The sequence below is a fragment of the Urocitellus parryii genome, chromosome 2, assembly GCF_045843805.1.
Source record: "Urocitellus parryii isolate mUroPar1 chromosome 2, mUroPar1.hap1, whole genome shotgun sequence".
Taxonomy (NCBI): domain Eukaryota; kingdom Metazoa; phylum Chordata; class Mammalia; order Rodentia; family Sciuridae; genus Urocitellus; species Urocitellus parryii.
This window is the reverse complement of record NC_135532.1, coordinates 61,779,642-62,067,999: the sequence shown is the minus strand read 5'-3', so window position 1 is coordinate 62,067,999 and position 288,358 is coordinate 61,779,642. Positions and strand designations below refer to the sequence as shown.

Sequence of the window (288,358 nt, the reverse complement as noted above, 5' to 3'; positions counted from 1 at the left end):
CCCCCAAAATATCTAAATTCTATTCCCTGTAATAATGTACCTTGCCTGGTATACACAAGAGTAGCTGAACATAGCTATAGCCAATCTCTTTCATTATTCTAATAGGTGTGAGGTGATATCTCATTATGGTTTTAATTTGTATTTCCCTGATGATTAATAATGTTAAGTAGATTTCATAAGTATATTATTCATTAGAATACATTTCTTTATTAAATATCTTTCAGTTATTTTGTTCTCTTTTTTTGATGGTTTGTTTCTTTTAATTAGATTTTAAAAGTTCTTTGTGCATTTTAGACGTATTCCTTTGGCAGTTATATGGACAACCATCTGAACACAAATGTGCCTGAGCCCAGCCCAAATCAGAACTACCCAGAAAAACAAGCTTCAATCACCAACCCACCGTTCTATGAGCCAAATCAATGCTGACTTTAGTCTTTAATGTCATGTTTGTGATTGGCAATAAAGATGATAAATATTCAATAAACTAAGTTGTCTTCTTAACTACTATTTAATATTTTATATTTTTGTTTTAAAGTTCTACAATACTTTACAGATGTTAAGGCATTTTTAGTTAAACAGTGAAGTATTATATTCCATTTTGTTCATTTATAGCATTAAGAAAATATGTGCACTTGTGAACATAAACTAATTACTTACTATCAGCAAAATAACATGATTAACTAAAAACTTCAGTGACTGCTTGTAAAAATTAATACATTGTTACTTTTATATGAACAGAATCATGTAAACATAATTGTGATATTACTAAATTGTATTTCAAAATAATGTATAAATTACTTCAGACTAAGAACAAGATGACATGTATAACCAATTACTTGCATATGAAAAGAAGCACAAGTACTTTAAATTATATCAATGTAAAAATACATTTAAATTATATTTCTCATTTGTAGTCAACTGAGGAAAATTTCTGACAAATAAAATCTGAAAGGTGATCATTAAGTTAATTTAATATAAATAAGAAAATCAAAAGGACTAAATATAATTTTAGGAAATTGGGTTATTTTAGGATAGCTTTGTTTCTTTCTCTAGTAGAGACAATCAAGTATTACTAGTCAGTAACAATCAAGTATTACTTTGAGTGGCTTTACATACTACTAACTTGTGATAAACATTTAGCACACTTGGAAAAAGAAGGGAACATGCTTAACTTGATATGAAAAATCTACAAGTAATGTGCTTAATAAAGAGAAATTAGATGTTGTCCTGCTAAGACCAGGAACAAGGATATCTTCCCTTACCACCACTTTTCAATATTATACTTAGTCCTAGATAATGCAGTGATACAACAAAAGGAAATAAAAACTATGTGGGTAGGGTAGGAAAAATTAACTGTTTTGTATTCAGATAATATGATCTCTACACAAAGTCCAAAAAATTTTTAAAACTCCTGAAACTAATAAAAGCTACAGAATGTAAGATTAAAATACAAAAGTCAATCACTTTCCTATAAACCAGTAGTGTAAAGTGAAATTTGAAATTAAAAGCACAATATCATTTATATCTTCAGTGTCCTACAAAATGAAGACATTTAGGTATAAGCATAACAAAACTTACATAATAAGATATTTAGATTCAAAGATGTTAGTTTATTTCAACTTGATTTATAGATTCAATGAAATCAAAATCAGAATCTCAGTAAGTTATTATATTAATATTGACAAACTTATTCTAAAGTTTCTATTGAGAGGCAAAAATAAAGAATAGCTATCATAATATTGACAGACTAGAATGCTGTAGGAGGATTGACACTACCTAACTTCAAGTTATTAATTTATTTATTTTGTAAGATTTATTATATTGCTTCAGTAAGTAACAAGGAACAGTATTGGTCAAAGAAGATAAGACAGATCAATTGAGTAGAAATTGCCAAACCCTGAAATAGATTCACATAAATCTAGTTAATTGATCTCTGACAAAGGAGCAAAAGCAATACAATGAAGAAAGGAGAACCTCATCCACAAGTAGGTCAGGGACAACTGGACATCCCATTGAGTAAATTTACACACAGACCTCCCATCCTTCATCAAAATTAACTCAAAATGGATTATAAACCTAAATGTAAAATGCAAAACTATTGAACTCTTATAATATAGGAGAACATATAGAAAAATTTGAGTACAGCTATTACTTTTTAGACATAATACCAAAGAAGGAAATCAACCTCAGGAGGAACAGAAGACAGTAGGGAAGATAAATATAGGCTAACATGAGTTCCACTGTGCTCTTGGATCCGGCATCCTTGTCAAACACATTTATCTTCGGTGTCCTTAAGTTTTAGCAGCCTGAGGCTTGGAAGTCACTTGTCTAAAGTTTTGTAGCCCCCATTCCAGCAGGAAAAAGTAAAATCATACTCTTCCTGTCATTGTTGCCAAACCACTTTTTTTGTGTACAATGCTATATAACTCAACAAAAATAATCATTCATTTTCTACCCTTTGGCATGTTTTTGGAATTTATACTCATCAGATTAATTTAGAGTTATGTGAATCACCTTAAAATTCTTTACTTTCAGAGCTATTCATTAAAAATATGGGATACAGAAGGTGAAGATTATTAAAGAATACACTAGATTATTGGCATTCTTTGGACAGTAAATATCAATGACAAGATTGGCCCAAAGAAGACACAGAGGCCCTGATGAAGAACTCCAATCAATTATACTGGATTCTTAGTTGAAATGATTATAGCTCTTTACATAAAGTTATATTCTTTATCATCTAGCAAATATTAATTTGAAATTGTGTTTGTATGTTGAACTTTTCCTGCTTCTCTATGACTGGTTTGTATATTGTATTCCACAAGTTATATAATCAGTTTAAATAAATTTTCTTTTATATTGATTATTGGTACCATAAGTTATTCATTAAGGAATTAAGGTGACTAAATATAATGATAATTATATATCTTGCTTTTACTCAAAAATATGATGGCTCCATAACTGCATAGAATTGTTTAAAAAAATCTAGTACACTCTTACCAACTTTATGTGGAGGGATACAGTTTTATCATATATGACAAGTGAAATATGATTTGTAGGGTTATAAATAAAATCATTATATTTAATTTCTAATTTTTGTGTATTAAAATGGAAATTTTCTGTAGGGGTTCATATGTTTGAGATTGGGGTCCCTGATGATTTTATGGCTATGGCATGCTTGGTGTCTGGGAAAGTTTTTATGCAAAGGCATAGGATGCCCAGTTGCTACGGTAATGCCCTCCATGCTAGAGTCTTATGGACCTTAATCTTAGGCAAATAACTCCTGGGAATAAAGGAACTTGCTTTCTAGATAACTACAGTGTTTCACCAAGCTCCAGTACTCCTGGAGCTGTCTGCCTAACAGTAACTTCAGACAATGAAAAACCTTCTTGAGAACTGCACAAAGCTCCTAACACTACATATTGTAACTATGAAATGTAACTGCAAAATAAGTAACCTCACTGATACTCTAAACAAGAATGTAGTTATGGTACTTATGACCTAATGTAACCTACTGATATAAATAAATGTGGCCGCTTGGACAAAGAGCCACTCTGCCACCTTGCCTACCTCTGCATCTTGTCTGTCTCCTCTTTATTGTTATTCTTTACAATTTTCTACTTCAAAGTTTATGATTTCACATCTAGCTATTGGTGACCATGAGTAAATGAATTTTAACTATGAAATTCCCAAAAGAATTCAATTTGAGTTGTAGTATAATCATAGCCTTTTAAATTTACCTTTAAAATAAGGCATCTAGCAAAATAATGAAAACATTTAAATGCAGTGGTGTAGAAAAATGCCTTAATTTGCTTTAAAACTTTTTACTTTGGATTATTTGAAGATAGAAGGAAAAATTTAGTTAATGTTGTGTGAACATTTACCTTTAATGATATATTTATGAATTGTCAAAATTATATTATTATGATATTTTCTGTCTTAGTGAGTCTGTCATGAATAATATTTTTACTCTAAAGAAAATAGATAGAATATAATCATCTCTTAAAATGCAAGAGTAGTCCCATGTATAATGAATTTCTTCAGGTTGTTCTGGTTTAGATAATGTCTGCCTACCTCTGTACAGTGTGATTATTCTCACGTTATCTTTTTTTAATATTTATTTTTTAGCAGTGGATGAGGGTCCCAGTGTATAATCAGACAAAATACCTTTATTTTATTTTACTTACTTTTATGTGGTGCTGATCAAACCCAGGGCCTTGCACATGCTAGGTGAGTGCTCTACTGCTGAGCCACTAACCCCAGCTCCTCACATGTTATCTTTATGTTGCTGGAGAAAAAGAAGTATCATCTAGAGTGATAGAAGAATATTCTGTATGAATATCTGACCAAACTATTTCTCTTTCTTATGTTTGCTTTTTCCCAGTACTGGAGGTGAGTAGTAAAAGAAAAGGAGATAGAAGTTCATTGTTTACCTTTAAATATCTACATGTCAGTCATGTCCATAAGAGTTAAAATTATGGGCATAAAATTAGATTTTATTACTCTTTTAGCTATATTTAAATCAAGAATTACATATTCCAATGCTTGAAAAAGATTGTAGGGATTTTTAATGCCATTCATTTCTTTATCAGAGTGTGACAATGGCCTTTACCATCTTCAGTATATTTTCTAGTGCATAAAGAACAAAAATGAGTTCCTACTTCCTGTGTCTATTTGAACCAATACATAAGCCATCCCATTTTCTTTTGCTCATTCCCCAAATGCAGCATAAATATACATATGTACACCCACTTTAAGCAAAGCAGCCAAATGAACCAGGCAACAGATGGGAAACTCAGAGCCCACGTGTTCACATTCGTCCTATGCCATTAACTTGCTGGGGAACTTGGGCAAGCTATGTATCTTCAGCTAATACCTTTTCTCTAAAAGAACAGAGCCATAGGGCCAATATTAGCTCACTTAAGCCAAGTAATAAATTTGTCCCACCATACTTCTTAATATGAAAAATATATTCAAATAATAAAGAGCTGAAATTGATCTTATGATTATTGTGTATTCCCATTAGGTCTTCCCTGCTGTTTTGAAGACTGTATCCAAATGCTTTGTAATATCCATTTAAAAAAAAAAAAACTCTAAGAAAAATCTCTAAGACTGAGACAAGCAACAAAAGTAAAACAGATAAATCTAACTTCTCCAAAAGTACACAACAGATGATAAATGCATGAAATAATTTTTAACATCACTAGACATTATGGAAGTGGAAATCAAAACCACATCAAGATTCCTTCATATCCACTAACATAGCTATGATGAAAAGAGCAGAAAATAACAAGAATTAGAAAGAATGTGGGAAAACTGGGAAGCTCATCCACTGCTAATAGGCTGGTAAAATGGTACAGCCACTCTGGAAAATAGTTTAGATGTTCTTCATAAGATTAAACATAGAGTTAGCAGGAATTTAACTACTAGTTACGTATCCAAGATCATTGAAAACATATGTCCGTAAAAATCACATGTACAAATATTCATAACAATGTTATTCAGAATAATCATGAAATGGAAATAATCCAAATGTCAAACAACCAATAAATGGATAAATAAAATATGATATATTTATGCAATGGGATATTACTTAGCCACAGAAAGTAATGAAGTAATGGAAAATGCTACAATATAGATTGTTATGGTTTGAATTTTGAATGTTCTCCAAAGACCTATGTAGAAAAACTTGCTATTAGAAAATTGAAGGAGGTTGCTATTGGGATGGCACTGTTAGGAGGTTTGGAAACTTTAAGAGATGGAACCTACTGAGAGGGCATGCCCATTAAAGGAGATTATGAGACACCAGTTACTTCCTTATTTTCTTTCTTTCTCTCTCTCTCTTTCTTTCTTTCTTTCTTTTTTATTTCTGGTCTGAGAGCAGTAGTTTTGCTCCACCACACATTTACACTATGATGTGCAGTCTCACCTGAAGCTCAGAGCAGTGGAGCTAAATGAGAATAGATTAAAACCTCCAAAACTGGGAGTCAAAATAAACCTTTCCTCTTTACAAATTAATTGTCTCAAGGATTTGTTAGGATGATGAAAAGCTAACTAATGCATAGATGAAATCTGAAAATATTATGCTAATTGAAAGAAACCAGTCACCAAATGCCATATATTATCTAATTTATACAAAATACTTAGAATAGGTAAATCCACAAATAGTTGTTAGCAGGACCTGCTCAGGGTTGCTCAATGTTACCCCAGTTTAGCTTTGTGAACTTCAACAATCAAATTTCAGGATGATATTAGAGTTTCTTAGAGTTTTGTTTGTTTCCAGAACACAGAGCCTGAGAGAAAGTTTTTGTTCAGTTTGTAATAAGACAAAAATAAAGAATATAGTGACAACAAATCCCCAATTGCATTATGAATTGGATAATACTATAGGCAACTACACCCAAACATGGTGAGAACACAAACCCTGCCATTCCACATAAAGTTTTAGATATAAAAATAACTCAAAATTATCTACTGTCAGTAACCACTACTCATTGAATGAAAGATAATCCACTGGAGCAAATTTTTACCCCTCACACATCAGATAGAGCACTAATCTCTAGGATATATAAAAAAACTCAAAAAGCTAATCACAAAAAAAAAAAAAAAAACAGAAAGAAAAGAAAAAAAATAACCCAATCAACAAATGGGCCAAGAACCTACACAGACACTGAACAGAGAATACACGATCAATCAACAAATATATATATAAAAAAATGCTCATCATCTCTAGCAATCAGAGAAATGCAAATCAAAACTATTCCAAGATATCATCTCACTGCAGTCAGAATGGCAGCTATTATGAAGACAAACAACACTAATTGTTGGCGAGGATTTAGGGAAAAAGGTACACTCATACATTGCTGGTGGGACTGCTAACTGGTGCAGCCAATATGGAAAGCAGTATAGAGATTTCTTGGAATATTGGGAATTAAACCATGATTTAACCCAGCTATCCCTCTCCTTGGTCTATACCCAAAGGACTTAAAATCAGCATACTACAGGGACACAGCCACATCAATGTTTATAGCAGCACAATTCACAATAGCTAAACTGTGGAGCCAACCTTGATACCCTTCAGTAGGTGAATGGATAAAGAAAATGTGGCATATATACACAATGGAATTTTACTCAACAATAAAAGAGAATAAAATCATGGCATTTGCAGGTAAATGGATGGGGTTGGAGAAGATAATGCTAAGTGAAGTTAGCCAATCCCCCAAAATCCAATGCTGAATGTTTCCTCTGATACAAGGAGGTTGACTCATAGTGGAGTAGGGAGGGGGAGCATGGGAGGAATAGACAAACTCTAGATAGGGCAGACAGGTGGGAGGGAAAGGGAGGGGGCAGGGGGTTAGCAAGGATGGTGGAATGTGATAGACAGCATTATCCAAAGTACATGTGTGAAGACACGAATTGGTGTCCACATACTTTATATACAACCAGAGATATGAAAAATGTGCTGTGTATGTGTAATAAGAATTTAATGCATTCCGCTGTCATTTATTTTTTAAAAAATCAATTAAAAATGAATAAATAAAAGACATAGACTGACAGATTGGATTTAAAAAACAAAAACAAAATTCAGGATGGATCTCGACCTTAGGGGTCCATTGGAAAGAGAGAGCTTGCACCTGATTCTTTATTTTTATAAGGGATGCACACAAAGGGAGGTTTGATGGGATGTTATTTCCAGATAAGGCAAGGCGTCAGGTTTCAGGGGATTGAGTCTAGCTTCCTGATGTCTTGTGGTCTGTAGATTAACTGACATCTTGGAAGGCCACATCCATCTCAGGTTCTGTGTAGGATCAAAGGCAAAGCAAGCAAAAGGGACTCATATGTTCCACAGTTCAGTCAGAGCAGCAACATCAGTCCAGGCCCCTCATGGGCTCAAATGCTCATATCTCAGACCCAGTCCATGGCTGGCTTGTGACAATATGGTACCTCTGTGTCAATGGCATTCTACTATGTGTCCCTCCCCACCCACTAATCTCTCTGCATGACAGAAAAATCAATTGTAGGCAAGTAACCCAAATTTGATACCCAAGATATCCATTTTTATATTTTATTCTCTCTTCTGTATTCTGGTGAATTTTTCCACATAAACAATTGCTTACTGTTTTACCATGAAAAGTAAACAAATTCAAGAACATTTAACATTAGAAAAATATGCAAATCATTTTTAGAAGTTTGAGAAATGTCTTAATAATGTAAAGTTGTGCATTTTTAGATGATTCTGTGAAGACTAAATTAAACTATATGAAAGGAAATCTATTGTCAGCTCCAAGAAATTTTGCAAATAAGATTCCAACACATAATTGCTTCCACAGTAGAGAAGGCTGAGATTTATTACATAGATAGGGGAAAGGTCACAGCAATTCCAGAACTATATGGATTTTAATCAGTGTTTAATTTACAAGTTTTAAAAACAGGTTCCTGCACCAAATACTCAAAAGAGCTCCAAATCATAAACAAATTAAAGTATGTAGCTTTCTCTAGTTTGCATGACTACAAAGAAGTTTGCTTATGAACACAGACACACACACATATAGAAAGAGAGAGAGAGAATCACATATATGGTATTAATTGTTCATTTTGTAATTTTCATTAAAAAGAGGAACATGAATTTTAGAAGTACCTATGGAGATATGCAAGTGTTATTGGTGGAACTCAAAATAAATGCCAATTGGCAGGTTTCATGACTAAGAGAAAATTAATAATAATTACTTCTCATATCAGGTCACAAATTCACCAAGTGAAACCCTCCAGGTGGTACAATTAGTGCCCATCTATGGTTGTTTTCATATATTTTATAAATAGGACAGGGATAAAGCTAAATGATTACATATCAAATACAAATACATATGCATACATATGAAAAGAGAGGGAGTGGTAGGAGAAAGAGAGAAATAAATAGATAGTACACAGTAGTCCAAAGTTATATGTATGTATATATTTGGACTACCACACATTTGTTAATACTTACTGATATATAGTCAATCTTAAATTGATTCTTACCAATGTACAATCAATGTTAAAGTTATTCTTCTGTCTCATTCTATCACATTTAGATTTGTTTTTTGTATATACATGATGTAAAGGACTTAATTTAAAGGAATGAAGAGCAGTCTTAAAAATAAAACTAATTGAATTTACTGATAATATTCTATGTCTTATCTTATTATTTCAGGTTTGTATCATTCATAAAAAATTTAGTATTATAATTCATTCTTAATAATTATATACTTTAATATTACATATATATTATATATATATTATATATTAATATATATATTAATATTATATTATATATATTACATTGCTCATCCTATTTTTTCCAGAAATATTTTACAAACTATACTCATCTAATTATAGAAAATATTGACTTTTAAAACTTTAATCATTTCTTTATTTTTATTTATTTATTTATTATTTATTGCTTATTAATTATTATAACTGAACTAAGGGCAAATCAACAACTATGTTAAACTTGTTCTTTAAATATTTTTACAAGATTGCCCTCTTCTGGTCACAACAGTTATTTCATTTCTTTTTGCCTACAGTAGTCTTCAATCTATTGCAAATTTAGCATAAAGTGATTTAATACTAATCTAGAATCAAAGAGATAGTCACTCCTAAAAACTAAAAAATGGGAAGCACTATTCAATATCTCTAATACATAGACTGTTCTATTACTGTCTGTTTATCTAATGTCATTTAAATTCTGGCCTCACTGGTAGTCAGAGAATTAATATGCCAAGCTTGATAATAAGTTAATAAATGAATTGAATGCTTGAGGTGTTCCAGATGGATTTAAATTGCCAATGCTGTCATTCACAAAAGAGACTTCACTCCTACAGCTGGAATGCAAGCTTTCAAGTGCAGACTTATCTCTGCACCTTAAAATGGACTGAGAAGCAAGCTCTACTAAATGTTTTTTTTTTTTTTTCAGAACTTAATGTTGTCTATTGCGTTTTCAAACCTGGTTGAAAGCAATGAAACACATCTGAGAAATATTCAAAACCAAAGAATAACAAATGCTCACATGAAAAATTGGTACAGCCATAACCTACTAAAAACAAGTCTAAACTGTTGCTAAGGGTGAGCTACCAAGTTACTAAATTCTAAGTTGCTACCTTCTGAGCTACTAAGTTACTAAATTCTAAGTTACTAAATTCTGAGCACAGCAGAACTGCATTAATCCAAATAATATCTATGTAGAATTCCTGAGGAGGGCTTAAATTGAGGAGAAGACAAAAAGCATTTTTCTAAGAGATGCATACTTTCAGTCTACTTCTAAATGCAGACATACACAGAATAGGATTAAGTAAAACATGCTGAACTGCTATTCCCCAGTGACTCACTGAGCCAGTTGGTTGTAGACACCAAATACAGCACAATTCTCCAGCCCCATTTCTAAGTATCAACATTTTACATTTTACATTTTACATTTTCCCTTGTAATTACATCCCTATTCCATAGCAAGGAAACTCAACTTGTTGAAAATAATTTCTCTCCCTGGAAGAGCAAGGAAGTGTATGGCATTCACCTTAGTGTCTCTGTTGCATTCGTCCTCCATAGCAACTATTATGTCACCCATGTCTTTGCACTTCTACATCACTGCACTTAGCAGTAACAGCAGCTATGGGTTCATTTTTAATCCTAACTATAAGGGAGTGAGAAAATTCAAATAGTCCTACTTCCATGAGGCATTATCAATATCTAAGCAGTCCTTGACTCTTGACTTCAATTCATGTAGTGAGACTGTCAACAAAGAAGATTCCAAAAATTCACACTTGCAGGGTAATGAAAATGTTTCGTTTTCAGTGTGAGTCATAATTCTGGAAAGGAATCACTCCTAAAGATTTAAAATAAATTGTCTTCATGTGATCACTTTAAAGTAACCTATCCATTAACAGACAACTTAACTGGAACAATGCCAGGTACCATGGTAAAGAAAGAGATCACTTACAGGGAGAATACTGACTTTGTAATAGATCTGGGAATCTTTCATTGGTACTGATATTAATCTCTAAACAACAGTCAGATAGCTACTAAATGCATAGTTCATTAATACATCAGCTAAACCTGAAAGTTCCAACTATGCAGATTATTTCACAGTATCCTCCCTTTGAATAAGAAAGCAATATTATATCTTTCTTAAAATTGCATTATAACTATGATTCCCTCTGATAAGTGACATATTTAAGGATCAAAGAGGATTTATATATAATTTTATTTAATTTCTTCAAATACATACTATTATTAAAATTTTTAAATTGAGATTATTTCCATATCACTTTGGACATAATGTCAATATCCCCAAGATTAAAAAGCATCAACAGAAAAGAAGTGGTGTATATGTTGACCTGATTTTTTTAAATTAGTTAAGAGTGCAGATCTTAATATTTGCCTAGAATCACCTTATAATTATCCACACATAATTAAAAGCAAATAGATGAATACTATAACAGGTTAATTTTCATATATTAGTTTGTAATTATTATTTTCCTTTTAAACTCATTGACTTAGGGATACAGACTTCCCTTAAATCTCTGTTATTATTCGTTTTTCTTTAATTATTTTATACAATCTAAGAAGACATGAGAAAAATTCTCAGCAAGATTTGTATGTAATCAATGGGTGGTGGTGATATATAATTAATAAAAATAGTTATAATAGAGTGTGATAATACTTTAAGCTAATATTTTCAACCACAACATCCCTAAAGATAAATATATATCACAAAAGTACTATAAGCCAAGCAATGTGTTCAGCATATATGTGTATGTACACAGGTGTGTATTTATGTGTTGCATTTTTAAATCTAGGTTTCCTATTTGTGAGAACAGAATCTTGAGATTTCAAACTTCTTTGAATTTTTATTTTCTACTCATATTTAGAAGGAACATCAGAATACCTAATACAGTAGACCATGGCAAAACTTAAGGGAATTTGTTAGAGTCTGTAAACAAGTCAGGATGGAGTCTGGCATTTTGCCAGGGGAATGTTAGAGTTTGTAAACAAGTCTGGATGGCGCCTGGCAAAATGCCAGAGGGAGTGGTTTGTGAAGTAAGGCCAGCGAACCATTAAGTGTGGAGATTTCTTATTGGTTGACTGATGTATCTAGTTTATGCTAATTAAGATAAGCTGTATGAAATGTATAAATACCGATCCTATCCTACAATAAACGGCTTCTACTCCTGCTGTATCAATCTACACAAGTTGCTCATCACCCCCCCCCCCCCCCCCCCCGGTTATTTTGCTGCAGCCGGACTGTGGCACGAATTCTAATAAGGTATATGAATCTCAGAGCATTTCCTTTATCATGTCTGAGTTCTCGGTAAGAGGGTAAGAGTTAATTTTGATAGACCCAACCTGATCTTTTCTAAATTTGGGCATCTCCCCACAAAACCATGAAAAAATAATTTTGGCTTTACTATAAATTACTGAAAATTCTGAACCTGCTTGGAATGCCTGCCCGTGCCTTGAACTCACCCATGCCTGGCTCTCTGACCAAATAACAGCCCTCTCTGAAACTTAGTGACACCTCATAAATATTGGCCTCCCCTTGACAATGACCCTCTCTGAGGCTCTAATGGTCCTCATAAATTCTGATGTTGGGGCCAGCAAAAAAAATGTAAACTACCATTAGTGTGATGCTTGTAAGAGTTCTGTTATCTATAACCCCTCTTTTTGTGTAACTTTCTGGGCTATAAAGCTGGGCTGTAGGAAAGGTGGGGTGCTGTCTTGTTCCCGCCGTTTTGGGAGGGAGAGGCAGCCCGGCCGGTTGAAATAATAAGGATGTGATGGACATCATTATCCAAAGTACATTTATGAAGACACGAATTAGTGTGAACATACTTTATATACAACCAGAGATATGAAAAATTGTGTTGTATATGTGTAACAAGAATTGTAATGCATTCCACTGTCATTTACAGAGATACTACTACAGTTATAATGCCCCAAATAAAAAAAAAAAAAAAAAAACATGGACAGTATAACAAGCGGGCAAGAATGTGAAGAAACAGGAGCTCTCCTTCATTGATTGCAGGAATGTAAAATGGAAGACAGGCTGGTAAATAATTATAAATAATTGCCAAAGTATCTGAGTGTAAAGATCAGAAAGGCCTAAAGTTAGAAGTAGTGGCATAAATTATTAACTGTAGCAAGATACTTTTTTTTTTCAACTTGAGTGAAAAAAATCTCATTATCAGTTTTTGGTTGGGGAAATGGAGGGAAAGCATGTTAGTTTATATATTGACAAATATATTTTGTGCCTAGTACTGAATAGAAAGACCCTACTCTGTTGACTTAAGGAATGATTGCTCATCTTCAAGATAGAAAAGATTTAAAAAAAAAGAAAGAAAGAAAGCTTTTGGTTAGCAAAATAAAGATGCTTTGGATTTTTACCTCCAAAAAAATGTATTTGATTTCTTTCTTTCCTCCCTTCATTTTCCCTCGAATAAATTCTGAAAATCACAATAGATAGAGCCCTAACAGTCTAGCAGTATACTCTGGCCAACAGTAGTATGGAAAGGTGATAGAATAGGTAAAGAGAGAGAGAAAGACCTAAGAAGAGCAAAAGAAAAAAATATTAAAACAGATCATAACATTAACTTTTTGTTTAAAAGGGAAAAAATAATACTAATGGTAATTAAGCAATTAATCCTTTTAAAGAAATCTCTAGTAAAATCCTTTCAGGGTGATTATTTACAATAAATATTAAATGAGAAAAAAATAATGATACTAAAATATAGTTGCAATGGACAACTTGTTTTGACATTCAATTCAGCTTGTTTTGTTTTGGTAAGAGTTTCCTTGGGCTGGGGATGTGGCTCAAGCAGTAATGTGCTCGACTAGCATGCGTGGGGCACTGGGTTCGATCCTCAGCACTACATTAAAAAAAAAAGAAGAAGATGTTGTGTCCACCAAAAACTAAAATATATATATATATTTAAAAATTCTCTCTCTCTCTCTCTCTCTCTCTCTCTCAAAAAATAAACTAAGCAAATCCAAAATGGATTTGGTAAAATAACCCATCTCTAGATCAGTGTGTAGATATACAACCTAAACTTAAAAACAAAAAAAAATATATACCATTTCAATACCTTGAAAATAATAATCTCTTAGGTACGATCACAGGACACAGTTTGAACATGTGAGTCAAGATTCATAGATTTTTGCTCTTGTTACTGAGGAAAAGAAGTAATTTAAAATGAAGCAATGTAAATGACTCAATAAAACAACAGAAATAGTGTCTAATCTCTTTAGTGATCATAGGAATAAATTTTAAAAATTAACAAACATAAAGCTACCTAGGTTTTCTTTTATTTTATTTTAATACCAAACTTTAAATGGTAGACTGGAGGGGCCAATCGTATGTTAGCCACAGAAGCATCTCTTGCTCTCACCAAGGTATAAGGCACACCAGAATGGTAAATGGCTCCTAGTCCCTGAGCTCTACTAAGAAGCTAAACCTGTCTTAGGGCCATTCTGTTCATAATTCATCTGATGATCTTCAAGGTTGACTGTAGTTTTAACATGTGTTAGTTCTTGTTATCTTTGTAATCTCTAGTTAAATAAACTACCCATGTAAAACAGAGATTTTCTTTGCAAATCTCATAGTTTTGACTGGTGTTTAAGTTCTCTTTAAAACTTACCCATAGCTCAAAATTATACCTCAGTGACTCACAATACTGTGATAGAAGTATGTTATAAGAATAATTATTCAACTGAATCATTAGTCACAGCACTTTAAAATATTTATTCTTTACCAAATTGTCAGTACTTTTCTTTCAGAAGCAAATCTTCTCAGTAGGGAAAATTGGGCTACCTTAAGATATATATTTTCTAAGTCATTCTTGAGATGGATTCTACTTGAGCAAACAAAGTTAGCAGATATTAGAGTCTATGTTTTTTCTGTTTTGCTTTGTTTTTAATGAATAAAGACAGAGTTTGAAGGATGGTGGGGTAGATAGAACCTGCATGGGCATGGATAGAGGCCAATAGTCTCTGAGCCCCTTTGACCTTCAAGACAGAGAGGCTCTGAGCCCACAGGGTGATAGAAAGGCTGGAGCAAGCAAGCAACTGAGTAGGAAAATAACAAAAGGAAAACACAAAATTCAAGGAACTTTGAAAATAGTATGGCACAATGAAAGACCTGAAAAAGTATGATATGATACAAGGTTTATTATTTAGTATATGGAAGTTACTAAGTATTATTCTAGAGTAATATTCAGTTGTTCTGTACCCTAAATAGTATATTCATTCATCCAGTAATGAATGTTTGGGTTGTTTTCACCTTTTGGCTACTGTGATTAGTGGTGTTATAAAAGGTGTGTGTAAATTTAAAAAAAAAAAAAGAAGTGACTAAGTAACTTGTTGCATCGAAATACTATTAGTTGCCTCCAAATGTTGAGGGGTTTTGTTGTTGTTGTTGCTGTTGTTGTTTCTTTCAGAGTAATAGACTCTTAGGTTTTTCTGGTCAGAATTAAGGTTACATCTGTCCTTGACCTACAAGCAAGTTTCTGGGCAGTTTCTAGTAACCTCCCTGTCAAAAACAAATTATAATGAACAAAGTTAAATAGGAAAAAGACTTTTTTCAGAACTACTGCAACAGAGAAGAGAAATTGAATTTAGATAAAACAAAAGGTAGGTAATGGGGTAGTTAAATACTGATGTGAATGGTGGAAAAGTGCTGGAGGAAAGGATACTATTAGCAGGGGGAGCTCAATTATTGAACGCCTTCAGTGTAATGAATTATTCTTGAGTGTTTCTCTGATGAAACTGCCCTTGTTTCCTAATTGCTACCCATCAAAGTTAAACATCTGTCCTTCCAAAGAAACTGGAAGATATGGGAACTATCTCTCTTGGTGGATTAATTTCCAAAGCATTAATGCCAGTCCTTGAGGAAGATATTTTTTGGACTGCCAGAATCTCAGTCTCTTGCCAGTTTTATAACAGAGGGGTAGGGAAAGTATTTATAATGACAAGTTTCTAAAGTACATGCTGTCATAGAGGAGGCCTGAAGTCTGCACTCAGGAATAAATCTGTCTAAATTTTAGTCAAGTTCAGAGGAACATAAAAGTCATCCTGGTCAGCTGTTAACAACAAAAACAGTATGTGTGCCTTTGGGTCTTTATTCATTCCTTGCTCATTCCTAGTATACTATTTTTGGACAATGAGGATAAAGACTATACTCTGGGTTTGTCAGAGCAGTGAACTAAGCAAATTCTAAGTCTGTGAAGACTTTGAAGAGAAGAGTGTGCCACATGAGCCTGAACCCCCACACCTCAATACTTTCTGAGTGTTTCAACCACTGGGCTATTTAATCTCTGTTACTTTGAGTGAACATAAGCCTAATTGGTAGTATTTTTTGTGGAATTGAAATGAATCAAAAGGATTTCAAAATAGCTCCTGAAACTTTATTAATATATGAGTCCCCTTGACTTTGAAATCCCTACATTTATTAATTCACATTTATTGTGCTTTATCTGTAAATATATTACTTTCCCAAATTAATTCAAAGTTGGTATCATAGTTTATATACCTCTTAAATGACAACATGATAACTATTACAAAATTTATTAATATTTGATTAATTATTCTTTTTAAATAGCATCTCTATTGAATCGTGCAGAATTTCTAATATGTTTTATACATGTGTGACTATATCACAGAATGTAGAGGCTCTGAATATGTTAATATTCTAAACAGTGAAACCAAAATGTAGGATCTAGCATGGGAGAATGAAGGACAATATCTATTGATATTGGGTTTGATTATTGATTGATTTGGGTAATACTAAAATTAAAGTAAAACCAGATACAGGGGATTTTTTTATACTTCAGAAGAATCTAAAATTACTTAACTTTTCTAGCCCCCTTTGTACAAATAAAATTTCAGGTATTTCAGAATATAGAGAAGTTCAGGTTTAAAATTAATGGCCATTCAAGCTTGTGCAAATAGGACATTTTCTCATTTTTATAAAGATATTTTGAGACTTATATAACCAACATAAATAATATCACAGCTTAGTGAAGAAATGGGTTCCACAATAAATATTAAACAACCCCATGATACTGGTAGTGATTTTTTTCATTCAGGACAGCTTTTGAAACTTTGATTCATACAAACTGTTAGGTCCAGGCCTTAATAGAGTATTGATTGCATACTGCAGTTCTAAATAACAATAAAGTGTTCCTCATAAAGGAAAATATCACATGAGAGTTTCTAATTAAAGTTGTAATTTATTATCCTAAAACAAATGTTACTGCTATTACTTATTACCACTATACCTGAATGACTAACTCTGATAATGATCAATACCTACTGACTAATAGAACTGAGTTGGCTGCATTTTATTCTAAGTGCATTTTATTCTTTAAGGAACACATTATGTTAACAAAAACAGAATAAATTTGGAATAAAAAAGCTGATTTTATTATATTTTCCCCTAGAAGGTTAAATTATTTAAGCTTTAAATTATATTTGCTTGATAGTCAATTTATATATTCAAATAAGCTTAAAGGAAAGGAGAAGGAAAAATTGTCTTAGAAAGATATGTCTCAAGAGAAAAAGTATATTTTTAAATGTTCTAAGTATATTCAGTAAAGGGGAAAAATTCAGCCTCTGCTTATTGCTAGGTAATCATCAGGGTTAAAACAATCACCTTTTTGTTCAATATAACTTTAGAATTTTGCATCAATAAATGAAAGTAAAGACTATTCAAGTTATATTCACATTGTTAAAAATTTATCCACATATTTATTGGGTACTTCCCATGTGGTGGCATTGTTCTGTGTTTAGGACTTTATGTGTATCACTGTCTTAAACATGACCAGGTGCTAAGGAAAAAGTGGAGAACAGTGGAGATAATACTACCTTTGGCCTCTGATAGACTAGGTTTCAAATATCCGGGCTAAGATGAAGTTCATCTGCTATTTAAATTTGAGGTGTCTGTTTCAAATTTAAGAACAACAATAACTAATATGCTAGATTGTTCTAGGGATAAATGAGACGATTTGAAAAGTGTTGGTACATTATAGACCTCAACAGATGGCAGCTTACTAAATTTAAATGGTTTAGCTTACTAAAATAATTGTTTAAGTAATTTAACTTAAACTGCTGCAAACATTTGTAAGCATTATTTGTGGATGAGATTGCAAGTAATGGAAATATGCAAAGACCCACCTTAATGATATTCATTTTAATATAAAAGTTGAGGCAAATTTGACATTTCTTGTAAAAATGCATATGTTACATGTCATGAGGTCAGCACTATTTCCTCATTAGATTTCTCATGATAACTTCAAGATGCTGCCACTTGGTAAGCCATTATACACAACCTCATTCCTAGGACTGGTCAATTTTGGGGAACAACAGAGTGCCCTCTGTGAGTATCACTGCATTTATGAGGCTTTGTCGCTTCTCTAAGTACCACATAGAAGAAACGCTTTCTTCTTTAAAGAAATAGTTTATGTCTGATGTTCAAACTTGTTATTAATGAACATCACAATATTATAGATTTTTTTTGGATTAAAAAGAATATCCTGTTCTTTTTAGTGATTGTGTCTATAATGTATACATATATATAATTTAATTGAGCATTCCTCTTTTAAGGAATTATTTCTTATTTTCAATATTAATAATGGTGCTGCCTTAACATCTTTGTATGTACAGTAATATATTGTTATTTTAAGAATAATTATTGAATCGGTGATATGTGAATTATACCTTTAGTTTGTACTAATAAATCAAACTCCCAAATATTTGTACAGTAGTTTCTAGTATTTTTAGTATTAAATTATATATAAATGTATATAAATATATAGAGATAGATGATAGAACCAGGTAGGTATTTTTCCATGCATAATTTGTGATGCACTAATTATTTATATAACTCAAATTATGTAAGATCTTCACATTTAGTAAAATATCTTAAAGTATTAGTTTTGTATATGGTGTTCAGAGTGTCAAATCTGTTTTGATGAATATATGTTTAATCACATACTTTTCTTACTCTGAAAGTTTAGTATTTTATATGGATGATATAAGTTGTTTTTCTTTTCTTTTCTTTTCTTTCTTTTTTTGACTACTTTCCTATCATCCATTCTTTAAACTAACAAGCTAATTAGAATTTCATACTTCTGAGTCTAAGTCATTTATTCAGAATTGATTGCCTAATTTTTTTTCTTCACCTTTTTCTTTTCCCACCAAAGAGGTCCATTAATGTTCATTTAATACTGAGTATTAAATCTTACATAATTTGAGTTATGTAAATAATTAGTGCATCACAAATTATGCATGGAAAAATACCTATCTGGTTCTATCATCTATCTCTATATATTTATATACATGTATATAAAGAAGCAAAAAGGCTTCTCCTCTGCGTATTGCCCTTAGAATAGGCACATATGCTTTTCTTCTGAAACATTATTTGAAGAGCAGTTTTGCCTTTATGAAAAGTGGGAGAGTGGGTTAAGAAATTGTGGTATATAAACATAATGGAGTTCTATTCAGCCATAAAGAAGAATAAAATTATGGAGTAATTTCATAATAAATAATAAATAAATGGAAATAGGGAACATCATACTAAATGAAATAAGATAGACTCAAACTCAAAGGTTGAATGTTTTCTCTTATATGTGGAAGCTAGAGTAAAATAAAGGAAAGAAGGAAGGAAGGATAGAATAGGATAAAGAATTAGAGAAGATTAGTATTATAGAATAAGGACATCAAGAAGCACCGTGGAGGTGTCAGGGAACAGAAAGATATGAATGGTGGAAACAAAAGGTTAAAAGAACAATTCTATAAAATACACTCATTTTATAGAATGAGTCCCATGTGTTTTGTTTTGTTTTGTTTTGTTTTTTTCTGAGAAGCAATTTTCCTGTAGCCCTGCTTGGCCTAAATGTTCCATTCCTAAGCTATTTTACATTCCTCAGCTAACTAACTGGACTGCACGAGAAATGCAGGCCCAAAATAACGTTCCTAAGAGGAGCCCAAGTTACCCTGAAGGGGGAGACATTTGTGACCAGATCTTGAAATTCAAGGAGATAAGGATAATTCCTCATAACCACTCATCAGCATGGGCCAAGGTAACCCAGAGCTGTCATGGCAGTGGGAACTTGAAAGTCTGATGTCATCTTGCTGTCAGTCAAAAGTCAAGAGGTGGACCTGCTCAGGAATCTCTGGAAACTTCTCTGGAATCCTCAATAAAATGCGTGCTGTCCCTCTCCTCTCTGAGAGACCTACTCTCTCCATTTAGAGTGTCCCCTTTCCCTTCTCCTGTCTTTTCAATAAGACCATGCCTGTTACTCTCAGAGACATGTTGAAATATTTCTGATATGATTGCAAGAATCAGGGTTTGAAGGGGGTTGTCTCCCTGTTGCCTTAGTTTCTTGGAAGGTCACGGCTCTGTAACAGAGGGATAGGAAAGGGGAGGCAATGCAAAATGAATTTTTAAAAAATCATGTATGTGCATGTATAAATATACCAAAGGGAATTTTACCTTTGTGTATAAGTAGAAAGAACTTAACAAATATAAATAAATAGATGAGGAAAAGGAAATCTAGCAGAAAAGAGGAAGGGGAATGGGAGAAGGGAGGGAGGATAGTGGCCAAAGCGGTAGGGGAAATAGGGGTATTGTGAACTGACATCTAATTCCATTTCGTTTGGATGAACCCAACTGCTATGTATAACTATAAAATTCTTTTTTTTTAAAAAAAATGGAAGTTTTGGCCCTAATTCCCCTGCCTTTCCTCCATTTTCTTATTCCTAGGGAATAAGAAAACTACAAGCACAACACACAAATTGACATTGACTGACTACTTCATTAGACTTTATAATGGACTATGAAAGACAGGCAGCATCTCTAATTCAACTGTTTTCACCTATTTAAAAAAAGAGAGAGAGATTGGATGATTCTACAAAGATAAAACATCAAAAACTCGGAAAACCCAATCCACTTTAAAAATTATGATAGGATTGTTTTTCATTGAAATCTTTTCATTGTGCGTGAAGACTTAACATTTTACAACTACTCTGCCAGTACTTTACTATAGGGAAAAGATTTGACATTGACAAATTAAGTAATACTTCCTTTTCCTATTTTCTTAGCTTTCCTTTCATTTAATGTCTTAATAAAAGTTGTAATGAAACAATAAACACAGCTGGAGGCTAGTGTTTTACTTCAACAATTCATACCAAATTTCAAAAGTCAACAAAACTTATTTTTTAAATAAAAATTATTTTCCTCAATAATATATCCAATATTTTTCTCATAGGTCAACAGTTTAAGTGCATTGATCATGTAGGGCTACTGTCTGTCTATTTCAACTTCTGTAATGCAAATTTCATTGAGTTTGTGGTTCCAACAAACACATATTATTTCTAACAGTTATGAAGGACAAGTCCAAGACCAAGATTACAACACGTTTGGTTTCTGAGAGCCTACTTCTTAGATGAAGGTCTTTTCACTGTGTCATCACATGGCAGAAATTGTGAGGAAGCTCTCTAGTGTCTCTACAAAGTTTCACCAAGCTCCAGGTGCTCCTGGCTCTGCCAGCTTACCAGTAACTTTAGACAATGGATTTTCTTAAGAGCTACACAAAACCCTAACACTGCATATTGTAACTGGGAAATGTAACTGCAGAATAAACAACCTTAATGATGCTCTAAACAATAATGTAGTTATGGTACGAATGACCTAATGTAACCTATTTGTAGAAATAAATGTGACCACTTGGATAAGCAGCCACTTCTTTTCCTGCCTCTGCATCATGTCTCTGTGTCTCCTTTTATTTTTCTTACATATCCTTTAACTTATTATAATGGAACCACAACATTGAGAGACAAGTCTTTTGAATTTCTGTTTTTCTAGGCCTAATTTGGAAAAGATTAGAAGTTGCAATATGGAGAAGATACCATTCCCTGGACACATTCCAGGATGGTAGAAATTCCCCTACTCTTCCTAAAGATTGGCTTAAGTTCTAGAATAATAAAACTTGATACATATTCCCCTTTGTCTGACATATAACACATAGCCTGAGTGTACGGAAGGATATAGCATCTAGGTGTGTGTGTCATCACTCTCTGATGTTCGCACAATGACAAAATCACATAATGACAAATATCTCAGAACAAATTTGCAGTTAAGCAATGCCTGACTGTACTTTGCTAAGTGACTCCCAAGACTCAGGAAAGGCCCTTATTTAAGATGTCATTCTGTTATACCAACATGATACAAACCAGAGCCAAACAATGCTGAGACCACCAGGAGAGGTCTAGGAGGGAGCCAAACACAAGTCTTCCATTATTCACAAGCACATTACCATCTTGACATACCAGTAAGTGAAAGCATGTGAAGTATTGCCAACCAGGGAAGTTCCTCCAAGCATCAATAGCCAATGTTTTATTGGGGTTTCATTATGTGGGCATGTTTGATTGAACCATTGGCCAAATAATGATCAAAGTCAATCTCTAACTCTCTCCTAGCCAAGAGATAAGACTGATCCTTCAATTTCATAGTTGGTCTTTCTGGCATGGTCAGAACGCCCATTTTGTTGGCCTAAATGATATAGGGCCCACCATGAGTCATTCCATTAGCAGAATGGACTGAGGGGCTTTACTGTGAACAATAAAGACATTGCCGTCACTTAAGAAATACCAAAGTTTTAGAGGCTAACTTTTAGGAACTGGGTGAAAAGGCCAACCAAATTTTTTGTACGTAGTATATCTCTATATAAATTTCTAATAAGAAATGAACATATAGAATAAATAGCTGCTTTTTATTTTTATTTATTTATTTTTTGTAGTTATAGATGGACAGCATGCCTTTATTTTATTTGTTTATTTTTATGTGGTTCTAAGGATCGAACCCAGTGCCTCACAAGTATGAAGCAAGTGCTCTGTCACTGAGCTACAGACCCAGCCTTAAATACCTGCTTTCATAGTTTATATTTAAAAAATATTTTATTAAGAAATGTCATGATCTTCTTGAACAGGTAATGTGACTATTATAGAATTCTCATTCCAAAATTGAGAGAGATGTTGTCCTAATTACAAGCAGAATATCAATAGCTACATCTATTTTCAAAAGCATTGTTCTGTGTTTGTAAGGCTAAGAGAATATTATAATTTCAACTACTCAAGCAGAAAGAGCACAGCTATCATTAGTTGAGATCATGGGTTAGACAACTTCTGTTACTAATTCTAAGAATGTATTATTTTGAAATTTTGTGCTATAATATTGCTGGGTGTTACATCTACTCTGAAAATGTGTACAACATTCATTTCAAAATGTGATTCTGTTTAGTTCACCCTGTCTCAATGGATAACAAAAATGTGCATTTCATTTCAGAAACATAGAAACCCAAAAACCTTTTCAACTCCTCCTCCAGATCCAATCTATCACCAAAGCTCTTTGATGCATACTCAAAGAACTAATACCAGTTTGTTTACATTTGTTCAATATTACTTTCATAAACCTTATCCAAGATGTAAACATCACCTGCCTGGAATACTGTTTGACATAATTTTGAACCCCAAATGGAACTCAGCTCTTAAGACCACAATATGGGAAAATGCATATTTAAAGCATTAATACCAGTCTTAAAGTGTAATAGTGATTCATTTCTTCTAGCACATGAGTATTTATGCCATAACATGACCAACCCTAATATATTTAATCAAAATAGTGCCCTTAAATGTATCCTAAGGAAGACCATCATTTTTTTTTCTTTTTCTTCTCCTTTTTCTCTTTCTTCTTTCTCCTGCCTGTTACCCTGGACACTGAAAAAGAGTAGTATTGGGAAGGAAACCGAAATAATTGAGTGACCTTAACAAAAACCCAAAAGGATAAAATTTTTTTAAATAATTATAATATGCATATATTTCAAAATAAATATGAGTTTTCTGTTCTTGTCAGTATCACATTTGGATTAATAAAGTCCACTGATGATGACCCTATGAAATGCAACTTCATAAATTTTATTAGGAGAAAAATCCTCTGGGTATGTTTAAGTACTATAATTTTGAATTAGTTCATCATAAGGAAAATGTTATAAACACTCAACTTGAAATATCAAAAGTGACCATGAAATTTGTCATGACAGTATTTAATATATCCCAGAAGTCATGCTTTTTTCAGTGTTAAAACAATGCTATAATATTCTCTTTTTTTTCTCTTTAGTAAATGACTCTGTTGGGAAAATGATTGCCCAGTGCTATCAAAGTCATTGAGGCAAAGAAATAAATTTTGTCACTCATATCTAACAGAGGCACTGAACTGCACCAAAATTAAATCTGCAATTTATTTCTTAGAATGGACAGAATATGAGAAGAAACTGAGTTCAGTGATTCCAATTTGGGGCAAAAATTCATTTCTCTATTGTTCCAAAATTTTAAGGGACAAACTCCAGATAGATTTTGAAAATAATCACTCAAATATATGCTAGGAACCACTGTGGATACTAAATTTTACCTATTTAATGATGTATTGAGTATGGTTGGCAGTTTCTATTTCTCTTCTTTTGAAGTGATCTCCCAAAGATAAAAATCTCAACACAAACTTAAGTGAGGTGTGGCCAATTTAGTAACTTTTTGGTTTGTGGGATAAAAATTAGTATCATGTATCAGCTGCTTCAAATTTCTTCAAAAGAGAGCTGGCATAGGTAGATTCCTCTTTTAAACTTGTCCTTCCCTTACTTTTGCTGCCTTGATGCAGATGTGATGACAAGTACTGAAGTCCCCATTGGCCCCGTAGAAAGAACTGGTGAAGTCTTAGTGTATCCGCAGCAGAATGAAAAGGGCCTGGATGTCTGTGAGCTCCTGGAAGCAGAGTTGCCTTGCAGCCTGGTAAGCATAGCTCAGACCTTTGTGAGACAGAAATGTACATTCATCATTTCTTTTTTCACATTTTCACTTTTATTTTGGTCCTTCCACCAAAACTAATCCCAGTAGAAATGGTGACATTTCCATGGGAATAAAGACATTCTGGACAGTGCTACTCATAGTGTAGTCAGCTGTGAATTGTTACTGGTCTTTGACAAACTAAGTAGAAAAGTAGGTGATTTTTTTAAAAAATTAATTAATTGATCAATTTTTTTGCTACTAAAGACTAATCCTGGGACTCTTCACCACTGAGCTAAATCCCCAGCCATTTATTTGTTTATTTGTTTGTTTGTTTGTTTTGAAACAGGGTCTCAATAAATAGCTGAGGCTAGCCCCAAAATTGTAATTCTCTTTCCTCTGCCTCCCAAGTCTCTAGGAATGCACCACAAAGTCTAGCTTAGAAATAAGAAATTTCCTTTTTTTTTGAGTAATTGTTTCTGACATGATGAATTTATTATATTTTTCAAAAATACTAATTGGCAATAATTTGACATTTTTTAAGGGACCATTATTACAGGTAATCTGAATCTGTTTCAGTGACTGTTTTCACTGTGTGTGATTTTGTTGATGTTGTTATTATTATTACTTTGATTTATAAGTAAATGCCTAATGAAGTACAAGCTTTAATCTGGAGAACCTAAAATTCTTAAACAGATGAAACACCATTCTGTGCCTGCCCTCATTTCCTACGGAGAACCCACTTTAGCTACTTTAATTACATTCCTTGCAACAAGTATATTTCAAAACTGAGATATGAGAAGACTCCCTAGAATTTATGTGAATCTTAAGACTCTAATACTGAAGGTGGCAGATTCTGTTTGCTGAAATCTTGGTCTTGGGATTATCTAGGTTGATTATATTTGTATAACTATGGACAAATATCTACCACAGAACAGGTTGATATTAATGACTATTATTGCCTAACCCAGGAGTAAGAGAGAGAGACAGAAGAGGGATTCAAAATTGTTATATTTCTTATAACTTCTGTACATGTGTGGTAGTATTGGGATGTCAGATAGGAAAAACTGTAAGATAGTCTAGTATTCAAATTGATAAAATATTACATCACAACTTAACAAAGGTAAAAATAAAACTTAGAGACAATAATCATTATTTTTGTACAAAAAAAATTTTTACTTCTTCTAAAATAAACTTGACAAAACCAAAAAAGGGATGTAAACAATGCCAGCTTTACAAACAACAGAATTTCCTTACTCCCTGTATTCATGATTTTTCAGGCACTGCACAATTCATTTCAATTTGATGACCTTATTTATGGCCCACTTTTCTTTTTTCTTATGTGCTGTTGAAGATTATTTTACAAAGTCTATCAGATACACAAGTTAATGAGTACTTCAGCTTCTCCTTCTCCTATTGCTGATCATGAATGATGCAGAAAATTTTTTTAAATTTAAAAATACCTGAAATACAGCTGTTATTAGAATTGGATGTTTTTCTTGAGGGTAAATAACATTTAGATAAGAAAGAAGTATAGATCTAATTAAATTACAATACTCAAAACAAATAAGAGTGTGCTCCCTATTTCTAAAAAAGACATTGAAACTAGTGAAATAATGAAACTAGAAAAATAAACAACACTTAATTTAAATTAGTAAGTTTTAAATGATTCAACATGTCTCATTCATCAAAGACTATTATTTATTATGCATTTACTTGTTCCAGGTACTGTATGAAGTTACCCATTTTTGCTGTATTAAGTTAATGATGTATTAAAGTTCTCATTTTATTAGGTTTTTGGAACAAAAAATAGGTTTATGTTGGAATGTGTGGGGGGCAAACAAATTAAATAAATTTAAAAACAAAAAATAATTTTGGTGGAAACTACATTTTTTATATTAGGTAGATATTGAATATTAGGAGGGGTAACATTACTTTTTTTAACTGAAATACAACTATAATGTTGGCAGACATTAAAGCATCAATAACTTTCTCAGGCAATTACTATACTTTTCTTAAAGAAAGAACTTAAGGATTCTGAAAGGAATTGTGTGAGTTTCCTTCTAAGAAACATCATGCTACTGAATTATATTTTTAAAATTAATAAATATATATTAATGCATTTATTTATTTTAATTAAGTACATATGACAGCAGAATGCATTTTGATTCGATGTACACAATTGCGGCACCACTTTTCATTTCTCTGGTTGTACATGATGTAGTATCGCATCATATGTGCAGTCATACATGTACCTAGGGTAATGATGTCCATCTCATTCCACCACCTTTTCTGCTCCTGCATTTCTTCTTAATACCAGCATCACAATTTAAAAAGGAATACCCATTTGTTACCCATTTGAAAACTACCCTTAAGAAATATTAGTGTGAAAAATTGAAAATAAAATAATTTTTAAAATCACTATTATTTGAAAGAGAAAATGTGGAAAATTCTACTGTATCTAACATATGAATATTATGATAATTTCTTTATAGACTCTTGTTAAAATTAAAATATAAGATCATGCTTAATGGCTTAATACTTAGGATAATCATCTTAACTATTTCTCCCCTCTCCCCTTTTTTCGGTGTTGTAATAAAAATTGATTTGGATAAAGAAAGAAATACTACAAAGGAATAAGTTTAATGTGCATGGTAATTAGCAGCAGTTATCAGGAAATATTCAAAATAAGCTTTCATCAGAGAAATTCGATGTGTTTATATCTTATGGGTTGGCTAAAATATTGTAGAGATAATGCTCACCTGTACAAAAAGACTAAAGAGTATATATACCACACCAGTAAACTGCACCTTAAAGATAGTGTCTCAGATATGATCCTCTATCCATCCATTGGTATGGAAATAGTTCTGGTTTTCTGACACTGACAGTGAATGGCTGCTTTCCTGCCTCTGATGGCATGTTTTATCTGTTCTAGTTAACCTTTCATTCATGAGCATTTTCAAAACCCATTTAAAAGACAAATAGCTGGACTTAAGTGAGCCTACATCAATTTTGGAAGGTATTATATTGGGTCTGCATGTATAAATGTCTACTTGTGAAATTTTCAGTGTAAATGTTTGCCTTAAAAAGTTTTCAAAGCTCTTTTATTGCTGAGTAATATTCCATTGTGTATATATGCCACTTTTTTTTATTCGTTCATCTACTGAAGGGCATCTAGGTTGGTTCCAATTTAGCTATTGTGAATTGTGCTGCTATAAACATTGCTGTGGCTGTGTCCCTTAATATGCTGTTTTTAAGTCCTTTGATATAGATGGAGGAGAGGGATTACTGGGGCAAATAGTGTTCCAGTCCCAGTCTTCCAAGGAATCTCCATACTGCTTTCCAAATTGATTGCACCTATTTGCAGTCCCACCAGCAATGTATGATTGTACCTTTTTCCCCACATTCTTGCCAACACTTATTGTTGTTTGTCTTCCTAATAGCTGCCATTCTGACTGGAGTGATATCTTAGAGTAGTTTTGATTTGCATTTCTTAAATGGATGGCATTGGAGAAGATAATGCTAAGTGAAGTTAACCAATCCCCCCCAAAAAAATGCTGAATGTATTCTCTGATATAAGGAGGCTGATTCATAATGGGGTTGGGAGGGGGAGCATAGGAGAATTAGATGAACTCTAGACAGGGAAAAGGGGTGGGAATGGAAGGGAGGGGCAGGGGATTAGCAAGGATTGTGGAATGTGATTTTTGGGAGTCAACTCGGTTCCAAAGACTAACTTCCCCATCCCCCAAGAAGAGCCATCCAATGGTGAGCCCTGCTGGCTCACATGATCCTTACCCACCAATCAGAAAGCACCCCAGCCAACTGTCAAACTGTTCAACCATTAAACTGTAATAACTGTCAAACTACCCCCAGCTCTATAAATATTCAGAACTCTTCCTCAATAAAGGAGCATTTTCTCCTACGGCAAGCCTTGATCGTTCTTTCATTGGTGCCAAAACCCGGGATGGAACATCTTTATCCAAAGTACATGCATGAAGACACGAATTGGTGTGCACATACTTTATATACAACCAGAGATATAAAAAATTGTGCTGTATATGTGTAGTAAGAATTGTAATGCATTCCACTCTCATTTATTTTTTAAAAAAATCAATTAAAAATTTTTTTAAAAAAATTTCAATGTATGCCAAAATTTCATTTGAGACTGACTAGCTTTTATAATGATATCATAGCAAAATATTGGCAGATTAGTTAACACCTAACTCAAATTTCTTTCTTTCTTTCTTTCTTTTTAGTTTTAGGTAGACACAATACCTTTATTTTATTTTTATGTGGTGCTGAGAATCGAACCCAGTGCCACGCATGCTAGGCAAGTGCATTACCACTTGAGCCACATCCCCAGTCCCCTAACTCAAATTTCTATTGGCTATCATTATTACTAAAACACCTGAACCAAACCAAACACTTGCACACACCAAAATTCAAGTCAATAACTGAATAAAACAATCAGAAAGAGAAAGAGAGAGATTCCCCAAAGAATAATGCTATTTATTTAGGAATTGCAGAGCATAGCAAAGGGAATACATGTTCCAGAGTAATCTATGAGCCTATTAGGGTTAAGGCAAGGGAAAGCTTTTAAAGCCCAACATGAGAAGGATTTCATCAGATACATTGAAATAATATTCCCCAGCCACAATGATTGAAAACAAGAGTGGCATCAGTCCAAAGTTGAACAGAGTTGCTGGCACATGTCCTTGCAGGAGTACTTTGTATTTGAGGTTGTAGTGGCCTCCCTGCGAGCTTGCGGTTCTGTAAGAGTCATTTGATCCAGTTGATATCTGGCAACCATGCATTAATAATGAATGCTCCCTTCTGGAAGCAAAAAAAAAAATGCTTTCTTCATAATCTTCTGACTTCACTAAATTTTTGTTAAGGTGGAAATGAGTAACTCCATTTTGAATGTGACAACTTTCTCATTTCATTCACATTTTCAGAATTCCAATTTAAAATGTTCACTTGTTTTTTCATCTATGAGTTTAACTAGAAAATTATCTGAGAAATAGGTTAAACATTTAAAGAATATTGAAAGTATTAAGATATAAAATATAAGTGGCTTTACCATATAATACAATTTTTTATCCCATTTAATCTTAGTACCAATCAGAGAAAGCAAACTATGCTCCCTGAACTAATTACATTTGTTACTTCACTTCATGTTAGCTTGTTTCTAGCTTCCCAAACAAATAAACTCATCAGGGGATACCTGAAACTCTTTTCCTTTTCTTTTCTTTGTCTTTTTTTCTTTTCTTTTACTAAAAGGATTTTTCAATCTCCTGTCAACTTTATGACTCTGACAAACTCAAATGTTGATGGTTTGTTTGCTTGTTTGTTTATTTTATAAAGATCTGAATAAATAGTTTTTGCTCATTCTTATATGGGGTGATCTTTATTTCCAAAATACAATGAGAATCTCACCTCTTATGAGGACATGATTAGAAACACTGGTTATGTAGCCAAAATCTTGTTTGAAAGATCATGTTTGAAAATAATGCTCATTTAAGTAGATATTACACATATACTTTTAAATAACTAAAAGAGATTTACGAAGACAATGCTCAAAATACTTGCTTGGGAAAACTAAGCCAACTCATGTGAATTCTCACTTTGGAGGCTGAGTAAGGAACATTATTTTCCAGTAAGTCTAGGAATATAAGGTTTTGGAGACCTGGAGAAGAAAGGTATTCACCCAAATTGGTAGTTATTACATAGTAAATTTGATGCTAAGTCCTTAGTTTGGATTACTAGATCACAGAGCATTTTAAATTTCTGTTCTGAGATTTCTATGAATACTTTCAGTAAATTATAATAATTGCCATATCCATGAAAATAATTCACCTAAATCTAATTAAAGTCTAGCTTTATTTTATAAAGAAGAATAATCTTTTATATGATTACTTTTATCAGAAGAGGGAAGACAATTTTATTTCAGTAGAAAAGTACACATTCTTTTGGGGGATATGGAGATTACCAGGGATTGAACTCAGGGACACTTGACCACTAAGCCACATCCCCAGCCCTATTTTGTATTTTATTTAAATACAGAATCTCACTGTGTTGCTTAGTTCCTCACTTTTGTTGAGGCTGGTTTTGAACTCACAATCCTCCTGCCTCAAATCCGGCTGGAATTACAGGCATGTACCACAAGTCCAGGCTGGAAAGTACACATTCTCTATTAAACTTCCTTCAAGGTTGTTAGATTCTGATTCTGTCTCCTGTCTTTAAATTTGCTGGCACTGCTTTGGAAATTTCAGACACCTGATGGATATACAAAGAAAATTTAATTTCTCTTCCGTAAGAATATTCCTTTGGGTACCTACCTGAAAATTTGGATCTTGTTGTCTCACTCCAAATTTCAATTCCTATGGTTTCCTTTGATATCTGTGTGATACCTGCCAAATTTAGTTTCCAGTTTTTCTCCCTCCAACTAAATTTAGGAACACCAAGCATTTAAACCTCCTTCCTTAGTTCCATTTCAGGACCCTAGATTGTCTTACAACTTGCCCTTTCCCCAAGGATAAGAAACCCTGTGAGGTAGGTCAAGACAACTTGTCAGAAATTCAAAAGGTTGCCATGCAATAGATTTTGCCCAAACCAGATTTATAGCGTGGCAAGCCTCTGTGTGGGCCATTAAGGAGATCTGGCAAAATATTTGGGGCACAATATGGTCTTACTCAAGTGGTAACAAATGTTATGCACAAAATCACTATGAACAACAACATTGTAGCTCTAGAGCATGAAGAAACTCAGAGAGCTACTCTGTATAACCATCTGATTGTGGCCTTCAGAGGAATCCATGTGCAGTGGTCAGAAACAACTGACTGCTGTTCATTCATCCCCTGAAACTTCTCTGACATTTTTGTGGGAAATAATCATATCAAAATGCTGCAGTGGCCCACCCTGTAATCTCAATGGCTTCACAGGCTGAAGAGGAGGATCTCAAATTCAAAGCCAGCTTCAGCAAAATCGAGGTGCTATGCAACTCAGTGAGACCCTATCTCAAAATAAAATACAAAATAAGACTGGGGATGTGGCTCACTGGTCAAGTGCCCCTGAGTTCAATCCCCAGTATCCGCACAATAAAAGATCTTAAGGGGAAGAAATTCACAGAATTTTAAAATAATTCTCATACTTTCAGTGTAATCTTTTTTTACACTGACTTCATAGAATCCAATGGGTTTGTGACCCTTAGGACTCAATCACTGTCTTTTAAGTATCATTTTGCCATGCTCTGATTTTTTAAGTTATACATGCACATAGTATTAGCGTTCCTTTTGACAAAATCGTACATACAAGGAATTTGATTTCAATCCCCATTCCCACCCCCATCACTTTTCCTCTCCTCCTCCAGATCCTTTTTCTCCCTTATCTACAGATCTTCCTTTCACTCCTTTATCTTTATATTTATTTTTAGTTGGTATTTTCTAAATATACATAAAGGTGAAATTCCCTTTAGTATATTTATATATGTATATAGCATAATTTTGCTTTATTCATTCTATATTTCTTTCCCTCTGTCTTCCTTTCCCCCTCTTCTCTCTCATTCTCCTACCTTTCCTCCACTGATCTTTCCTGTATCTTTGTAATATCTCATCTCTTCCCCCTCCATTTTCTTTCCCTTAATTTCACCCTAGCCTTCACACATAAAAGAAAATATCTGATCCTTGATATTCTCTGGCTGGCTGATTTCACTTAGCATGAGGTTCTTCATTTCCATGCATTTACTGGCAAATGTCATGATTATATTTTTTATGGCTAAGTAAAAGTCCATTGTGTATGTGTGTGTGTGTGTGTGTGTGTATATCTCACTTTTTCTTGAACCTTTTATTACATACATACACACACACACACACACACACACACACACACATTCATTTCAGCCATCGCTCTTTTAAAAGAAATGGGCTGCTAGGTTTAGCTTTTCTAATAAGTTCCCAGGTAATAGTAAAGTTGCTTATTCATAGACTGATTAGTAAAGAGCTGAACAAGACATTAACAAACATTTTCTATAAACCATCAGTTAAGTAAATATTTTAGGCTGTGGACCATAGTGATCTCTGTTGTAAGCTCATGTCTGTTAGCTACTTGGGGGGGGGGGGGGATAAAGCAGAGTATAGCAGCTGGTATATATAGGGCTTGATATGGTTTGGGTATGAGATGTCTCTCAAAATGTCCTGTTAATGCAGGAATAATCAGAAGTTAAATGATTAGATTATGGAAGCTATAATCTAGTCAGTCTATCCTAATTTGAATAGACTGACTGGGTGGTAACTCTAGGCAGATGGGCCACGGCTAGAGGAGGTGAAGCACTGAGATGTGCCCTGGAAGGACTGTTCTTCCCTGGGGCTCCATCTCTCCTCTCTCACTCTCTATTTCCTGACTGCATCACTAACTGAGCACTTTCCTCCTCTTGACCTTGCCACCATGTTGTGCTGCCTCACCTTGAGCCCAGAGTTATAAAATCAACCATCTGTGGATTGAGATCTCTGAAACTGTGAGTCCCAAATAAACTTTCTTGCTCCAAATTGTTCCTCTCAGGTATTTTGGTTATAGTAATCCAAAAGCTAACTAAAAAGGGGGTCAATACCTACTTCAAGTAAATTTTAGAAATTATATTTTTCACAATGTTGGTCATGTATTATAAACATATTAAGATTCTTATGTGCTAAAAATAGGAAAAGAAGAACTTAAATTATCACTATTTGCAGATGACATGATAATATATCTAACAGACCCAAAAGGGTATACAAAGAAACTGCTAGAGTTAATAAATAAATTCAGCAAAGTGGCAAGATATAAAATCAACATGCATAAATCAAAGGCATTCCTGTATATCAGCGACAAAACTTCTGAAACGGAAATGAGGAAAACCACTCCATTCACAATATCGTCAAAAAATAAAATAAAATACTTGGGAATCAACCTAACAAAAGAGGTGAAAGATTTATACAATGAAAACTACAGAACCCTAAAGAGAGAGATAGAAGAAGATCTTAGAAGATGGAAAAAATGTATCCTGTTCATGGATAGGCAGAACTAACATCATCAAAATGGCGATATTACCCAAAGTTCTCTATAGGTTAAATGCAATGCCAATCAAAATCCCAATGGCATTTCTTGTAGAAATAGAGAAAGCAATCATGAAATTCATATGGAAAAATAAAAGACCCAGCAAAAGCAACTCCAAGCAGGAAGTGTGAATCAGGTGGTATAGCGATACCAGACTTCAAACTATACTACAGAGCAATAGTAACAAAAACAGCATGGTACTGGTACCAAAACAGGCAGGTGGACCAATGGTACAGAATAGAGGACACAGAGACCAATCCACAAAATTACAACTTTCTTATATTTGATAACGGGGCTAAAAGCATGCAATGGAGGAAGGATAGCATCTTCAACAAATGGTGCTGGGAAAACTGGAAATCCATATGCAACAAAATGAAACTGAATCCCCTTCTCTCGCCATGCACAAAAGTTAACTCAAAATGGATCAAGGAGCTTGATATCAAATCAGAGACTCTGCGTCTGATAGAAGAAATAGTTGGCTCTGATCTACATATTGTAGGGTCAGACTCCAAATTCCTTAATAGGACACCCATTGCCCAAGAGTTAATAACAAGAATAAACAAATGGGACTTACTTAAACTACAAAGTTTTGTCTCAGCAAGAGAAACAATAAGAGAAGTAAATAGGAAGCCAACATCCTGGGAACAAATCTTTACTCCTCACACTTCAGATAGAGCCCTAATTTCCAGAATATACAAAGAACTCAAAAAATTAAACAATAAGATAACAAATAACCCAATCAACAAATGGGCCAAGGACCTGAGCAGACACTTCTCAGAGGAGGACATACAATCAATCAACAAGTACATGAAAAAATGCTCACCATCTCTAGCAGTCAGAGAAATGCAAATCAAAACCACCCTAAGATACCATCTCACTCCAATAAGATTGGCAGCCATTCTGAAGTCAAACAACAATAAGTGCTGGCAAGGATGTGGGGAAAAGGGTACACTTGTACATTGCTGGTGGGACTGCAAATTGGTGCGGCCAATTTGGAAAGCAGTATGGAGATTCCTGGGAAAGCTGGGAATGGAACCACCATTTGACCCTGCTATTGCCCTTCTTGAACTATTCCCTGAAGACCTTAAAAGAGCATGCTACAGGGATACTGCCACATCAATGTTCATAGCAGCACAATTCACAATAGCTAGACTGTGGAACCAACCCAGATGCTCTTCAATAGATGAATGGATAAAAAAAAATGTGGCATTTATACACCATGGAATATTACCCAGCACTAAAAAATGACAAAATCATGGAATTTGCAGGGAAATGGATGGCACTAGAGCAGATTATGCTTAGTGAAGCTAGCCAATCCCTAAAAAATAAATACCAAATGTCTTCTTTGATATAATGAGAGCAACTATGAACAGAGCATGGAGGAAGAGCAGGAAGAAAAGATTAACATTAAACAGAGACATGAGATGGGAGGGAAAGGGAGAGAAAAGGGAAATTGCATGGAAATGAAGGGAGACCCTCATTGTTATACAAAATTACATATAAGAGGTTGTGAGGGGAACAGGAAAATAAACAAGGAGAGAAATGAATTACAGTAGATGGGGTAGAGAGAGAAGATGTGAGGGAAGGGGAGGGGGGATAGTAGAGGATAGGAAAGGTAGCAGAATACAACAGTTACTAATAGGGCATTATGTGAAAATGTAAATGTGTAACCGACGTGATTCTGCAATCTGCATTTGGGGTATAATTGGGAGTTCATAACCCACTTCAATCTAATGTATGAAATATGATATGTCAAGAGCTTTGTAACATTGTGAACAACCAATAAAAAAAAAAGAATCTCCTGGGCTCAGTGACGTGAACTCATAAACAACAAAACAAATTGTGATACTAATCATATGGTAATTGATTTTCTTTTTTCTGTCTGTCATGCTTTATGTGTTCTGATATTAATATCATGATCACCTTTCTTTATGGTGTAATTTTTGCTTCATAGCTCAGTCTTTGTTTTACTTTCAGGGTTCTTGTTGGGAACTGTCCCTGTGCCCAAATGGCTTTCTGATATAATTTAAGAGTACTTTTCATTAGAAATGTATTCACTTGACTTTACAATACAATTATGCTTTATTCTCTTCAGACTTCAAAAAATAAGTACAGATGAAATATTAGGGTGTGAGACAAATGAAGTTTTAATTAAATGTAAAATAAATATTATGAGTTTCTAAGCCTTTAGTGATTATATCAATCTGTTAGGCTGCAATAGCAAAATACTGTAGGTTAGGTGGCTCACAGTCTGGAGGCTGAAGTCTGGGGTCAACATCCTCCAGGGTTGAGTTTCTGGTAAAGGCTCTCTTCCTGATGTGTAAATGGCCACATTTTCTTCACAGGGCATTTCCTCTAAGAATACGTACAGGGAGAGAGAAAAAGGGGGAAAGTTCCTTAGTGTCTCTTGCAAAAACACCAACCCATCATTTCAGGGCGCCTCCTTTATGACATTTTTTAGTAGCTAGGTTTTTCCTTAGAAGCTTTATTTTTATATACAACCACACTGATAATTAGGGCTTCAACATGTCAATTTGGAAGAATATAGATATTCAGTCTCTAACAATGGTACAGTACCTAACTTGGAGAGAAATTTTGTAATGACTAAGGCACAAATAAAATACGATTTTTGCATAATTCACATTGACTCTAAAACTACAGCAGTGACTCAGGAAATTGAGTTATTCCATATACTCTGCCCAATGAATTGTCTTTTAAGACTGCAGCATTTCATAGGATGTGTCAATGCTGAAATCATGGTTAGCCTTCATGGCTCAAATGCCAAATGTTCAAGTTGGTTTCCAGGGAAACAAATACCATTAAAAGTATTTGTTTAGTGAGTAAATGAAGTAAATGTTTATGTAGAAATAACACTTAGCTTATGTAAATGATAAAAAAAATCTACATGAATTGATATTTAAAATAATCAATTGTTCTTGTAGATAGTAGGACTTTTAATCCATTAATAACCACTTCATGATAATAAAACTGTGTATCCTCTGCATAAAGCTCAATATTTAATTTTTTGAACTCTATAAGTGGAAGGAAGATGTATGAGTACTTCTAAGTAGTTAAATATTCAGGGTTCACTTGGGAATGTGTTTCATATATTTATATGTAAAATAAATACCTTTTTACTTAGAATACAATCATCAGAATAGTTATGACACTATATATTTTTTATGCATCTGCCCTTATGAAAAAGATCCTACACATACCAGATAAGAGATTTACTAAAGGAGAAACTCACAGTCACACATGTAACTATTATTCTGTATTTTGGGGTTAACAGAAAATATCTTTTATTTCCTATAATTATAGTGCTATGTAATAGAAAATTGATGTTCCCAGTTTTCATGCATCATGGAAAAAATATCTGAACTCTGTACAAGGTATTGTCAGTGATAGCATTTTGAGTAACAAAAAGAAGAAAGTTTTCTCAATATGAGACTTTCAATAGTAATACATTTTGTTTTTTAAAAAAATTTAGTTTATTTCCTTTAAAATACTGATTTTTATTTTTCACATGAAGTAGCTTTCAGTTAACTAGGTATTCAATTGTGGAAAATAGACATTTCTCAATTTGAAAAACAATGGGATTAATAATACATGAGAGACAAAGGTGTGAGAAAAATGCTGTTGTTAATTTTATCAGTTTTATCAATTATTTCAATTTTGTTGAAAGTCCTTTACATTTTCTATGGGAAAGAATGAAAGAAAATTCACTGAAATATCACATTAGTTATAAAAAATAATAATTAATTTATTAAAAATATTGATAGTTCAAGTTGGACATGGTGGCCCATGCCTGTAATACCAGAAGCTTAGGAGGCTGAGGCAGGAAGATAAAACCAGCCTCAGGAAAAGGAGGCATTAAGCAACTCAGTGAGACCCTATCTCTAAATAAAATACAAAACAGGGCTGGGGATGTGGCCAGTGGTTGAGTGCCCCTGAGTTCAATCCCTGGTACCCCCCACACCAAAAAAAGAATATTAATAATTCAAAATTAAATTTAAATTTGTTTTGTCCTAGAAAAACACTTCATATTAGCTCTGAGCTCATTATCCAAACTGCTCTTCTTTTTCCCCATATGGTAACTTAGGTACACATACCTGTTGAATACATTATAAGCAGTACTAACCTAATATGGTCTATATAGATTAATGATTGAATTCCACAAATTTGAAGAAAATTTTCTCCCAAGATGAAAATACTTACTTGTAAAAACGTTGATAAATTTGTTAACCAGATTTTGAATGATGATTACTATAAATAATACAGGTCAAAGCATATGATACAGACCTACTTGTATTCTCCTCTATTCTTTTCATTGGTTCACTCCAGCTTGCTAGTATTATCGACATATTCTATGTGTTGGTGAAAATAGTGTGTGGAAAAATAGTGCACCCTGGAAGAGAGTACACAAGCATGCAAGCAAGGGTTGTCAGAAGTACCTGGAAGAAACAAAGGCTCTAAAATTTAAAGAAAGACTACAAATAAAGATGTAGCACTCAAAGGTGCAGCTCATCATAGTTGGTGTATTGAATACCTGTAATCATAAATATAATAAAAATATTTTTATTTGCAATTATTTTAATTTTTACTATTTGTAATTGTGAATTAAATGTTTTAATTATAAATTACATAGATGAGAAAAATAGACTCAGTAAAAAATAAATGACAAAGGAAACCTCAGCAGGAATTTTTTAAATTTTATTTTTATTGTCTATAAAAGTTAAATGATACCAGTAAAATTTTAAAACCCATGATATATTATTTGAGTATGAATGAAATAAATTTATTCAGTTGTTTTATAAAGTATTATAATTTTATTTTTCTTATTTAAATATTTTAAGCTATAAAACTAAGTCACCACTATTTTATTTGAATTTCAAATCAGAATGCTTTAATTTAATTTAGGGAGATTGTTTCTGGTTTGATTTGGTTCCTAATGAGTAGTTTACACTTTTCCATTTATTTTTACCACATATTTATATTAGCTATCTCTTAAATTGTACCTGAGTATAAGGGGAAAAATTTTTGCAAAGTTAAAAGTTGTAAAAATACAGTTAAATGTAGTTTTTCACAGTAGAAAAACTACATTTTTCTGGCATTGAGCTTAGGGAAAACTGTCTCTCATAAATAAGGGTCTGAAAATATGCAAATCCTGAACTATAATAAGATACGAAGATGCTCTTTTACTATTATCCTCATTTGGCACACCCCCAAGTAAGTTCCCAAGGAAGAAAATCTTTCAACACTTCTATAAACAATACATTAAATTATAGAATAGAAAACTGTATGTTTTGCTTTGAAATGTATTCAACATTGATTTAATAGTTCAACACATCTTAATAAATCAGTTCTGATGATCTGTTTCTATCTTCAGAATGTACAATAGAAATGATAAGCCTGTTTTTCTTTGCCGTCATTTTATTTGCCAATATCTAGTTTAAAAAGCAAAAGTGTTTCCACTAGTTATAGTAAAATGTCGTCCCTACTTGATAATTGTACATTAATTGTTTTCTTTTTTCAAACTGTGAAATATTACCCACAATTTCAGTGACAGGTTCATGAGATTAAGAAACAGAAAATGCATTAGAGATGTCAAATCTCTTCATCAGTGATTCTCGCACCAGAGGACTCAGTCGATAGAGTGAAAAAGTAATGTTTGTAATGGGAGAAAATATTTGAAAATTGTATAAATAACAAACTATAATCCAACAATATCATAACCAAATAACAATTTAAAATGGGTAAAGTGGGCAGGTTTCTCGGCTACCTTCAGCGCTTCCTTCTGCTGATCCACCGCCCTGCGCCCTTGGGAGCTCTGAGGCATGCCTTGTCACCTTCCTACTGGGCGCCTTGGAGCTCCCACTGCCCCTGCTCGCTTGCGCTGGCCGGCTGGGCAGCACCAGACTGGCGCTCTACCTGGCCTGGCTAGATATTCTGCTGCCATGCTGCTCTACAGGACCACAAGCTAACAGGTGAGACCCAGGAGGAGGCGGGAGGCGGGGGGCGGGGGCCTCAGGTACCCACTATTCTGAATACTTCATGGCAGCTGCCAATAATCCCAAAAGTCTGTTGTTGGATTCCACATCCTTCCCTTGTTGCCTGGCTAGAGTTGGCTAGCTCCACTTTGAGCTCCTGCAGGACCCGCTCCTTTTCACGTGGTCCAGTTAAGTCCATGACTGGCACCACCTTCTCCTCTAGCGGCTCCACACCAAGAGACGCTGGACTGCTGGGTGCCTTGTCCGCAAGCCCCTTGTTGCAACCTCATGGCAACTGGCAGCCGGGTGCCATTCAGCGGATTGAAGGAAGAGGAAGAAGAGGATTCGAGGACGACAAAGAAGAGGAAAAGGAGAGAAGGGCAGTGTGAGCACTTTCTGGAAGAAGTGTCCCTAATGCTTGAAGCTGTCACCGCTGTCACATTTCAGGCAGCCCTGTCCACCAGGCTGCCTGGGACTGTGAGGATGGCTAAAGATTTTCCAGTCCAGTTGCAGGAAGTCTTTTCTCCCAGAGCCTGGACATGCTTTATGCAAGAAGGGCAAAAGGACTGAAGCTGGCGCAGAAGTAGGCTGACCAGCTGCAAGGAGAGGCCAGAAGAACCTGGGAGCGGAGGAGGAGGCGGCGGGAGGCACTCTGTGCACCTCCGGAGCCAAACCAGGCAAGGCGGGCTGCGTGCCCTGCCAGGAGAAAACGGGAAAGCAGCGCAGCTCAGACACATCCGGTGTGGGAGGACCACTACTCCGATGCAAAGGCAGGCGTAGGACCGCAAAGGCTGAGAATCCTGGATATCCCCGCGGGGGAACCCGTGGCTATTGCCAGGAGGAAAGTCCCTGAAACTGGAGATAGGCGAGAGAGGGAGGTCTGCGCGCTCCGAAGCCCGGGTGGTGGCTTCAGCTGGATACAGCTCATTGGGGTCCACTCCCGGCAGAGACTTAGTCGAAAAGGTGCAGTGCTCCTGTCCTTGCAGCTCAGAGTTCAGTAACTGGAAAGCGCAAAAATAGTGAAAGAGCCCCAAGTCACCAAGCCTTCTCGGTGCAATTGCGCCCCTGCCCCTTGTCTTTCTTGGAGAATGCTCTGATAGCTTGCTGGTATCTATGAGAAAGTCGAATGCTTTCTGCTGTGTGAGAGGAGTGGTTTTATATAGTCAGTTTGTAAATGAGAAAGTAAGCCAGAAAACTAGTAAATGGGAAAGCTGTCAAGGTCCTCACAATACAATTTTCTCTGCCTCAGCGCCTCCTCCTCCTCCCCTTAAGTGACTCTGCGGGGGGCCTATACCCAGAGATGAAGGGAGGGACAGTATTCTCTATGCAAGTGAGTCTGCTGTTCTTATTGTCCCCTTGTGTAGGCCCTGTCACCTTTTTTCACCCTTTTCCTCAATAGCAATAAAAGTAAACAGGTATTATGCTTTAACATCACTAAACACCAAACAGGAATCACCTCAGTGTGAACTTAATAGGCTGCCGTCAGTTTACTGAATTAATACCTTGAATTAGTTAATAAACTGAATCCTTTAACCTTTAGTCTTTTTCTGTAGTGAGACACAGACGAAACAGCAATGCTGGTGTGATGAGTCAACATTCTGACAATAACGTTGTTTCTGCTATTTATGCACCTTGACAGTGCTACACCCAGGGGACCAGAGGAGCACGGCAGATATTTGAAGATGGACTGAACAGTTTGGCAAAATCAACACATTTGGTGGGTATCTTCAGAATGAGTCATTCTCAGTTTTAAACCAAGAATAGAAGCATGGATTAAAATCATATGCATCCTGTTAGAAAAAGGTGAAAATGTCAGAAAATCCCATGGTACTGGGAAGGAATTTAAAAGCATCAATAGTAAAACCAATACAATTCCTTTTATTTTCATATTGGACCTTATATTACATATTGATCATCTTTACCACTAGAATAAAATGAGCATAAGGGCAGGGTCATAATCAGATTTATTTATCATAATCTCCCTAGAGATTCTGTCTAGAATAGTACCTGGCACACAGAAATATTTGTTGAAAGAAAAACCTATAAATGAACAGGTGAATGTGAGAAGAAAAGTTCCTATGAATCTAAGAAATATACTGCTGAGATGACTCAAACTAAAGACCAACTTGGAAACTTCCCCCTTATCTGTCAATCTATAAACACTGTCATCTTCCCTAAAATAGAGAATTACATAATACTAAAAAACTTCAGGTGACAAATATGTATTATAGAACTTTATGCTACTTACTGTGAGTTACTAAAGGTCTGTAACAAACCTCAGAATAAAAGAAGTTGAAACATAATTAGGACACCATTGAAACAAAACAAAAATAGAAGTAAGAAAAACAAATAATTAAAGAACAAATGTATCATGTGCTACCAGATATTTTACCCAACATAGCACACACCATACATATAATAGTATTTCATTTTATTTACTCTCCACAACTATCCTTTGGGTTGCATATTCTCACACTTAATTTATTATGACTGAATTAAAGTAACCAAGAATGTTAACTACATTACTTCCAGTAGAGGAATAATGGATGACTTACATTTACTTACTTATATTTTCTACCATATTTATATATCACTGTTGAAAGTTGTCTTAAGAAAATTACATCAAATTTTCAACTAAATGGCTTTAAAGCACAAAATATCATTGATTAGCAATTTCTGATAAAGAAAGGAATCAAAGAAATTTTAGAAATAAAAAGTAAATTAGATGTTATCTTAGATGGTTTTAAATTTTCAGTAAAAAACAAATTTATATACTACTAGATTCTTTAAGACAGAAAATTCTAATATAAAATTATATTTTTCACATGCAGTTAATGTATCAATAAGCCTCCTTCCTAAGTCTCCAAGTTACCTCTGTTTTTCATTTATGGTAAAATTTATGGCATCAAACATTGTCATAAGTGCTTAATACACACTGATTGGCAATGATCATGAACTAAACATTTAGCATATTTCTAGATTTATCTAGATATTTCCAAAGGTTTTAAGTTCTGTAAATAAATGATTATTTAATGAGTACCACTTTACTACAAGAATATAAAATGAATCTGTGTGCTATGACAAAGCACACTTAAAAGCTTCATGAGCAGCATATTGTTAGACTTGCTGATTTGTTTTAATTTTTTCTACTTGAAATGTCCATGTTATTAGGCAATCTGAACCCTAATAACATAACTTGGTAAACAAGACAATAATGATGTTCTCTGATAAGAACACCAGATTTTGTTTCTGCTAAGAAAGCATTATTTGAAAAGGATATATTTGGTACCAATATCAAAAACTTAAAAACAAACCTTAAAAAGAAAATACCCCCTCATTCATAAACAGATGTATAGACTCACACCAAATACTTTTAGATAAAAATTAGTTCATACAATACATATGCTTCTTAGCATTGTTTTTTTTTTAAAAAAAAAAAAACATTCATTGGGTAGCTTTCCAAACCATATCTAATTCACTCTTATTAGTCATATTATCCACTAATTATATCAATGAAGAATGAATTATTGAGTCATTTTTCTAATGAGGGATATTTTAAAATAGCTTTAAGTATATTTTAAAGAGATTGAAATTTTGCACAGTGCCATAGAAATATTCTCATATGTAGATCTCTATACTTATAAGCTATTGTTATAAAATAAATGCAAAGTATACAAAATACTTGTAAACAGGGTTCTGATAGATACTTCCAAGTTTTACTCAAAAAAGGCAATATTAATATACATTTCTATATCCTTACCAAATATATCTGCTGTCAGCAATCTTTTTTTTTAGTTTATCTATTTTGATAGCTGAAAGATGAACTGTATACCTATTCTAATTTACATATTGAGATCGACCATCTTTTCAAAAGGCAGCTTGCCATTTGTAGTTCTTCTGGGTGAATTGCCTATTCACTTTAGGTAAAGTCTTTCCTATTGAGTTGTTCATCTTTTTCTTAATGATTTCTAGGTGTTCTTTATACATTAATATGTAGCACATACTTTTCTTCCATTTTTAAAAATTCCTTCTAACTTGTTTACTCTCTTTTCTCTTCACTACACATGAAAATATTTTTAATTGTTTTAATTAATTAATTTATTTATTTTATTTGATATATGATAGTAAAATACATTACAATTCATATTACACATATACAGCAAAATTTTTCATACCTCTGCTTGTATAGAAAGTAGAGTCACATTATTTGTGTCTTCATACATGTACTTAGGGTAATGATGTCCATCTCATTCCACCATCTTCTCTACAACCATCCCCCTCCCTTCTATTCCCACCCCTCTGCCCTATCTAGAGTTCATCTAATTTTCCCATGGTCCCCCTCCTAACCCTACTATGAATCAGCCTCCTTACATCAGAGAAAACATCCAGCATTAGTTTTTTTGGGATTGGCTAATTTCACTTAGCATTATGTTCTCCGACTCCATCAATTTATGTGCAAATGCCATGATTTTATTCTCATTTATTGCTGAGTAATATTCCATTGTGTATATGTACTACAGTTTATTTTTTAATTGCTTTTATTTTTAAGATACATGATATCAGAATGCATCACAATTCTTATTACACATATAGAACACAATTTTTCATATCTCTGTTTGTATATAAAGTATGTTGACACCAATTCATGTCTTCATACATGTATTTTGGATAATGATGTCCATCACATTCCACCCCCCATTGCTAACCATCTGCCCCCTCCCTTTCCCTCCCACCCCTCTGCCCTATCTAGAGTTCATCTATTCCTCCCATGCTCCCTCTCCCTATTCCACTATGAGTCAGTCACCTTGTTTCAGAGAAAACATTCGCCATTTGTTTTTTGGGGTATTGGCTACCTTCACTGAGCATTATCTTCTCTAACTCCTTCCATTTACCTGCAAATGCCATGATTTTATTCTCTTTTACTGCTGAGTAATATTCCATTGTGTATATAAGCCACATTTTTAATCCATTCATTTACTTAGGGGCTTCTAAGTTGGTTCCACAGTTTAGCTATTGGTACCACAGTTTCTTTATCCGTTCATCTATTGAAGGGCATCTAGGTTGGTTCTACAGTTTAGCTATTGTGAATTGTGCTGCTGTAAACATTAATATGGCTGTGTCCCTGTAGTATGCTGTTTTTAAGTCTTTGGGGTATAGACCGAGGAATGGGATAACTGGGTCAAATTGTGGTTCCATTCCTAGTTTTCCAAGGAATCTCCATACTGCTTTACAGATTGGCTGCACCAATTTGCAGTCCCACCAGCAGTATATGAGTGTGCCTTTTTCCCCACATCCTCGCCAACACTTATTGTTGATTGTATTCTTAATAGTTGCCATTCTGACTGGAGTGAGATGAAATCTTAGAGTAGTTTTGATTTTCATTTCTCTAATTGCTAGAGATATTGAACATTTTTTCATGTATTTGTTGATTGATTGTGTATCCTTTCCTAAGAAGTGTCTGTTCAGTTCCTTGGCTGATTTATTCATTAGATTATTTGTTTTGGTTTTGGTTTTTTGGGGTTTTGGTGTTAAGGTTTTTGGGGTGCTTTATGAGATTAATCTATCTAATGTGCTTGTGGTAAAGATTTGCTCCCATGCTGCAGGCTCTCTGTTCACCTCACTGATTGTTTCTTTTGCTGAGAAGAAGCTTTTTAGTTTGAATCCATCCCCTTTATTGATTCTTGGTTTTAATTCTTATGCTATAGGAGTCTTTAAGGAAGTTGGGACCTAATCTGACACAATGGATGTTTGGGCCTACTTTTTCTTCCATTAGGCACAAGGTCTCTGGTTTAATTCCTAGGTCCTTGATCCACTTGGAGTTGAGTTTTCTGCATGGTGAGAGATAGAGGTTTAATTTCATTGTTACCTGGGAATTTCCAGTTTTCCCAGCAACATTTGTTGAAAAGGATATCTTTTCTCCAATATATGTTTTTGGCTCGTTTGTCTAATATGATATCACTATAATTATGTGGGTTTATCTCTGTGTCCTCTATTCTTAACCAAGGGTATACAGGTCTGTTTTGGTGCCAATACCATGATGTTTTTGTTACTATTACTCTGTAGTATAGTTTGAGTTCTGGTAAGGATTGGTTTCTATTCTGGATCTCTTATTTTACAGATGAATTTCACAACTGCTTTTTCTATTTCTATGAAGAATGTCATTGGGATTTTGATGGGGATTGCATTGAATCTGTATAGTGCTTCTGGTAGTATAGTCATTTTGATAATATTAATTCTGCCTATCCAAGAACAAGGTAGATCTTTCTATCTTCTAAGGTCTATTTTAATTTCTTTCTTTAGTATTCTGTAGTTTTCATTGTAGAGGTCTTTCACCTCTTTCATTAAGTTGATTCCTAAGTATTTTATTTTATTTTATTTGCTATTGTAAATGGGATGGTTTTCCTAGTTTCTCTTTTTGAGGATTTGTCACTGATGTATAGAAATGCCTTTGATTTATTGTTAGGGTCTGTAAACAAGTCAAGATGGCACCTGGCATTTTGCCAGAGGGAGTGGTTTGTGAAGTAACACCAGCAAGCCATTAAGTGTGGAGATTCCTTATTGGTTGACTGCTGTATCTAGTTTATGTTAATTAAGATAAGCTATATGTAATGTATATATACCCCTCCTGTCCTACAATAAACGGCTCCCACTCCTGCTGTATCAATGTACACAAGTTGCTCGTCACCCCCCGGTTATTTTGCTGCAGCTGGACTGCGGCAATTTGTGGGTGTTTATTTTATATTCTGCTGCTTTTCTGAATTAATTTATTAGTTCTAGAAGATTTCTGGTGGAATTTTGGGGTCTTATAGGTATGGAATCATATCACCAACAAACAGTGATAATTTGAGTTCTTCTTTTCCTATTTGTATTCCTTTAATTTCTTTCATCTGTCTAATTGCTCTGGCTAGAATTTCAAGAACTATGTTAAATAGAAATGATGAAAGGATGCATCCATGTATTGTTCCAGTTTTTAGAGGGAATGATTTCAATTTTTCTTCATTTAGAATGATGTTGGCCTGGGGCTTAGCATAGATAGCTTTTACAGTGTTAAGATATGTTTTTGATATCCCCAGTTTTTATAGTGTTTTGAATATGAAGGGGTGTTGTATTTTGTCAAATGTTTTCTCTGCATCTATTGAGATGATTATATGACTTTATATGACTTTTATCCTTGAGTCTATTGATATTATGAATTACATTTATTGATTTCTATATGTTGAACCAACCTTGCAAACCTGGGAAGAACCCCACTTGATAATGATGCACTATCTTTTTGATATCTTTTTGTATTTGATTTGCTAGAATTTTATTGAGAATTTCTGCATCTATATTCATTAGAGATATTGGTCTGAAATTTTCTTTGATTTTTTTTTGTCTGATTTTGGAATCGAGGTGATATTGGCTTCATAGAATGTGTTTGTAAGTGTTCCTTTTTTTCTATTTCATGAAATAGTTTGAGGAGTATTGGTATTAGTTCTTCTTTAAAGGTCTTGTAGAACTCGGCTGTGTATTCATATAGTCCTGGGCTTTTCTTGGTTGGTAGGCTTCTGGTGGCATCCTGTATTTCCTTGCTCGAAACTGATCTGTTTAAATTGCGTGTTATAATCCTGATTTAGTTTGGGCCTATCATATGCCTCTAGAAATTTGTCAATGCCTTCAATGTTTTCTGTTTTATTGGAGTACAAATTTTCAAAATAATTTCTAATTATCTTCTGTATTTCTGTAGCGTCCATCATGATATTTCCTTTTTCATCACAGATGTTAGTAATTTGAATTTTCTCTCTCCTCTTCATTAGCTGGCTAATGGTTTGTCAGTTTTATTTATTTTTTCAAAGAACCAACTTTTTGTTTTGTCAATTTTTCAATTGTTTCTTTTGTTTCGATTTCATTGATTTCAGTTCTGATTTTACTTATTTCCTGTCTCCTACTTCTTTGGGGGTTGATTTGTTCTTTTTCTAGGGATTTGAGATGTAATGTTAGGTAATTTATTTGTTCACTTTTTCTTCTTTGAAGGAATGAACTCCAAGCAATGAACTTTCCTCTTAGAACTGCCTTCATAGTATCCCAGAGATTTCGATATGTTGTATCTGTGTTCTCATTTACCTTTAAGAATTTTTTAGTCTCCTCCTTGATACATTTTGCAGCCCATTGTTCATTCAATAGCATATTATTTAGTCTCCAGGTGTTGAAATGGCTTCTATTTTTTATTTTATCTTTGATTTATAATTTCATTCCATTGTGGTCTGATAGAATACAGGGTAGTATCTCTACTATTTTATATTTACTAAGAATTGCTTTGTTGCATAATATGTGGTCTATTTTAGAGAACTATCCATGTGCTGCTGAGAAGAGAGTGTATTCACTTGTTGATGGATAATATACTCTATATATGTCAGTTAAGTCTAAGTTATTGATTGTATTATTGAGTTCTATAGTTTCTTTGTTTAGCTTTTTTTTGGGGGGGATCTATCCAGTGGTGAAAGAGGGGTGTTAAAGTCACCCATAATTTTTGTATTATGATCTATTTGACTCTTGAACTTGAGAAGAGCTTGATTAGTGAACGTAGATGCTCCATTGTTTGGGGCATATATATTTATAATTGTTATGTCTTGTTTATGTATGTTTGCCTTAAGCAGTATTAAATCTTTATCCCTTTTGATTAACTTTACCTTGAAGTCTATTTTATTTGATATGAGGATGGAAACCCTTGTTTGTTTAAACCAACCATGTGAATGGTATATTTTATCCCAACCTTTCACCTTCAGTGTGTGTATGTCTTTTCCTATGAGTCTCTTGAAGGCAGAATATTGTTGGGTCTTTTGTTTTTGTTTTGTTTTGTTTTGTTTTCAATCTAATCTATCAGCCTATATCTTTTGATTGGTGAGTTTAGGCCATTTTCAGGGTTATTATTGAGACATGATTTGTATTTCCAGTAATTTTTGTTTATGTTTGATATTTAACTTGATTTGGTTTCTCCTTTGGTTAGCTTTTCCTTTATTGTAGTACTTCCCTTAGCAGATTTTCATTGTTGTTTTTCATTTCCTCCTTGTGAAATATTGTGCCAAGAATGTTCTGTAGTGCAGGCTTTCTTGCTGCAAATTGTTTTAGTTTTTGTTTATCTTGGAAGGTTTTTATTTCATCATCAAATCTGAAGCTTTATTTTGCTGAATATAATATTCTTAATTGGCATCCATTATCTTTTAGAGCTTGGTATATGTTGTTCCTGATCTCCTGGTTTTGAGGGCCTGGGATGAAAAATCTTCTGAAATCTGCATTGATCTTTCTTTATATGTAATCTGATTTTTCCTCTTAAAGCCTTTAAAATTCTATTCTTATTCTGTATGCTAGGCATTTTTATTATAATGTATCTTGTGTAGATCTGTTGTAATTTTGTACATTTGGTGTCCTATGGGCCTCTTAAGTATTTGATTTGCCAATTCATTCTTCCTGCTTGGGGAATTTTCTGATATTACTTCGTTGAAGAGATTGTGCATTCCTTTGGTTTGAATCTCTGAACCTTCCTCTATCCCAATAAATCTTAAATTTGGTATTTTGACGGTATCCCATAATGCTTGGATATTCTGTTTATGGTTCTTACCATCTTTATTGTGAGGTCAACTTTATTTTCAAGATTGTATATTTTGTCTTTATTGTCTGACGTCCTGTCTTCCAAGTGATCTAGTCTGTTGGTGATGCTTTCTATTGAATTTTTTATTTGGTGTATTGTTTCTTTCATTTCAAGAATTTCTGTTTGGTTTTTCTTCAGAATGTCTCTTTCTTGAAGTAATCTCTTGCAACCTGTATTTGCTCCCTTATCTCTCTATTGGGGTGATCAATTTTTGCTTGTATCTGCCCACTTAAGTTGTTCTTTAACTCCAAGATCATTTTAGTTACATATATTATGAACTCCTTCTCTGACATTTATCTACTGCACTATATGGATTGTATTGTGGTAGTATCTTGATTTGTTTGGGGAAATTTCCACGCTTGTTTTCTCATGATGTCTATGTGTCTTCCTCTCTCGCAAAGTAGATTCAAGGTATTACAGCTTCTGTCCTATTGTCTTAAAGTGTCCCTGCAGGTTACCAATACCTCACCTTTAAGGGGTAGATAATATTACAGTACTCAATGTACCCAATGTGCAGCCATAGATCAGTTACCTTTTATTTTTACATTTACAGTTTTGTCGCTATAATCAAAAATGATGAGTTTGGTTTTCTTCTACCATATATAGGTTTGTGTAATGGTTTACAGTTTCTAATGGCTGGGGAGTTGGCTGAGATGTTTATGAGGTAGAATGTGAGAACATAGAGGTATTAGATTATATGACTAGTGAAAGGGTAATCATAAGAAGTTGGCTGTGAGTAGGAGAAACAAGAGACAGGCCACCTCATGCAAGACTCCCTGTTACCTCAGCAACAGGATAACTGTTAGCACCCCTAGTAGAGATATTTCTGGTATAGCCAGGCCCACTGGGACCTTAGTGATGTCTTACTAGGTCCTTATTTTCCCTTGGTAGAAGCTGCGTTATCTCAGTTTTGTGGCAGCGGCAGACTCAAGCCTATATGTACCCTGATGTTGGGCTGTGGAGGCACACTTTGGTGCATAAGAAACCCCAGCAATGGTGCCGGCACAGGTGCTGGTGCAGGGCGGGCCTCTCTCTGGATTGCCGGCACGCAGAGTATTTTTTGTTTATTAGCAAACATACTCATGTTTTCCTTTATCATCTATGGATATAAACTTAAGAACACTGTCAACCCAATGTTATTTTTAGTATTATCATCTAAGAATGATATTCTAACTTTCATATTATCTACATTAGTAGGGAAAAATGATTTCTTTCTGAAGGGAGAGTTCTAATATTTATCAAAACTTATTAATTTAAATTTTAAAATTTATTAAATTTATTATATCTTATCTAACATAAAGCTTGTCTCCTGCCTCAGTGGAGACCTCACTTAGACTAAGAAATCTACAGTAATGAACAGGACTGTGGACCTTCACTACTTTTCCACCTTGTTCTCCAATTCCACCATCCTGACTCATCAAGATTTCTCTTTTATAGCCTACCATCTGCAAATAGAGTTAAATTCAATTTTCTATGTCCTCAAATTGGAAGAAATACATATCCACCTCTGAGCATCTTCAGGGCTGAAGGAAATGAGGAACAGAGAGAGGTAAGATGCAGAAAACTGCTATAATCATGTGCCACTCTTTTTTTAATTTAAATTAGATTATTTTTTATTTGTTCTAATCAGTTACATATGACAGTAGAATACACTTCAATACATCATATATAGATGAAGTATAATTCCTCATTCTTCTGGTTTTACATAATGTAGAATCCCAATGGTTGCATAGTTATATATATACATAGGGTAATAATGTCTGATCATTTTATTATCCTTCTTATCCCCTTACCTGTCCCCTCTCTTCACTCCCCTCTACCTAATCTAAAGTAAATCTATTAATCTCTTGTGCCACTATCCTCTGGATGTGGATGATATTCAAGTGTTGACTACTACTACTATGGGATGCTTATGTGGGTACTCAGTGTTCCCTGATGAAGATTTAGTAGTCAATCATATAAAGACTATCCATATTGGAGTCACTGAACATACAGTTGGTCTCCTTGAACAAAACTTCCTCCACAACAAGTCAAAAGTCCTGAAATGTCTAGCCATTGTTTTGGTTGAAATCCAGCCTATTCCAATAACGGATCTAATCTTTTTCACTTGCAGTGCCAAAAAATCAGTTTATATTGCCGCTTGCTTTTATAGCCTACCATCTGCAAATAAAATTCAATTCAATTTTCTCTGTCTCCAAATTAGAAGAAATACATATCCACTTCTGAGCAGTTCTCTCAAATGCCTCATTCACTTGGCTCCAAGCCTTCACAAGAGTTCAGACACTAATGCCATGACACTATGGCACCTCTCTCCAGGAAAAAAAAGAAAAAGAAAAAAAAAACTTTGTATCAACCTTCTTTTTTTAAAAAAATTTGTAAATGTGTTCATATTCAGTCTCAATGCAGTGGATAAGCTAGCAGTATTACAATCAGTTTCACAGACTTCACATACCTACATTGTTCTGATACCTACTAGCCTCAGGCTCTGGACTTCTGCCAAAACTGTAACATAAGAGGAAAACTCACATTTAATTTTTTGTTACTTTTTACTGTTATAATATTCTTATTTAGGCCTTTTCAAAATCACAACAACTTTAGTATTTTAATCAAGTGACTCATCTGTGATTAATATGATTTATTTCCTTCATCATGATGTTTTTTCTAGATTTTCTGCAATAATAAAACACTTTGGGAAAAAATTCATTAAAACAACTATATATTAAATACTCTTAACCACATTCTCCTTAAATTCTTATGTTGTATTGTATTATTAATCATAAAAAAGCATTATACAAAATTATTGAAAGCCATTCTATTCATTTGTTTTATACTTCTTTATTGTGCATTGATATTTTCATACTTTTCTGATTATATGTCACAAGAAAAGCATTCTTTCCACAGCACCACTAATATGTAAATTATTGAAAAGTCATAGACTTTTTTTGTAAGTGGACCAGAAAATGCAATAAGATAGTAAAAAATTATACCACATTGAGGACCGCTTTATTAAGTGAACTTTATGGGTTTTTTTTTAAATGCATCTTTTATTTGAGCATCTGAACAAATGAATGATACTTAGGATGTCACTTGATTACAAAATAAGTTGATCTTAAATTTCTAATCATTTTATTTTGACTGTTTAAAACAACCTTTGTGTCCTAATGAAATTATCAAAATATGCCAGAAAGAAATACATAAAGATCATCAGTTACAAAATCTAAATAGGGAGAAATTGAGACACCAGCTTTTGTCTGATTGTCCTTGAAAAGAAAAGCAGCTAAGAAGTATGGTTTAGGGTAGATGAATATGCTAACTAAAAGATACCCCCAAATATAAAGCTAAAAGTAACATCAGATAACTAGGGGAAAACATGACAATATGAGAGACAATATAAGCCTCCTATTAAAATCGCCCAAGAGATTACACATATGTATAAGGATGAAGTATAACCTCAAAAGAAAGTGAACTTATTTTAATTATCATTAAAAAGTATGACCTCACCAATTTCAAGGTACTCTAAGAGTAGGGAGCCTGTGTCATTAGGAGGAGGTAGTCTGCATCATAACTGCAAATATGTCAAGAGACACAGAGTTCCACAGAGCCTTACTGAGACTCCCCAGAAAAGGGGATGCCCCAATTGTTAATACACATATCTAGTGCTACATGAAACAACTCATAATCCTGCCCCCCAGAGCTAAAGTCTATCCAATTAATTAAATGGATGACTATATGAAGTAGTAGGTAAGATTAAGATAGGTAAAGCAGGGATGGGAATATAGCTTACTAGAAGTGTTCCTAGCAAGTATGAGCCCCTCATTAGATTCTCAGCTTAAAAAGCGGGGGGGGGGGGGGGGGGAGGGGGACACTAAGATAAACAAAGCATACGATTCTATGCTATGGGTACCCACTGGAGTGAGATTGATTTTAGTCTAAAAATATGGTTCATTATCCCCATAAATGATTCAATAAGCCAAGTAAGGAATTCTTATCAGTTCACTTTCAATATAATCTTACAGATAAGGTAAGAAGAGACTCTGAGAATCTTATAAATAGTTCTGATTGTAAATTGCAAATGTGGCATTTGAATTTTTCAGGATCAGTGTGTAACAGCATAGACTGCATGGCTGCTCATGAAACACGAACTTGACTCTCAGCATGTTGATCAACCAAGTTTGTGAGCCTCCAAGATCTTTCTCCATCACATTGTGGAGAATAATGAATTCACAAAGATAGTATTCTTAAAATAATCTATATAACCTGAATGACTCATAACCTAATTCATGGGTTTATATCTTTTATCTTCAAGTGCAACACATAAAGGTAAAGCCAGGGCATGATATTTTATTCAGCATCCTCTATTGCTAACCCTATAGGAAAAGAAAGTAACACTGCTAACAAATTCAAAATGTCAGGAAATTTTAATGGAGGACAGGAGCAGGGAGGTCAGCAGCACAAGAGTAGAGGAAATAGTACAGGCAAGAATAAGAAAAGGGCTGGGATTGAGGATAGAGCTCATGTAACACATAACATAGATTAGTATATTATTATTTAAAGTGTCGAGTACATACTTAGTGTGTGTATAGCTCTGAGTTCTATCCCCAGCACTTTCGTACCACCACCAGTGGGGATGGCCAGTCTAGAAAACACAAAGGATAGCATGAACTTAGGAGAAGTGCAATGATTACTGCTTGCTTGTGCATGCACCCAAAGCATTCCTGAATGAGTATGGTAGGTTCAGTTAGAATGGATAATTTAAATTTCTAATTGGGAAGAGTAAAGGCAATAAGGAAATAAAAAGTTAAAGGTAAAAAAGGCACCAATTCCAGAAAGTTTTATAGATTTTGAAAATAAATCATGAAGTAATTTGTAGAATATGCATTATTTTATATTTATATATATTTTAGAGCAGAAAAAAACATGTTTAGATTGTCATGCACATAGCATAGCTAAAATGTAATAAAAACAAAATAATAAAAGAGAAAAAGAAATTATCTCATTTGTGAAGTTGGAGGAAATTTTTCATCTGAAATATTAACATTACCATATTCTCAATTAATATACTTTAAATAATGATATCTTAATCTATGTTATATGTAAAATGAATATAATGAGGTAATAGTACAATGAACATGTTTCTTGAATACAAACATATTGGCTTAGTAAATATATTATTATATTTTTTTATCTTAAGATCTAAACTTTTGAGGACTGTTGACCTAAAATGTAGGAGTTAAGTTGGAAACTTTTGCTAATCATCTGGATATACCATTAAAGAACATGCATGAATGAAGCCCAACACATAGTTAAGGCAGGGCTCAGAGACAGAAGGAATGGATCCGTAGGTCAATAGAGAACCTGGATGGAGGCCTGTCTAAAACCAACAAATCTGTAGGTTTTTCAGATACATAAGCCAATATGTTCTGTTTGATTTGAGTCCATTTCAACTAAATCAATCATTTGCAGAAATAGGATAGAACAATTTAAGAGAGAGGGAAAAATTACATATTTGTTCATATGAAACACAAATATGTATTCAGAAAATGTATTTTTCAGAAAGTATTCTTTTTCTGGAGTTACAGAAAAATGTATTTTTATGACTGTACTTGGGAGAGAAAGGAAAGAAATGAAAGTGACTTAATTAAGACTCTGGAGACAGACATCCAGCACCAGGCAATCCATTATTTTATAACACAGAGGTAGATGCCCAAAGCATAAGACTACACATTAGTGTTCCTATGAATTGAAGTCTGTGACACAAACAGTTGACTTTTGATAGCCCCAAACTATTAATCAGGTGATACAGTATCTGAATTTATTTATGCAATCATACGTGAGAATTAAAAGAAAGGTTTTTTTGTGAAATATTATGTTCAGAATTATGAAAGATGAGTTACAATCATTTACTTTAAAAATTACTTTTAAAGGGGGGAAGGGAAGGACAGCAAAATAAAATAGACATTATTATTGCTGTGAGTATATACATAAATGCATGACCAATGTAATTCTACAATTATACACTCAGAAAAATGAGAAATTATATCCCATCTGATTCAAATGTATGATATGTCAAGATTACTATACTGTCATGTGTATAGTAAATTAATTAAAACACATAGTAAATTATAGTATAGTAAATTAATTAAAACAAATAAAAAATTACTTTTAAATTTTAATATGGGCAAGATAACTGAAAAGATAATACTGTAAAAAGAAACACACACACACAGACACACATATAAATCTCTTACAAAGCCTAAACTTGCCTTGCTTTACAACTATAAATTCTTGGCTTACTTAAAACATATAAACAAATGGTAATCACAGATGATATTTCATAAGCATGCCTTGTACTGGAAAAACCAAAGTACCAGCCACTCCTGCTCAAAGGGTTGGCTCTATATCCAAAGACTGGCATGTGAATATGTATTTGTATGGCTCAAGTGAAAACATTGAATTTTACAGCGCTCAGGGTAATTAACATTTTTTCAAATTTTTATTCCAAGTATGAATCAGACTTAAGAAGCTTTCAACTGTAACATATATTAAGACACTTAAGTACTGCTTCTATCCAAATTTTCCCACACTAAAAAAGTCTTCTAATTTAGTAAATGAAGTCCTAGAGAGGAATGAATTTTCCTAAATCACAAATTTAGAAGCAAAAGAACTTCAGTCTTACTCCTAAGAACAAAGTATAGCCTGCCAGGTAATGATAATATAGTGGAATAAACTTTTATAAAATATAGTAGAACACAGACTTAATTTTAAACATGTAGGAAAAACACAGAATGTGTTTTTTCTTCCGATTTAAAATTATTAATGTTCTTTGGAGCTGGGGTTTGTGGCTCAGTGGTACAGCACTCACCTAGCATGTACAAGGCTCTGGGTTCTATCCTCAGCGCCACTTTAAAAAAATAAATAAATAAAATAAAAATATTGTGTCCAACTACAACTAAAAAATAAATATTTAAACTAGCAGACCAACTGATTCGCGCGGCCTGCCCTGCGGCTACAGAAGGCGTGGCGCCTCAGTGAAGCCATTAATTAGCAAGCAGGGAGGTTAGGGAAGGCCATTAGGTGGAATCCCACCAGCCAAGCCCACACGGACCCTTGGGCCTAGCACGGGTTCTCAGAAGGGGAAGGAAGCGGTACAGTCCCATCCCCCACAGCGGACACTCCACCGAGGCAGTCAGCGGCCACCATCCGGGAAAGCTGAAGGATACACCGCCACTCTCCTTCAGAGTGCAACATCAAAACAGGTCGGTGTCATTCAGCTCACCCCCCAGACAGCGGGAATTCGCATAAAATCTCTCCTAGGCTTGCCTGGAGAGGGAGTATCAAGCTGAGCCTCCATAAAGACTAGGGGGAAACCAGAGACACCTGACCTCCAACCCCTCCTCCCAGTAGCAGCCCAAACGAAACCTGGCTAGCCAGCGCTGGGGGAGGGGCAAGCAGAAAAAATCAAAGTGATAGAGTGCCAGGGATCCCAGCAGCCTGCAGCAGGGCCCCGGAGATCCAGGCCAACTGATTCGCGTGGCCTGCCCTGCGGCTACAGAAGGCGTGGCGCCTCAGTGAAGCCATTAATTAGCAAGCAGGGAGGTTAGGGAAGGCCATTAGGTGGAATCCCACCAGCCAAGCCCACACGGACCCTTGGGCCGAGCACGGGATCTCAGAAGGGGAAGGAAGCGGTACAGTCCCATCCCCCACAGCGGACACTCCACCGAGGCAGTCAGCGGCCACCATCCGGGAAAGCTGAAGGATACACCGCCACTCTCCTTCAGAGTGCAACATCAAAACAGCGGACACTCCATCCAGGCAGTCAGCGGCCACCATCCGGGAAAGCTGAAGAATACACCACCACTCTCCAACAGCTTGCAACATCAAAACAGCCAGCAGCAGGACCCCGGAGATCCAGGCCAACTGATTCGCTCGGCCTGCCCCACAGCTACAAAAGGCGTGGCGCCTCAGAGAAGCCATTAATTATCAAGCAGGGAGGTTAGGGACTGCCATTAGGTGGAATCCCGCCAGCCAAGCCCACCGCCCAAGCCCGGAACAGGCCCAGCGACCTGCCAGCATGGTAGTCACGACACCCCAATTGGAATAGGGACAGAGCAGAGCCGCCTTCCACTCCCGGAACAGGCCCAGAGAGCCGCCAGCGTGGTAGAGACGTCACCCCAATTGGAGTAGGGGCACAGCCGCCGCCCGCACCTGCAAGGGAGACTTTTCAAGTATACAAGAGCAACATAAATAAATAGGGGGTAAATTTCAAAACACAACAGTTGCACCAAGCAGAAAGAAAAGCAAGCAGTATGAAAAGACAAGGAAAGAAAGGACCACAAGCAATGCAGGTCAACTCAACTTTAGAAGAGGTAATAGCTGCAACAGATGGAATATCAGATAAAGAGTTCAGGATATATATGCTTCAGATGATCTGGAGTCTCAAGGAAGACATGAGACAGCAAAATCAGACAATGAAAGATCACATTGACAAACAAATCCAGGAAGTAAAAGATCAATTTCACAGGGAGATAGAGGTAATAAAGAACAAACAAATAGAAATTCTAGAAATGCAGGAAACAATAAACCAACTTAAAAACTCAATTGAGAATACTACCAGCAGAGTAGATCACCTAGAAGAGAGAACATCAGACAATGAAGACAAAGTATTTCAACTGGAAAAGAACATAGACAGCTCAGCAAGTCTGCTAAGAAACCATGAGCAGAACATCCAAGAATTATGGGACAATATCAAAAGACCAAATTTAAGAGTCATTGGGATACAGGAAGGCACAGAGCTCCATTCCGAAGGAATAAACAGTCTATTCAGTGAAATAATACGAGAAAACTTCCCAGACTTGAGGAATGAGACAGAATCCCAAATCCTAGAAGCCTACAGGACGCCGAACGTGCAAAATCATAAGAGATCCACACCTAGACACATTATAATGAAGATGTCCAACATACAGAATAAGGAGAGAATTTTAAAAGCTGCAAGAGAAAGAAAGCAGATTACATTTAGGGGTAAACCAATCAGGATAACAGCTGATCTCTCAACACAGACTCTGAAAGCTAGAAGATCCTGGAATAACATATTTCAAACACTGAAAGACAATGGGCTCCAACCAAGAATCTTGTATCCGGCGAAATTAAGCTTCAGGTTAGAAGATGAAATTAAAACCTTCCACGATAAACAAAAGTTAAAAGAATTCGCAGCTAGAAAACCATCTCTTCAAAAAATCCTTGGCAAAATATTACAGGAAGAGGAAATGGAAAATAACATTGAAAACCAACAATGAGAGGTAGGACAGTAAAGGGGGGAAAGTAGTCAAAGAGGATAACAAATCAGGTTTAGTAACATCAATAAACAAATATGGATAGAAGAACAAACCATATCTCAATAATAACCCTAAATGTTAATGGCTTAAACTCACCAATTAAGAGACACAGGCTAGTAGAATGGATCAAAAAACAAGACCCAACAATATGCTGTCTACAGGAGATGCATTTGATAGGAAAAGATATACATAGACTGAAGGTGAAAGGTTGGGAAAAATCATATCACTCATATGGACCACGGAAACAAGCAGGAGTGTCCATACTCATATCTAATAAAATAGATTTCAAGCCAAAGCTAATCAAAAGGGATATAGAAGGACACTTCATACTGCTCAAGGGAACCATATACCAACAAGACATAACAATCATAAATATATATGCCCCAAATAATGGTGCAGCTGTGTTCATCAAGCAAACTCTTCTCAAGTTCAAGAGTCTAATAGACCACCATACAATAATCATGGGAGACTTCAACACACCTCTCTCACCACTGGACAGATCTTCCAAACAAAAGTTAAATAAGGAAACTATAGAACTCAATAACACAATTAACAACCTAGACTTAATTGACATATATAGACTATACCACCCAACATCAAGTAGCTACACTTTTTTCTCAGCAGCACATGGAACCTTCTCAAAAATAGACCATATACTATGTCACAGGGCAACTCTTAGACAATACAAAGGGGTAGAGATAATACCATGCATCTTATCTGATCATAATGGAATGAAACTGAAAATCAATGATAAAAGAAGAAAGGAAAAATCAAGCATCACCTGGAGAATGAACAATAGGTTGCTGAGTGATCAATGGGTTTTAGAAGACATCAAGGAGGAAATTTAAAAATTCCTAGAGTTAAATGAAAACACAGACACAACATATCGGAATCTATGGGACACATTGAAAGCAGTTCTAAGAGGAAAATTCATTGCTTGGAGTTCATTCCTCAAAAAAAGAAAAAACCAACAAATAAATGATCTCATACTTCATCTCAAAATCCTAGAAAAAGAAGAGCAAAACAACAGCAAAAGAAGTAGAAGGCAAGAAATAATTAAAATCAGAGCTGAAATTAATGAAATTGAAACAAAAGAAACAATTGAAAAAATTGACAAAACTAAAAGCTGGTTCTTTGAAAAAATAAATAAAATTGACAGACCCTTTGCCATGCTAACGAAGAGAAGAAGAGAGAGAACCCAAATTACTAGCATACGGGATGAAAAAGGCAATATCACAACAGACACTTCAGAAATACAGAAGATAATCAGAAATTACTTTGAATCCTTATACTCCAATAAAATAGAAGATAGTGAAGGCATAGATAAATTCCTTGAGTCCTATGATCTGCCCAGATTGAGCCAGGAGGATATAGACAACCTAAACAGACCAATAACAATAGAGGAAATAGAAGAAACCATCAAAAGACTACCAACTAAGAAAAGCCCAGGACCGGATGGGTATACAGCAGAGTTTTACAAAACCTTTAAAGAGGAACTAACACCAATACTTTTCAAGCTATTTCAGGAAATAGAAAAAGAGGGAGAACTTCCAAATTCATTCTACGAGGCCAACATCACCCTGATTCCGAAACCAGACAAAGACACTTCAAAGAAGGAAAACTACAGACCAATATCTCTAATGAACCTTGACGCAAAAATCCTCAATAAAATTCTGGCGAATCGGATTCAAATACATATCAAAAAAATTATACATCATGATCAAGTAGGATTCATCCCTGGGATGCAAGGCTGGTTTAATATACAGAAATCAATAAATGTTATTCACCACATCAATAGACTTAAAAATAAGAACCATATGATCATCTCAATAGATGCAGAAAAAGCATTCGACAAAGTACAGCATCCCTTTATGTTCAAAACGCTAGAAAAATTAGGGATAACAGGATCATACCTCAACATTGTAAAAGCAATCTATGATAAGCCACAGGCCAGCATCATTCTGAATGGAGAAAAATTGAAGGCATTCCCTCTAAGATCTGGTACAAGACAGGGATGCCCTCTCTCACCACTTCTGTTCAACATAGTCCTCGAAACACTGGCCAGAGCAATTAGACAGACAAAAGAAATTAAAGGCATAAAAATAGGAAAAGAAGAACTTAAATTATCACTATTTGCAGATGATATGATTCTAGCAGACCCAAAAGGGTCTACAAGGAAGCTATTAGAACTAATAAATGAATTCAGCAAAGTGGCAGGATATAAGATCAACACGCATAAATCAAAGGCATTCCTGTATATCAGCGACAAATCCTCTGAAACGGAAATGAGGACAACTACTCCATTCACAATATCCCCCAAAAAAATAAAATACTTGGGAATCAACCTAACAAAAGAGGTGAAAGATTTATACAATGAAAATTACAGAACCCTAAAGAAAGACATAGAAGAAGACCTTAGAAGATGGAAAAACATACCCTGCTCATGGATAGGCAGAACTAACATCATCAAAATGGCGATATTACCAAAAGTTCTCTATAAGTTCAATGCAATGCCGATCAAAATCCCAACAGCATATCTTGTAGAAATAGATAAAAGAATCATGAAATTCATATGGAATAATAAAAGACCCAGAATAGCAAAAACAATACTAAGCAGGAAGTGTGAATCAGGCGGTATAGCGATACCAGACTTCAAACTATACTACAGAGCAATAGTAACAAAAACAGCATGGTACTGGTACCAAAACAGGCAGGTGGACCAGTGGTACAGAATAGAGGACACAGTAACCAATCCACAAAACTACAACTATCTTATATTTGATAAAGGGGCTAAAAGCATGCAATGGAGGAAGGATAGCATCTTCAACAAATGGTGCTGGGAAAACTGGAAATCCATTTGCACCAAAATGAATCTGAATCCCTATCTCTCACCGTGCACAAAAGTTAACTCAAAATGGATCAAGGAGCTTGATATTAAATCAGAGACACGGCATCTGATAGAAGAAAAAGTTGGTTATGATCTACACACTGTGGGATCGGGCTCCAAATTCCTCAATAGGACACCCATAGCGCTAGAGTTAACAAATAGAATCAACAAATGGGACTTACTCAAACTAAAAAGTTTTTTCTCAGCAAAAGAAACAATAAGAGAGATAAACAGGGAGCCTACATCCTGGGAACAAATCTTTACTCCACACACTTCAGATAGAGCCCTAATAACCAGAATATACAAAGAACTCAAAAAATTAGACAATAAGATAACAAATAACCCAATCAATAAATGGGCCAAGGACCTGAACAGACACTTCTCAGAGGAGGACATACAATCAATCAACAAGTACATGAAACAATGCTCACCATCGCTAGCAGTCAGAGAAATGCAAATCAAAACTACCCTAAGATACCATCTCACTCCAGTAAGACTGGCAGCCATTAGGAAGTCAAACAACAATAAGTGCTGGAGAGGATGCGGGGAAAAGGGCACTCTTGTTCATTGCTGGTGGGACTGCAAATTGGTGCAGCCAATTTGGAAAGCAGTATGGAGATTTCTTGGAAAGCTGGGAATGGAACCACCATTTGACCCAGCTATTCCCCTTCTCGGTCTATTCCCTAAAGCCCTAACAAGAGCATGCTACAGGGACACTGCTACATCGATGTTCATAGCAGCTCAATTCACGATAGCAAGACTGTGGAACCAGCCTAGATGCCCTTCAATAGATGAATGGATAAAAAAAATGTGGCATTCATACACTATGGAGTATTACTCTGCATTAAAAAATGACAAAATCATAGAATTTGGAGGGAAATGGATGGCATTAGAGCAGATTATGCTAAGTGAAGTTAGTCAATCTTTAAAAAACAAATACCAAATGACTCCTTTGATATAAGGGGTGTAAACAAGGACAGGGTAGGGACGAAGAGCTTGAGAAGAATATTTACAGTAAACAGGGATGAGAGGTGGGAGGGAAAGGGAGTGAGAAGGGAAATTGCATGGAAATGGAAGGCGATCCTCAGGGTTATACAAAATGTCATATAAGAGGAAAGGAGGGGTAAGACAAGAGAATACAAATGGAAGAAATGATTTACAGTAGAAGGGGTAGAGAGAGAAAAGGGGAGGGGAGGGGAGGGGAGGGGAGGGGGGATAGTAGACAATAGGACAGACAGCAGAATACATCAGACACTAGAAAGGCAATATGTCAATCAATGGAAGGGTAACTGATGTGATACAGCAATTTGTATACGTGGTAAATGCGGGAGTTCATAATCCACTTGAATCAAACCGTGTAATATGATGTATTAAGAACTATGTAATGTTATGAACGACCAATAAAAAATAAATAAATAAATAAAGCCTAATATAACATGTAAAAAAAATATTTAAACTATTTTAAATATATTATATTTTAAAAGTTATTAATGTTATTATACTTCAAATATTTCATAAATTTTCTTAGTATTTCAAGAGTACCTAATTAAAATTGCTCACCATTTTTTTACTTTATTTTACCACTGTCTATATAATAAAGTCCTAATGTCCATAACATTTTACAATGGGTTACAGCAATGATGAGTTTAATAACAATGTACAGGTCAATTTGAAATAAATTGAAAATAAATATACCATACATTCCACTTAATATTATTAGTCTTGCTTCCTAACTTGCAACCCAGTATGCTATTTTTAAAAATAGAAAACTTTCTCTTACATTTCAGCAATTAAAACAAAAGCAATTTAAAAGTAAGCAGAGTTATACCAGTCAGTGTTCTGATCAAGAGAGAAAAGGTCCTGGATTCAATAATCTAAATGCTTTCACTTGGCGTTTTGTCAGACTCATTTTTTCTTATTAAAAATGGGGATGAAATAACATTACATCTTCTCTCTACATATAGAATAACTTTTAAATGAATTACAGGCACAAAAGTTAGATAAGCTAACTGGAAAATATACAAAATGACAAAAGAAATCATTCTGAGTCCATTCCCATCAAATTCTACTATGTCAAGGAGGGCATAGAACTAAAGTCTTAAGACTAACACATATCTTTATTCTAAGTCCTGCAAGTATCTGCTTAAGGGTCACACATCATTTTTTTATGATCCTAAACCATTTAAAACTGAAGGTTATAAAAACTCTCAGATGCCTACAAACTTCATTTGCATATAGTACAATGCTATCATTTTTTTTAAGATTTTTTAGATGTTGATGGACCTTTATTTTATTCATTTATTTATATGCAGTGCTGAGAATAGAACCCAGTACCTCACACATGCTAGGCAAGTACTCTACCACTGAGCCACAACCCCACCACTATAATTTTTAAAATGCTTTCATATTCAAATCTGAGAAACATAATTCTTATCTCATCAGGATGCTTAATTGCACTAATATCTGCAATCAATTTAAATTCTTCAAAATAGTTCTTCACAGTGCTTGAAGTGAGTTCATGCTGGGAGAGATTTAACCCACTAATTTGTAGATACACACAGGCAGATGAGACCTATTTTTCCAAGGTGGAAACAGTGAAGGGCACTCTGAGTATTTCAATGCAAAGGATGCATCCTGCATAACTTCTTAAGGCAACATGAGGAGATGACAGCGCTGTACAAACATAGCATAGACATTAAGGCTAAAACAAGCATTTTTTGCATCTATTTATAGGTCATGAACCATTAAGAGGTTTGATGAAAGTTTACAGATGAAATAAACAGCAAAACGTACAGCTGTCAGTTAAGTTATATAGAAAAATGTCATTCCTTAAAATCGCATCATCTTTGCCCCTGAAAAAGGGATGGCGGATGCTAATAACTCTGAATTATTTTTATAACCAAAGATATAAACTGGCATAAAATAAGAGAATACTAGACTTAAAATCAGAATACTGGAGGACCTGCGTAAGTGTCATAACAGTAGAGTTTTGGAAACTCTCTGGATCCTCACAAAAAGAGACAAAAATTACTAAATAACAAAAATCAAAAAGCCAGCAATATTGAATGGCAAAAGTATCCTCTCCACAATCCTCAAAAGACAAGCAGTGAAACACAAAACCATGAGCAGACAAAAGACATGCACAATTTAAACATCTATGTGGGGAAAAACAGGGAAACCAACAAGGCATCTGACAAACAGGAAAAGACAATTCCAATTTCACTGGAAATCATGGAGGGCCAATCTGCAACCAAAAGGTGTGTGGCCAAAACAAAGGCATGTGACCTACTGAAACTACAGATGAGGGGAGGAGGCCAGGGAAGTCTCCGTCTGATGAAACCCCAGCATTGTAGAACAGTGAGGAAAAATTGCTGAGAATGTAATCAAAACTGAGAACATGCCTATAGAAAATAAAAGACATCTCAAAGATAAATCCATAAACCAAACTGTAGTTTACAAAAGAAAGTGAGGAATTGACTACTTAATACCACAAATGGTCATGGAGCACCCACTTGCATGGAACTGCATCTAATAGATCTGCATGTCCTTAAGGAAATGGCATTGCAAAGAGTGAACTTCACCTTTTACCTAAGGAACAAGGGAGCAACAGAGAGAAAAAAAAAACATTTATCAAAGTATAAAGGTACAAGAGTTTTAGAATAGAGTTTTATTTTCAGTCTATGGAGAAGAGGGCCAAAAGAAGAAAACTTCATAAGGCAATGGGACTTAACTTCTGGGAGTCATAAAGACCTTGGGAAATGTAATAGGAGCTTTTCCCTAGAAACTGTGTCCATATGATGTTACAAGTTTAGAGGAATTAAGTAGCTCCTGAGTAAATGAAAAACTGAGCTGCAGAAGTTCAGTAAAGAGACACAGTGAGAAAGTCAACAATTTTCCCATTTATTAGGGTTTTTTTTTGCTCAAAATTATCATGTTGTGTCTCCATTGTCTTTGGTCAGGTTCTCTAGAGGCAGAAGCTGAGACAAGGACAGGCTAAGGTGATTCGTGGAAGGGATGGTCTCAAGAAATAAGGGCCACGTCCCAATTAACTTCTTTTGCAATCCACATATTTTCCCTCCCTGATATGCATTGGGAAACCTGAGATTGACATATTTCTGGTTAACCTAGCTAAATATGTACCTGGATATTTCCTGCCTTTTGTTTCACACTACCTTCTCCTCTAAAAGCTTTTCTTGCCTCTGACCCCCTTTCGGAAATTGATGACAGAAAGTTCTCCACTTCTTCCTCAAAACTAGCTTTGAATGAACCTACTTTCCTGCCAACCTGCCTCCAGAGTGTTAGTGCAGGGATGAGTAGGAAAGACCTCCCTCTGGAAACAGTAACACATTACCTACTCCTGATCATGATACACTGAGAAGGGTCTCTACAGTATTCTTCCAAAAAATATATCTCAATTTAATCATGAGGGAAGAAGGAATAATAATAATAATAAAAGTAAAAACCCAAATTGAGGGCTCTTTGCAAAATAACCAGGAGTCTCAAGGTCATAAAAGAGAAATTGTCCTTAACTGAAGGTGACAAAGGAGACATGATGACTAAATGCAAAGTGTGGTCTGGACTGGAACCTGGAATATCTAATGATGTGACTGGAAATAAAGTCTATGGTTTAGCGTAGTATTGTATCTATTTTCCTTTCTTAGTTTTAATCATTGCCATAATGTTATATAAATTGTTGACCTTAGGAAAAGTCAAATGATGGGTACAGAAGAACTCTCTATTTTTATAACTTTTGTAAGTCTAAAATGCTTGTGGAGTAAGCATTGTTTTAAAAGATGAAATTAAAATATTTTGAACAATTTTATGAATAATTTGAGAAATAATAAAAATGGAACACACCTCTCATTAAAAAAAATATTTTTCAAGTCTTCAAAATTCACAAAACATGTTTTTAAAGTTAATGCTACAGTATACCACAGTGAATGATTGGATTAAGAGGAGTGAAAGGGAAAAAATGCTCTGAAGACAAACCCAAGGCTACTGAGACCAAGAATGCAAACATGGGCAACAGAATTCTATTTCAAACTTATAGGCCAGGCATCTTGAGAATTTCCCAAACATAAGGTCCTTGATTGCTTCCATTTCATCCCATCCTCATCCAACCTTACCTTGTGAACTGTCCTCACCTATTCTGCCAGTGACTTTTCCAAGACTACTAGTATTTTATGACCTTAAATAATGGTTAAATGGTTGAACCCACCAATGTGCTAAATTTATAGGTATTATTTATAGGTATAATCCTCACCAATAAATAATTGAGATATCCCCTTATCTATTAATGAGAGAAACTTCAAGGGAAATCTTTAAGTTAACCATGGTCCTATAGCTTAGATTTCAACTCTGATCAATCGACTCTCCCCATTATTCCATATTTTCTATCTCCATTATCATTGAATCCCATTTTTCTGGAGAGCTAATGTAATGGGACTGAACACAGGCTGCCAAAACCTGTGCTAATTCTTGATGCCAGGTGCTTTGGTACCACCACAAAGACTCTTCAGACAGTGTCATTGACACAAGTCAAGCCAAGCTAAAAACCAATCAGTTTTACAGGGTGCTCGGGCTGAACTGTTTTTGAACTTCTAGAACATCTACAGAACAGAATGTGTTAAACTTTAGGAAGTAAACCTAATTTTTGTTCTAATGAGGTTTTTCCAACAACTACATCAAATAGTTTACTGATGTTTGAAGATGCATAGATATCAGTCTACAAAGCTAACTGCTCATTCAAAATTGTTTGAATTTCACAAGTTCTACTTCCTTCAAAGAACCCAACAATCAAAAGGGTAAAACTATCAAAAGTAGAAATATATTTAAAAAGCATGATCAATGAGTCTTTGAAATGTTTATCATGGCTACCTTAAGCTATTTTCACTATATATATATATATATATATATATATATATATATATATATATACACACACACACATACATACAGGATATAGATCTGTGCCACTCATTATTATGGCCTTCAGTTCCTTATTTGCATATGTATGTAGTGGCTATCACATTGGTCAAAGCATACTTTCTTTATCACAGAAGTTCCATTGGACACTTAGTATAACCAGTAAAGAAAGCTGACACCTAAAAGTCTCAATTTAAAAGGACAGTAAGTCACATTGGTGATTAATCATTCAAGTAGTGGAACTGAAACCTAAAAGAGAACTCTACATTAACCCTAAAAATGCACATCATAACTTTAAACCACAGTTATCCCACAGTAGAATAGTTGTAAAGTCAAAGAAGAGATCACCAGATTCTCAATAATATTCAAATTCTGAGACTTCAAAACACAAAGCCTGGGGCTAGCTGAATGAAAACTACAGAAGCAACAAAGCCCAGCCCTAGCTCAACTAGATAAATACTCAATTGATTCTATCTTCCTCCCCAGCCCCAGCTGCCCTGCTCTAACAGCCTAAAAAAAAAGAAGGGCATGACTTTTAGAGGGCCAGGAAGGGAGAATAAGTACTTACTTAAGTTATGCTGGTACTTAAATAAAATATCTACTGTAGAAATATTGCTAGACACACAATAGAGTTTGAGAGTGTGACCCATTGTCAAAAAAGGTAGACCTAGAGAGGGCCTAGATATTGGAATTGCCAGACATTTAGTTTAAAATAAGATAATAAAGGGCTAGATACATAAATTAAGAAATGGATTGGACAGAACATGAGAGATGAGGAATTCAGTTCAGCAGTAAATTCACAAACACTGTTTTGTAAAAATCCATTACAAATAAGCAATATATCAGGAGTGAAGATTTCATTGAACAGATCTTAACAGCAATCTGGACATAGCTAAGGAAAGAATCTGTGAACCTAAACACGCATAAATAGAAAGTACTCAAACTAAAACCAAAGATGAAAAGCATAGGGAAGCAGGAAAAAAAAAAAAAAAAAGAACAACCAAGATCTAAAAGACAATATAGAATGTCATAATGCAAGTGTAATTGGGGTCCATGGGCAAAAAAGAGTGAGACTGCTGTGTAAAAATGTGTATATCTCAATTCAAGCAGCTCAGGAAAATGCAAAAAGGACACAAAAGATAAATCTAATCACTTAAGCATTCCAAACTGCTAAAAATTAAAAATAAAGAACCATCCATAGCAGTGCAGCCAGAGAAATAGATTATATAGGAGAAAAGTGATACAATATGACAACTAATTTCTCAGCAGAAACAATGACAACAGTGCTAAAAGAAAAGGAATGGCATCTTTAAATCTGAAGGAAAAATACTTTTATTGTTGGATTCTGGATCAAGTGAAGATATCTTTCATAATTAAAAGCAAAGTAATGACATTTTCAGAGAGATCAAAGCACAGCAAATCTATCTTCAGCATACCTGTACTATAAAAAGTGTTAAAGTGGTTTTTTAGGCTAAAGAGAAATCATACTACATGGTATACCACACCTATGAAAAGAAATGAAGATAAATGGAGAATGAACTAGATGTTGGTGATATTAGGATAAATAAGCTGCATAGGACTTAACCTGTGTAACAATCAAGTAGACCAGCACATAGGCAGTAATTATATGGCTATATGAAAATGTAGCAAGGGTATGCAGAATGTATTAAAATAGAAAAAAAAAGTGGTATATGACTCAAATGACATAAACATCTTCACTTTGAAATAACCCAGACTGCTGAGAGCCATGGCCGAGTCTGTATGGCCCCTGGCATTTTGCCAACAGTATTGATTGACAGGCGAGGCATTACTATCCGCCTCAGTCGCTACTTTTGAGTTCTCCCGATACTTTGGAGTTCGGATACCCGGGGGTTCCCTGAGAGTTCCCATTGGTTGGGGAAGTGCAGGAGGAGGGATTTCCGGGAGAGATATTTCTGGCTCCGGGTTCCTGGACCAGCTGCGTGGTGTTTGGGAGACTTCCCAGGGAGCGTGTGTGAAGTGTTTTCTTGCAGTTCAAAAATAAAGTTTGTTCCTGCTTCAGTGGCTCGTGATTTGTGCTCAGCCAGACTGCGGCACCAGACACAAAACTGTCTTCACATGAATGTATGTCCAAAAGGTACTGTCCCTATGTACATCTGTAAACTCACTTTTGATTTCTGCCTTTAAAAAAAAAAAAAAAAAAAAAAACTGGGAGACAAGAATGGGACCTGTTCCTTGACCTATCTTTGAGTCAATACTCTAGTGCCATCACCTCTGTACAGCTAACAACAATTCCTGAGCATAGAAACTACCCTGACTCCTTTTCACACACACACAAAGTGAAACTTGACTAATATACCAAACTTATATTGAAGTGAAATTAAGCAAATAATCATTAATACAACATAAATATCAAAAATGAAAATATGTCAATAAAATAGGCTGAAGCACTTAAGCTACTGTCTAAATGCTTAACATAATGGTTACATCAGAGATAGATTTATAAAATTTTAAGTTTTCAACAATAGCAAAAAAACCAATTTTTTAAACAAAAATTTCTAAAAGTTAAGTAACTTTTAGAAAATAAAAATGGCTAACATGTACTGAACCCTTTCTATATGTCAAGTGCCAGCTAAAAGGTTGAAATGCAGCATTAGGGTGAATAGATTTGTTGAACCCTTAGAAAGAAGTAACTGCATTTCTAAATAAAGGACAAGCTCAAAACCATATTCCTACATGAAAATTCCATAGTAGTTGCCAGACTAGCACAAAGGTAAAGAATCAATCCATCATGTTTTTAGCAGTAAAACCACATCTCTGTCTTCATTTTGTATCTGCCTTCTTTATTAAACTTTAGACAAGCTCAGCTCTGCCTGTAGGCTTGTTAACCCATTTTGACCTATCATTACAGATGTAAAATATCCCAGAAAAACTTATGGTATATAATATATAATTATATAGTTGTATTATAATACCAAAAATATAGTAATTTCATAATATAACAATTGCAATATAATATTAATCTATAACATATATACATTCCAGATTATGATTTCTAACCTATTTGAATACACCTGTGTCAATTTTGTTGCAATATTTCCAGACCTGAAAACTTGGGTCTTACCAGGTTAATTATTTAAGAAATGTTCATCTAAAAGTAAGCAATACAAGGCTTATTAGACCTAAATTTACCTAACCTATCTTGTCCACTTGAAAACTGAGGCAGCACTTACAGCATTCTGTTTCAGACCCCTGGAGTGGGGCCTAGTATTCTTCAGTCAGTGCTCTGTATCTTTCAGGAATAGTGGGAGGCTGAAACATCACCCCATGATGAGACTGCCCGTAGCAGGAGCAATCATCTCATGGGGAGTGAACTGCCCTCTTCAGGGACCATGGGTGACACATAAATATTCTGAGCAACAAGTAAAAATTGCCCCTTTTATCCAGTGATAAAAGACTTCTCCGGAGCTACCTGGAAAAAACAGAACTGAATGACCACCAGAGCAAGGTTTGACTGCTTAATCATGCAATGCAAATCACTTTCCTGTCCCACAACTGACCCCAATCATGTCAGCAACCAAAAGATTCTGGGTCTCTTTTTGACTTCTCAGTGTGGCCATATGAAATACAGTTTCCTTTCCTGTTTTTCACCATCACCTTTTCTGTTTGGGTTTTGGGGCAAGTGGCCAAATCTGCATCTTTTGGAACCCGAGAATCAGTCCTCTGGCATACAATTCCAGTACACTTAAAGTCCCAGTCAAGGCTTTCGTTGACTATAACTACATATTTATTGCAACCTCATGAAAAACCTGAAGCCAGAACCATTCAGCTAAGCAACGACCAAATTCCTGACACACAAAGGTTATATGAGAAAGTAAATGTTGTTTTAAGTCATTAAGTTTTAGGGTAATTTGCTTCAAACCAATAGATATTATATAGTCACAGTTCTATATTCAGCCCACCTAGCTACCTAGCAGAAACCTAGCAGTCAGCCAATTGATAAATTAAGGTAGAAATGAATAATTACTAAATAATAAAAATACATGAAATCGGGCTGGGGTTGTGGCTCAGTGGTACAGCACTTGCCTCACATGTGTGAGGCACTGGGTTTGATCTTCAGCACCACATAAAAATAAATACATAAAATAAAGATATTTTTAAAATAAATAAATAAAAATTTTAAAAATACATGAAATATAGTGCCTTATCTGCAGATGGGGCACCATTTGAGAGGAAAATACATGATAATGAATTATAATGAAGATAAAACATTTTCAATGGCCCCAAGAAAATCATAAGCCAAGTAAATCAGCAACAGATAGGAATGAATGATTAATTCTTTAACGGAGAAAGTACCTCAAGAGAGGCTTAGAGATGAGGCATGTCAGAGGAGCCTCAGTGTAAATTTCTGACCATGGAAATAGACAGGGAAGTGTTCCCCCAGTGAGCAAACTCCTGGAGGGTAACTGGTGCCCTGATTCCCACAATTGGAATGCCCAGCAGTTTCCCCCTGAGGCTATTAAGATAACTATTCGGGGTCACACTACCTGGTTTACACAGTAACATCCTTGGGTGTGAGGGGCTTCATGTTTGTATTAACCTGGACCTTATCTCAGCTAACACTCAGGGTTAAAGAAATATTAATTAGAATATAGTCACGGTAACAGGAGGTATGTGTTCTTTGAGTTCATGAACTCCCAGGCAGGGAGGAGCGGACACTTCACTTCTGCACTCCTTCTTCCCTTCTTCACTTCACTCTTCTCCGCTCCACCTGTCTGCCCACTTGTATCCTGTGTCTGTGTCTATTTTTGTGCACCTCCTCACAGGTATTCCTCCACAGGTGCTCCTTTACACCTCAATGTAAGGGTGATACAAAATTATAAGAAATGGTGTGTGTTAACAGCCAAGCACTATGCCTGCCTGTTCCATGGTCTTTACTAAATGCTAGTGGCATCATTGTTACAGAGACAGACCATAGTAGAAAGAAAAATTGGCCACTGTTTCAGGGTGATAAGCTACCTATCCCCAGTCTTATCACACAATAACAATCAATTCCTACCCCACCAACTACTGCACACTCCAATATTCTTCAACTTTACAAAAGGGTTTCTTCACATCTTATTTTGTATTTCAGTGAAATTAATTAAGAGTTTCTCAGTCAGAAGCTTCTTTTAAAAAGAAAACTGACTGCCTCCTCCAAAAAAATACTTAATTTACTTACAACATTTTGTTCACATCAAGCTTTACATGGTATTCTAATATTACTAAAAGAAAACATTCTTAATTTTGCTTTTAAAAATGTTCTGTAATATCTTGAAAATAAAATGTGCAACAGGTATTCTACAGACAGCTGCCACATGGTACAGCTGCCTGTGGGGGGTTCCTACAGAGGGAAGAACTGGGGGCTCTTTCCAACAATCAGCACCACCTTGCCAGCCATGAGTGAGCCACCGTGGAAATGGATCCTCCACCTCCATCAGGGTTTCAGAGGGTTGCAGCCTGAGCCACATCTTGATCATTATCTTATTTTAAAAAACTCAAGAATGTCACCATCTTGTTATTTTTATGTATCTGATTCAAGGAACTGTGAGTCATCATTTGAAACCATTAAGTTTCAAGAAAATCTGTCATATAGCAATATAATTAATATGTACCTCCTCACAGAGTAAGACTTTTGATTGCCCAAAATAAAAATATAATTACAAAAAAATCCAAAGTAAAATGAAGTTATCAAATTAATAAAGTTTAATATACTCATAGATGTTCTTCACTGCTCCACTAAAACAAAGGGTAAATGAAAGTCTAACATGTTGAATATAAACCATATTTTGAAATATCTTTGATTACTAATGTGCTTTGAAAACATTTGATTTCTGCTGGCGGTAAAGTTGCAGGTCAAATACTATTATGGCTTGTTCTTTTGTTTTGATACACTGATGGAAAGTATAAACTGAAAGAATTTATGACCACCAGTCAAGGACTACAATGAATACTAAAAGATAAACTTCCCACAGAGGAAACCAAAATTAAACTGCAAATCTCCCAAATAGATGAAGATCACTAGAAGACCAATCATCTAAATAAAAATCAAGATACAATTAAATATACAATATAAGTCAAAACGGCAGGAAACTAAAAATACATGTTCACAATAACACTGAATATAAATGGCATCAGCTCCCCAATTAAAACACATGAGGGGTCTGAAGTTGTGTCTCAGTGGTAGATCACTTGCCTAGCATATGCGAAGCTCTGGGTTCAAATTCTTGGCACCACATAAATAAATAAATAAAGCTATTTTAAAGAAACACAGCTGTGGCTGTGGCTCAGAGGTAGAGTGTTTGCCTAGCACATGTGAGGCACTGGGTTCAATCCTTAGCATCACACACAGAAATAAGTAGAATAAAATTATTGTGTCCATCTACAAATAGAAATATTTTCTAAAAATACATAGGACCAAAAAACAATGAAACTGTATGCTCTTTGCATGTGAAGCATCTCATAGGTAACAATACCCACAGAATGAAAGCAAAAGAATGGAGGGAAAATCCACTCAAAAGAGAGCCCCAAAATAAGCAGGAGTAGTTATTATCATTGTTGCTGAAACAGCTTTCAAGCAATAAATAATAGAGAAAAAGAAGGCCACTACATATGATTTAAAAAATTACACATAATAAATATACATGCCCTAAGTATCAGTGCACCTTATTACATTTAAAAAAAAAAAGACTTCATAATAACTCCCAGAGACACTGCCATACAATAACACTAGGAGATTTTAAAATAAAATGGATAAAATCCAATGCATCCTATCAGATAATAGTTAAATAAAACTATAAGTAAACAAAAAAAAGAAACCACATAAAACATGGAGATTGAAAATACTTTTTTTTAAAAAAATGGATCAAAAAAGCAATAAGAAATAAAGAAATCCTTTAAAACAAATGATAAAAAAAATATAAAAAATCAAAAATTGCTGGGAGTATATAAAAATAGTCCTAAAAGGAAAATTTATAGCAATCTGCTGAAAAGGAAATTAGGAACACTCTCCCATTCACAACAATCTCAAAAAAAAAATTGAAATATCTCTAACAAAGCTACCCCCCTTTGACTAAGCTGACCATTTCTTACTTTTCATTTGAGTGCACTTTGCCTCACACAACTGTGTTAACAGAATCCAAAGATAAGAGCAAATCCACCTATTGGTGGACTTTGCTTTTATGTAAATGGCATCCATAAAATAGACTGACATCTTCACACCTGATGGATTTTGGGTGGGTAGGCTGCATGGTAGATAGGAGGCACCCAGCCACTACTGCCGGCAGGCCCACACCTGCTCACTGGCCCACCTCTTCCTTCCCTGCATATACTACCATGAAAAGAATTACAGAACATGATGATCTCCCATGCCTCCTCAGATATCATTTCTGCAACCGTTGCTACTCCTGTGTCCACAAACCAAAGGGATTCCTTCTGGTCAAGGTCACCAACTAAAAGTAAGTCATGTCTACACTGGCTCAGGTGGAGAATCTCCATCCACATTGGTCAAGGGGAGCAAATTGTCAGCACTGAGCCAAAAAAAAAATGAATGCTCTACACTGGCTCAAGGCAAGTGACCATCTTCAGTAGCTCAAGGCTAGTGAGTCCCCGTATATTCTGGCTAAAGGCCAGTGAGTCTCCATCTGCAATGGAGAATGAGGAATAGTGGTCCAGGCCTTAGAAAAGATAGCAGGAGGGCTCCTGCCTTCACTATGAGGCCCCTCCTTTTTTTATCAGCCTATTTTTAATCTTTTTAACAATAACTTATTATATAATTTGTTTAAAACAAATTTATTAAGAAACATCTCAGAAGAATGGGAGAAAGGACAAAGGAGCAGGGCAGGGGGGAGTGTCCCAGAGAGAACAGTCTCTGATATCTTTCACAGGTGAGGGCAGAGTAGACTCCTGATGTCCTAGTGGATCCAGAAGTGCTCTTGGCTGGAACCCTTGCAGAGAAACCTGAGGTAGTTTGCAAATCTTGCCCCTGGAACTATTCAGAGACTACATGGCCCATGCCCATACCAGATGTCAGGCTCCACAGAGCACAAGGTCTGTCCACTGGTTTGTCTGGTTCAGCTCTCCCCTTCATTAGAACCACACTATTTATGAATCTGTCACATTTCTTCCCTCTTTCCTGGGAATCACCTTACTGCTGACAAGTGGCATACAACAGCTCAGTTGTTGAACACAGGTAGCAATCCTCCTTGTCAACCCTTTCCAATGCTTTCTGTTGGTATAAGGTTGCCCACAATCAGGCTGGGAGGCTGAATCAAGTGTGGGGTTCTTAAGGGCTGGAACCAGAAATGAATGGCAGGCAGGCTAGCCCTTCTGATGGTCTTCTGCCCTGAGTGGCCTCCTGATGTTCACAGAACAAGAGGAAGGTATGAAGGGAAGGCTCACTGGGACTCCTCTTTGGAAGGACAGAGAAACTGGAAAGATCCACAGGACATGGAGGAGGTTGAACCCTTAGAGGCACAGGCTTCCTCTAGAATATACAGCCTGCCCCCGGCTTTTCTGGTGCCAATCAGGTACATAGTCATGGCCATATTGAACTTTCTCTTAGCCAGAGACACCCAGGTCTTATATGGATCATAACCCATATCAAACAGGATTGTCATTATTTTCAGGTCTGGTTGTTTGGGGAGCACCTCAGTACAACAATGTGGTAAATACTGCTCACCCTGCATCAGCCATGGGTGCTGAAGGATTTGTTTGGCTGTGGGTCACTTCCTGGGGTCCAGGTCAGTATTTGGTGAATGAACCTTCATGCTTCTACAAGAACATGGTGAAGGACACTGTATATTGCAAGCACAATCTATTTCATCAATTCCTGAATGGTGGATCCCATAAATGGGCGCCTTCCTGTCAACATAAAATACAGAATGACGCCCGTGCTCCAGATGTCCACTAGGGGGCGCTCATGTATTGCCTCAGGACTAATTCAGAGACAAGGTGTGAGAGTGCCCCAGAAGTCTTTGTGATTGTGCCCAATGTAAACCCAATACTTCTGCCCTAGACTCCTTTCCCCTTCCTCTACTCTCTGAACTTCCTTAAGCTTGTACTCTCACTTATCCACTATAGGAGAGAGAACCCAGTGTTACTGAGCATTTCCTATGTGACAGGTGCTTGCATACATTCTTGCAGTTCTCACAGAAAACCTTAAAGAAGAAAGTCTGAGCATCATCACTTTTTTTTTTTTAACAGGCCATGAAATGCCCTAGGTCACATTACAGGGGACAAAAGTCGCTGAGTTTGATGTTGCCTTTGATATCCACCATTAAGTTCTCAGGCTTCAGGTCCCAGTGCATGATGCCTTTGTCATGGCAGTATCCCATGGATTTTTGTCCACAAGTACAAAAAAAATCTGCTGGAAACATCTCCAGACCTTTTTCTTCTGCATGACAACCAGAAAAAAAAAAAAAAGAAAAAAGAAACCATCAAGCAGCTGTCCCCCACCTGCATGCTCCATCATTTTGTGAATATTTTTAGTTGTAGATGGACACATATCTTTTTTATTTATTTCTATATGGTACTGAGGATCAAATCCAGTGCCTCAGGCAAGCACTTTCTTGGCAAGCACACTACCACTAAGCCACAACCCAAGCCCCCTGTTTATAGCTTTTATAGTGGATTTTTTTTCCCTTTTTCATTATGTAGTTGCCTGATAGGGTTATATAAGACTTTGATTACGTATATTGTTGAAGCATGATGCAAAGAAAAGACAGCTGACTCCAATTTTAAATCAAATTAAAGCAAGCTTGAACTGTGCTCACAAGAGTTGGCCAGAACTGTCTCTCCCAAACCCAGGGTAGAGATCAGCACCCCAGCTCTCCAGGAAAAAGGTTTTATAGCACAAAAAGTTGCAAAGGGGGTTGTCTTGAGAACTTACAACTAGCAGGGTTCTGGCAAACATGATATAAGGCCAGATAGCAGATTAATGATCTACATGGCATGCTAGTTCAAGGTAGGGAGTAAATTCAGATCCCAACATCAGAATTTATGAGACACAACTGAGGTTCCAGAGAGTGTCATTATCTGGTCAGGGGGAGCCAGGATTTATGAGGCGCCACTAAGGTTTTAGAGAGGGTTGTTATCTGGTCAAGGAGAGCCAAGCATGGGTGAGTTCAGAACACCGGCAGGAATTCCAAATAAGTTTAGAAATCTCAGTAATTTATAGTAAAATAGAAATTAACTTTTCATGACTTTGTGACAAGAGGGCTCCCATTCTTAAGATGTAATTAGTCTGGGTTCATCATATATCTCTGTAATTAAGTAAAGGGGTCTTGGACTTCGATCTCAGCAGATTCTGGGTCTAAATTCCAACTCAGACACATTCAAATGTTCAAGTCACATAGTGGCCACTTGGTAATGTTGAATGAGCAAATGACCTTTCCAAATAATAGTTCCTCCCATGTAAAATGTGCATAATCACAGCCACCATCTCACAGGTCTTTGAGAATTAAATGAACTCATCCCCGTTTTTTTTAAAGAGAGAGAGAGAGAGAATTGTTTTAATATTTATTTTTTAGTTTTAGGTGGACATAACATCTTTATTTATTTTTATTTTTTTTTTAAAGAGAGAGTGAGAGAGGAGAGAGAGAGAGAGAGAGAGAGAGAGAGAGAGAGAGAGAGAGAGAGAATTTTTTTTTTTTTAATATTTATTTTTTAGTTCTCGGCGGACACAACATCTTTGTTGGTATGTGGTGCTGAGGATCGAACCCGGGCCGCACGCACGCCAGGCGAGCGCGCTACCGCTTGAGCCACATCCCCAGCCCTATTTTTTTTATTTTTATGTGGTGCTGAGGATCGAACCCAGTGCCCCATGCATGCCAGGAGAGCGCGCTACCGCTTGAGCCACATCCCCAGCCCAAACTCATCCCTATTAAAAGAAAAAAAATCCATCATCATGTCTAGCATGGAGTAAAAGCTCAATAAATATTTACCGTTATTACTATTGTTACATAGAGTAACTTGAAATGCATATCTAATAGTCTTCAAATAATTATACATCCCTTAACTTTTTCTTTTATTTCCTCCATCAATTCCATTATTTTGATCTTCTTTTGAAATGTGTCTGCTCTTCATATAGTCTTGCTCATAGCTGGTACTAAGAACTCAATTTGAATTCATTACTGTGACTTACCTCCATAGTAAATTTCTGAGGGGGGAAAAAAAACGTTCTGATACTTTGTATTTATTAGTAACAATGAAATGGTTTTTCTCCATGTAAGTCTGACATCTCTGAAACAGTGGAAATATCAAGTCATATTATTCTAAAGAAGAGAAGGTTTCCCTGATTTGGTACACATTAAAAACAAGGAAAACGTGAAAATGTAATTTTCCTGAGCTCATTCTGAATTTTCACTTATTCCTTTGTTAAAGGAAGTTAAAAATTCTTTTAAAAATGAGATCATCATATAGTTTTGTGCTAATATAATCCATTTAATATTCAACTACAATTTACATGACAACTATAAATTTTAGAATTCTACTAAATGTCCCTGCTTCATAATAAATACAGAAACTTATAGTGCCATCTTGTGAACATACTGTCAAACTGCATGACATGTTGAATAAGCTGAAATATAGTGTAGAAAGGAATACAGAACTAAAAATTGTGTATAATGAAGATTAATCAGCATACTTCTGTTAACTTAGCTAGACTTAAAAGACAGATTCCAGATGTGTTTCTCACCCTCCCAGATACTTCTGTAGCATGGATGTGTAAGAATAGAAAGTCTGGTGGTTCATTTTCAGAATACAGTCTTCAGCCTTAATTGGACACAATTGTAGCCACTTTAATCCTGTCCCTTCCCTTTTGCCTGCCCTAATTTTAGAATTAGTCAATTGCTACATTGTACCCCTAAGTCCTCCCATCAGGACAAAAGGCAGCACAGTGCTAGCTATTTAAGTAGTGGGTAGACTGCCCACCCAGGTGAGCCTGCTAAGCAGGTTCTGTAGCTTGCCCTTGTCTGAAGTAAATGCCTTGCCCATCTACTTTAGAGCATGCGTTTGATTTCTCGTGGCACCTCCTATTTCTAACAGCCAGAAAGAAAAGATTAATATATTTTGTTGAAACTGCAAGGGAAATTATCAAATTTCAGGACATTCTGATTCCAAAGACAAGAAGGAAAGGAGGAAAAAATTAGCCCTGATGTTCTGAATTGTATGGCTGTGTACTTCATTGAAACAGATGTTGCTAAAATAATTAAGAGTGAACTTTTCCCAACACTGGGTAAACACCTGTACCATAAACTCATCAGAGCCACAGGAGGCAGGGATACTCTCTAGTTGCCAAAGAAAGAGAATCTGGAGAGCTGGCTAATGTTATTGTGACTTACAGAAAAGAGCTGTGCCTTATTAATAAAAGTAATTCCTATAGATATAGGAATTTGCTATAACAAGATGCAAGAAACTTTTTTTAGGCTCAATGCAAAGCACATTATAGGTAAATTCAAGACCCTTTGAATGATCTAATGAAAGAGAAAAAAGAAAAAAGAAACTTCTACTTACCAACTGATCCAGAGGCCGTGTGCCTTGACTGCTTATCCTATTAGAATACCCCATACACATGTTAGTTGAAAACAGCTGTACATCTCCATCAGAATAGTAAGAGATCTAGCAAGACACTAATGTAAGAAATGAATTTGTATTTAAGGTTTTATGGGGAGGGGAGGCAAACAGAAAACAAAGAAAGATTGTTTTGATATATATATATATATATATATATATATATATATATATATATATATATATACACACACACACACATACATACATACACACGCACACACACACCAGGTCTCAATGGTCTATTTCTTCCTTCCCAGGATTATTTCACTCCAATTCTTAATCACTGTTCTTTCCTCTTTCAGTGACATACTTCTACCTGCAGGCCAAAGCAGATGATTTTTCTTAGTTATTGTAATCATTGGAAAAGTTTAACTGTACATGGAGGCCTTGGTTTTGGATTGATTTTTTTTTCCATCTCCACTGGAGCTCCATTGGTGGCCTTCAGGAGCTCAACTTAATTCATTCAATAAACTTTTATTGAGCATTGACTAAGCGCCAGGCACCATGCTAAAAGCTTAAGCCCTATGAAAGTTCTTCCAGTGCTGCGTAATACTCCATGGTGTATAAATGCCACATTTTTTTTATCCATTTATCTATTGAAGGGCATCTGGGTTGGTTCCACAGTCTAGCAATTGTGAATTGTGCTGCTATGAACATCAATGTGGCAGTATCCCTGTAGTACGCTCTTTTAAGGTCTTCAGGGAATAGTCCAAGAAGGGCAATAGTTGGGTCGAATGGTGGTTCCATTCCCAGCTTTCCCAAGAATCTCCATACTGCTTTCCAAATTGGCCGCACCAGTTTGCAGTCCCACCAGCAATGTACAAGAGTACCCTTTTCCCCACATCTCACCAGCACTTCTTGTGGTTTGACTTCATAATGGCTGCCAATCTTACTGGAGTGAGATGGTATCAATCACTGGAGTGAGGGTGGTTTTGATATGCATTTCTCTGACTGCTAGAGATGGTGAGCATTTTTTCATGTACTTGTTGATTGATTGTATGTCCTCCTCTGAGAAGTGTCTGTTCAGGTCCTTGGCCCATTTGTTGATTGGGTTATTTGTTATCTTATTGTCTATTTTTTTTTTTGAGTTCTTTATATACTCTGGATATTAGGGCTCTATCTGAAGTGTGAGGAGTAAAAATTTGTTCCCATGATGTAGGCTCCCTATTTACCTCTCTTATTGTTTCTCTTGCTGAGAACAAACTTTTCAGTTTAAGTAAGTCCCATTTGTTGATTCTTGTTATTAACTCTTGTGCTATGGGTGTCCTATTAAGGAATTTGGAGCCCGACCCCACAATATATAAATCGTAGCCAACTTTTTCTTCTATCAGACGCAGAGTCTCTGATTTGATATCTAGCTCCTTGATCCATTTTGAGTTAACTTTTGTGCATGGCGAGAGGAGGGGATTCAGTTTCATTTTGTTGCATATGGATTTCCAGTTTTCCCAACACCATTTGTTGAAGATGCTGTCCTTCCTCCATTGATTGCTTTTAGCTCCTTTATCAAATATAAAAATGACAAAATCATGGAATTTGCAGGGAAATGGATGGCACTAGAGCAGATTATGCTTAGTGAAGCTAGCCAATCCCTAAAAAACAAATACCAAATGTCTTCTTTGATATAATGAGAGCAACTAAGAACAGAGCAGGGAGGAAGAGCAGGAAGAAAAGATTAACATTAAACAGATACATGAGGTGGGAGGGAAAGGGAGAGAAAAGGGAAATTGCATGGTAATGGAGGGAGACCCTCATTGTTATACAAAATCACATATAAGAGGTTGTGAGGGTATGTGAAAATAAACAAGGAGAGAAATGAATTACAGTAAGTGGGGTAGAGAGAGAAGATGGGAGGGGAGGGGAGGGGGGATAGTAGAGGATAGGAAAGGTAGCAGAATACAACAGTTACTAATAGGGCATTATGTAAAAATGTGGATGTGTAAGTGATGTGATTCTGCAATCTGTATTTGGGGTAAAATTGGGAGTTCATAACCAACTTGATTCTAATGTATGAAATATGATATGTCAAGAGCTTTGTAATGTTTTGAACAACCAATAAAAAAAAAATTTTAAAAATTAAGAAAAAGAAAGTTCTTCCAGATTATTCCTCCATTCAACACTGAGGAAAACAGTGTGACAAGGGGAAAGGTGGTGAGGACAATCAATCTCACCAGTTTCTGGGGGAGGTGGGTTAGTTATCAGGAAGGTATGTTTAGAGAATTGCCTTAAGGAAGTGAAATAGAAAAGGCCTCTATCCATTCCTCCTGGACCATATTTTTAGAAAAACATAAAAATTATCACTTAAAAAAGTAATAATCTTTATACCTGCCTTTGGAGTTTACCCTAACTCACTGGATATGCTGACAATGACTTTGAAGTACCCATTAAAATATAAATTCAAAATATTCATTTTCTAGGCTTCTTTTTTAAATAAATATATATATATATAATATTATATAGTTTTTAAATGTATATATACCTGTGTTTTAATATAGCTTTGAAAAGATAAAATCACCTTTCATTTTTTCTTATTACATATAATGAGAAAAATTTCAGTATCTCCAGCCCTATTCTAAACCTCATGGCAGTACAATATACCAAGTTCTTCCAGATTATTCCTCCATTCGACACTGAGGAAAACTGAGTGTGACAAAGGGAAAGGGTGGTGAGGTTATATATAATTCTTATATACCTGTTGTGGTTTAAATGTGAGGTAGTTCCCCAAAGTTCATGTGTGAGACAATACAAGAAAATTTAGAGATGAAATGATTGGGTTATGAGAGTTTAACCAGTTCATTAATCTTCTGATAGGGATTAACTGGGTGGTAATTGTATACAGGTGGGATGGGGCTGGAGGTGGTGGGTCCCTGGGGCCTGTATATATTTGTCCCTGTTGAACAGAGAGCTTGGCTCTCTCCCTCTCCCACCCCTTCTCTGGTTCTTGTGACCCTGTCTTGACCTGCTTTCCTCTGCCATGTTATTCTGCAATGATGTTCTGCCTCCTCTTGAGCCCTGAACAATGAAGCCATCTCTCTATGAACTGAGACCTCTTAAACCATGAATTTGAGCCCCCAAATAAACTTTTCCTTTTCAAGTGTTCTTCTCAGGTCTTTGGTCATAGCAAAAGAAAAAACTAACTAAAACAATAACCTTTCTTCGAAATCTAATCTTACCATTACAATTCTGAAGTGGCCACCTAATTCAGGGACTCATTACCTGGTGCCTGATACAGTCTTCTAACTAGGAATGCAGTATCATGATTGGAAAGTGGAGGCAGGTGGAACTGGTCTTGACTTTCTGTTCCATCCCTGTAACCTAAGTTTTTCTGTTTCAGCTTCTTTTTTTTTTTTTTAATTTTAAGAGAGAGAATTTTTTGAATGTTTATTTTTTAGTTTTCGGCAGACACAACATCTTTGTTTGTATGTGGTGCTGAGGATCGAACCCAGGCCGCACGCATGCCAGGCGAGCGCGCTACCACTTGAGCCACATCCCCAGCCCAGATTTCTTTTTTTAGTGTTGTGATATTCTACCTTAAAATGATGGAAATCTCAACAGTGTGAGCATGGTTTGGTTAAGGAGCAGTATATTCACAGCAGTGTTTGCCTATCTACTTGATCTCTGCCTGTTTTTCCGCACCTCACTCTTACCTGCATTCCTTATTTCCCTCCCACAAAACAAACAAGAGATGGCAAAACAGCCAAACCCATTGGAATGTCCTTTAGTTTTGCAGATAGTCACTTGCTCTAGATCGTGGACCAATGTGTCCAAAATTATTCTTGAGCATTGATATAAATTACTCATACCTTTGAGATCTGAATTCAACTTATCATGGTGGCTGTGCTTGAATGAGGAAAGTGCTCTGCTGTATCATCAAAAGGAGTCCTAGTGAACATACTGAGTACTTCAATTAAAGGAACATAAATTTATTTCTGACCAAAACAAAATGATGCTTTCACATGTGCTTTATTAGACTCCAGGAGAAAAAAGTAACCAAGTGCTGCAGAATAGTTTTTTTTTTTTAATTTTCATCTGTTCTTTTTAGTTATACATGACAATGTAATGTATTTTGACATATCATACACATTTGGAGTATAACTTCCCATTTTTGTGGTTGTACATGATATGGAGTTTCATAAATGAACACAGGAAAGTTATATCTGATTCATTCTACTGTTTTTTTGTCAGGTTGATAAAGGTAGCTGAGGAACAAAGCTCCAAGAGCCCGAGAGAGAGAGAGAGAGAGAGAGAGAGAGAGAGAGAGAGAGAGAGAGAGAGAGAGAGAGAAGCACCAATCAACTGCCTTTCAATCTGGTGTCCTGGACAATCCTGGATCTTAGCTCCCACCAACAACAACTCCAGTAGGACAAGGAACTCTAAAACCCCCTTTTCTGGTCTCAAGTCCTTGCTTCCCACCCTAAGCCCAATAAAAATTCCCCTCTGGTCCAGCCCCTGCAGGCTTTTCCTCAGACCCACCCTGTTGGTCTGAGGGTCTCCCCGAGAGTGAAATCTCAATAAAGCCTTGTTCAGCAGCCTTTTTAAATCTTCCTCCTTTTGGTCCCCATTGCCTACCATACGTTTTTCCCATTCCCATCCCACTCCTTTCCCTTTATTCCCCTTTAGAATAGATTTTTTAATATTAAGTTACTCATGGTAAAATTATACAGTACCAATTTACTCTTTCTACCAAGGTTTTTAAAGTTGTTTAAAAAGTTATTGTTTAAAAAACAACAACACATCCTTTTAAGCAATAAATTTTGCTTGGGTTTTCTTTATTAAAATGCTATGCAAGCAAGGCATTGTAAAAGTTGGATTCCTTTAAGAAGAAACAGTGGAAGAATTTAAATTTGATGACATGGTAAAAACTATAATAGAAATAATGATACCTAAAGCTTACTTGTCAGGAGCTGCCATGGAAGCAGATGCTTTTAAGTCCTGATGCCCGGACACTGACCAATTATTTCCTTCAGTCTGGATAGTGCCATGGAACCTCCCTATATAAGAATAAAGAATTCTGGTGGCTCTCTCTCTTTCCACAGACACTTAAGGTCACAAAACCTTCTCCAGAATATTGAAAAGTTATTTCTGTGTGTTTGCATGTTTCTTTGTTGTTTTCTTAAGTCATTCGAATAATCAGATTTTATGAACCCAGCATTAGGTCACCAGCTAGGATAGGTGACCATACTTACCAACAAAAGAACCCTCTCAGAATAGCAAATACTTGACTCTGGACACTTGAGGTCACATTTATAATGGGAGTACTTTTCTTATAAACTTATAGAGGCAGACAAGAATATTGAAAATGGAAAGGATAGAATGGAAATAAAAGTCAATATTATATGGGCTGGGGATGTGGCTAAAGGTAGCGTGCTCGCTTGGCATGCGCAGGGCACTGGGTTCGATCCTCAATGCCACATAAAAATAAAATAAAGATATTTTTTAAAAAGTCAATATTATGCAGACATATGCCTTATTTGTTAGCATTTTTTAAGTCTTGGGTCTTTCAAGCAGGTCTTGCTTTTTATTAAATCTATATTGTTTGGGTAATGAACTAGTGATTTGAGATACAGTTAATCTCTTTTTTGGTTATAATTATTTCTTTGCCTCCTTAAGGTTTTTTAATTTTTAGATGTTTTGGTGACTCTTTTTAGAGGTTCATCACAATGGCAATATATATTTTCCTTAAAATACTGAAAGCAAATATACTGGAAGTGCCCCCTTTTAATCTTTACTAGTTATTGTGAGATTGCTGTGTAAGTTAATAAATACATTTGTAAATATATTATTCACAGGGAGAAAATATTTCTGAGTCACAGCTCAGGAATAGCTTGTTGAATTTGTGTTGTAAGTAAGCATTACTTATGATACAGAATAAAAATGAAAAGACAGCAAAAATAACTTTATATTTCCTCATCTTCTTATTGCTACAAAATCCTTAACTGGAAAAACCTTTTTCCCCTCTAGTCCTCTTCCTCCTTCAGTTCTCACTTGTCACCTTTTAATATTCATAGAGCAGATGGATTATGGAACTGAATGGAGAAATACTTTCAGATGATCATTAGTTGACTTACCTGTAACTTATACTCAAGGATGGGATGAAGTTATAAAATACTTTTGTAATACAATATTATTGTTAAAAGTAAGAATTGACTCTTGTTTTATTTTGACATGGCATGTGCTGAAATAAATATCAATTCAATATGAATAGGGAAAAAAAAGAATCCCAATAGAAGTGCCATTCTCTCCCCTACTAGATGACAAATCAGCCATCAGTTAAAACATGCAAACTTAAGTGAACTCTCATGTGGGTACAGCCAACTAGATCCCCACCAACACATAGTAAAGTGCAACTTTCTGCTTCTGATCAATGCATCAATACTACTTCACCAGGAAACAAGGTGTAGCAGGAAGGTGCAAGGAGGTGTCCATTCCTGGGTGACCTTGTAGTTCAACTCCTTGTTGGGCACAAATTTGTGCAGCTCACTTTTTGCATCAGGGGTCATAATGGTAGGCACTGACACAGGCATCACAGGAAACTTTTGAACTCTGGGTGAAAATGTTCATAGCACGTGGACAATTGCAGAAGCCACTGTGGGAGGTGGCCATAGGTAGAGGGGTTGGGCTTCAAGGTGGGCATCATTTCAATGTGGCATACATCCAGCTGCAGAGCATCCTGCCTGTAGGACTGGCCCTGGGTTCTGAATCATCTACAGATCCATGTCTTCCTGAGTGGAAAGCATGTGCTGGGCAGCAGGGGTGGAGCCATTGTTGGAGGAAGTTACTGCAAGGTCATCTGGGGAAGTGGACAAGGTAAGGAGTGAAGAGAAAGAGTGGATGATCTCATCCTTCAGGTCATTCCAACAAGTATGTGGCCACTGCCTCCTTTCGTAAGCTCAATGAGGCCTTTTAGGGTAGCTTCCTATTCTCTTAGTAGTCTTACAGCCATCCACTGACCTAGAGAGCTTGGCAACATGAGGCTAGTAGTAGTCCTTAGCTACCCACTCACTGGTGGACTTCTGGAGTACAGCACAGGTCATTGACATGATCAGGAGCTTCCTGCCCTCGGCCACCACAGCCATCTGAACAGTCCTGCATGTCCTCTGTGCTGCTCAAGTATACAGCTCAACTTCCAGCTCCGAGCAGCCTTTGCTCTTGATTTGAGAGTGGATTTGCAACTGCTGACACTCAACCTTGACCAGAAAGAGCTCAAAGGAGACCACCTTCTCCTAGTGGGTCTCCACCAGTTCCTTGAGTTTATGCATAGCCCCCAACTCAGGTACTTAGCCCGGGTAATTCAGGATGGCTCCAATGTCTTCTTGCAGTAATCAACTTGATGTGGTAAACAAAAGGGGCTGTGTAGGTTTAGATGCTTCAGAACTCCTTCTTGTGAAGGTAGAGGAAGAGGTTGATGGCCACCCTCTCCAGCATGCTGTATATGCAGTACAGAGCCTGCAGGATGGAGGAACTGGATGATCTGGATCAGCTGTAATCAATAAAAAGGATCATTCTGTACTGGCCTATCACTGCCAGGCTTCTTCTTATGTAGGGTGGCGTCTGCTTTGCTCACATGCAAATAAGTTATCTTTGTATTTTGTATCCATTGAACTGTGCTTCCCCATCTGATGGAGGAGCTAACTTATCTCTTCCCTGTCTTCTGGGATGGAGGTAAGGACATCCCTGAAAACACTGGCATGTTGCCCACTTGGACCAGGGAGTGCTCCTTGAGTGCAGCTGAAGGATGCTGCGAAGGCTGCAGGGAACCCAATAATATTTTTAATTTCTTTAATCCATTGCTATTGATGCCTTACAAACCTTCTTGAAACATCTTTCTCAGCATTAGTTAGAAGGTAGTATCCACAAGTAACAGAAAACATGACCAATTGAGACTTTGATTATAAAGTATCTGCCTTTTATTTAGCCATCCAGAGGCGGTGGACCCAGAATTGATTGAACAGTTCAATTACCAAAAATCCAGTCTTCCTGGGTTTTTGATGATTGAACAGTTCAATTAAAAAAAATCCAGTCTTCCTGGGTTTTTGATAATTGAACTGGTTTTTTAGCATAATGTTTGAAAACATGGGATTTGAATTTTAATTCAAAGGAAGTCACTAATCTACCCTTCCTGAATCTTCCTAGTTAGTCATTCTCTGTGCATGAATGAGATGTGTCCTTGTGGAGCCAAGATTTCTGGCAAAGCTCTCATGTATCCCCATCTGTATACAATAGAATCCACAGATGAGTTCAGCAAGGCAAAACAGATGGAGAAGGAAGTAGCAAGATGATTCTCAACTTGTATCTTTCTCTTTTAAACACCCCCACCCAAGCACACAGTAGACTTCTCTCATGGCTCATTGCTAAGACTTGTGCTATATTGTCAGAATTGATGGTCATCATCTATTAAAGTTATGAAATCAGAGAAGGAATGACTGCCGGGGAGATAGTTAATAGTGCCTGCTCTACTTTCGTCATCTCACTATCTTACTCTGCTTCAAAACCCTTTCACTGCACCTCATTGCCTGTCCCAAAGGCTATATGGCCTTCCTTATTGAGACCTTTCTTCATGGGTTAGTCTTCCACTTTCACTGTCTCATCTCCCTGGGCTTCCTCAGTAAATCTATAGTGGTGCCAAACCATGCTATTAGTCATAATCCAAACATGACTGGTACTCTCCTGTTGCTATGGTTTGAATGTGTCACCCCAAATTCATAGACTGAAACTTAATTGCCAGTGGGATATTAAGAGGTGAGGCCTTTGGAAAGTTATTAAATCATGAAGGCACAGTTCTCATAATTGGAATTTTAAAAAGAGATTGAAAGATTCACCCAATGCCCTTTTCAGCTTTCTGTTCTTTCTGACACATAAGGAAACAGTGTTCCTCCCCTCTGTGGGAGGCAGCATTCAGAGCCATCTTGGAAGACAGACTGAATGCTCAGCAGATCCTGAAATTGCCAGTACCTAGATCTTGGACTTCCAAGCCTTAAGAATGATGAGAAATAAATTTCTACTATTTGCAAATTACCCTGTGTTTGTTATTTTGTTATAGCAGCAGAAATGGACTAAGACACATGCCCTCCTTTTCCCTATGTATTGAAGCTTATGATCCAATTCTCTTCTCTCCCACTTGTAGCCACTATAGCACCAATGCTTCCTGTTCATCTCTACATTTAGAGTTCAACCTTTCTCAAGGATCTACAGAAAATGTCTTTTCTCCTGAAACACTGTCTGATCCTCTAAATCAGAAAGTCTTTCATTCCTTCATATTCCTAAGGTATTTTGTATTACTTAAATGTCCTTTAGTTACAGGAAAAGGCTATATATGTTAACCTTTATGTTCCATTTCTTTCAACTATGCTTAATAATAATAGCAATAATAATAATCCTAAGACTATTGTTTACCATTGCTAGGCATAAATACGTTGAACATTTTATATGCATTACCTCATTTTTGTATCACACTAACCAATAAAGTTGAAAATATTTGCACTTTTACAAATAACTTAGTCAAGGGTAGATTAGTGACTTCCTTTGAATTAAAATTCAAATCCCATGTTTTCAAACATTATGCTATGTTTCTTTTTTTTCAATATTATAGCACTCAATGTACTCAACATGTAGCCATATATCAGTTAGCTTCCATTTTTACATTTACAGTTTTGTCACTATAAACAGAAATGACAAGTTCAATTATCTTCAACCATATAATCAATTTGTTTGCATAATGGTTTACAATTTCTTTTTTTTTTAGAACTCTTTTTTTATTTTTATTTATTTTTATTTTTTTATTATTAGTTGTTCAAAACATTACAAAGCTCTTGACATATCATATTTCATACATTTGATTCAAGCAGATTATGAACTCCCATTTTTACCCCGTATACATATTGCAGATTCACATCGGTTCCACACCCACGTTTTTACATATTGTCATACTAGTGTCTGTTGTATTCTGCTGCCCTTCCTATCCTCTACTATCCCTCCTCCCCTCCCCTCCCCTCTCCTCCCATCTAATCTCTCTACCCCATCTACTGTAACTCATTTCTCTCCTCGTTTTTTCCCCCTTTCCCCTCACTTCCTCTTGTATATAATTTTGTATAACAATGAAGGCCTCCTTCTTTTACCATGCAATTTCCCTTCTCTCTCTCTTTCCCTTCCCCCTCTCTACCCTGTTTAATGGTGATCTTCTTCTCATGCTCTTCCTCCCTATTCTGTTCTTAATTGCTCTCCTTATATCAAAGATGACATTTGGCATTTGTTTTTTAGGGATTGGCTAGCTTCACTTAGCATAATCTGCTCTAATGCCATCCATTTCCCTGAAAATTCCATGATTTTGTCATTTTTTAGTGCAGAGTAATACTCCATTGTGTATAAATGCCACATTTTTTTTCCATTCATCTGTTGAAGGGCATCTAGGTTGGTTCCACAGTCCAGCTATTGTGAATTGTGCTGCTATGAACATTGATGTAGCAGTATCCCTATAGTATGCTCTTTTAAGGTCTTCAGGGAATAGTCCGAGAAGGGCAATAGCAGGGTCAAATGGTGGTTCCATTCCCAGCTTTCCCAGGAATCTCCATACTGCTTTCCAAACTGGCCGCATCAATTTGCAGTCCCACCAGCAATGTACAAGTGTACCCTTTTCCCCACATCCTCTCCAGCACTTATTGTTGTTTGACTTCATAATGGCTGCCAATCTTACTGGAGTGAGATGGTATCTTAGGGTGGTTTTGATTTGCATTTCTCTGACTGCTAGAGATGGTGAGCATTTTTTCATGTACTTGTTGATTGATTGTATGTCCTCCACTGAGAAGTGTCTGTTCAGGTCCTTGGCCCATTTGTTAATTGGGTTATTTGTTAAATTATTGTGTAATTTTTTGAGTTCTTTGTATACTCTGGATATTAGGGCTCTATCTGAAGTGTGAGGAGTAAAAATTTGTTCCCATGATGTAGGGTCCCTATTTACCTCTCTTATTGATTCTCTTGCTGAGAAAAAACTTTTCAGTTTAAGTAAGTCCCATTTGTTGATTCTTGTTATTAACTCTTGTGCTATGGGTGTCCTATTAAGGAATTTGGAGCCCGACCCCACAATATATAAATCGTAGCCAACTTTTTCTTCTATCAGACGCAGAGTCTCTGATTTGATATCTAGCTCCTTGATCCATTTTGAGTTAACTTTTGTGCATGGCGAGAGAAGGGGATTCAGTTTCATTTTGTTGCATATGGATTTCCAGTTTTCCCAACACCATTTGTTGAAGATGCTATCCTTCCTCCATTGCATGCTTTTAGCCCATTTATTAAATATAAGATAGTTGTAACTTTGTGGATTAGTCTCTGTGTCCTCTATTCTGTACCATTGGTCCACCCGCCTGTATTGGTACCAGTACCATGCTGTTTTTATTACCATTGCTCTGTAATATAGTTTGAAATCTGGTAACGCTATACCGCCTGATTCACACTTCCTGCTTAGAATTGCTTTTGCTATTCTGGGTCTTTTATTTTTCCATATGAATTTCATGATTGCTTTCTCTATTTCTACAAGAATAGCCATTGGGATTTTGATTGGCATTGCATTAAACCTATAGAGATCTTTTGGTAATATCGCCATTTTGATGATGTTAGTTCTGCCTATCCATGAACAGGGTATATTTTTCCATCTTCTAGGATCTTCTTCTATTTCTCTCTTTAGGGTTCTATAGTTTTCATTGTATAAATATTTCATCTCTTTTGTTAGGTTGATTCCCAAGTATTTTATTTTTTTTTTTTTTGAGGATATTGTGAATGGGGTGTTTTTCGTAATTTTCACTTCAGAAGTTTTGTCGCTGATATAAAGAAATGCCTTTGATTTATGCATGTTGATTTTATATCCTGCCACTTTGCTGAATTCATTTATTAGTTCTAGTCATTTCTTTGTAAACCCTTTTGGGTCTTCTAGGTATAGAATCATGTCTTCCACAAATAGTGATAATTTAAGTTTTTCTTTTCCTATTTTTATGCCTATAATTTCATTTGTGTAATTGCTCTGGCCAGTGTTTCAAGAACTATATTGAATAGAAGTGGTGATAGAGGGCATCCCTTTCGTGATTCAGATTTTAGAGGGAATGCCTTCAATTTTTCTCCATTCAGAATGATGCTAGCCTGAGGCTTAGCATAGATAGCTTTTACAATGTCAAGGTAAGTTCCTGTTATCCGTAGTTTTTCTAGTGTTTTGAACATAAAGGGATGCTGTACTTTGTCGAATGCTTTTTCTGCGTCTAACGAGATGATCATATGGTTCTTATCTTTAAGTCTATTGATGTGGTGAATAACATTTATTGATTTCCGTATATTGAACCAGCCTTGCATCCCAGGGATGAATCCTACTTGATCATGGTGCACAATTTCTTTGATGTGCCTTTGTATCCGATTCGCCAGAATTTTATTGAGGATTTTTGCGTCAAGGTTCATTAGAGATATTGGTCTGTAGTTTTCTTTCTTTGAGGTGTCTTTGTCTGGTTTCGGAATCAGGGTGATGTTGGCCTTATAGAATGAATTTGGCAGAGCTCCCTCTTTTTCTATTTCCTGAAATAACTTGAAAAGTATTGGTATTAATTCTTCTTTAAAGGTTTTGTAAAACTCCGCTGTATACCCATCCGGTCCTGGGCTTTTCTTGGTTGGTAGTCTTTTGATTGCTTCTTCTGTTTCACCCATTGATATTGGTCTGTTTAAATTGTGTGTATCCTCCTGACTCAGTCTGGGCAAATCATATGACCTAAGAAATTTATCGATGTCTTCACTATCTTCTATTTTATTGGAATATAGGTTTTCAAAATAATTTCTAATTGTCTTCTGTATTTCTGTAGCATCTGTTGTGATATTGCCTTTTTCATCCTGTATGTTAGTAATTTGAGTTCTCTCTCTTCTTCTCTTTGTTAGTATGGCTAAGGGTCTGTCGATCTTATTTATTTTTTTGAAGAACCAACTTTTAGTTTTGTCAATTTTTTCAATAGTTTCTTTTGTTTCAATTTCATTGATCTCCTCTCTGATTTTAATTATTTCTTGCCTTCTGCTACATTTGCTGTTGTTTTGCTCTTCCTTTTCTAGGGCTTTGAGATGAAGTGTGAGCTCATTTATTTGTTGTTGTTGCTGTTTTTTTTTTTTTTTTTTTTTTTTTTTTTGAGGAATGACCTCCAGGCGAGATGAATTTCCCTCTTAAAACTGCTTTCATTGTGTCTCATAGATTTCGATATGTTGTGCCTGTATTTTCATTTATCTGTAAGAATTTTTTTATTTCCTCCTTTATGTCTTCTGTAACCCATTGATCATTCAGTAACATATTGTTCATTTTCCATGAGATGTATGATTTTTCGTTCCTTCTTTTATCGTTGATTTCCAGTTTCATTTCATTATGATCAGATAGAATGCATGGTATTATCTCCATCCCTTTATATTTACTGAGGGTTGCCCTATGGCACAATATATGGTCTATTTTTGAGAAGGATCCATGTGCTACTGAGAAAAAAGTATATCCACTTGATGATGATTGATATATTCTAAATATGTCAGTTAAGTCTAGGTTATTGATTGTGATATAGAGTTCTATAGTTTCCTTATTCAACTTTTGTTTGGAGGATCTGTCCAATGGTGAGAGAGGTGTGTTGAAGTCACCCATAATTATTGTGTTGTGGTCTATTTGATTCTTGAACTTGAGGAGAGTTTGTTTTATGAACGTCACAGCACCCTTATTTGGTGCATAAATATTGATAATTGTTATGTCTTATTGGTGAATGGTTCCGTTTAACAGTATATAATGTCCTTCCTTATCCCTTTTGATTAACTTAGTCTTGAAGTCGATTTTATTCGATATGAGGATGGCCACCCCTGCTTGCTTACGAGGACCGTGTGCATGGTATACTTTTTCCCAACCTTTCACCTTCAGCCTGTGTATGTCTTTTCCAATCAGATGTGTCTCCTGGAGGCAGCATATTGTTGGATTTGTTTTTTTAATCCATGTTACCAGCCCATGTTGCTTTATTAGAGAGTTTAAGCCATTAACGTTTAGGGTTACTATTGATATATGGTTTGTACTTCCAGCCATGTTTGATTATTTATCTTTTTTTAAAAAATTTAGTTTGTTCCTCCCTGATTAGCTTTCCCCCGCCCTGTGTATTTACTGAGGTACTTCCCACTGTTGGTTTTGGTTATTGTTTTTCATTTCTTCCTCGTGTAGTGTTTTGCTCAAGATGCTTTGCAATGCTGGTTTTCTGGCTGCAAATTCTTTTAACTTTTGTTTATCATGAAAGATTTTTATTTCGTTGTCATACCTGAAGCTTAATTTTGCTGGATACAGAATTCTTGGTTGGCATCCATTGTCGTTCAGTGTTTGAAATACGTTGTTCCAGAATCTTCTCGCTTTCAGCGTCTATGATGAAAAATCCATTGTTAACCTTATTGGTTTACACCTAAATGTAATCTGCCTCCTTTCTCTTGTAGCTTTTAATATTTTCTCTTTGTTCTGAATATTGGATATCTTCATAACAATGTATTTTGTCTTTGGTCTACTGTGATTTTGTATGCTCGGTGTCCTGCATGCATCTACAATTTGTACATCCATTTCCTTTTTTATTTCTGGAAAGTGTTCTGTAATTATTTCATTCAGCAGTTTACTCATTCCCTTGGTTTGGACCTCTATATCTTCCTCTATCCCGATGACTCTCTAGTTTGTTTTTTCTATGTCATCCCATATCTCTTGGATGTTTTTCTCGTGATTTTTTACCAGCCTTTCTGAGTTGGCTAGACTCTTTTCAAGATGATATATTTCGTCTTCATTATCTGACGTTCTGGCTTCTACTTGCTCCACTCTGTTAGTGATACTCTCATTTGAGTTTTTAATTTGGTTTATCGTTTCCTTCATTTCTAGAATTATTGTTTGATTTTTTTTGTAATCTCTATCTCCTGATAAAGATGCTTATTTGCTTCTTTTATCTGTTTATGTAATTCATTTTCAATGTGTTCTTTCATTGCTTGAATTTGTTGTCTCATATCCTCTTTAAGTTTCCATTCCATCTGTCTAAGGTATTCCTTGAGTTCTTTATTTGACCTTTTTTCTGATGCCTCTAGGTCCTCCTGAGTATTTAGGCTGTCCTGCATTGTTTGTACTCCTTTTCTTCCTTGCTTTTTTATGCTGCTCATGTTACTTCTTATTCTGTTTGACTGCTGAGTTACTGTTTACTCCTATAAATTTATTTGATGCTTGGGAGGAAAGGTATTAGACGGGAAGGGAAGAAGTCACTAAAGAGAATGAGAGTAAATGGGTAGAATTCAAGGAAGCGGGAATAAGGAAATTGAAAAGAAATTAAAAGACAAAAGAAAAATATAGAAAATAAAAAAGCAAAAAAATTTTAAAAAATAATCAAAAAATAAAAACTAAAAAAAATAATTTAAAAAATTTAAAAATATTTTAAAAATAAAAAAATTTAAAAAAAAAAACCCAAATAAAAAAAATATTTAATAAATGTAGTCTTAGAGTTCGATTAACTTCTCTTCCAGCAGGTGGAGCTGTGCCCACTGGGCCAAGCTTCTCCTCTATATATGCAGGAACCAATCACTGTGCAACAGCTCCTCCTCCCCAACAGGTCTCCAATCCTGAGTGCCTAGTCACTTCCCCACTTTTCCTCCAACCAGGCCCCGCTCACCGGTGACGCTCACCACAATACTGGCTACACGCCAGGTCTGTTGCTCACGGGAGCCCTATTTTCTTAAACAACTGGACACAGTCTCCCTGTTTGCCAGTCCCTCAGACCCTAAGTTTGTGGAGCTTGAGGCTGAGAACCCTCAGCGTATTTTGCTTGCCCTCCGGTAGCCACGCCCCCAGTAGCTGGTGCAAGAGACCTCAGTTGTCAGCACTGGTGAGAGTGGTAGCTGGGGGTCCCAGCCCGTGGGTCCCATGCCACTCCTGATTCTCTTGGTCTGCCTATCATGCTCACGGGAGAGCTGGGAGGGGCCCTTGAGGTTTCCCCGATGTGTGGAGAGGGAAGGCTAGGGGGTTACACACCTGCCGCCGCCGGTTTCAATGAAGTTATCTCCTCCGCCGCATTCTGGTGACGTCAGTTCTCTGTCATGGTGGTATTCCATGCAAATGGCGACAGTTCGTTCCCTTTGCCGGGTGACCAATGCAACAGGTGGGTCCTGACTGGCTCTCCCAAGCCCCGTCTCAATCCTGTGGCCACTGCCTATGAAGGCTCAGTTGGTATTACCTCTGCAGGTTCAGAAGGGCCGACCAGTTGTTTCAGCAGGATCGTTTAGTGCTGAGTCACAGAGGTTTGTTTTCGAGAGGCAGGCGAACAGGAGCTTGAATTCAGCCAATCTGGGCTCGGTGTGTGTTCTGAGAGGCACAGAATGTTTGCCCCAGATCCACATCAGCTCAGCATTGCCTAGTGATACTGAGCAAACAGCACTTCGACGGTTTAAGACTCTCTATGCCCATGCCCGCGCAGCTGAAGAGGTCAGAGACTTGATCTCTCTGTGCCCGCCGCCATGTTCGGTTTTTATGCTATGTTTCTTTAATGAAACACTTTGTAAAGTAGTAAGTCTTCGTGTGTGTGTGTATGTGTGTGTGTGTGTGTGTTACTGGATTTAAACCCAGGCCTAGAAAGAACACATGGTAGGGTAATTGTTCTGCACCTGGGCTATATTTCTATCCCTTTTTATTTTATTTTAAGACAAGTTCTTACTAAGTTGCCAAGGTTGGCCTCGAACTTGTGATCCTCCTGCCTTAAGTAGCTTGAGAATTCAGGTATGTGCCACCACAACCAGTTCATTATCTTTTTGTGTAAAAGAATGAAAGAGTATTTGTATAATTTGGCTAATAAAGATGGCCAGTCTGTATACTTTATGCCCTGCACCCACTTCTTTTCTCCTTTTTTTTTCCCCATCCCTTTGTAAATTTAACAAAAACAAAATTGTGTTTTTATGTTGGTTAAAGTATCTGAATAGCTAACTCGACCTTTCCCATTTTATCTTAGCTATGCATTATTCTGTCATTAAAAAATGACAAATACCAGAATTAATTGAATATGTACTGCCAGTATGTGTCAAGCTGTATGCTAAGTCACACGCTGGGCTGCATCCAACCAAGTCCACCGAAAGTTGTTTAATATATTTTTTAATATTTTTTTTAGAAGTTGATGAGCCTTTATTTTATTCATTTATTTATATGCAGTGCTGAGAATCAAACCTAGTGCCTCACACATGCTAGGCAAGTACTCTACCACTGAGCCACCACCCAGCCCCAAGAAAGTGGTTTATATATATAGTGTTTTTTTATTATTCCCTTGGCAATTTGTAGGTCATCAATAAATGGGTGTAGTGGCTTAGTGAGATCAGTTCTCATTATTGAATTCTCTGCAATTCTCTGATCTTTCCCTCATGGCTACAATGTGGCTGTTGCAACTCCACACAACTAAAGTGGGAAGCAGGGAAATGCAGGGCAGATTTTCTTCTCACCATGTCTTTATCACAGGGAATAAAAACTCTCCCAGAAGATTTTCCAGATTTTTGGATGTATCTCAATGGCCAGAATTGTATCACACGCCTGTCCCTGGTTCACTAGCCCCATCTTCCTTCAGATTAATAATCCTCTGATATTGCAACTAAATTGGGATTCTGCTAGTAAGGAAAAAGGCAAGGGAAATGGGTTCAAGTCAACTACCAAAAGGTCTCCCACATGGTTTTATACATACTTGGGAAAAACAGGATGTGGTTCCTTCCCAGATGAAGTTCCCTCCTAGCAAAGGAAACAGCTATTAAATTTTTTAAAGTTTATACATTGTGATGAGCAATAAAACAAGAAGCAAACAAGGATCTGTGAAGTAGACTGATGTCTGCTCAAGGCAGGGCACTTCTGGAGTGGTTTCTCTGTGAAGTTGACATTTTTAACTGATACCAAAGAACGAGAATGAATTGGCCATCAGCAGGGGGAAAAAAAGTGCACAGAACCAAGTGAGAGACCCTTGGTGAATGTTGGAGAAGATAAGAGAAAGCAAGTGTGACTACTTAGTTGTTAGAACAGGAATTGGAGAGGGGTCAAGACTTCTTGCTGGCCACAAAATTCTATTCTCTTCTTTTATACCTCCAGAATGTGGCCAGGTCAAAGGAGGCCCAACTATGTTATGTTTTCTGAGGTCTCTTCCTGTCAGAGGAGCAAACAGAATGTTAGTGGCAGTGATGATTATATTTGGGGGATTGGTGTCTCAGACAGTGGATGTAGCTTCCTTATGCTCTCTTGCCCTCCCTTTCTACTGGCTGCTCTCCCTTTGTGGCTAAGACACAGCTTTGGCCATTCATTTGAGAACAGTACTCTCAGATACTTGTTCAGTGTTGCCACAGCACCAGTGAGCATCACCCAGAAAGAACCATGTTAGAAATATAGACTCTGGATCCCCTACCCAGACCTACTGAATCAGAAACTCTGAGGATGGGGTCTAGCACAAGCAACATGTGTTTTTACAAGCCCTTCAAGTGATTTTGATGCACGCTGAAGTTTGAGAACCACTGTAACACCAGTGCATTTTTGGAGAACTGACCCTGACTCAAGAGTGGGTCTCATGGACTAAAATATAGTCCTTTCCTTGCCAATATTTGTTTCCAAAATGAACATGGGCCCAATTTCAGCCAATTAGATGTAAAGGGAAATATATTAAAGGCTTTTGTGACAATTATTTTTTTTTAAATAGAGAACAATAAAAGGCCAGTTTCTGTCTATCCCATTGGATGTAAATAATATAGCACTAAATATAGTAAGTCCCTCCTTATCAGTGGGATATATCCAAGATCCCCAGCAAATCTGTGAAATTACAGATAGTACTGAGACACACACACACACACACACACACACACACGTACATTATAATGTGTTTTTTCCTATATGTGCATACCTATGATAAACTTTATCAATTAGGCATAGTAGGAGATTAACAGCAATAATAAAATATAGCAATTATAACAATAACTATAATAAATTTAGGTGAATGTACTCTCTCAAAATATCTTTCTGTATTGTATTCACACTTCTTGTGATAAATCGAGATAATGCAATGTTTATGTGATGAGATGAAATGAGGCGAATGACATATTGTGATATAACCTCAGGTCACCTCCATAAGGGTTATTTGAACTTACATACCACAATAGGACAATTGACCTCATAACCAAGATGGGGATTATGTGACCAATGGGTGGGTAGTGTATACAGCATGGATATAGGAGAAAAGGGGATAATTTGTGTCCCTGATAGGACACTGAGTGACTATGTGAGATTTTATCACACTACTCATACCGGTCCCCGTTTAAAACTTGTGAATGGTTTATTTCTGGAATTTTTTATTTAATATTTTCAAACTGCATTTGACTCTGGGTGACTGAAACTATGGAAAACAATTACAGATAAGAAAGGCTATTGTACTACTGGCAATCTTTTGTGAGCATGCAGACACCATTTTAAGATCATAAATTTCCTCACTTGTAAAATGGAGATAATATAAATATCTACCTCAAAATATGAGTAACTGGAGGGATTGAAAATCTGGTCTATAGAAAGAACATCTTGAATGTTAAGTATGCAAAACACTATAAAAATAAAGCATATCCACACAAAATTGTCAAAGGACAGTTCAAGACCCATAATTCAGTCACTACTCTGGACAAAATACTGTTAACGATTTCTCTGGAAATAAATGCAATATCTGCTGGCCCAAGAATTGTAAGGTTAGAATTCCATTTTGCTGCTAATGGCTTATTAATCAGAATTTCTTCTGCATCTTAGGGTTGAACAGTCACAGCTGGATGCAAGCTTTCTCTATAAGGTCAGTAAGATGTTTTGCAATAATCCCAGATTCTCATCTTATTACTAAATTACAACATTTTTCCACCTGTAACATACATTAGTTCTGTAGAAGGGCTTGTTGGCTGGGTTATGTTACATGCCCTATTTTTTTTTTTTTAAAGAGAGAGAGAGAATTTTTTTTTAAATATTTATTTTAGTTATCGGCGGACACAACATCTTTGTTTGTATGTGGTGCTGAGGATAGAACCCGGGCCGCAAGCATGTCAGGCGAGCATGATACCGCTTGAGCCACATCCCCAGCCCCTTACATGCCCTCTTACTAGACCAATATTTGCATCCTGGAGGGTGTAGTACTACAGTTAGTCTGCCCTGAGACTCATGTCCTTTTATGTGGCTAAAACTGAGAGTCCCTGTTGTAGTAATTAGTGTTGCTCACCAAATATTTCCACTGTCCTTTCAGGCACATGGAAAAATTGTACTTCCCTGTCCCATTAGAGTAACTTGTAGCCATGTGACTTTGACCAATGAAAGTAAACAGAAATAATAGGTGTAATAATAGCCTTTAAAAAAAATGGCTGTATTGAGCTATAATTTACATGCCATAAAATCCACCTCTTAAATCATATGATTCAGTAAAGATTCAGTAAACAATCACACAGTTATGCAGCCATCATTGCTAGTTCCAGAACATTTTTATTTCCCCAAGGAAATCCCATACTCATGGCAGTCACTAGCCATATCTCCTTCTTATCATTCCCTGGCCATTACTAATCTATTTTCTGTATGAGTTTACCTATTCTTGATAATTTTTATGACATGTGGAGTTTTTTTGTTACTGTTAGGTCAGTGGTGGTGACTTAAGAACAAAGCAGCCGGGGGGGGGGGGGGGGGGGGACATCAATCGCCTGTCAATCAGCGAGATCTCCTGAGTAAAGCCTGTCAATCAGCAGGACCCCTGACCAATCCTGGAGTTCAGCCAACTCCCCTGACCAACTCCAAGGGAACAAGGGACTCTAAAAGCACCTTTTCCTATTCCAAGCCCTTCCCTTCCTGCTGTAAGCCCCATAAAAGTCCAGTCCAGTCAAGCTTCCATAGGGTTTCTCCTCAGACCCTTCTCCTTTCCATTCTGTCCATCTAATGGAGTTCTGCCCAGGAGTGATATCTCAAATAAAGCATCAGTTGTCGGCCCTTTTAAAATCTGCCTCCTTTGGTCACTGCCTGCCTTGCCTGATCTGACAGTTACTAGCTTCTTTCATGTTTCAAGGTACATCTATGTTTTATCATTTGTCAGTATTTCATGCCTTTCTATGATTAAACAACCTTCCAACATTTGGATGCACTACATTGGGTTAATCTCCTCATCAATTCATGGACATTTGGATTGTTTCTACTTAAGAGTTTGTTCTAATGAATACTGCTATAAACATTTATAAAGAGGTTTTTGTATGGTCACATATTTTTCAATTCTCTTCTTTATATCCCAGGAATATAATTGGTGGGTCATATGATAGCAGTTTTTCTTAAGTCACTGGTAAGATTCTAGGCTCATTTGAGAAAACTGCCAATGAAGCATTTTCCAAAGCACTTATATCATTTTTTGTCTCCACCAGCAATATTTAAGGGATCCCTCTTCTCCACCAGCACTACTTGTTTTCTCTTTTAAATTTAGCTATATTTTTGTGTCTCATTGTGATGTTGATTTGCATTTCCCTAATGATGACTGATGTTGAACATCTTTTTACCTCCTTATTGGCCATTTGTATCTTTTATTATTGATTTGTAAGCATTCTTTATATATTTTGGATTTGACTCTCTTGTCAGATAATAAGATAATTTCTTTGGTTGCCTTACATTTTTTTTTTCTGGTGCTGGGGATTGAACCCAGTGCCTTGTGCATCCTAGGCCAGTGCTCTACCACTAAGTGTCTTATTTTTTGATAGTGTCCTTTGACTCAAAGTATTTTTTTTAATGAAATCCAATTTACTTTTTACTTTGTTGTTCATGTCACATGTAAAAAATCCTGAGGTCATAAAGATTTATTCCCCTGTTAAGAGTTTTACAATGTTAATTTTTACATTTAGCTTTTAAAAACTAGGCCTATGATCCATTTTGAGTTAATATTTACATATGATGTGAAATAGTGGTTTAAATTCATTCTTTCTTTTTTTTAATATAAGTATCTAGTTATCCCAACGTCAATTGATGGAAAGATTTCTTTCCTTATTAAACTATCTTAGCCCCCTTTTCAAAAATCAATTGACTGGTGATGTAAATTTTACTTCTGGGCTCACAATTGTATTTCATTGATGGGCTTTCTGCCAGTACATATGTGCCTCTTTCATGGGAAAGAGTTAAGAGCTAGGGCTGGAGATATAACTCCAGTGCTTGCCTAACATACATTAGGCCTTGGGTTCACAGAATCACAAAAGAAGAGAGAAAGGAAAAAAGGGGGGGTTAAGAGCCAATGAATGATTTTTTCCACACCTTATTCCTTTGCCTCTTTACTAACAATTCTCTGAAAAAAAGGTACAGTCTTAGTCTGGGCTCCATAGTTGTGGTAAGATGGAGAAGAGCTCTGAGTGAAAGCATGCTGGGCATACAGTTTGAGTGAGGTTAGATTTTTGTTGGAATTTTCTATTATCTGAAGGTTGTGTACTGGCCCATCTTGTCAAATATTGCATTATAATTGACAATTCCACAAAGAGTAGGTATGGAGTCCACAAATAAAGTCAGGAGAAGGGAGAAGAGAAAGTGGGTAGGACAAGTGAAATCTTAGATATAATTGTAAATCCTCAGGGCTTTGAGCTAGCCATTATTTTGTATTCTATTTCTAGAGGAAGCCTAGGAAAATTGCTTAACTTCCAATATTAACACACAGGACTACTGTGTCCTGGATACTGGGGTGCTAATAATTCTGTGTATGAAATAGCATCTCTGACTTCAAAGTTTTGCACTTTAATTAGAGAGAATGTATACATGGAAAATAAAGAAAGTACAAGCTAACATGTAATAAGAGATGCTAAAAAGATTTAAGGGAGAAGATATGAAAGCTAGTAGGATAGCTAAGGAGGACTTCATTGTACTGTGATTTAGGTTACATCTGAAGAGAAAATAAGGACTTAGATAATCCAAAGAGGCAAGGAAGATGCATTGGTACATGTGAACAGAGAGGTCCCATCTTGCTTAAGAGACAATAAATAAATAGACTGGTTGATCTGGAAAAGGAGAAAATCTTTTGAGAAGTAATTTAAGAAGAATTTGGGGGCTAAGTTGAAGAAGTCTGTGAGTGATGAGTCTTAACTAATATTTTTCAAAGAGCACAGAAATATTGAAAATTTTTGTGCAAGGAAAATGATGCTTTTGTGAAATTAATCTTATGTCAGTAACATCAGAATCAATAAAGGCAATAAAGCAGTTCTCATTCTGCACATATGAAATGACCACTGATGGTAGCTCTTTTGCGTATCAGATTTGCCTTAGCTCACCACTACAATCTTAGAGACCTGACAGTGCCAATTACTCTATCTTCAGGTTCCACATTTGTGAATTCAACCAACTTTGAACCAAAAATAATTTTAAAATATTGTCCATACTGAACATGTACAGATAATTTTCTTGTCATTTCCCCCTAAATGATACAATATAATAATTATTTACATAGCAAGTACAATATAAAAGATACTTTAAGTAATGTAGAGATGATTTAAAGTATATGGGAAGAGATGTCTAGGTTATATACAAACAATACACCATTTTATAGAAGGGGTTTAAGAATTCATAGATTTTGGAATCTGTGAGGCAATCAGGAATCAATCATTCACAGAACCATTGAATGACTATGTTACTACTGTCATTTTCTAAACTATAAGCAAACTACGTGAATATTGAAGTTTTCTGTTTTGGGTAGTATAGTGGCAGTATGTTCAATAATATAAGGTATTAAAATGGTCAAAAATATACAGAATGTGAGCTTTAAACTTTTGGATTCTTCAGTCTTATAAACAGACTCCAGAGACAAATGGTAGAAATTAATAGTTAAGGCATTGAAGAATCAACCATCTGAATGTGACTATTATAAACTGTGCTGAGGGAGAGTTAGCAAATATTTTCCCAACCGCCAATCCTAAGAAATATGCAAATAGAATCCATGTAAGTGAATGTAGCAGTGAACCTGTGTCTCTGTTAATCCACAGAGAAATGAAATAAGCTGATTTTAGATTTCTGAAGGAGTCTTAAAACACCTGCTAAGTTGTAGAATTTAATTTGTGAGATGAATACTTGGCAATGTGACACTTCTTTCATAGCTTCACTTGCTGTTTTAATAAATGTTCACAAAGCTTTGGTTCCATCTTTTGGAGTGGAAATAGCTAACTGCTACTCAAACAACAAAAAATACAACTTTCTAAAAAAACTATATCTAATGCCACCAAAATGTAAAAAGACTTCTGCATTGCTTCTAAAAAATGTTATAGTAGTTACATCATGGTCTTAACATATAAATAATTTATGCAAAATTGTAAATTTAAAGCATTCCTCTACATTCCAAATGTGAACAAATGCTTTTAATATTATCATGACCATGAATCTTACTGCAGCAGGCTACATATTTTCATTATAACAGTTTTCAAGCAAATATTTGGTTATTTTTATAAGCCACAAATCTGGCTGAAGGAGAAAATGATTATAATAACAAAAACTGTGCAAACCACAAAGTATGTTTGTTGCTACCTTTCCAGATTGGAGATAACAATAAACTATTGGATGAAACTTTCCCTAATTTGTTGATTGAATTTACATATAATTTGTTTTTCCTCTGAATAAGTCAATATTTTAAAATAACTTTCAATAAGCACTAATTAGTATTAAGTACCTTATCAATATGTAATAGGCGAGATCTGTGTTTGAATCAAATGCAACCTTAGTAGATATTACTTCAAAGAGAGGCAATGAGGGATGAGATACAGAGATGGGAACAACATGTAGAAAAAAGAAAGAAGAACTTTTTCAGCTCCTATCCCATAGGATAATCTCAGAAATAGTATTTGCTGTCCTGCCTTGAGGTACTGGGAAAAACTGAACTGGAAGAGCTTGAAAGCTGACAGTGACACAGGAGGAGGTCTGAGAAGTCCCTGTTGTCTTTCCCATGCAGTCAGAACTCTACCTTTCCTGCAGAATGCTATCGTCTCACCTTGTGATTCAATCTAGCTTTTGATTCCAGATGTCATGGCTTTATATCAGTTTAGTGAGTAATGCGAGTTAAGTGTCTTTCAATATTTGAGTTTAAACCTAGGTCCCTTAAAGGTAAAGAAACTAGCTGGGTACTATGCTGGATGCTGTGATCCCAGCAACTCTGGAGAAGAAGGATAAAGAAGAGGAGGAGAAAGGGGCAGGAGTCGGGCTGGGATTGTAGCTCAACGGTAGAATGCTTGCCTAGCAAGGCACTGGGTTGGATCCAGGCACCACATACAAAATAAAATAAAATAAAGGTTAAAAAAAAGGTGAGGGGGAGGGAGAGGGGGAGGAAACTAGAATAAAAAGGTAAAGTCATTACTGAAAAAGATGAACTGATAAGAGAATAAAGAAAAAACAGACACTGTGGAAATTTATGGGAATATTGGAATAGAAGAAATAGAAATTGGGAAAAAGAAAAAAAATAAGGAGTTGAAAATATATTTTGAGGGAAAGGCATTGAAGGACATTTTAGAAACATTTCAGCACAACAAAACTGAAGAAATAGGATGTCCTTAGGACCTTATTGAGAAGGTTACTGAAAGATAAACTTCATTAGCAGGAATAACTAGGGAAACAACAGCAAAAGAATTTGCAATAAGAATTAAGTACATTATAGTAGAACAAAGATGCCCACCAAATAAAGAGATTAAGAGTGACATAAAGTCAACCTTGTGTTTGCTTCCAGTTTAGAAATTAATTATTTGCTTCTTAGTCTTTGTCTATGGTCAAGTATAAAATTACCTAATGCATTGGGAGAGTTGGGAGAGAAAGAGGAGTATTATCTCATCTATAATATCTAAAAGTCACAAGGTATTATTTAAAGTTGATAATGCTGGAAATAAAATAAAATTTAACAAACCCTAAGTAATATAATTTTATTGACTTATAACAAAAAGAGACAAAGTGACAAAAGGAAACAAGACTCGAGGAAACATTCCAATATTATCATTGGTCTTCTTATGGACTAATAGTATCTAAATAAGTAAAGGTAAATAGAAAAATAAAAGTACAGGTCTCCTTAAATATTAAAAAAATCACATACACAAAACAGTAATGTGGAAAGACTTAAAAATAGTTGTCATTAGGAACATGACCTAGATTGCTACGACAAACCTAAGGCCAGACATATCTATTATATCAATAAATGCAAATAAGTTTGCCTCACCTATAAAAAGTAAAATCATCTTCAGATTCAAGACCAAATGAAAATGAAACTTGATTCTGCATGTAGGAGACACATTTTAAAACTTTCAGAAGAGTTGAAATTATAGTAGCTCTTGAGATATCAATATCAGATAAAGTAAAATTTGGCGTAAAAAGCATTTTATAACCAATGTCCTCTATAATGCCAAAGGGGATAACTGACAACAAAGATATAAAACTCATGAGAATCCATGCACCAAACAATAATCTAGGATACTCTTTCATCTCCAAATTCTTAATTTAATCACATCTGCAAAATCCCTTTTGCCATGTATGGTAACATATTTACAGGTTCTGGAATTGGCACATGGACATTTGGGGGGGGCACCAAAATTCAGCCTCCCACAGCATTTATTATTGTTATTATCAGATAAGCAAGGAGATATAAATATTATTTAAATATAAATGCAAAATTGAGACCAGTCTTTAAAATTAAGACCAGACTTTAAAATTTTAATACCAAAGGACTAAAGTTGCATCAAAAGAAAAGTTATTAAAATACTTGGTAATAAGATTATGTGCAGTCAAAAATTATTAATTTATGTCATTCAATTAAAGAGAAATTATAAATGCCACTTTGATTTAAAGCCAAGGTTTATCTAATCCATTTACCACCTAGGATAGTTTGCTTGAGATTTTAACTTCCTATAGTATTAGTCTAGATACTCACACACTCTTCAAGTTTCAATCATTTAATCTTTAATTATTTCTTCTTATAAATACATACATGGTTTAAAATGTTAGAAAAGTTGAAAGAGTATATGGTGACAAGTAAGTCTCTCACTTCCTCTGTCTTCAAGTTATGCCAGTTCTTCCAGATGTCACAAGTCACTAGTTTTCAGTGTTTTTTTTTTGTGTGTAATCTTCTGGAATTACTTTGATCATTTTGAAGCTTCCCCCCCCACCACCAATTCCCAAGGCAATAGAAAGTTAACCCCTGTATTCTTTCTTATTTATAACTCTATCTATACCAATTAGATGGCCTTTAGAAATAATTTCTCTCAATACATGAGACCATTTATTCATACTCTTTTGGGTGTTTACTATCTAATAAAGTATTTGTGGCACGATAATTTATATATAGTTTTTGGTATTTAGGTCATTTATCATACTTTAATTTTATCTTTATCACCCAAAGGAAGCAACTGTCATTTGGATGTCAAAGCATGGGATTTCGAGGCAGCACCTTGATTTAAAATTTGACTTTTTCAACTTTACATTGGTTGACTTTGGGTAAGTTTATTAGTTATTTTTTTTCCTTCTTCATAAGCAAAATGGGTATAAAGTGCCTACCTGGATTTAAGTGTTCCATGAAAACTGTGATACTTGCAAAGTAATTAATAAACAATTATATTTATGAAGAACTCCAGTACATGTGTGAGGATTATCCTCTTGTTTTATTTATCTTAGTTGCTAATGATTACTATTTTTCTACATTTAACAAGTTTTCTCAATATGGGAAAAGAAATACTGGCTTGTAATTCTCAAAATAACCACTGGGTTATGTTATAATATTTATTATGTGTTATGGCTTGTGACAGCTAGTGTTCATTGAGCATTTATTGCCTACTGAGTGAGCTCTGTGCTAATGTGTTCTTGTCTCAATAAGACTTTTGAGCTTCACAAAAACCTTTGAAGCAGATGGTGTTATTGTCATCATCCTCATTTTAAGGATGGAAACCTAAGGAGGAGAGAGGTTGAATCACTTCCCCAGCCAGTTAGGGACAAAGCCAAGATTTGAATCTAGGCAATTTAAGACCATTGTCCATACACTGAGATACCAGGTAACATTACCTCCTGAGGACAGTCCTTGCTGTACCATTTCACTGATCTTAGGGTTTCCCTCTCTTATTCTTATATTTTTTAAATAAAAAAAGTAAACTTGTGATGTACCAGGTAGTTTCATAGGCAGTAAGTGTACAAAGATACTGATAAAAGGCAGTGTGACTACCCAGAGGCTGACCCTGCCAGCCTCAGCAAGATACAAATTCTAAAGAATAGCACTATTAACTTAGGGACTACTAACTTGATGTTAGGGCATGAAGTTTGTAATATCTGAAATAATATCACTTTCTTTCTCTTTCAAAAGGCAATATGGAGGTGGGAAATTCCCTCACATCTTTCTCTGACGGAAGAAAACAACTGGGTTCTAACAATACCAATTATAAAACTCAGAGAATTGAGTAATTTATTCTAATATAAATGTGTCTTTAAATTTTATCCACATTAGGTATTGTCATCATAAGTGTTTTATAACACTATCCTCTTCTTGAGTTCACTATAGTTTGCCTATATCTATCCCATTGGATATAATTCCCAACATCTGACATAGAGATTGGAACTCCAGATCTTTTAAATCCTCAATCTTCCTTTGGTCAAAACTCCTATCTGGTTACTTGTGAAGTGCTATAGCTGGACATAAGATCTCAGAAGATTCCTTGGGGTTTTAGTCCTTGGTCTTCTTTAATATGCTAAAACCACTCAGCCTACCTGCTGGCACTTCACCTAAGAATCAGAGAAAAAGAAAGCCTTATTTTTAAGAACCGGAGAGGGGCTTGCTTATCTCCTTTCTTTTTCCCTAGCCTATCATCTGCTAAACTTTCCAAAGTTAAGGTATCCCCTAAAAGAATTCTGCTGGTAGATAGCCCTCTGTTAGCTCTTAGATATCCAGTACTCCAAAGGACTACACAGTTTAACTTGGGTTGATACCCTAGTCACAATGAAGGGAACAGAGTGAATAAAACCAGCCTCTACCTTAGGAAAGGAGGCAGATTTTATCATTAGAATTCTATTGATTGTGGCTTTGTAGTGTCCACTAAAATGTCTTCCCCTAATACCAAGAGCGAGGTTTGGCATACTTAGGACTTCATTCTGTCCTTGACACTTTTCACTAGTTGGAGCAAATAGGGCTAGGACAGAGCTCTGGTTCTCATAGAAGTTAGTATGCCACTGACCCTTCAATGTATTAAAATTTTCGAAGGTCAATTGCTATTCTTCACATCACTTTACTTGTGTATGCATGGTTTTAAAATCTTAGGCTCTTGGCCCATTAAACACTGTAAACTTTGATTTTTGAACTGTACTCAGGGTTTTGAGAACCGTTTGTTCGTCGCACTATTTTGATACCCACCAGAGAAAATATCTGGTCCTTGATGGAACAGTATCATTAACAGAAGTAGCCATTGTAACAGAAGTACAAACTGTTATAAATGAAGTCACTGCCGTTAAATAATACGATATATTCTTTTTCAGTGAATTCTGTGCACTCAGTCAAGCTGAGCCTTCCTTGATTATATACAGGGAATGCTTTCAGAGAACCACCAACTGGGTTTTTTCCATGTTTTAAAAGCTGCTGTGCCATAGCATTCCAAAATAATACAGGTTAATACCACCTACCAACCAAATTTTTGACACAACATTCCTTTCCTTCAAAGCTTGAAATGAAATTGATTTTCACTGCTGTTTCATTTTAACTTGTAAGCCTCATGAATAACTACTCTAAAATAATTTCAACTCAGAAATATTCAGGAACTGGTGAGAAATTGGTAGTGAATGTTTTTGGCTTAGCTAAAAGATATTGAATAAAAATGTAAAGGAACAATTTGTTATGTTTAGATGAGAAGAAACATGACAAGGAAGCAAGGAGCCAGAAATGATTCTCCATCATAACCAGAGTAGTTTAAAACTTTCTTTAATTCAGTGGGCTGAAACTTCAAACAAATGTTTCACTACCTGGGTAATCTGCAGAAATTATAAATCTGATCCTTATGTGTTTATTCTTAGAATGCCAGTTATTGATTAGGGCAATATGATGTTAAACATTTTAATGAAATATTTTTTAAAATTCAGCAAATCACGTAGGTATTTGGAAACCTCTGAATCATAGATGTGATTTTATACTTTGCATTCTGGTAGAATTATATTGATATTTATTTTGAAGATATGTGTGAATCTTGATTTTGTATATCCTGCAGTTTATACAATTTGGGGGTTGTAGGGAGGAAGTATTTTATCTCTCTTTTTTTTTCCCTTTGAGTAAAGTGACAGAATTTCTTTCTTTTGTTAAACAGAGAAGAAGAGCAGCTCCCAGAAGAGAGGGGTCCCAAGTGGCTTGCCCAGGAGGAAGCTTCTCTAAGAAAAGAAATACAAAATTATGCATGTAATATTTGGTCAGAAAGATAATGGAAGTCACAACAATTACAAATCTCAAGAGGCTGAAAAATATCACAAAGATCTTAAAATCTAGAAAATTAACAAAATGCTTTTAATCAATGAACTTCCTAATAAGTCTCTATCTAACACTTTTCCCCTTATACTTTTTAGCTGCATAATCATGGATTATCTTTTCCTATGACAATAATTTCATAATATAATTTTTATTCTAGGGAATAGGAAGATAATTCAGCATTTCCTCTAGCATAGTTGATTTAAACTTGTTTATTCTTATTACAAGTTTAGGAATGTTTCAGCTTTACAATAAGGTTCATGTACAATTTTAATATTGTTGCTAAGTTTGGAAAACCATCATCAAGTTTCTTTCATAGATGAACTGTAGAATTTTAGGACATTTCAAGATGGCTTGGTCTGATAGCACTCATTAACCAATTTGTCAGTGGTGTATTTGGGTTAAGTTTTTGGGTGGGTCTGTACAATGGGGTGTAGGAAGATTCCTGAAAGTCATTCCTACAGTGGGATGGCTAGCAAAAATTCTTTAGGGAAATATTTATGGATGACATAAATATATGCCACCAAAGCCAAAATGTTTTGCAACAGTTTCCCTTAGGCAAATCCCAAAAATGCCTGCACCAATTCCAGTACAGAGAAGAAGAGCCACAGTGGTTTTAACTGATAGTGATTAAAGTATTATTGATTTGCAAATTTTATAAAACAGGCCTAGTAAATTTACTTGTATCTGAAGGAAAAAAGAACTTGATGTGTTTTGCTTAATTTTATCTATTCTCTCAGCTCTGAATGAGTACTGAACTAGTTCTAACACAGGAGAATAAGATTAAATGTCCACTGTATTTCTATACCATTAAGTGCCTAAATACTTTCCCTTTTCCTTTTTTATTTTTAAGTATATATTTTTAGTTGCTGATGGACATTTATTTATTTATTTATATGTGGTGCTGAGACTCTAACCCAATACCTCACACATGCTAGGCAAGTGTGCTACCACTGAGCCACAACCCCAGTCCCTCCCTTTACCTTTTGCATACTGGGAATTGAATTCAGGGCTTCATGCATTTTAGGCAAATGCTCTTCCACTGGCCTATACCAGTCTAATATTTTTCTTAAGTTATAAGTTTAATTCCTCATTTCTTTCCTTTTTGTTTTTCAAGTTCTCTGCTTCCTTCTGTTTAACTCTCATCTTTCTGACATTACCAGCTGAATTCTGGGTACTTTAGGACTAACCCTTGGAATTTATCTGACTTTCATAAAGTAGGGGGAACAAAGCATTCCTTATAAATATAAGAATGGGAAGATGAAATGTTAAATAAACATTTGTTTTAGTCAGCTTTTTTGCCACTGTGACCAAAAGATCTAACAAGAACAATTTTAGAGAAAGAAAAGTTTATTTGACTCATGGTTTCAGAGATCTCAGTCCATAGATGACTGACTCCATTGCTTTGTGCAGAGGTGAGGCAGAACATCATGGCTGAAGGGTGTGACAGAGAAAATTAAACTCAGGACATGAACATCAGAAAGCAGAGAGAGCTTCACTTGCCCAGCCCAAAATATAAACCCCAAAGGCATGCTCCCAATGACTACTTTCTCCAGACATACCCTACCTGCCTACAGTCATCACCCAGTTAATCCTTATCAGTGGATTAATGAACTGATTAGGTTAAACAAACTCTCATAATCTGATCAATTTACCTCTAAGCTTTCTTGCATTGTCTTACACATAAACCTTTGGAGGACCTCTCATATTTAAACCATAAGAATATTGTTTAAGAGAAAGAAAGTGTAACATGCGGTTCAATGGAAGACCAAATATATAATTTTATGTTGCAGATCATTAAATGTTAGAAACATATGCTTTAATTTATGTATGAATTGAAATTTACCTGTATCAGATGTTGCTTAATCATTTTAATGTAAGTAAAACTTTGTTATAATCAGAATTCCATGTAATTCCAAGAGATATTTTTTTAACTTATGACTTAAAGTCATTAGTATTGTTGGAATAATTTGACAAAATGGCTGGTTTCAGCACAATTTTTATCCAAAGGACACAAACAAGTCAGCTTACTCCAAAATATTTCTATGTGATGGCAAAAAGGGATATATTAGTAGAACATGTATTACTCCTGTTATGATAATATAAATTATTTAATTATATGAAGTATTTATCATCTTGATTTCTATAGTGACAAATAGGTCTGAGGGTCAATAAAATTTGAATGAAGCACAGCAAAGACAAGCTTTTGATAGCAGATTTTTTTTCTTTTTCCTGTTGGTACTTGGGGTACAGAGACACTTAACCAGTGATCCACACCCACATCCAATTTTTCATTTTTTAAAAATTTGTTCTCCTTCCATTTACATGACAGTAGAGCCTATTTTGATGTATTTGTACAAATAAGGAGTATTTCTTATTCTAATTAGGATCCCAGTCTTATGGATGTACATGATGTTGAGAATCACTGTGGTATATTCATCTATGTACATAGGAAGGTTATGTCAGATCCATTCCACTGTCTTACCTATTCCTATCCCCTCTCCCTTCTCTTCATTTCTTTTTGTAATACACTGAACTTCTATTTTTACCCTCCGTTTCCTCTCCCCTTTTTGTCAGCATCCACATATCAGAGAGGTCATTCAACCTTTGTTTTTGTGGGGAATTGGCTTATTTCTCTTAGCATGATAGTCTCCAGATCCTTCCATTTGCTGGAAAATGTCATATAAAGTCATTCTTCTTTAAAGATGAGAAATATTCCATTGTGTATACATATCACATTTTCTTTATCCATTCATCTGTTGAAGGGTACCTAGGTTGGTTCCATAGGTTAGATATTGTGAATTGTGCTGCTATAAATATTGATGTGGCTATCCTAGTCCTAGTCCTAGATTTCATTCTTACTGGAGCAATGGGAGTCACATGTCCATCCTAGATCAAATTACTCTCTAGAGGAAATCAATAGTCTGATTGGCCAGGTCTGAGTAATATATTTTATCTCAGGAACAAGAGAGAAATTGTATTGGATCATATTGCTGAGAGCCACAGCCGAGTCAGGATGGCCCCTGGCATTTTGCCAGAAGTAATGGTTGAGAGGCAAGCCATTAAGATGATGATAATTAAGTTGTCTATAATTGCTGTGACTGGATGATGCTGGATTGAAATAGGCTGTGTATTCAATTATATATAGACCCCTGCTGTCTACCTCGGTTGCCCGCTACTTTGGAGTTCTCTCGGGGATTCCGGGAGAGTTGGCATTGGTTGGTTGGTGAAGTTCCAGTGGAGGGAGTTCCGGTTGGTGTGTGGCCTTCCTGAAAAGGCCTGCGTGGTTCACATGTGGCGGAGTTCGGAAATAAAGTTTGTTCCTGCTTGAGTGACTCGTGATTTTGTGCCCAGCCAGACTGTGGCATCATATAGATGGGAGTGGGAGAAAAGTGAGACTGTAGAAGAAATACGAATATCATACTATAAGCATAAGAGGGTTAATGGCTGTTTGACAAAATTATGTCTATCTTTTGATTAGCTCAACATCAATGTACATCTTTCTTCACATGTATAAACTTCCAAATGTCTTAGTTTGGCATACAATGACACTCTTTCATTTGTACTATGCTCTCCCCCAACAGAGATAGCTCAGCATTTGGTGTAGTTACTGCACCTAATACTAAATCAAGGTATCTGTATTGTGCATGCTTTTTAATAGGTGTGTATGCAATTCTCATGTTTTGAGAATCCATGGATAAATGATAAATTGAATCACTCTCAACATACTCAAAATGCAATTGTAGACTGAAATAGATTAATAACAACTTAGAACTCCTGTAGAGGAGAGGATAAAATGGGAAACAAAGTGGTCATGAATTAAATATGTTCTGCAGATAAGGAACTTAAAAAAAAAACTTCCTAGTTGGGCTGGGGATGTGGCTCAAGCGGTAGCGCGCTCGCCTGGCATGCATGCGGCCTGGGGTTCGATCCTCAGCACCACATACAAATAAAGATGTTGTGTCTGCCGAAAAACTAAAAAATAAACATTAAAAAATTCTCTCTCTAAAAAAAAAAAAATTCCTAGTCATACACAGACACAATCTTTATTTGTTTTTATGTGGTGCTGAGGATCCAACCCAGTGCCTCACATGTGCAAGGCAAGCAGGCAAGCGCTCTGCAACTGAGCCACAACCCCAGGCCAGATAAGGAATATTTTGCATGAGCAGTGAAGCAAATTGCTGGACAGCCAATCTGGCTGTCTGGGCCTCTTCTTAGGAAAACCTCCCAAGTTTAATACCCTTCATAGAAGACCCTGGCGATGCATGATGGTGTGTGAGAGCAGGAATATGAGAGCCAATTGTGAACTTCCTGGCGATAGTATTTAGCCACAGTAATCAACAAATGCATAAATCAAATTATCTTCCTCTTTCCAAAGTCAATTTTATCATTCAACAGGACATCATTGAAAGGAGGCTCAGGGATTACTTAGGACTTGGAGGTTGAATAATTACCAATTTTTGTTTACTTAGCTTAAGATTTCTTTGACTATGCAATTTTTCTAAGAATTTAGTTGCTGTAATTGCATGGGTTAATCACCAGATATGTTGATCTTGTTCAGTTTTAGTTTTTCTACTTAGAATCTGGGTAGGGAATTTGTACTTCTTACTATCTTCAGTTTCTTCTTTACTTGCCCAGACTTCAATTTCACGGCCTTTATCTTGGCCTTTGTTTCACAGTCCAGTGAACATATGGTATGCAAGTGAAGAGGTAAAATATTCAGCTTTTGGACCCCAAGCTGCATGCCCAATTGATATTTGTGATTAAGATAATTATCCCCTTTTGCAGGAAGAGAATTTATAACAAGAGATATCAGGTGGGAGCCTGATCATCAGACTTCTTTTAGCTGCCATTTTCATCTCATGCTAGATTTCCCACCTCCTGCTTTTTTTTTTTTTTTAATATGTTTTAGTTGTAGATGGGCACACTACCTTTATTTATTTATCTTTATGTGGTGCTGAGGATTGAACCCAGTGCCTCACCCATGCTAGATGAGTGCTCTACCACTGAGCCACAACCCAGCCTCCCCACCTCCTGCTTTGTTTCCAGTTTGTAAGCTTGGTGCAGAGAATTTTATCTTTATAATTTTGCAATCTTCAGATTATTGGACCCTGGGAATCTTAGGTATTAGCAAAGAATACCTTCCTGAGAATGAATGAATTCATCATAGCAATCAAAATTGCTATGAAGTTGTTCTTTCTTGTACAAGAAAAATCATAAGAACAGACAGGTGTCCTGCAAGCCAAGTGAAGAATGTTTATCAGGAAGGAAAAGGGGCTTGACTATGCTCATTGCTAAGACTGACAGGTCAAAACCAGGAAATAGTAAGCACTAGATTTGGCAATGTGAAAGTCTTAGAGACTATGGTAAGAGAAGTTCCAGTGAAGAAATGGGGTGGGAGTGGGAGAGTGGATTACAGTGAGGATTGGAAGAGAACTGGAGAAAGTACATGTTTGATGGAGTTTTGCTGTGAAAGAGTTCCCAATATTTCTGCCCTCTGAGGCTTTGAACTTCATGTCACTGAGTATATTTCCTGCAGTGAGAAAGGTGTTTCTCTACTATGTCATGTTCCTGAAACTACTTTAATGAGCCCTAATTTAATACCACCTGATAGTGCCCATAGATATTACATTTAAACCTTTTGTAGTTAGTATTAACTTTTGCACTTCTATCTTTTGTAGTTAGCCAATAGTATATCAAGTGTCACACCTAGGGCCACTGGGTGAGAATATATGATGGCTAGTATATTTAGTAGCTTGAATTGCTCAGGATCTCTAAGTTGTCCTTTTAACTCATTCAAAATTACCAAGAGATAAGTAATTAACTACACAATTTTGATTTTTTGAAGATTAAATGATCACCTATACAATCTTATAAGAACAAAAATACACTTATTAAGTAGTTAGAGGTCTGTGGAACAAAAAAATGACATAAAGTCAAAGCATTATTCATCTAATTACATTATTTTAATCTATTACATTTAATTCCACTTATTAATACTTATGGGAAATCTCATTTTACTTTGTTAAGTCAGAATAATCAACTTTTAAGCAATCATTTTTTGGAAAAATGAGTGAACTTACTTAGGATTTCCTAAGATCCTCAAATTTTAAAAGCCTTACAATTTATATTGAAACTCCCGCCCCCAGTTCCTGATTTTAAGCACTTGACACCTCAGAAATGAAGGTATAAATGCATAAATTATATCATTGTAGCATAGTGAAAACTGTAGAAAATATTTGTACAAAATAGCATGTGAACTAGAGGCAGGAGGCAGAAGTTGTGTCTGGGTAAATCAGGGGAGGTTTGCATCAGTGGCATTTGACACAAAAAGGAAAAGAGGAGAGCATTCAAAGCACAGTAAGTAAGAGGTCACCAAAGAGAAGACATCAGCTAGTTCTGGAAATAAGCAAAGTTTGGGGTTGGGGTAGAGGTGCTTGTGGCAGGAGCACTGGAATTAAATTTGGCAATGCTGTGGATTTAGTTTATTGAATAACAATATTAAAATATTCTGTAAGGATCAGGGAGCATAAATTAGAGATTGACTAAGACAGGCCTTATGACTTGCTAACTAGGTCTATTTCTCTAGTCAGTATCCTTCAGAACATATTCTGTGAATTTTTTGTTTTATGTCAACAACTCCATGTGCACTTAAGCTAATAATAATATATTATTATTCTAACTGTATTTTCTTTGTTGAAGCTCTCTATATTATAGTGTGTTACTAAATATGGCAGGATATGAGTTGGCCTTGCTGAACTTTGGGCCATTATAGTGGCTTCAGATTGAATTGGGTTATTTTAAGGTCATAAACTGATACAACAAAGGATTGGATTATTTATGACTTTAATATTCACCAGTGTTTCCAGCTCAAGATCCAATATACCACTGAATATTATCTGTCAAAAAAATACATCATCTGTTCCATTTATTGGTGACCAATAAAAAAAAGGAGTTTAAATTGCTGCCTTGAACTAAAAAAATTTACACCCCAAGTATTTCAATAATAATAATAACAATATTTGCAATATCTATATATTTATAATAGGAATATTTGTCAGATACTAATTGCATCAATTATAATTAATACATAAAATTAAATATTAATATATATGTGTATATATATATAATTTAAATATACTTCTATATTGACTCTTTTTAGTTTTGCATAATAGACACTGATTGGGAAAAATAGATATATTATTCAAATTCTAACTACAAGCCTCAGCTGCATTTCTGTAACAAGTTAGAATCTGGCATTAAAAAAAAAAAATATATATATATATATATATATTAAAATGAAGAGTGGCTACCTTTATCTCATTTGGCCACATTTTCCTTATACTTGTTAACTTCAGCAAATGTAAGAAAAATGGATATTATTTATTATGAGAGAAGAAGTGAAAGAAATATTTCAGAATAATGACAAAGTTCCTTCCTTTAAAAGGAACCTGAAAAAGAATTATATTGATTTTATAGAATTAAACCTTGGAGATAAAAGGCAGTTTAGATTTTAATCATTTAAAAACAGATTGGAAAAATAAGGTAGTCATTATCAAAATCTTTCTCTCTGAGCATCAACCCTAAAATAGGTCCTCATTACCTCACTGTAGCTTTTCTTTGTACTAATCAGACAGTAGGACATTTCTGGGAACAGCACTAGGAGATGGAACATCCTAAAGTAATAATTATTTTTCCCAAGGGACAATGATATCTCTGGGAATTGCATTACCAACCAAAAATTTGGCATAAAATAAATCACACATACATCTAATGATACAGTGTAAAAGCAAATATTGAGACATAGTGCAGAGTAAGGGAAACAATACAAATAAGAGCCTAGCAAGTTTCTGGCATAGAGTAGATAACCCATACATTTTAGTTTCAGATTACTTTGGATACCTAACAAATTGCCCCCAAATTTAGTAGCTTAAAACAATAATGACCACTTATTCTGTTACACGTTTCCTGTGGGCTAGTAAATCAGGCTCAGCTTTTCTCTGCTCCACAGCATCTAAAGCCTCAGTTGGAGGATTCAAAGGTTGAAGGCTGACTCATCTGAAGACTCATTCAATCACATATCTGGCAGTAGAGGGTGATTTTTGGTTGGGGACTAACCTAGGCTTGTTTACTGTAACACAGACAGCTGGCCTCTCTGCCTCCTGAGCTTCCTTACAATATAGCAACGAGGTGGGTGGATAAGTAGAGAGAAAGCTAGGCAAATGATAAATAGACCAATAATTGAGAAAGAGAAGGAGATTACACAGAAGCTGTTTTGCCTGTTGTGACCTAGGCTCAGAATAAGCAATCTTATTTCTGTTATATTCTAATGGTTAAAAAAAAATCACAAAGATCCAAAAGGAGGAAATATAAACATATAAACTTCACTTCTCATGGGGGGCATGTGGCACTTACACTGTAAGATCACAAGATGAAATATATATCTGTGCTGCCATTTTGGGAAAATACAATTTGCTAACCTACCCATAATTTGAAATAATAATATTACATTTGAAATTGTAAAAAATAAAAGAGTCTAGAGAATTTTATAACCCAAAGTATTTAAGAAATTACAGCCTCTGAATAAAAGTGCCATTGAAGTTAATTATCAGACTGGGGCCATCAATTGATTATTCCAGTGTCAAGAATTGAACACAGATTTTCTCAATCTCAGTTCTATAACAACTCACCTTATAAGTATCCTTTAAAATATACTCATTTGTTCATTGATTAGAAAAGAGTCTTATTACAAATGAAAAATTTGAATTTTTAAAACTAATATTGGAATCTGGGATTCCTATAATCCCAGCAACTAGAGAGGCTGTTAAAGGGGATTACAAATTTTAGGCCAGCTGGGCAATTTATCAAGACCCTGCCTGTCTCAAAATAAAAATTAAAAAGTGCTGAGGATGTAGCTCAGTGGTAGACCAGCTCTGGGTTTAATGCCCAGAACTGGAAACAAACAAACAAACAAAAAACCAGAAAGCAATATTGGAGGAAAATAGTTCCTAGCTGAAATTTTAAAAATGTAGGTATGTCTGAAAAAAAGACTGGCTTTGTGATTTCTTTAACATCTTCTTTTATATGAGCTGAGTGTATGAGGCAGTTTTCAGCATGACAATGTGCTTGTTCCTTAACCCTATTTCTTATCTGAGCTGTAGGAAACCAGAGAACTGAAGCACATCTACTTCAAAAGGAATCTATGGATTACAGAGTGAGTAGAGCTCTTGGTTCCCAGGTGACCCAAGCACAACTGTAATTTGGAGAGGGGTTTCATATAATGCACAAAAACAGTGGAGGAAACACATTACTGTTTGACATCTTGAGGCCATGAAAGTTTGGGGGCAGTAATAGATAATCCCTTAAAAATAGAAACAGCAAAGAAATAGAAACAGTCAAAGAAATGACTGTAGCAATTATGATATTTGATACTTTCCTCCAGTAGGTTGTGAGTAACGAATAGAAACAAGAGGCCAGAATAGAGGAGAGTGAATTGTTACTGCCTATAAGTTACACAACTCGCAAGGAATTTTTGCAAAACTGTAATGAATTATTGCCTGGGAGAGGATAGGTGTTAGAAACATGATGCTTAAATGTTGTGGTGACGCTGTGAACAGTGACAATAAATTTTGAGTATACATGTTAATGAATAACTCAGAGAAGGCTTATGCAAATTATCTACAGTTAACATTTAATTAGCAATGATTTCATTTAATGGTTTAGGGTTTTTACTTAACAGTTTAGAATTAAAGGGTATCTAGATGAATTATTTGAATAACTTCTATTAAAAACTAAACTGTTACTTTTTTTTCCCTTCATTCTGAGTCAAGCAAAAGCATAAAACTGTTCCAATTTTCATCCTTTACAAAAACATTTACCAAAGCATCTATTTGAAAACATCTTTATAGAGTTTTGTTATTGTTAAAATTCAGAGATCCTTAGAGTTTTCAATGTGGATGCCCTGTATAATGTCATTTCTTTGCTATTCCCAGAATCTTAACCTCTCATAACTTCCAAGTCTTTTCATGCCACTAAAAATCCATGGCAGCTTTGAAAGTTTACAAAAGTCATAAAAGCACAGATGGAAAGGTGCATGCAAGTCAAGTGGAGCTGGGTAAACTGGTGGAGGGTGGATAATGGATATCAGAAGTTTGAAGTACAAATTTCAGCTCTGCTATTGACCAGATATACAAAAGTAAACCTTACTTTCCTCATCTGCAAAATGGAGATTTTACATCCACATACACAGACACACACACAAATAGCTTTGTTAAGATTTACTGAGATAATTGAACATAGAAACTAGAAAAGGATGCCATTAAACTACAAGGGAGGCCATAGGGAAGAGGAAGGTTCAAGGGGAGGGAGGAGGGGGGATTAAGGAGAGAGATCAGGTTTCTCTCAAAAGATTTAATTCCTCTTTTTTGTTTTCTTGTACCTAAAAAATTCTTTTACTCTCCTTAGGAGTTCCAACTTCAGCTCATTGCAGACTTTATACTTTCTGTAAATGAATGATTTATCTAATTAAAGATGAGAATCCATATTCTCATCTAGTTTGTTATTACCATTTTCCATGGCATTAACTTATCTATATAGAATATTTAACCGTAAAAATTTTGATGTGAAAAAATTAGCATAACTCATTTTTCCTTTTTATTTTGAAATGTTTCAAACCCCATTGAAAAGTCAAAAAAATTAACAAGCTGTTGGGCACAGTGGTGCACACCTTTAATGCCAATGGCTTAGAAAGCTTAGTCAGGAGGATAGCAAGTTCAGAGAAAGCCTCAGCAACTTAGCAAGTTAACTAAGTAACTTGGTGAGATCCTGTCTCAAAATAAAATATAAAAAGGGCTGGGGGTGTGGCCCAGTAGTTAAGTGCTCCAGGTTCAATCCCCAATACAAAAGGAAAAAAAAAAAAAAAGACAAAAATTTAATATATTAACAAGCACTAGGACCTCCAATTGATTAATTCACTTTTAGTATTTTGTCATGTATTTCTTTCCCTCATTCCTATCTATACATATCTGTATGCACATATTTATATAGATTTACTTTGGTATAAAATTCCCAAGATTAAGAATAATACTATTATTATATCGAATAGTCATACCATCATCATACCATAATTCCATTATACTATCCAGTTTTCAGACCATATTCAAACGTCTGTAATGGGTCACAAATAGTTGCTTTCATTCGTCTGTTTTTTTATATGTAGGATTGTTTTCATTTCTCCTGCATCTTTTTAATCTCAAAGAAATTTCTAAGACATTTTAGTAGTCTTGGTTATATTTCCTGTAGAATATGCCAGTCTGGATGTATCTGCCTGTGTCTTCAAGTCTAATTTGTTCTGATAATCCCCTATGACTTTTATTTTTTTATTTGAATCAAATGGGGTGTAATTTCTCATTTTTCTGATCCCCTATGACTTTTAAATGTGTTTCCATCTAGACCTGGGTTTTTCCACCTTGGCACTATTGACATTTTGTGCTAGATAATTATATATTGGGGATGCAGAATTGTCCTATTCATTGCAGCTTGATTAGCAATATCCCGGGCCTCTACCCATCAGATGCAGTTAACAACATCCATGCCCTTCAGGTTGCCCTGGTGAGAACCACCTCATGAAGCTTGCTTGAAATTAGCTTAAATAATTTTGGCAAGAAAATTTCTTAAATGATGAGTATGCCTAATTGCACTATATCAAAAAGCACATGACATCATATTGCCTCATTATTTGTGATCTAACTTTGATCATTTGTTCAAGGCAATGATTTTTTTTTAAAGGTAAAGAAATATTTTCCATTTTGTAACATGTCATGTCTTGGTACGTTTGAGACCATATTGGATTTCTGTAGTGTAGAATCTTTACCCAATGGCTTTTAATATTCTTTGATGAAATTTGCCTGAACCAACTGTAATTCATTTAGAAAATTATTATTTTTCTATCATTTGTTCTACATTTATAATCTGATATTGCTTTCCAAGAAAGTGTTTCATCCTCCCCCTCCTTTATTTTTAGTGCTCAGAACTTAGGCATTTAAAAAAAATTCTATGTATGTTATCAATATTGTCTTACCCTTTATGATGCACGTTGTCCCAAATTTTTCCAATAGAATTCCATTCTTAAGGGAATTCAGTGTTTTGTGGCATATTTCACTTAGTTATAAGCATCATGCAATAGCAAATTCTCATTGTTTTACGCTGCCTGTGATAACAAATGTATAAAAGATACTCAATTTACCCCGTAAGGAATTCTGGTGATTGAGACAACATATAATTTCCACAGTTAAGAATTTGCACTAATCGCAAAATGTAAATAACTGTGAAAAGAATATCTATTTAAAAAACAATACAGATATGGGTGATTGTGCAGGCCTATAATCTGGAAGCTAAAGCAGGCGGGTTCCAAGTTCAAGGCCAGCCTCTAGATCTGTCTCAAAAAGAACTTGGAAGGTAACTCATGGTAAAGTGCCCCTAGGTTCAAACCTCAATACCAAACCTAACACAAAATAAATAAACGAACAAAAAAGTAAACAAAACAAAAAATTTGGGAAATTAATTTTGAGTCATCCCATTTACTTTTAAAATGCTATCTTTACCCTGTCCTCCTGGATACAATGACCAGTGCCTACACACTAAAATATACTTGCAGCGTATGTATGACCTAAATACTGTACACTATTGCAAACTGTAGGAAATACAGTTACTTCTGATTCTAAAAGTGCTTTAAAACTTATTCCATTATCAAAACCAACTACTTGGAAGCAAATTTCATAGCATTTGATTTTAAAAAAGCATCGTAATTTTAGAACTATGACTTTTGGAAAAGTCAAACGGACAACTCAGTTAAAACGAGAAACATTTGTAGTGAGAAATTTTAACTCTACTTAAGAGTAGTTGTCTCCCTTCCTTCGGTAACTTAACAATTTTCTCTGCAAGAGCAGTTCTGCCTAGTGCCAAAGTCTCTGCTCCAAGTCTTGAGCCACGGCGAGCGGTGGTTTTGGAGTTTAAGTTCTCTGTTCTCCGGACTTGGAGGCTGGGAACAAGGCCACTCAACAACCGACATCTTCCCCCTGAAAGGTGAAGGGACGAAAAGACCTGGAAGGTGGGCAAACTTCTATCAAGCGTCTGCGCATCCTGCGTTCCTTTCTGCCTGCTCTTTCCTGATTGGCCCTCGAAAGAACCCACCGCCCAATTTCACTGGCACGTCTTACGTGCCGCTCGGCGTCGCCGCGCATGCCCACTCCGGGATCCCATCTGGGCTTCAGCTCTCCAGATCTCTGGTGAAGGACACAGATAAATCTGCTGTGGGATGGGCCTAGTGATATTAGTTGTCAAGGTTGCAGCCCCGCCCCCACACGTAAAGGAGCCCAGAGGGAGGAGGACAGGAAAACCAAGGATTGACATACAACTGCCTGATTTTCCTGTTTCCTAAGTGCAGGTTTTCTTAGGTAGACTATTTAGTTTCATTATGGTATTAGACCTGAGTAATCCTGTAGGGACTCAAAAACACCAAGGCTGCATTTTTGTTTGAGTTCCTGCAGAGAGGAAGGCAAGGTGGGATGATGCTGGGGTGTGTGTGTGTGTGTGTGTGTGTGTGCTGGGAACCCCTTGAGTTTTACTGCACAAAATGTGGCATTAGGGTTGTTCTGAAAGCTCTGCCCTGCTACTGACCCTCTAAAGCTCTCTTGCCCGGAGTTGCCGGACTATCAGCGCTGGAAAAGCGAACCTTACATTCTGCTCTACAAAGAACCTTTTCACCCAAGAACCTAGCATTAAGGTGTTCAACTCAGAAAAGTGATAAAACAAAGCCTTCCGTCCTTTTGAGTCAAGTGTCTTCCGATTCCCAATACCCCAGACCGTGTTTGACTCGTCACCACCCAGGCACCCGCAGCCTACCAGCGCACAACAGGCCTGCCCCTACGGCCGCTTGGAAAACGCGGCGAGCGGAACCCGCACGCGGAAGTGCGGGCCGCACTGAGCATGCTCAGTTGTACAGCCGACCAGAGGAGTTTTTTTTTTCTTTTCTTTTTTTTTCTTTCTTTCTTTCTTTTTTTCTTTTTTTTTTTTGGTCTCAAGTAAGAGGCCTCCCCCACCCCCACCTCCGCCCCCCACCGCCCCCGGCCTAAGCAGCTACCATGGCCGAGGTCCCCAGAGCGGCGTTGTCCCAGGCTGGTTGGTAAGTACTGAGTCCCGCCGGGCCACGGGCGCGGGCCGGGGCCCCAACGAGGGTTGGGGTTAGGGGCGGCGGGGTGCGTGTCGGGGTAGGCGGAGGCCGCTGCCCGCCCCCGGCCTCTCCCCGGGTCCTCCGGGCCGGCTCCGCCCCCGCCGCCACGCGGAGCCGAGCGAGTCCCTGCTCCCCTCGGGCGGCGGCCTCGGCCTCGGGCGGCGGGCCCGTGGAGAGGCCGGGGACTACGGGCTGAACGGGCCGGGCGGATGGCGGCCCAGGCCCGAGCCTCGTCGCTCAGAAGGACCTGCAGCGCCGTCCGCACGGCCACCCGTGGGTGTCGCGGCGGGACGCGGGGAGGCGAGGGCTGCGGAGCCGAGCGCGGCGGAGTGAGCGAGAGCGGCTGGAGCGGCTAGAGCCCGCGGAGCCGCGGGAAGTTGTGGGGTACAGGCGCACGGCCCGCGCCGCTGCCCGCCACCTCTTCTTTGCCCTTATTTGAAAGCAGAGCCCGGGCCATTGTGAAGCTGCCTTCCACGGCATACACACAACTTCAGAAGCTAAGGATGACCGCATTATCAACTCGCGGGGGGGTGCTCCGCAGAACTTTTCTTGAAGGAATGGCGCTGTTCTGATTTTCAGACACGTTTCCTGTCAAGATTTTAGGATCCGAAGGCAATTAAAAAATATGCGAAATTAAGTATTTTCTGAGTCTGCGTCCATTATCGTTGTAAACATCCACTTTACCTTCAGTCAAGCTTTCCCCAGCTTTGCATAGGCGCAACCTGGACTGACGGTAGCATAGGGGATGAAAAGGATTTGCCTAGACTCTCAGAAATAACTACCTTAGTGGAAAGGGAGAGGGAGGCATTAAAAGATCAAACACAAATAGTGTGGTAAACTATAGAGAAGAGACAAAGTGTGCTGTGGAATTGAAGGGAGTTAATTTTCTAGAGAAGTGGACTTTGAAGCATGATAAGACTTTCTAGACATAGAAAATGCTTATTGTTTTGTAAAATGGATATGGATCATGGTTCTTGTTAGTAGGAGGGTTTTCAGTTAGCATCTAAGACCCCAAAGGAAGAAGGTAGCCCACAGAAACTGCCAGTTCTTAAAAGATGTCTGGTTTTGAAAATTTTTGATTAGTAGAGTGATAATCACACCTGTGTTTTGGAGATACTGCCTGTGGCTTTACAGGCACTGTTGTTCAGCCCCTTTCACTGGTGCAGTGACTGAGGCAAAGAGTCCTTGAGGAACTCCCTAATGACACGTCTAGAAAATGGTGAGATTCAAAAGTGAACTATAGAGTCTGATTCCAAAACTGGTGCTTTAACCCTTTTGCATTATTATTATTATATTTTTTACTACAGCTTTCTTTCTTTTTTTCCCTTTTCTGCAGAACACCATTGGCACACCAAAGTGTAAAGTCAAACTCATTCATTTTTATTTTTGTTCTTTTATCTGGAATCTTTCCCAGTTTCTTTACCTCATAAAGTAGTATTGAATAATCTGGGATCACTATTTGAGTTTTTCCCCATTCCTGATTAGACCAAGTCTAACTAGCAATATAATTTTATTTACAAACTCAAGTCGTTTGCTGCTTTCGAAAATAACCCCACCTCCTCTAGAAAGGTTAGTCTCTTTATTAGATTCCAAAGATTTTTTTTCTTTGGACTGCTAAGCTCCTTTAGGGCAGAGAATCATGCCTTATTTTTCTGTGTAGCTGCAATGACAAGGAGTTCTCAATAAAGTCTGATAGAGTTGACCTTGGAATACCCCTGGCTTTCAGAATTCCCGGGTTGGACCTCTGTCCACTCTTCAGAGTCTTTTCTTGTTTTATTATATCTTATAAATCTCCAGCAGTGTTATACTGTAGCATTTGCCACACAGTATTGCAAGTTAACTTTATATATATATTTTTCCACCAGTTTGGGCTACTTCTGTATGGCAGTGACTGATAAAGGTAGTAGTAATCTGGGGGGCTAAGACTATCTAGGAGTTTGTGAGTTTTGTGTAATTCTTGGTGGATATTAAACATTAGTCAAGGCATGTGTGGAAAAAGACATGAAGGTCTCTTAGGCTTTAAGATGGCTTATACTAGGCCTTTATTTAGAGACTTACTGTGTTAAAATACAAAATCTCAAAGGTTTAGGCAGAGAATACTGGAAGGGAAATTTTGGACAGAGAACAGCTTTGACCAGCTCATTCCAGTTCTTACATGCTGAGTTTCTTCTTGAGGTTCTCTGTTATTGTTATAAAAAAGAAAGCCAGTATTTTTTAATAGTATGTGTTTATTGTAGGACCTACAAAATGCTAAAATATCTTCACTGTTAGTAAATCTATCTAATCAGTGTCACTTAAGATAATAGCCTAGGGAAATATTTAGTGTTTAAAAGCTTATGCTTCTCAAAATGTGAGATTTAGGGGGAGGTAAAAGTCTAACCTATCATTCAAGTTTACTGTTATTTTTAGTTTTAAGTAATTATTTTCCTTTTAGGTCTCTAATATTCAGTATAATCTCTACACAAATTGTTATTTAAAAATATAACTTAAAAATTAGCCACCCTGGCATACTTTGCAATAATTTTTTATTTGCTTTGTTTTTCCATTAATGGCTGGTAGCACACAAGTATTAGATTTTGCTGAATTGAACTTAAGTTTCCAGGACTTTTGCAGTGTGGTGCTTATGTTTAAATAATTCATTAAATGGTAGCTTGGTCCTTTATAATGCTTAATTACATGCATAGAATAACTTTACAGAGGGGAAATGTTTTACTTAGTATTTGTCTAGGTAATAGTACTACTTTTGCCTTTAGTTTTCTTCATTCCTCTTTAGGGGCTATTGTGTATTTCTACTAACAGCAATTAGGTATATAAACATTTTGAAAATATTTTTTCTTCTATTCTAGAAATGTGTCAAGGACCTAATCAGTGCTTTCTTGTTTTTGAAAAGCTGTTGTATAACTTAACTCTGTCAGTGTAAAGATGAGGAAACTGAAGTGTAGAGAATATCAGTAATTTCCTCAGTTGAAATTGGCAGTACTAAGGGCCCAAATATCTAGAATAAATATTCAGTTCTAATTTCCACTGAGCTGTGATGATCACTTCTAATTTAAATTGACCAAAAATAACACATTTTAAAAGGGAAAATTGGATTAAAGCATTTTGTGAAATGTAAATTAACTTTTCTGTTTGTTTCTTTGAATTAGAATCAAGAAAACCTTTGCCTGGCAATGGATCACCTAATTGCTGTTTAGGTTTACTTTTTAAGTCTAAAAATATCTGAAAAAGTAAGGCCTAATATTGTATATTTTTGCTTTTATTTAGCAGTCTTGAGTGAAGACTATAAGATAGCATTAGAAATAGTGCTTTCCTTTTATTCTGAACAATTTTTTTTAAAAGAAACCTCAGATTACTAATATTCGAGGTTTAATCACAAAGTGCTCCAGGTTTTTGACTTTGGTTTTTTCTTTTTGTGAAGAAGGTAAAGTTGAAAGGGATCAAGAAGACAGAGGTCTTTGAGTGTTCTCCCTTTAGTTACTGGTGTACTGCTATGCTGATATCTTCTGTCCCAAATTCATATCTACCTCCCTTTTCATCTTTGAAAATCAACAAAGATTATAGCTTATAAAAGTCTTCATAAAAATGCAGCACTGGGCTGGGGGTATGGCTCTGTGGTAGAGCACTTGCTAGCATCTGTGAGGCACTAGAATGGATCCTCAGCACTGCATAAAAATAAATAAAATAAAATAAAGGTATTGTGTCTGTCTACAACTAAAAAAAATAAAATAAATATTGTTCTGAAGGAGATCAATCATGGGATACAAGAAATAAGGAACACAGTGGCAGTATGGATTATGAAGGAATTACTGCTCTCTTGTCTTAAAGGGCTTTCCCTTTCCCAAATTACAAATGTAAGTTTTATTTTTAACAGGGTTATATATTAAATGCAGTTTTTTTATTAATCAGGAATTATGAAATAGCATTTCATTACCACTTTGATATATATTCTCTTAGTATACTTACTTGGAAAGGATCAGAACCATTATAACAACTTTTAGATGCTGAAAAACACTAGAAGAAACCAGTTGCTTTTTATTTTGTTTTCAGGAAAGATTATTGGAAACATACTTCTATTTTGAAATATTTTCTTTCTTTAATGAACCTTTGCAATTATCTCTTTTGTTTGTAAGTTTACAAAATTAAAATGTGCAAAGATTATCTGCCTAGTTGACATTCTGTCTCAAGATGTCTCACATATTGCCTTGCTGCTTGTATTGATATTGTAAACTGCCAAAAATATTTTATTAAGTTGTTCAGGTTTTAAGGTCCTATTTTCAGTGATTTTTTGGTGACTAACTTATAAATCTGGTTTTAACTGCTTGTAGACTTGTATTTGTGCTTCAAGCATAAAGAAGGTTTTTAAAAAACCTTCCTACCTCAGTAGATTGAAAATAATTATCACACAGCAATATTTGCTTACTCAACTAAAAATGGCCACATTTCAAGAACCATAAAAATATGACTATGTAAATTTATTTTAGCTTATGTTTTTGATAAAAGAATGTTGGCATTTTGACTTATGTTACAGTTAAGTCATATCAGTCTAAAAATTCTGTTTTTTTTTTTTTTTTTTTTTTGAAAGGTATATGATCTGGAAGTAGTTGAAGAATACTTCACTTCCAGATAATTTTTTTTTGTGGGGTTGCGGGGGAGTGTGTGTATGGGGATTGAGCTCAGGGGCACTCAACCCACTCAACCACTGAGCCACATCCCCAGCCCTATTTTGTAATTTATTTAGAGATAGAGTCTTAGCGCCTCACTTTTGCTGAGATTGGCTTTGAACTCGCCATCCTCCTGCTTCAGCCTCTGGAGTTGCTGGGATTACAGGCATGTGCCACTGCACCCATCCAGAGAATTTTTTGTGACTGTGCTCCTCACAATGCAAGCTTTTAATGTAAAAATTTGGGAAACTCTTGTGAAGCCATAGAACAACAAAGAAAAGCAAAGAAGCAGGGGCAAGAAATGTGTAGTAATGATGTAAAGTATTAATAAGAGTGTCAAATCAATGATACTGATAGCCGAAAAGAAACACTTTGGTGGTGGAGAGAGAAAGAAATGTGTAATGCTCCTGGGCTAGATATAGAGCCTTACATGTACCTCAGTACTGTAGCTCCTATCAGGTTCACATTTGTACTTAATGGGTGTGAGTCTATGTGTGTGCATATGGTTTTCTCACATGTATTGCAGTTTTATAGCCTTTGAAGTAGAGACAAAATAGGTACCCTCATCTCAATATAGTTATACTGAAGATATAATATCTTCACAAAAGTAAGTCAATATGAAGTATGTAACCAAATACAATAATGGTACATTGAAATACATTTAGTAATTTTTTATGCCTCCTGTGTTTGTTGCTAGAATGTAGTGATGCATGGCAGGCAGAATTTAAACATGTTAGATGCTGGTATGTTACTTGTTGGGTGTTGTGGTAACACATCTGAGAGCAGTAAATCCAGATTTGGGAAGTCTTGAAAGCTTTCCAGTACTAATGATGTATGAGCAAGGTTTGTTGTATATGTCTTCTCAATATTGTGTCTTTGGGGAAAAAGCAGAGCAGATACCTCATTGCACCTATTCAGGAAATAATTATTGGACATTGTGTTGTGGCAGGCAATTATTTAGTATAATCAGGTGGGTTATGGGTTGATATAGGATATTAGAGTGTGAGGTGCCTTTGAGTCATCTAAAATAAGATGTCAGCTAGGCATTAGGAAATACTAATTTTGTATGAATAAAGACCATGTAGTCTATGGAGGGAGTCATTAATTATATATTCAAAAATATTGCATCTGTTACAAAATATAAAGAGAAGAAACATTGTTCCAGATATCCTTAGGAAAAGGGAATTTGGCCTCTTCATGGTGGTCTAAGAATGCTTCCCCGAGAAAAATTAAATAAGGGGAGAGCAGCATCTGCAAAGGTCACAATGTGATAGGGAGCATGGTGAGTACAAAAGTCTGAAGGACCAGGGGGCTATAGGGCAAGAAAGAGATGGACAACTACTTAGGGGCTAGATCATGTAGCTTGGACCTTGTAGGCCATATTCAGTTTTTGTGTTTAATTCTGTAGTTAATAAAAGTCAGCAGGGATAACATCATAGTTAAGTTTTGATGTGTCCTTGCACCAAATAAAATGGAACTGAGAGTAGATGTTGATGGTTGCTAGAGAACAGTGATTGATTTGAGAGACATTTATGAGGTAAATGGACAGAATTTTTTTGATGGATTGTGTATGGGAGTGACAAAGGTGGTATCAGGAGTTGACTTGTAGGTATGTGTTTGTATATTGGGAATCCATTACAATTCAGTTAGATGGGGACTTTTAGAAGATGACTACGTTTTTGGTGGGTGGGTTATGGGTTGATATAGGATATTAGAGTGCGAGATGCCTTTGAGTCATCTAAAATCAGATGTCAGCTAGGCATAGGAAATACTAATTTTGTATGAATAAAGTCCAAGCTAGAAATACATGTTTGAAGTAATTTGACTGTAACTAGTGATTGAAAGAACATAAGGATGAGATAAACTAAGGCTATACTGTCCAGTATGGTAGATGTTAGCTATATTTGACTGTTGAACACATAAAATGTATCTAGTCCTAGTTCAGATGTGCTGCAAGTATAAAATGTACCCTGAGTTTGGAAGACTTGGGAAAAAAAAGTGAAGGTAAAGATCTCAAGTTTTATATTGAGTGTGTGTGTGTGAGTGTGTATGTGGTGCTGAGGATTGAATCCCCAGTGCCTCATACATGCTAAGCGGGCATTCTGCCTCTAAGGCACAACCCCAGCCCAGTATCTGAAAGTTTTTGAAAAATTTTCCCCATATTCCCAATAATTCCTCTAAATATAAAAATTCAAATTTAAAAAATCAGATGCAGCCTTTCAAAATGCAGTCTGTCATAAATAGTGAAGATCTTAATTAAAAAGCATTTTTACTTTACTAAGTTCTTAAATGGGACCATGCAGAGTTTGAAAGTTAATAAAGATGGATTTTGTAAAGTATTTAATGTGAAACATTAAATATGAAACATTAAATATAAGTATTGATAGAAAAATTTGCCAAACAAATTAAGTCAACATTTTATAATGAGTTTGTAATTGATTTGTTTTAACAGAGATATAGGGACTAATATAAGTTAAAGTATGCAGAAAGTTGATAGATTTTGTGATAAAATTAATGAGGTGATTCTTCTTTTTGCTGTAAATATGTTCATTCCATTTTTAGATCCAGAGAAGTAAAAAAAAAAAAAATATTGTCTTTTCTAATTGGTTAAAAACTTTGATGCCTTATAATTCTGTAAGCCTCTGTAAGGAAAGAATTAAGTCTTTTCATATCAACCTTGTTGATAGAATCCAATTACTAAGAGAGATAGCTAATGATAATATGAATAATGATCACTATTTTTTTTAAGAGAGAGTGAGAGGAGAGAGAGAGAGAGAGAGAGAGAGAGAGAGAGAGAGAGAGAGAGAGAGAGAGAATTTTTAATATTTATTTTTTAGTTCTCAGCGGACACAACATCTTTGTTGGTATGTGGTGCTGAGGATCAAACCCTGGCCACACGCATGCCAGGAGAGTGCGCTACCGCTTGAGCCACATCCCCAGCCCTAATGATCACTATTAAAAGTGTGTATTTGTATTTAATTAGAAGTAAATTTTGAAATATGTTGATAAAATTTCTTTCCTTGACACAACCAACTGTTGTTTTTGAAATATTCTCTTTCAAAGCAATGTTAATGGAAACTATTTTTAGAAGTTTAAGTTAGTGTAGTTTGTCCTACATCCTGATTGTTTCCTTAACACATATCATGTTTTATAAGATATACCACAAAGTCTTAATTTTTTTTCCTTTTTTTAAAAAAATTTTATATTTCAGAATTGCTTATAGCTGTAGGTCCCTGATTAGAAAGGAGTTATGATGATGAGATCATAATTCATGCTAGGACCTTTGATGAGGCACAAAAGTAGGCAGCTAGGAACTTTGCTGTCTGGTAAGCTCATGTAGGGTTCCATTCCACAGGGTTTTACCTTAGAACACTGCTAAGCATAGGTCGTTCTTTCCTTAGCTGTAAGTTATGAAGACCAGAAAGAACCCTGTATTGTTTCTGTTTAGGACATAGAACACATGAAATAGGCTTGTTCTCAGTATTCCAGCTCAGTTCACCATATGTGGAATGGCAAACGCTGGTAACCCTTTAGCCTGTGCTAAGAGCCCAAGTTGATATGCAGAGCTTCTACTTCTAGGGATTTGCCATGAATTTTTCTCCATTTACCTGTTGATTTCTACAGAAGGGTTCACTTTAAATTGATAACAGTGATGTATTAGTCCATTTTCAGTTGCTAATACCACAATATCACAGACTGTGTAAGTTTTAAATTAAAGATTTATTTTGACTCACGGTTCTGAATGTCTGCATCTGAAGTGATGGCCTTCTTACTGGCAGAATCCCATGGTGGTGGTGAGCATCGTATGGCAAGAGACAAGGAGCACATGCGTGTATGTATATGCATGACTTCTGGTATATCTCTTCAAATAAAATGCTATCAATATTCAAACATATATTAGAACCTTGCCTAATCAGTCTCTTCCCAAAGGCCCCATCCCTGAACACCACAGTAGGATTAAGGTTTCGCCCTCTTTAATAATGAGGATTAAACTCCAGTGTAAGTTTCAGAGGAGATTAACTCTATTCAAACCACAGCACATGAGATTTCTCCAGAACTATGTTGATTGACTTCTTTTCTCAGTTTTGCTTCTTGGAGATGGATGGGGTAGGGTTAGTTCCTAGGTTCCATATGAATCTTCTTTGGTTGCTACATTTTGGAATTGAGCAAGATTAGGATGTGCCTTTCCCTTAGTTTGGTTGCTGCTAATAATTTTTTTGACTATTTCATCTGGATGTGCTTATTTCCTTTGTTTATTATCGTTTTCCTTCTTCATTTAATTAAATTAGTCATACATTCATCAGGAGTTTTTTAAAGCATATATGTATGAGTTAAGTGTTTCTTTTATAATTAAAAATTGATAATGAACTTTTCATTTACACATATTAAAAACATGATGGCTGTTCCAGTACTGTGAAATTTCAGTGCTCCTTTTCATGTCTGTGTTTATATTTTTGTTGGTGCAAAGTAGCCACCCAAAATAACATTTAACTTCCTTGATAAGCATATCTTTGGCTGCTCTTTGCTGCACAAAACACCTGCTTTTGTGCTCATTAATTTTTCTGGCAGTTATTGACTTCTTTTACATTGATATTTCACAATTGAAAGATTTGTTTATAACAAAATGGGAGTTTGTATGGTTGATTTGACATCATGAAAAAGAGAACAATGTCACAAATATTTCATTTAACAAGTATAGGATAATGAGATTGAATTTAATACTTTGTTAAATTATGAAGCCTGTGGCCATGTCAGATTGCTCTAAAAGTTTCTACATGCTTTCTTCTGTGTTTGCACTTATCCCATCATAATGCAGTAACACAGCTGTGAGTTGGTATTGATCTATGCTTCACACCTGAAATAGTTCTGGTTTTACTGGACATATTTTGAATTTTTTACTCAGTGATACTATTAGAATTATGATGAATTTGAGTAAATTGATATTAACAAATGAGGCCCTTTTTATTGGCTATTTGTACTTTTTGATTTATTTAATATTCTTTAAAAATATTATTTTCAGTGATAATTTTATGTTTATAAAGGACTTTTCACCTTGTAAATCTCATTCTCCTACATTATATGGCATTCCATAATTAGTAATAGTATGTATTTGCTTATACAAGGGGATTGCAAGTCTTATGGGTTTAATCATATTGGTCATACCTACTGTGACACATTGAAGAAACAGTCATGTTTGTTATGAGATAATATACAGTATTTTATATTAACTATACCAATTACAGTACAAGGGGATTGCAAGTCTTATTTATTTATTTATTTATTTATTGCAGTTCTTATTGGTTTAATCATATTGCTGATATCTACTGTGACACATTGAATAATAGTCATGTTATGAGATAATGTACAGTATTTTATGTACTGTATTTAATAACTTTCTTATATTTTGTTACAAATTAATATTAGTTTAAAATTGGTATTATTAAATTTATTAGTGCCATTATTTTGGTTAACTTGTTCACATGATTTGGATTATTGTCTCACTGTGTTCTCATGGAAAATAAAATTCAGTTAGACTGTTGGTGGGTCTTTAAAGTATTTTATTTTATCATAGTAGTTTCATGTATGTATATTAACCTATTTCTAGTTCTTGGTATTGCTTTAATTCTTTAAACAAAAGTACTGGAAACATGTATGATTATAAATATCTATGTATCTAAGACAAGCACTTTCAAAGTGAAAAAATAGGCTAGTATTTGTGTTTTTGTTATATTCAACTTGCTTGTTGCTATTATGGCCTGCTTAGCAAGTACCTTCCTCCTCCAGTTTTTTTTTTTTTTTTTCTCTTTGCCTGAGTTCCCAATATATATGGACCAGTGGGCAATAAGAAGTTGGTATTATGGACTGGGGGTAAAGCTCAGTGGAAGAGCACTTTTCTAGCATGTGTAAGGCCTGCGTCCCATCCCCAGAACCAAAAAAAAAAAAAAAAAAAAATCAGCATTGTGAGAGGAATGGGCTCAAGAGCTTTAATCAGTCTGTTTGTGATCAAAAATTAGGTTATTTTGAATAGGTAAACATTGATATTGAATTAATTAATTAGAATTCTATTACAAAACTGTATCATGAAGTATTACTTAGAAACTAAGGGAATAGTTACAAAAGCACTTCTATATTGCTGATCATCAGTTAGGTTTACATCTACATCTTGAGGAACAGAATGGCTGGTGGTTGAGAGCACTGGACTCTGAAGTCCAGTTCTCCTGAGCTGAGGTCAGTCCTGGGTCTGCCACTAATCAGCTGTAACCTTGGACATGTTTCTTAATGCTCCCTGCCTAAGTTAGCTTATTCATAAAATGGTGTCAATTGTAGTACACCTCATAGTACAGTTATGAGGCTCAATGGCAAAATACAGAGTTCTTAGAATGCTGCTTTTTATTTGTTGAACACTCAGTAGATACTTACTGTTCTTGCTATTTAAATTCAAGTCTGGTTATTATTGCCAGTTAACGAAATTATTATAATTTGGGCAGGTAATAGATTTCTGATCATGTGTCACTTTTGGAAAAAGTTGATACTGTTTATTTTAGAAAACCCTCTATAAGCCAGGTGCTGTGGTTCACACCTGTAATCTCAATAGCTTGGGAGGTTGAGGCAGAAGGATCTCAAGTTCCAAGGCTAGCCTCAGCAACTTAGCAAGTCCCTAAGCAATTTAGTAAGACACTGTCTCAATGCAAAAAAGAAAAAATACCCTCTGTTGAGAGGGTTATCTTATGGCTTTTGAATCTCCTATTAAATCATATTTTTACATTAGTCTTTTGTAATCTCTCTCTTTTTTTTTTTTGGTGCTGGGGATTGAATTCAGGGGCACTTGACCACTGAGCTACCTCCCCAGCCCATTTTGTATTTTATTTAAAGGGGAGGGTCTCACGGAGTTGCTCAGTGTCTCACTTTTGCTGAGGCTGGCTTTGAACTCGCAATCCTCCTGCCTCAGCCTCCCAACCCACTGGGTTTACAGGCATGCACCCACCATGCTGGCTTTTTGTAATCCTTAAGTAAACATGAAATAATGGCACAGGAAGAAAGAATATTTTATATTCATTATTTCACTTGTATAGGAAGAATAGAAAGAAAATTGGTAGAGGAAAACTGTCAATATTCAGTCTCTTACTATGGACTTGATTTTAATAAGTCTCAGAAGCTGAAGGCCGGTAATATATTGTTTAAATGTGACATTGTTATTATGTATTTGTCTTTCATTTTTGTTAATAAGGGTTTCAACTTAAGGTGTAATGGGATGCCTTCCTCAAAAATTAAATGTGTGCAATATTTTATTAAGACTAAATTCATTGTTCAGGAGGAAGGACTTATCTTTTGAGTCTGGGTTTTGTGAACAAATAGCTTATATAGCATAGCTTAACTTAAGTAAAGTTGGGAGAATATGACCAGTGAGCCAAATATGGCATGCTGTCTGTTTTTGTAAATGAAGTTTTATTGGAACACAGCAAGAACTATTCATACACTTACTGTCTGTGGCTCCTTTTGTGCTTTAGGGGTAGAGTTGATTAGTTCTGACAAAAATGATATGTTCTGTAAAGCCTATAATTTTAACCCATGTCTCTTTAGAGAAAAAGGTTGCTGATTTCTACCTTAAGTAATTAGTAATATCTATATATTAGTCCATTATTACTCAGAAAAAATAAAGATTGAAACAAGTAAATGCTGGTTATTCTAGTATTTGCCAATAATATTGTCAAAAATATTTCACAAAAAATATTGTCAAAAATAACTTGCCAAAACAACCAGTCTTTGTTCTTATCGTTATTTGAAGTAGCTGGTATGAAATGGGTTGCCTCACAGATCAGTAAATCCTTACTATTTAGTAGGAATGTGCCAGTACTTGGCAACAGGGGTTTTCTTTCAAATATAGAGTGGTCAGTTGTTTTTGAAATGGTCTACTGATTTTAATAGAACTTTTCCATTATGCCTGTGGACATATAGAAATCCTTTATTGGCTTCAAATAAGCATTTCTATCATATCCAGACAACTTTTGGATTCTATAGATAACAAGCAATTTTGTTTTGTTTTGTCTTTTTAAAAATCAAACCAGTACTTCTTAAGGAGAGGAAAAAAATGAATACATGGTTGAAAAGCCTGCTAAAACATATCAATCCTGAATAAAAATATAAGAGTTTGTTTTAAATAAGTAAATATATTTGATAGTCATATTTAAATTAATAGTGTAAGGCTGATTATTTTTATTAGAAATTGAACTTATGAGGGGCTGGGGTTGTGGCTCAGTGGTATAGCGCTCACCGCTGGGTCGCTGGACACTCAGCACCACATAAAAATAAATAAATAAAATAAAGGTTTTGTGTCCAACTACAACTAAAAAAATTATGTATACACACACATGTATATATGTAAAAAGAAATTGAATTAATGAAAATAAATTTAGGTCTTGATTTAATAGTTTTATAACAGTGTTCAGGGGACTACCACAAAGGTCACTTTGGTGTATTGGGTCTAGAATTAACATAGTAATAACAAGCAAACATGCTTACATTTAACAAATGTAACCAATAATAGGCAATAATAAATAATAAATGCCATTATTGGGAAAACTAGGCCCTAAATTTTTGCTAACTTAATGTGACAAGTACAATGAATTTGAGAAGTTTGAAGAACATATTAGGTTTTCTCTAACAAAAATACCATAGGTTGTTTAAACAATAGAAATTTATTTCTCCTGGTGCTGCAAGCCAGGACATAAAAGAACAAGGTGTTTGCAGATTTAGTTCCTGGTGATGTCTCTCTTCCCTGATTGTAAATGGACACCTTGCTGTATCCTCAAAAAACAAAACAAAACAAAACAAAAAACCAAAAGAAGCAAGTTCTGTGTGTCTACTGGCTCTGATCCTTTCATGATGGCTCTACCATCATGACCTAATTACCTCCCACAGGCCCCATCTACAAATGCCATCACATTGGGGATTAGAGTTTCAACATATGAATTTTGGGAAAACACAAACATCCTGTTCATAACACTATTAAAGGGAAAGTTGGCCCTGCTGCTTCTCTCTAGTCTGCTTTGAAGGCCTGGAATTTTTCCAGTTATTTTCAGAGAACCTTAAGCCTTTGGTAACTGGCTCGAGTATCTCAGAGGACTTCTCTCAATTCTTTTTGCCCACTTTTTATTTTTTGTAGTTGAAAGCCTAGAATGTTTAATTCATTATCAAATATGATTATTGATATGACTGGTTTTAGTTTCCAATTTCATTATTTTTTTATTTATCCTATTACTCTTGCCTCCTTTTCTGTTGAAGCATGTGTGTTTTAGTATTCCATTTTATGTACTCTGTTGACTTTTAGGTGTACCTCTTCATTTTTTTTTTAATGGTTCTTCTAGAGAATTTATGCTTTAGATTTCTACTTCATACTTTTTAGTATTTTTTTCAGACTTTAATTTGAATTTTAAAATATTTAGAAAGATATTTCTCCGTGCTACTCATTTGTAGTTTTTCTTTTGTAAAGTAAGTTGCATTACAGGTGTCAACAGATTAATGTGTTACATTAACTAAAACTTTATAATATTGCAAGTGTAGTGGTTTATTAAAATGTAGATTAATAATTATGAAAAATGTTTGTGTTTAAATTGTTTTATGTAGTAGAATATATTTTTTTCATAAATTTTGTGCTTTTTAAATTTTATTTATTTATTATTTTTGGTACTAGGGATTGAACCTAGGAACAGTTCACCACTGAGCCAGTTTTTATTTTTTATTTTGATACAGTATATTGTTAAGTTGCTTAGGCTTGCTTTGAACTTGCAGTCTGAACTGCTGGGACTATAGGTGTACACCACCATGCCTGGCAAATTTTGGGTTTTGATATTAATGTTTGAAGTATGGAATTCCAATGAAGATAATTTTAATTTCTTTTAATCATAAAATTTTCCAAGAAGCAAACCCTTCTTTCAGATATGTAACAAGAAGTTAGAAATTAATGGCCATTTTTTCGTTGGAAGAAACATAAAAAATATAAAGTATAGTCTCCTAGGAATAGGTGCAAGCATGTTTTGTTTACTGTTTTAATAAGTGATTGGAAGGTATAGGAGGACAGAAAAAATTTTCAAGTTGTCAGGAGATATCAGTCTTTTCTAACTGGCAAAATGCTAAATTCAGAAGATTAAAGTCTAAGAAGATATTTCTTTTGGCACATTTTTACAATTAAATGCTACATTTTATTAAATGAAACACAAACCAAGCTTGCCTTATTTATTTATTTATTTATTTATTCATTCATTCATTCATTCACTCTTTTATACTAAAGAAAATACAGATCCAATAAGTTTTTTTTTTTTTTTTTCTCCTCTCTACTATTTTATAAGAAACGGTGATCTGGCTCATAGTAACCTTAGGTAACTGGGGTTTCCTATGTCTTTTACAGGGAACTTTGTAGTACTACATGATTTTTTTTCTTGTATCTGGCATAAATATAATTATGCGATTTAAAATTTCCTTCTAGTTTTCTTTTACCTTCAGTGAACTCTGCTTTATTTACTTCTGCCTCAATTCCTTAATGATATGGGAAGGGATATGATTACTGGGTCAATATATGGGGCTCTATATTATTCTAAGCTAGGTTAATATACTAGCATTCAGTATTTTCTCTATCCACTCTTTTTTGCCATTTCTCTCAGGTATCATTTTACTTTTTACTAACTTTGGGCAGGTTAATAATCTAAATTTTCTCATGTATAAAATGAAGATAAAGTGCTACTTTCTTCATAGTGTTATTATAAGGAATAAATGAAATACTACTATCAAATGCCTAGAATGATATTTTAAGGCACAGTAAACATTTGTTTATATCATTATCTCCACCCTGATATCATCCTCTTCTGTTCATTCTGAAATCACCATCACAGTCTGCCTATATACTGCTTATTATTTTGCTCTTAAACTTGAGCAGTAGTCTCCTAACTGATGGTTATACCTATATTTCTAGTTTATTTACACTTTCCAAACTAATTTACCAAAAATAGAACAGGACACTGCCCAGTTCAAAAGAATATTTCTCCATTGCTGATTGGGTCAAACTTTGCTTTGGTGTTTGCAGATGTTTTGCCTATTCAATATTTGTGGTGTTTTTTTTTTCCTAAATATTTTTTGAATAGGTTGAATCCATGTCTCTTTAATAGCACTTACAAAATTAGATTATAGAAAATTTCAGTATGTTGATTGGCAATACTGTTCTGTTTTAACTTATGTAATTAATGATTTCTTATAAAAGATAGTTGCTGATTTTCTTAAAAAATTACTTAAAATTTCTATCAAAGGGGCTGGGGATGTGGCTCAAGTGGTAGCGTGCTCACCTGGCATGCGCTGGGCGCTGGGTTTGATCCTCAGCACCACATAAAAATAAAATGAAGATGTTGTGTCCACCAAAAACTAAAAAATAAATATTAAAAAATTCATTCTCTCTCTCTCTCTCTCTCTCTCTCTCTCTCTCTCTCTCTGTGTGTGTGTCTCTGTCTCTCCCTAAAAAAAAATTTCTATCAAAGTAATATTTGTTGGGCTGGAGATGTGGCTCAAGCGGTAGCGCGCTGGCCTGGCATGCGTGGGGCCTGGGTTCGATCCTCAGCACCACATACAGACAAAGATGTTGTGTCCGCTGAGAACTAAAAAATAAATGTTAAAAAAATTCAATCTTTCTCTTTAAAAAAAAGTAACATTTGCGTATAGTTAAAAATCAATTGATGTGGAAGGGTTTATAATGAAGGACCATAGTCCTTGCTGTACCCATCTCTCTCCCTCTACTTCCTATATTGAACGCTTAAGGATTTTTAAACTCTTATAATATTTATGGTTGTTTTCATCTTTTTTCAAAATAATATATGTTTTTATCAGGTTGCCTTGATTTTATAATTTTTAATATAGTCATATTCTATTACTTGCTCTTCCTAATAAGTTATATTCTTTTTAGTATCCCATTATTTGCATTGCCTATTTATTTGTACTTTTACTGTGTCCAGGTGGATGATTTGTTCAGTCTGTCATGCAACTATAATTAAATAGTCCATATGTTTAAAATTGGTTGACATGTAGTCACAACTTATGGTGTTTCTGTTATTGTAACTGGGAATTTTCTTTATAAGAAATAATGTAAATAAGCTCTGATTTCTTTTATTTATTTATTTTTTTCTGTACTGGAGATTGAGCCTAGAGTTGTTCTACCACTGAGCTACATTCACAATCCTTTCTATTTTTTTTTTTTTTTTTTTAAATTTTGAGACAGGCTGTTGCTAGCCTTGAACTTGGCATCCTTGTGCTAATCTTCCTATCTCTGGAATTACAGGCAGGTGCTACCATGTCTGGCTTACTTTCATTTTCTTATACAGCGTTTTTGTTGTTTTTTTTCATGAGTTTCCAAATGCCTTTTTAATTTGTTCTTGCATGGCTTGTTTTATCGTATCCTTCAATTCTTGTAAGAGATACATTCTCAATTGGTGGCATATACCCCTTGGAGAAATTGGTTGTCTAAGTTTGGAAAGTGCTACTGCCATATAGTGTGTACAGCACCCAAATGATGCTAGATATCATAGGATGCTTAACACAGTGCCCTACAACAAAAAAATTTCTAACCCAAAGTGCTAGTGTAGCAAGGTTGAGAAAAAACAAAAACAAGTCAAATATATGGAATTCCACCTTCCCCTTTGCCTTTTCCCTCTTGGATACTTCTTGAAGTGCTCCCTTCTTTTTTCATCCTAAAGTGATTGTTTTTGAATCCTGCTGTGTGCTTCTCTCTTGGAATTTCAATTTATTACTCTTTGCAGTTAGATCCCCTTTCTAGTTGCATTTTCTTTCCTATTTCATTTCCTTGTTATATCTCATGTAATTTAATTTACTGTGAATGAATGGATAAAAGTAAATGTCTTAGCTTTTCCACAGCTGAAACTGGTTATTTTGCCTTCACATCTGAGTGATATTTTGGATAACTATGGAAATCAATACAAGAGGAAATAATTTTCTTTCATAATCTTGTGGGCATTAATCATAAAAAAATCTGGTGCCAACCCCATTCATTTTCCTTCTTATTTAGGAGTTGTTTTTCTGTATGTAAAATCTTCTCTCCATATAATTGGTATTCTGAACATCCACCTTCTGTCCATGTTGTTATAGGTAGATCCATTTGTAAAGCAAGTACCTAGAATAGTATTTGGTATATATTAGCCGCTCTATGTGTAATTCTTATGTGAATTAATGTAGTTTATTGTTAGCATGACTGTAATAGTCAAGTACAGTCATGTACCACATAACATTTTGGTTAATAAGAGACCACATGTAGGGTGGTGGTTTCATATATATATAATCAAGCTAAAGAATTTCTATCAATTAGTGATGTCATAGGCATTGTAAACATAGGAGAGTATGTTTCTCATCTGTTTGTGGTGATGTTAGTGTAAACAAATCTATTTTGTACTGTTGTACTGTTAGATACCATGTATTTTAGTTTATGAAAGTGTAAGGCATACAGTTATGTCTAATACCTGATATTTGATGACAATAAATGATTATGTTGCTAGTTTATGTATTTACTATATGTTTGTCATTAAGAATGCACTCCTTTTATTCATTAAAAAACTTGGCTGTAAAACAGCATGCTGTGTCACACAGGCAGCAGCCTCATGTATCCTGTGTCTACTATGTTTTTTGACTGCATCCTTTGCTCTTATGCTTGAATTAATCTTGTATTGTTTTGTTTATTATGGCCATAGGATTTTTTAATATTCGGATCTCACAAGGATCTGTGTCAGGGAAGGCCTTAGCATTTTATAATTCAGTGTGTAGCACTAGACTATATAATATATATGTTATACATATATTATATATATATTTATATATATATATAAATATATATATATTCAGACACATGCATGCACATACTCACATCCACATGCCACATATAGCCTAGCTCTGTAGTAGGCTATATCTAGACCTATGTAAATACACTTTATGATGTTTATAGAGTGACAAAATTGCCTAACAAATACATATCTTTCTCAAGAAATGTCCCTGTTATTCTGTGACACATGACTGTATGTGAATTTATACCTGTAACATTTTATTTATTTACTTTCTTACAGATTAAAAATTAAGGTTATTTATTATTTTTGTGTTTATTTGAAATAATATTGTGTAATATAGTATCTTTACACATGTCTTCTTGTAATGTTCCTGTGTTTGAAATTTTATTTAGTGCTTGCTTACCTGACATTTGAATTGCTATGTTAGAGGAAATTAACTTCAATAAAATTTAAAATTAACTTCAATAAAATTAACTTCAATAAATTTAAAATTTATCTAGATATGGCCAAATTACTCTTCAAATTTTTCTGGTTTTAAAACATGTTCAGGAATTTATCTCATATTTTTTTTTCTTTCTTTGAGTGTTCTATATCTTTGAAGCAATTTTATTCTTCCAGATTCTCAAGTTTTTACAATTTTATAATCTGTATCTCCAGGATTCATTCAGGCCTAATCTATGAGAGAGCCAATCTTTGATTTTTAAGTTATATTAGCTGATTATAACCACTTAGATAATTTGTTGAGGTAAAATTTATATAACATAAATAATTTTAAAGTGAAAAATTAATTGATTGTCTCATTTTATTCTCATATTATTTCTTTTAAGTTCCTAAAAGCTTTCCTTGACTTTTTCCAAATTTTTTGATTTCTGGGAACCCTCTTCATTGGTATTTTTGATGATACTGTTTTTCTTTTATCTTCTTGAATCTCTTGAGAAAAGTAATTGTAGATCTTCTCCCCTTCTAAATTATTTTTCTTTTTTAGTGAATTCCCCCTCCCTTTTGTTATTCTTGATCTCTGTCCTATCTTATAGACTTTCTTCAATTACCCATAGTATTTGGATATTATTTTACATTTTAGAATGTGGCAGGAAAAGAGCTCTGTATCCTTGGGAGGAACTTTTAGACTGGAAGGTTCTGCTTTGGAGAGATCAAGTGGGCTACTGAGTAACTCATGTTTGGAGTTTAAAATGCTAGAATGAAAGGTCTTTTTGTTTGGGGGTTCCTAGTACCTGTACTTGCTACCTTGGCCATTTCCCCCTCCCTTTTGTTCCTCTTACTGCTTCTGTTTTATATATCCCACCCTCTCTTATCCTCACTCCACTAAAATGACACATTTAAAAAATCTGAAAAAGTTTCACTCCAATGATTTGCCTAAGTCCAAACTGAAATGTGGTAAGACTGGGAGACTGCCAAGTGAATGGAATACAACAAAGTGTCAAGGACATGTGGGGTTGACTCTGAACAAAGAAATTATTTTTGGTATACATAACAGATGTCTGACCAGGACAGACCTTAACATTTTGGGATTTATCTGGGTAAATTTTGGAAATTCAGCTGCAGGAAGGATCCTTATGTCTTTTATAATTTGGTCCCAAATTTTCTTGTAGGCTTGATTTTACTTAATTATATTTAAACTTTCTTTTTTTTTTTTTTAAGAGAGAGTGAGAGAGAGAGAGAGGGAGAGAGAGAGAGAATTTCAATATTTATTTTTTAGTATTTGGCGGACACAACATCTTTGTCTGTATGTGGTGCTGAGGATCGAACCTGGGCCGCACGCATGCCAGGCGAGCGTGCTACCGCTTGAGCCACATCCCCAGCCCAATATATTTAAACTTTCTAACATAATTTATCAAGTTAATTTAAATACTGTTTATTACATTTAATTTATTAAGTACTTCTGTGTGCCAGACACAACACTTCCAGTATATTATGCCATTTACTCTTCAACATATTGAAGAAGGTACTAGTCATTTTAACATAAAAAACTAGAGGCTCAGAGAAAGCAGCTGTTAATTTCTTATGATTTCTTCCATTTATTCACAAAATTTGTTCAGTTTATCAAGGATTTAATGGCTGCCTCGGCTGAGGCAGTCATAATGCTCAGGATGCCTTCCTCTGAAGAACCTTGATGTAGAAAAGACTAGTCTCAGGGCAGTGCAATGCATTGTGATGGTGATTGAGAAAAAAGTTCCTTTGAAGCCAGATCTTAATTGAAGAAAGACTATAGCAAATATTTTGAGTTGGGTCTTTAGGGTTGAATAGGGATTTGTTGGAGACAATGTAGAAAGCATTTCAGCGAGAGGGAAGGGGGAAAAGTTAAAATAAAATATAAAGGTGGAATAACATGATTTTGCGTATTTGGTGACTTCGAGTTATGACAGTAACTTGTTTGTGAGGGCATGGTGGTCACATTTCTGGGAATGAGACTGGACTGTGTGTCTAGGGCCAAGTTATATGCAGTCTCTTTGCTGTGTGCCTTAAAGGTACCTTTGCTTGCTCCTTTAGTCATTCTTCATTCTCATCAAGACTTGAGAGCATTCCAGAAGTTTCTGTTCTATAAGTGATACCAGTCTTTGGAGATTAAGAATGAGTTTTTGTTCCTCTGGGTTAGAAGAAAACACTGAGGCAATCAAGTTTTATTTAAGAAGGGGATAGAGACAGACTTCTGCAGAAGAGCTGGGGCCTCAGAGATGGGTGTTTGTGGGAGGGCATGGTCTTGCTTTTCTTGTAGTCCCCAGAACCTCCTCCACCCCCTTTTAGTCATTGTCTTTTCTTTCTTCCCAGTATAGGTGATTAAGAGCAGGATCTTGGAGGTTTACTTGTTAGCAGTCTAGAATGTCTGAGGACCACAATTGTGGAGGTTAACTGTTGGCAACCTGTTGTTCTGTCTTTGATAACTATCCTCACCCTCTGGACCCCACCTCATTATGTACACTGACCTTTGCTTCCTGCCTCAGAGACTCTTCTCTTTTCACTTCCTGTGCTTACTCTGGGTCACATAATCTCTCACTGCCTCAATTTCTGGCTGCATGTTGATGCTCTCTGTGGTTTATCTCACACAGCTCTCCTGAATGTTAGCTGCTTTTAGGACATTTCCATGTGGTTGTCTTGCAGGTATATCAAATCAGACATGCCTCAAACTAAACTTACCATCTTTCCCCCTCAAATCCTTCCCCTTAATAGCTCTCACCATCTGTCCTCACTATCACCATTTGTCCTCACTATATCTCACCTCCTCTTGAAGCCTCAGGTACTTTGGATTTTTATCTCTGAATAAGTTTTTAGACTTAAATGCTTCTTGCCTCTTTCTGCTTATGTTTACTCTCAATGTTACTGCACTCATGTCGGCCATCTTTATATTTGATTTGGATTGTTGTAATAGCTTCCTAATTTATGCCTGAGCCTCCAGGATTGCTTTCTTTCTATCTGAATATCTGTCATTATGTAGTCAGTCATTCTTAGATCATCCATGTGGATTGCTATTCAGTTTTCAGCTACTTTAGTAAAAGGTTTATAATTTTTTTATATAAATTTTGATACCATCCCATTTATTGATTCTTTGAATTATTTACTGAGCTATAGGAGTCTTACTAAAGAAGTCTCTGCCTATTTCTATATGTTGGAGTATTTTCCTTATGTTTAGCAATTGCAAAGTTTCTGTGTCTTTGATCCATTTTGAGTTGACTTTTGTGTGGGATGAAGGATGAGTATCTAGTTTCAGTCTTTTACATATGAATATCCAGTGTTTCCAGCACTGTTTGTTAAAAGAGTCTGTTTTTTCTACAATATAAGGTTTTGGCACCTTTGTAGAGAATCAGAAAACTGTAGCTGTATGAATTTGTCTTTGTGTCTTCTGTTTTATTCCACTGGTCTACATGTTTGTTTGTTTATTTTAATTTAATTTAATTTTGTTAGTACCAAACTATTTTTGTTCCTATGACTCTGTATTCTGGTTTGAAGTCAGGTATTGTAGTGCCTCCAACTTTACTCTTTTTGCTCAGGATTGCTTTGACTCTTTTGAGTCTTTTGTTCTTCCATATACACTTTAGGAATGTTTTTTCTAATTCTGAGAGGAATATCATTGGTATTTTGATGTATTGCATTGAACCTGTAGATGACTTTCTTAGTATAGCCATTTAAACAATGCTTTATTCTGCCTATCCATGAACATAGGAGGTCTTTTGGTCTTTAGTTTCTTTTTTTTTTTTTTTCTGGTTTCTTTTTTTCAAAGTTGTGTAATTTTTGTTGTAGAGGTCTTTTGCCCCTTTGATTAGACTTATTCCTAAGTTTTTTTTTTGGGGGGGTGAGGAGTGGGGGAACTCTCATGAATGGCTGTTTTCCAGCAGGTTATTTTTCTCAGTATTCATTTTTGGTGTATAGAAAAACTATTGATTTTTATATGTTGATTTTGTGTCCTGTTCCTTTGCAGAATTTGTTTATCAGCTCTTGAAGTGTACTGGTGGAGTTTTTATGTTCTTCTAAATATAGGATTATATCATTGGCAATCAAGGACAATTTGACTTCTTCCTTTATTATTTATGTTCCTTTTGTTTCCGTCTTTGGCCTATTTGCTATGGCTAATATTTCAAGTACTATTGATAGTCTTCTTTTCATCCCTATGATCAAAATATAAGAAAAACTTAGAGAAGGAAAGGTTAATTTTGGCTCATGCTTTCAGAGATTTAATTTGTGGTTGGCTGACTCCATTGCTCTGAGCCCCCATAGTAGGGCTTCTGGTGGAAGGGATCATGGTGGAAGTGCACAGCAGTAGAGTGTTGCTCTGTTATTGTAGCAGTGAGAATGGGGGAAAGAAGCTGCAGGGAAGAATAACTCTTCCAGGGCATGCTCCCAGTGACCTACCTTCTTTATCTAGGCCTCACATGCTTACAGTTATCACACAGTCCATCCAAACAAGAATATATTTCTTTAGGTTACAGCTCTCATAATCTAACTATTTCATCTCTGAATACTCCCACATTAACACAGGAGTTTTGGGGGGACACCTCATATCCAAACTATAATATTCAACCCCTGGTCCCCCATAGCCCAAAAGATTGTCTGTCTTACAATTCAAAATGTGTCTAGTCCACTTCCAAGAGTTCCCATAGTCTTAACAATTTCAGCATTGTCCCAAAGCCCAAGTCCAAAGTCTCTTTGAGACTTAAGGTAAACTCTGAGCTGTGAGTCCCAGTAAAAATCAAAAGCAAGTTACATATATCCAAATGTAATGGTACAAAACAAACATTTCCATTCCAAAAGGAAAGAATAGGGACAGAGAAAGAAGGAATGGGGTCAAAGCAAGATGGAAACCAGACAGGTAAACATTTCCTCCACACCTGCTGTCAGGGAATATGTTGGCAAGATTTGCACTCCAAAGAGTTTGGGCAGCCTTGCTAGGTGCAGCCTCCATGCCCTCTCCTTTAGGTTGGATAAGTCCACAGCCAGAAGCATACCTTGGCAGACAATCCATATTACTGGCATCTCTAATGCTGGAGGTCACCATTCCAATTTTGACTTCACCTTTATAACTTTATGCATCACCCTCTCAGGAGCTTCTAACAGGGATTCTGACTTTGCTATACTTTGCCTGGACTCCCAGGCCTTCCTTTGAAATCTTGGTGAAAGTTTCTATGACCCTGTAATTCGAGAATCCTGCATTTCTATAGAACCAGTACCACATGGATGGCACAAGGTTTCTAGCTTGAGCTGTAGCTAGGGCTCCTGGGATGATAGCTGGGAGTTTCTGAGTATTTGAACTGCTGAGCATGGTGAAACAAGTTCCTGGGCACTCCTGTGTGAGCAGGGCAATACTTCTCTTAAACAAGTTTTCACTTCTACACCCTTGAGCCTTCAATGGGTTTTCTTTTTGATTACTTAGATGCCCTCAGGGATCTTTCCTGTTGTCTCTGTGCTAAGTATCTAGCATCTCTTTAATGGTTTTAATCTCCTTAACAACCATACCTTTCTTGGCTCCAGTTTTAGACACCTTTAGGCAAATTACAAGTTTTTAAAATCTTCTTTCTTTGCTTTGTGCTCCCAGTTCTTATAATAAATCCATCTAAAAGCTGCCAGACATATACATGCCAATGCTTGAATACTGTGCTCTGCCAGATTAAATAGTGCATCACTTTAAAATTTGGCTTCATGCAAAATCTCAGAACATGTGCAAATATGGACATATTCTTTGCTAGAATATAACATGAATGACCTCTAAGCCTAATTCTCAATAGAATCCTTGTTTTCCTCTGAAACCTCATGAGCAAACTTTACTGTATACATTCCTGTTGACATTCTTGCCTTCTGAATTCCATCAGAATCATCCATGAATCTCTGCTTACAACATTCTCAGGCCTCTCTGCCCTGCATCTCCAAACTTTTCCAAACTGCTCCCACAAATCACTTCCAAAGGCTTCTGAACCACATTGACATGTTAAGTCACAGTCACAGCCCTGCTTCTTAGTACCAAATTCTGTGTTAGCTTTTTGTCACTGTGGCCAAAATACCTCACGAGAACAACTTAGAGGAGGAAAAGATTATTTTGGCTGAAGGTTTTAAAGGTTCAGCTCATGGTCAGCCAATTCCATTTCTCTGGGCCCAACATGAGGCAGAACATCATGGTAGAAGTGGATGGCAGAGGAGCAGTAATATCCACATGGTGACCAAGAATCAGAGAGAATAAAGGTAAGGGGCCACAGGGAAGATGAATCCTTCCAGAACATGTTCCCAGTGGCCTAACCTCCTCCTCCTACTGATAATCACCCAGTTAATCCATTCAAACTAGGATGGACTAGCATAGGTTATAGTTTATAATCTAACCATTTCATGTCTGACTATTCCTGCATCAACACAAAAACTTCTGAAGGCCACCTCATATCTGAACCATACCAACTGTTATTGAATTGGATTGGTCTTGTTCTTGATTTTAGGGGAAAGGCTTTCAGTTTTTCTTCATGTGGTTTGATGTTGACTTTGTCACTTTATGATGTTGAGGTAAGTTCCTTCTATCCCTATTTTGTTTATTTGTTTATTTTTTAATCATGAGTGGGTATTGAAGTTTGTTGTTAGAGGCTTTTTCTGCATCTGTTGATGATCATGTGATTTTTTTTCTCCTTGAATTTATGTATATGATGCCTTACAGTGATTGATTAGTGTAATTGACCCATTCTTGCATCTCTAGATTGAAATCAACTTAATCATGAAGTGCAAACTTCTTAATGGGTCGGTGAATTTTATTTGGTAATATTTTATTAAGGACTTTATGTCTATTTTCACTAAGGATATTGGTCTGAGTTTTCTTTCCTTGAAGTGTACTTATCTGGTTTAGGTTTCAGGGATTTATAAGCTTTGTAGAATGAGTTTGGAAACATCCCTTTCATTTTCATAGAATATGAAATGTGAGTGACATTGACAATAATTTTTCTTTAATGATCATTAGAATTCAGCTGTGAATCCATATGGGCATTTGGATTTTCTGGGCATTTCTTTGTTGGTATCCTTTTCATTATCTCTTAAATGTCATTGTTAGTTATTGGTCTGTTAAAGTTTTCTATATTCTCTTGGTTCAATTTTGTTGGCACATATGATTTTTAAAAATTTATCTATTTCTTCTAGTGTCAAATTCATTAGAATATAAAATTTCAAAATAGTTCCTAATGACTCGCTCTGGATTTCAATAATGTCTGTTGAAATATTTCCATTTTTTTCTCTGATTTTTGAATCTTCTCTTTCAGTTCCTTTGGATAAGGATTTATCTTCTCAAAGAAGAAGTTTTTTGTTTCATTGATCTTTTTATTGTTATTTTGTTCTCTATTTGTTTATTCTTTTTTATTTCTTTCTTTCTTCTGGTTTTGGAGGTGGTTCTTGTTTTTCTAAAACCTTAAGATGTGCCATTAGGTTATTTGTTTGGAATCTTTCTGATTTCTTTTTTATTTTTGTAATGTAGGCACCTATAACTTTATAAATGTTCCTCTTAAAACTGTGTTCACTTTTTCCTAGAGATTTTAGTATGTTGCAATTCTGTTCTTGGTTAATTCTAAGAATTTTTAATTTTTCCGATGATGAACTTATTCAAAAGTATCTTATTCATTTACTGTATAGTTTATGTTGTTTTTCTTGTTGTTGATTTCTGATTTCATTCCATTATGATCTGATAGGAAGCACAGTATTATTTTAACTTTTTTTTGTATTTGCCAAGACTTACTTTGTAGTATAAAATTTAGTCTGTTTGGAGAATGTGGTCTATTTTGTGGACATTTCCATGAGCAGCTGAAAAAAAAAGTGTATTCAGCTGTTGTTGAATGAAATATATTATAGATATCTGTTAAGTTCATTTGCTTTATAGTATGTTTAATTCTGTGATATCTTGTTGATTTTATGTCAGAAAGACCTATTAGTGGGGCTGGGGTTGTGGCTTAGTGGGAGAGTGCTCGCCTAGTACATTCGAGGCTCTGGGTTTAATCCTCAGTACCACATAACAATAAATAAAATAAAGGCATTGTGTCCAACTACAACTAAAAAAAAATATTTAAAAACCTATTAGTGAAAGAGAAGTATTGAAATTATATAGTATTGTACTGGGGACTGTCTGAGCCTTTATGTCTAGTAATGTTTGCATTGTGCTTGTTTTAGTCATACTGATCTTTGGGGCATACATATTTATTGTCATTATATTTTCTTGTTAGATTGTTCCCTTTATCAATACTTAGTGACCTTTTCTATCTCTTCTAATTTTGACTTGAAGTTTGCTTTGTCAGATATGAGAGTAGCTACTCCTGGTTGCTTTTGGTTCCAGTTGCATGAAATGTAATTTTTCAGCCTTGGGTATCTTCACCTATGAGGTGTGTTTCTTGAAGGCAGCAAATAATTGTCTTGTTTTTTAAACCAATCTGCCATTCAGTGTCTTATTTGAGGATTAAGACCATATATATATTCAGTGTTATTATAAAGAGATATGTGTTACTTCCTGTTATTTTGATTATTTCCAGGGTTTGCTTTGATCCTAATTCTCATTTGCTGATTTAGTCTTCTCATGAGACTAATTCTTACCTGAGCTCTTTTGTTTGTTTTTTCTTTTTCTTTTGTGTGTGAGGTTTCGTTAAGAATCTTCTGCAATACTGACTTAGTAGTCATGAATTCCTTTAATTTGTGCTTATTTTTAAAGGGTTTTATTTCCCGTTTGGTTCTCAAGAATACACGGAAGATGGAAGGAGACCCTCATGGGTTCGATGGTGTGAGGGGGAAGGGAAGGGAAGGGAAGGGAAGAGAAGGGAAAGAGAGAGAGAGAGAGAGAGAGAGAGAGAGAGAGAGAGAGAGAGAGAGAGAGATAAGTGTCACAGTAGAATGTATAGAGAATAGGGATAGGAGGGGAGGGGGGATAGGGAGGGCAGCAGAATACAACTGACACTAGGATTGCTATATGTATACACATGGATGTATAACCAATGTGATCCTGCAATCTGTACACGTGGAAAAATGAGAATTCATACCCTATTTGAATCAAATGTATGATATGTCAAGATCATTGTATTGTCTTAAACAATTAAAAAAAAAGAATAGCTTTGTCAGGTAAAGCAATTGTGATTGGCAGCTATTTCAGGGCTTGAAAGATAACATTCCCAGCTCTCCTGGACTTAAGAATTTCTGCTGAGAAATCTGATATTATTCTGTTTAAGTTTCCTCTAAATGTGACCTGGTGTTTCTTTCTTGTAGCTTTTAACTTTCTTTGATCTGTATTCTTCATTTGTGTTTTAATTATAGTATGTTGTATGTGGTTCTATTCTCGTATTTTCTATGTGGGGTCCTCAATGTCTTCAGTATCTGGATGTCCATCATGTTCCCAAGGTTTGGAAATTTTTCTGTTATCATTTTACAGAATAGAGTATCAATCCATTAGCCTCCTTCCTCAATGCCTGTGAGTCAAGTTTGCTGTTTTAATGTTGTTTTGCTGCTGTGACTAAAAGATCTGACCAGAACAATTTTAAAGGAGGAAAAGTTTATTTGGGAGCTCATGTTTTCAGTGATCTTAATCCATAGAAGTTGGACTCCATTCCTCGGTGCTCAAGGTGAGGCTGCATATCATGGTGGGAGAGGGTGGTGGAGGGAAGTTGCGAGAGACTCCACTCTCCAGATACAAAAGACTCACCCTGGTTCCCCCTTGTCCAACTACACCATACCACTTTAGTTACCACTCAGTTAATCCCCATCAGGGGATTAAATCACTGTTTGGGTTAAGACTCTTACAAACCAAGCATTTTCCTCTGCATTGTCTCACATATGAGCTTTTGGGGACACCTCACATTCCAAACCATAATACAGAGTTTCTGTGTATTCTGATCATTGGATTTTTTTTTGTTATTATTGTTTTGTTTTGTTTGGCTACTATTGAGCATTCAGGGTTGTACACTTTATCTTTAAACTCTGAGATTCTGTATTCTACATGATTTAATCTATTGGGGAAACTTTCAGCTGCATTTTAAAATATGAGTTATTGTGCCTTCATTTCTGAGATTTCTGTTTGGCTCCTTTTCTGTGTCTCTACCTCTTTATTGAACTTCTCATTCATATCCTATACTGACTTTCTTAATTGTTTCAGGTGTGGGTTTTTTTTTTGTGTGTGTGTGTGTGTGTGTGTGTGTTCTCTTGGAATTGATTGATCTTTTAAATAAGCATTCTTTTGTATTTTTCATCTTTTTTTTTTTTTTTTAAATCAGAGCATATTGGTTGTACATAGTAGTTGGGTTTATCCTGACAAAATCATACATTCACAGAATTCACCACTGGTTTGGTGCCTTTTCTTTGAAACAGCAGAATTTCTGAGTATCTCTGACTGAGTCTTTGACTGTTCATTATTAGATTTCAGTGAATTCCCTGTAACTTATCTTGCTGCCATACAGTTTTCCTGCTGCTTCAATTCTGAATCTTGGAGAACTGGGAAAGTGCAGACTTCTTCTATATCACCATCTTTGTCCCCACCTTATTGTTTTAAATCTTGACAAAATAGCAGGTAAAATTGATGGCAATTTATTTTTCATTGGACATTTTGTTCAGGGCAAAAGCAGTTTCACAGTATAAGGGAATAATTTATTATTTTTTTTAATTAAAAAACTATTAATATCTGTCCACATATGTACCGATAAAAAATTTGAATAAATTAAATAATATAATTCTTTCCATCTAGCTGGTGGTTTTCTTGAGTTCACTGTGAACTTGACATGAGTAGCCCATTAGAAATATATATTTCAGGGCTGGGGTTGTGGCTCAGCGGTAGAGCACTTGCCTAGCATGTGTGAGGCACTAGGTTCGATTCTCAGCACTGCATATAAATAAATGAAATAAAGGTCCATTGACAACTAAAATATATTTAAAAAAAATATATTTTTCCTGCCTACTCATAAGGAAGCATATACACTTTGACTATTTTTTGTAGCATTTGAAGAAATGGTGTAAACTTGTTAGGCAAACTTTATTTTTCTTTCTCCTCAGAATGCAGGATTTTAAATATTTTCTAGAATAAAAAGAATATTTAGAAGAAAGAAAGCTAATGTTTATTTAACATCTGCTCTACCAAATATCTGCTAGTTATTTCGTACTGTTTTATTTATTTTTAGAGCAACTCTGTAGATCAGTATTTTCAGTGTCATTTTCATTTTCTTATAGGGGGAAACTGAGGTGCAGAAAGATGTAATAAATTGACTAAGATACTGCTTGTGTTAAAGGTTATTGCAGAGATTTTCATCTTTCTCTCACTAAAAAATACAGATCAGATGAAAGATACTTGAAACTATTTATAAAAATGCCTTCCAATTTTATATTTCTAAGTAGCATTTCTTATGTAGTTTTAGTTCATTGTGCAGTCTCCTTGGAGCTAATCCTAGAAGGCCTTACCTTGGGGGGTTCTGGGCATGGACTCTGTATTTACTAATGTAGTAGTCAGTGTGACATGTGCTGTTTACCTTTTGCAATGTGCTCTATACATTCAAAATTATAATAATCTGTTTCTTCATTATCTGTACTTCCCAACTACCACCACAATGTAACAAATGTCAGAAACCTTTCAACTAGTTTGGTATAACTTTGAAGTCTTAGCTTTCATTGTGCACTGTGCCATGTGGTGTGCATAAGGCTTCAAGTGAGCCTTTTGACCTGAACTGTAGTTTTATAGCCATTATTTATTTGCTGAGAAAAAGGGGCAGAAATATCAAGTTATCTTACATCTTAATATCTGATTTATTAAAAAATAACCAGCTCTGCTTCTGAATTAAAGTATGAAAATAATGAATTTGAAGAAGAGCATAAGTATTAACCCCAATAAAAGTAAAAACATCCATGCTTTCATTTATACTTTTAAATTCACACTGAAGTTTGGTTTACAAAAACGAATAACAGTTATGTTACTACTGCTATTATATTTTATGAAAGACAAATTATGGAATTTCAAAGAAATGATTTACAAGTTATTTGTTTATCTGTTAGAATTTTTAAAATACAAAATAAGCATTTCAGGTTTATATCTTTGTGAGTTAATTTACATTGGGGGAAAATACTTTCATATTCTGAATACATGTTAGAAAAAGTAAAAGTTTGTGATTTATTGTTATATCATCTTTTTATATTTTTTATCTTGAAACTGTCATGCTTATTAGGTGTCAAGAATTGTAATGATTAAAATAATATTAAATAATCTTAATAACTTATTTCCCAGCAAAAAATAATTAGTCTCTAATTATTTGTGTCCCTTGTTTGTGTTATCCCTGTGTTTCCAAAGGATAAATGCAGGTAAGAATAGGAGATAAAATTGTATTTGATTTTCTTCCTTTTTCCCTTACCCTTTTGGGGAGGTATCTGTCCAATGTTACTAAAACTCTGAATTTTATTTTCTGTCAGACACAAATCCAATAATTTTAATGGTCTATTTTCTTCATTATTCCTGTGCCCAACCACCACTACAACAAAACAAATGTCTGAAACCTCTGAACTATAGTTTGTTATATCTTTTTAGGTCTTAGCTTTCAACAGTAGAGTATGGTAATATTTTACTTGTCATACAAGGTTGTCATCTAGTGGTATTTTCAAATAGACATAATTTGGAATTATCTACCTAATAAACTTTAGCCTTTTAAAGCAAGTACTTAACAAAGCGAATTTAGGTTTTAATATTTTCAGAGTCTAAACACCTTTGAATGTTACTGAATTAGATACAGTTTTATAAAGGTTTTTCCCTAGAACTTTTTTATAATTTCTGTCTCTTAATCTTTAAAAATATATTTTTTGGGTCTGGCCACTGAAATATTGAAGTTTGACTAGTATGAATGTTAATTGATATGTATATCAAGGCATTTTGTATTGTTTTACATCTCCAGAAATTCTGTCTTATTAAGTAATTTCTTGAAGAACTCTTTGTGTATTCATCCTTTCCATTTGGTTCAGATTAGTTTCATGAAATGTTTTATGAAACATTTACATATGTAAAGAAATTCATGGTATTTTTTCTTGTCTTTGCTTTTGTTGTTTCTGGTTTTATAATATAAGAATCTGAAGAGTTAGTAGAGAAAAAATTAAAATAAATTTTGTGATGAATGTTTATACATGTACATGAAAAATAGTATCATAGGTCAGTTAAATGGTGAAAATAATATACATTTGTGCATAAATAAATCATAAACTAAACACTGAGAATACATTTTTAAAGATTGTTTATTATTGAATAAAATAAATCTCATATTACATGGTTTACTAGATTAAGATCAACACCAAATACTTATAGAAGTACTTCAAATAATACATAATTTTATTTGTCTGATCCATTTATATGTAAGCCATAGAGAAAATAAAATTTTAAGCTAGCATTGATTCAGATCCTTTTTGTAAGAATGAGGATTGTAGGGATAGATTGTAGCATTCATTTTGCTCTAGTAGGCATCTACTGTATGTTAAGAGTCTGGACAAGAAAATGGTAGTGATGAAAGACATACTTGGTTATTAAGGAAAATGAAATAAAAGATTTTTTTTTTTCATTTTCCACTATTTCTTATAGTGACTCCACCTCTGAATTACCTTTAGTGGGATTCTGATCCTCCTAGTTGCTGGATTTAATAAAGATTGGGCATGGAATCTCATGGATTCATTAAATTTACTGCTGATGTTCCAATTAATATTCTTGTCTGTGATCTCTCCCCAATACATCTGTAAGCTATATTGAATATATTGATTTGATCTATATTAGGTTATGTGAAGCATATTTTGTATCCAAATTCTCATTAGTCTTATTTCCTTTCTAATCTTGTTACCTTTCTAATCTTGTTACTCAATATGGCTAAATATTGTATTTTCCCAAGTTATATTCAAAATAGTTATTTGTAAGCATTTTCTTTTGCCCTAGAGAAGGGAATTACATTATTTTGATGTCCCTAATTTGGAACAGCAATAACTATGAGAAGGATAGGATAACCAAAATTTGGGCAGGTGTAGGTGTATTACAATCTACTTAAATAGTAGAGATAGAAACAATTTAGATAGAGTGAATATTATGTAGATAATTTTTAAAATTTTGTTTTATTTAATGTTTTGTCAGTTTGCAGATCAGAGCTTCCATATTTGTTAAAATCAAAAATATTTCTTAACGTAAGTGGTTTTTGATTATGTTGTATTTTATTCTCTCCTGTCTCCATATTAACTTGGGTAATTGGGAGTTCATTATCTTTATTTTCTTTGTGGCTAAGCAGGAATTTATATATTAAATTCTCATTTTGGTATTTTGATATTACAAAGGGCTAGTATTTGCCAATGTGATAGCCCATTGGGACCCCCCCCCCCGAAAAAAAATAAATGTAGCCATTTTATTTAAGGTTTTATTCATAGATGGTTAAAATGAGTGTTCAGATATCTGCTTTATCTTAGTTGACAAAGTCCAATCCATTTAGGAAGAATGTTTTGATGATTTTTCTTCCTGGTATATTCAAGTTTTCTTGTGTAATTAGCCTACTATATATTAGTGTGTACTAATAGAATCTGTCTTTATTTTAGAAATCCAGGTCTGAGTTCAGATTTAAATGAGTATTCATTATTTAAATGGGTAGAGGTGGTCAGAGAGAAAAAAAAAACTGTATTGTTTGCTTTTATGGCTCAGTTTCTGTCTTTTTTCTACCTTAAAATTTTTCATAATATGAAGCCAGGCATGGTGGTACATACCTGTAATCAAGCATTGTAATCTCGGCAACTCTGGAGGCTGAGGCAGGAAGGAGTATCTCGGATCAAGGCCAGCTTCAAAACCCTGCAATAATTTAGCAGAACCCTGTCATCCATACACACACACAAACACACACACAAACACACACACACACACACATCTGTGTGAGTGCTCTATTCAATTCCCAGTGACCCCTGTCCTTCACCCCTTTTTTGATAGTTTGGAAGTCTGAAGTAAAAGTGGGTTTTCTATATGTGTCCAGTTTGTAAAATATTTTGGTCAAAGATTGACCTAAATGATTTTTCCACCTTTTAGTCTGGTGTACACAACTCTGCTAAGAAATTTGTTAGACGTATAATTGTGTTCTTTGCTTTCGTAGTGCCATACAAAATGATATAAAAGATATCTTATTCCTGTTTGCCTCAAAAGGAAGTTGACTATGAGTGACATTATTGAGATACTTGAGAACACTGTATGTCAGAAGCACTTTGGAAGTGAATAAGCAAATAAGCAGAGAAACAGATTTAGTAAGTGCAGTGTGTGTGTGTGCCACATGCAGGCTGAAACATGTTTTGTTTGGCTTGTATATTGCCTTTACAAAAATCTAAAAGCTAAAAATCAGATCTAACAATAGCTGCTTTACCTGTCCTTATGAAGACAGTCAACTAAAGCTATACTATTGGCTGCCTATTTCAGCTGGGGCATGTATTTGTAATTTTCCTTGGCATCTTAGTTTTGTTCTGTTTTTAATATGAAAGTTTTCTTTTTGGTGAAGTGCCTTCATTTTTTTTTTTTTTTAATTGAGGTAGGGTCTCACCAAGTTGCTAAAAGCCTCCTTAAGTTGCTGAGGCTGGCCTCAAACTTGTGAACCTCAGTCACCCAAATCACTAGAATTACAGGTATGCGCCTCTGCAACCAGCTTGGTCTTTTCATTTTGTATACAACAGCAAAGCCAGTGAATAAGGCTCAAGAATTTTTACTTACCTTCAGAAGAATGAATCAAAGGAAAATTGCCTTTTTTTTTTTTTTTTTTTTTTAGTTGTGGTAAAGGGTTGTGATGGAGATCCACTATCTGGAATTAAGAAATTAGCACTGGGCTGGGGATGTGGCTCAAGTGGTAGCGCGCTCTCCTGGCATGAGCGGGGCGCTGGGTTCCATCCTCAGCACCACATAAAAATAAAATAAAGATGTTGTGTCCACCAAAAACTAAAAAATAAATATTAAAAAATTCTCCCTCTTTCTCTCTCTCTCTCTCAAAAAAAAAAAAAAGAAATTAGCATAAAGTGGTAGTATTTGTTTTATGCTGATTGAGATTCTTAAACTGTGATTTGCACAAGTCTGTTTTGTATGTCTGGTGACTTTTGAAGATGAAGTAAAGACAGTTGTAGTTAGTGATACTTGGGCTCTCTAATTCTTCTTATTGAATTAATTATCTGCCATAGGAAAAAGATCCACTTATTCTTTTTTCTGAAGTTAAAGAATTTGTTCATGGTTGCCAATTATGTGACTTTAAGACAGAATTTTAACATCTGCTATTTATGAAAAAGGGAAATATTTTCTAAAAGTACCTTTATAAAAGTTTTTTCAGGACAAAAACATTGGCAATTTAAAATTGCATTATTTCAAGTTAAAATTAGTATGAAAATTTGACTCTTTATTGCCATGCTTGTCCATATAATATATTCAAATGTACTTTTATAATTCAAAATTGTAATGAGGGGTTTTATAATGTTACTGTTCCACAAAATATCTGCTGAAGGGGGGAAATGTGTGTTTTTGCAGGATGTTTTAGTAAGCAAGAGCTCCCTGGGTCCGTTTTTTCTTTAGGGTTCATACCCTTGGGTTTTACTTACTCAAAGCTGGTTCATGGGAATTGATTATAATTCTCTTCCCTTGAGTTCCATTGGGTTTGTAGTAGGACCAACTCTATTGCTTTCTTTCCTGATGACCACAATTAAAGGTCACAGTGGAACCTTGTGTTTTGTTCTTTCATTTACTACATTCTTGGTACATGTTGAAGCAAATTTTGACATTTATTTTTATTAATTTTTAAATTCATTGTTCGTATTGAAGTTTTAAATGTTTATAAAATAAAAATATTAATATGTAAATCCCAAGTTCTAGTCAATTTAGGTTCTCTCCTTTTGTGAAAATAGTTCAATATTTACTGATGGAGTCACTAACATGTTAGGATAATCTGTAAAGTGGATATCCTGTTTTTTGATAATTGTAGAATAAATCTATAAGGTTTCAAAACAAAGATTTTAAAATATGAAGTGTGAACAAGGGGAATTTTGGAAGATTGAAATTGAGCTGTATTTTATAATTTGTTATATTCAGAAATCCTTACATAGTCATAACTTGAAAGAAATCACATGATATTTTGCTTAAAGTCAAATTTCTATCTCTATACAACTTCTGCCTTTAGAATTATTGTTAGCTAGACTTTCCTTTTTTATAATTTGTAGGGGTAGGTATTTTTAATAACATAATATCCTTTTAAGGGCACAAAGAAAAATATGTATATGAATTTTCCACTCTGTTCTGTCAGTAATAGTAAACTAGAAATCTGTAAGCAGAACTCCTTTAGTTTTTTCAGTAAAAGCACTTTATAGTAGAGAACAAGGTTACAGGTAATCTTAAGAAAAGAATTTTGGTTAATTTTGATTTTAGATAATATTAAGCTATTTATTTTATCTTTACAGGTATCTTTCAGATGAAGGCATTGAAGCTTGCACAAGTTCTCCTGACAAAGTCAATGTAAATGACATCATCCTGATTGCTCTCAATGTAGGTTACGTTTATTAACTTATAAACATTTTGAAAAACAGACTAAACTGGATTTTATTATAAATAATAGGAAGAATATCTTTCATTGTCTTATACATTTTAAGTTGTGATGTTTGTTGAATTTGGTAATCACATAATAGCCAATTATTAATGCCTATTATACAGAATCCAATAAAAAGAAAAAAAAATATCTAATCCAGGCTTCTCCTCTTTTTTTTTTCTCTTTTAATTTTTAGTTGTAAATGGACACAATACCTTTATTTTATTTATTTATGTGGTGCTGAAGATTAAACCTGGTGTTCCATTCATGTGAGGCAAGCACTCTACCACTGAGCCACAACCCCAGCCCATTTCTTTTTAACACAGTGATTATTTGTAGAATTTTATAACATTTTCAGTAGCAATATAAAAATTTTTCACTCATTAAAATACATTTTCATTTTGGTTTGCATGGGAAACTAGGTTATAGCCTTTTGACAGTTGTATTTATTGTTTTAAAATAAATTTTCTTGATTTAAAATACTTGTGGAACATTATAGAAATTACAGAAAATCAAAATAAGAAAAGTAAACTTATTATATTTATTATTAAGGTTTTAGTTTGTTGGTATTTTTCTTTCTAGCTCTCTTCCCCCACTTAACTGTGTAGGTATACCTTTTCCATAATTACATTGGCTTTTTTTGAGAATTTTAAATATTTTTTGATGTAAAGAGTAAATAAATGTTCTTTTTCAATTCTGCAGTTACCCTTCTGGTAGTTCTTTTAATAAACACTATTAACAATCAAACAATTATAGTTTTTTTTACAATAAACAATCTATTAATAATCAAATTTTTATTTTGTTATGTATAATCAATGAAATTCTCATAGTTCTGTGGGTATCATAGCACAGATAATGAAAAGCAGAAATAGTGGATACTAAGGACATTTGAAATACAAATAAATGTATAATTAATGTTTTCTTTTGAAAGCACTTAAATTTATAGAATTAAACTTGAGCTTAAACATAAATTTTATGTTCTGAACTTCTGGCATTTTTTGCAGGTTTGAATTTTATTTAGGTTAAGTTGTTTTGTTTGTTTTGGAACTGAGTATTTTGATTTTTAATAAACAAATGACTGAGTTTTTTAATAGTAATCATTAGTTAGGAATTATGCATGTTATCTGTGATTATAAAGGCAATATTTCCTAGATGCTTTAACTTTCTTTACCTTGCACCCAAACTAGTGAATTCTACTTTTAAAATGTTGTAAAGAGCTTTATTTCTTGTTTATTTAAAAATAGCTTTCTAAAAATGATGAGAAATAGATTTTATGACAGTCTGCCGTTCTTTGTCTTATTTATATACTTGGGTAAATAGTAATGAATTGTCCATAGTTGGTGTGAACTTAAAAAAAATCAAGATCAAGTATTTGTTATACACACAGAAGTGACTAATGATCACTACTGAATGAATTAATTTGTCTTTATCATTTTCTTTGAAGTGTATAGTAAAATATTTGAGTACATAGCTATTACACAATATAATAATAGAAACAATAAAAATCTTTTAGGATGAAGCCTATACCAGACAAATCTATTTTTTGAAGTTTTTTCACCTTTTAATAAATTTCAAGCATTTATAATATCCAATTTATTTTTTAACTTTTCAAAAGATTATTGAATATTAGCCATTAGTTAAGAAAGACTTGTATTACTGATTCTTATTTTACATATATTTCATGTATGTAGTCTCTTTCCTATTGTCTCTTGTCCTGAGGGAGACACAGTAAATTTGTTGCTTTATCTAGCAGTGAACAATAGAATAATATGTATACAATGTTTCTGCCCAGGGAGGTCCCTTAAAGGTTGGTGCCCAAAGCTTTTATTGGGTGCTTGCAAAGGTGCCCTCTACCCAGCAGGCACCCAAATTCTAGACTCTCCTTTTCACTTCCCCCACCCCCCAAAACAGCAGGTGTTCACATTGTTTATACCAATAGGCTGTGCACCCTATCTCTTAACTTTGTTAAGTAGGCCTTTCTAAAAATATCTCCCTCAAATCTGTTGTATGACTCTTCTAGGTTCAGATTTAAAGGGAGGTATTGAAAAGGAGTGTTCTTAGTTTTTTTTTTTTTTTTAACCTCTGTAAACTAGGGAATAAGAATATTAACAAGTGACATTGAAGTCCTGCATATGGTTTTGACTCAAATATGTGAGATATTCAGAAAAATAAGTGATAGCAGTCTTAAATTACTAAGCACTATTAATAAAAATTGAAGTCAGTTGTATTTCTTTTTCTCTCCTGAGATTTTAAAAATTTGTTTTAGATATACAAACAGTTGAGTGTATTTTGACATATGTGGAGTATAACTTATTCTAATTAGGATCCTATTCTTGTGGTTGTACATGGTGTGGCGTTTCATTGTGGTGTATTCATTATATGTACATAGAGGAGTTATGTTATTTCCAGATATCTTAAACTTATTTGAATAGTCAGCAACGTGTATAAGTGGGTAGATACTTTGAAATATCAATAAAATTTTTACTTAATTTTTGTTTTTCTTTTTAATTAAGTTTTCAACAAAGTTTTTTTTTTTCCAGGTAAGTATTTCTTTTATGTTTGATAATAAAAGTATTTTGGGACACAGCCATTGTTCTGGCAGTCCTGATATAATGAAGTGTTGAGTTTAAAAATTGCTTTTGTTGTACTCCTAAACTGACTTTGAATTTAGAGTCTTTAAAGATTTAGAATATCACTAGGCACGGTGGTGCATGCCTGTAATCCCAGGGACTTGGGAGGCTTTGAGGCAGGAGGATTGCCAGTTCAAAGCCAGCCTCAGCATAAAGTGAGTCCCTAAGCAACTCAGTGAGACCCTGTCTCTAAATAAAATACAAAATAGGGCTAAGGATATGGCTCAGTGGTTGAGTGCCCCCCTGAGTTCAATTCCCGGTACCCCCCAAAAGAAAAAGATTTAGAATGTCATTTTCATCTTGCTAAAAGCACACTGAAATAACATGCCCTATGTATATTTGTAGTACTTTAAGAGTTATATAAACTTTGAGTGTATTGTTTTGTTTTAGCTTTGTGAAATAGAGTTGGTATTTTTTCCATTTTATGAATAAATTAACTGGGTTAGGGACATGTGATTAATTATAGTTGTGATGAATCAAAGTTTAGGATTTTTGTCTAGTGCTCATTAACTTTTACTCGATTCTTCATTTTATTTTGAATTAAATTTCTTAATTAGTAAAAGCCAGAAATGAGGGACAATAGTGTATCATAAGATTTTTATATTTCTGTTCATAAAATTTGTTTTTCATTTTTCAATATTTCTATCTTTGAATTCAAAATAATGCCAATGATTTTATGGACTATTTTTTGACTTAATGGTTATATATGTTTAGGTACTTACTCTGTGCAAGTCATTGCTCATGTTTGTTAACATTTGATCTTCAAACTTGTCCTAATGAAGGGAGCACTAGAATAAGAAAGTATTTTTACAAAGTACATTGGAAATGAAAAGGCATACAATTTGAGGTCGTATGTTCTTTTCACACTGTTTCTGGATTGAGGCTGCAAAAAGAATTATAAACCTAAAACATTTTGCACAAGTGTTTGTATTTGGGACTTGATTTTCCTGGCAGTTTCATTTGGTGAGTTTTAGTGTAAGGGTGATCCTTGCATTATATTATAAAATAAATTATGAGTCCTATTGGTAAAAGACGAGAAAGGATCTGTGGGAATTGTAAGCATGTAAATGCTTGTTTCTTAAGCTGACTGAGTACATGTAAACATTTTAAAAAGGGTGATATTATTGTGGGTGTTCAAAGAAGACTCCTGCCTCTTTATATATATTCATTTCATATCAAAGTAATTGTCAAAAATGACAATGTGTTTTCTTCTTAAGTGTAATACAAATTTTACCTTATACTGTATGTGATTAAATGTATTTAAGTCTATTTTGTTCATAAGGTAATGAAAAGCTACTATTTACTATATTTAAGGAATAACAAAGATGATACAACTTTAGATTCACGCTAATTGCACTATCTCAAGCATCAAGATAGTTTCTCAGCCTAAATATTTCGGACCTTTTCCTAAGTCCAATTCATAAACTTTTCATAAGTACTGATAGTTTTGCTCTGAACAATTTTTTTGCCTGTTTTGGTTTTCACTTCAAGAGGATACAATCCTAAAAAGTTCTGCTTTTTATATAGACTATATAATTGTTTTTTGTAGCTATAGATGGATACGCTTGTTTGTTTATTTATTTATTTGTGGTGCTGAAGATGGAACCCAGTGCCTCACACATGTCAGGCAGGCGCTCTACCACTGAGCCACTACCCCAGCCCTAGTTTTTCCTTTGTGTTTCAAATGCTGTAAGTCATGCAGTGTTAGTCCTTATGTATCCCTTTTTTTGATCAGCTGTGATTTATGGAGTTATATGTCTGTATTTTCATATAGTCAGTTTGTTTTTCAACTTCTATTTTTGTAATTTGTGTAAGGAAATGAAATAATTTCTTTCTTTAGTGAGATCTTACTTCTTTGCTATTCTAGTGATATTGTTCCCTGGTATATTTGAGTGTTATGTTCTTTGTTAGGATATGGATATTTTAGCCATGTTTTCATGTCTTGCATATCAGAGTTATGTGGATGGGATTCATTTGTTTGAAATGTAATATGTTCATGTATTTGAAAGCTATCTTCTGATTTTGGATTGAGGCATTATGTTTTTAGTAAGACTGTAATTTACATAAACTCAAATTTGATATTTTAATAGAGGAGAGTAAGTTAAAAGGTTACCTAAGGAAATATGAGGCCTTATATTTTACTATTCATTGTCCTGGCACACGTTAAACAACTTGAACATGAGACTATATTATCTGAAAAGACTGATTAACTTATTATAAGATTCATACATTTAAGTAGTCTTTTCAGATAACAAAGTCCCATACATAAGTTGTTTAACATATGTCAGTTCAGTGAATAGTAACATACAAGGTCTCATATTTCATGCATATAAAGACATGTAAAAAACTTTTTATTCTATAAACCTTAAGTAATTTCATCTTTTGTATATGAAATTAGATTTAGATTTACTTTCTATAGAATTCTGTTTTAATAATAATATTTTTATTTTAGACAGATCTGAGAACAATTGGCAAGAAATTTCTTCCCAGTGACATCAATGGTGGAAAGGTAGAAAAGGTAAAGCAAATTGGTAACTTCCTGAATTTTGCTAAGTACAATGAGTAAGAACATCTACTAAATTAATGGAATATTTTTTCCAATAAATTTCAATTGCAAAATATTTTGGAAGTGAACAGCTCACAAAATCATCATTATAACGACTGTCTATGCACTTTGAAAAATATTAAAACTTAAATTTTTGTGACTTTAAAAAAATTAAAGAAAAAACACTTTTAGGAATTATAAATATGGTTATATTAGGAATTATAAATATGGTTTACTTTACATGTAAGACTTACCACAGGTTATTGGAACTCAGGACAAAGACCTTTTCCTACCTTCTTATTTTAATTTTCTTTTTATTTTACTTAATAAGAGTGTCAGATTATAAGAGAATATTAGGAGCAATTTGGCAAAGATATGCTTTTGTTTTTGCTATAATTTTATATTGTACAAATGTATATTCATATTATGAACTTTTTCTATGATCTGTTTTTCTTTTCATTTATTTATTTGTTTGTTTGTTTATTTATTTATTTATGTTTTCTTTATGGCACTGGGAATTGAACTCAGGGCTTTACACATGTTAGGCAAGCACTTTCACTGAGCTATACTCTAGCCCTTATTCTTTTGAGACAGGATCTTGCTAAGTTGCCCAGGCTGGCCTTGAACTTGCAATCCTCTTGCCTTAGCCTTCCAAATAACTGGGATTATGGGAATGCACCACAAAAGTGATCTCTTTTTTAAATATAAGCATACATCTTTAAGAGATGTGTCAATAGTTTTTTGTTTCCTAATCATTCATGTTGAGTTATTTTCTCTTTATTTGTAAATATATATAAATTGTGTTAATCAACAATTTGATATGTGCTTGTCACTTTTTGAACTATTAAAGGAACATTATTGGCTATACTTTAAAGAAATATTTTTAAGGACTATATTTGTTTTTGAATGCACATTCTTATTTTTTTAGCACTCAGATATTTAAAGTAGATCTTTTAAATTTTGGATAAAAGGTCTCTAATATAACAATGTTTTTATATTTCCTAAATATTAATCCATTTTTTGCAATAGATGGTAAGAACTATTAGAGAAGAGCACTACTCTGTTTACAATTTAACAGATCATTAATCTGTTAACAACCATCAGAGAAAAGGGTTCTACATCTTCCTTCAGAAATTCATTTGCATGTTTAATAAAATGAGAAAGCTTTATTTATATTTAAACCCACATTTCATGTGCTACAACTTGCATTCTCTGATCTTTATAGTCCCTCAGAGGAAATGGTGAGTATCTGGTTACCATCTTTTTTGAGTAATGTTCAGAGACTTGGAGACTTGTATATGTCATTTCCACAAGTTTCTTTTTGCTAAAACTGTCATTTTTAGATTCGTAGTTTCAAGCTAGTCTGTCATTTTCATTGTACTTTTTGATTCTTTTCCAGTTTTTTTACATTTCCTTTTTGGTTACAGTGGTAGTTCTCAAACTTCTTCCATAAGAATTGCCCTGAGATCTGTTTGTAATAGAGATTGGATCCCAAATCACCCCTATTCCTGCCTGAGTCTCTGATTCCATTAAAATAGGATGGCACATTGAAATTTGATCAAGTTTCCCAGGAAAAGTTGATTTTGCTAGTCTGGAAAGTATACTTAAAAAAATACTGGATTATAAGCCCCCAAGTTGGACAGCAATCTCTGATAGGTCTGATGAGTACAGTGATTCTTCACAGGAAAAAAAAGTAATATCAAAGCAATGTCTGCACATCTTTACACCAGTTTTTTAAAGAAAATTTTGGAGCTTTCTGGATTATTGGTTTTCCATTTCACTCTGTGGCCATAGAGAACCTGAGAATCTACCTCTGCTGTGATTTCCTAAGTATTAGTGGTGACACTTCTCTGCTCCCTTCACTTTCTGAGAGCATTTTTACTTCTAAAAGTTTTGTGTAGTACTACTTTTAAAGATTTTCTTTGAATGCAGCTAACAATGAAAACTAAATGTTCTGGTCTAGAATATTCTTTGCCAAATTTTATCCTTGAAAACATTCTTAATGCTGGTAAGACTTTGTTTATAAATTAGATATGAAATTAGCCCTTTTACATGAAACAAATTATTAGATACCTCTTTTTTGTTCTTCCTCTTTAATAATACTATTGTTTTTATTACTTGTTTCTGACACCAAATATAATTCTCACAGTATTAATGAAGATATTTTGAAAAATAATTTTCATAAAAATTTTTAAGAAGCTGACACATTACTCATTTCGTGTACTGTTAAAACTCCATACATTATATAAAAATAAAACTTTAATAGGCCAACATAAATGTTCAAGAAATGTATTTTTATGTGATTTGCATTACTTTGGATAATTTGTCTCTAAAATAAAGACTAATGATTTATTTATGCTTTTATTGAAATACTTTATTAACTAGCATTTCACCATGTTGATAGTGACAGAATCCTTATAAAGTCATGAATATAGAATTGTCTGTCATTAAATTGCATATGTTTTAGTTCTAGTTTAAAATAAACTTTATTTGAGTCTGCATAAGCTATATGGCAACATTTAGTAAGTAGAGTATTTGAATAAGTAATATGCCTCTCTCTTGACCCTTCCAGATTTTGGTGTAAAGTAATATTTTCAATATACATTTTCAATATACATTCTGTCTACAAATATATGAAAAAATATTCAATATCTGTAGCAATTAGATGCAAATAAAACCACTCTAAGATATCATCTCACTCCAATCAGAATGGCAGCTATTATGAAGACAAACAACAATAAGTGTTGGCAAGGATATGGGGGAAAAGGTACACTCATACACTGCTGGTGGGACTGCAAATTGGTGCAGCCAATCTGGAAAGCAGGATGGAGATTTCTTGGAAAATTGGGAATAGAACCATCATTTGACCCAGCTTATTTCTCTTCTCGATCTATACCTAAAGGACTTAAAAACAGCATACTACAGGGACACAGCCACATCAATGTTTATAGCAGCACAATTCACAATAGCTAAACTGTGGAACTAACCTAGATGCCCATCAATAGATGAGTGGATAAAAAAATGGAATATTACTCAGCAATAAGAGACAATTAAATCATGGCATTTGCAGGTAAATGGATGAAGTTAGAGAAGATAATGCTAAGTGAAGTTAGCCAATCCCAAAAACCAAAATGCAGAATGTTTTCTTTGATATAAGAAGGCTGATTTATAGTGGGATAGGGAGAGGGAACATGAGAGGAATAGATGAACTGTAGTTAGTACAGAGGGGTTGGAGGAGAAGGGAGGGGGCATGGGGTTAGAAATGATGGTGGAATGTGATGATCATTGTTATCCAAAGTACAGGTATGAAGACACGAGTTGTTGTGAATATATTTTGTATAAACCGGAGATATGAAAAATTGTGCTCTATATGTGTAATAAGAATTATAATGCATTCTGCTGTCATATAAAAAACAATAAAGGTGGGAAATTACAAGATAAAAAAAAAGAGAGAAACTGGAACTGTAGAGAATGATCATCTGGTACTAGAATTGCAACAAGATTTTCTGTGGTCAAATGATCAAGTCACTTAAAATATTATTTTGGGGTTTTGACTGACTGAAATTGCACTCAATCTCTTGTAGCAGTGCTAGGGTAAGTGTGCAGGACCAGTGAGATCACTGATACAAAGCACAGTGCTAATACTTGTAGTCTACTGGATTCAGCTTGTTCTAGTTTATGAATGTCGATTTTCAGCAGCTCTTTCCAGTTTAGAGTGCAGTAATACCTAGTTGGTAGTTGAAATTAGTCATGGAAATTGTTAAATACTACAAATGAGTATCTCTCTCTTGTCTTCTTTCAGAATTGTTTTTGCTAAGCTTACCCCTGTCATCCAACCAGCGTCTGTGCTTTTATTTTTGAGTGTTTCCTGTTGCATATGTTGTAGACTTAGTTCTCTAATTTTCCTGACATTTCAGAGAACTCAATGTGTTAATTTTAAAACATGTGAATTATTTTAAATATTTAATGTATACAAGTAGCTATGTTTTAAAGCATAATTAAATGAAGTCAGCACCTGTGAATCCTCAACCAGCTGGTAAAAACTGGAACATTGCAATCACTCTACTTATGATCTTACCCCCCCCCCCCACCACCACAACACCACACCAAGGAACAACTGCTGTAAATTTTGAGTTTGATTCTCTTTGACTTTTACAAATGTTTTGGTTGCATATGTCATTATTCCTTAACAACCTAATTGTTTTGTTTTGGAGCTTTTTAAAATGATAGCATGTTATTATCTGCTATAATTTGGGTTTATCATTCAATATTATTACTGTAATGTATGTCTGTTGCATATATCATTCATTTTCTCTTTTATATAATATTAAATGATGTAAACATAACTAAAATAATAAGTGCATATTAATTCTGTTGATGGCCATTGAGGTTATTATTAATTGTTTTGATAATAGACACTACCTTTTAGGACTATATTTAGATTTCCTGATGTACATTTGAAAGATTTTCCTTAGGGAATACAACCAGGACATGAATTACTGTAAGATAGAGTTAAGGCAGTGTTCAGCTTTATGGATGAAATAGTGCCAGATTATTTTGCAAAGCAGTTGCATGAATGTGTATTACTTTTAGCAGTATGTATAAAATCCATTTGAATTGTATCTTTTATGGCACTTGAAGTAATCTTACTTCTTATACTTTAGGTAAGTGGTGTAATGCCTATGTTTTTGATCCATTTTGAGTTGAGTCTGTGCAAGGTAAGAGATAGAGGTCTAATTTCATTTTATTACATATGGCTTTCCAGTTTCCCAGCATTATTTGTTGAAGAGGCTATCTTTTCTCCAATGCATTTTATGGTGTCTTTGTCTAGTATGAGATAACTGTTTATGTGGGTTTTTCCTATGCCTTCTATTCTATACCATTGGTCTTCATGTCTGTTTTGGTGCCAATACCATGTTGTTTTTGTTACTATGATATTGTGATGCCTCCTGTTTCACTTCTATTGTTGAGGATTGCTTTGCTATTCTGGGCCTCTTAGTTTTTCAAATAAATTTCATGATTGCTTTTTGTATTTCTATGAATAACATCACTAGAACCTTAATAGGAATTGCATTAATCTGTATAGTGCTTTTGGTAGTATGGCCATTTTGACAATATTAATTCTGCCTATCCAAGAACATGGGAAATCTTTCCATTGTTTAAGGTCTTCTTCAGTTTCTTTAGTGTTCTGTAGTTCTCATTGTAGAGGTCTTTCACCTCTTTTGTTAAGATTGAATCCCAAGTATTTTATCTTATTTTGAAGCTGTTGTGAATGGGACAGTTTTCCTAATTTCTCTTTCAGTGGATTCATCACTGATGTATAGGAATGCAGTTGATTTATGGGTGTTAATTTTATGTCCTGCTACTTTGCTGAATTTATTTATGAGTTTTAGGAATTTTCTGGTAGGGTTTTTTTTTTTGTCTTCTAAATATATAATCATGTCTTCAGCAAATAGGGATATTTTGAATTCTTCTTTTCCTATTTGTGTCCCTTTAATTTCTTTCTTCTGTCTAATTGCTCTGGCTAGAGTTTCTATAATTATGTTGAATATAAGTGGTGAAAAAGGGAATTCATCCCTTTTAGAGGGAATGCTTTCAATTTTTCTCCATTTAGAATGATGTTGGCCTTGGGTTTAGCATAGAAGCTCTTACAGTGTAGAGGTATTCTTCTACTATCCCTTATTTTTCTTGTGTTTTGAACATAAATGGATGCTATATTTTGTCAAATGCTTTTTCTGCATCTTTAGTCCTTAAATTATTTGCCTTTATTTTTTATTTCTTGATTAATAATGTGAGGCATCAATTTTGTTAGTCTGAATAAAGAATAATGCTAGACTTTTATTAACCCTCTATTGTATTTTGAGTTTATATCATTTATTTGTCTTTTTTGTAGCTAGTTGGAACTCATTTTTTTCCCCTTTCCAACCTGTTGTTCAACTCATTTTTTTTTTTTTTTTCTAATATAAATCTTCTAAGGCTATTAATTTTTCTCATAGCACTAGTTTGTGTCCCAAAGTTTTTATACAGGTAATTTTATCATCTTTCAGTTGTAAATATTTTTGGTTCATCTCATAGTTTCTTCTTTGCCTGTTTTAATAATAGTATAATTGGTATATATATATATATATATATATATATATTCTTTTTTGTTATAGATTTTTAATTGACTTACATTGTGATGAAAGAATTTGGATGAATTGGTAGCTGCTTTTTGAAATTTTCAAAGGCTTATTTTATAGTTGTTACATATTTTTACATGTCACTTGTTTTCTTGAGAGGAATATTTGTTCCTAATTACTGGATTCTGAATTCTATATAAATTCTCTAGATGTAGATGATTTTTCTATAGTCTCTGTTTGATAATTCCAAATTCGCAAGACCTTACAGGCCTAAAATTTTATTTGATAATTTTTTTAGGTTTCTCAGTCTTTGTGGCTTGCTGTCTTTTAAGTCTCAAGATTTCATGTTTCTTGAACTTTCTGTGTGGGAATCCTTGGTACCTGAATAGAAATGTTTTTTCCTAAAAGGGATGTGGTATTTGCTTCTACCTGGAACCAGTGCTGGTGCTGCTGACTTATAGTGAGTTAAGATTCTGGCCAAGATTCACTTTGCCACTAGTCAAAAGTTGAGACTCTTAAATTACTACCATAAAGAAACATAGATCTTTTCTTGAAGAAAATGTTCTCCATGTTAAGGCTTATCCTAAGGGCCTCTCCAGATGACACAGGGAATATTTCTGAAGTTTTAAATGTCATACAGATCTCTTATTTTAGTTTTGTTGGGTCTGATACCATACTTAGGGATGGTACAAGGTGTAATCAATCATATTTTTTCTTTTTCTCTTCAGGCACCACCTACATGTTTATTAAAGTCCGATTGTGTAAAAATGTTATGTGGAGTTAGTTTGACAAAGAAAGAAGGAGTTAAGTAAGAAGGAATCATAAATGCTATTTAAAGCTTATCCTTTAGGCTTTTAAAACAGCCATAAGCTGAATAATCTTTCTTCTTTCAAGAGAGCTTTCTTGCAACATGGCCCAAGTGCCTGGATCCTAAAGTACAGATGTAAATGGTCCAGCCAGAAATTTCCCTTGAATGTCACTTGTGGTGGCAGATCCCTTAATCTCAGCTCTTTGGGCTGAGGCAAGAGGATCACAGCCTTAGCAACTTAGTGAGACCCTATCTCAAAATAAAAACTGAAAATGAAAGGGCATGTAATTCAGTGGTAGAGTTCCCCTAGATTCCATCCTCAGTACAGAGGGGAAAAAATTTCCCTTGAAATGAATGAATGAAATAATTAGCCCTAGGAAATCTCCTGAAGCCATTGGAAATACTTTTGGCAGTTGTGATAGGATAAACAAAAAATGAATTATGATTTTAAGTTAAAAGAATTGTGGATGGTGAAGTTGTTTTATTTCCTCTTAATTTTAATCTACTTTGCATTAATGATGGAGCATTGATGAGAACTGAATCATACTTCAATTCCTGTCAAATATATGGCTTATTTCTAGGTTTGATGAGAAGGTGGTGCAAGATTATAAAAATAAATGGCTGACAGATTTTTTCATATTGTCATAGAATACATAAATTTAAGTGGTTTCTAGAGTTGTAAAATATCTGTTTTAATATTTATGTATGATCAAACTTTAAAGAACTATTTATGTGTCATATAAACTTTGGAGACTCTGGTACATAAGAATGCTATTTATTATAACCAACAAATTAATAAGCTAATATATTCATTTAAATCTTATACTCCATATCCAGTTGTATGACTGCCTAGAAGTTTAGATGACAGAGATGTTCATTTATCTCAGGAGAAGAAGGAATGAAGCCTAGATGATGGCCTCAGAGAATATTTCTGGCAGATACTTGATATTGTTTATTAGAGGTTTTTACCTGGAGATACAATGATAAAGTTCTCTTACCTTAAAAAGTTTTTAGAATTATTTTATTTACTTGTTCTTAATATTTGTATAAAAAAGAAAAATCAGACAGTTAACAAAATCTTGGGTTGTTAATGATTATAGTCTTTTTAAAATTATTATTTTTACTTAAAATTAATATCTTTTATTTTGGAGTTGCCCTAATAGTAAACACAGATTTTTAAATTCTCATCTATTTTTGTGACTGCTTTTAGATGTTTTGAACTCATAATGTTGAACTCATAGGATCTTGAACTCATAGTGTTTAGATCTAGTAATTCTGAAGAGTATAATAAACTGAAGATTATAAGAAGGATAATGAAAATTTAAATTTTATCTCATGGGTATACTTAAATAATATTTTGGAATTGTAGAAGTACTAATAGTAAGACTTGGTGATTCCCATTGAGAAATGACTATAAAGAACTTATGCATAATTTGAGGGTTTCTCAAGAGTATCTAATATATAGTATGTACTTTTTTTTTTACTTTGCTTTTGAACTGATTGGCAGATATTGACCAAAATGTCCGTTTTGTTATTAATAAAAATATATTTGGAAAATATGGGCCAATTAAGTGAACCATGAAGCTTAACAGTCTCATATCCTAATTCATGGAATTTGCCAACTTGTTGATATTGTTGAATAATTGCCTCTTTCTTTAGGGTCCCTGGCTACATCTCAAGAGGAAGAAGGATGAGGCTGGACCCAATTTATACAGTTTATTCTTCCTAGACAAGTCATTCCATTAGTGGATGCCTTAGCTGAGGTTGTTATAACAGATTGCCACAAAACTTGGTAGCTGAAAACCATGGAAATTTATTTTCTCACATTTCTTCAGGTCTGATGTATAAAATCAAGGTGTCACCTGGGTTGGTTCTTTTTGGAAACCCTGAGAGAGAATCTGTTTCATGTTTTTCCTAGCTTTTGTTAGTTCTAGGCACTTTTTCCTTCTTCGCTTGTAGAGACATAACTTCAATTTCTGCCTCCAAGTTCATGTGATTTTTATAGCTGGTATCTTTATTTTTGTTTTCCCTCATTTTCCAAGGACACTCATAATTGGATTTATTGCACATCCTAATCCAGTGTATTATCATTTCTGTATCCTTACTTTAATTATGTCTGAAAAGACCCTTTTCCCAAATGAGGTTGTATTTCCAGGTGGATCTGTCTTTTGGAGGGGCCACTATTCAGTTTATAAAAGGAATGGAGAGGCCAGGAATTGGATTGGTTAAATAAGTAATCTGCTTGTTAGGAAGCATCAGGAATTGGGGGCACGTATTCCTTCCTATTATTCCTCAGCTTTTTTTGTTCCAGATATAAGAGATCAGCAAAAGAGTCTTGTTCCTATCTTATGTTGCATCATTTGTATTATCTTCAGTTTATATTTCTTTGGCAAAATCTTTTACAGCATTTTATCCATGTTGTGAGCATTAGTGTTAAAGCTAGGCAATACAGTAAATATATCCATTTAACTATGCATAAATAAAAGGCAGTTTATCTTAACACAAACAAACCAGTATGAAAATGCCATGTCAACAACCAAGGGATATAGAACCCCCAAAATTCTGTGAAGGTGCCTCTGACTTCATATCTGTCATACGTGCTTAGTGAGGATGACTTTGTCACTCTGGATATTAAATTAGTAAAGCTTAATTTGTTTCCTATTAAACATTAAATAGAAAGAAATGTTTCCCTCCCAAGACACTATTGAAAGTTCTGTCCCTAGGATGCCTGAGTCTTTCTTTGAAACACCTAAGACTAGATCATCACTGATTGTCTAGGGCACATTTTGCATTGATGTCAATGGTTTATCTCTGTGCTGTGCAGGTATAAAACACTTGAAATATAGTAAGTGCAACTGAAGAAATGAATTTTTAACTTCATTATTTTTAATTGACTTAAATGTAGGTGAAAATGGCCACATGTGACTGGTGGACCGTATTAAACATCTAAGGCAAGATATTTTTCATGCATAGGCTAATAATATTGGTAATGATAAACAGTGATGAACACTATAATAACCATAACTTCTCTATTATGTAATTTAAATGTCCTATTGTAATGACATTAGTAAAGCCAAAGGAAAATTTCAACCTGAATTAGCAGCTCGTCTATATTTGTTAAAGATGTTGGGCATCTTTTTTTCTTATTCTAATTAGTTGTACATGACAGCAGAATGCATTTTGATTCAGTGTACACAAATGCAGCACAGCTTTTTATTTCTCTGGTTGTACATGATGTAGAGTCACACCATATGTGCAGTCATACATACATCTCATTCTACCATCTTTCCTGCCCTTATGTCCTCTCCCCTTTCTTCTTTCCCTTTTGCCCAAATTTGGACAACTTTCAACTTGGAATTCTTTTATAGTTATAACAAAATAATTAGATGAAAATTTAGACTCTTTTTAAAAGTTATATTCTCTAGTTCTAATTTTAAAAGAAAATTATTCTTTTGCAGGCAAAATACTGGTAAATGTGGAGTAAAAAATTTTTAATGTGGATCCATATTTGGTCAAGAAATTTAGTATAAGTATCTGTCAATCATTTTAAATTTCTCTTGCTCAAAATATAAATTAATACACCCGGATTTTATTTACAGGTGTGATACTATTTAAAGATATATTTTATGATGTGAAAATGATAATTTTTGTTGAAATTATTTTTCAGACGTCTAAGCAGATTTTTCTGTCGTTTTCCAGCTTTGCCTCAAGCATTTTATTATATAAAACTTTATAGCTAGTTAGTCCATTGATTTATTTTTTATTTTTGATTGAAGTTCGGCAAGAGAGAACATTTCTTCTCCACACTGTCTACTATATAACACTTGATTTAATATCATTTGAAAAAGAAAATGTGGAAATAAGTCAAGTGTAACTCACCCCCTTTTTTTGTTACTGGGGATTGAACCCAGGGGTGCTTAACCACCAAGCCACACCCCCAGCCTTCCTCCCTGCCTTTTTGTTCTTTTAGAGACAAGGGTTCTACCAAGTTGCTTGGGACCTTGCAAAGTTGCTGAGGTTGGCTTTGAACTCATAGTCCTCCTGCCTCAACACTACTGTGTCCAGCTAACTCACACTTCTTGAACTTAATATAGTTTAAACTTTGGGGTATTGTATTGTTCATTTACACCAAGAGAAGGGGGTATTTTAAACTTGATGTCTTTGAACAGAAATCATTCCTTTAAACTACTGCTACAAAGTTTTATGTCCCTTAAAGAACTTTCAATTTCTTTACCTCTATAATGTCCCCTAATGTACATGGCGGGGAGAAGTAGGATGCTTATGAACCATTTAGAGCTCTTAGGAATAAAAGCATCAATTAGTACACCTTTTATCCAGAAATAACAGCTTTATTTTCTTCTTTTCATGTTACTAGCTGAATAATAAATGAATTCAGAATTTTTAAAATTGTTCTTCACACACACACACATATGATTTGTATATAATTTCAGTTTTTACCTTAATTGAAGTTACTTTATAAATCATAATTTATAACCATTAAAGAAAAGAGAAACACTATAGATGAAAACACAGCCATAACTAGAAAATGATTTTTATTGTTTTTTTTTTTGTTGTTGTTTTAACAGCTTGAAGGTCCATGTGTTTTGCAAATTCAAAAAATTCGCAATGTTGCTGCACCAAAGGATAATGAGGAATCTCAGGCTGCACCAAGGATGCTGCGTTTGCAGATGACTGATGGTCACACAAGTTGCATAGCAGTAGAATTTAGTTATATGCCAAAAATAAGGTGATTGGCACTTTATGTACTTATTAAAATGAGTGTTTGAAGGTACTATTCAAAAATAAATTTTAAGAACTTGGAAAAAACGCAGTAAACTCTCTAAGTGTATAATTTTTCAGAAGAAATTATGGAGCTTTGCATTTTAGCTTTTTCTATAGAGAAAATTGTTAAGAATAAAGTTAGTTACTCCTTGATTCAGTGTAAATTATAAAAATAGATTCAAAATGTTCTTGCATGAAGATTAATTTTTAAATTTTTTTAGAGGCTTTAGGTCATTCATTGATCAGAACAATTTTATTAAATGTGTCATAGTTTCTTTCTGATAGCCCAGTACCTGTGTACATAATAGTTGGGAGTTATTACTAAGAGTGATTAAGATACTCAGAATTAATTTTTAATGACTTTATTGAAAGATCATCGATAGCTAAAATGCATAAATATAACATACAGAATAATTTTATTACATATTCTGACTTTCTCTGTATGGATTTTTTGAAGCTTTAAAAACAGGTGTACTCTATTTATTCTTATTAGTAACTATCTTATAAACCCTCTGTCTTTAAAAAACAATGATATTAACACTTTTCGATTAACTTGGTATCGTACCTATCAGCATGCAGTGAATTTCATGTGCTTTTATATAGTGAATGATGTGAAACTGTTTCTGAATACTTTTCTAATTCAGCCTAAATCTTTTAGGGCACACTACTTTATGTATATTATTTGGACTGTTTTATCCCTTGTTATATGTGGGAGTAGATGGAGTAGGGCTCTGTATGTATGCTTTTTTTATGTTTGTTTTATTTTAGAGAAAACTTATGTGATGGTATGGATTTCTTTCCTTATTTCCTTTACCAAAAGCTTGATAGAAGGGTAAACATTTTGTCTCTGGTTTTTGCAAAAGGAGTCATGGTATAATATTTGTTCCAAATCTAATAATACTGACCTGTTATAGAAAAGTCTTCTTAAAATTAGTGTACAGAAGGCTTAAAATTACTGTAAATAGCTTAGTGTGTTAAAAGGCCTTTTTAAAACAATTATTGCTTATTTTTATTTTCTATAATCAAAAAAACAACGTTAATTTAGAAGTATAAAATATATAAAGCATAATTTTGCATATTATAAAAAATTTGAAAGGTTTTCAGATTTTAGACAGAATTAGACATGGCCTAGGTTAAGAAATTATTAACCTGTAAACTCTGAAGAATGTAGCATTTCTTACTTTTGTCAGGTTGAAAGAGGAAGCAGTTTTACATAGAACATGTCATCAACTTTATAGTAGTAATACTAACTACCATTGTTGAGCATGGCGAGTAACAGAGCCAGTGTTCAAACCAGGCACTTTCCAAATATTGGCTCACGTAATCCTCACAACCACGAGGACAATAACCATTATTGACATTTTAAAGATTAGGAAAACAAGGTGCCAAGAAATTAGGTGATTTAAGTAGCAGATTTGGGATTCCAAGTAAGATCTGTATGTCTCTAAAACCTTTTTATTTTCTTTTTACCGTACCACACCACCCCTCTGCTTTAAAGAGACACATAATTTAAAGATAAACATTTTTCCCTTGTTTCCTGCCACTAGGCTGCTCTCTCTTTTTAGTAGTTACTAATTCATTCTCTCTCTTTTTCTTTTGTTTTTCTTTTTAAAAGGCCTTTTAATGTTCCTGTATAAATAATTATCATTTGATCTTTAATTTGGTTTTTTTAAAAAGACCATTATTTTTTATGGATTACTATAATTCATACAGATGTTAAATTATACTGGTCAGAATATTTTTGTATTAAAATTTAATTTTGTAATATAAAGCATTTTGCAATGTATAGCAAAAGTTCAGTGGGGAAAAAAAGACATATATTTATGTAGCATGGTAGTGTTGAAAAAGTAATCTTTTATTTTGTTTGTCTTTGCCATAACTTTGTGGATGTGATTACTGTTGTTTATGTTGTTTTAACACATGGAAACCTAAGCACATTTCTTTATCATTAAGTTAGAAAATGAGAGTCTTGTATCTGGTCTTCTGACTTTCTCCCTATTGATCTATTTATACTTGACAGCTAATCTGAAAAATATTTTTGATGTTGATGTAATTTGAATAACTTGACTGAGTCACAATTTATTCCACTTTAGGGAAGGAACTTCAGTGTGTTTTGTTTTGTTTTGTTTAACTGTTTTTTCCTTTGCTTTAGCTTGAACACACCACCTGGAACTAAGGTTAAGCTGTCAGGCATTGTTGATGTAAAGAACGGATTCCTGCTCTTGAATGACTCTAATACCACAATTCTTGGTGGTGAAGTGGAACACCTTATTGAGAAATGGGAGTTACAGAGAGTGAGTATAAACTAAGAATAATTTGAACGTTTAAAACACTGTATTCTCTTATTTTAGGGAGTTCTTCCCATAATAAGTAGTAAAATTAGTTCTTTGTGTAACAGTGAGTAGAATAAAATATGATGATCTTTAGAGCAACTGTCTACCTTTGTCTAAGCATGGTCTTCCTATACAGCAAATGTAATTTTTTAGTGTTCATTATATTTTATTACGTTCATTATGTTTTATATTTAAAAAATCCTTCTTTATTGACAAGTTTTAAAATTTCTAAGATTTATGTTATTATCTATGTATACTGTATCTGGGAATAATTCTTAAAAAAATTGTGCGTATACTGGTGTATGGGTATATGTATATTTGTTTTATGTACATACATACAAGCAGGCAAATGAAAGCTAGTTAGGATTCTACTATAATGAAGTCCTTGTTGTACTTGACTTTCTAGTTGCATTAGTTGATACTTTTCCCCATTTGTGGCTGCACATATTCATCCTGCTACTCATGTTGATTGTCTTCTAATTGTTTCTCTACTTTGCTTCCTGCAACTAATTCTGTTGGTCTACTATAGCTGAATGAATCCCTTATTAATTTCTTGCTTTCCCACTCCATTGCTGTTGTTACAGTTTAGATCTTTAGTGTCTCTTGCTTTGACTGCTTCAATAGCCATTTAACTTGTCTCATTACATATCATTTCTCCATTTTTCTAATTTATTTCACGCACTTTTGACAGATTATTTTCCTCTAGCATAGGTCAGAACAAGTCACACTCTGCTTCTGTTTCAAATGTCTGAATTTGAATGAAATAGGAACTAGTCATAGTTCCATTTTACCTGTTAAACTTTCTAAATTATTTTGCATAGATTTTCTTCCAGTCAAATGAAACCGTTTACTCCTTCTTTGATTCTCTTTGCTTTTTTCAATCCCCAAACTGTAAGCCAAGTGGTCTCTTTCTCTACTGCTCTGCTAAAAATGCCTTTTTCTAGGTGTACCACAGAACCCATGTAGGCCCAGTTTTCTTGATATGTCCCTCTGAACCCCAATCGTTTCACTAATATCCATAGATAATGTTATTGGGAATCTTTAGTCCTTGAGTGCCTCTTAGGATGCAGATCCCACCAATATCCCTGGTGACCACCTCTAAGACAAGGACCAATTTCACACATTTCTAGCCACAGTTCTCTAAAAGCTTTCAGGCTAGACCTATTCAGTTGTACTTTAGGGCAAAAATTATTTCCCCACTTTTATGCCATTCATCTTGATTTTTCTCTTCCATTGTACCCATTCAAGGTACAATTCAAGATAATCATAGTCTATTACAATTGTTTGCTCTCCTTAATTGGGAACATCACTCAGACATCTGTGTCCTTGTCCAGCTACAAAAAGGGCAGGGAGTGGGTGGAGTTTTGGCTGTGTTTTGTTTTGACTGAAGTGCTTTGTCTCATGGAAGGAGTGGTGTTCTGGAATTTCTTAGGGATTATTTCAGGATTGGACTTGAGAAAGGATCAGCAACTAGGAAAGAGACATAAGAAAGTTATAGGTATGAAAACATACTTTGGTAGGAACAGTTGAAAGGAAGAGAAAATATTTTGTGAAGTAAGAGGACCAAACTTAGAATGTAAATAGGCTGTAGAGCACAGAAGGTAAGTTTGTGTATGCGCTTAAATTGGCTATAAATAGCACAGTCTGTTAAGGTGGCCTGAGATTTTGTTTTTTCTGGGTCGAATTTTAATGTGCTGGTGCAGGTCTGAGCCTGTTCTTAATTCTTGAAATGATATCTTATTGTTTATTGGGATTTTTTTGCTTAGGAGGCTGGGTCTTGGTGGGTTTTGTTTCATACCTGTTTTAGGGTCTTTTGAATGGTTGCTTTGTGGCTGGTTGAATGGATGGCTGTTGTTTTGGGTTGTTTAATATGGTTGGCACCCTGAGTATGTGTGGATAGAGGTATGTATATATGTCTGGGAGTTGGGTGTGTTTGTCCAGCAGCTTTTCTCTACATGTTGTTGTGGTGGTTTGCTTGTATGGGTTTGGTATAGGCAGGATGGTTTCCTTGTCTGGGTTAAGCCTGCATGGGCTTTCATTTTGCAGAATTTTGTGTTGGTTCTTTACAGGGCTCTTGAGTGGGTATGTTTGATTCTTAGATGTGTTCATGTCTCTGGTCACATATATTTGGGGTACCAGCTGTATTGTGTTGGCCTAGAATGACAGTTGTTTGGCCAGTTTGTCCATTTGGGGGACTTTGGAGCAGGTGTTGGAAAGATCTGATTCTTTGGGATTTGGTTTGCCCAAGTGATGGAAGCCTGGTGCACACAGAAGGTTATATTAATAGGAGCAGATTGGTGTTTTGGGAGGACCTTATTGATTTGACACATGAATGGTTGGATTGTGGTTTATGTTAGTGAGCTGAAGTTTGACCTTAGAGAAACCCTTGAATACATTCCTCCAAAGAGAGTGAGGCCCAATTCTCCCTCCAAAAGATTTTTAGCTGGTGGTAGGTTCAACAGACAGGTCACGGTTTATCATAACAGTCAGGGAATCATACAATGTAAGGCCACTAGTCACTATGGAGGAAAGGGGAAGGGATCTAAGGCAATCACAGGATGAAAGGCCATTTGTAAGAATAACTACTCTGATAGGCTTCAACTCTTTACAAGGTTTCTTATGAGAAATGGAAAGGATACCAGGGAATGCCCTGGCAGGAGGCAAAGGGAAGAAGAGGGAATGTCTTATTCTCTTTTTTGTCTTGTAGCTGGGAAATACTCCCTTGGGTGTTTATACACCCTTACAATGTATCTTAGGTAGTTGGGATCAGTTTGATCCACAAACTCTAATAAAAGGAAAAATGGTCAGAAGTGCCCTGTATACAAGATTTTTGCATGTCATGTTCAATACAGCAGCTTTCTTTATACCTTAGCTGCCTGCCTGATATCCATCTGGAATGTAGGCTTCATGAGCAAGGGCCCAAACCATTTTGAGACCAGAGAAAAAAGTGTCACTTTTAAATCTAAGTTACTGGGCTGGGGATGTGGCTCAAGCGGTAGCGCGCTCGCCTGGCATGCGTGCGGCCCGGGTTCGATCCTCAGCACCACATACAAACGAAGATGTTGTGTCCGCCAAGAACTAAGAAAAAATAAATAAATATTTTTTTAAAAAATCTAAGTTACTATGAGACATAAATAATTATGTTCATTTTTTCCCCTCTTGTATTCTACTATTCTGTTCTTTCAGTAACTCCCTTTCTAAATGCTAGAAAAAGGGAAAGACAGGAGGAGCTAAGGGTATCCTTCTCCTGGAAAGGCCAGACCTTTTGGGAATATTAAAAGGTGGACATTGTGCTTTGAGGACAATGTAACAGGTGTTACCCCAAATTGCAGGAACTCAGCTTGCAGGAAGCGGACTTGACAGGCTTGGGAATGTCAGAGGATACGCTAGTTCCCATGAGATTTTAATTTCTCTCCAGACAGGTACATGGAAGGAAAATTTAAAAATCCCATATCTGGGCTGACTCTAATTTGATTTAAAAGTTCACTCTAGTCTTAAAATTAGTCCATGTCATTCCCCCTGCTCCCCAAACCTGTCTTTTTTGAGCTCATCGTTTTTCTGATGTACCTTTGGTCCTACATGCCTAAATTAATGTATCTTTTGTTCCAATTTAATTTTGTTTTGTCTAACTGAAGTCTTTTCAGGCCTCTGTTTTCTCTTACTGTCTTCATTTGGAGGCTAATTATTCAAGGGTTAACTTGCAAATACATTGGAAAAATAAAGAGATTTCCTTTAGAAAATCCTACGGAGGAAGATAAACAGTGGACAGAATGGCACCCTAAATATTTGTGTAAAATGAAGAAAGGGAGTTTTAAGCAGTAAACTATATATAGGTAACTATATAACTATATATAGGTAACTATGGTGAGTTATAGAAAGATGAAGAAAAGAAAACAATAAAACCCCCTCAAAGCCTAGGTGTTTTGTACATTTGTATGGTCTAGGAGTTCTGTACCAGATGTATTGCAAAGTAATGTAGTTCTATAACATATTAATGTCCCGAGTTATGGGGATTTTTTTCTTATTTCTTTTTTTTATTATGGTAACATAAAATTGAACCGTTTACCCATTTTAAGTGTAGAATTCTCTGACTACCATTCTACTTTTGTCTCATCTTTAACCAGAACTCATCTGTTGTTTTCCTTTTTCTCTCTCTCTTTCAGTGATAATAGTCTTACACTACCTGTTATCTTATGTCTTAAAGTGCTTTTTTTTTTTTTTTTTTTTTTTTTTACACACATTGTCCAGATTGCTAGATGTTTATAAAGGGAGATTAAGTTTGGCTCTTGTACCTTCATCAGACAAGGAAATAGAAATCCTATAAGATGTTTTAAATTATATAATGTCATTGAGAGATGGTATATTACTAGTAACTTATATGAGTTTTTAAAGTTATATATATGTTGCAATGACTTAAAGCTGTTTGCATTATTGTTTTCTTAGATCTAAATTAAAATTGAGGAAATGTCCCCTAGATAATTTTATGAATTTGTTGTGTGTTTCTTTTTAAATCAGGTTAATATCTTAAATGTAGTTTGTAAAAAAAATTTGGCTTTCATGTACAGTTTAAATATTTCTTTGTTTAGTAAACTCAATGTTGTGGTGATCATTATTCTTAGTATTCTATATAATTTACCGAAAACATATAGTATTGCTTAATTTAGGAACTCTAGAATATGTTTGAAAGTACACATGGCTTTTTTTTTTAACTTTGACACTCTTTTATAATGTATTTTTATCAGCAATTTCTTTAATGACACTTTAAAATACACAAAAAATGTTTACAGTTGAGATGTGTCAAAATAACGATTAGTGCTTAAGATACATAATAATGTCTCAAAACAAACTGAATAGGAGTAATAGATAGGAAAGATTTCACAATCTGAGAAATTGCTTTGCTAGGAGAATATTTTTTTTTCCATTTTCATCATGCATTGTTACTTCTCTGATTCTATGAGAGTTTGGCAAAAAAGCAAACTGAAATTAGTAGTTTTGAAGCTAATTTTTACTAGAGTATAATCAATGATTAGTTCTTCAAAGTGTAAATTGTTTTAAGACATTATTAAGAAAATCTCACATTAATTGAAAAAAACATTCATATTATAAACTATAGTGATCTGAACTCTTTAAATAATTCAAAATCACTTTTGTCAGTATGTTTGCTAATAAATTTTGTCTAAAAGCTTCTTTTTGAAGATAATTTGAAATTAATATTTGTTGCCAGTTTATTATCTTTGGCTTTGCTATTTCTTGAAGAGAGCTTGTTTTCTCCCTAGGATAACGTTTTGATAAAATATTTCTGAAAATTTTATATGAATATGTATTTTGGTCAGGGGAAATAAAGAAAGAACCTTTGCCTAGTTACTGAAGTGAGAAATATAATATTTTATTCACTATGGTTTAAAATAATTTAGAGAAGGGTTTTTTTTTTTCCTTTTTCTTATAAGAGTCTACTCAACGCAGTGGATCCTTGTACATTTTAAATATCTTTTATGTGCATTCTGTTTTATGACTTTTTTTCCCCCCACAGAGCTTATCAAAACACAATAGAAGCAATATTGGAACTGAAGGTGGACCACCACCTTTTGTGCCTTTTGGACAGGTAATGACTTTCATGTTGGCAAATGAATTTAAGTCAGGAAAAAGTGTTTTTCACTTATATGTAATGTGTGCTGAGTTTTTTTTTTTGTGTGTGAACTATTTATTCAGAGGTTATGGAATTATGTGCAAATACAAAGTTTGAAAATTTAAGGAATTTAGTAATTTGCTGTTAATCCAAAGATTGAAACAATTTAAGAGTCATAGCTGAAGAGCAGCTAAGAACTAATTAGGATAAGGAGAAACATTTTTTTGTTGTTGTTATTTTTCAATGGGATATTCAAAAGTAGAAAGACTAAAATATGCCATAATTTTTCAGAAGTCTGCTCTTCTGCCTCACTCTAAATACCCATTTCAGTTAGATTTAATTTTATTGCCAGTTGGCATTCACCCACAGCAGCCCTCATTCTTCTACACAACTGAAAATTTTTCTGTCTACTTTCTATTTTTCAGTCTCCTTTGCTACAAAATACTACCTTGAGGTAGCTCCTCTGCTAGCCAGTATCTTTTATCTTCCTCATTGTGCTTAGAATCAAATTGCATTCACATCAGTGTCCTCCAGCCTTTCCTGTTTTATCCCTGGCAAATCCAAGGGCAATCCCTGTGACAGCTAGCTCTTCTCATGAAATCACCTAAATTTAACTCTTGGTAAATCTGCCTTGGATTTGTTCTTTACAAGTGCTGGCTCAGAGTAAATATGAGCTGAGGACATAAAGTTAGAAAACAGAAACCTACATTTCTATAACATGGTTTAGTGTGTGTGTGTGTGTGTGTGTGTGTGTGTGTGTGTGTGTGTTTAATTTGCTATAAAAATGATCTAGTTTATCAGATGAGTAAGATCAGTTGACTGTCATCCTCTTCAAAAACCTCTTCATATAGTGTACTTAGAGTTATTCTTGCATTGTGACTATTTTGAAAATATTTTAAAAATATGTTGATCTTATTCTGTGTTTTGGAACAATGGATAGTCAAGATAAAAGGAAGCATGAAGTCCTAATATATAGTCCATGTTTATGATATTCTCACAGTGTAATAAAAATCCCCAGAAAGAAAACAAAGTAGAAAGTTTCTAGTAACTTATATTTGAAGATGATAAATGACATATTTGTAAGAATTTACCTGTGAGGAATTTGGTGATAATATGTCTCTTTCATAAATTACAAATAATGAATGTTTGCAGCCTGATTGAGGCAGAGGGTATGGTTTTTTGTTTTTGATTTTAAAGTTCAGAAACTTGTTAAAATAACTATAACATAATTCTTATATGGATATTGTGGCATAATATGGAAATTGAGCTCTTACTTACAGAATCAAATTTAACTTTCCTTTTGATTACTATAGACCATGTGAAATCTCAAATTGTTTTAAGCGATTATCCAAAAGTGAAACTTAGATTCCTTGCTTCAATATATGCATCCCCTGATTCAGAGGACCACATTTTTATGTATCTTTAATTTCATTTTCTGATTAAATTACTGAAAAGTTACTTTAATCAATTTACTACTGTTTTCTCAATTTTTTTGTAGATTTGTGGGGTGGAATCTTATTTTTGTAGATTCTCAGCTATTGAAATGTATACAAACATTTCTTTTCAAGAGGTATTGCTTTCTAACGAAAACCTTTTAATCTCTTTTGAAATTACTGGATTTCTTTTTACTATTTTACCAGAAGTGTGTATCTCATGTCCAAGTGGATACCAGAGAGCTTGATAGAAGAAAGACATTGCAAGTTACAATGCCTGTTAAACCTACAAATGATAATGATGAATTTGAAAAGCAAAGGACTGCCGCTATTGCAGAAGTTGCAAAGAGTAAAGAAGTAAGAAATTAAATAGTCACAAATCTCTCTTATTTCTTATCATTATTTTCTATTTAGATCACTCATGATTGTTATTATCTTTTCACCTAAGATATTCAGCAAACCTATGACAATATTCTTGCATATTTCATAAGTAAAAAATGCTTTGTCACCTCATGGGGTCTTAAGCTTACACATACTATTCTTATGTTCTTTTTCCAAATCTCCTTAGCAATTGTAATAAATTCTTCTTCCTAGCAAATTACCTTTCTTTTTTTTCTTAATTTATATATGACAGAAGAATGCATTACAAGTCTTATTACACATATAGACCACAATTTTTCATATCTCTGGTTGTATACAAAGTATATTCACGCCAATTTGTGTCTTCATACATGTACTTTGGATAATAATGTCCAGCACATTCCACCATCATTTGTAACCCCATGACCCCTCCCTTCCCCTCCAACCCCTCTGTCCTATTTAGAGTTCCTCTCATGTTCCCTCTCCCTATCCCACTATGAATCAACCTCCTTATCAGAGAAAACGTTTGGTATCTGGTTTTCTGGGATTGGCTAACTTCACTTAGCATTATCTTCTCTAACTCCAACCATTTACCTGCAAATGCCATGATTTTATTCTCTTTTATTGCTGAGTAATATTCCATTGTGTGTATATGCCACATTTTTTTTTTTATCCACTCATCTATTGAAGGGCATCTAGGTTGGTTCCACAGTTTAGTTATTGTAAATTGTGCTGCTATAAACATTAATGTGGCTGTGTCCCTGTAGTATGCTGTTTTTAAATCCTTTGGGTATAGACTGAGGAGTGGGATAGCTGGGTCAAATGGTGGTTCCATTCCCAATTTTCCAAGGAATCTCTATCCTGCTTTCCAGATTGGCTGCACCAATTTGCAGTCTCACCAGCAATGAGTGTATCTTTTCCCACACATACTTGCCAACACTTATTGTTGTTTGTCTTCATAATAACTGCCATTCTGACTGGAGTGAGATGAAATCTTAGAGTGGTTTTGATTTACATTTCTCTAATTGCTAGTGATGATGAACAAGTTTTCATCTATTTGCTGATTGACTGTATATCATCTTCTGAGAAGTGTCTCTTCAGGTCCTTGGCCCATTTATTGATTGGGTTACTTGTTTTTTTGGGTTATTTGTTTTATTTGTTTTTGAGTTCTTTATATACCCTAGAGATTAGTACTCTATCTGATGTGTGAGGAGTAAAGATTTGCTCCCAAGATGTAAGCTCTTTATTCACCTCACAGATTGTTTCTTTTGCTGAGAAGAAACTTTTTAGTTGGAGTCCATCCCATTTACAAAATGAAATTAAACCCCTATCTCTCACCATGCACAAAACTCAAAATGGATCAAGGACTTAGGAATAAAACCAGAGACCCTGTGTCTAATAGAAGAAAAAGTAGGCCCCAATCTCCATCATGTGGGATTAGGCCCCAACTTCCTTAATAAGACTCCTTTGGTGCAAGAATTAAAAGCAAATCATCTTTTTATTTTCCCTTTTGTTTTTCTTCTTAACAGTGTAACAACTGAACCCAACACTTTTTATGTTGCAGAGGGTTATTGTTTGGGTTAGTTACCATTTTCCCACATAATAGCAGCTTCTGAGGAATAGTAACTTCTGAGGATATGTCAATGGATGAGCATCAACATTTTTGTTATTTTCTTTCTTAATTTTATTCAATTTGTAGTAATTTTTATCTTTGGGTTATATGTGTTTTTACACACACACACACACACACACACATATTCACACTCCATTTTACACTATTGTTAGCCAAAGGTTCTATTTTAATTATTTTGAATTTATTGCTTATTTGGAATAGGTATTTGATTAGTCTTTGATAAGAAATTTAAGTTCTTGAGTTAGTTGCTTAGACTTTTCTTACCAATGAGTTAGAATAATTTCCTTTATTCCAGAACCATAATAAAAGCTTAGCTAACAATTGCTTTCATCTATTTAATTTCACATTTTAAGTAGAAGACTTGTTGAAATATAGTTGTTCTTCCTGCAGTGTCTTTCTAATCATCAGTCTAGAGTAGGAGCCAAAACATAAGCTCTGGAATCAGACATCTTGGAAGTATATATTGCTCATAATCTTAAATGGTGCTTTTTGTACCCCAACTTTCATCATCTGTGAAAATCAGGAACAGTAGTATTACCTACTTCATATGGTTACTGTGGGAGTTAAAATTAACAATTTCTAAGACATTTAGAACAGTTGCTACTACTTGGACGAGATCCTGACATTTTGTTGTTCAAAGCTCTAAATAAACATGGCTGTTGCTATTCTTTTTTATGCACTGTTTTCTGAAGTACCTTTTATTAAAAAAATTAACATTTCTTAAATTAATATTTCACTTAATTTATATGAAATATATTTATTTTTTCCAGAAGATATTCAAATTATGGAGTTTCACAAGAAGATACTAGAAACTAAATAGATGTTCCTTAATGATTATGAGCAACTTTTTTTATAGCTGGCTCTTTATTGGAGCATAGTTCACATATTTTTTTTGTTTGTTTGTTTATTTACTTTTTTTTTTGAGAGAGAGAGAGAGAATTTTAATATTTATTTTTTATTTTTCTGTGGACACAACATCTTTGTTTGTATGTGGTGCTGAGGATCGAACCCAGGCCACACGCATGCTAGGCGAGCGCGCTACCGCTTGAGCCACATCCCCAGCCCAGTTCACATGTTATAATTGCTTCAATTTTTAGGCCTAATTGATAACATATTTTCTCCACAAATTCTTGGTAATTGATCATATTTTTTAAGAACTAAAACAGACTTCAGAACTTCTTAATTTACATATGAGAGAGTTAGTGGAGGCTTAAAACTAACCAATTAACAAGTTGCCCAAGGTTACCCAGTAACAGTTCTAGGATTAATATATGCAAAACATAAAATCTGTATCATCAATAATATAAATATATCAAATATGTAAATTACATGCTGCAATTTTAAATATAGTAGAAGATTTGTAGGATGTAGGAGAATTAGCTGTGTTGTTGCTGAAGAAGAGTAATCCAGATATTGGAGGGGCCATTGCAAACACTATAAAGCAGGGACATGTGTTCAAGGAAAGCAAAGGAGATTGTGGAAACAGTGAAGAGATGAGAAGTAAAAGACAAGAGAAAAAAAGGAGGTCAGCTTATGTGGCATGCTACAAACCATTGTAAAAACATTAGCCTTCATTCAGAGAGAAATGGGAGCTCTTTGAGGGGTTTGAGCACAATAAGACCTTCTACTGACATACATTTTAAAAGATTAATTCTGGCTGCTGTGTTCAGACTAGGTTGTAGAAGAGGAGGATTAGAATTAAGTAAGTCACATATTGAAGTAACCCAAGGGGAAAAAATGACGGTTTAGATGAAGAGCATGTAAATATTGTGGTACGTTTTAGACATGCATGTAGTAATGTTTAATAGACAGTGAGACAGAAGACTATAGTTGAAAACAGCTTTGGAATAGATACATGCATTTCAGAGTTACTTTAGGCATGCAAATGATATTTAAAGTCATCAAGCCAAATGAGATCACCAAAGGAATGAGTGTTTATAGAGAATAGAAGAGGGTAAGAGCTCAGTAGCATTTCAGTCTTAAGAGTTTGGATGGAAGAAGCTGAACCAGCCATGCTGTGATCAGTAATGGATAGAAACAAGAGAATGCAGAAAATGTATCATGGAGAAGGGAGTGAGGAACCTGTCAAGGACAAGTGAAAAGACTTGTGACTAGTGGTGGAGATTTATTCATCCCTTCTACGTTCCTCTTGTTGTAATGAAAACATGTGTGGGTTCTTCAATGATTATTTCAATTTTTAAGTATAAAATGGAGCAAGACAACAGTAACAATGAGGGGAAAAGGTGTTGGAGGATTGAGAAGTGAGGAAAACGTTTAAGACAGTGGTTTAAAATGTGAGAACAGATGGGTTAGGGAAATACAGTAAGATTGCTAGGTATCTTTGAGAGCCCCCTTGAACTTCACAGTTATGATGATTCCACATATACATCACTCACATATTGTGAACAGATGATGTGGTTCATAAAAGGCAATACCAGTTACATGGTAGGTAATTGTGACTGTTCTAGATACTTTTATGTGTTTTGATTAAGAGCCATTTTAAAGCAGCAAAAAAATCTGATTCTGAAAGTGCTGTTTATCCTATTCCTTAATTCATAAAATGGAAATAAAATAATCAGGAAATGTGTCTAGAAATTGGGGCTATTTCATTGTCAAAAGAAAAAGCACTCTTGGAGTTACAGAACATAAATTCCAGAAGTGTATTTAATTTGGAAGAGGTCAGCCTCCAGACTTTTCAGGTAACTATGTTCTAGATATGATCCAAAATAGTAATTACTATCTGTTATTGAGTGTTTTCCCTGTGCCAGTTGCAGAGATAATCACTTCCTATTGATGGTGTCATTTAATCCTCTCAAGGTAGTTTTTCTCATTGCTCTTTTAAGAATGGAAAACCTGAGGCTCAGTGGAAAGTGATTTGCCTGAGGACAGGAGATAATAGGTGACTGAGCAAAGATTAGCATAAGCCTTGTCTAGCTAGTCCAAAGCCTGTGTACTTAACTGTATTAAATCCTCTCCTATCTCTAACCTTTGTATCCCATTAATATAACCCCGTATTATTCTTTGCATTCAAACAAGTAATGGCTATCAAGGTATTTCAATTTTTTTTTTTTTGAAATGCTGTCTCTCCATGTTGCCCAGGCTGGTCTTAAAAAAACTCATGGGTTTAAGTAATTCTTTTGCCTCAGTTTCCCAAGTAGCTAGGATCATAGGTGTGTGCTACCATACCTGCCTTCAGTTTTGTTGGAATTTCACAACCCCAAAATTGAAGAAATCAGTTAATGTTTTTGGTCTTTGAATATATAATTTTAATTTTGATTTGAATTCAACTTAAATATTGTGGGGTAGCAACTACTCAATGGAGATATTTATTAATCTTTTAATGTTCATTTAACATGATATTTTTGTTTTTCTGGTTCTACTTTTTTATGATTCAAGGTAATTTCCTAGTGTTGTGTACACTTATATCTGAAATATTTTATTATTATATTCATTTTAAGTTTAAAATGATCATTAAATTGATCATTATCTCTAATGAAATATCTAATAAAAAGTTTTAAGTTATTCAATTTATGCTAAAGCTGTTGGAGCTTTAAAATATTATGTAACCATATATTTAATTTGCTGTTATATAAGTAGCAGTGTGAATGCTATACATGAATTTGTATCTTTCTTTTTTTTTTCTATTGTTGGTTGTTCAAAACATTACATAGTTCTTGATATATCATATTTCACATTTTGATTCAAGCAGGTTATGAACTCCCATTTTACCCTGTATACACCTTGCAGAATCACATCAGTTACACTTCATTGCTTTACATAATGATATACTCATGTCTGTTGTATTCTGCTGCCTTTCCTATCCTCTACTATCCCCCCTCCCCTTCCCTCCCCTCCTCTCTTCTCTCTCTACCCCCACTCCTGTAATTCATTCCTCCCCTTGTACTGTTTTTCCCTTTCCCCTCACTTCCTCTTGTATGTAATTTTGTAAACCCTGAGGGTCTCCTTCCTTTTCCATGCAATTTCCCTTCTCTCTCCCTTTCCCTCCCACCTCTCATCCTTGTTTAATGTTGGTCTTCTTCTCGTGCTCTTCTTCCCTAGTCTGTTCTTAGTTACTCTCCTTATATCAAAGAAGACATTTGGCATTTGTTTTTTAGGGCTTGGCTAGCTTCGCTTAGCATAATCTGCTCTAATGCCATCCATTTCCCACCAAATTCTGTGATTTTGTCATTTTTTAATGCAGAGTAATACTCCATTGTGTATAAATGCCACATTTTTTTTATCCATTCATCTATTGAAGGGCATCTAGGTTGGTTCCACAGTCTTGCTATTGTGAATTGTGCTGCTATGAACATCAATGTAGCAGTGTCCCTGTAGCATGCTCTTTTTAGGTCTTTAGGGAATAGACCAAGAAGGGGAACAGCTGGGTCAAATGGTGGTTCCATTCCCAGCTTTCCAAGAAATCTCCATACCGCTTTCCAAATTGGCTGCACCAATTTGCAGTCCCACCAACAATGTACAAGTGTACCCTTTTCCCCACAACCTCGCCAGCACTTATTGTTGTTTGACTTCATAATGGCTGCCAATCTTACTGGAGTGAGATGGTATCTTAGGGTGGTTTTGATTTGCATTTCTCTGACTGCTAGAGATGGTGAGCATTTTTTTATGTACTTATTGATTGATTGTATGTCCTCCTCTGAGAAGTGTCTGTTCAGGTCCTTGGCCCATTTGTTGATTGGGTTATTTGTTATCTTATTGTTTAATTTTTTGAGTTCTTTGTATACTCTGTATATTAGGGCTCTATCTGAAGTGTGAGGAGTAAAGATTTGTTCCCATGATGTAGGCTCCCTATTTACCTCTCTTATTGTTTCTTTTGCTGAGAAAAAACTTTTTAGTTTGAGTAAGTCCCATTTGTTGATTCTGGATGTTAACTCTTGTGCTATGGGTGTCCTATTGAGGAATTTGGAGCCCGACCCCACAGCATGTAGGTCGTAGCCAACTTTTTCTTCTATCAGATGCCGTGTCTCTGATTTGATATCAAGCTCCTTGATCCATTTTGAGTTAACTTTTGTGCTTGGCGAGAGAAAGGGATTCAGATTCATTTTGTTGCATATGGATTTCCAGTTTTCCCAGCACCATTTGTTGAAGATGCTATCCTTCCTCCATTGCATGCTTTTAGCCCCTTTATCAAATATAAGAAAGTTGTAGTTTTGTGGGTTGGTTTCTGTGTCCTCTATTCTGTACCATTGGTCCACCCGCCTGTTTTGGTACCAGTACCATGCTGTTTTTGTTACTATTGCTCTGTAGTATAGTTTGAAATCTGGAATCGCTATACCACCTGATTCACACTTCTTGCTTAGTATTGTTTTTGCTATTCTGGGTCTTTTATTCTTCCATATGAATTTCATGATTGCTTTCTCTATTTCTACAAGAAATGCCGTTGGGATTTTGATTGGCATTGCATTAAACCTATAGAGAACTTTTGGTAATATCGCCATTTTGATGATGTTAGTTCTGCTTATCCATGAACAGGGTATATTTTTCCATCTTCTAAGGTCTTCTTCTATTTTTCTTTTTAGGGTTCTGTAGTTTTCATTGTATGAGTCTTTCACCTCTTTTGTTAGGTTGATTCCCAAGTATTTTATTCTTTTTGAGGATATTGTGAACGGAATGGTTGTCCTCGTTTCCATTTCAGAGGATTTGTCGCTGATATACAGGAATGCCTTTGATTTATGCATGTTGATTTTATAACCTGCCACTTTGCTGAATTCATTTATTATCTCTAATAGTTTCTTTGTAGACCCTTTTGGGTCTGCTAGGTATAGAATCATGTCATCTGCAAATAGTGATAATTTAAGTTCTTCTTTTCCTATTTTTATGCCTTTAATTTCTTTCGTCTGTCTAATTGCTCTGGCCAGTGTTTCGAGAACTATGTTGAACAGAAGTGGTGAAAGCGGGCATCCCTGTCTTGTTCCAGATCTTAGAGGGAATGCCTTCAATTTTTCTCCATTCAGAATGATGCTAGCCTGAGGCTTAGCATAAATTGCTTTTACAATGTTGATGTATTTTCCTGTTATCCCTAGTTTTTCAAGAGTTTTGAACATAAAGGGATGCTGTACTTTGTCGAATGCTTTTTCCGCGTCTATCGAGATGATCATATGGTTCGTATTTTTAAGTCTATTGATGTGGTGAATAACATTTATTGATTTCCGTATATTGAACCAGCCTTGCATACCAGGGATGAATCCTACTTGATCATGGTGCACAATTTTTTTGATATGTTTTTGTATCCAATTCGCCAGAATTTTATTGAGGATTTTTGCATCTAAGTTCATTAGAGATATTGGTCTGCAGTTTTCTTTCTTTGAAGTGTCTTTGTCTGGTTTCGGAATCAGGGTGATGTTAGCCTCGTAGAATGAATTTGGTAGTTCTTCCTCTTTTTCTATTTCCTGAAATAGCTTGAAAAGTATTGGTATTAGTTCCTCTTTAAAGGTTTTGTAAAACTCTGCTGTATACCCGTCCAGTCCTGGGCTTTTCTTAGATGGTAATCTTTTGATGGTTTCTTCTATTTCCTCAATTGATATTGGTCTGTTTAGGTTGTCTATCTCCTCCTGACTCAATCTGGGCAGATTATATGACTTAAGAAATTTATCGATGCCTTCACTATCTTCTATTTTATTGGAGTATAAGGATTCAAAATAATTTCTGATTATCTTCTGCATTTCTGAAGTGTCTGTTGTGATATTGCCTCTTTCATCCCGTATGCTGGTAATTTGAGTTCTCTCTCTTCTTCTCTTCGTTAGCATGGCTAAGGGTCTGTCAATTTTATTTATTTTTTCAAAGAACCAACTTTTAGTTTTGTCAATTTTTTCAATTGTTTCTTTTGTTTCAATTTCATTAATTTCAGCTCTGATTTTAATTATTTCTTGCCTTCTACTTCTTTTGCTGTTGTTTTGCTCTTCTTTTTCTAGGATTTTGAGATGAAGTATAAGATCATTTATTTGTTGGTTTTTTTCTTTTTTTAAGGAATGCACTCCAAGCAATGAATTTTCCTCTTAGAACTGCTTCCAATGTGTCCCATAGATTCCGATATGTTGTGTCTGTGTTTTCATTTAACTCTAAGAATTTTTTAATTTCCTCCTTGATGTCTTCTAAAACCCATTGATCATTCAGTAACCTATTGTTCATTCTCCAAGTGATGCATGATTTTTCCTTCCTTCTTTTATCATTGATTTTCAGTTTCATTCCATTATGATCAGACAAGATGCATGGTATTATCTCTACTCCTTTATATTGTCTAAGAGTTGCCCTGTGACATAATATATGATCTATTTTTGAGAAGGATCCATGTGCTGCTGAGAAAAAAGTGTAGCTGCTTGATGTTGGGTGGTATATTCTATATATGTCAATTAAGTCTAGGTTGTTAATTGTATTATTGAGTTCTATAGTTTCCTTATTCAACTTTTGTTTGGAAGATCTGTCCAGTGGTGAGAGAGGTGTGTTGAAGTCTCCCATGATTATTGTATGGTGGTCTATTAGACTCTTGAACTTGAGAAGAGTTTGCTTGATGAACATAGCAGCCCCGTTGTTTGGGGCATATATATTTATGATTGTTATGTCTTGTTGGTGTATGGTTCCCTTGAGCAGTATGTAGTGTCCCTCTTTATCCCTTTTGATTAACTTTGGCTTGAAATCTATTTTATTTGATATGAGTATGGACACTCCTGCTTGTTTCCGCAGTCCATATGAGTGATATGATTTTTCCCAACCTTTCACCTTCAGTCTGTGTATATCTTTTCCTATCAAATGCGTCTCCTGCAGGCAGCATATTGTTGGGTCTTGTTTTGTGATCCATTCAACTAGCCTGTGTCTCTTAATTGGTGAGTTTAAGCCATTAACATTTAGGGTTATTATTGAGATACGGTTTGTTCTTCCAGCCATAATTTGTTTATTAATGCTATTAAACCTGATTTGTTTTCCTCTTTGATTATTTTCCCCCCTTTACTGTCCTACCTCCCACTGTTGGTTTTCATTGTTGTTTTCCATTTCCTCTTCCTGTAGTGTTTTGCCAAGGATTTTTTGAAGAGATGGTTTTCTAGCTGCAAATTCTTTTAACTTTTGTTTGTCGTGGAATGTTTTAATTTCGTCTTCCATCCTGAAGCTTAATTTCGCCGGATACCCGATTCTTGGTTGGAACCCATTTTCTTTTCGCGTTTGAAATATGTTATTCCAGGATCTTCTAGCTTTTAGAGTCTGTGTTGAGAGATCAGCTTACCCCTAAATGTAATCTGCTTCCTTTCCCTTGTAGCTTTTAAAATTCTCTCCTTATTCTGTATGTTGGACATCTTCATTATAATGTGTCTAGGTGTGGATCTCTTATGATTTTGCACATTCGGCGTCCTGTAGGCTTCTAGGATTTGGGATTCTGTCTCATTCTTCAAGTCTGGGAAGTTTTCTTGTATTATTTCACTGAATAGATTGCTTAATCCTTTGGTTTGGAGCTCTGTGCCTTCCTGTATCCCAATGACTCTTAAGTTTGGTCTTTTGATATTATCCCATAGTTCTTGGATGTTCTGCTCATGGTTTCTTAGTAGACTTGCTGAGCTATCTATGTTCTTTTCAAGTTGAAATACTCTGTCTCATTGTCTGATGTTCTATCTTCTAAGTGATCCACTCTGCTGGTAGTATTCTCAATTGAGTTTTTAAGTTGGTTTATTGTTTCCTGCATTTCTAGGATTTCTATTTGTTTGTTTTTTATTACCTCTATCTCCCTGTGAAATTGATCTTTTACTTCCTGGATTTGTTTGTCAATGTGATCTTTCATTGTCTGATTTTGCTGTCTCATGTCTTCCTTGAGACTCCAGATCATCTGAAGCATGTATGTCCTGACCTCTCTATCTGACATTCCATCTGTTGCACCTATTACCTCTTCTAAAGTTGAGTTGACCTGCATTGCCTGTGGTCCTTTCTTGTCGTTTCATACTGCTGGCGTTTCTTTCTGCTTGGTGAAATTGTTGTGTCTTTGATATTTTCCCTCTATTTATTTATATTGCTCTTGTATAGTTGAAAAATCACCCTTGCAGGACAGGTAGTGGCTGTGATCCTCCTCCAATTAGTGTGATCCGTCTACCACGCTGGCAGGCCCTAGGTCTGCTCTGCTTGTCGGTTAAAGGTCCGCCTACCCAGCAGGCGCCAGGGGCACCTGTGTCACTCCGTAGGTTGCTGGGCCTAACCTCCCGATGGGTCGCAGGTTCCCCTAGCTTGCAGGCATTGGGGGAGGGGCCGGCTCCGCCCCTCAGCAGGCCGCTGGGCCCGATCTGCCGGTGTTCACAGTCCCGCCTACCTTGCAGACACTGGGGGAGGGCACAGGCCTGCCCCTCAGCAGGCTGCCGGTCCTGTCCTAGTGGGTCCGGTCTGCGTTCCCTGCAGGCGCGTGTAGCTGCTCTGTCACTTGGCAGGTTGCTGGGCCTGACCCGCCCGCCCGTGGGTTGCAGGTTAGCCTAGCTTGCAGGCACTGGGAGAGGGGCCGGTTCCGCCCCTCAGCAGGCCGCTGGGCCCTATCTGCCGGTGTTCACAGTCCCGCCTACCTTCTGTATCTTTCCAAAACAAAGTTCTTCATGGTTATTTCTTCATAAGTTTTGAAAAGAAAAAAATTGGATTAAAGTAAAGTTTCAAATTTAATTATAAGTTTTTCAAGTAATTGAGACAAAATAATGAATATAGATCTAAAAGTTTTTAAAATGTAGTTGGTAAGAAATAACATAGGATAATGTAGATAATAAATTAGTAGTTTTAATACAGTGTTTACATTTATTTTTGTTTACTTTCTGCCACTATAGAATCATATTCCTAGACCATGGACATAGGTTTAGAATCTTGCTAAGTATAACCTGGCCTTGTAGGTGGATTTAGAAACCAGTTCCAGTTTTATGAGTCATGAATTTTATCCTAGAATCATTTGACATCTAATCTTTATAATGCTTATTTTATTTTCTTTTATATTGTTGTATAGTTAAGTTTATTTCCTTGGAGAGACTGAAAGGCAACCTGACTTGTGAGAGGAAAAGATGGCTAATACTTGTCTGTGACTTTTGCTGTTTGAAAAGAACAAGCTGTTTCACTTTTCCATGTAAAAAACATAATTAAGAAACTTTTAATTACTTAATTTCACCAGATTTTTTTAGTAGTGACTTGGGTTTTAAGGCTATTTTTAAATGCTGTTTACTTACACCTCTTTTATGTTTCTCTTATCCTAAAGACCAAGACATTTGGAGGAGGTGGTGGTAGTGCCAGAAGTAATCTCAATATGAGTGCTGTTGGTAACCGAAACAGGGAAGTTTTACAAAAAGAAAAGTCAGCCAAATCAGAGGGGAAACATGAGGGTGTCTACAGAGAACTGGTAAGACTAAAGAATCAACCACAAAATTAATATTTTTAAAAAAATACCCTTGATCTGTCTTTGAGTTTTTAGAAAGGTGCTATATAAATTATATTTCTTTTTTTTGATGGAGAACTATCAAAAATTTTTCATTTTTTTACCATAAAAATATTCACTGAGTAGTTTTCTCTTCATTATATTATCTTCAAACATCTTATTTTAATATAAAAATTTTTTTTCTTAGTTTTGCATTTGCAATGGAACTTGCTAAGTTAGAGTACTCAAGGCATAATACATTTTATACAGATTCTTCTTGACTTTTAGTATGAATAAATAGCAAGTGAATGTTACATTAGTGTATTATTTTCCATAAATATGAGATGTAATTTTGAGTTAAACAACAGTAAATAATTAAAAATATATTCCTCACTTTATTTACTGACTGTCAGCACAGCTTTCTCTTACTCCTTATAGGTTGATGAAAAGGCACTGAAGCACATAACAGAAATGGGCTTCAGTAAGGAAGCATCGAGGCAAGCTCTGATGGATAATGGCAACAACTTAGAGGCAGCATTGAATGTACTTCTTAATGGCAATAAACAGAAACCTGTTACGGGTCCACCTCTAAGAGGTATAACTTAACAGGCAATGTGCCAGATATTATTGCTGGCTTTTAGAGTAATATATTTTATCAAAAGAGGCTGAGTTTTATCACTGTGAGGACTGTAACTTTATGTAGCATGGTGAATGGAAGGATTGTGAGCTTGGAACCATAGATATGTTTGCAGGTTATTTTGAGTCTCTCTGTCCTTATATAAAGTATGTCTAATGGTACCTTATTTAATAGGGTTAGTATGAGCAGCAGAGAAAATATGACATTGAGTGACTAGTTCTATTAATTATTTCTAGAACTGTGCCACTTATATAAATAGCAACAGTTTGTACACTGTTTAAAAGTAAGAAGAAAATAAATTTTATTTGGTGGTGTTTTTTAATTATTGCATGGTCAAAGGTATTAGGTAATTTTTCAAGTCTCATTCCTTTATTTTAAAAACAAGGAATTTTACTCAGGTATAAAGAAGAATGAAATTGTCATTTGCTGGTAGATGGATGGAACTAGAGAACATTATGCTAAATAAAATAAGCCATTCTCAGAAAGCCAAGGGTTGAATGTTTTATATGTGGATGCCAGAGAGAAAAATAATTTTTAAAAGTGGGGAAGTTGGGGTATCTTAGGAAAATAGGAAACCGTAGAGGAAGGAAGGGAATCTGGAATTAATGGGGAATTAAATCTACCAAATTTTACTGTGTCCATGTCCAAATTTACCAAAGTTAATCCCATATATTTATAATTATATAATATAGGTAACTATACAAAAATTAAAATATTAATAACAGAAGAGAGATTAGTATAGCAGAGCAAGAAGGAAAGAGAAGGTACTGGGAAATTAGATTGATCAAATTATATGCATGTTTGAATATAATGATGAATTCTATTATAATTTTTTCTTTTAAAGATAATATATATATAAGCAAATTTAAATTTCTGGATAACTCATTTAGGGGATTAACCCATTAAGTTAAAAGTTCTCAATTCTGTTAACATAATAATTATTTAAAAGTTGCCATAAGTGTTGTATTGTTGAGAGTAATTTTTATAGATGTTTTGTATCTGGGACAATGGTACAAAATTGGTTGAATGTACTATATAATATAATCATTTAAAAGTTTTCTTATTATTAAAAGAATATACGGAAAAATAATGAAAAGAAATATATGTAACATCCTGCTTGAAATGATTGCTGATTGTATTTTAATGCTTTTTTCTCCTTCCATTTTTCCATATAGAATATATATAAATACACATACATACACACACACATACACACGAATATATATATGTATGTATGTCTTACTTTTAAATCTTAAGGTAGAGGAAAAGGAAGGGGTCGAATAAGATCTGAAGATGAAGAAGACCTAGGAAATGCAAGGCCATCAGCACCAAGCACATTATTTGATTTCCTGGAATCTAAAATGGGGACTTTGAATGTGGAAGGTAGGCTAACTTAAAGTAGATTCCTTTTTTAAAAATAGATTTCTTTTTAAAGATAATACTTTATTTAGAATTATACAAAAATATTTAATAAAGCAGCTGATGATATGATATGAACATCTATTCTGAGTGTTTAGAAATTTATTTAGTGCATTTCCTGGTTGACAAAAGCACAGAAGAAAATTTTGTTACATTGTGAAAAAAATACATAGCACCTTATTTGGCCCTCTAATTGTATGATAAATAATTGTACCAACAACTTCTCTCAACTTTACTCTTATTAGATAGCAGATTTAACCGTGTAGACAAATTGTTATTTTGGAAAACTATTATTACATATTCTTATGTATTTTATTTTGATTGGGAGATTAGTCTGTCTTCTTTTTCTGCATGTTACATGTTGTATAAAATGTTGAGACTGAGAGAATATGCTTTCACAATGTAATGAATTCTAATTATGATATAGTTCAGTGAGTAACATAAATACTCAAGAAAGTAAGTATGTTAAATGTGTATCATTTTTCCTAAAAGTGGAATATAATAAATATTTTCCAAAGAGTAAGTTTTAAAAATATGATTCCAAAATAATAGGGAAATATCCTTTTAAATGTAGTTTTTCTTTTTGAGTTATATTTTAAATCCAACCAAATAAACTTTCAGGTAATGTGGATTGTTTGTTTGTTTGTTGTTTTTGTTTTACAGATTTGGAGTATTCAGGTTTCATGAAACTGGAAGCTGTTTTGCTAGATTATATAGAAAAATCCACATTGTTTGAAAAGCAAATGTTTAGTATAGAGGAAAACTATAAGCAGTAACATGGAAAAAAAGTATTTTCTTGGTTTTAAAGCATGAAATAGTTTCTGTTGCTATATAATGAATTACCCCAAAGTCAGCTTTTTAAAAAAATGCAAATTTATTATCATAGTTTATGTGTGTCAAGGTTATGATCTAGCCTTAGGCCCAAGGTCCTCTTACAGGCTCACTAATTATTAGCAGAATTCAAAAACTGAATTCTCTTTTGGCTTTCAGAAGACAGCTTTCAGCTCCTACAAGCTGTCCCTCAAGTTGTTGCCACATGGATCATAACACAGGCAATAGTCATGGTATTTAGCCAGCAGGAGAATCTCTGCTGCTTTTTCACATCTCTCTCACTTCTGACTGTGACTTCTTGATATTCTTGTCCCAACCTCTTTTTATACAATTCTATTCAGATCTTCTTTCCTTTCATCTTCCTGTCCCCCTACACTTCCTTTTGACTGTTACAGTATCTACTAAATCATAGTGAGTTTAAGATTGATAGTTGTAACTCATCTATGACTTATAATAGTTGTTTTGACTGGCTGGGTTACAAACATGTCAAACCACAATTGATTCTTATATTTAAAACAACTTCCACTAAGCCCTTATATTTTTTCATTTTCATTTTCATTTTCTTTTTTTTTTTCATTTACACTAAGGATAAAATTCTTTTAAATAAATATCTCTTTGTGCCTTTAGTTTGTGAGTTGTCATCTCGCAAACTAGACAGTAAGTTTTCTGGCATATTTATAACCTATATTAATCTTTAGTCTTTTATTTCAAAAGTTTATTTTACAAAATAAGATCTAGTAGTTTTTTGTTTTTATTTTTAATACTCTATAATCAAGCACTATTGAATACTGCTTGGTTTGCTATTTCATTATTTTTAAATATTTGTCTGACCTGGAACTAATTCTGTCAGTAGCCACTTTTCTGCCACTTTTATTTTTTAAGATGACATCACATGGAAAAGATTCATGACAACTCACAGAAGTACAAACAGCTGTGCAATAAATTTATAAGTATATAGATGGAAGATGGTTATACTTGTAGATGATTTTTTTTAGAGAGAGAGAGAGAGAGAATTTTTTTTTAATATTTATTTTTTAGTTTTTGGTGGACATAACATCTTTGTCTTGTATGTGGTGCTGAGGATCGAACCCGGGCCGCACGCATGCCAGGCGAGCGCGCTACCGCTTGAGCCAGATCCCCAGCCCCTATAGATGATTTTTTTATTCTATTGGTCTTGTCTTCATGGTTACGATAAAGGTGACAAGATTGATGGGAAGACTTTGCACGTGATCACCCTTAAAGTATCTTTGCCAAGTTTTATTCTATTACTCTTTTTTTTTTGCTAACCTACTCATACTACTCATAAGAATTCACCACATTCTTAGGTAAACTTTGGTTATAGTAAAAAAAAAAAATAGTTGACACAAGGTACTCAATTGAATTTTCAATACATTTTAAGATCTCATGGAATTGAAGCCTGAAATATACTGCTAGTTTTATAAAAATTGAATCTCCACTTTTTTATTTCTCAGAATTTGGTCATTGTTCCATAAATCTTATATTCTAAAATTAACTCTTCATTGATAGTATGAAATGTTGGAGATTTTCTCAGGAAAATTCAGGAAGTTTTTCAGGACAATTGTCATAATTTTAAATGGTTAAATGCCTTATAAACAGATAATGAAGAGAATTATGACCTTGTAATTGATATATGTTCATATCATCAACATCTTTTGTGTCTATTATAGAAATTGACTTTATAAAGAAGTAATTGTGATTCAGTGGTACATATATGTGAGGATTCAAAATTATTTTTCTAATAAAATTGAAAATTGAACTTTTCTTCTTTGTGTCATATCAGTCCAAACTTTCAGATGATTGTTTAATTTGGGATCCCTAAAAGACACAATTTAGCTTAGTAAGTTTTTACCTAGATGATTGTGTCATATAGGTTGAACATATTTAATTCAAAAGTATAAAATCTGAAATGCTGAAAAATCTGACTCTTTTGAGTGCCAACATAATGCCATAGTGGAAAATTCTGTATCTGACCTCATGTGACAGGTCACAGTTAAAATGTGGGTGTGATAAAAGTATTGTATAAAATCACTACCATGTAATCCCAGTTCTTTCAGAAGCTGAAGCAGGAAGCTTCCAATTTCAAGGCCAGCCTTGACAACTCAAGAAAGACCTTGCCTCAAAATAAAAAGGGTTGGAGATGTAGCTCAGTGATTAAATGCCCTGGGTTCAATTTTCAGTATTTCAATACATGAATAAATAACTATAACCTGAATATATAAGGTGTATATGAAACGTAAGATTTTTTAAATTGAGTAAGGTTTTGAGTAGCATGATAAAATATCACACCATACCTTTACATCCTGTGTAGGAAACACATTATTCCCTTGTCCAATGTGTGCATGGTACCTGTGCTAGTCCCTTAGAAGCCATCTCAGTCATCAGATCTGCTGTTGAAGGATCACAGGGCCTTTGTTCAAGTACCACTTATTTTACTTAATAATGGCCCCAAAGTACAAGAGTAGTGACACTGGCGATTTTAATATAGCTTATCGCCAAAAGTGTTTTATTATTATTAGTGACTACTGATAATCTCTTACTGTGACTAATTTATAAATTTAACTTGTATAGGAAAGAACATGGTGTAAAAATTGTATTTTCTATGGTTTCAGGCATCCACTGAGGATATTGAAACATATCCCCTGTGGATCAGGAGGACTACTGTAGTAGAAAAGAGCACTTCTGATATTTCTTTTCCTTCTGTGGTTTCAAACTTGCCATCTGGTTTGTTTTTTGTAATTGAAGTCTGAAAGAAATAACCAACACTTTCCATTGTCCTGACATTTTCATAATTTTTTATACCAGGTTTTCTAAAGCATTAACTACCTTAGTTAGGTGATTTCAGTTCCAAGACAGTAGACTAACAGGATGCCAGCTTCCTGTTAGGACATGCCACTAAGTTTGATTGACATTATATTAAGTGATGGTAGTATTGAGAATAATCCCTGAAAATTGACCTCGTCTAAAATTGTCTTTTTTAAAAAAAAAACAAACATACGAATGAAAAGACTGTGTCCTGCTACTGGTATTTTGTTTTAAAATTTATCATAGTGTATTTCAACTTTTTAAATACATTTAAAAATGTATTTAATAATTTAAGTACCATACTTAATTGCCTAGGAATTTGTGATTTATAAGATACTGATTTTAGGAATCTTAATTATTCTGAATGTATTGTAAATTGTAAATGTTGATATTTTCTTAGACTAGTAATGTATCTAGCACTAATCTATAAATATCTTTAGCATTTACTAGGGGCTACTCCAAAGGATTTAGTTTTACAAAATTAGTCTCTATCAGGTGTCGTGTAAAGAGGCTGTATAGTTTTTTTTTTTTTTTTTTGCAGTACTTGGGTTTGAACTAAATCTTTGAGTTACATCTCCACATCTCCAGCCCCACCCCCCCCCCCCCCTTTTTTTTTTTTTTGAAACAGGATCTTGCTAAACTGCACAGGCTGGCTTTGAATTTAACAATCCTCCTGTCTCAGCCTCCCAAGTTGTTGGAATTACAGGTGTGCACCACCGTACCTAGCTTATGTAGATTATTTGTGTTCCTTTCAGCTCACAGTCTTATTAGCATACTATTAGAGACACTCTTAAATTCAAAATGGTCCAGATATACTTTGTTTTGAAGTTTTGAAATTTTCTGGGTAGATGCCATAGCTGATATAATTGAACACTAGTGACCTGAAGAAGCTTACTATTATAGAGATTGCATATTAAATCCAAATTTTAAATTGTTTTATTTTATGGCACGTGATATGTAATTAATTTTCGTTGGTATTTAGTTCAGTGAAAGATGGCATATTGCTTGTCTCAGAATATTAGAGTACATGAGCCTATTTTTCATTTTGCCATTCTTCTATTTTCCTCAATTTATTGTTCATTCCTTTAAACATTTACTAAACATGAATTAAAATAATAGTTACAATTTATTGAGCATCTACTCTGGCAGGAACTATGGTGGATGCTTTGTATATTATTAATTCATTTAATCATATGAATTGCAAAATATATATTGTTATTTCCATTTGATAAGCAAGCAGGCTTGAAGAAAGAAAATGTAATAAGAGCTCAAGAACTGGGATTTGGATTCTGTCTTTTCCTTTTCCCAATTCAAAACTCTTTCTACCATGATGCATATCTTTTAAGATGTTCAAGCTGTGTATAGCACACCACTGATTGTAGACTTAAAAAAATAGTATGGTTAGAGGATAAGCTGGAGAATACCATTAGATGAAATGCAGTATAAACATTGAGATGTTTGTTTTGAAAGACTAGTAAAGAATAACATTTAATATAGCATGACAGGACTGTGATTATAGCTCAGTGGTAGAGCACTTGCCTCGCACATGTGAGGTACTAGATTCAATCCTCAGCACCACATAAAAATAAATAAATAAATAAAGGTATTATGTCCATCTACCAAAAACTAAAAACATTTAAAAATATGTGTATAGCAAGACAGTTTGATTGTATGGGTTTGGGGAGATGGGTTATTGCTCTTCTTGCCTCCCCCACAATATTTTTTTAAAAGATTTTATTCTATTTTTATAATACATGGATTATAATAATGTTTTCTAAAACATCATAATAAGCAGGTATAGAGGTACTATGACTTCTTAATAAATAGTATTCTGGCCCATAAATGAACATTCCTTTGGTATTTCATTTTAAGAATCTCCTTTATTTTCATTTTTTTGCCTCTTGAAAATGACTTAAAATTTTCACTAGCATAGTTTGGCTTCCTAATTGTAAGAGATTTTTGTCTAGCTATAGTTTAGTGTGACATTTACAAGAACATGTATGTACAGAATAATACTGAATTTAAGTCATCATACTCATCACCATAGAAAATATTAATCAACTTGGAGGAAAAGACCTCAAAAGTTACATTTAGTTTTTTGTATGTGGCTGATGCTTATTATGGCAGTTTCGGTTGTTCTAATACTTCATCCCTTCAGTTTTTACAAATGTGATAATAAATGATGATGCTTTATGTTTACTTATAATTTTAATGCCCTATTTATCAACAGGGAACCTTGCCTCACTTGCCTAAATCCACCATTGTACCATTGAACAGTTGGTATGAAGGAGAGAAGGCATTAATGATAGTAGCATGGGGATGATAATAAATTAACAGTGTTACATTTAATTTAATAATCTTTATGTTATTTTATACCCAAGATATGCTAGAAAGTTGAAAATATCCAATTTCAGAAGAGTTATATAAGAAAGAAATGTGATTGATGTGCTGAAGTATAGTATTAGATAGAAGGAAGAAAATAAGGATTTTAGAGCAACAAGAATTAAAATGGGCTCCACAAAGCCATGTCCTCATCTCCTGCATTAAATCTCCTCTCTAGGGGAAAAAAAAAATCATTAGGGGTTGCACACATACTGTTTTTCTCTTGAAGTTGTTAAGAAAACACAGGGAATAAAAAAAAAATTTCCCACAGTATGACAGTAATTATAAAAATCTTTATTTTGAAAAATTGCTTTTTTCTTCATAAAAGCCATGTTTATTCACTCTAGAAAATACTGAAGAGTACTCATTTATCCCTTCCACAATATTATTTGGGGACTTACCAGGAGCCAGTTACTGTGTTGGAAAAGAGATACTGATAAACAAAATAGGTCAGAGATTTTTAAAATGTAGCAAAACAAAGGCTAGAACAGTTCTGGATTGTATGCTGCCCTGCTGGTACTATAGTAGCACAGAAGAAGGGTTTCTGACTCAGTGGTAGGGGTTGGAGAATATGGTTCTGTTAGAAAAGGTAATATCTAACCTGAGACCTGAGGAGAGACTGGAGAGAAGAGGCTTGGGACATGTCCAGGTGCTGTGCAGGCATGGACATGTGTATGTATGCTTGCGCACAGTGTGCACAACTAATAAATTGAAAATACTCAGAATAAGACTCATCACTTGCACCAGAAAACAAAACTCTGTTGTAGGGTAACTGTTGTTAACCGATGGAGAAAGGCAAAACTGTGGCTAGAAAAACCCTTTCTTTGAAAAGGACATTACAAATATTAAATTTTTTCTAATTGTAATAGCATGTTTGTGGTATGAAATTTAATATGTTTACAGAAAAGGAAAAGGAGAAGAGTCACCTAAGTTACCCAACCAGATGTAGTCCTAGAGCTTTGTCTAACTAGTGCTTCTTTTATCCCTGGCAAAAATAATATTTTTATGGTAATCCTAACCTGAGTTCCAGAATAGTGAAGATAACTCATAGTTATTGATGATTTAATGTTAGTTAGAATAATGGTGCTCTTGCTTGAAGATAGGTATGTGAGAGGGAGGTTAATAGCTGGGCTTGGAACCTGAATGGATGGTCAGTCCCTGCTCTACCTTGTGCTAGTGGTCTTATGGGGCAGACCACTCAGAAAACATACCAAGTCCATTTTGTCCTAATGGGAGAGTCTTTATTTAGCCTGCCGGCTGGTGACTGCTCTCCACAGGACCCATAACTCATAACTGTCTTTGCAAGGAACAGCCTTGAGCCTGAGCATTTCAGGGTCTTTAAAGGCAAAAACCACATCCAGGTTGACATAGCTGCAAACAAGCAGGGGTACAGAAACTGAATTGAGCAGTTAGCAAAACAGTGCAGTGGGTACATTGGTATTTCCCACAGGACTTTCCAGGTTGACATAGCATCAAGCAAGCAGAAGGGAAGTGTCACCTAAGTTACCCAACCAGATATAGTCCTAGAGGACTAGTTGTACTAGTTGAGTACAAGTTAGAGAATGGTTACTAACGTCTAGACAATCAATCTCTGACAGAGTCATTGCCCAAGAAAAATGGGAACCAAAGAGAGAACAATTTACATTATATAAGAATTGCCATTTTGTGTTGCCAAACATGCTATACTAAGCAACTATTGATAGGTACAGAGGCAGAGTGTTCCCATGGGAGAAGCATTTCTTATATTACATGGAGTCTCAGGGTAAAATGGAGCCTGTATGGTCATTGCCCATATAGCCTGGCCCATAACAGTTTGTGACCTTGGGCAAAGCCTCCTCAACGTCCTTATCTGTAAAATGGGGGTATTATTGTGTCCTAAAGTAAGCTCGTCCTTCCTTCCTTCCTTCCTTCTTTCCTTCCTTCCTTCCTTCCTTCCTTCCTTCCTTCCTTCCTTCCTTCCTTCCTTCCTTCCTTCCTTCCTCCCTCCCTCCCTTCCTCCCTCCCTCCCTCCCTTTTTTTTTTTTTTTTTGTATTATGGGAACGCACCTTGGATTTACGTGCATTTTGAGCATGGTGGGAGGGGGCATCTTTGCACTTGTGTTGTTGCTGAATGTTGCACTGTCTTAGAGTTCTCATGATTTGTTTATTTATAGTTGGAATTATCTGCTTTATGACCCCTAGTTTTTAAATTTACTTTTCTCTCTCTTGGTGGTTTTGAATACTAAAAAACTTAATTTTTTTGAACATAAAGTATAAGAAATATGTTTATTTTAAACTTAGTCTTCTGTTTAATGTGTGCCATAGTTATGAAAGAATTTGAGAACAAAAAACAACAGTATATCTTTGATTAATTGATCAAAGAAAATTGTCATGTGAGATTAAAAAAAAACTAGTATTAGTTTATGTGTGATCATTGTTTCTTGGATTTGGTATTTTTATTTGAGTAAGTGGATATCAATTTGGGGATATTAGAATGCATAGTATTTTCCCTTTGAAATTAATTATTAATGATGATTATATTTCATTTAGAATTCATGAAGCAGGTTACTAGCCCAGGACCTTTGTATGTATTATTCCCTCCTCTTGGGCTACTTAAGTTTCCCTGCTTTCATAGCATTCTCATTTTTTTAAAAAAATTTTCTTTTAGTTGTCAACAGACTTTATCTATCTATTTATTTATTTCCTGTGTGCTGAGGACCAAACCCAGGGCCTCACACATGCCAGACAAGCACTCTACCACTGAGCCACAACTCAAGCCCTTTCTTCTCATTATTTAGGGCTCAAGTGGAAACATCACTGCTTCAGAGAGATTTTTTTTCTACTACATTGGTGTAACCTGTCAATTTTATCTTAGTAGCCTGTTTAGTTCCTTCATATATTTTGTCAGTTTTAAGCCATGATATTCTGTTTATATATTTGCTGTCTGCCTCTTCCCAATATAACTGACGTACCACAGAATAGGGGGTATAGTTCCTTAGCCTATTGCTTCATAAATAGTGATTTAGGAGAGTGTTGACCCATCTTTCAGTGTCCACTAACTAAAAGGAGTAACTGAGAGAAGGAAAGAGAGAAATAATATCTTTCTTATTGTACAGGGCCACACAGCTGCTCAGAGGGAGCACTAGGATTGAATTCTAGTGGTCATTTTACTTCCAAAGACCTCATGGACCCTTCGGAAAGTAATTTTACATATTTTTTCAAATTGAGTCTTCAATTTGAAAATCCTGTGGTGTAGGTATCATTATCCACACATTATAGATGAGGAAACTAGAGTTTCTGTGCTGTTGTCAAAGACTCATTACTAGGAAGTAGGAGGGCAGTTTATTTGGTTTTAAGCTCAGTGTTCTCTACAGTAAGTCAGAGATGGTTTTTTATAAGCTTACTTTTCTTTTACATAGTACCAGGCTTTCCCTGCAATCATTTGAACTCTGTCTAAATGTACTCCAATGTGTTTTAATGCAGACCTCTCCTACAGAAGGCAGAAGACTGCATTTTCTGTTTAATGTTGCACTCTTAGCTAAGCAGAAGTGATAGGGTTAAACAGGTAGTAATTGTGAACATAAAGGCTTTTTCTATTCTCAGTGTTTTTAGTAACTCTTTTATCAAATATTTACTGAGTGCCATGTGTTTGTCTGACTTATGGCAAGTAAACACTGAAGCAAACAATACTGAATATACCTTCAGCTTGGCTGTCATGTAACAGTGTTTAAAAAATGTACTACTAACAGAAATCAATGAGATACCTCTATGCATTCACTTGGAAAGATGCTGGGTTAGTAAGCCTCTCTGTGACAAATACTTGAGAAGAACAACTTAGAGGAGAAAAGATTTAATTTGGCTCATAGTTACAGAGATTTCAGTGCATTGTTGGCTGACTCCATTGCTTTGGGCTTGAAGCAAGATAGAATTTTATGGTGGAAGAGCATGATGAGGAAAAGTGTTCTCTTCATGGAGCCAGGAAACAGAAAGAGAGAAAGGGAGAGGCAGTTTGAGATAATAAGGCATTAAGGGCAAGACATATTCCCCAAGGGCACTCCCCCAGTGACCTACTTCCTCCAAGTATGTCCCACATGCCTACAGTTTACACCACCTTCTGTCGTTCATTCAGCTATCAGTGGATTGATATCAATCCACTGAAGAGGTCTGAGCCCTTAAGATTCTATCCCCAAATGTCTCACCTCTGAATCCTGCTGTACTAGAAACCAATCCTTTAATGTGTGAGCTTTTGGGAGACATTCCACATCTGAACCATAACAGACACCCATGCTGTTATGGTTGATTTAAAAAGTACATTGCAGCCTGTAAGATATAACATATTTACTTTTTTTGTTTTTTAAAAAACTAAATATGCAGGATATATCTGTATGAATTGCATTTAAGAAAATAACCTCTGATACCATTAATAATGGCTATATCTACAAGTGGGATTAGAAAGACATATTTCTTATGATAGGACTACAAGTAATTTTTAAATTTCTAAAAATTTATTAGCATTTTTTATGCAGAAAAATTTTAAAGGTTGTATATATATATACATATATATGTATATATATATTTAATCTGGAGAATGTTTCTAATATATTTAAGTGAATAACAATATTTGATTTTCTTTTTTGTTTGTCTCACCTCTGTCTTTTTTTTCCCCCCAACTCTTCTTGATTTTCTGATGTATCTAAATTTTCTCTATACTATGACTTTTATAACATGGCAATGAAGGGGTTTTATTAAAGCATTCTTCCTGCTCTGCTTTCAACAAGAAAAAATAAACAAAAACTAAAGCAAGTTTAGGATTCTAAGTAAAGGAGGGAATTGTGGTAGTGAAAATTTGTAAATAAGGAAGTATCTTATAATCTAAATACCATTTTTTTATGGTTGCCATTAAGTTTATTTGCTTAATTATGGTGCTAATGATAATAATTACCATAAAAACAATAGTTCATATTTATTGAAACTTACTTTTATTGAAGCCAGATACAATTCTAAGAACTTTGTATGGAGAATATATATATATATATATATATATATATATATATATATATATATATATATGTGTGTGTGTGTGTGTCTGTGTGTGTATATATATATACACACACACACACATGCATACATACACAAACACACACGGTTAATCTTCTAAAATATATACTTTGTTCTTATCCCTATCTTAAAGATGAGGTTCAGAAAAGTTAGTTATCTTGCCTAAGGTTTTAGAGCCTAGTAAATGGCAGACCTATGGTAGATGCTATGCTATTTTTAAGTGCCATTTTGTGAGCTTCTAAATACTAGTCCAACTGTAATGGGTTTTAATTTTTTTGCAGTTATTGAAAAGAAATTATTATTTTTAGGTCAGAATTCTGATAGTTCTAGTATCCAAATTTATTTTTCAGCCTATCAAGGATTGTTAAAGAACATTGTAATTTCTGTATTTCCCCAAAATGAACAGATACAGGAGAAAAAATTGTAGCTAATATGTTGTTGGTTACATTCTGGTTTTGTTTAATTTTTGTTCAGCATTTTCTAATGCAAATCTTTTATTGAGGCACATTACTTTGTTTCTTCTCTTGTAAAATAATGCTAATAATAATGCCCTTTCAGGGTGGTTGTAAGGGGTACATGACATAAAGTAGGCAAAAGATCTTTAATGTTTAAAAGTTTTACAAAATAGAAAAAACTGTGAAAATTCTCAGATCAATGTGATAAATATTTCTTAATGAGACCCTGTCTCAAAAAAAAAAATAAATAAAAAGGACTGGGTATGTAGCTCAGTGGTAAAGCACTCCTGGGTTTAATATGCAGTGCCAAAACAAAAGAAAAAGAATTGTTATCTGCATTATTTATGGTGTAGGATAAAAGAAACATTGTTCACCAAAGACAAATCAATGTATTTAATAATAATGTTATAAGCATGCTATGTGAAAAAAAGAGGAAGATAGAAATAGAATTCAAATTACTACATGAAATACAGCCATTAATATATTATCTATTATTATGTATTTACCATGTTACTACTTTTGGTTTCAAGTTGGATATTACCTGTATTATTATGCTTAGTAAGATTTTTGATGCTCTTTTCTGTATTTTTAAGTAGTACATGCTCTTAATTACTTTGATAGGTCAAGAAATTATTTTTCTATAATAGCATATCTGTTTGAAATATAAACAGCCATTCAGATCCAGAAATATTTAAGAAGGAACATATTTGCAAATGCTCTAATATGAATGATAATGATAGCTGTACATATTTAAATTAGAGCAGGATTCAGAAAGGGGAACAAGTGTTATACAGTTTCATAGTTGTTTCTGAGTTAGCAATTTAAAGTTTTATTTCATTAATATTTTGGGACATGAATTACCAGAATAGCTTATAGATAATTATATTATAAAAATGGAAACATTCAGCAACAAAGACAAATGACTTTTCTACCATTTTTTCTTAGTTCACATCATTGCTTTACTCATCCAATGGTGCTAACCTAAAACAATCCTATGTTAGAAATACAGGATTCTAAAGGGCTGGGGATGTGGCTCAAGCGGTAACGGCGCTCACCTGGCATGCAGGGGGCGCTGGGTTCGATCCTCAGCACCACATAAAATAAAATAAAGATGTTGTGTCCGCTGAAAACTGAAAAATAAACATTTAAAAAAAAAAACAAGTAAAGAATTAAAATTATGAGGTAGGAAAGTGGAGGAAGGTATTAAAGTAGTAATTCCATAATTTTGCATTAATATGATAATTTTTGGTGTATTACCTTTCAGAACCTAAGTCACAGCTGCAACAATTTCATCAGGGACAGCACAGAATGTCAAGTACTGAACAAAATGGAGTAAAAGATAATAATCAACCAAGACATCTTCCTCGAAGTGATACCAGGCAGCCACGAAATGAAAAACCTCCTCGTTTTCAAAGAGACACCCAAAATCCAAAGTCACTTTTAGAAAGCAGTGGATTACCTAGAAATAGAGCTTCTGAAAGACCAAGTACTTCTTCAGGATCTGAAGTATGGGCTGAAGAAAGAATAAAGTGTGATCGACTATATTCTAGATATGACAGAACTAAAGATGCTTCATATCCTCTAAGCTCTCAGCACAATGATGGTGCTTTTAAAAAAAGAGAAAACTCTATGCAAAGCAGATCAGGAAAAGGCCCATCTTATTCAGAGGCAAAAGAAAATCCACTTCCTCAAGAATCCATAGATTATAATAACCAAAAACGAGGGAAAAGAGAAAACCAAACAGGTAATCCTGATCATTTTTATGACAGGAAATCACGAACAATAAACAATGAAACTTTCAGTGGTGTGAAAATTGAAAAACATTTTAATGTAAATACTGATTACCAAAATTCTGTCCGAGCTAATAGTTTCATTGGTGTTCCAAATGGAGAGACAGAAATGCCACTGAAAGGAAGACGAGTAGGACCAATTAAGCCTGGAGGACCTGTCACAGCTACACCTTATGATGAGAAAGTATTTTACAATAGTGGGCCCAAAAGAAGATCAGGCCCAATTAAGCCAGAAAAAGTGCTAGAATCATCTATCCCTGTGGAGTATGCAAAAATGTGGAAACCTGGAGATGAATGTTTTGCACTTTATTGGGAAGACAACAAGGTATGAATGCTATAAACATGTTAAGTACTAATATTCCCAAATGTAATATTCTGTTGGGAATTTATAGAAAGCCATTACTTGGAACTGTGTATTTGGTTCTGCACTTGTACTTGTTTAAAGCCTTTAAACAGTTTTATAGTTTATAAAAGAGAAACATTTAATTTTTTTATGGATGCTTAGACATCTTTCCCTTAAGATTTGATTAAGTTAGGTTTAATTTTAGCTTTCATATTATAAAATTATAGCAGTGATTAAGTATAGTCCAAATTTATTTCACTTGTCATTTGCTGACTTATAAATGTTTTTCATTTTAATAATATTTTACTGATTCATAAGGAACAAATTTGTTGTGTGGTACAGAATAAAATTCTGCAGATTTTCATTTAAAGAGAACATATACATTCAGGCTACTTTAAAAAAAATAAGAGTATGTGATTAATTATTTACCTTATAATAAATGATTTAATGTTTATTAGATTGATAATTTAGAGGTTTTAATTTTTACATTATATGGTAGCTGAAAGGGAAAGAAGGAAGTTGGGAGAAAAGGAAAAGATAAAATCAGAACAAGCAGGAATCTAGCAGATCAAGTAAGAGCTTAGCCAAAGAAGACCAACATGCAAGAACAGGAAAGGCATGGACAGAAGGCCCCTTGGAGAGAAGTATTTTGTACATTCTCCTTTTACCCAACATGTTTTCAACCAACTGCTCTTCTTATCATTGAGGGCTTGACCTGAACATCAGCTCCTAGAAGAAGCATCTATGATTTCCCTCAAAAGTGATTTTCCTTCTCAATGCTTTGTTCACTTTAATTTTAAACTTACCATAATTTGTAAATATTTTTGGTTTTGATTCCTCAGTTGGTATCTTTCTCCTCTGCCTTACTATTAAATTCTTTAAAGGCAGGATTATGCCTGGGTTACTCCTCCCTACAGCATAGGGTTGTTTGTTTTTTTTTAATTGTTGACTATTGATTAGTTAACCTAGGTGGGGATACTTAACAGAAAAAAAATAGAGTGGTGAGGGGTTTGAAATAAGTATTTCATAGTTAGAATTCTATTAATTGATAAAGTAAGGATGTGTCCATGCAAGTGGGTGTGTTCATGAAAGTGTGTGGCTAGTGGGCGTGGAGGTAAATGTAACTGAAGTTGTTAAGGAACTGAAATTCAGACAAGGGAATTTGGATGGATCCTTTACAAGGATGCCTTAAGACTTGGGATCTGGAACCAAGTCCTGTTATATTCAATGATTATAAGGTATAAGCATGGTGTTAATCATTACCTGATAATGGCAACAAGGGGGGCGGAAAGGGTGGGAAATCTAGATGGCATTACCTTTTAAAGCTTTTATATGAATATGGGATAGTATTTGCTTACAAGTGGCTCTCTGTATGTCCAGTCTTTATTCAAGGAGAGAAAGAAGGAAGAAGACAAAACTGTCCGAGTGTCCTTTTTTTTCTAGAAAAGCAAAAGCTTTCCCAGGAATACTAGCAAGACTTTAATTAAATCTCATTATTTGAACTATTTCAAATGGCCACTTTCTGGCTGTCAGAGAAGCTTGGAAAGCAGATGCAGTTTCTGCACTATCTAGACTCTGGTTCTACCAATTCAGACCACTTAACTTTCTAAAATTAAGGAATTATTTGATTTGGGTAGTAGGGAGGATTCCTTACATTTAGCTATTTCTCTCTCATTATAGAGGCAAGAGAAAGTGGTTAGTCTTTATCAAACCAACATTGATTTCTTGAAAGGGAATGCCCACTGTGTCAGATGCTTTTGTGAATGACTAAGGTGAGGTTCATGGAAGCATGTTTTCTCTAGGGACAACTTCTATATGAAGTTGTTGATGACCTGGTTTGTAAATATTCAGGCTTTCCACTGAAATCTCACAAAGATTGTGGAAGTAAAGGCAGAGCTTAAAACCAGCCCTCCACAGGAATATGGACATCTCCTATACTATGTAGGCCTGCTGAAAAGAAAGGGAAAAAATTAGCATTGGTGATTGACTACCCACAAATGAAACAACAGAGAGGAATAACAGGTCTTCATCTATTCAGATAATTGGACTTAGCAAACAAATTCCTTCAACAAATATTAATTGAGTATTGAACAAAACATTATGAGTAGCTGCTAAGTGCCAGGTGCTTGGAATGTATAAGATAATTCAGACTATGTGCTGTCACCCAAATGCTTCCAAATACCTGATAGGATTAAGTTTTAATCTTAATTATAATTATCTACAAAAATCGGTAATAATTAATTTATCTATTACCTTAGTTGAATACGTTTTAAAAAAACCCTAGCCTGGTTATGGTGGTTCATAGCTGTAATCCCAGCAGCTCAGGAGTCTGAGGCAGGAGGATTACACGTTCAAAGCCAGCCCTCTCTTAAAATAAAAAAGGGCTGAGTATGTGGTTCAGTGGTTAAGTACCCTGGGTTCAATTCCTAGTACCATAAATATAAACTAAAAAAATTAAAAATAAACTTCTAGAACATAGTACCTAATACCCAAAATGTTTCAAGCTATGAGAGTGTTCTTAGAGTAACTGGATAATATTTTAAGGTGACTACTTTTTAAAAATTGTATACTTTCAGTTTAGGATAAGGACTATAGACTCTTAACTATATTATACTCTTAAGTATTGAAAATAAGATAAGCAACATTCTCCTGTGAAAGACAGAATTAGTTATCCTCTAAAACCATACAACTTAAGAGGTAGTTTTTAAATGTGTTGTCAAGAATAGAAAACTTTCCAATTTCCAACCAGAGACAAGGATGGAAATTTAAGAAAAGGAATTGACTGTAACTGTCAGTAAGAAACCATAATCTTTGTAATTGCATTGTAATGATATTTTGGAGATAATCAGTGTAATCTGTTGTTTTTAAAAAATTCTTCCTAATACCTTTTCTTCTTTCTAGCATTGTTTCCAAAGAAGGATCTGAGAATTGGTGGGCAGTTCTCCTTCTTCATTGAGACTGCCAGACTAGTTCAGCTCTTTCTCCCCTCTGACCTGGAATATTTTAACAGCTTTCAAATTGGTTTCCTTGCCTTAAACCCCATTATTCTTAAATTTGTCATTAATAGTGTCACCATTGTGATTCTTCTCTTAGAACATGCTATTGTTTTTCCTTAAAATCTTTTACCTGCTGATGAAATACAGACTTGAGCATGAATACAGACCTTCCATTATCTGATCCTTACATACTTATCCTGCATTTCTTGTTGGCTTAACCACCTTCTCACATCATAATTAATTTAAAACTGTTTTTGGTTTTTTACACTCAGCTTCATGTTTTATGTCTTTGTAACTTTCCCTGGAATACCTGTCACTGCTCTTTATTTGACTAAATGCTCTTCACCCTTGAACTCATTCCATCTACCTCAGGAAGTTTTTCCTAAGCTCCTCAGTTTAAGTGCCACATCTCTACACCTGTATTATAATACTTATATAGAAGTGGGGTTTTTAGTATGAATCATTTTTCTTAAACTATAAGGTATTTTTGTATTAAAGATTTGACTTTATTTGGGGTGGTAGAGTTTCTTAAATGAGGCCTTTTAAAAACTCACCTCTATGTCACGAGCTGAAAATACAAACCAGATAAGTGGTATACACGTCCTAAGTTCATAAGAGTATTAACTTATTTGTCTTCCTATGTCTGTTGAACTTCTTTGAACTGACACATAACTTCAGAAGTTCATAATTGAAGCATGTATGCAGCACAATTCACAGAACACAAGAATGTGAGGCTAAAAAATAAAGGAGGAAGTTAGAAAGTGTTATGTATACCCAAGACTCTTAAGACAGAGTCCCAACATGGTGACTAAACCTGCAACAACCAGACCTGGGAAGGAAAACCATGGATTCACTGAACAGTTTTGTAGTACAAAATACACTAGTTAAATATAGCTAAAAAACAATTATTTCCTTATATTCTTGGGGTAATAAGATTTTTTTTGAAGGATGTAGAGAATGTGAATTTTTATTGCCTTTATTCTGGTGAACTTTTGAAGAGATACTGTTAGTAGATATATTGTTACAGTCAAGCATCCAGCTATCCTACCTTGAAGAAAATGTTCTCTAAGAGCAAATTATTTTTTATATTTATTTCACATTCACTAAACAACTTTCAGACCTATAATTTGGGTCTTGAATGTATTGATCTATATTGAAGAAGTACTCTATCATATGACCTACTCTCAAATATCATAACAAATTTTTAATTGTAATTATTATGTAAATAAGTTCCTTACAAGTCTGTAATATGCATGAGGTTCTCAGAGGCAAATTACACTGGGATAGATTGTTTCAAACTCCACAAATCCCAGATTTGACTGAAGTGCTTACTCCTTACTCAATATCCTTACCTTACTCCAGCGATTTGTGATAAAGAAGCAATGACCTTTTTTCTTTGTAATTTATTTTTGTTATATATTTCTCTTTTTAAAATAAATTGCTTGTTAATATATTCTGATTTGTATCTATGTATTACCTTATCAGTATTAGAGGGTGAACTAATGGTAGGGTTTCTTTCTTAAAAATATTATGCATTGTCTAGTTAAACAGACCATCTCTAGAAGGCATAAAAATAGGGCCACATACATTTTTATATTAAACTTTTTGTTAAATAAACTTAAATAGCAAAAAAAAAAAAACTACATTATGCATTGTTATAGTGATACACCTTGAAAATTTGTATTTCCATTAACATTGCCTTGGAGGATAGCATTGATTGTCATACTTAAAATTCCTTTTTCCCTTCTCAGTTTTACCGAGCAGAAGTTGAAGCCCTCCATTCTTCTGGTATGACAGCAGTTGTTAAATTCGTTGATTATGGAAACTACGAAGAGGTGCTACTAAGCAATATCAAGCCCATTCAGACAGAGGCATGGGTACGTGATCCAAATTCTGTACAAAGGCATAATCTATTTTGAAGAAAACATATAGCTCTAAGACATTAGTTATAGTCATACAAAATTTGCGAATGGAAAAATATTTTGAATTTGTTTAAAACTGGCTACCCCAAAATAAGATTTTAATTTAATAATTATTCTGAACTAAAATAAAAATGATTGCATTGGAATTACTTTTCTTGTATAATGTGCTGTTTTATTACTTTGGAAATAGGTACCCTTATTTACATGTTTGCCAAAAATTTATATTTGTAAAATGGGTTTTTATGCATATTTTGTTTTTTCCCATATTGTTATTTTAAATCTGACTAAACTATGTCCAGCAGTTGTAATAGTTAAATCTCTGTTGGATACATGTATATTGCTTATTCTTCTAGTTACATGTAAAATTTTAAAAAAATACTTTAAATTATATTTGAATTCACACTGCATTTGCCCCCCCTCACACACATACACACAAATATATGTACAGATTAACAATAAATATCTGTTTAATAATTATTTGATTAGTTTTATTGCCAAATGTTTGTCAAATCTGTGTGATAACTTTGATGATATAATTTAGAGCTTACTGGCCTCATTTAGAGTCCATTTTATATAGAACTCATGATTTTGTATAGTTTCTCAGCCACACTTGGTCAAAAACCTGGGCATAAGAAAAGTTTAATAAAATTTTTCTTATTTTTCTCACATCTCCCTGTGGGTAGTTGTAAATAAATTTATTATTGTAAGCCTAATTGGTTCCTATTTCCCTAAAATACCAAAATATGCCAGAAAATTATATTTAGAAAGTAGCCTTTATCCTTGAAGCATACATTGTTCTCTCATGAGCTGATTTTAGTTTTGATTTTTTAAAGTTTTCTTTTGTATCTTTACTGGTTCCTCTACCCTTAAATATAAATAAAACAACAACATGGAACCTAATAGCAATAATCAATGTTAGGAGCCATGGATCTTTATTTTCTGCCTTTTTTTTCCTAAAAAAAAATCATTTTCTAGATGATTTATCATCTTATATTTTACAATTTGACATTACTAATGGTTTACATGTTTACTTAAGAGATACTTTTTCTTGCTCTCATTTTTTAAAGTTTAACTGCTTTTCTTCTAAAAGACTGAAATACCATCAATATATAATTTATGCTTTTCTTGGAGATATTTGATTTAACCATATATTTACTCTTGTTGTTCTCATTATAAATATTTTCATTCTATTTTTCCCATTAATATACTTAATCTACTTTTGATGATGAAAGTAATTATTTATTGATCTATATTTCTAGACATTCAGTTCTAGTTTGCTATTCTCTATATACTCCTAATAGGTTTTAGCCTTAATAAAGAATCAGAAATAGAATTCTTATGTTATTTAGCTTTTTTTTAAAAAAAATGTACACTTAGTCAGAATTTAATTCTTTTCTCCTTAAAGAAAATTTAGTTTTCTTACCTTGCTTCTTCTCACCTTTCTTTTAAAGTTCCAAGGTGATAAGGATCACATTTGTTATTCCTTACTGTACCTCTTCTGTTCAGAGCTTTTTATAGTCAGAGACTTTTCCTTTTCCCACCTTAATAGTTTTCATTGCCTTATCCTTGATTTTAAATCTATGCAAACTTAGCTGGAGAATATATTTTTATCAGATGTCATAGCCCATGTAATGATTCTATGCTGAACAACTATACTTCCTTTTTTTTGCTTACCCATTTGTGAATACTCATCTATGATTTAGTTTGCTATTTTTAAACTCATTTTCTTTTCCTATATTTTATTTAGAAGTCATTTATAAGGTACTTAAAATATTTTTCAAAAAGAATCAGGATAAATCATTAAATATTTTGGAAGTGTTAGTATTTCTTTAATTCTATTTATACATAATCAAATGATTCTTAATGGTTTATAATTTTGCAAAAATGAATATTTTTTTATTTGAGTGAATAATTACCTTGGTTGAGAGAAACCTCTCCTTCTTGAAATATAGAGGCCACTAATTTAATATTTCTTCATTATTCACCATTAAAATATATATATATGTGTGTGTGTATGTGTACGTATACATAAAAGCCCCTGCAGAAATATAATCTATGTGAATGTTAGTACATGTAATGTAAAGTTAGTGTGTGATTCTCTTAGCTGCCAACAGTGTTAATGTTGTGGACTGTGAGCACTTTTTCTTTTTGTGACTAGAGACTATAACATGGTTTAAATTAATCAAATATGTATATAATTATCAAAAAGAATGGCATTCACTGTACCAATAAGAAGATAACACTAATTGATAAGTCATACTAGTAAAACTAAAGGGCTGCAAAGGTGCAAGGAAGTTGTTCAAGTCCTTAGCACAATTATTCATTTACACTGTGGATTGTGGAATTTTTAATTTTTTAACTCTTGCACTACAAATGTGCATTAGTATTTTTATTGTGAAATGATACTGTATCTTTTATTAAGATTTATGTTTGTTATTGGCACACGATTTTAGATAACCTCTTAAGTTTTCAGTTTTCCCCAGTGTAAGTGAAGACCTTTTAAGTAGTTTGCAAAAAAAAAAAAAAAAAATGAGAGAGAGAGAAAAGGAAAAAAAAACCTGCATTTAAGCCAAAAGCCTTTACAGAAGTCAGTTGCTTGTATTGTTTCTTAGAATTTTAAGGATCAAGCATTAAATAAAATGCATGAAATATTAAGAGACTCAATGACTAAGGTAACAGTCTATTGTATGAAAAATTAAAATAAAAATCAAGTAAATACTTTAAATCTAAGTGTTAATGTTTTTCTCATGAGATTTAGGAATTTTTTCGCCTTACATATGTCTATAGGCCAATTATTTATTTCCCTTTTTTCTCTGGAGATACCTTTTTAGTTCCAGAACATACTCAGGGATGATATTTTAAATGGCCAAATATATGTTCTAAATATTATTAAAGACTTTATTTCTTCCAAAATGATTGACTGAACTTTTTGGTAAGTCATGCTCAATTTTGGCTTTGTTGTTATTGCTCTAGCTAGATTTCACCTGGTTCTTTTGGCTACCATAAAACATTCTGTCTTCTTTCCTTTATTGTAGTGAACTTTCTAATTATCATATGTAATGTGAAATTTACAGCTCATTGTGAATTGGGTAAATGCTTTAACTTTTTTTCTGGCTTTTGTTTTGTAAAGATTGAGTCTTTGCACCATTGTAGGGTTTTCCATATGTTAGCAAAGCAAATGAAACATAATGGAGTCTCATGTATTTCTTATGAAATACATGGAGAAACAGTATTATTTTAGATTTTTAACTACTGTATGAGAAAATATTATGGCCCTTTCCCAACTGGCTTCTTGTAATTCTAAAACTATTAATAGAAAACCAGTAAACAGATGCCCCAGGCAATTTGGAAGCACTGTAAAATACCTTGGCACTACTGCTCAGACTGCTGCTCTGACAGTCCTTTTGTGTGTTTTGGGTGCTGTTGCTACTGAATTGTTCTTCTAAACCTGGGAGGATGCTGTTGAGTTCTGATTTTCCACATACATTCAGGACCTGGATTCTACTGAAACTTTTATGTCCTAAGCAGTGTTTTAGAACATGATGGTATCTAAACTTTTCAAAGTTTACAGTATCTGCTTCTTGCTATCAGGAAATGATCACTGTTCACCTACTGTTTTAACCAGAAAAATTATGATTGTGTAGGTAATGTTTGATAGGTAGATGGTTATTGTCTTTCAGGTGATTATCCTACGTGTTTTTCTGTAAAATATGTATCTATTCAACATATTCTGTGCACATCTGTTAGATGCCAGGCATCACTTAAGTGAGAGGTATATATAAAAACCACAAAATACACCAAAGTATCTGGTCTCTGCACAAAAGTAAGAAAGTTATAATTTTTACTATATGAAACACTTCAGTGTCTCATCAGGATCTTCTTGTGTTTTGAAACTTTAAAACAAAATAATAGTAGAGAAAATACTCTTTTTATTAACTGAAGTTTTAGTTTAAGTAATATATAGATCTTTATTCTACCTTAGTTTGAAGATGAAATTTTTATGGAAGAAAGTACAGCAATAAATCTTGTTTATGTTCTTTTACTTTTTTATTATTATTTTTAAAAACAGGTGTGGCTTGTTGCTAGGCTGGCCTTGAACTACTGGGCTCAGGTGATCTTCCTGCTTAAGCCTCACAAGTAGCTAGAACTACAGGCACATGACATTGTGCCCAGCTTTATTTCACATATTTAAAAAGTAAAATTTGTTTTTAGATGAATTCAGCTCTGTTTTTTATAGTAATTACAATGTGTATACTTTCCAACTTAGCATACTTAGGAACTATCAATCTCAAGTTTTAATTTTGAAGTAACTGCACATAGTTTTTGTTGTTCTTTATTTCTTTCTTTATTTTTAATAATGGCATCTTGGAAAGCACATTTGAAAGTCACCTTTTTAAATTCAGATAACATTCACAAAACCCATAGATTATTCTAACCTATTTAAATGAGAAGAAAAATAAAGAATTGGGATATGTAAATTAAATAATTTAAAACAAAGCTTAAGTATTATTAGAATGTATCCTGTTAACAATTTCAGTGACTTAATGATAAATTAGGTTATAAGTAGTTTGATTTTGATATTGAAAAATATAGTGGATTTTAAAAAGAAGACAGTTGTTATACAAAACATTAATTTCAGAGGAATATCAGAATTATGTAACAATGAATTTCTGCCAATTAGTATTTAATAAAAAGTGCAAATACTTAGTTGATCCAATCTATAAAGTTTTTTTATTCTTGCTGATAAATTCTTAAAGTAGTACAAATAATCTAGCATAATTACATTTTTTCACTAAACACATAGTTTGGTTAAAGTCACTAAAATATTACAATATGTTGGCTTCCACTATACATATTTTGGGAAATAGGCAATACCCATTTTCTTTTGCAAAGTAAACAGTAAATCAAGGCAAGGTACATTGTTAATTTAACCCATTTAAGAACATAATTTTCAAATTATAGGCTGTGGAACTTGATAACTTTATGTCAGTATCTTTCTTTCTTTTGCTGGGGATTCAATCCACAGCCTTGTTCATGCTAATAAGCACATGCTCTACCACTGACCTGTGCCCCAATTCACCTTGTAGTATCTTTAGGCTTCATTTTAATAATCTTTGCTTGTATTAGACAAACTTTATTTCTTCTTCATCTATTACTCAACCTTTTGAAATTCCTACAGTAGATTGTTGATTATATAAAACCAATTTACTGGAGATACAAAATCTGTTGGCATAGAGAGGAGATGATTTATTCTTAAGTATACTCCATTTGCTTAGGTATGTCACTTTAAAAATTGTTCATTTCTGACCCTTAAAAGTCAAATTCAGATTGTAACAGCTAAACCTAATGGAAAATTATGAAAATCTTGAGATTTAGTTTTGATCTAGCTATACTATTCAATAGAGATAATTTATTTCATCTTTTAAATTAATGTTAAAAATAATATACTATTTTAAGAATGTGTACAAAAGTATGTTTAAATTTTAATATAATGTAATCTTTTCAAACTATGTAAAAACTTTTTTAAATGGTTTCTGGGTAAACTGATTTTTCTTTATTGATCAATAAAAGTACATATTATATATATATATATACACATATATTTTTACATATATACATACATATATACACATACATGTATATATATATATTAATATACACACACACATATATATATATGTATATGTATATATATAATTTTTTTTTCTCTTTCTGAAGACAAAGTAACTCCCACAGTAAAGTAACATATCAGGGTATTACCTAAGACATTTTTCTTTTTAGTTAATGATATTCTTGAGGTTTCTAACTTTAAAGTTTGTAAAGCAAGTTAATCCTCAAATTACTTAAATTTTACTCATTTTCTCTGTCAGGTTAGCATAATTATTTGAAAAATATATAGCATTCTTTTGTTATACACATGAATTATAATAGTATGAGATGATACATTAATCTTTTATCATCTGAGTCTCCCTTTTATTAATGGCATGGACTTGTGAATATGTTGTTGGTTAATTAAGAAGTAAATTCATGATGCTTTACCTTTATACTGACTATTATATAATTTTAATTTTGTCCTTTGAAGTAATCTGAATGGGGCTTTTATGGGTGAGAGCCACCGCTGAAGGGGGTTGGAATTGTCAGGTGCAGTTATTTTCTCCTCATACTTTTTTGATTCAGTAAACCCAGGGTTGTTCACTTCTAAATACAAATTTTATCTTTTCATTTATTTAACTTAAAGGGAATTTTAAAACTATATTTTCCAACTCCTTTGAATTTTACCATTTCTAGATGGAGGACTTGCTAATATGCTCATTGCACAGGGAAAAAGTAATGAAATCAATGCATTATAAGGATATTTTGTTTTATTTCTATGTTCCCAAAGATGTCAGCCTTACATTTGTAAATCTTAAAAGGCATCCTTCTTGAATTGAAGAAAAAATGAAATTCTGTTTTAGTTTCTGGTAAATTTCTGAGACTTTTTCATCTGCATCTAGAATACCAGTAAAACAATGTTGATTATCGAACTATAGATCATTTCCTTTCAGTGGGATCTCCCTCAGTGTGGTTCTGTGTCTTCTAAAGTCAGTGATGGTGTACCTCAACGATTTGGACTAAAAGTTGACTTATAATGCATATTTGATTGCATACCATAATGAGTTATCAGTTACCCATTCTCTTTTTAATCTTACACAGTCATCTGTGTATCTCTATTTAATGCTCTTTCTCTGTATACTTAACTTTTTTCTCTATATTTAACTTTTACCATCTTATTTATTAGTCATTTCCCTTAGTTTTCATTCAGTTTCTTAAACATTGTGTCCTTTATTTAAATTTTTTTTTAACTTCTGGTATCTTTTTGTACAAATAAAAATAGTCTTCCTACTGATCCTAATTTTCTGAACTTTACTGGATCTATGCTGTCTATTCTAGAATCATATCCAATAGGTTTTACTGTTAAACTTCTAGCAAAAATAGCAGAATTTATCTATCTCCTTGTGAGAAATACTTTGGTATTATAGAGCTTCCAGTTCCATTAAGCTTGGGAACTACTGGCAGGAGTTTTACACCTTGGCTTGAAATAAGTCCCTTAGTGGCCTGTCATTGGCTGAGAGCTCCATTCAGAAGGGAAAGGAAATACTGCAACAGTGAGTACATTTTATTTGCTTTTTAAAAAACCTCATAATTTATTAAGAGTAAACATAATGAAGAAGTTTTTAATTTGCAGCTTAGAGCATCATAAAAATACTGAAGTCATTTTTTGAGGGATATGTTTTTCTTCTCACCTCATCCATTTAGTTTTCTAAAGTATGTTCTAAGAACATGAGTTCTGTTTTATACTTAAACAAATTTGGAAAATGCTGTGTTAAGTAAGTCCTTTTTGATTACAGGACTTATTTGAGTCACTAACAAGTTAATAAATATCTTAAATCTCCATAGGAAAGGTAATATAGAGTGCTTCAAAGCCTTATTTGCTCATGCAACCCCACCCTACCCTTCACATTAGAACTTGTTATAGAAAGTCTGTGTGAGGTACCTGGAAAACATGTTAACTATTTTCTTAACTTGATGGTTTTTAAATCTCCCATCTAAAAAATGAGAAAGATTTATCCTTAAAATTTATTGTTATACATTTTCCAAACCTCTTATAATGTATATTTTTGTAGTTGTAGATGGACAGAATGCCTATATTTTATTTGTTAATTTTTATGTGGTGCTAAGGATTGAATCCAGTGCCTCATGCATGCTAGGCAAGTGCTTTGCCACTGAGCTACAGCCCCTATAATGTATTTTTGTTTTAAATGAAGACTAAATGTATACAGAACAACTTCTCCTCAAACAACAAACATTTCAAGATTTTCTATGACTAGGGAGCAAAATATTTTTCTGAAATTTTATGCCCTTTTAAATCTTTCTGCTATTACAGTAGGATTTAATTTCATAAAATATTTTATTGTACATGTAATTATACACAATTCACTATCTTTTGTATAACATTCAGAAATTGCCATTTGTGAAAACGCCTTTTGTAGCTTTCATAATATTATTGTCTTTTCCTATAATTCTCACCTAATAACACACATGATGTTTATATTTTCTATCAGCACGGTATTTCATCATTTTTTTGGATTTTTTTCTTTGGAGTTTTTCACCTAGTCTAAGGTGAAATATAAAGCCCTCTTCCCCAATCTCCTGTTTTTCATTAAACTGGCATTGACTATTAAGTAAAAAAAAAAAAGTGTCCAAATAAGTTAATTCCACTGAGTGTGTGGATATTCTTAAATGGAGAAGAGGACTTATAAAGACCAATGTGTTTGCTTTGTACTAACATTTGTATTATTCTTTTAATAATGCACCAGTGAATTGCCTTAGGCCTTTATATATTATTGTTTTATGTATTTAAAAGCTTGTTATTCAAAGCCTCCTGGGAAACTAATTCTTCTAACTACTCTAGGTCTCCTGTTTTTATTTTCTTGATTTCATTTGTTAAATCAGATGAACTGATAATCTTGGATCTGATGCCAGAGCTCACTTGAGAGATCTGGAAGAAAAAATATCCTTATTCAAGTTATATCCTCTTTTAGGCACTTATTTATAAGTTAAGGAAGAATTTACTGTTGCATATTAACTGTAGGAATGCTAAGGAATTATATGAATAATAAGTAGATGTATACTACAATTTGATGGCATCAGAATTTTAAGTTAGTCCATGAACTACTGTTGTTAGATGAAACAGTGGAAGGAGGGCAGCAATTATTTAATTATTTATTGAATAATTGGTGTAGTCCTGGTGATCACCTTGATTATATTAAAAAATGACAAGCCTGGTTAATTTTTCTTTTCTTTTTTTTTAAACCAAATATTCCTTAATTTCTTTTTTGTACCAAAAAGTCTTTGGAAAACAGATCTCCCTGTGTATGTGCAAAAGACTAAAAAGATATAAGTATAAGATGCATTTCCTTTCCTCCAGAAACCACTTAGTAAATATTGATAAGGCTGCCATCAGACTGAAATGGTGCCATCTTTGAATCATTGCTGTCTTTGTTCCTGGTTTCAATTTTGTTATGTATGTTAAGTGACTGGAATACCATGAAGAAATTAATTTTGGAAGCCTAACACTGGCTTCCAAAACTCTATTAACTTTAACACACCTTTATTGGCATTTTTTGTCATGTTAAATAAATATGCTTGCTTCTCTCAGATTGTGTAATTAGGAAATTAGGGTCAACTCTCTTGATCAAGATTAACAAACAGCTTATTATACAAAGCAAGATATTAGAAATCACTTTTAATTCTGGTTCAAATTCTAAAATGTATGTACCTGTAATTTTTTAAGTGTTGGTAATTATTTTTTGATAACATTAAGTGGATAATTTAGTATAACACAATGAGCATTTTATTATGAAAAGACATGAATAAGGTTTACAATAACATGGACAAAGTATACTAATGTACTTTTTTTTCATAAGGTAACCAGATGGTGTGAAATCTTCATATATCAAGAAATCCTGAAATTGGTTGTCTGTACCCAAAAGAATATTAGACTTGATCAGATTTTTTTTAAATATGAAACTGAAATCTTAAAGGGAAAGAGAGAGAGAGAGAGAGAGAGAGAATTAATTAATTCTTACTTTAAATTTCTTAGGTCTTTTAGGTTACCCTTTATTTCCTTTTCTTTACTCCACATCTCTACCTCTCACTTCTTATCCAGACTCTTCCTCCTCATCTTCTTCATTTATTTTATTTTGGTTTGTGAATGTTTGCCACCTTATTTATCTTAAAGGTGTCAGATTACTTTTAAATATTGGGTTGGAAATATTACAATCTAGATAGGACTGATGCTTAAGTGAAGAACAGTTGGAGTATCTTTCAAAGTTCACAAATACCTTGATATTTCTGGTTAATTTGTATTCCCTAACTTGTATAACTGCTAACTTTGCACTTGACCCTACTGATAGTTGTTCTCAGAAATGGAAAAATAGAGGCTGAAGTACATTGGGGCTTCTTATAAAAACATCTACAATTGATTAATTGGTCATAGTTCATTTGAATTGTATTCTTAGAAAATTAGTAAAGGAAATAAATTTCTTCATTGTCTGTATTTAAAACTCATTAAAGTTTAAATAGGATGAGAAATTAAAACATATAATTCCTGTAAGAAAAATTAAGAAATCTGTAGACTAAAAACTAGAGAGTCTAAATTCTGTTATAGAAAATTAAGAAAGTCTACATTAAAAGTATTCTAGTCATAATTTTGAAAAGAATATGAGATTTATATCTCTAGAAGATGATGCATATACATTGCTACTTGTTGAAAATACTCAAAGTTGGTTATGAAAAGACAACTGTGATTTTTTTTCCATTTAAATGATTATAAGTGCCTTACTGACAATAATCATTGAGGGAAGATGATTAAGATAGGTAAAAATGTAGCCACAGAGTAGATTAAAAGTTGATGGATGTCTGGTTCTTCAGCACTTTTCAAAATAATTTTTATAATATTGCAATTAAAAAGTTTAACTGAAAATGTCAAACAAAAATCATAAGTAAACTTCTTTAAAGAATAATTATTAAATATTTTTACTTTCTGAAAAGAGGATTACTATACTTTGATATTCTAATCAATTGCACATAAATGGCAAAGTATAGCCAAAAATAATTTCTAATGTCATTTACATTTATTGCCATACATGAACCCAAGGCTGAGAAATATTTTCAGATTCTTGTGTGCTTTATCCTGAAAGAATTTGGTGAAAAGGGTCACTGAGAGAATTAAATGTTTTTTGCTCTTCCTTGGGGAGAGGGCAAGGCTGGTTTTGGGCAAATTACTTCCACCTCCCTTTTTGCCCTGCTTCAGCTCCAGGGGAGCTGGAGATGCACAGGAGGAATCAGAAGACCTGGGTTCGAGTCCCGGCTCTGCTACTTACTACCTATGTGACTTTGGGTAAGTTCCTTAACATCTCTGGGTCTCAGTAGCAGTACAGGTTCTTGTGAGGATTAAGTAATACAATGGAGGTAAATGTGATTTGTAACCTCTCAACATCTACAAAAACATAAATTTTTATTACAGGCTTGGCCTCCTCCCCTTTTCTTCTGTAGTCTAGTGTTCTCAGCTTTGCATTTGTATAGCACCCCAGGCTGATTGTACTCCTTTTGCTTCTCCTTATATTCTCTACATATGAGAACTGTTATTTCTATCCTCTGCATGCTTCAGAGTTCTGTACTCTTATGAATTTAAAATCAGATTGATTAATCTTCACTATAGTGTGTAGACCACTATTATCCCTTCTTACCCTTCCTACTCTATTACCCTTCTTTAATCTTCCCAGAATTCTGTGCTTAGAAACTTCAAAGAATACATTTCTAATTTATGAAAATTCAGTCAGTATTGGGAAAAAAGATTTTGGCACAGTGAAGTCCTTAAAGTCCTGTTTCCTAGCTTGCTCCTGTTGTTTGTTAGTAAGGTTAACTGGGAAACTAGAATATAAATGTGCCTCTAGTTCTTTCATCTTCTCTGTGAGAAAGGAGATGGAAATAGTTCCAAATTTAAAGTTCTTCTGAGGTCTCACTGGAAATCTAGATTCTTAACTTGAGGAATAATTGTAGAAGAAATAAGGGGCTTGATGGCTATTTCTTTGGTCAGTTGAGTAACATCTGATATGCCTGTTCTCAGTAAAATAAATGCTGGCCCACTTTCAGCCAAACTTAATTTACAGTGCTGTCTTTAGAAAGCACTCAGTTTATGGAGGGTGCATGTTGCTGAGGTAAAAGTAGAATTTGCCTTCTGGATCACATCTGACTTCAAATCAGGGAATCCTTATGAGGACTAAGAGCTTGGTCAATCCTCTCCCCACCCCCATCTAAGAATGCTTAGTTTGGCTATCTGTAAATAATAGTGATAACAGCCACTTATAGGAACTGCTTGCCATATTAATGCCTAATTACTGTGTGGCACAATAACAGTTACTTGTGTCATGATTAACTTTATTAAGGCTTTTTTTTTTTTAGCCTCAAACCATTGACTTATGCTCAATATGGTTTCTTGCTGAAGTAGCAGTGTCATCTTTTTTTGACTAAAAATTAAAGATAAATACTGACTTCTGGACGTAATAAACTACAAATTGAAACAATTAGTATAGTTTTAAGATTATTAATTAATGGGGGGAAAGTAAATGATAACACTCATGCTGGCAGGGATGCAGTAATATGGGTACTCTTATACATTGCTAATAGCAGTGCGAATTGTTATGATTCTTTTGATTTTTTTTCTTTTCTCCCAAGACTTAAAAGTGTTCATAAATTTGAATCCAGTATTTCTACTGTTGTTAATGTCTCCCCCTGAAGTATAGAAAAAGAAAAAGAGCTCATTGCTGGGAGATTATTATTACAACATTTTCATAATAGCAAAAAAAAAAAAAAAAAACTAGAATCGACCTAAATGTCCATCAGTAAGAGATTGGTAAAATATCATCTATCTGAAATATTATACATTTATCATAAAAGATCATTATAAAGACTTTAATATATGGGAAGCCTTTATAGTAAGTGAATAAAAATAATTCAGTCTTATATGAGAATATATTCAACATTGTAGTTGATTTTAAGTGATAATGTAGCCCCTGTATGTAGAAATTCAGTTTTATAAACTTTTTAATATACTTTCAATTAAAAAATTCAAAAGCAAGTAAAATGAACAAGAATTACTTTATGACAGTTCATTCTCAGTTTCTAGTCTTTTAGTAACATAAGGAAAGTATTTGATCCACAAGTGATATAACCCTTCTGGGTTTATTAAGCCCAAGCTAACAGGTAACCATTCAACCAATTTTCAGTAGAGGGGTCTCATGAGGAAGTTGATGTTTGAGAGTCTATCTAGTAATAATATTGTGACCCTTGGAAATCAGCAAAATTCAGTATTGGAAAATGTCCTGTGAAGCAGGTTTTAGGCTCTTGGTTATATGGCAATATAATCCCAGGAATGTTAACAAAGTTTCACGTCATCTTGAGTTCATCTTTATGCCAGGTATGAATATATTCAATAAATAAAAATGTTATCCAGGTACCTGAGCAAAGCAAGACACAATGTGTATATACATGTGCATGCACTTATGCACACACATGTGAAACATACTAGTGTTTGAAAATTTGTGGTATTTGCTAAATTGTTCCTTTGGGGGATTTATCTCAGTAAAGAGAGCAAGAAAATAAGGCAGGAAATTATTTTTTAAGACATTGTTTAATTTCATAAGGTTTAACCTAATCTACTGACCTCTTCATCTATTATCAACACTCATGGAGAGAGATTTTCCTATCACTTTCAAATGAGAAAAATGTTTTAGTGCTCATCATAATTTTTGTATGACAGCTATAAAGTGTTGTCCATCACTAGCAATGAAATTTAAAAACGGAATCCAAATAGGAAACTACATAATCCTATTAAGAATAGATGTTCTTATGATCAAAAAGAAGTCTGTAAACTACCATAGAGTAATCTGTGTCATTGGAGGGCACAATTCTATCATCATAGACACTTAATCTCTAATTGCTACCATCCCAAAATATTGGTAAAATTTCTAAAAAAAGAACCCAAAACAACTTAGGATCTCTAAAACTACAGAGAGTTTAGAAAAATAACCTGTCTCACAGTTCATACTATGAATGTTATAACTCTTGAAACAGAGAAATATTACTAGGGGATTTATGAAATTGATGAACACTCCTTATTTTTAAAGTATGTTAGTGACAAATTCTCAAGTAAATGTACAAATTTGCTAAGTGTACAAAATAATAATTTGTATTTATCTAAACTTCTGTGGATAAATGTATTCAAATGAATAATGTTAATGTCAAGAATTTGAAAATATTTGGTGAATTTTACTGCTTTATTATACTTTCCTTCTCAAGTAGTCATGTTCTTGGAAAAGATAATAATCTATATCTGTAGATACAAAGGGAGGGGGGAAAATTTTAACTTGGATGAGTTTTATAAAGATGATTTCTGTATTTGATAAGCTGGTTGGATTTCTCTCAGTTTAAAAAAAAATGCCTCCTTTCTTCACTGAAAGAAAAATGAGCATGAATACCAACACATTGCAAAGTCATTTTGTAAGTGTAAGGTGCCACATAAGAGCTAGTTTGGCATTGTGTGCTAGGTTCTTTGCCTCTATAACTCACTAGGATAAAATGTTTAAATAGCTTGACTCAAACCAATAAAAGAAAACCATTTTATGTTGCATCTGGCATTATAAAGAATAGAAATTTACATTTGGGAACTGATATCTCACTTTATTGTATTCTTTAGTTTTTGTACCAGAAATTAGTTCTAAGCTCTATATTTACCTTAATTCATTGCTTTCATTATATATTTAAAATGTTAAATGGAAAGCACTTGATATTTATTCATATTAACTTCATAAAAGTTTTATTACATAATTAGCCTAATTTTATCCTTTAGCCTCTGCATCTACTGTAATATGTTGAGAGAGCATGAACTTTAGAGTCCAGCATAACCTAGGTATATATAATCTTTTTTAACCTCGGTTATATTTTCTCCTCTGAAAAATAACAGTAACCTCATAGGGTGGTTGTGAGGAACACAGAAACTGCTCAATAAATATTTTGTTAGGTCGCAGGATGATTAAAATGTCAGGCATGTGGGTTCTGAATCAGTGTTAGTTTCATTTCTTTAGTTTTCCTTTAAGGCTTTGGAAAGAGTATCCTTATTTATTGGTAATATCTGAAAAGTGATGATTTTTGACCCTGAATTGCAGAAGCAGGTACAAATTGAAATTAGAACTTGTATATCCATCCTAAATTACTTACCTTGGAAGGAAACCCTCACTGCTTCAAGCTAATTTCTTTTCTTTCATTTTTTTTGTTAAAATTTTATTTTCTGCTCGAATGTTATTAATAAAATGAAATTTTATATTTACTCTTAAAATATAGCTCTAATATAAAATCCACATTTTTTAAAGTAAACTATTTTTTTTCAGATAATGATTGAATCATGGTCCCTTAAGCTAATGATATTTGCTGCAAAGTTATATTGATTTCTATTTTGTTTTCTTTATGGAAACTATTTTATTCCATGCTTTCAAAATTTTATGGTTTTTAACAGCCTTCATAAATCAGCAACTTCATTTTAGCTCTGATACAAGGCTTTTCTGCCAGTCCTACAAAAAGTGCACCTGCTATTTGACATTGACAGGAGTCCTGTCAAAACCTGGGTTTTGCATAAATTAGTGTTTAACCCTAGACAAACTTTTCCTCCTACTTAAGTGCAGTTTTTAAAAGACTGTCATGCCTTTCTTCAAAAGCAATGAAAGTGAAATTTAACATAGTATACATTTTATACTCTGAACAAAGAAGTTTATAAACTGTTTGAAAACTATGAATTTCTGTCTTTTTGACTTCTCATTGAGCCTTAATAAGCTTCACTCTAAAAATAACGATATAGACTTCATCTCTCAGAACTCACCATCCAAATGATTTGTTTTTGTGTATTTTTAAAATATAGAACTTACATTTGATGGAAATAAGTTCATATCCCTTATTATTCTTGGAGAAAATCTTTGTGATATCTTTTCCTTTCTTTAACCATCTAAAATGATTGTGAAAGATTCCTAAGCTTGGGAATAATAATTTTTTAAAAAGGAAATGTTATATACTGTCTAACTTCTCAAATACTGAACACTATGGAAAAGAGGGGGGAAATTCATAAATTTAAACATACTGAGTGAAATCTATATATTTGATAGTAACGAGATGATATTACTTCTCTGTGAACTTATTGAGGTAAAATAGTATAAACAGTTGAGAATGTGAGGACTAAAGTTCCTTCTGTTCAACATGGTTACCATTTGAAATACTTCTTCTGTGCCAACCACCAGATATATTACTTGTTACACATTAACTGGTTTAATATCTATAGGATCTCTATGGAATCTTCATTTTATACACCAGAAAAGCTATAAATTCAGGTTTAGAGATATTAAGTAACTTGTCTAAAATCTTTGGGCTGGGTTTCAGAACTGATGTTTAGGTTTAGTACTAGCTAACACCATAGAGCATGATCCTATATTTTACCTATAAATGGAAGCAAATGAAATTACCTACTGGAGAATTTTTGTGTGAGTTTAATGAAATGATAATACCTAAGAATGTTCAGCATAACAGTAACTTCTAACTTGATATGTGATAGGTTGTTCTGATAAGGTGTCTTTCAGTCATTTATTTTAATCAATCTTAGTTCTCACAATTTAAGATGTATTTGAGTAGAATTATCAGCTGATATTTTTCAAGGGACTAGAAACTATTTTACAAATGGTAGAAAATAAACCTACCTAGGCCTTTTAATCTATTATTTCTTGCTATTATAGTTTAATCTTATACTAAGACTCTCTTATCACCATCTAAATTTCACTAGAAAATAGTTCCAAGATTAAGGTACTTTTAACTATCTATCTAGATGGTACCCTTTTAGATGGCAGTCCTCTATTTACTATGCAAAAACAAAGGCTAATAAATTCTCAAAATAGCTTTTGATAAATATCTGATATGATGTTACAGTTATTCACTATGCCAATGATGATATTGTGCCAAAGTAATATATTTTATTAGTGCACAAACATCAACAACACTTAAATTTAGAACTTTGTATGTAGGTCAGAAAAACTGTTCTCTACAAATACATAATGAAATAGACCTGGGAGGTTATAGAAATTTCGGTTAATGGCAAGCACAGTATGAGTGAATACTGATCAAGCAACTGATAAAAACATTAACATTAAACCAGTTCCCTGATAGACATATAAATTGCCTAGAACAGTACCTTCCTCATGAGAAATACATATTAGTGTTATGTTCTTCTAGGCAGGCCATACTTAAAATATTATTGTGATTTTTAGGTTATGTGGAATAGTAAATACTAAACTGTATAAAAGATGATCAAAATGATGCATATTCTAAAAATAATGGTATTTGACAAATGATTCTTATTAATAGAGTAAGAGAAGTTATTATATTTGCCTTTAAATAACTTAAAATCTTTTCTATGGTAGAGGAAACAGACTGATCTGGAAAACATAAATAGAAGTTCCAGAAATGCAGGTTTATGCTTTATAGTGAAGAATACAAAACAGTAGAATTGGCTGTCCAAGAAAGCTTCAGCTAACTTCACCAGTTATTTCAAGGGGGCAAAACCAGCATTTGTGTGATACAGCAAAGGAATCTTGTACTGCAGAGGAGATCACATCAGTGACTCCTAGGTATACGTAAAATGAAAACTTAGCTGGCTTAATAACTGATAAAATGAGTTAAAACATATCTTTTCTATATGCTTCACTAAAGAGAAGTGATTATAGTTTATTATGCAAGCATTGTTAGTATGGGTAGTTAGACATGAATTAGAAATTAAATGTGATAATGGTATTATTATGTTGGGGCTCTATTTGCTTTAAGGTTAGAATTTTTCATTCTTTTCCTTTTTTTTTCTTTTTTATTTTTTTATACCTTTATTTTTTTTAATTTATTTTCATGTGCTCCTGAGGATTGAACCCTCATATATGCTAGGTGAGGCTTTACCACTGAGCCACAACCCCAGTCCCTACTATCTTATTTTCTTAATCATCAATAAAGGATCAAATTTTTCTGTATCATTTGGTATTGCAGCTTTTTAAAAATAAGTATATGAGGCATTTTGTCCCATTTTTTTCTTCTGCATTCCAACCCTTAGTGCTCTTTAAAAGCAAAAGATCTGGTTTGTAATTTATCAATTTAACATGAAAATTTTTCTTTTAATTCAGTTTCTTATGTCTGTATTACAAAATTCACTGTAACATACCATGTATCTCTGTCTCAGTTGGTCAGTGAGATAAAATGCATGGAATTGACTCTTTAGAGTCAAAGGTAGTGTGGTATTATGTTATAGTAATTATTACTTTCAGGGAAAGAATTTAGTTAACCTATCTTAAATTATATTAGTCAATTTAAGATGTAAAAATGATAGAAATTACAATTAAAACAGTTGAACACCTGTAATTAGTGCTCATCTATCTTAACCATAAATATTTTTAATACATATTTGCTCAACTAGCATATTTGAGCACAGCATTGCTTTTGCAAACATTAATTTTGTATGTTGACTTGAAAACATATCAATAGACATAAATAGGTGTATATATATTTTCCATTTTTAATCATTATTGCTATACTTCTACTTTTCATATTGTTGTGTTTAGCCTGTTCCATTTTATGACTTTTACTAAAATTTCAAGTGTACAGACTGAGGGTGAGATATTAAACAGATTAATCATGTTAATTTATTTTAATTCCATCTTTAAATATATTTTATGTAGTGTCTATAACTTTTTATTGATCATTTTCAATCTTGATCCTCTGCTAATTTCCTCCCTCCTTTTGTTCTGTTTGATGGTTTTGCTATAATTCAAAAGAAAAAAAAAGATTGACTTTCTTGCGAAACAAAAACAATGGCAGCAACAAACTGAACTATAATGTAAAATTATTAGTTTTTGTGTGTAGTTTTTGAACCTCTGAAGAAATAAAAGAAAGGCAGGGTGAGAACCTTTTTTCCTTGAATTGGCCCTTTGATTTTCTCCAAAGACCTCTTCACTTTCTTTATCTGCACAAAGTAATTTGGGGAATACTGTTAACAGGGAGCTAAGTTCCTGATTTTCAGGAAAATCCGTGAATCTGCATAGTTTAAGTGAAGGAAGGATGTATATTTTATTAACCTGAAGTTATTTAATTTAGGATAGTAACCAATATAAAGTTGTTAAACTCTTTATTATCTCATATAATTCTCCTAGTAAATCTCTGAAGTCCTGATTATTTTGTATGTGAAAAAAATTGAGACATAGGGAAAGCATAGTTAAATGCTTAGGTTGTACTAGACTCTAAGCCCAGACTCAGATCTGATTTAAAGGACAGATCTCTTAAATGCCAGTTCCTTAACATAATATTTCTCCAGGAAATCTCCCAACACATTAACGTGTTTTAGAGCAGGAATATGCTGCCTACTCTGACTTCTGGAGTGTTGGTAATCTATTTAACCTTTAGCTAAAACAGGCAGTGTGTTTTAGAGAGAGGTACATGTCTTTACAAGTGATACATTCATTCTTTGGACTGCACTATATATAGGATCTCAACAAAGATGATGACCATTAAATGGTATTTACACTACCTGCAGGGTTTATGCAATCCTTTTATTCAGAATTGACCATAGAATCTTAAGGACATTATTCTAAGTAAAATAAAACAAATACTGCATGATCTCACTTAACACATGGAATCTAAAAAAGTCAAATCCACAGAAACAAAGAATAGGATTGTGGTAACCAGGAAAAAGAGTTAAGGAAAATGGGGAGATGTTGTGTTCAAAGGGTACAAAGTTTCATATGCAAGATGAATGAGCTCAAGATCTTGGTGACTGGGCTCTATTTACTATGCAAAAATAAAGGCTAATAATATCAAAATAGCTTTTGATAAATATCTGTATGGTGTTACAGTGGACTGGGATTGTGGCTCAGTGGTAGAGCACTCACCTCGTACGGGCGGGACCCAGGTTCAATCCTCAGCACCACATAAAAATAAAAGCATTGTATTGTGTCCACCTACACCTAAAAAATAAATAAATATTTAAAAAAAATTTTAGAAAAGATCTTGGTGACCACAATTGACGATATACAGTATTGTATACTTGAAATTTGCTTAAAGGATAGAACTTCAATATTCTCACCACAAAAAGAGAGAGAGAGAGAATAAATATGGTAATGTTTTTCTGAAACATAATTAGGAAAAAATAGTAACCATGTGAGATAGTAGATTTGTTAATTAGTTTTTGATCATTTCATAGTATCAAAATATCAAGTTGTACCCCTTAAATTCATGACTGCTATTTGCCTTTATGTTTGTTTGTCAATTATGCTTCAATAATGATGAAAAAAATTTAAAAGAATCAACCCTAGAAAATTAGGCTATTAAATTAAGAAAAACTCTCTGAAGCAAGAAATGTAAATATACACTGTGTAATGCAATGCAAAGAACTTTAGGTTGTACAGCCTAGGGATCTTCTGAAGCATGGTCACTTAACATAACTCTGAAATGGGAGATTAAATAATTCAGAGCATTCTTGCAAAGAGTAAAGGAGACAAGATGCGAAATGCAAGCACATGGTAGAATAAACATTCGTTCCCTTTTTTCTATTGTTAAGTTGTAAATAAACTTAGATGTACTTTTGAATGAAAGAGGATCCATAACATTTATCATTTTGGAAGACGTAAGGCCGAAATTAGTCTCTTTTCTATACTTTATTCTCCTACTTAAAATATGGATGCAACCTTTTGATACTTATCTGAATTTTCATAAGTACCTAATCCCCTAAAAGTAGCCTTTTTGCTTTGTATCAAAGAGTTAAAAAAATCATGTTTAGGAAAAACATTACTATATTTGTTCATTTAAAAATCCCACATTTTCTTTTATGTTAAAGTTTTAAGTCTATTCAGATTGTGCTTTAGTTAGCATAGAATGAAACACTTGAGCTAGTAAGAATTTGTATGGTTTTTATCATACCTAGTAAAATCAAGAATATTTATTTCCTTTGAAAATATGAATTTTAAAAAGAAAAGATCAGAAACTTGGTGAAATATTCCTCAGTCCTCTGATATAGGAATAAATCATTATATCAGCCATGCATTTTGGAAGAGTTGTTTGCTAATTAGATTTTGAATCTGATTTTTTCTTTTGTCTTAAATTAGTGCTTTCTTTTTTTCTCATTTCTGCCATAAAAATGCTTTGGTTTACATAAAATATTGCCAGATATATGTATACATTAAAAAAAAAGTGGGGCTGGGGTTCAGTGGTAGCACAATTGCCTGGCACTGGGTTCAATTTTTAGCATTGCATATAAATAAATAAAGATCTATTAACAACTACAAAAAATATTATTAAAAAAAGTGGTCTTAGAGCTGCTCTAGGGAAAAGGGAGAGAGACTATAATTCCCTATTATGTTTTCTTCTAAAGTGGAATTTTGTTTTACTCAAAGCTTCAAACACTAAGAAAATTTAGTCTTATAAATTTTAGTATATTTGCTTATATAATAGCTTTTTCGTATGTTAATGAAGTCCATGTTTTTTTTCCTCCATTTAGTTGAGCTTTTATTATTAGACAATTTATGGAATTAAAAGTAGGGTATAGATTTTCTCTGTAATCACAGGCAAAAGAGAAAGGGCTCTGAACTCAGAGTTGGAGTCCTGCATTCCAATTCCTATTTTTTCACTAGCTCACTTTCTTTTATCAATCAAGTACTCCACTCCGTTGGTTCCCAGTGTATAGCAGAGGTTTGATTAGGTTGAGTTTTTAATATTTGTGCCTTGAGTGTTACAAATCTTGGGACACTGAGGAAGAGAAAGCCAAAGAACAGTGCCCATACCTGTAAAGATGCCTACTTTAATCTGAGCCCATCTCTTTACATCAGTTTTCTACATAAAATTTGAAAAACATGCTGCATTTACCTCAAAATTAATAACAACAACAATAATAATCATACAAATCTGCTCCATTAGATTATCCCCAATTTCCCTTCTAGTTCTGAAATTAATATCTGTGTTCCTCACTTTGACTATTCAAAAAAGGCAGCCAGGGCTGTGAATCAGATCTGCATTCTAGTTCAGGTTGTGGCACTAATGACTTGAATGAAGAACTTCTTCACAAAAACTTTTGTCTTATAATCTGTGGTTCTAGGCTACCATAAGCTTGGGTTGTTTTGGGGGAGAACAATAAATATGAAGTGAAATATACTTCTTAAACAAAGGTAATTGGTAAATTGAGGTTCAGTGTTGATAATACACAGCTTTCACAGGTACATAGGTTATGCTTGATCTTCATAGAAAGTAAGAGCAGATCCAGGTTTGACTTTCGATTTCAGTGACTCTGATATGATCAAATATTGGTACAATTTAAAAATAAGTCATTTAAAAATATTTAAGTCCTACTTTTGAAGTATATTGAGTAATGTTTGGAGAAAGATTTGTCTTTACAGTGATTGTTTGCTTAGGTTTTTATATTGCAAGTAGTTAAAGTTCCATAAACTCAAGGAAACCAGGCAAAATGTGGCCTGGAAATTCAGAGTAGGTGATCCATAGGTGAATTACTGAAGGAGACATGTACTTACTAATATTTAATTGTTTAAAACATTCTAAAATTCAAGGATGATTATTGAGAGAACATTGAATTTCATCCACTGGCTTATGTTTTATCATTACTACACAATTTGTTAAAAAGAATAAACTAGAAGATATTTTATTAAGCTATACACAAAATAACTATTAAAGGACAGGTATTCCCAGGCTCAGTGGCACATGCCTAAAATCTTAGCAACTGGGGAAGTAGAGACAGAGGGTCACAAATTCAGGGCCAGCCTTGGCAACTTGGCAAAACCCTGTCTCAAGATAAAAAGTAAAACGGCTGGGATAAAGCTCAGTGTTACAGTGCTTGCCCAGCATGTATGAGGCTCTGGATTCAATCCCCAAAAGTGCAAAAGAAGTAAATAAATTTACCTTAATTTACTAGGTTTATTTTAATTAAGAGAATTACCATCCCCATTCCCTGCTCCTGCTAAATAATCTATCATTGTCTCCTCACAGTTGTAACTGTGAGAAAATGGTGAAGAAATGGTAATCTGAGATAAATTGATTTATTAGATTAAGTACATAAAAACAGTAGCTTATTTACATTATTAGCAAATACAATAAGTCTTTGTGATATAGGCCATTCTGTGCATTATAGAATGTTTTACAGCATCCCTGTCCTCTATTAGATGCAGTAACAACTTTTTTTATGCCTAATATCTCCTCAGTGACAAAGTATCTATGAAATGAGAACCACTGCTCCAAGAAGAATACTTGTTTGGTTTTGTTGTTGTTTCTTTTCTGGTGGTGCTGTGTATCAAGCCCAGGGGCATGTGTGTTCGGAGGCTCTACTGTTGAGCTACATCCCCATCCCAGAGTATAATATTATTTATATGCTTAGCTGCACTTCACTTGAATATTTGTGATACAGAGAACCTGACTATTATGTGTGTTTCAAACCTACTGAAATACATTCCAGGTTCCAAGTAACTGACTTACAGTGACCTTCAATAACTCATTCATAAATGGGAAACATGTAGTTTGTCTGTCTCCCCATTCTAGGCACTATGTGCACCAATGAGATACTGAAGATGTTGTGCAGGAAAGATGCAGTTGTTACAAATCATATGCTTTATTGATAGAGTTGTGTGTCTCATTTTCGCACTGGTTTCTATTTTGTTTCAAAATACCACCTCATTATGCTTGATGTCACAGGGATTTTTGTATTATTTTATTTTTTCATTAAAAAGGATCAGTAGACTAGTGAATATTGGCATGGAAAGAGGGCTTGTTTTGAAATATTAGTTTGTTTTTTAAAACCAGCTTTTGTCTGATAACATGTCTAAGGTGAGCCAAAATTGGACTCTATGAAATGGCTCTAAGTCTCAAAAACTTAGGTGAAGATAACATTGCAAAGTCCCATTTTATGGCTTTATCACAAGCCTATAAGACCTTTTTGCCCAGGAGTCAATAACAAAGTGGCTCTGGTGTGGGCTTTCCCTCTAATAAGTTCTACAATTTGAGTAAATTACTTCATCTCTTTGAATTTATAGATTGGTCTGTCCAATCTAGAGGGATGCTTCCAGGATTATGCCAGCTGTCATGTAGTGTCAGATTTTTAAAAATATGCTCATGAACTATGAAATGAATTTTCTTTGTATTTTCAGTCTGTAATGTATTAGTGAAAACTAAAGGAAGAAGATGGGCTAGAAGGAGAAAAAACATGAATTTCATTCAAACACAGCTCAAAATAAACTGATTTATTAAATTGAGCTGTGTGCTATAGAAAGTGGAAGAAGATACCCATTGAATGCATGAAATTAATAGCTGTAGATTATAAAAGTGGTTGTGCATAACCAGATTTGCCCTTGCCTGCCCTGTAAAGACTAAAAAAAAAAAAAAAAAAAAAAAAAGGTTATGCCTTTGACAGTAATTGAAAACAAAACTGTCAGAACCATTTTTATTTGTATTTTGGCTTCTACTTTGTAGAAAATGGGAAATAAATTTCATGGTCAGTTATCTCTATAAAATTATTTCAATAGTTTTGGTTAGTACTGTCTGATTCTTAAACACAGAAAACACAATTTTTTAAAATAGTAATGTCATTTTTATTATATAAACCCAGCTCACTCAGCAAATGCAGTATCCTGCCGCTTAACAGTGTATTTTATTGGTAAAGTACAGATTTTTAGATGTTTTCAGCTGGTACTGCAGCTGGGTGTGGAGAAAAATAACATTCCATTCTAATCCCTAAAATAATTTCTTCATTTCCTGCAGTACCAAACACATTGTTATCCTTTTTAGTTAATATGCAACTTAGACATGTTATCAGCTGGTTTTAAAAAACAAAACTAATATTAAATGTTGTCATTTGTAATAAAATTAAATAGCTCTTTTTCAAATTTAACTAATATTTGGCAATCATTCAGAACATAATAACAACAAAAACAACTCTGTTCTTTCTCTGGCTACCTTCACATTTTTCTTCCTGCATTTTAATTGCTTTGCTAAATTACAGATAAAATATCTGACACTTCTAACCATTTTCAGATTGTTAATGAAAGGGATTTAGAAAAAGGAGAACTCATCTGAAATTTTGTCTCTATAAGGAGGCTGTTGAGTTAGATATATTGTCAGAGTATCTTATTTCTTGGATGATAGGTCTTCAAGGATAATCATTAATTTTGGACTATTGACTTGTTTCTTTTATATCCAAACTGAGACTTAAAGAAATAAGTAACAGAGTTCCAAATTCAAAACCAAAATTTGTCTTAGAAGTTTTACAAGCAAAGTTAGAAAGCATTCTCGGACTTCAATATTCTTTATATAAAATGGACATAATGTTTCTGTCTTAAGAATCCTATGGAGGATGCCTAACAATAAGAGTCATACTGAATACTAAATATTATTGCTAAATAATGACATTTGATCAAATTATTTTATCATCTTTCTGTTTCCGTTAGGTACAGTTACAACAGTTGGATCTGTAAAAGTTAAAAGAATAGAACTCAGTCTTTCCGATAATTTCTCATATCATTAAGAAAGCAAAGGAAAAACAGTCTTTTGGAAAAGAAGATGCAGAGATACAGTGAGGAGGTGGAAAAAAAATAAATTTCCAAAATCATACAAATTGTTGTGCTCTCACAATGCAGTTGGAATTTAAACTCTCTACTTAATAAATGTTTTTTTTCATAAACAAAATTGAGAGCCAATTTTTGCAATTTCTAAGAGACTACATATGTCATAGCTGAATTAATTCAGAAACACTAAAATTACAGGGTGGCAGCACTCAGTAAGAAACCAATGTGTTTGGCTACATTTTGTTGCTTTTAAGTCTTTTTCAAATATTATAATTAACTATACTCTCTTCTGCTGTGTAATCTGCTTATCCTAATTTCCCCATGCTATTCCTTTAATAAGTCTACCTCTTCAGTAAGAACGAAAATGAGAACAGTTTGAATTTTACTATAGTAATCTATCTTTATATATACATTGTATACCTCCCCATGTTCCAATTCATTATCTCTATCTCTAGACGTAAGGTTCTTAACAATGTTAGAGATTTCATCCAATGAGGACAGACAGTCTGTACCTCTTCAACCCTTTTTTCATATCTTATCAAGATTCTTTTCCATGACAAATATGTGAAAATATTTAGAAGTCTAAATACTCAAGAAAATTGTTTTTATGATATTAGATCTTCTGTTTTCACCACATTGTATTAATTCATCTGATGAGACAATCACACAATTACTTGGAAATAGTTACCTTTTCTGAAATTAAATTTGATTCTATTCTTACCAATTACATTCTTTTTTAACTAAGTACCAAACAAGTTTTAACAGTTTCCCTGCCTTTGTTTTTCTTCCCCTTGCTTCCCTCTGTTGTCAAAGTTGACTGATCCAAATCCCAGGGTAGTTTAAGAGGGTACATTAAAATGGGGGGGGGGGTATAAAATGTATTTAACTTAGGAAAGTTGGAGCTGTTTTGAACATGTTAAATCATCGCTCTTTGAAAACAGGAAGAAGAAGGCATCTATGACCAAACTCTTGAGTTCCGTAGAGGAGGTGATGGCCAGCCAAGACGATCTACTCGGCCAACCCAGCAGTTTTACCAACCTCCCCGGGCACGGAACTAATCAGAGAAGGTAAAAAAAAGTTGACCTTGTAAAGTGATTTCCATATAAAGAAAGATGTAATTGATGTTGAATATGTAAGTCTAATTACTGATATTTCATAATAATATGGATAGAAAAAAATAGCTCCTTCAAACAATTGGTATAAAGTATTTGAGATTATACCATGGTTATATACTCCTTTTCCACCAAACTTTTTCCCACAAGTGCTATTTCTAATTTCCTTTTTTCTCTGTACCTCCTCTCTTCTATTGAAAGTGATAATGATCTGTGAAATGATTATTAATTTTGAAAGCCCAAAAGTTTACATATAATAAACACCAACAATTGAGTTTACTTTTTAATTGCTTAATCTCTTTTCGATTTTTTGAGAAAGAGAAATATTTCATGGTATATATTCAGAAATTTGATGAAGAAAACATGATTGGTTACTTATTGAAATGTAATTTTGGGGTCATATGCTGTTGATCTAGAAGCTATTATACTAGTGTATTCTATAACCTTGCATGAAACACTCAGCATCTTTACAGTGAACTTCTTCAGGTAGGGTCTATAACCACAGCTCCCAGGAAATCTCGTCCTGCACCTTTGAACAGCATATTCCCAGGGCAAAGCTAGCCACAGCTCTAGGCAGTTAAACACCATGGTCCAAGTGACCACTGCCCACATCTCCCCCCTTTTTATTTTTAAAACACAGCTGATGCTTGTCTACTCCGAAATGCAGGAACTGGGATTAGAGGAGTTTGTAGCTGACTCTAAGAAAACAACACAGAATAAAAAACAAAGAGAGTCCTAAGAGATGCCATATAGTATGTTTTAGCACATTCCAAGGATTGAAACCATTCAGATAATCCAACAGCTTTTTTGTAAAACTGGCAGGAAATAACATGGGAATATGTCTTTCCTGTATAACTTGAATGTAAATGGTGCAGTTGCAAGAGATTTAAACTAACATTGTTATGATTCCAAATTCCTAATAGATGCGTCTTTATCTTTTCACAATCCCATTGGGAGGTATTATATGGAACAGGTGTTACACAAGTAAAGTAATAAGCAATATGGCATCATAATTGTTGCCTGATGTAAAGACTTTGTATCCGATCATCCAAGCCCACTACAGTAGCTTATGAGGCATTCAACTCTAATTCAAGTTTATTATCAATAGCTTTCAGATCTTGGAGGGCTCTTGAAGTATTTTGTGCCAAAGCATTGGTGATGAGAGTGCTATCTACCCATTTCTTTTTTTTCCCTTTCTTTGTCCTTTGTCCTGATCTCATCCCTCCACCCCCTTCTAATTAAAAGAGCAGTTACTGTTGTAAGGGGAAATGAATGATGACCACTCTGGCTCCTTCAGCCTTAGAGGGAGAGAAGTGGGGCAAGCAGTTTGGGTTTCTCATTTAGGAATGCTTTGAGTCAGTTGAGGGGTCCATGGTAAAAGTCTAGTTTGGAAAGAACAGGTTGTAAAGTTATCTGAGAAATGAATGCTTCTATGAGATAAACAAGAAGATATAAGTATTAGAATGAGATTAATACAAAATAAATGAATATGATATTAGAGACCAGCAATTTTTCACCAGGAGGTGCAAGAGCTAAGAAGTTTTTTTCCATGACAAGGCCACTGAGTACATGGCTTCCATTTGGGAATGTAACTCCTAAAGGATATTCGTTACATTGTCAGAGTTACCAGGAATATAAACACAACACTTCGTTTTTATAAAGTCACAAATACCCCCGTAAGATAAGATATCTAATGTCATTTGATTTTTGTAAAATACCTTTTTGTAGGTATATCCTCTATATTTAGTAGAGTTCCCTTTATTTTTGTCACTTAGAAGTTCATAATCATACTAGCAAACAAAGATCAAGGCTGCCTGCCTGTGTAGGAAGTTAGGAAGATTTGTAGGCCTTAGATTGACTCAAAAATGCTTTTGACTCTGATAGACTTTTTTGATAGTTATTGGGCACCCCTGTCTAAGAATCCTTCTTTTGTAGCCTCTACCTTTATTTACTCTTGGTGAAGCTGACACAAGTATACATCTTAAGTTATATTCAAAGAACTATTATCTTTTAAATGCCCAGGTATGGCTCTATTTGGGTTGTAACTTATTTTGCTATGTGTTCAAGACCAAGCTAATCAAATTTACCTTGTTCCTGTCAATTGTTAAGAGTTGAATTCCCTCAGGGAAACAGTCTTGGAAACTTGAGAGCAACCTCTTTGCTCCCTTAGTGTCATCTGTCAGGATGGGTCAGGATCTTGTTAACCATGTGACTTCCCTTTGAAGCATCAAAGATGTCTTCTCTCTCCAATGGCCCTCCTCTTTATAGCATGTGCATTGATCATCTTTCTGTTTTCCAAGGTCTCAGTGATTCCCCTGATCAGGAGGTTATATGGCCTAGAGTTGCAAAGCCCTTCGAGAAGTCCCTTTGTTCCTTGGGGTCAAACTGATTCAGAGGACAAGAGCCAAATATTGGCTATTTTTCTTTTTGGCCCTTTTACTTCCTTAACTTTAGTCTACAAAGTTTTGGGTTTAAACATCCAGCAAGCCAGTTTTACCAGTCTTAAAGTAGGATTACTAGGATTTTAATTTTAATGTCTATAACTTTACAGTTATTTACCCCTTCCATTTAATTGTGGTCAGTATTAGTACTTACATCCTGTCTGTCCTATAAGTAATTATTTCAAATTAACTCATGTTGTTATATTAGAAGTTGAGCTTTTACAAGGCACTAACAGACAATAGTTCTGAAGTTTACAAGGAAAATACATAATGAAATTAACAAGAGTAAAAACATATTTAGTTTGCATAATAGCTATGAATCAAGAAACATAATTTTTATAATCCCAAATCTTTACTTTAAACTTTAGTTTGAAGAATACCAGCTTGGTAAAATGTTCTTTTAAACCTTATATTTTAAAATATATATCTACTTGGAAGATATGAATATATCTAGTATACAAGGAAGCCAGTAACAGTGCCACAGTTATGCTGATATTCTTATATTAACTAGGTTTAACTTTTATAGAAAATTTGGAATCTGGAATATAGTGTAACACTCTGAAATAATAGTTGTTGTTTAACTAGAGATATACCAATCCTAATTTCTTTAAGACTGGTTACTCTAAATAATAAAACTTAACAGACATAAGAAATTACCTTGATAGATAAGGGCAGATTAATGCTTTAAGAAATCCTTATTTCTTTAAAATAGAGAGGATTAAATTTTGATTTATACATATGTTAATATTTGACTTTAGGAAAAATCTTGAATAACTTTAACTGATTGTGTTAATTATATATAATCAATTTAGTTACACAAACTTTTTGAAATTTACCCTCCACAAACCTTGTGTAACTTACTTAGATGTTCTACAACTTGTTTGCATCCTTAGTTTTCTCCTCTCTTACATCTTGGACTTAGCACAAGAATATTACTTTACCAGACAAAATACTCTCATCAAGAACATTTCCTTTAGCTTTTAATTTTCCATCCTAAAAAAAAAATATTTCTACACCTATAACTTTATCTTTTCTAGTTTCACACCCTTTCTAAAACTTATATTTTAAAACAATCCTTATAAATGTTATCTATGCATTTAATTTACACAACACATGTCATCCCAGAAAAGGGATCAGATGAGGTAGTATATATAAAAGCTGTGCCTTAATCTTTCTTCCAGGTTGCAGTCAAAGTGTTAGACCACAGGATATTTTTGAGCCTGACCTGTTTCCCTTATTTTTATCACAATGTCATCAACTTTAAGTAAGTTCCTCACTGTCAATTTTGCCCAGATTCTCCTTTGGTTTTTTTTCCTTCAACTGGGCATATTGATATTCAGTGAAGGGAGCCCCAGAGAGGTGATCTGCAGCTGCCTGGGGCCAGGCTGAGAAACAGCCTGAAAGGATTTAACTCTTGTAACCCTTTCTTTGGTGTCCTGCTATCCTTGCATATCAGAGGCAGTGAGTTTTGATGGCTTCAACATAGTTCCTGACTGTCCAGACTCCTTATCTTGTAACTGCCTATAAATATCTCTACATACAGAATCTTCTATATACTTTATGCTGATGAACAAAATCTTATGATTGTATAACTATCTAGAAAACCATTTAAAGGACAAGTAGTATTACAGTGAAACATCTTTCTCTTAAAAGTGCCCATACCGAGGGCTGCCCACAGCCCTCAGTATGCAGTTGCTAGCACGTTGAGGCCCTGGGTTCACTCCTTAGCACCACATAAAAATAAATAAATAAAATAAAGGTGTTATGTCCAACTACAACTACAAAATAAAATATTTAAAAACAAACAAAACAACAACCAAAAAAAAAAAATGCCCATACCTTTAGGTGGCACATTCAGCCAAAATCTCAATTTTTTTGAGACTACCAGTAAGATCGTATAATATGGCCCACATTTTACCTGGCCAGTAACAGAAAGAACAGATAGACAAGAGAGGATCACCAAAACCAGGGCTGACAGGTGGGAACCTTTAAAACATACAAACTTACATGTACAAATTTTCCTTACCTTGGATAGTGAAGGATACAGGGTAGGTAGAGGAGGGGAAACCACTGCAGCTGGCTCAGACTCCCTGAAACCCCCCAACATTGCTGGCATCATTCTCAGAAGTTCAGGGAGAAAACTGAAGGCTTCTTGGGTCCAAGTAAAACAACAGTATTTTATAATACATTGAGGATTTTTTTTTCTTCTTTTAATTGTTGTTGGTAGAACAATACATGAAAGTAGAATTTTAACCCTTAATCATTTGCTTTTAGTGAAGACCCCAAAACAAAGCAATCTCAAACTTTTTTCATTTACCAATTTACAAAAACACATTTAATGGTTAAATATCTTACCTTATGAAATTTAAGAAGTCAAGCAGTTGATGTTTTAGCACTTTAATTTTGCAAATTAATCAGATGTCTCCTTTAACAAACACATTTATGAAGATTGATCCCATTTATGTTAAATCTAATTTACTCACTTTTAACTGTAGAAACAAGAATATCAGACAATTATAGTTAACAGAATTAGCCATCTCTTCCATGTTGAAGAAAAATCCTAGAAGCAATGGATATTACATTTTAGCCATTTTATAGAAACTAACACTTTATTGACTGACCACCTAGAAAAGCTTATGTTAGTAATTTTAAACACATCTTTAATTTATTTGCCTAACATAAATTGAACTTCGTTTTCAAGGCACGTGAACTAAAAGGTATTTGGATCCATTTCTTATATAAATTTGATTTGTGAGCACTCATTTATCTGTGTCAATTTTTATATCATGTATATGATATATGGACACAGGCTCATATGTAGAAACAACAACACAATACATAGGTGTGAATACATAAAATAGGAATCAAAGATCTTGTAGCTTCTTATAGGTAGATCTCCACAGGTAGGAGACAATGCTATAGATGTTTATTAAAGCCGCTATTAGATTTAACCTTTTAAAAGTTAAAATAGAGCCTATCAGACTTTTATATTATGAGTTAAATATAGGGCAGGCCTGTATGGTTGGAAATGCTAGGTATAAAGTCTGACAGCCATGGTGGCCGCTGTAATTAAAGATTCAGATATATACTTGTCCTCAGTGGCTGTCAGACTTATTCCCAATGCCACTATATCTATATCTTTCTTAGGATTTTATAAAAGGAGGTTTTCCAATGGATTTGAGAATCAACCCTTGAAAAATTGGCCTGTGAACAAAGGGTGTAAAACCTTCTATAGTTAGATAAAATAAGACTGACAGAAAAATACATTAATTTATGTTCACAGGATCAAATGTGAATTCACCATAAAACCATGAGCTCAAAAGTATAAAATTTTTAAAAAGAGGAGTTATAAATAAAAAGTCATGGTTGAAATTACATCTTTATCAGATCAGAGTGCACTTTTGGGTCAGATTATAGTCAATTCAGATAATTAAAGAATGTGAGAATCCTAAATTTCTCAGGTAAAGAAGACTTGTATATATGAGATCATTCCATTTTTCTCCCTGTGCTACAGTGTTTGAGGAGGAACATGTTAAGAAAGCAGGGTGGTAGAGTGTGAGAGCAGATAAAATAGGTAGGTGTTTGTGTCTCACAGCAGCTTGAATTTAAAAGTGACACTCTTTTCTCTTAATCTCAAACTGGTTTTAAATAATTGTCTCTGTCCAAGTCACAACTCTTCACAGCTTATCCTTATTCTCTTTTCATCTCGGTGGCTTCCTGTTTCACAAACCATTGGTGGTTCTTAGCCCTTTAGATGCAGCTAGTCTGAATTGAGATGTTTTTGCATAAATATAGAAGGAGTGTATGTACTGGATTATGTAGCTATTTGTGTGGGTGTGTGGGTTTTTTTTTTTTTTTTACACAAGTGGACTATTATATACACAGTACAAACCTTCTTGCTTTTTTTTTTTTCTCCTTTTTTATTAGTACATCATGGTCTTCCTTATTCCTTTTAAAAGATGGCCAGTGTTGTAATTTATTTCATCAAGTCCCCTGTGGACTGGTCAGATTATGGACTTGTGTATTGTTCAGTGCTTTTTACCCACAATGCTGTGATAATTATTATTGTATATATGAAACACATTCATCCTCAGTATCCAAGAGGGTTTGGTTCCAGGAACTCCATATGGATACCACAATCTGAGCCTACCAAAAAACTAAAGATGCTCAAGTCAAAGGTCCAGTTTTCAATACCATTTTAACTAGTAATAGATGTGTTTTTAAAATGTTTATTTATTTGATGATCTGGTCCATCTTCCCTTTGCCAAATTTTTCAAATCAGGTCAGGGAAATGATTACTTCAAAGACAGTTGTTACAGAACCCTGCCATATCAATCAAAGTGACATCATGTGAGGATAATAATGCTCAAAGCTATGTTTTTTAGTCTGGGGACTGTTTATTTCAGAAGGCTTTAGAGCTGTTTGTGTGTAGCTATTGCAGTCCCAGCTCAAGCACCTTCATGTATGAAGTTGAACAGATAAGACTGCAGCAAATGAGTCTTTCATCATGTGTTTTCTGTTGTCAACATCTATTTTTATAGTTTCAAATACAGTAGTACCTAACAAAGGTGTGGAGCAGGCAGTGGGAGGTGACACAGGAAAACCAGTTCAAAGGTGTTTAAAGAGAAAGCAAAGATAGGTGGAATGGAGTAACTCCTCATTGGCAGGCTACAATTTTCAAGTCTTCCTTTGTTAAAAACTATTCAGTTAATGCACATTCCTGAAAACAACATAATTGCAATAAACAATCTAACAGTGTAAGGATGTACAGTTTCTAAAAGAAAAACTTGGTTTTAAAACTTTTGCTCAGCCAGGCGCAGTGGCGCATGCCTGTAATCCCAGCAGCTTAGGGGGCTGAGGCAGGAGGATCACAAGTTCAAAGCCAGCCTCAGCGAAAGTGAACAGGTGTTAAGCAACTCAGTGAGACCCTGTCTCTAAATAAAATACAAAAATAGGGCTGGGGATGTGGGTCAATGGTTGAATGTCCCTGAGTTCAATCTCTGGTACCAAATAAATAAATAAACAAACAAACAAACAAACAAACAAAATTTTGTTCTTTCCTCTGTGTATTACTTTATAGAGATGAAGTTTAATTAGTAGTACTCATCTTATTCTACTTGAGCTCTATTGATATTTATGCAAACACTTCACATGTACAAATGAGTTTCAGCAAAAGTATGTCTTGAAAAATATGAAATTAAGAATCCAATTTTTTTGTTGTTGTTATTTCTTTTTAAAATAGAGTCTTCATGAAGAAAGGAGCCATTGACTGAAACATCCTGGTCAAAACCTGTTGATAAACCGTCTACTTTCCCTTCAGATTAAGATGCAGCCATGGTGGATATTTTTAGAAGAAGCAGATTTTTAGGGGGAGAAACTTCAACATATAAAGAAGGGTAAAAATACTGAGTTAAATGAAGCAAATAACTTTTACAAGTGAAAGGAAGAATTTTTTTTCTTCTGCCATCAATAAAACCATTGTGCTATTATATTTATTGTTTTATTTGCTTGATGTTTTCTTTCTTATTCATCTGGTATTAACTTCATACTAATTTCCTTTTATAGAATAGCAGTTATAAAACACAGAAGTTTTTTCTGTAATTATAGGATAATAACTGACATATCATTTGTCATATTTCTTACAAAAACAACTGAAGGATAGTAGCAGCTCTTAGTATGGTAATAGTACTAAATATGACAAAAATTAGTATTGAAAATTGAATGTTTATTTATAACATTCCAATAGCTTTTTCAGATATAATTCAATTTAAAATATAGTTATTCCTTCTCTTGTAAAATGTTCCATGGATCTCTAGGATGCATCTGGTTGCTAGAAATAGAAAACCTCTTTCAAACTTGTTAGTTAATCATTAAGGGAATTTACTGATGCACGTCATTTCCAGAAATGCAAAGTTTCCCAATTGACTTAATTGTGTGACCCATCTTTCAGGGATGTCATGAACGATTGGTTCTTTGCATCTCTCATTTCTCATTCTCTGGGATCGATCATCCCTTCTGTAGCAGTCTGCTTCATGTGGCCAGGGATGCTTCCTGCAACTCCCAGAGCTATCCTCAGGATGGAGCAAGAACTGCTTCCAGAAGGATCCTCAGAAATGGGCTCAAGGAGAAAAGGCCACATTTACCTATACTGGGCTACTTGTCTTCCTGTGAATCAGTAACTCCATCAGGACCTGTGGGTTATTTTAGGTCTGATCCAAGTGCTCCAGCCTTAAACATGGAGGCAGTCAGTGGGGCTAGACTGGAGGTGGAAGGTATGCATCTGAAAGTCAGGGTACTTGCTAGGAGGAGAGGGAAGAAGTATTGGTGAAGCAACTTGGCATTCTCTCTAGGCCTACAAACTCTTAGTTTTGTTATTTAGCTCACAGTTGATAATAGAAGGCACTAGCAGTATTTTTGTTTTAACCCAACATAATAAACCAGGAATGGGGTAGGACTGGGCATCATTTTTTAAAAAGATTTCCAATTGATGTTAATGTGCGTACAAGGTTGTCCATGGCTGTTTTCATGAATTTGACAGCTAAGTCAATAAGGGAAGAGGCAGAAGAACTTAATGTGAGGGCTAAAGGTAATTTAAAATACTGGTTCTCTGTACTTATTAGATGGGGACAATAATATCTTTAGTAGCCTCTCATTTGATGGCACCAGTGGTGGCTAATAGTTACTATTATTCTTCATTAGTCCCAAATATAGTAGAGTAATAAGTGATTTATGATTTAACCTAAAGAAATCAAGAAAAGTTTAAATTGGACAGCAAGTGAGGACATAAAATCTTACTGATTGCTGGTGGCTGCCTGGGGCTCTGAAGGGTGAAATTCATTTCTGACACAGCAAGATATATCTGGCTAAATATATAAAAAAATTTCCAGTACAACTTTATGTTATGAATGTCAGCTGCAGGCCTGGATGTGTGGATGGGGTGTCTAATAATAAAATAATCACTAGTATTTGCCAAGATTTCCCCACATGACCAGCACTATGTAAACATTTTTCATTTGTTATTTCTTCTGATTTTCACCATAGCTCTGTGAGGTATACATTATTAATCATCTCTGTTCTTTAGCTAAAGAGCTGATATCTTTTGGAAATGTGAAGTCACTTATCCTAGGTCACAGAGTGAAAGATTTAAAGCCAGGATCCAAAGCAGACATGCAACAGGAAGTACCCTTAAAGAAGACAACCCCATGTGTCTGGAGAGCCAAGTGGGACATCTTTCCTTTTCCTCTTTGTCTCCTACTTTTTTAGCTTTGATTTGGTTAGGAATATATGCTGTCATTTTTACTAGCACTTTAGGTTTGTTTTAGATTTGCTCTGAGGTGTGATGCTCATCTTTGTGTTGTCCTCCTAGCTCCACAGCAGATGCATCTCCTCCTGGCCTTTTCTTCCCACTCAACCTTCCTTTCTTTCATCTCTCCTTTTTTATATCTTTATTGGAAACTTTAATATAGTTTCACTGACTTTTATTTTTGCTGAACTATTAAAATTACTTTAGTTGTATTATTTTTGTTATGTCCTCAATTTTTTGAATAGGTTTTTAATCTTAATGTTCTTCAGCTATGGACCCTGTGTATTTGTATGGGGAAGCCCCTAAGGTTGAATCTCCAAATTTTTCTCACTTTCCCAGAATAGAACCCAATTTGAAGCATGGTTAGGATTACTGTTTATTTACCATTTATTGAAATGCTATAGAAACAACTAATAGTTAATAGGTTAATAGGCCCTGAGAGATGTCTGAAGCCCTTTTCTTCCATACAAAGTACCAAATTTTATATATCGTTTTGGCCAGAGGTTTCTCATTTATTCATTTATTCTCAACTCCTCTCTCCACTTCTCTCCTTTGCCCTTTACCCCTCCCCCACCTCTTCCCCGTAACCTCCCCACCCCACCCCATCTTCATTCCCTTTTTTCCTCTCTCCCTGTTTGTTTGTTTGTTTGTTTGTTTTTAATTGTTCATTCTACCTCTATAGGATTAAGACTATGGGAAGGTGCGTGTGTCCTATTAAATGAAGAATTTGTAGTTCACTTGACTCCCAGGCTTAGGCAAATATGACAACACCCCAGCCTCATGCAAGTCTCTAGGTCCTATATAGTTACATGGGCCTTTCTTAGTAACTGTTAACATAAGACATCGTGGCTTACCCTATGCCTAGTTTGGTTGACTGTAAGACATAAACATGGAAGGAACAAGAAAGAAAACAAGACTGACAGTGGTAAGACGTGTTTATGCTCTAGGGTGACTTTCACATACAGGAACCTGACATTTAGTCCTCTGTATGATTAACATCTAATTAGGATGTCAGTACAGAGTTGGAGAACATTTCTATCCTGTCCATTGTCCCTTCTAGGGAGGGTAGATACTATAAATGTATTTTTGGTTTATTTACTGTTCATTAAGAATTAGAAATGTGCTGGGATATTTACCGTTCTTCATCTCCCATTCTAGTAATGTCTTGAGGTAAAATACTGAAGATAATAATATCCTTTAAGATGATGACTGCACATATGGTGCAATGCTACATCGTGTCCAACCAGAGAAATGAAAAGTTGTGCTGCAATTGTGTACAATGAATCAAAATGCATTCTGCTATCATATATACCTAATTAAAATTAATTAATAAAAAAAGTTATAAGGCACATTTCTTAACCTGGAAAAATCTCTTAGTCTAGAGAAGAGTATAGGATGACCTAACAGTTTTATGACAAAAACATTTACAATAAAGTCCTGTTCTTCATGGTCTTGGATTATAATAACAACCTGTATGAATTTAGCATGTAATTGAAATTGTGGTTATAGTAATAAAACAAGTTATTCTGATTTTTAAGAAAAAATAATGTTTGTATAAATAAAATAAGGTCACAGATATCAAATATGGTTTTATATAAGTAGAAAAGATAGAATTTTTGCTAAATGCAGAAATAAACCTTAGTTTTGTGTCATAGTTCACACACAATGAGAAGGAGAAAGTGCAGCAAGAGAAATAGGTGTTCAGCCAGAGGCAGAAAGTCAACATGCCCCAGGAGAGGTGGCCTCAGTATCCTCTGTTCTCAGTGCCAGTGACTGACAGCTCCACCTAGGCTCTGGCTCTCAGAACACAGGCAGCCCCCTGCCCAGGTGGAGTCCAACACAAAAAATACAAGCTTGCCTGGAGCCAAGGCAGCTTCACTTTAAGATGGACACAGCTTCAGCCTTTGATTCCTTTTTCTTTGTTTCCAGTGTGTAGAGAGGGCCTGGCATGTCACTTAAAAGAAAATAGGGTCACAATCAACTGCTTTGGTCAAAGAAGTCTGTATAAGGTATGTTTGAGTCCTCCTTTGGGAAGCAAAGCTAATTCATGCTTACACGTTCCAAAATCTGAGGAATGACAAGGTTGATAAAAGATCATTTGACAGATACTTATTTTCCTCTCATCCTTGGAGAACACATGGGTGAAACATGCTGGTGGCACAGTGCCTGCTACAAAAGACTCAGAATCCTCTGTGGCTAGAGAAGCTGGGGTTGGTAGGTGGAGAGTATGGAGCTTAAAAAGGTGTTTTAATAAATACTAGGGCTTCTCTCACTAGAGGGTAAAATTCTTTCTCTTGACAGAGCCTAGTGGGTGTCAGGAACCCCACAGCCAAAAGAAAAATGGAAAGTTAAAATAAGGATCATCAAATGAGGCAAGAGTTCTCAGGGAATATCCCCAAACAAAGAGATGCTGCATCTGATCCTCTCAAGAATCTCTAATCACCAGATATGGTCTTTAGACATTAACATATATTTTCTGGCACCATGGTGGCTGTCCTTTTTTTTTTTTTTCATCTGCCCTCTTTCCAAATAAAACATAAATGAAATTTTGACTTATATTGGTATTGCTGATATTGTCAAGTGCACATTATATAATTTAAGGTAGAGAACACTAGAACTTAAGAAAGTTATGATGACATCATATTTCATTTCATGTTGGAATGGCCCTAATTTAAGTAATAATGCTAAGTTAAATTCAGTTACTGCAAGGACTCAACCTCCATGAGAAACTTACAAAAGGCAGTTCGAAGCTCCCTGCCCACTTCACAGGGTCTAAGTCATATGTGTGTGTTTTAAATCATTGACTTAGAAGAGCTGTGGCACAGAAAAATACCCTCTTGAAAAAGCAATCAGAGGGCTGGGGATGTGGCTCAAGCGGTAGCGCGCTCGCCTGGCATGCGTGCGGCCCGGGTTCGATCCTCAGCACCACATACCAACAAAGATGTTGTGTCTGCCGAGAACTAAAAAATAAATATTAAAAATTCTCTCTCTCTCTCTCTCTCTCTCCTCTCTCACTCTCTCTTTAAAAAAAAAAAGAAAAAGAAAAAGCAATCAGAATTTGTTTTTCCCTTTGTGTTACTGGGGATCAAACCCAGCGATTTGCACATGTCAGGCAAATCCTCTACCATTGAGCAACACTCCTATTCCAGAAATATTTTTTTTAAATTCCTGTTTTGTGTCAGCTGGTTTCAACAGTTGAAATACCCATAATTATCTTAGGTTGTTAAATGCATTGAGGTCTATAAGAAAGAAAGAATATTTAGAGCAATGAATGACAATCTAACTATGGATGACAACTCTTGCAGATTTATTAATAAAGATAGGCAATTTTACTTAAGTCCAAGAGTTTACCAGATTTTTGCTTATGGTTAGGATAGAACCATAGTACATTTACCTTCCTGTTTGAAACAGTTGAAGAACTAGACAAAATATATGAGATGTTGGAACTCGTTATAGCAAACACCAGGTAATTAAGTACAGTGACTTCAGAGATAGCAAACTAAGTAGATGAAGATAAGCCCAATAATGGGTCCACATTTACTGGAGAAATTGGTAGGGCTGAAGAAAAGGAAAGAGGAATACAGACAGTGCCTGTCAATCTTGGAATGGTCAATTTTGGAGATGGTCATTTTGGCAAAACAATATAAATGAATTTGCAAGGCAGATTACCAGAGGAATGGCTCATAGACTTAAATGTAATACCTGATGTTAGGAACAAGAATACTAACATAGAGGATTATTAGGTATAATGCCAAACACATGATCCATAAGAGAACAAATTGACAAATTAATCAAAATTAAGAACTTTTGGTTAAGAGAATGAAAAGATAATGGGGGGGTAAATTGCAAATATTTGCATATCTGATAAAGGATTTGAACGGGAATATATAAATAATTCTAAAAACTCAATGAGGAAAAAAACAATAAAAAATGAGCAAAAAATTCAAATAGCTAACCATCCTATATAAGGATGGCAGATAAGCTCATGACATGATCTAAGTATCATCAGTTACTAAAGAAATGCCAACCAGCACTATAAAGAGGTTACTAGTACCTAACTATTAATATGATCATAATTGAAAAGATCTATGTATCAAGATTTGACAAGTAACAGGAATTCATACACTCCAATGGGATGTAAGATGGTTCCTAAAAAGTTAAACATATGATTATTTTATGACTCAGTCATCTCAAGCCTAACTCTTTCCCTATGATAAATGAAAGCAGATGTTCTTATATTTCTACACGAATGAATATCACAGTATTTTTATTTGTAATTGTCCCAAACTCCTAACAATTCAATGTCCATCACATGAATGCATAAATACATTGTGATATTCTCTAAATGAAATGCTACTTAGCAAGGAAAAGGAATGAACTACTGATAGAACAACATGGATTGGAACTTTATGGAGCATGGGTATGTTTATTGCCTTGATTGTGGTGATAGTTTCATGAGTATAAATAAGCCCAAATCTATCAAATTATACCTTTTAAATGTGCACTTCTCTATATGCCAATTATACCTCAGAAACACTGCTTTTACAAAAATTAACTGTGAATCCCATGTAGGCATTTTCTTGCTCTTCACCTAACTTCTTGAAATAATGTCAGACATTACTACTTCATTCAGTGAAAAGTCACAAAAAGTCACGTTACAACTTTCCCCTCTTCTCTAGGTTGTGGTACAATATAATGATGATTACAGTTGTCTTTGATAGGCTGTATTTAACATGAGAAACATTATGGTTACTCTAGAGGTATGGAGCCTTTAAATTATTATGGTTGTTTGTAAAGCTCTTGATTCTTGGAGGACAGATAAATTATTATAATCATTTGAATCTTGATTATGTTATTAAAACTTAGACTTTTATAATACCCCTTCTTGTGGTTTGGGGTTTTATGTGTGTATAGATATGTGTGCACCTAAATTTTCTATTGTTCGACTTAAATCTATCAATAGTCCCAAGCATTTACTAAAAAGGACTAGGGCTTTTGATAGGAAAGAGTTGCCCATCTGAATCTGTTCCATTTGTTTCTTTGTGTTTACTGTTCAGTTTTTAGTACTTACAGAAATAAATCTAGTACCTAATTTGCTATTTAATAGAAACTTTTTAAAAATTTCATGAATATTTGTGATCTCTTGATAATATAGCTCATAGATTAATAGCTCTGGCATTTTTACTATATGCTGAATTTCTTTAAATTTTCCCTAGCATTTTTTCAAACATGGAGTAATTTCTTCCTCACCTATTTCACATTAGAACTATATAACATAAAAATGCTCAAGTAAACATGATATATAAATATTTACATACTATAGGAACTTTTCTGTGTACTCACATTTATGTACACTGCACAAATATTAATTTTGTCTTGTTTCTTTGAGTTTAACCTGCTAAAACTTATAGAAATCCAAATACATGTAATAAACACAAAGTAAAGATTTCTATTTTATATGAAACACTTCATTTTGACATGAAGTTAAGTAATCTTTCCACATTTCTCATGGTATTAGCAAAGTAATTTTGTGCATACAATTGCTTCCATCTGAGTTCTTTGTATCCTTTCAAAAATTTAAAAAGCAGAGAAAGGGTGAAAGAGGGGAAGGGCCTGTTTGGAAGACGAATCCTTCCAGGGAATGTCCTAAGTGACCCACCCTCTCCAGCCATGCTCCACCTGCCTACAGTTCCCATCTAGTCAGTCCATTCAAATTGGGATAAATTGATTATGTTTCAGCTTTCATAACCTAATTCCTCCTCTGAATATTCCTGCATTAACACAGGAACTTTGGGGAGACACCTTATATTCAAACCATAACAGGTAGAAATAGATCTTGGGCTAGCTAGATGGCAGTTTATTCATCTAAAATAATTCCATGAATTAATCAATTCAATTTAAAAAATTGTGCCATGTGTTACAAATAAGTTGCCCTTATGAAAGCAGTTTATTCCAACAGGAATTGTTCCTTTCAAGTACCATTTATAACCTTCTTGGAACCTAATTCTTGCCCTCCTGGCAAAATGTTCCTACTTAAAAGTTCATGACCAGTTACTCAGATGGGGTTTCCTGAGTTCAGCATTTCTACTTTATCCATGGAATGTGATTCTTAGATTTTAGACACCAAAAAAGGAAAACTATGTATTACTAGAACAACACTCCAAACAATGCACCAGTGGAATTACTTACTAAATCGATTGAACACACTTTTAGTGTAGTGAAAATCTCTGCAATTGCTTCCATAGCCTCTCTCCCTTTTCTAAACATTGCTTTTCCCCTTCTTCAATCCTATGGTTTCCTAGAATGAACCACCACAGTCTCACAGTGTTCTCAGGAGGAGCAAAGTAGAACCAAGACGTTAGGGCATCTTGACTATGACATTGGTCATATACTTTAGTCTTTCTAAACCTGTTTCCACACTTAATAAACAGGATGTTAGTAGCACCTACCTTGTAGAATTATTCAGAGAGAGAAACAATCTCTAATGTCCAGAGTCTGGCATGGCACTCAACTCTCATGCTACCCATAAACAAATTCACAGACACCAACATCAGACAAGGTCACCATGACCATGATGAAGGAGGAAAAAGCAAAGCCAATCATAATCATATCTAAGGACCAAACAACAAAAAAATAAAAATTAAAAACCAAAACAAGAATATTATCCAAACCACAACAGTGACCAAATCTCTCCCTTTTCTAATTATTTTTTTATTTTATTTCTTTTTTTTCCTTGCTAATTTGAATGACTTTCTCCTTTACATTTTGTCTGACTAAAAGGTAAAAATTATATGGTACCCAGTCATAAAATCATCCTTTTTCCTGACAATATCCAGTGCAGGGCAAAGTCTGCTTTCATTAAACCATCTCCAAAGTTCTCTAACAAAGGTAAAATTCTAATGCATGAACCACATCTAGTTTTTGTATCTGATATTTTGACATCTGATGCCTTGCTGACAAGGAAAATCTGATCCTTTCTGGGGTTAGGAAGGGACACTCTAGAGTTTGCCTTTCCCCAAACCAGCCAATCTGGGACTCACTTAGCCCTTGTGAGACACTAACCTTCTGCCCTAATTAACCCAGAACCAGGCATCACACAACTGCAGGCAGCCTCTATTCCCCAGAGCTTCCTGAAGTGATATAAAGTGGCCAATCCTAACTTGGTCAGCCTGCTTACCCTGCCTTGCCCATTCCTTCCTGGGGGAACCACAATAAAGGCTTTTTCGAGGTCCCTTGCTCTATCTCTACCTGGAAGGATTCGTCTCCAACCTGATTGTTCTCTCCCCATGGCATGGTAGGCCCTCCTTCTCTTTGATGCTGTGAGTAATGAACTGTTTCCCGTGGCAATCTTCTGATCTGTCATGTGCACACAACTTGAATGAAACCAAAATCTCAAGTACATTTTAAAACACCTATAAGTCTTTTCCATCCTCTTACAAACATGCCCTACAGTTATCTACAAGAAGTCAGTAAACCCAAGTTTATCCAACAACAGGTGCATTTCTAGTGGTATATCTGGACGGCATTGATACAAGATTTAAGGAGGAGATGAATGTGAAGTCTAGTAACTGAAACTATTGAAAACTCAATGATATTATTTAAAATCAGATCCATGGTACATTGCCTCAGGAGAGGAAATGGGTGGGTCAATCCATGTTTGTCTTCAGAAAAATAGACCTATAAATAGGTAAAATTCACAAGGTACTAAAAATATTTTGCCATATGACCTTGGAAACAGATAACTCATCTAAGATGATAGAGAAGAAAGAACTTAATGCTGGCAAAACCGCAGAGAGGAGACAAAGAGAATTTCTTGGGTTCCTCAACAGTACCTGGTGTCAACTGAGGTCACAATACCTCTAGTCTAGAACTCTCCTCTCCTTTGGATCCTGTGAGGTACCTCAGTGTTCTTATAAATCCCAATACATTTTATGGGAGCCTAAGGTTATTATGTTCAGCCAAGAGAAATCCTAATAGATTTACATAATTAATAAACAAAATATTAAATGGGTCAGGTCTTTAAAACATTCTAATAAATTTTTCTATTCATGGGTAAATTTTCTTTGACATTTGTTTTCTTATTTCTGTCTTGATCTACTGCTGTCCCTTTTTGCATTTCTATTTAAAATCACATGGAATTTCTAGCACCCATTTTGTCATGGTTTCATGAGGACCCTTGAAGAACTTTTATTACCTTTGCTGCAGATACAAAGCTGCTGCTATGGTGCTGTGGATCAGGTTTTTTGGGTCTCTACTAATTTTTGAACTGAGTTGCTCTTTTGGGGGCTATTTTTTTTTTTAGGCTTAAAGCTTCTAAGTCCTTTGTGGCTATGCTTTTAAAACATTTTTGTAATTCCAGGTATGGTGGTGCACACCTGTAATCTCAGCAACTTGGGAAGCTGAACAACTTAGCAAGGCCCTCAGAAACTTAGCAAGTTCCTGTCTCAGAATTAAAAAGCATAAAACGGGCTGGGAATGTAGCTCAGTGGGTTCAATCACCTATACCTAAATAAATAAACACAATAAAACATATTCTCTAAATATTAAAATAAAACAACTCCTAGTATTTGTTTCATTTGGCATAGAATTATTTTATCATAAGTTTATAAATTGCAAAGAATATAATCCCTGTCATGCTGGACTTGTGCTTTTAATTATGTATTTTTTCAAAGCCTAAGAGCTCATATTTAACTTTTTTTTTTAGCAATGTTTTTCATTTTCTGTAGATCAGAAAGCCAGTCCTCTTTGTCAAACCAGTCAAAAAAAAAAAAAAAAAGTGTGGTTGTTTATATCAGGAAACATCTAAATTTACTTCTCCCCCTCCAAGTCAAACAAACACTGTAAACTTGTCTCTTGAACAATTATTTCACTCAGACTCAGAGATAGATGGGAACTTGTCTTGTGTTTGTTGACATGGTAAAAGAGGATATCTTCTGGACTCCTTGGCCATGTTCTCTTTGCTAGCTGCTCCAGGACTCTCGCTTCACAGTTATTTCTTCTTGAATTGTCTGTACTGCACACATTGCCCCCACACCAGCCTGGAAGAAACCATTGTTTTAAGATTTTAATAGACCTATTAATAGGTAAATATTCAGGATAGTGAAGAGATATGCCTTTCTCTTTCTTTTTAAAAATGTCCATATTCTTTAATGAGCTTATTGGATTGGGGTGACGATGTGGGCCATCAGTGAAAAGACAGCTGTCCTTTTTATGCCTTTCCTTTTTATCAAGAGGAGGGAAGAGAAAAAAGTGGCAGAGAGAACACTAGTAGTGCTCTCTGGCAGATCTGTTCTTGGAAGAGTAGAAATAAAATTTGAGGATCTAAAAAATGATTCCTTTAAACTACTTTTATTGTGTGGCCTTTAGAAAATCTTCATGTCTCCCCAGGTATGCAGCTGTTTCCTTGTAAAAATCGATACTTTAGCTTAGGCAGTGGTTCCTCCCCCTCAGAGAGAAGCAGAACCCTCCCAAGGGCTTCTCAGTGCAACTGCCAGTTCCGCCCCAGAAATTCTGATTCTGTATGGAGTTCATTTAGGTCCTAGGAACAAGCATTTTAGTCTCCTCAAGTGACTGTGATGCTCATGCTGATTGCAGAATCAGTGCTCTGAACAAGTAGAATCTCAGGCGAGAGTTTTAAAAATACAGATCAAGGATCTGAGTACTTAGTAATGAGATGTGGAAGGTCAAATGAAAATTAAAAATAAGAGGATTAATTCTCCTGTCAAAAATAAGAGATTCCCCTCCTTTTCCCCTAGAACTCTAAAATTTTAAGTATTCTCTCTTCTCTTTAAAATGGCTGTATAACCTTTTTAAAACCAGATAGGCCTTTGTTGGCTTGATGTCAGGAATGTCTTTCTCAAGAGCCTGAATTCCCTTTATTGGAAATGTAACGATCAAAGGAAATCGTTCCTGGTTTCAGTCTGGAAGTTTCTATGAGACAAGGAGAGCCAACATCTACAGGCCCCTGTTCCAAATTGCAGAACCAACTCCTTCCACACAGATAGAAGGATTTTGCTTTTCTCTCCAAATGGTACTGTCTTATTGGAGAACTACTTTTTGTTGATCTTGAGAACGTGCATGCGTAATAGGATGTACCTGGTTCTCTGAAATGATGTCTTCCCATCACTCTATCAGCAGATTGCCTACGATATGCAAATATAAACCATATTCTAGTTTAATGTCTATTCAATAGTAAAGCTTTTTTTCTGTCTCTACTGTATTTGTGGAGAGGTTTTCTGGGTTGAGGGAATATTTTATTTCCTTAACAGATGTCAGGGTTTTTTGTTTTTGTTTTTTGCAGTTCTGGGGATTGAACCCAGCAACTCGCACATACTCGGCAAGCACTCTACCACTGAGCTACATCCCCAGTGCCCAAGAAGTGTCAATATTTCTTACCATTGGTTCCCCAGAAGAAGCAGTGAGCCTGCAGTTGGTGTAGAAACCACAGTGGAGAAGCTTTATCCCATTGCTTCCAAAGTCATGTGGTCAGCCTTCAAGGGTTCCCATAGGACCAGGTCACATCTGAACTGTGCTGATGCCTTTGGAAGCACTGTAGAGGGGCCAGGTCATGAGTGAGTGAACATGTGGTCAGAAAGTACTTGTGCAGGTAGTGTGTCCTCACAGCCTGCCTATAAGACTTACCTCTGGCAGGCTCCTCTCTTTAGCCTCTCAGTGCAATGCCTCAGTGGGATTGTCCTCTTATCATTGAGGGTGCTGCTTTGTGCTTGCTCTAGGATTGGGACTGTGGAGAATTGGGACTGTGCATCTCAGAAGAGCACTGCAAAGGTCACCATCCTTCAGGAAGGACCACTATTTCCTCTAATATTTCTGTTTTCACACTTAGATCTTGCCTTTGCCTTGTTAGCTGACGTGGTTTCAAGTCTTATCTCAATGAGCTTTGTATTAGTGAGCTTTTCATCACTGTGACAAAATACTAGAGAAAAGAAAAAGGATGAAAGCTTTATTTTGGCTCATGGTTTTAGGGCTTTCAGTCCCTAGTATCTGGTCCTATTTCTGGGCTTGTGGTGAGGCATAAGGTCATGGCAGGCAAGGAGTAGTGGAGCAAAGCTGCTCACTCATGGCAGTCAAAAGAAGGGAAAGAGAAAGAAGGGGTCGGGGGAGAAAGTGGCCAGCGACCAGATGTGGTGGTCCCCAAGATTATGCCCCCAAGCACCTGTTCCATTCAATAGGTCCCACCTGTCTGCAGTTGCCACCACATGCCAATAATTCTTTTTATTTATGAATCCATCAATGGATTAGTCCACCGATGGGGTAAGGGTCCTCATGTTCTAATCATTTCTCCAAAGCCCCACCTCTTGACATTGCTGCACTGTGGACAAAGTCTTTAAAACAAGAACCTTTTGGGGGCATTCCAGATCCAAAGCATAAGAAGGCAGTAATGCTAGAAAAAAACTCCCTGCATTGTAAACTCCTTTTCCTCTTTTGTGTCCCTGCCTACCTCCTTACCTGTGGACTGTACTTCCATTTGGGGATATTTTCCTGTTAAGAAGGGTGAAATCTGGGTGTTAACAGGTGGGGGTGTCCAAGAGTGTGATTTGAGGTATGCTAAAAGATATCTTCCCCACCATCAAGATTAGAGGCTGTGTGAGGAAAGGAGAGAGAGAAATGGTGCTCAGATCTGGGCCAGTTACAACAAGTTTCGTTTTGTTTTTAAATTATTTCCTTCATTTCCTTTTTCTTAGCACAAAATGTATATACATTTCTTTATATCAATATTTGACATATTAAAAAAGTGCCAACATATTTTAGAGAATACACTAGAAATAATAAATAAGGCTTTTTTAAAAATCATATATATCCTTTAAATGCTGGGCCCTTTCAGTTTTTCTAAAGAGACTAACTTTTTCCATGGCAACAATAGATGTACATTTTGTAATGAAAATTTATGATGATAAATACACAGGCATTTATATATTTCCACAGTATCTTTCTTTTTCACAGTTACCAAAAATTTACACAATCCAAGTGAATGATGTTTTTTCCCATTCTTTCACCTTCAGTATGTGGATGTCTTTGCCTATGAGGTAAATCTCTTGGAGACAGCATATTGTTGGGTCTTTTTTTTTAATCCATCTGCCACTCTGTGTCTTTTGATTAATGAGGCTAGGCCATTCATATTCAAGGTTATTATTGAGATATGATTTGTATTCCAGTGACCTGGGTTTATTTCTAGTTTTTAATTTGATTTAGTTTCTCCTTTGATTGACTATTCCTTTAGTGTAGTTCCTCCCTTTGCTGGTTTCACTTTTTTTTTTTTTCCATTTCATCTTTATGGTATATCTTGTTGAGACTGTTTTGTTGTGCAGCCTTTCTAGTTGCAAAATCTTTTAACTTTTGTTTATCATGGAAGGTTTTTATTTCATCTTCAAATCTGAAGCTTAATTTTGCTGGATGTAGGATTTCTTCTTTGGTATATGTTATTCCAGAAGCTCTTAGCTTTGAGGGTCTGGGTTGAGAAATCTGCTGAAATGTGAATTGGTTTTCCCCTTTACGTAAACTGCTATTTTTCTCCTGCAGCCTTTAAAATTCTATCCTTATTCTGAATGCTAGGCATTTTCATTATAATATGCTTTGATGTGGGTCTGTTGTAATTTTGTACATTTGGAGTTCTGTAAGCCTCTTGTATTTGATTTTCCATTTCATTATTTAAGTATGGGAAAACTTCTGATATTATTTCATTGAAAAGACTGTGTATTCCTTTGCTTTGTATCTCCACTCCACATCTTTATGTATCTTGATAAATCTTAAATTTGGTCTTTTCATGTTATCCTGTACTTCTTGAAAGTTCTGTTCATGGTTTCTTAATGTATTCTCTCCATAGTCAATTCTATTTTCAAGATTATGTATTTTATCTTCATTGTCTGAGTTTTGTCTTTTTAGTCCAGTGGTCTAGTCTGTTGGTGATGCTTTCTATTGAATTTAATTTGGTTTATTGTTTCCTCCATTTTGAGAATTTTTGCTTTTTTTTCTTCAGAATCTCTGCCTCTCTATGGAAGTGATCTTCCACTTCTCTCTGATTTCATTTCTTATACCATCCTTTACTTTGCATATCAGTTTAACTATGTATATTCTAAACTCCTTTTCTTACATTTCTTCCATTGTGGTGTCAATGGATTCTGTTATTGAATTACCTCCGTATGTTTGGTGTGATTTGTTCCCTTGTTTTTTCGTGTTGTTTGTTTGTCTACCTATTTAACAGTATGAATCTAGACTGTAGAGTTTCTACCCTGTGGATTTATAGTCCTATAAATCTTTATAGTCCCTAAAGTTTTCCAGTACCTCACTGCTTAGGGGGAGACAAATAATAATAACAACCAATACAAACAATATATAACATTAAACCAAGTAGTTCCTAATATGTAGCCTACAATGTTAATTATCACAATAAAAATAAATTATATGATGTTATTGCCTACAATAAAAACAGCAAGTTTGCAAAAGGGTTTATAATTTCAAATGGCGGACAGGGAGAGAACAGAAGTGATACAGGATGTGATGATTATGAGGGAGAAGGAGAGAAGTAAAAAATTAAAGGAAGAGTGAAAGAGAATTATAAAGATTGGCTGTTAGCAGAATAAAAGAGAATCAAGAGAAACAGGAGAAAATTTATATATGTGAAGTAAAAATTTAAAAAAATACAAATACAAAACAAAAGTATACTAATCAAGCATCCTACTTCACAAAAAAAACTAATCCATGAAAAATAACTAGATTTAAAAATGCTAGAAATGAGGAAAATATATATATATATATATATATACATATATATATATATATATATATATATATCCATGTATCATTAAGATCACAATTAAACAGAGAAAAGAATAATTAAAAACAATCTTGATGAAAATTTAAAGAATTTTTTCCATTGGAGTTCAAAAGAGTCTCAGCTTCTCTTCTCAGCAGTTTTAAGTGGGATCTTCTGGAGCGTGATGCTCTACTGTCTGGATTGCAGGAATGAGATAATCACCTTGGTGGAATTCCTGGAGGCAGGATTTAGGCTTAGGTGGACTCCAAGCTCTTTGCTTAATGCCAGTTGGTTTACAGATTTTAAATCAGGGCACCTTCAGCACCCCATACTTGCTGGTCCTCGATGGAAGATTGTACTCCAGGGATCTCCCCTGGGTTTCACTCATGTGGAGGGTGACCCAGATCTTAGTCTCCCCTATGTCACCTTTGAACCCCATGTTTCTGGTCATGGGTTCAGTCTCCAAGCAATCTCGCTTGTCCCTGCCCTTCTGAATTTCCCAACAGATGCATCTCTCCCAGTAGGTCCTGCAAGCAGACAGATTGGCGGGTGAATAGTAGAGCTGGGTGAGTTTCCACAATCAGTTTTCCCCTATGTAAACCTCTCTCCATGTTTAATTTTGTCCTGGTCACTTAAGCATACTCTATGTCATGCAGTGTGTGTTTCCTTGGCCTATATTTCAGGCCAAACTCCAGTTTGCCAAGAATTGACCTCCTCAGTTGCTGGCCCCCATGCAGCAGCTACAAAATGGTTCCTTCCTTTGTCCTCTGCAAGCTACTTGGAGAGATGGTGGCTTTTTTTCCCTGCACATGGATATTGTGCAGTGCATCTTTCAGGTTTGCCGGGCAATGTTCTTGATCTCTACACTCTCCCAAAAATGTAGGTTTCTTTAGTTCCCTATCTCTCCACTGTGCTCATGGAAGGACTGCTGTGGCTGGTGCTTCCAGCCCAGTCGAGGTAGTAGCTGTGCCACTGGGGATTTCTTTCTTTCTTATTTTATTATATCCAGCTTCCTGAGTCCCTGATCTGCTTTGAATGTCTAGTTTTAAGTTCCAGTAAAGTCCTCCATCTTTTTTTTTTCACCCACTTTGCTGAGAGCTTCTTGTCTGCTTTCTTGGTTCCACTCCACAGAGCATCCAGGAACACAAACTCCTTTTATTTCACCATCTTGAATAATCCCTAGCTCCTTCATTTATAAAATGGAGAAAAGTTACCCATCTTTCTTGTTGTTAAGATCCTATTTGGTGCTTTTGGGGTACCTAGGCTATGTAAAGGCTCAGATCAGATGATATGAATTAGCCTCTTTTTAGACAAAGAGCATACCCCTGATGGTGCTGAGTAAAATGATGGGGGCTGGTGGGTTCTCTGAGAGCTAAGACATTACCAACAGGGAAGTCTGGGCTCAGCATGAAGGGGAAATATATCTGCAATGGAGGAGAGAGAGAAATACTTATGGAAGCACAACTTCCCCAGCCTTATAATTTTGCCAGCTGCAAATCACAAATATTATTATCAAGAAGTCTAAGTAGGAAAGGCACCATAAACATACCTTGGAGAAAATATAGTCTCTTCAACAAATGGTGTTTGGATAATTGGAAATCCATATGTAATAAAATGAAATTAGACCCTTATCTCTCACTCTGCACAAAACTCAAAGTAAATCAATGACATAGGCATTAGACAGAGACCCTGTGATTACTAGAAGAAAAAGAAGGTACAAATCTCCATCATGTCAGCTTAGGAACAGAAGTAAAACCAATAAATGGGATGGTATCAAACTAAAGGAACAATCAAGAACATGAAGAGAGAATCTACAGAATGGAAGAAAAATCTTTACCACATGCACCTCAGATAGACCATTAACCTCCAGGGTATATAAAGAACTCAAAACACTTAACAGCAAAAAACAAAACAAACAAACAAACAAACAAACCCCACAAATAACCCAATCAATAAATGGACAAAGAAACTGAGCAGACATTTCATAGAAGAAATACAATCAGTCAACAAATATATGAAAAAAATATTTAACATCACTAGCAATTAGAGAAACAAAGTTTAAAACTACACTGAGATTTTAACTCACTCTAATCAGAATGGCAATTATCAATAATAAAAGTAACAATAAATGTTGGTGAAAATATAGTCTCATGTGGAGGAAAATGTACATTCATGCATTGATCGTGGGACTGAAAATTGGTGCAACCACTCTGGAAAGCAGTATGGAGATTCCTCAGAAAACTTGGAATGGAAATGCCATTTGACCCAGCTATCCCAAATCCTCAGTTTATGCCCAAAGGATTTAAAATCATTATACTACAGTGATGCAGCCACATCAGTGTTTATAGAAGCTCAATTCACAATAGCTGAACTAACCTAGGTGCCCTTCAACAGATGAATGGATAAAGAAAATGTGGTGTATATATACACAGTGCAATATTACTCAGCATTAAAGAAGAATGAAATGATGTTATTTACTGGTAAATGGATGGAGGTGGAGAATATCATACTAAGCAAAATAAGCCAATCCCAAATAATCAAAGGTTGAAGGTTTTCTCTGATGTGTGGATGCTGACTTACAATGGGGGGTGGAGGTTCATGGGATTATACAGAGGGAGTGGGGCAAAGGAAGAGCATATGGAAATGGTAAGATGGTAGAATGAATCAGACATATATTTCCTACATTCATATATGAATACATGACTAGGGTAACTCTACATCGTGTACAACCATGGAAGAATGGGAAGTTATACTCCATCTATGTAAGATATGTAAAACTACATTCTACTGTCATGTATAACTAAAAAGAACAAATAACGTATGTTTAAAAAAGAGGTCTAATGGCTTATTTTCTGTAGATAATCACATTTATTGAATTAAGAACAAATGAATGGAAGAAGGAAGAGATGAATGTTACTTGTTTTAAGATGCAGTTTGAGATGTAGACATATTTTTGGCGAAGTCTTGTTTTAATGACACATGTGAAATGCCAGTCCAAAAGTTTTATTTGCAATTCTGAAATTAAAACTAATCTCTGAAATGCAAAGTTTGTGGACAAATTTATGGCAAACTCATTCAGCAGCAAAATCTCAACTGATGTAAAACTTGATGACCATTCTGAAATGGTGAACACAATAATATCTCAGGATTCCCTATAATATTAGCAGTTTGGGGAGTTCATAATCCACTTCAATCTAATGTATGAAATATGATATGTCAAGAGCTTTGTAATGTTGTGAACAACCAATAAAAATTAAAAAAATAATAATAATATTAGCAGTTTGGTCTTAAATTTATTTACTTTTTATCCACCCCACTACCACCACCACCACCACTGGGCCCAGTGACTGATAGAATGCTCCCAAATGATGGTTAACTCTAAAGCTAAACTTACATGAGTCAAATGCAACCTACATAAAAGCCATGTTCATGAATAATTTGCTTTTTGAGTTGAAGCATTTAAATGCAAACGACTTGGTCTCTGGAAAGTGTTTAGATTCATGGCTTTGTCTTCACATTTTCTGTGACCCAGACACCAGTGCAGACACAACACTTGCTCTGTTATTGGAACAGCACCTAGTGCTCAAGGTTGAGGTTTGGCTTTAGTTTTCTGTGGTACAGAGTCCTCTTCTGAGTTTCAGAATGACTCTGAGCTCAGAGGCAATAGGGACAGATGCTAAAAGCTAAATTCCCATGTGATTGTCTGCCTCCTCCTCAGGAGCACAAATAAGTCACAGATTTAGAAGGGCCACCACTCATGTGGCTGTGCTATTTATTAGGCTATAATTTATGTTCGGAGGCAGGGGATTCCAAATGTAAAGGCCAAAGCACCAGGAAGCCTTCTTGACATCTCAAAAATGAGACTGTGTCCTAGGACATCTACCAAGCCCTCCAGGGGAAGCTGAGCAAGCAGAATAAAATTTCTCATTGGCTTCCTTAAATTCGAGTGAATGGTATTATGCATTCTTACATCAAATGCAGATGGGGCTGGACTCCACTTTCAGAGAAGTGTAAGTATAATTCAGAGAAGTGAGTCAGTATAATTATTGCATCTCACGGACATGGCCACCCACCCAACTGGAGCCCTCTGGGCTCTGCACCCAGTTCACTTCCTGACTGCACAGGTTTTCTTTGGCACAGACAACAAATGCCTCAGGTGCTTTCCATTTGTCCCTTGCCAAAAGCTGCCACTGATGTGTGAAGTGCCTGGTTTGAAAGTGTTCCAACGCAGCATTCTTTGGGTTTGAGGTTTGTTCTCACTGGTGCTCACGGGTGTGGGAAGTTCCCTGGGGGCTGAGGCAGTGGCTCACTTGCTGGGCTGAGCAGTAATCTTCCACTGTGTGTCTGAGATTTCTCAGCAATGAAAAGCATCCAGGTTTTGAGGACGTTTTGGATTTGCCAATTATTTTCAAATGCATGGTGGTTGGTGTTACTTTCCTCCAATTCTCAAGTCAGAAGACAGAAAGTTGTTTTCTTGTCATCTTTGTTCGTTTTAGGCCACAGAATTTTAAGTCCAAATTTGCATTTCCTGGTTAGATTCCCATTGTATGTGTTGCAACACAACATTTCAGATCTGGCAACACAACCTGTTAGAAATCTCCTAAGGAGTAAATATTTGTTAACTGACTCTATGCCCCACTTCCCTCCCTTTCCAAGATTTTTATTCTGCTTAGCACCTAACCTATAATGTCTTTTATTAAGATCAGAAATTTAATTATGTACAAATCTGAAACCTGAACCTATTAAGTCTATAGATCCCTTGGAAATGCCATTTTCCAGGTGTGCAATCACTGTAAATGTGCAAAAATGTTGCACAACAATTAAGATTCAAAGCTTAACTTAAAATAAGCTGAGGGACTAGCATTTTAAATAGAGAAAAACTTCTCTGTAGACATGAGAAGAAATAAGAAAACTATGTGAAATAAATGAGAAGGGAAATTACAAGGACTGTATCCACACAGAAGTTATTAGAGGAGAGACACTGGAGGAAAGAAGGACATGAAGTTGGTAAACTGCAAACCCCTGCAGAATCCTCTTGCCTGCTCAGCTCTCCTCCCCACTGTCTTCCTGGGTCCCCCTCAACCCAGGCAGCTGCTCACTCCTCTGAGTGTTTGGACATAATCACACCCTCCTGTGTGTCTGTTTACCTTTGGATGTGTAATTGCACTTCACATCATCGTCAGGGTTTATATATTTTTAATTTTTTAAATAGTGATTATTCTTTTTTAAAAAATCTATTTTTTTGTAGTTGTACACAAAAACTCTATTTATTTATTTATTTATTTATTTATTTCTATGTGGTGCTGAGGATCAAACCCAGCGCCTCAAATGTGCGAGGACAGTGCTCTACTGCTGAGCCATAACCTCAGCCCTATCATCAGGGTTTATTAACTCTCTCTTCTACTAGACTTTAAGCTCCTCGAGGGGGAGGATCATGAGAAATGTCTAAGATGGTACATTCTATGCAGCAGGCTATAGTGAGTGTTAGCTCTGTGTGTGTGGGGGGGGGGGGGGGGTGGGTGGGTGTAAATAGTGTCTGTGATAGAAATGCGATGTACCACCCAGATGATCCCTCCTCAAAGAAGGACTTGTTCCTTGGGGACTGTTAGTGGACAGCCGTCAGCTCTCAGCCAATCTGGAGATGGCCTGGGATGGGGAGAGCTGCCTCAGCCCCAGATCATGCCCTTCTGGGGCTGGGCTATACCTACTGCCTGGGGCTGGCCATCTGTTCCTGGCAGGGACAGCTCTGAAGGCCATTTTAGCTCCAGGATTCTCTGTGAGCTTGTCCAAGGCTCCTGGGGCTCTCACAGGTTGGCCTTTCTCTCTGTCCACTCCTATTTCTTTCTGTCCATAGGTGTTGCTCCCTATGAGTGCTCGGTACGCCAAGTCCCGGTTCAGAGTTTATTTCCAGGAGAACTCTTCTTGTAACACCTTTTAGCAGAGGTTGAACAATAGTAATGGCCTGGAGGTAGAGAACTGAAGCAGAAATATTTTAATATCTTAAACAGTTTGGGATGTTACAGGAGAAGAAGTAAATACAAAACTGAGAAAGCAAAGTAGTCTGGTGGAGAGGAGTAGTAGCTCAGGAGCCCCAGAGCAGGTGATCTTGCTGGCTCTGCTGTGAGCGCAGGAAGTGCATGAGCTGGGACAGTCACACTGTCACCCTGGGGCCTCCCATCTGTACTACAAAGAAAAGGAGTTAGAAAAAAATATCTCCACACTCTTCTAACTCTAGGAATGTACACTGAGAATTCGGCTATGAACAGGTTTCTAAATATGATCTCAAAACTATAAATCCAGAGAAAAGGAAATGTACCATTCGGGGCTGCAGGCAGTGATGTAACATCCCTCAGAGAAGTCATTCTGGCAGCTCTTTGGGATGTGTGAGAGATTCTTTGATGGCTGCTTTCTAAAGAGAATTGCCACCTTTCAGGGAAAATAAGGCAAAAGTTCAGCAAAGGCTTGGGCTCTGTGGGTAGGGGACATTAGGATAGAAACATGGTAAGAGATGAAATCAGATCCAAAAACATTATCATTAACATTAAAATGAAGAGAACAGCAGGAAGGAATATTTTGTAGTCTCAGAAGTAAAACTCAGGTAATTCAAGAAATTGGGCCAAAAATGAAAGTCGGAATCTTATTTATTTCATTTTGGTTTCAGGACCCTCTGGTTTATATTTTGTTTAATTAAAACAAGTCATTCAACATATAATTATCAAAACTTACTTATTTCTATCAGTTAGGTTTTCTTGGTACAGTCAACAAGGAACAAAACAATAAAAAAGAACTAACAATCATAGTACGTTAACAGAATATAAAGAAAAGTGGAAGCAGGCAGGCTCCCAAGAGGGGAAGCATTGATGCTGCAAGGATCTAGCAGCTGGAGGAAGAGCTCTTCCTGGCTCCACACATGCTTTATCCTGCCATCTGCTTCTTAAGGTTCAGTTTCCCAGGAAACAAGAGGATGGACTCACTGGAGTTATTTCCCAAGCTGTGACAGGAAACAGGGAAAAATTTACTGACAGTCCTACCACGATTTCATTCACTGGGGCAGGGGCCAGATACCAAAGAAAGATCAAGGATCTCTTACCAACAGAAGGGAGAAGCATGGATGTTGGACCATCAAAACTTTCAGACGCTTCCCATCCCTTCTTTGTACCAGGCGGATGGGTATGTATTGGTGACAGGCACAGACATGCCCCTGCTCTCAGGGAGCACATAGTCTGGTGAGAAAGCATAGCAGGATATGGCAGGGGTACTGAGCGGGTGGGCGGGAGGAATGAAGAGTGACTTCCAGTGGTATCAGATTCCTTTTGGGGATGGTGAAAATATTATGGAATTAATGGTAATCAACGAATAACTTTGTGAATGTATTTAAATCACTAAGTTGTACATTTTAGAAGGGTAAACTTTATAGGAATGTGATGGTATCTTAATAAAGTGGTTAATTAAAAAAATGAAAAACAAAATATAACAACCACTACAACAGAAAACAGGGTATGGCAGATATGTCAGTTAGCTACTAACACCCATTTTTCAATCTAATTTTTCCTTGACCACTTCCATTCCACAGTTTGGAAAACTAAAGGATTTATTTTCCACATTCCCGTTCAGCTAGGAATGGCCAAGCAACACATTTTTGGCCAATATGTACAACTAGAAGTTTGCTAGAGGATTCAGAGGTACCTGGCACTATTCTTTCTCCTTTCTTCTGCTTGAGGCATGATGTTTGTGGTACAGCAACCATGCTGTGACTATGAGGATGAAACAGCAAGTAAAAATACTGGAGGAGAAGGCATGAGCCAGCCTAGGGCCTTCATATTATCATTAAAGAACATCTTTGTTATTTGTAAACTATTGTGAGGTTTTTTAGCTACTTGCTGCTGAATGAATTTCTAACTGGTAATATGGGGAAACTTACTTTATTTCTAACTGGTAATATGGGGAAACTATGGAGTCTGGGAAGGACTCTGAGGAAGTAAATGAAGTATAAATAGAAATATCTAAATGGCTTGTGGGCTTTGAAGGGAAGGACAATCATTCTAGAATATTTGTGCCTATTTCCTTCATAATGCATGTGAACTGGGCTGGGCTAAAATTTCTGAACATTCACATCCTTTAAACTCAGGGAAAAATATTTATTTTTATTATTATATCTATTATTAATTCAAAGAAAATCCCTCCAGCATGGTCTGATAGAATTCAATTCTTTCCCAGCTATTCGAGGAATCAATGGATTATTCTTCTTGTTTTTAAATTTCTCTGCATCTACCTACAACTTACTTTCAATCTCAAATTTCTCTCTTATTGAAAAGAAAAATCCTCCTCCAGCAGCTACATTGTATTTTGTTCTTCCTTGAAAACTTGACTCTGTTTTTTGGTATTTACTTTTTCTCCCTTACTTGGTAAGTCTATCAATTCTGGCTGTTGGACAGTTAGTCTATCATGCACTAAATCTGGTCTAAAAAAGTCCCTGGAACAATAGAAGGTGGCTTCTATTGTTATGGTTAAAGCTTCATCCCAGGGTTTCATAAACTGACTTCCGGTCCACTCATGTATAATCGAAGTAAGCCTTACTGAAGCACATCGGTGGCAGCTGACCAGAACATAAAGCTATTCCCCTGATTAGCCCTGAACAATTGCATGCTCCTTATAAGCCTGACAACTGCAAAAGGGATGTTTGGGGGTCTAGCCAATTCAAGTAAGCCAGGTTACAAAAGAGGGAGAGTGCAGTCAAGTGGCTGGAAGCCTAACCAATCACAGTTAGCCCAATCACCCCAGTTACAGAAACAGAGCCCCATTACCCTAGTTACAGAAACAATGCCCCATTAGGTAGTTCTGTGTTCTTAAAGGTTTCTATAGCAAAAGGAAAAGAACGTCTTGCCCCAGTCATGACCCTTGTACTTGGCATGGTTGTTTTACAGAATGGAGTCACAAAACAAAATAGAGTCACATTTCCTTTTACTATCACACTATTAGGGCAGGAATTTTGACCATTTTGTTCACCACTATGTGCCCAATCATCACAGTGGTGCTAGCGTATAGTTTCTGCTCAAGAACTATATCAATGCCTTCTTAAAAATCAAAACAATGAACTTTTTCTTCTTACTTTTAAATGCTGTTGCCTTTGTAATTTTTGATGACTTTCTTCTTGAAACTCACTCATCTTTTTGCTTTTTGTAACATAATTATGTTTTATTTTCTTTTAAACGTTTTGTTATTTTTATTATACCCACATATGAAAATAGGAAAACATGATGATAATGGTACAGGCTCAACTTCCAATGAAACTCATGGCCAAATTTATTTCATCTGAATCGTCACTCAGTCCCTACCTATGATAATTTGAAGCTATCACAGGCATCATGTCATTTCATCCACATTTATTCTAGCTTGTGTTGCCAAAAAGAAAATAAATATTTTTTAAAGGAAAAGAAGAAACATAATATCATCATTATATATAAAAATGAATAATAATCTTGGAATATCACTAAATTCATTCTTGTTTTTATTTTTGACCCCTTTGTTTAATGGAAAGTGGGACAGATAATTCCCTGGATGGTAACCTAAACTCTTAGGAAACTGAAACCCCTTTACTTTGGCCAATAATTAAACTGAGACTTTGATCTTTAGTTGTCTGACACCCATGCCTGCCTCCCAGTCAATTCTGAACTTGAGAGGAAGAGTGATGCTCAGCACCATCAACAGACTATAAATGTTATTTAGGAACACTCAGGAAAATGCCAGATCAAAGAGCTGAAGAGTTGAAAGTGATCACTTCTGGGGAGGGGACAGGTCTTAGTGGGTGGGGGAGAGAAGCAACACTTTTCTCTTTGTTTTAATCTTATTAACAATATGTGACTTTAAGATCTATACATATATGCTGGAAAAAAATTTAAGAAAATAATGAAATATGTATTGTATCAAAACACTTACACTTAACCCAAAAGTCACCTCTGCAACCTATTGCACCCTGCTCATGGGTGCCCATTCCACTAGATACCTGGGGTTCCTGCTTTCTTCTTTTTGCCCTTGCCTCACAGATCCAGTGATGCAAAGGTCCTTTTCTTGTCATGGGCATCACCACCCTGTGTCCCCATTGCTCTTTGACTTCTTCCTGATCTCCAGCATCTCTCACCTGGATCATGACCATGTTGTGATCATTTCATTCCTAAATTCCTATGTTGAATTCCTAATCTCCTCTACTTTGAGTGTGACAGTGTTTGGAAATAGGGCTTTAAAGAAGGAATTAAGGTAAATGAGATCATAGGTTGAACCCCGATCCAATGACAGGTATCTTTCACAGAAGAGGCAATGATACAGACATGCACACAGAGGGAAGATGATATGAAGGAAGGGGAGATAGTCACCTGCAAGCCAAGGAGAGAGGCCTCAGAAGAAATACTCCTGCCAACCTCTTGACCTCAGACTTCCATGAGAAAATAAATTTCTATAGTTTGAGCCACTCAGTTTATGATACTTCATTATGGAGGCCTTAACAAACTAATATACCATCTCCCTGCCTTCGTCTAATGCTAAAAGGCAGAGATAATATTGTGTTTGCATGCTCAGGCGCTAACACAATACCTGGCATATAATAGATGCTGAAAAACATGATGATCAATCAGCTGATCAAATGAATGAAATCTGAAATTAGCACAATTCTGTTTTGTAGCATAACAAAACAGTGAATTGACAGTGATAATATATGTGGGAATTTTAAATTATCTATAAATCTATATCTATATAATTATTTTAGAACTTGTAAAGGGGTACTGAAATGGCAATTTATTACTTGATCTTGAGTTTGTACACTCAGAATGAGTCATGTCCAGTCCTTTAAATTGGGTGGTTTCTTCTTAAAACATGAAATCATGTGCTTGCTTCAGTAGCACATATACTAAAATTGGAATGATACAGAGAAGATTAGCATGGTCCCTGCACAAGGATGACATGCAAATTAGTGAAGTGTTACATATTTTTTAATTAAAATGAATAAATTAATTAAAAAAGAATATCATAAACCATATGGAAAAGTACTATAGCTACCCAGTGATTATGCTTATAAATTTGACACTTTATTAAAGTTCCCATTTTAAAAAAGTGGTTTCCACTTCACACCTAATAAACTCATTACATATTTTTTAAGCAGAGTAAAATTTCTGCTTAGAAGTGTTTTACCCTGGTTTCATGCTTCAAATGAGCATCTTCAGTTAAAAAAAAAATCCAGGAAAAGGTATTAAAAGTGACCTATCCAATCACTTTCTTTTTTTTATAGTTCGATATATGCAAATATTTTAAATTATCACACTAATTGTACATTTTCATGGAGTACAGTGTGATATTTAAATAGATGTATATGATTGTGTTATGATCAGAGTGTGGCAGCTGGCTTATCTTTCACCTCATGCATTGATCATTTCTTTGCCAACCACTTTCTTATACAGATAAGAAGCAATAGCACCCACTATCATGTAGCTGCCTGCTACCAGAACCAGTCTGATGCACTTATTATGCCTCTCATGAAAACAGAAGTTCTGCAGTCAGAGTAGTTTGAAGAAAATGGAATTTAAATGTAATTCAATAAAGGAAAAGCCAGCAAACATGCATATATAAAAATAATAGAAAAAGTATGGCTCTTAACATTATTTCTAAATAAGATATTGTAAACGAGCTTCATCCAATCTTGATATATCCTTTGGCTTTGGGCCATTTTAAAATACCTATTTGTTTTTGCAAAAAAAAAATTGCATTTGAATAATGTTTATGCAAATTGCCTTTGAATAAGTGTAACCATAAAGATTTTCTTTATTCATTTATTGTCTTTCTTTTAAGGAACTACAAGTGTTTCCACTTAAGTTAGCTGTAACTTGTTGCACCTGTGCTTTTTCACTTAACCTTAACACTTTGGATACTTAAACAGTGATTAGAGCCCATGAGAACAGCACTTAATAACTAGGGAATTATCTTGACAATGTAACAAATTTACATTGTCTACCCATACATTGACACAACTTGGAAGCACTATATGAAAAAGGAAAAATGGTGAACTTGCTGTGTGGAGGGTGGGGGGAATTCAGGGAATTCAGACTTTTCAGGTTTCAGAGGAGTGTGTAGGGCTCAGAGTGCAAGGGCTTTTATGCTTTATGGTGTCCTCATGACAGGCACAGTCACAGATTATAAGGGTGAATTCTTGCTCTTCTGCTTCCAGAATATAATGCTTCACTTGGTGAGGGATGCAAAGGACATAGCATGGATTTTCTGTGTTTAGGCTTCAGGAAGCTTTGTTCTTTACACATGCAGGAAGTGGTTAGAGTGGCCTAGGTCTGACAGTGTGGGAGTTGTCTTCAAGAATCATCAAGAAAAGAAGGCCCTCATAGGGCAAAGATATTAGTAGGCTATTCATGAACATATGGCAGAGACTTCAAGAGATTCCCACAAATGATTAGGTGTGATGGTTAATCTGGATTTTCAACTTGATTGGATTGAGAGATGACTAAGATTAAGAGACTTCTTGTGTGTCAGTGAAGGTCTTTCCAGAAATGACCGGCATGTGGGATATCAAACTGAATGGGGAGAATCACCTGAATGTGGGTTGCACTGTTCAATAAGTGGGGGACAAAAGAAGAAGAAAGTTCTGAGAATGCAAGCTGGATTCTTCTGGAGTGGATGCATCTTTTGCTGCTGTCATTATCTGAGGACATTGGACTCCACCTCCTTTACTCTTCCAACATGGACTCTGACTAGCAATTCTCTAGGGATTTCCCAGGTCTTCAGTCTTGGATTGGGGATGCATTGGTCCTTCTTGTTTTGTGGCTCCAGTTTCTCGGACTGAGCCACTACATATACATATCCTGTTAGTTCAGTTCCTCTAGAGAACCCTGACTAATACTGGGTAAGACTTTGAGGGGTACAGAAATTTGTAATTGGGCAATGGGATAGCATTCATTCAATTATTAACATATCTGTGCCAGATGCTGCTCTTGGAACTGAAATACAGAATTAAAGAAATATCCTTCCCTTTGTGGAGCATATGCAAAGTGTATGTGAAGATGAAAAAAATAAATGTTATATAAGTGAATTCTTTAAATATGATATTGATTAACTGCGTGTTAACCCCAGTTAGGTAGTGTGTGACTGGAGGAAAGGTCACTGAGGTGTGACTTTGAGGTTCATATTTTGTCCTTTGTGAGAAGAGCTTTCCGGATACCATGTCCTGAGATGCTTTCCTCTGCCATGCCCTTATACCATGATGTTCTTGCTTACCTTGGGCCCAGAGCTATGGAGTCATTTGATCATGGACTGAAATTCTGAAACCGTGAGTCAAAATAAACTCTTCCTCCTCTATGTTATTGTTGTCAGGCATGTTGGTTACAGTGACACAAAAACTGACTACAAAACATGCTGTATACATGTACCAAATTATTATACTGTACCAGTAAATCTGTAGAAATATTATGTCAATTAAAAATTTGAAACAACAACAGGACTTAGGAAGATGGCAGAAGTGAGCTCAGCAGCAAGTTTGGGTCTCCTCACAACATGGAAAGGAGACAGTAAATAAAAACAGAATTGAGAGATGGGTAACATAATAAATGCACTAAGACTTGTTATTACAAAGTCTAACATTTGGAAAGACTGGAAGACAGATTACCAGAGTAGAAATCCAAATTCTGAGGGCCTTAACTCAAACCTGTGGATGGAGGAAGAGGGCATCAGAGAGAGAGAGAAAAAGAAAGAGATGGGGAGCAGACATTCTCTTAAGCTCACCCATTTAAAAACTATTGGAAAGACAGCCAAAATTTAAAACACAGAAGGCTTAAAATAGCACAAACCACTTAAAACCAAATGGTGAAAAGAAAGCTGAACAGCCCCCGCAGCCATCTTGTGGAGTCTGTAGCCAACCAGTCACCTTCTTAAATCAGCACAATATATATCCATGCCCAAATAGCTGCAAATTAAACCAAAGGGAAGGGGCCCTCTTAAAAATCTGGCCAGAAAGAACTTCTAGAAGGACCACTACTAGCTGTAAATCTCTGAAATGCCCTCCCCATCTCCCCTCACTGGGAAAAGGGGGAATGGAGTGGGCTGGTGGGGACCCATGCTTGGAAAGTGCATGTCTAATCCTACTCAGCCTCTGTGACCCAGGCAAGGGCAAAAAGCTGCACACAATCTTGCTCAACTCAGACAAAAGTAACAACCGAGCAGCTTTGGCCCTGAATAAAGGTAGGCACTGTGGAAAGCCTAGGAAGAGTCCCCAGCATTGTGGCACCACACTACAGGGAAGATGACTGACTATCCAGTGACATAGAGACCCAGCAGGAAATTGCCAGAGGCTAGGCAGCAGAAAGAGGTGGATATCAGCCTCAATAGGTGCATAGCCTGAACTATGATGGCAACTGGCAAGTGACAGGGCACTGTTTGGATACTTGTGGAACCTGGTACTAGATTTATTAAGTAGAGGGAGTCAACACCCATCATTCCCAACCTGGGGCAGGGGAAACTACAGTCCAGGTGAACCATCAGAGACCCTTCAGTATAATACCTCAGAGAGTGGAGGCAGCAGGTGGAATACTCCTGCAACACAGAACACATGTGGAAAATCCACAACTAGCGTTCATGCACACATGGACAGCTACCAGGATCTTCACTACCATGAAAAGAATCTAGCAGATAGGAACAGGTACAGGGGCACTTCAGAGCCTGCATCCTGAACTTCTGTGACATTAGAGTCAGCCAACTCACAACACTGCACTCTCTGAGACTGTAAACAACTCTAATGTCAACTTTGATGGTATAAATAACTACTTAACTTGAATGATAATTGTTAACCCAGTTACCAACATTGTACCTCCAATCCATTTGAATGTATTTCATCTAATGGTTTTGAGCATTCATTGGAATCAATCTCCTTATCTATCTCTAGTTTATACCTGTGTGTCTTACTCCCTGCTCATCCTCTTACCCTATCTGCTACTACCTCAAATAACACCCATTCATCTATTTCTCCTTTGCCTTAGTATAAATGACCTTTTTATAGCCTCTCTCTCTCCCGCAATCTCTCTTTATTTAATTCTGTCCTTTTTCTCTCTTCTATTTGCCCAAACTTTCTTACCTCCTCCTTTTAGCACTCACTTAAGGTACTAGTAAGTTTACTAAATTTAACTGCAAATTTTTGGATCTGTTCCATAACCTTATTATAGATTTATACCTGAATTGGTGGAACTGCAGAGAACAATTGTAACAAGTTTTTTGTTCTTAAGGTTGACTAGTACAAGGCTTGGCTCAGAAGTGATTACAGTAAATAGGGCTCAGTAGTATCTTTTAAAGTGGAGCTAATATTGGGATCAGCAGAAGTCACACATTGAATTAAAGTATCATTATCTAGATATCTACCCAACCCAGGGTTCTTACGAAAAAGAAGCTCACAGAGTTGTCCTTCACTTAAAAGAAGAAGTCAGAACTATACCAATAGATGGGTATACATATAAACAATATGAAAAACAAGGAAAAAAATCCATTCCAAACAACCTGTAATGCTTCAACAACAGCTTCATTGACACCACAGTGGAGGAAATACCAGAGAAGGAATTTAGAAAAGTCATAGTTAATTTGTTCTATGAGCTAAAAGATGATGTAAGGAGTGAAATCAGAGAGAAAATACAGGGAATGAAAAAATCAATTAAAAAAGATTCTGAAGAAGAATCAAATGGAAACCCTCAAAATGAAAGAATCAACAAATCAAATTAAAAATTCAAGGAAAAGGAACACCCATAGAGTAGACCACTCTGAGGACGGATGTTTAGACCTTAAAGATAAAGAATATAATATTGAAAAAATAGTTGACCATAGCAAAAAGATTTTAAGAACATAACAAGAAATCTGGGATAACATTAAAGGCCAAATGTAAGATTCACTGGGCTGAGCACAGTGTTACACTCCTATAATCTCAGTGGCTTGGGAGGCTGAGGTGGGAGGATTACAAATTCAGAGCCAGTCTCAGCAATTTAGCAAGGCCCTCAGCAACTTAGAGAGACCCTGTCTCAATATAAAATATAAAAAGGGTTAGGGATGTGGCTCAGTGGTTAAGCACCCCTTGGTTTAATCGCTGGCAACCCCCCCCCCAACACACCAAAGAAAAAGAAAAAAGATTAATTGGGATAGAAGAAACCTCTGAAATACAGAATGAAGGAATGCACAATCTTTTCAATGAAATAATATTAAAATTTTTTCCAAACCTTAAGAAATGAAGTGGAAATTCAAATACAGGAGGCATATAGGATTCCAAATATACAAAATCACAACATATCTACTCCAAAACACATTATTATGAAAATGCCCAATATACAGAATAAGAATAAAATGTTAAAAGCTGCAAGAGGAAAAACAACTGGTCATGTATAGAGGTAACCAACCCAGATTTTGACTGATTTCTCAACCTAGACCCTGAAAGTGAGGCTGGCTTGAAATAATATATATCAATCTCTAAAAGATAATGGATGTCAACAAGAATACTACACCCAGAAAAATTAAGCTTCAAAGCTGAAAATGAAATAAAAACCTTTCATGATAAATGAAAGCTAAAAAATTTATAACTAGAAAACCTGCACTATAAAACATACTCAATTAAATATTTCATGAAGAAAAAATGGAGCATATAAATGAAAACCAGCATAGGGAGGAATTACACTGGAATAATAATAAATCAAAGGAGAGTCAAATCCAATTTAAACACTAGAAATAAATCAAAATGGCAGGGAATAAAAATAATCTCTCAATAATAATATTGAATATAAATGGTTTAAACAATTCAAACAAGAATCATGGGTTGGTAGGTTGGATTAAAAAAATGAGACCCAACAATATACTGTCTGCAAGAGACTTAGCTCACAGGAAAAGACATGCACAGACTAAAGGTGAAAGGATGGGAAAAAACATATCACTTACACAGATCTCATAAACAAGCAGGGGTTACTATTCTCGTATAAGATACAGTGGACTTCAAGGCAATGTAAATCAGAAGAGATAAAGAAGGTCACTCCATATACTTCTTAAGGGAATCATAAATCAACAATTTATAACAATCATAAATATTTATTCCACAAGCAACAGAGCATCTATTTACATAAAACAAACCCTTCTTAATATTAAGAATCAAATAGACCACAACAAAATAGTAATGGATGACTTTAACATGCTTCTCTCACCACTGAAAAGATCATTCAAACATATATTAAGTAAAGGGTCCACAAAACTAAAAATACAATTAGTAATATGAGTCTAACAGACATCTGTTGAATATTTCATCCATCAACCCCTGAATTCACTTTTTTCTCAGCAGTATATACAACGTTTTCTAAAATAGACCACAATTTACTTCACAAAGCAAATCTTAGCAAAACAAAAAATAAAGATAATACCTTGCATTCTATCAGATTATAATAAAATGGAATTAGAAATCAATGATAAAGTTAAAAATAGAAACCACCCTAACACCTGGAGATTAAATAATATACTCTTGAATGATGAATAGATAGAAGAAATGAGAAATAAAAAAATAATTTGCTGCATTTTCAGGCAAAATATACTCTTTCTTCTTGTTGACAATACAGTATCTCCATGGTTTAGAAACTTGACTCAGATATGCTTTTTTCACTTTGATTTGTGAACATTCTCAGGGTAATCCTGTGGGGTTGCCACGTGCCAGAAGGCCACCTATGGCTATGCACAGTA

The 288,358-nt window shown here is 34.7% G+C and overlaps 1 protein-coding gene, 1 non-coding gene and 1 pseudogene across 3 annotated transcripts; 2 read left to right on the top strand and 1 right to left on the bottom strand.

Moving 5' to 3' along the window:
* Positions 1–86,999: 86,999 nt before the first annotated feature.
* On the bottom strand, positions 87,000–124,006 carry LOC113178457 (spermatogenesis-associated protein 2 pseudogene; annotated as a pseudogene).
* Positions 124,007–124,865: 859 nt separating this feature from the next.
* On the top strand, positions 124,866–255,042 carry Tdrd3 (tudor domain containing 3). Of its 2 annotated transcripts, none has more exons than XM_077795209.1 (14): positions 124,866–124,947; positions 161,375–161,459; positions 166,582–166,647; positions 178,188–178,348; positions 180,536–180,677; positions 186,247–186,318; positions 187,983–188,132; positions 199,985–200,125; positions 200,579–200,735; positions 202,035–202,160; positions 214,989–215,839; positions 220,605–220,730; positions 246,940–247,065; positions 254,794–255,042. In XM_077795209.1, the coding sequence occupies exons 1-13, from the start codon at positions 124,907–124,909 to the stop codon at positions 247,054–247,056; spliced, it is 2,235 nt and encodes a 744-aa protein (XP_077651335.1). In that variant the 5' UTR covers positions 124,866–124,906; the 3' UTR covers positions 247,057–247,065; positions 254,794–255,042. The 2 variants fall into 2 exon arrangements, with proteins under 2 accessions (XP_077651335.1, XP_077651336.1); XM_077795210.1 differs by lacking the exon at positions 254,794–255,042 and adding an exon at positions 231,631–231,717 and having other exon boundaries at positions 246,940–247,026.
* Positions 255,043–281,501: 26,459 nt separating this feature from the next.
* Positions 281,502–281,608, top strand: LOC113178337 (U6 spliceosomal RNA). The gene has a single exon (XR_013343289.1). It is a non-coding gene; the product is annotated as a U6 spliceosomal RNA (small nuclear RNA).
* The last annotated feature ends 6,750 nt before the right edge of the window (positions 281,609–288,358 follow it).

Coding starts and splice junctions, on each gene's coding strand:
- Tdrd3 (XM_077795209.1), top strand. CDS start 124,907: ATGGCCGAGGTCCCCAGAGCGGCGTTGTCCCAGGCTGGTTG. Junction 202,161..214,988: donor GGGGACTTTGAATGTGGAAG/GTAGGCTAACTT, acceptor ATTACCTTTCAG/AACCTAAGTCACAGCTGCAA. Junction 215,840..220,604: donor TTTATTGGGAAGACAACAAG/GTATGAATGCTA, acceptor TTCCCTTCTCAG/TTTTACCGAGCAGAAGTTGA.